The sequence below is a fragment of the Lygodium microphyllum genome, chromosome 3, assembly GCF_053477565.2.
Source record: "Lygodium microphyllum isolate KBCC chromosome 3, Lygodium_microphyllum_v1.1.10, whole genome shotgun sequence".
NCBI classification, from domain to species: Eukaryota; Viridiplantae; Streptophyta; class Polypodiopsida; order Schizaeales; family Lygodiaceae; genus Lygodium; species Lygodium microphyllum.
Genome location: NC_141137.1, coordinates 162,593,826 through 162,882,183, shown reverse-complemented (window position 1 = coordinate 162,882,183; position 288,358 = coordinate 162,593,826). Strand labels below are relative to the sequence as shown.

The window sequence follows — 288,358 nt, the reverse complement described above, 5'->3', positions numbered from 1 at the left end:
TGGAGACTCCCCTTCTAATACCCCCTCCTTTTTGTGGCATGATGGTAGTAGTGTTATATCATCCCCCTCCTCACTATTACCAAGTGTAACTTGGCACTAACTAGTGCTTTGCTTCTCTAATTAATTTCTTACTCCACCCTTCTAAAGATGTATTGCATGGTGAGCCCTATTTTAGGGAGAGTGAATATATTGCCAATTGTCAAAATTTAAATCTCCCTTTACATAACATGAGGTTTGCATGCAAACCTTTTGATGTATGCTCCTTGTCATAGCTAATGAGATGTTTCCCTTGTCTCTAGCTTGGCAACTAGCAAAGTTGCAAAAGCCTTAGAGTTGTTAACTTGTAAAGCTCCTATAGATTTTCATTTGTTAGAGCAATAGCTACATAAGTATGTAGACAAAGTTTCTCAAGAAGAGAAGCTTACTAGCTAGAGGATATATATTGTAGATGAGGTCATACTAGCATTAGTGTTTGCCTACACCTATTAGTGGTCAATTCTTTCCTATCATTAGAGTAGAGTTTGCAGCACCTCCTATGATGTTGGAGGTCCTTTTCTAGACCATCGACTTTTTATACACAAAGTAGGATGTATGTATCTAGACATATTGTGTAGGAGAGCTTTTGAGGCTTCTGGGAAACTAGCATAGGTAGGACATGGGAGCTCATGGTATGCATAGGTAGAGTAGTGGAAATGGGACATGGACTATCTTCCCCCCTTCTAGTATGACTTAGAATCCCCCTCCTTACACCTCTCTCACATTGAGAGAAACTTGGTCATGTGACACTAGTTGCACATATATCATATGTAGATCTCACTCTTGTAGCCCCTCCCCTTAAAGATTTCATACTACAAGGATCATTTTTTAAGGACCACAACATATAGTTTCATTGAGAGACTTGGATACCTTGACATATACATTCCACATTAGATGCAAGTAGCCACTTGCTAGCTCAGGGTCTCTTCTCAAATAGTTCGAGATTGAGATAGGGAGAGCAGCCCATATCCCTAGAGCCTAGAGTATTTGTAGACTATGTTAGGAGGAGGTGGAAAGTGAGAAGCACCATGTTTATAGATGCAAGGCCTACAATACAGTCTGAGCAATACACCCCACTATATCTAGAGGGGATATCCCCCTTGGACTAGTCATAGATTCCCTTGATTAGTGATGATTAGGCATGTTCCTACTTGAGATCCCACGGCTCCACATGTCATTAGTCTACTCAAGCACCATGCAAAGACGGGGTAGACAGCCATAACTCATGGATCTTTTCCAAAGTGACCACACACACTACACCTACTCAATGAGGGGTGATAGTCTAGACAGATCTAGGGATATTAGAGTTGCATGCTAACTAAGGGTGCAAGGATACTGAACATGGAGACTAGTAAGTACAAGAGATAGATGGTGGAGATCCATTGTGGTGGCATGAGCAACACCTGGGAGAGTCGAGAGATTAGAGTTGCATGCTAACTGAGGGTGCAAGGATACCAAACACATAGAGTAGATACAAGAGATAGATTTCGAAGGTCCCCTCTAGCGGTATGAGCAACACTTGGGCGAGCTGAGAGACTAGTCTAAATGCTATCTATACACCATCTCACCCGGGTATATGGCATATTATACCCTACCAATCCTTATTGGATGGAGTTAGATAGGATGTCACCACATAGTAGTACTTTCGTATCCTTAACAATTATACCAGCCCATCATTTAGTCACATACCTAGTCATGTAGTGCTCCATCCAGCCACCTTCCTTTTTGTATCCCTACATAGACATTGTATAGGACATCATTCTACACTGTGCTTTGCATTGTACATCACCGATTATCGCTTGGCATGCATCACTTTGATATCCAATGGCTACTAGGATTGTACACGCTTGTCACATAGGTGGTTTTTGGCCTTAGTAGAGAAGTTCTCTCTCTCTCTCTCTCTCTCTAGAACAAAGTTTTAGCTATGTACTCGCTGCTGCTACTTACTATCTCATATTTGGGGAGGCAACCTGACAGGCCGTTGGGAGACCAGGTCGAACACCTCTCAAAACACGCAAGGAGAGAAATGATGCGTCCTCTCACGGAATCAAGCGATCGAAGTGGCTAATATGCAGCTTTTCAAGGCGACCTTCTCCCATGGCCTCCAGCGTTACCTCGCTCTAGTCCCTCAGGCGCCTTTTCAAAATTTATTTGTTAGGTTTGTTTTTCGTTACGAATTTTTAGTGAATAGCAAAATTTTTCGATGAATCATGAAATGCCTATATTGTAACGGTAGTGCCTACACATTCTTGTTAGGGAGGTCTTCGGACCACTCTTCACTTCATCAAGAGTACTTGGGTATATTATTATTTTGCATATCTTAATGTTTTTCCCACACTTCTAATTTTTTCCTTAAGTGGGTTTTCCCACGATGATTTTTAGAACTGTGTAGTGTTGTTTTGAAACAATTCGTCCGGTTTTTGTTACACTCCCATGTCATAAGAAATTTTAAGGGAGCAGGTAATAGTTTTGTTTTGAGAGTAGCCATGCAGAAAATCTATCCTACAAAAGGCTTCTTGACCTCTTATCGACATTCACCAACACAAAACTAATGGAAAAGTTATATACCTTTTGTCCTATTAGCAAAAGTCTCTCCAAACTTGTGTGTTTCCTGAAATTCTAGAAATGCTCCATATGAAGGTAAGAAACTGTGATTTTTTTGTGGCGAAACTTGCCATGAAAAGCCTCTCTAACTATTGTTGGTGCATGCAATAGGCAAGCGATTGATGCATATCAATGTCATGAAGAACAATCAAATGATACCACAAGTTATTTATCAGGATTCCATTGCATGAATATATTAAGCGAGTAATTACACACACATATACTCACCTCGTGCATACATGTATCCACTCACACACACACACACACACACACACTCTCTCTCTCTCTCTCTCTCTCTCTCTCTCTCTCTCTCTCTCTCTCTCTCTCTCTCTCTCTAATCAATCAAGTAGATGAATCTTGTTCTCATAGCGATATTGTATTAAGTAGGGAATTGTGTGGAGTTCGGCAACTAATTGATGTCAAATGAATAGGGCTTGCAATTGCTGACATAAAGAGCCACGTGAAGCCAACAATACAATTGTAACGTGTTAGTTTCTAAGGTGTCAAGGTGAGACATTTCAAGTTTATTATTATTCAATAATTTTTAAGGTGTCAAGGCTAGGAATTTGAAGACTAGTCTGTCTGTGGGAGTCAAGCCTAGTTGTTCACGTATGCACACTGCTTACTTACTAGGGATTGAATATGGCTTGCCATTGCTGACGTAAAGAGCCACATGAAGCTAACAATAAAATTGTAATGTATTAGTTTCTGAGGTGTCAAGGTGAAATAGTTCAAGTTTATTGTTATTTGATAATTTTTAAGATGTCAAGGCTAGAAATTTCAAGACTAGTTCATCTGTGGGAGTCAAACCTAGTTGTTTACGCTACATTACAAGTAGCAAGTGCCCATCACTATTACTTTATTCTTTATTCTTTCCATGACTATTGAATAAGGGAAGGCTAACCACACATTGTGACTGTTGGAGTTCTTACATACTCTCTCTCTCTCCATTCACCATAGCTCTTGCCTTGCTCTTGCTTCTGCTTATGTGCTTCCTCTCGGGTTCTACCTTTTAATTGGTATCAGAGCTTGGAGTTGAGGAGTTTCATTGATTATTTTCTTTATCCCATATAGCAGTGAGCCTCATGCTTTGAATGCCTATTGTACCTACATGGTATTTTGAGTATGCTATATGTGTACGATGATGTTTAGCATTGATGTATGAACCCAGATATGGTTATGACATACTTTGGCACTTGAATTTGAGCTAAATTTGATGCACTTGGGATTTGGTTAGTTGCTTTGAGCTTATGTGCTCCCCGATGTATTTGTGATGCGCTTGGGCTCCCCGGATGCTTTGATGTATATTTCTTGAGCTCACTTTGCATTTATGATTCGCTTCTAGTGGGAGACACTTGTACTTACTTGGCAAAGATTGGTTCTGTGAGACAATGGGACTCTTGGTTTCTGTATATGCTCTCTTATATGCTATTGGATGCATTTGCCTCTACTTATGGCCTGATTTGATTTTATATGCTTTGGACACTGGCACTTACCTTTGTCAGCAATTTAACAGTGATGTATATATGCATATTGGTTATGTGCTTAGAACCATTGCTTTTTTCTCAGTGAGTTGAGCATTTGGCCAATATTTGTACTTGCTCTTGAGATCTTCTACATGCATGATGCCTATGCTTTTGGGATATATGGTTAACTAATACTTTGAGTTTGTGACAATCTTTCGGACTGGTGGTCTATGCTCACTCACTACTAGTTGCATTGCTCATATTGCAGTTGTTGCTAGCTAGATATCCCTGGCAGTGAAAGCTTCCTTACTTGGCTATTTGCTCATAGTTGGATTGACATACCTTATTATATTGGTACTTTATATTGATGATATGCTTATAGTTGGGAGTGCTCATGCTTAGTTGGATGCTCTAAAGAATTAGCTTAAGAATAGCTTTGAGATGAAGTGTATGGGATAGGCCTTGCACATACTTGGTATGCATGTTACATACAATCATTCTAAGGGACTTTCCTACTTGTCCCAAAATGAGTACACAGAGTACTTGAGTGGTTTCATATGCAGGATGGTAAGTCTATTGGCTATCCTTTACCTGATTATGTGAAGGTTAGTTAGGCCAATTGTTCATAGTCAGATGATGAGAGGGTTGAGATGGCTAAGTTTTTGTATGCATCCCACATTAGGCAGTTTGATGTGTATGCCATGATAGCCACTCGTCTTGACATAGCATTTGTTATGGGAGTTGTGGCATGTTATATGGCTACACCTAGCAGACAAATTAGGATATGGTGAAAGATACCATGAGATATCTAAAAGACACAACAAATATGTGTATTTGCTATGATAGCTAGGATACAAGAGTCATGGGATACACTAACTCAGATTATGTAGGACATGTAGACAATAGGAACTTCACATTTGGCTATGTCTTTACCAATGCTAGAGGTGCTATCTCTTGGATATCGAGGGTGTAGAAATGCAAGGCCTTGCCTACTATTGAGACTCAATACATTGCAGCCATTGAGGCTTGCAAAAGAAGGCCTTAGGGTTAGGCCATCTGGTTGCATACCTTGCTATTTAAGGCATGCTACTTCCCCCATAAGCTCCTTGAGGGCTTTGACTAGTTACAACTGCTTGTGTTGTCCAAAATTACCCTAAAATCCAATGTTTTTCTTGTATTTACAAGCATATCTTTTGGCCAACTCTATTGCTTGGAAAAGTGTAGTGGGCTTTTGTGCCATCACATCAACGGGGATAAATTGGGCTCCAATCCATATATGTACTTGTGCAATTTGGATCATCATCAGTAACACTTTCCATGTACATTGTAAACTTGAGAAATTGGTTTGTGTATTCTCTCATGGACAAGCTATGTTGCTCTAGTTGGTACTACCTCCTAGCTGACCACTCCGCTTTAATTACAGAGACAAACACTTGCAACAAGCGTGCCTTAAAGTCCTCCTCCCGTGGATAAACTCATTTTCACCCTTTATATAGCACCACCAAAAAGTGTGTGGAAAATCCTTATGATGAAGGGTGGCAAAGTATACCTTTTGCTCATTTGTCATGGGTAGAGATCAAAGTAGGATTCCAACTTGGTTGTCCACTCCTCTAGATCCAATGGGATGAAGATTGGCCATTGTAATTTGTGAGGATTAATCTCCTGATCATAAACTCCTACACTGCATTTGGATTTGATGAGTTTCGTTCAGTTGGCTTGTAATCCATTCTTTCATACAAAGACAAAGCACATTGAGGTGCAGTATCACTTCATTAGGGAGGTGGTAGCAAAAAGTCCATTGAGCTTATCAAGATTCCTACAAATACCAATCTTGCAGATCTACTCACTAAAAGTCCATTGAGCTTATCAAGATTCGTACAGATACCAATCTTGCAAATCTACTCACTAAAAGTCTCCTAGTGAAATGATATGCCTTCCTTAAGAGGATGATGGCATAGGAAGAGGTGACATCTTTTCTCATCTTGTCTTGTTGTACTCTATGTACATGTACTTTTACTTTTTTTCTTCTACTTCTTACTAAGACACATTCACCTTTAATTGAGAGATTGTTGGGAATAAAGGCACCTGTGCTTGGCCACCCACATTTACTCACTATACACTATACCCACACACCTGTACATTGCAAGTGATGAGTAACCATCATTGTCACTTCATTGTTTTATTCTTTATTTTTTCAATGACTATTGAATAAGGAAAGGCAAGTTACACATTGTGATGGTTGGAGTTCCCACATATGATGTTTCTCTCTCTTCCTTCTTGCTCAATTTGCCATAGCTCTTGACTTGCTCTTGCTTTTGCTTGTGTGCTTCCACTTGGGCTCTATCTTTTATACCTTAGATGGAGTTTGTTGCAACATTGCCCTCCCCATCATCAAACATAGCCCTCTTAGAGTACTTGGACCACCTTATCCTATATTAATAGTAGTCAGAAGCATTGCCACTACCTCAAAAAAATTACCTTTATACATACACATATACACACAAACATTTGAAAAAGGCCAAAGTGTCCTATGAGGCCTAAGCAAATAATACAGCTATAGTGATGGCTCATTGAAGAGTATAATCAAAGTATATCTAAAAGAGTCAAATGCAAATATCCAAGTGTAGAATGAAGAGAGCACTAAAGGAAATAAAGCTAGAAATAATAACTAAATTTGGAAACTTGAAGAGGACTTAGCCTTTACTCTATCCTAATATCCCCCCTTATACACTGCATCGGAACACTACATATGAGCTACACCACATAGGAACACCACATATGAACTCTTTTGTGTAGCATAAAAATCGGTTATTAGTTATATTTGACACTTGTATACAACAAGTGTTTTGAGTTGTACTCACTTTTATATATAGCATAGAAACAATCTTTTTGTTATAAATAAGACGGTTTACTAGTTTGCTTTTTAACTATTGTCACTTGGGTGACTTGAGACGAGCTTGAGACTTTTGTTGTCCAAATAATTTCTAGGCTTTTTTGGAGAATTTTTATCCCTAGACTTTTCTACCCTAAGAAGACGTGGAGTCTAGATCGACGTTGAAATTTTCTTTAAATTTTTTGTTTGGAGACTTTGTGGAATTGGACTAGTCTAAGGTAGAGTCTGGATTTGGCTTGCAAGGACCACCCCAACCTAGAGATTTTTTGGGCCAACATATGTCTAAGGAATATCTCTTCCACCACCCAAGGTCTCCAATGTTGCATGCAAACCTTTTTGCCTCCCCTCTTCAACTATAAAAAGAGAGGGGTTGGGACCATTCTATTAATCAATCAATTTGTGTTAATAAAAGTATGTTATTTGTGTACTTCTACATCTCCTCTCCACCCTAGTGCATTGTGTGTGAACTGTGCATACCCTGCTCTCTGCTTCACTCCATGTCACCAACCCACTCTAACTTGTCTCTAGACTTCAACTCGTCTCCAAGCCCCTCACATCTCTCTTCTCTCAAAATTTCTCTCTCTCCTCCCTCCAAACTTTTGTTCTTGGTCTTGTCTCTAGACTTCTCTTTCTCTCTTCTCTTCTCTCCCAGACTCCTCTTCCTCTCTTCTTTTCCAACTAAACTTCTTATCTATCTTCAGTCCCTATCTCTAGAAGTTGTATGTCCTCTTTCCTTTAGACTCCTCATCTTTAGACCCCCCTCATCCTCAAACTTATCTGTCTATGGTCTTCTCTCCAAACCTCACCTAAGAGTCAACACCCTCTCCTCTCCTCTAGACTTATTCGTCTCCAAGTTCTACCTCCAAAATTCTTTGTCTTTGCAACATTCTCTATCTTCCCTCAAGACATCCCTTTTCCTCCTATCCCTTTTCTCTAGACTTTCTCCCTGCAATCCTCACCATCTAGAATTTCTCGCTTAGACTACCCTCTAGACTTCCCTTTCCCTCCCTAGACTTCTCTCATCTCTTTTCTCCAAACGTCCCTTTCCCTCCCAAGACTTCTCTCATACCTTCTCCAAACTTTCTCCCTACAACCCTCTTCATAGTAGCCTTTCTCAAGTCCATCTCATGGGTCCTAAACACCATTTGGTTGTCTTAGAATCCCCCTTGAAACAACACTAAGGCATTTGTAGGTGTTGCACTAGTTCCCCTCCACCCTTATGTACATCAACCACTCCTACAATTTGGAAATCATACTGGGATAAAGGCTTTTCAAGTTGCTAATCATTGGAAGTTCCCAAGTGTATGTGTACAATCCACTCTGGCAAATCCTTTGAGGTAACTCCCATTTCCACTCCTATAACTTCTCTTTGAGTTTTTGATAGGAATCAAGTCCCATGAAGCTCTCTCCTATGCCAAAACATATGCAAGATTGAGATGACTAGCACAAGCACGATGCACGTTGCTCCTCCATTTGTGCTTTTGACATTTTCAAAGATTGCAACTCACATGAAAATTGTGCAACAACATCACTAGAAGTATTAGATGATGAGGGCAAGAACGTACTTCTTTGTAAGAAGAGCTTGCATGAATTCTTGATCTTCATTGGCAGTTTGTTGGGATGTATCAAGGCTGGAAAAGATGTCAAAAGTCTCAAGAATCTCCTATTGAGTGCTTGCCAAAAGTGCTCTAACAAACCCTTCTCTTGCCATAAACTCTCAAGGATAAGTTGGAAGAGGTGTGACTAATACCTTTGCTCACATGATGAGATTGGGGGCTTTGCCTTCATTAACATATTTGAGTGAGTTGAACTCTTGGATGATGCAATATTCTCGATTCCCCGAATAGTAAGCCTTTAGAAACTCATCCTTAAGACATGCCCAAGTCACAAAGTGGCTCTCCAAAAATTGGTAGTGCCACTTGTCCCTAGCATCCTCTAGGATGGAGGGGAAGAGTATGAGAAAGACATCCTCCCTATCTGCCCATCTACTCTAACATAAACTAGAGAATTGATAGACATGGTCTTTGGGGCCTTCAGTAGTTAGCTCATTAAAGGTGGGCACCTTAATATTTATTCTACCTAGTGCCTTGTGAAGAGGCTTAGGGGCACCAACACTTGCCTCAGAGCTGCTACCATAGCCCTCTTAATGGTATGGTTGTTAATCTACCAAGAGTCACTAACTACAAGAGTCCTTGATGAGAGGAATGTTCAATACCAAGTGACAATTAACACTAGCAGGTATGGGGGTTTTAGTTTGTAGCGTTGTGGTGGATTGTGGGCACTTGACTTGATCTAGAATGTTTTGCATATATACTCTTGAACTAGAGAACTAAGAATACAAGCTTGAGGAAGGGAAAGGTGAAGCCACTTAACCATTGAAAATTTTGCATTGGCCATGTTTGCAGTTGAGGATGGATGATATAATTGCTCATGTGTTTGTCGAAAAGCTTCTTCTATAACATTATAGCCTTCTTGTTGTCTTTATATAAAAGAAGCACATTTGTCAAGAGGCTTTCTTGTGAAAGATAGTGAGCACTTTTCTGTTGTTGAGAATCCATTTAGAGATGTTGATAATTGAGAGTCTCATAGAGGGACTTATAGTTTTTAATAGAATTTCTTAGTGAATTTTGCAGGTTTTCTAAAGAGACATTGAAAGGATTACTTGAGGATATTTCAACAAGATTTGAAGAATGTTTAAGGGCATTTACTTGTTCTTGTGCTCATGTGAGAATAGCCACCAAGGGAAGGGGTGCAGTAGCAGCAAGGGAAGTGATATGCATCAAGTTCATGATTTGAGCTGTTGTGAATTTTTGGTCTTGGGATAGTTTCAAGTGTATTGGTCATGAGAACCTAGGCAAAATCAACATGGGGGGATTCCTTTGAGAAGGGTACACCTACTTTGATAGTGTATATATTCTCCACACCTATAGCATAGTATGGGGTAGTCAAGGATTATGAGGGGCCTTGGATCTCATGGAGGGTGGTATAGAAGAGGAGGCATATGTGGGAGGAAGAGGAGTGGGAAACAAAGGAGGATTGGTTGAGGGTGGAAAGGTGGGGTGGGGTGGTAAGTAATAAGAATCGTTTCCTTGATGTAATTAAGAAACTTGGGGAGTAATTTCATGAGAAAGATATGGAGTGTAAGTGAACTTACATGGGGAGCAGTTTGAATCCTTTGAAGTAGTAACATTCATGATCTTCATGGTCCATCTACGGTAAAAACAGGAAAATTTACATCGAGGGAACTCACTTGGCACATGCCCTTGTTGTTGAAAACGGGTACACTAATAAGGGGCGATAGTGCTAGAAATAGCTATGTTTTTAAGTTCATCAATTTCTTTCTTAAGAGCTCAATTGGCTATGAGGAGTAACTTCTTACCACTTCACATCTCCATTTGGTGGTGGCCATTCATCAAATGGGGCTTGGATTTCATTGGGCCAATCTCATTAACCACCGAGAAAGGTAATGAGTTTATTTTAGATGCCACCAACATTGCTAGCAAGTGGGGCGAAGCAATTCCTTCTAAAGATGCACTACATCCATAGTTGCCACCTTTCTTACTAATATTTTTCTTAATCTAATTTGGTAATCCATGTATTTGTGCTAATGTGCCCTTGTATTATACCTTGTATTTTTGGGGGCATTGTATAATAGTCCCATATATTTCATATTATATGAATTTTATATTCATGTTAATGCAACCTAGCCCACATGTTCCCTCACTATGGTTGCCCCCTCAATATCACGATGGATCGTGGTGCATACTTCAATAGTACTCTCATCAACAATTTCCTTAGTTGTTACAAGATTTTCCATCGGTAATCTTATGCCTACTATACATGCACCATTAGCCAAGCAAAAAGCACCAACAAAACATTGTATTACCTCCTCCTTTACACATGTCACTCACACCTTGAGCATTGGGATAAGGCTTTGCTTAGCTATTTATGAGCATATTGCACGACTCAAAAGACAATGACGAGGCATACATCTTTTCAACTCACATTTGGTATGGAAGCAGTTGTGCCATTTGAATTTTCTACACTCACACCTCACCTTCTTTAGCACCCAAATGTCGTGGCCCTCCTTTTTGAGCCCACATTGTGGTTGCATCTTCTAGAGAAGACTTGCATCCATGCCAAGCAAGCCCTGAATACCATCCAACAACAATGAAAGGCATGGCATGATCAACACCCTCAAAATCTACACTTTCACACTGGAGACTAAGTCCTTTTCTATAATGCTACCTCGCTTGAAAGCCCAAATTAGTTCAAAGATGGGAAGGTCCATACAAACTCATTGATATACTCTCTGATAGAATGGTAGCACTACAAACCCTCAATGACAAATCCTTACCATTGGTAAATGGATCTCGTGTAAATAAATATTACCTTGAACCACACATCTCTCTCTCTCTCTCTCTCTCTAGCTCTTTCTCTCTCTCTATGATATCTCTCTCTCCCTATTACCCCCTCTCTCTCCCCCCGTCCCCCCCAATTTAGTCATTTATGATGGTCTATCACATAGTCATTTCGAAAAATGCTATCGATGTGTCAAAAGAAACTTGTAAGACTTTGGGCTCTTGAGAAAATACATGCACACACTCTCTTCAATGAGAAGAAAACAAAAACAAAAGAAGAAGAAGAAGAACAAGAGAAGAATTAAGAAAGGGAAGAAAATAAATAAAAAGAAAAGGGAAAAAGAAAAAGAGAAGGAAAAAAGAAGCAAGAGCAAAAAGAAGAAGAAGAAGAAGAAGGAAAAAAGCAAAAAAAATAAAAAAGGACCTTGGGTCCAACCCTATCGTGCCCCTACCTTAGCTAGCCCACCCTGACATTTTTCCTTAAACTCCCTACCCAAGGGAAAGACACCATAACAAGTTTTCATGCCACGATGTCTTATATGAGCTCTATTAACAAAATTGTGAACCCATTCAAGGCACTTGACCTCAATGTTGCTTTCACATTGTCTATGATGCCAACAATAATGTCTTTAGGCCAATTAGTAACCTCGCAATCTAACCTTTTTGTCTCCCTTCCAACCTCCCCAATTGGTCACATGGTATTTTCCATTTCCCTACACCTTGGGGAGGGATGTGGGGGTTCACTATATGTATACCCTCTATATCACATGCATTCAAAGCCTATCTATAAATACTCATATTAGTGAATTTATCTTGAATAAAAGACATTCCTTTTGTATTAAATCTATAAATAACCCCTTATCCTTCTATATGTAAAAAATGTGTAAATAATGGTGTTTGAAAAGTCCTTTATGTTGAATCCATGTGACATGCACACATAATTATGAATGATCATCACGAGCTATTCACACCCACACTACTGAGCATATGCATTTTATGCACATGCTTGGTGTTGCCTCATCTCTAGTACCTACCACTTAACCTATTCTTACTTCCTCAACATTTCTCCAACCCCGTCCTATCAACCCAACACAAGACTTGTTGGGCACCCTCTTGCAAAACCCACCCCATGCCTTGAAACTATTGGATTCTTCTTCTCATCAAGATAATGACAAGGCCAGCTTCTCTACATATACTTATATGAGCACAAATGATGACATTGACAAAAAGATATATTGACCATCTCATCAATTAGCTTCAATAGACTTCAAGGAAAACCCCCCTTTACAACGGGTGCACCCAACATCCTCTTCCTAGCTGAGTTCCATCTACACATTTGTATATGACTTCCTTCCTCTTCTCTCATCCATCCATTTGTGCTATGCTTCTCCTTTTTCTCTTACACATCTTGATACCCTCACCTCTAAAATTTCTCCTTTAGATCAAGATCTTTGTAAAAACCACATGCATAGGTATCTTGAACTCCCCAAAGGTCAGAAACTTGATTCCGATACCACCATCCTTACCTTTCCTAAGGAACAATTACTCTTGATAATCATGTTTGTCACATCAATATCACTTATCTAGCCATTCATAACCATGTAAAAAATCTCCTAAATAATCCCTCCTCTTCCACTCTTAAGCTCTACCACTTTATCTACTACCAGCTTTATCTTCATCCCCCACCTTCTCTCCCCGCACCCTTCAAAGTTGCCCAGGCTAAAGAAGCATTCTAACACCTTCCAATAGCCAAACTCTATCATTAGGAATCTTTTCTCAGCCACTCAAAATGAGAAAAGTAACTCTTAAATTAATTTTTTTCTCCTTTAACTTACCTTATTTAGTGCCTCTCTTCCTTATTGCCATTTGCATCTATCCCCTTTGCTTCCAAAACAAAAAAAAAACAAGTATTGTCCTAAATTCCTAAGTTATGAATGTAAGGATAAAACCTAACAAGAAAATCCAAACTCACACACTTACTTCAATTACTCCCCCTGTGATCATTCTCCCATCTCCTCCAATACCCTTGCCACCTCCCCCACCATGGCATCTCCACCTTTTCCTTCTTCACACATAACATGTACTTTTTCTTCATCATCTTCCATACATCTCTCCTTCTCAATAGGCCACCCTCACTAGAATGTAACATTGGCACTCACTTTCCTCGCCTTGGCTTTCAATTTCCCTCCCATGACACAACCATGTTCATTACCCTTCATATATGGACTTCCTTGTGAAGATCGCCTGGCTTTCTCTTCAGCAACATCAACATTCATCACCCTCGTACCTGCTCTTAGTGGACCTCCCATCATGGTAGTATCATTACTTTAGGCAACAACACAACATTTGACCATTTTGATCCACATATGGAGCTTGCATACTCAACCACACACATTTTGATGTAGGATCTATCTACCCTTGCCACTATGATTTTCTTTGGAGCTTTAGAGGATAAATTCGCTGATGCTCACTAAGGAGGGTAAGATGTCTAGGAGTGGGCAGCTTGTACACCACATGGGAACACCACATATTATCTACACCCCATGGAAACACCACGTGTGTTCTTTTGTATAGCATAAAAATAGGTTTTGAGTTGCATTTCACACTTGAAAACAATAAGTGTTCAAGTCGTATTCAATTTTGTATATAGCATGGGGACAATCTTTTTCTAATTAGCGAGGTAGTTCACTCATTTACTTTCTAAATGTACTTACTTGGGCAACTTAAAATTTTCTTTGAGATGTTTGCTATCCAGATACTTCCTAGATAGTATTCAAAGAAGAAGTAGTAGTCGCATCTATCAAAGGTGGTAGGGAAACTAAAGTAGAGGGTGGAGAAGGAGGAGGGGGAGGAAATGAAGATGAAGAAGGGATGCGAAGAGGCAACCAAGAAGGAAGGAAAGGAATGGAGGGTGGGGGAGGGTCGGTCGACGATAAAGAATCACTGAGAATAGAACCATCAATAGGATCCTTGGAGGCCAAAGCCTCATCAAAGATGACATCCTTGCTCACCTCAAGCTTCCATGTGGTCGGGTCATAGAGTTGATAGCCCTTCATGGTAGTGTTGTAGCCTATGAAGATAAGATTCATCAACTTTGAGTCAAGCTTCGTCTTCCTCTTCTTCTTGTCCGCATGGAAAAATGTAGCACATCCAAAGATGTGAAAGTGAGACACGGAGGGCTTTCTACCAAATAAAGCCTCATAGGGAATCTTGTCCTATAACACAAAAGTTGAGGAATGGTTGCAGATATGAACCACAATAGCCACCATCTCACCCCAAAGGGAATGAGGAAGACCTTGATGCTCCAATGGGCCATCTCTAGCATGGTCTGATTTGTACGTTCCACCACACCATTCTCCGAAAGTGTGTTTGGATGGGTGTACTCCATTCAAATGTTGTGATCCCTATAAAACTAAGAAAAGAGGTTGGAAGTAGACTCTCCACCATGTTCTGCTCATATGCCATAAACTTTGGAAGTAGTTTGTATCTGTACAAATACCTTTCACTCATAGAAATGAGAATACGCCTTACTCTTGTACTTGAGAAATAAGGCCACACATAATGATTGAAGTCATCTACAATTAGTATCAGATACTTGGCCTTCCTAAGGGAGGTTGTGCCCATAGGGCCGCAAAGGTTGATCTGAACAAACTCAAGTGGGGTAGCAGCCTAGGGATATGGCTACCTATGCTACTTGCCCTTCAAACAGTTAGGGCATAAAGTATGAATATAGGGGAAGTTAGGAAGTCCCTCCACCATCTTCTTCTGAGAAGCTCGTTGTAAAGCATCAAAATTGAGATGACCATAATGACCATAGCAAAATAGCCCAAGCTCATGGGAAGACCTTGTGGCTAAGGATGTGAGCATGTAAAGCCCACCCTCCTAGGATCCTGTCCAAATAATAGTACCTATAGAAGCATCCTCCATAGTCACCGCATCTTGTGTAAATATCACGCAGGTAACAAACTGCATAAGACCATGAACAAACCATAGGTTAAAATCTAAATTCGCTACATAGAGAACTTTGGTTGAAGAAGATTGCCTATTTGGAAACAAAGGAATAGTCCACACTCCTCGAATGAGAATAGTAGAGTGTCACCGATGGTGACTGCACCCCCCTTTGGCACTCAGATCCTAAAGACAATATTGTTTGTAGACTCAATCATCACCAAGGCAGCCTTCGAATCCTTCTTCTTTGGCTTCAAATGGGGGTACTTTTGCTAGCACTTTTGTTTGGGATGAGTGCCCTTCGTACAGTTTGGGCTTTTGGGCTTCTTCTCATTCTTCTCATCCTCCTGCTTCTTGTCCTTGGCTTGTGCCTTCTTCTTCTTTCCTCCACCTATACCTGCACTAAATGCCTTGGTGGAGTCAGAATCACTAGCTTGAATCTCTCTAAGTTTCTTGTCATGCTCCAAGATAAGCAATGAAAGCTCTTTCTATAAGAGTGTCTCACATGTCCTCGATGTAGTAAGGCTGGTGTAAAAGACATGGAATCGAGGAGATGGTAGTTGAGTCAAAAGGATCATAGCCATGTCTTTAGAGGATATCATTCGACCAAGAGAGGCAAGCTCACCTCTCATGTCCTCCATCTTCATGATGTGCTCCTTTATAGAGGAGGAATCATCAAGACTAAGCATCTACAACTTCTTCTCAAGGGAAATCTTGTGGGAAAATGTCTTGTGTTGATACAAAGACGTAAGATTTTTCCATACTTCCACCGCAATCTTCAATCTTTGAACATGTAAAATGACAAAATCCTACAAACTCGTAAAGAGAAAGGATCGAGCTTGAGAGTTGAGTTGATCCCACAAGGCATAGAAGTCCAGTTTGCTGGATTCTCCTTAGGATGAGGGATGGAATCTAAAACAAGAGCCCAAAGATCAAAGGTGTTGAGTATGCACTCCACCTTAGATGACTACAACGAATGGTTTGAACCATCGAGTTTGTATTCTTTGGATAATGAAGGTAAGATAGGCACATGCACCAAGGGAATCAATGAAGACATCTTCCCTAAGGATGGAGACTTCTGTGAAAGATGAATAGACGAGAGATGGATGCGAATGGGGGACTCCTCTCACTGACTGTATCACGATAATTGCATCTTCGCTCAGACAAGTGTTTGGAAAGAAGCTCCTCCTCTGAGTCATCAAAGCTCATGAATTGGTAAGACATATTTGATCTTGTAATAACCCATAAATCTACGTTTATCAAAGAAGCAATGGTCACTTATCACTAGAAAGATATTGCATGCACAGAAAGCTATCGTCTACAGCATAAAACTGTTGCATAAGCCCAAGAAATTGTCACTTATAGCACCAAAAAGCTATCCCCATGCCCAAGAAACTATTGCTTGTAGCAATATATTGTTGCCTGCACTAGGGAGAGGTCACTTGCACAATGTAAATTTATGTTTTTTGCAAAACGCAAAAAGATGGGTCCAGCCTAATGGTTGGACAAGGCTAATCTTGGATGATGTAGCCTAGTCATCGAAAGGGTTAAATGGGCTTTGGAATACCTATACGAGCCATAAATGTAGTAAACACAGGTTGAAATTTTACTTTTTGAAGATTTGGGTTGCTTCTCCATGATGAAAACATGCTTTTCTACAAGAAATTTCTAGACTATATCCTCACTTAGGTGATGATACCATGTGAGAGTGCACAACATAAGAGAAACACACACACACACACAAAGAGAGAGAGAGAGAGAGAGAGAGAGAGAGAGAGAGAGAGAGAGAGAGAGAGAGAGAGAGAGAGAGAGAGAGAGAGAGAGAGAGAGAGAGAGAGAGAGAGAGAGAGAGAGAGAGAGAGAGAGAGAGTGTGTGTGTGTGTGTGTGTGAAGGAAGACAACTGCACTGATTGAAGAAGAATGCTGATAGAATAATGATGGATTGATTAGTCCTTGCACGTAGCCCAAAGCGTAAGTAAGGGCATTAGATTAGGCCAATGATAATGGCATCACCAACAAGCATGGAGAGTCAGAGTGCTAGAGTGTGCACCTACAAAAGAAAGGCCATATATTGAAGAGGGTGTGTGTCCACAAGTGGAGGGAGGTTGGCTATAAATAGCCAAATCTCTAAAAAAATGGCTGACCTACTCTTGTAGGGATCATAAATGTTGGCTAACTAGGATTTAATATTGGTCATTGAAGAAAAAAATGTGAGGAAAATAGGGGTGACCCTAAAAGAATCCCAAATGACAATGAGAATGTCTAGTAGGTATAGATAGACTGTGAAAGCAGTAACTAGCCTAGGAATGCATACAAGAAGCTGACAAAAAAAGAAAATGCATCTAAACTACTAGAACTCCTATATCTCAATCAGACTCTGATAGAATTTCACAACCATGAGTTGATAGACTCACATAACTAACATAGGTAGGCTAATAAGATCATCCACAAAGGTCAATATGGCTTCTTGCATAGGAAACACATCCATGATGCCATCCTAAACATTGCTCTTTTAGTAAAATAGGCCTTGCAAAATGAGGGTAGATTTATACTTATCAACATGGACATGGACAAGGCCTATGATTAGATTAGATGGGACTTTATTATTGCTACTCTAGTTTGACTAGGCTTTGGGGGTCTTTTCGTTGAGATAGCAAGCTCAACATGTACCGACATTGATAATGGAATGCTTGGTTAGATGGGTTTGTACATCTACACTTAGCATGTTAGTAGCCATTATGATCCTCACATAGCCACTACATTATCACTTATTATATTTAGTTTATTTTACATATATGCAACTAGCATAATTAAAGTGCTAGTTGATTAGTATAGTTAGTTATACACTGTTTCACTTCATAGGTTACTTTCCTTTATGTTGTATCTTATCTATACTTTGTGTACATTGTATTGTGTGTGAACGAAGAAGAAGAAACCAGTAAGAAAACATTTTGAAATCCATCTCTCTTCTTCTGTTCTTGAGTGAGATTCCTCTTGTATATATGGTGTGTGTTTGGCACAATAGCTCAAGCAAGTCTCCCCACCTTGTGATTCTCTTGGGGGGGGAGGGGGGGGGGGGGGGGGGGGAGGGGGGATCACTCATGAATAAATGTATATATAACCTGAGTTCAAAATAAGGGGTTTTTAAAATACCATTTTTATACATTTTTTACATATAGAAGGGTGTCATATAAAGGGGTTACTTACAAATTGAATAGAAAAGGGTTGTGTTTTATTCAAGAAAAATTCACAGATTAGGATATTTATAAATAGGCCATGAACGCACGTTATATAGAGAATATATATATATATATATATATATATATATATATATATATATATATATATATATATATATATATATATATATATATATATATATATATATATATATATATATATATATATATATATAGTGAACCCCCCGAGGTGATTCTTAACATGGCATTAGAGCTGCGTCATTGAGAGAGGTTAGTTTTAAAGACTAAAGTGAAGGAGAAGAAGCAAGGATTCAAGCAAGCAAGCAATGGGTAAGAAAGCTCTTCCAACTCTTTCTCTTGGATAGTGTTAGTGGAGGTACAAGAAGTAGTGCAGAGCAAAAATCTCAGATTGCTATGAGATTTGGTGTATGAGCAAAGCACTATATATTTTGTAGATCAACTCTTTCTCTTGGATAGTGTTTATGGAGGCACAAGAAGTAGGGTAGAGCAAAAATCTTAGATTGCTATGAGATTTGGTGTGCAAGAAGCAAAGCACTATATATTTTATAGATCAACTCTTTAAGGTTGTTCCATTACTTTTTTGGTTATGTGAGACCATTTCGACCCTCATTTTAGACCTGCAAGGTTACAAACAATAGTTTTATAGTATACTACGATTTTAGTTGTGTCAATTGAAAGTGGGTGCATAGGTTACAAATTTCGAATTTGTAAGTTTTGAGGTATTTTTTAGAAAGTAAACAAAAGTTTTATCTATAAATAGGTTACAAATTACATGTATTGTTGAGTAGATAATAAAAAGGCTACTTGGTTGTTATTGTACACTTGTTATAAAAGGTTGCAGAAGACTTGCTTACTGTTTTATATCATTTTTGTGATAATAACACAGATAAATGGGAATCCCATCATTGAGAAGTTGGACAAGAACAATTACCCATCATGGAAGTTTCATGTGACAAAATTTCTTATTGGAAAAGGCCTATGTGAGTTTGTTTCAGGTGAAGAAAAGGAGCCAGAGCTAAGTAATCCTTAATAATGAGAAGGCCTAGAAATCATTTATTACTTCTTTGTATATAAGGAAGCTATTCTTAGTTCTTAATAAGTTGGTCTCTCTCATGATCACTAAAGAGATCAACATGCAAGGTGAATCATTTGAAAGAGCAGGTGAATATGTCCAAGCACTTTACTCAAGTTCAGGAAGGAGATCTGGTAGATCCTCTTCAAGAGGCAATAACATGGGACGTATTGGTGATAACCAACAAAACAGATTAAATCTATAGTTAGGTGAAATACAGATTTCAAGAGGTCATAAAAACTTAAAAGGCAAGGGGAGCTCTAGAGAAAGTGGTGGGTGGTAAAATAGAGGTTATAGCATTCGTGTATTGTTTGTTGTTATTGTGGCAAAACAGGTCATGTTGTAGCCCAATGTTATGCTAAGAAGGATGACATCCACAATAGTAAATTGAAGCAAGGAAACTATGTATCATCTTCACAACATAATGAAGATAAAAATGAGAGTCTATTTGTTATGTAACATATGATGAATGTTGTTATAGAAAAGGAGACACATGATAATGTATGGTATATTCATTCACATACATCTAATCACATGACCAACCATGGTAAATGGTTTGGAGAGATGTAAAATTTACAAAATCCAGATTATGTGTAGATGGGTGATGATTCGTACCACCCAATTTTACACATTTAAAAAGTTCACTTATCCTTACATGATGGTTAGAGAAAGAGTTTGTCAAATATATTACATGTATCATTCATCACAAATAATTTAATGCCTATTGACCAGATGATAGAGTAAGGGCTATAGTTTTGATTTAATGCAAAATGTTGCTTTGTGGAAGACTTTAATGATAAGTGTAGGTTGGTCACAAAAGAAAGTAGAGTTGATTGAATGTTCACTTTAGATGTTGAAATTCTTGCTATGAATGTTGCTATATATACTAAAGACAAAGGAGTGGTTTCAAACATTGAAATATAACACAAATATATGAAAGATTTAGATTAATATAGTCTGAAGGGTTGTTACATGGTTGCATGCTTTTAGAGTTATAAAATTTCATAAAGTGTGTGAAGCATGTCAGTTTGGTAAGCAAGCAAGACAACCTTTTTCACATGATAGAGATGTGAGAAGGAATATACTTGATGTTGTATATACAGATGTTTGGGGGCCTATACAAAACATATCTTTGGTGCTAGTAAATATTTTATCATATTTTTTAATGATTATTCAAGAAAGCTATGGGTGCATTTTATGAAAGAAAAGAGTAATGTGTTTGAGCACTTCAAAAATTTCAAGGCTGTTGTTAAAACAAAAACATGCTTGAAAGTTAAGTGCTTGAGGTCAAATGGAGGGGGAGATTACCTCTCTAATGTGTTTAGTGAATTTTTAAGGTCTCATAGGATAAAGAGACAATTTACTTGGAGGTATACTCTATAGCAAAATGGGATTGTAGAAAGGAAAAATATGCATATTGCAGAAGTTGCATGAGAATTGATATGACTAAAAAGAATTTGCTTTTTTTTTTTGTTTGAAGTTGTTCATATTGCTATCTATATTATGAAAAAAACTCCCACAACTATAGTTTATGGGATGATCCCTGAAAAATGCTTTATAGACAAGAAGCCTGATGTATCACACTCAAAAGTGTTTGGGTATATTGCATATGTTCATGTGCAAGATGAGCTGTGAAAGAAGCTTGATCCAAAGGCAAAAAAATGTATTTTCATTAGTTACTCTTTAGAATTAAAAGGATTTCATTGTTATAGGGATTTTATTTTTGATGAGATGAGTAATTGGCATGCATTTAGTGGTTCTGCATTGGATGATGATAACGATCATGATAGTTATGTGCAGAAAGAAAAGCAAGAATCATGGAGCCTTAGTGGACCAAAAACATAATCTAGTACTACATCTATAGCTAGCCCTTGGTTTGGAAGACTAAGGAGTAGTTCCACATCTTCAAGTGCATCTATTAGTGTTGTAAGTAAAGAAAAAGAGAAGAAGAAAGTATCAGATGGTAATGATGTATCTATTAGTCATTTGGGATTTGATGGAGATTCTAGTGGTTTAGAGAGTTTGGATAATGAGCTTAGTGTTTCTTCAGTCAGGACACCAAGTGTAGAGAGAGCACATGGTAATGCAAAGGCTTCACTGAGTGATCTGATGGTACATAGGTCTAGTAAGTTCATTAGTAGGTGTAAGGCTAGGCTAGTTGTAAAAGGCTATGCTATATATGGCATAGATTATGAAGAGACATTCAGTCTAGTTGCTAGGATGGAAATTGTTAGATGTATGATTGCTTTGGTAGTAGCCAAAGGTTGGAGCTTTTGCAACAAATGGATATAAAGAATACCTTCTTACATAGTGAATTGCAAGAAGAGGTGTATATAGATCATCTAGTAGGTTATGAAGATTTAGAGCATCCCACATATATATGCATACTAAAGAAGATGCTCTATGGCTTTTAAATCTTTGACTGGCCTGATCCTCTTGTCTTTGTCCTTGTTGTGTTTCTACTAACATTTATTTTGCCTCCAAGATGAGTGCCATTTCCATGGCACTTTCGTCAACTATATGGTATTGCTATCAGTGAGAGGCACTAGGATAACTAATGAGACAATGGTAGGGGTGGATGGAGTGATGTGGTAGATGAGATAGAGGTGCCCCAGTAAAAGGAAATGAGAGCACTAGATTTAGCTTAAAGATGAGGAAGAGATATTGGTTGACAATGAAGGGGTCATGATGGGTATGGGCTTGATGCTAGTGGTTTTTGAGGAGCTTCATGGTATATGTTTGTCACTTGTGCTCTTTGTAGGGGGTGTGCCTAACTATTGGTGCAATGGGTATGTAATCATGCATGTGGAATTGGGAGATGGGTCGAATTTCAAATGAACTTAGAATGTTGTCCTATACTTAAGGATGGAGTTGGTGAAAGAGTGTGGTACAATACTTTCCTCCGATCAAAAGGTCATCCAAGCAAACTTAAAATATCCCACCCTTAATTTGCCTTGAGGTTTTCACATGGGAAAGGGGATAGGAAATTGCCTTAAGTGAAATGAATGTGCATGCGCTTTTCATTTCATTTCTTCTTTCTCCTTTTTTTCTCTTCCTTAAAAAACATAAATATAAGATAGCAAAGAGAAATAGATCACTCAGATATGGGTTTGAGTGTATGCTTGAGACAACCCTTGTTGAGAAGATACTCATTGACATGCTCCCATAGATGTAGTAATATCTCTAGAAAAAATGGGCGTGAGTTCACATGGCAAACTTGCTGTCAACCATGTTCTCTAGTAAAACAAAATACAATAGGTTGGTAATAATAAGGCATGGAGGTGAAGGCAAACCATTGCCAATTGATCAATTTTAAGAGCGGGGATAGCCTATCTTTATAAGGGGTTACTAGTTGATGGATGAGCTTGATGAGGAGATAGAGATAGTTACAACTGGTGAAAAGGAGAGGTCTAGGTAGTTAGCAAACTCTCACCACAAAATGTGCAAAGGAGGGGATTAGATCAATAAGCTTGAACATGTAAGTTGTATTGACATGGGTTTCCCTAAGGTTGAGGATCTTTTGGAAATTGTATGTACTATGCTCTTTTTCCTGATAATCTTAGCCATGCCTTCTTGGATAGGGATAGAAAAGTGAAATTTTCTACTTCTCCTTTTGGGAATAGATGAAGGCTTGCTAGGCCATCTTATTGCCTTCCACAAGAGAGTATTGCGATTTTGGTAGTCCCTAAATCCTAAAAGACATTTGATAAGCTTCTACATCTAGGAGATCAAGATACTTTGTAGCAGCATTTTCAATTATTCATATGAGCAACCATATAGTGCATAAGGGGAGTGGCTTCCTAAATTTTCTCTTCTCATTTACCTTGAAGTCAAACTTTATGTAGGGTTGGCCTCCTGTTTCTCCTAATATTTGTGTGCTATCTCCTTGGGGTTTTCTTCCTCTTTTTGTGGTAAGAGCTCAAGCAAAACAAGATACTCTATCACCCTTCCTGGCTAAGCTTGTAGGTTCTAGATCATGGCCATGTAGACCACCTTTTCCTCTGGGTCTTCCTCTTGAACTATTTGCTAGTTCTTTGACTCCATTGTGTCAAAATCTAGTAGATCCATGGGGGAGTGTTAGGACTATGGGTGGGTCTAGGGTAATGGAAGAGGTCGGCTAGGGCTGCTTAGGTTGTATCAATCATGTTGCCTCGAGTTCATACTCATCATAACCCTCCAAATATGATCAAAACAGTGTATCCTAGTATGATCTTATTTCTCATGATGAGTCTATGTTGCCATCCTACCTTCAAGAAGTGTTTCACATTGGATGTACTAATAATGTGAGCTATTGTTGGAGAGATCACTCAAATCCCCACCTCTTAGTTATTTTCATATGCCCCAAATGTAAAATGTTATAAGGCCCCCAAATGAGGAGAAGCCATGATGGGCATTGGGCATTTGTAGGGTTTTCGGTTTAGGCACTAGAAGGGGTCTAACTTTGTAAATAAATCAGATGGTTTATGTGGACTTGACTATCGAATCAAGTGCACAAGACTAAATGAAGGAAGTGATGTACATTGGGTGTCAAGTTATTAGATTTCATATACATGGGCAATGGCTCGTGGACATGTGGATGGCACACCACCCATTTGAGTCTATGACTAGTTGGCCCGTAGCATTGTATATGCATTAGCAATGCTACCCTCCTATATCATAGTCATTGACTCATAGCTTCTACACCCGTTTTTCCTCCATCCTACCATCTACTTAGATCAAATCAGTAGCTCGTAGGAGTGCATGTGTGAACACAACCTTCAACCATCATCAATTGTATTAGTTTGATTAACAAGTTTTGTGCTCATTGTTATCTTTCACTATGCCACATTTTTTTTCAATTAAAACTCAACATCTTAGGATATTCGGACAAAAATATGACAATCAAAACTCATACAAAATACAAAGTTCAACCTAATGGGTACTAGACCATACTTCTTGTTACATAAATGCAAAATTATGATGATGGTAGAAATTGAGCCTCCCCATTCTATGTTTTTCTGTTGTGAATAATCAAGACAAACTAGAAACATCAGTTCTTCTACTTCATAGTTTTAAAGTGCACAAACAAATTGTGAGGTCGATTATGTGGCTAGAAATATATTTGACTTTACCCAAAGCCATAGTCATTACCAAATTTAGGAGTCAACTAACCGTGCTCTAAATACCTTTATTAGTGAGAAGACAAAGGAGTTGATGAATTTGTTGCAAAAGGCTCAACAAAAGGATTAAAAATCCATTAGTTAGCTCACCTCATCACCTCAAAAAAAGGCCAAGCCTAAAGGAGTGTAGAGCTATAGATCCCACAAACACCAAATCCTAGTATGAGGAATGGACGACGATAAAGTAGCCGTGTAAAAGGCAAAGCAAAAGAGGAAGAAAAAGGGCTTACCGGGGGGAGAGATTAAGGTTATAAAACTTAAATTTTTAAAGAAAGAATGAATAGTCGATTAGTTCGTTGCAACCAACCCTCATCATCTCCGTTGCCATTGCCGCAATGACACTCCGCCGCCTCCATTGAAACTTCCGACTACGAGAGTCGCTCTCCCTACCATCCACGTGTATGATCCAGGGGGACATCCAATGCAAAGAGAGTACAGAGGGCTCTCGCGTACAACAGTAAGCCTGAGAGAAAAGGAAGGGACCGATATTCTTTCTCTAAGGCTATAAAGCCTGAATGATTAAGGCATTGAGGGGAATTACACTGCTCTGAGAGAGAGAGAGAGAGAGAGAGAGAGAGAGAGAGAGAGAGAGAGGGAGGGAGGGAGGGAGGGAGGGAGGGAGGGAGGGAGATGTAGTGGGTAGGACAAGAGAAGATAGTGGAGGGAGAAAGAGAAAGAAGGGAAGAAGAGAAGGTAGTGAAGGGAGGAAGTGAAAGAAGGGAAGACTCAGGGGGACAAGAAGATAGTGAGAGAGAGATGATAGAGAGAAGTGGAGAAAGAGGAAGAAGAAAAGAAAAGCAGAGAGGAAGAGAAGAGAGAAAGAGAAGATGAGAAGAAGAAGAGAAGGAGAATATAGTGGAGAAGGGGGAGAGGAACCGAGATAGTAGGGACGAGAAGGAAAAGAAGAGGAGATAGAGTAGAAAGCGAATGAAGATAGGGGAGAAGAAGAGAGAGAGTGAGAAAGAAGAAGAAGAAGAAGGTAGAGGAGAAGAAAGAAATCAGTAGGCATAGAGAAGGAAGATAGGGAGTGAGAGAGAGTTAGACATAGATAGAGGAGAGAGATAGAGGGAGAAGAAAAGAGGGATAGAAAGAGAGAGAGAGAGGGGGGGGGGAGAGGAGTAGAGAGAGATAGAGAGAAAGTGATAAGTGAGGATGTCTCCTAATGATGGTTGAAAGGCCACATGGTACATATAACCCTTGGAGTATGGCAAAGGTGCCATGGGGATTAGAAACTCAGGATGATAGCTTAGATCAAACCAAGTAACAATCAACCCACAATTCGCAAAGGACCCTCAATACTTGTCACACTCCTAATCTTACTCTCGACAATCCTAAACATGACTGAATGGAAAAGGAAAACTGTCTTTTGATTTAAGGTTTCTTATAATTGTATTAGATGGCCCGTGGCTATCGTACAAAAAAATGCTCACTTATTAAAAGGAAAAGGTTATTCATGGGGTTAGGATAAAAAGAGCTCTGCATAGTTGATGTATGATGAATTGTTGAAGCATTTAGGAAATAAGCTTGTGATGTTGAGGATTACATCTTCTTTTGTGAAGTATTCAAAGGACATTGTTTTTGGTTGTTAAATTTGTATTTTAAAGAAAATGTTAACTGTTTGGGAATTATGGTCTCCCTAGCCAAGATAAGTTGGTTGACTATTATGTATATTCAAGTGATTGCTTAGTTGAAAAGGAATGTTTTCCTAACTAATAGACTGATTGTCTTGGTTGTGTACTTATACAAAATCTCTTGTGCCCTCATGGACAGATTTATAGTTACACACTAAACCTCCCCTGAAGTTAGTGGTAGGAGCCCTTTACCAAGGGGTTGCAGCCCTAGATGTGAGAGGTCTCTCTATAGGAAGGATGTTAGGCTAAATGATGATAAGGGTGCCAAGGGGGTTGCACCCATAAATTCATTGGGTTTGTTAAGGACTGACCTAACCCCTACAAACCCAAGATGGACTTCTTGAAGGCCTTGATGCTAGATAAGGGTGGATTAGTGGACCATGTTCTTGAGTTTTGGACAAAGTCACAAATTAGGGGACATAATGCTGGGTTGGCATTGCACCTTGGAGAAAGCATAGGATAAATACATTGTTTTGTAACTGCTTTCAAATGATTAATGACATTGTCTTTGTGTCTATGACCATAAATTTTGAGAAGGAACCTATGTTTAATGGATAATTAAAGAAGTATCTTTGCATGTCAAACATAAATATGTTAGAATAATTAGATAACTAAAATAGATCCCTAAGACAAGCGAGAGGGTGAGATCCCCGATAGGTATGTCCTACGGATGGGTGGTCTTAGTGAGCCAAGAGTTTTCCTGCAAGACACTAGATTTAGAAAGTGATCGAATATGTGACTACCTAGTGTGTTGTCTTAGACTCCGATCAATGTTATTTTACATGACCGAAGTCAAGACTATATCCTATGGGTAGAGGGGTCAATGAGCATCACTCCACCTCGTTTCTCACTCATTATGCACCAAGTGCGATATTGATCTACTTTGGTTTGAGTTGACTTTCGAATGCAATGGCCCAAGGGCCAATGCTAGTTGAGCTTATATGTGACCTTAGCATTGAATTAGGAACTTAGATTTAGGTTGATCCTTATGGATTATAACTGGAACCTTTCATTGGCAGAGTGGACTTGAGAGAGTTTAGGTGAAAAAACCTATGTTATTCTAATGAGTATTGGGTGGTGTCAATTAGTATAATCGCTTGATGAGCATCTCCATCACTACAATGACACTCCACCTCCTCCATTGAAACTGCAACAATCACTCTCCACATCATCTCCTCCACCATCTCCACATTATCTCAGTCACCGCAATGACATTATAGTAGTCACTCTTCCTACCATCCATGTGTATGATCTAAGGAGGCATCGAATGCAAGAAAGTAGAGAGGGCTCTCGAGTACAATGGCAAGCCTCAGAGAAAAGGAAGGGACTAGTATTCTTTCTCTAAGGCTATAAAGCCTAAATGATTAAGGCCTTGAGGGAAATATGGAGGATAGTATGAGAGAGAGAGAGAGAGAGAGAGAGAGAGAGAGAGAGAGAGAGAGAGAGAGAGAGAGAGAGAGAGAGAGAGAGAGAGAGAGAGAGAGAGAGAGAGAGAAGGTAGTGAAGGGAGAAAGAGAAAGAAGGAAATATTCAGAGAGAGAAGAAGATAGTGAGAGAGAGAGCTATACATAGTTGATGTATGATGAATTGTTGAACCATTTAGGGAATAAGCTTGTGATATTGACGATTGCATTTTCTTTTGCAAAATGTTCAAAGGACATTGTTTTTGGGTTGTTAGATTTGTCCTTTAAAGAAAAGGTTGAATGCTTGTGAAATATGGTCTCCCTAGCCAAGATAAATTAGTTGGCTCTTATGGATATTTAGGTGATTGTTGGGTTGAAAATGAATGTTTTCCTAGCTAATAGGTTGATTGCCTTGGTTGTATACTTGTACAAAATCTCTTGTGTCCTCATGGATAGATTTATAGTTGTACACTAAACCTCCCCCAAGCTGGTTAGTGGTGGGAGCCCTTCATCAAGGGATTGTTTGACCATGTTGAAGGCTAGGATTGCCCCAAATGTGAGAGGTCTCTCTATAGGGAAGATGTTAGGCTAGGAGGTGACAAGGGTGCCATGGGGGACTATGATTGTAAATCCCTTGGGTCTGTTGAGAACCACCAACCTAACCTCTACAAGCCCATGATGGACTTCCTGGAAGGCCTTGATGCTAGGTAAGTAGATTGGTGGATCATGTACCAGAGATTTGGACACAATTCCTCAATTAATGGGAAAAATGTAGGGTTAGCATTGCACCTTGGAGAAGGTACATGATAAATACATTGTTTTATAACTTCTTTCAAAGGATTACTTGACATTGTCTTTGTGTGTGTGTCCATAAATTACATGAAGAAACCAATGTTTAATGGATAATTAAGGAAGTTGTCTTTGCATGACAAATATAAATATGTTAGGATAATTAGACAATTAAAATACACCCTCGAGGAAAGCGAGAGGGCAAGATTCTCGATGGGTCCATCCTATGGATAGTCTCAATGAACCAAGAGTTTTCCTTGAAGGCACTAGATTTAGGAAGTGGCTAAATGTGTGACTGCCTACTATGCTGTCTTAGACACCAATAGTTGTGCTATATGCTCAACATGTCGAGACCATTGGGTACACTTTTATTCCTTCTCAAGAGCTTGAATACGTGTATTGTAGACTAGCTCTCCCTTGCACGCGGACTGATAACAAATCATTGTATCAAGCATCAAGTCATATGTCTCCTACTAAGAAGATCACAAGCCTAGCTCTATGATCTTATTGTCAGCTTCTCTTTTAAACCATGGGCACCTAGTCATTCATGCAATCACCTTGTCGAGCTGCCAAGATCAAGTATACAAACTCCATGTCCAAAGGCAAGTTAATGTTTTGGAGGAGTATTATGATACTGAGGATTTTGTGGATTTTATGATGACAAATTTGGAGTAGCGTCATATGCAGAGTTATCACCGCTAGACATTCTGATCCCCACTATGCCTTCTAACTTAGCACACTAGATTCCTTGTAATATTCTTTTTAAACTTCCTTCCAATCATGCTACCACAACCACAATGGAATCTTCAGTGTCAATTAATGCCAATGCTACATAAATGTGCACGTAGCCCATTTGGATAGTTCATCTTCAGTGAAGCATCGGGACTATAACACAGCATCTAGAAGCATGACTAATGTTGACTTCATGCCATTATCCTTGCTTTTTATGCTATTTGAATGGCCTCAAAAGTCGCTGCTCTCTCCTGGTTGATAGAGCATTAGAAGAACTTGTAGCTTCAGTCCTGCATGTCTGAAGGTGGCGGCTTTCCAAACTACGGAATCTCCTCTCAAAGGAATGGCTCAGCCCATGCTCCTACATAAAATGACGATGCCTTTACGCTGTAGAGTGAAGCCGAGTGCAGGAATTGTTTCTTGGTAGGTTTATCCCATGCTCTTCAAGGCTTCCAAGGACTGTGATAGTGTCGGAAGCTATCATGAGATCTTGAACTCTTGTTCATCACTGCCTCGCTATTGCAAACAAGAATGACTTTGAATAGCCATAGTTAAGCACACTATCATCCTGCATGTTCCCTTGAAGCAACCAACAAGTGTAGCACCGCCCACCAACCATCTTCATCATGCCAAAAGCCCTATCTCAGTGCTGATACTAGCAAAACAGACTAGTAGCTATCATCATCTGTTCAAAAAGTAAAACCACAGCGAATTGCTACAGTTGACAATCCAGAGATACGTGTCCACATGTGTGCATTACTGATCCCCTGAAGGAAGAAGATCCACGTCAGTATATGCTGTTTCTCAACAGCTTTCAGTCCCAGGGACCTCGACTGGCGCAGTTTATTTCTCTGAGCTCCATGATATTTCCTTTCACCTTCAAAGCTTTCTTCACCATGGCATAGCCTGACTGCATCTATCAAATCGTCCTGCTTGTCTTCTTCACATCGTCTTCACTCACATGCAAAAGCATTACATTGCCTGGACAATCGGATACAGAGGCTGCCATCCAAGAACATAGTTGCTCTCGTTTCCTTCCTGCTTTTTCATGCGGGTTTTTTTCCAGCTCTCTCCTTCTCTTCCTCATCCAGAAGTGTTGTATATGCTCTTCTCTCCCATAATAGACTTCTCTAAGGCCAAAATATCCTTATGAATGTTTCCCTTCTGTGGCATGCTGTGTGTCCATTCAAAATAGATAGAATGGCTACTTCTCAACTCAATAAGTACTCAACTAGGCTCAACTAAGCCCTGGGAAGCTCATTGACAAGTTGCAAGCAAGGTAGAACAAGTCAAGAGAAGGAAATACTCAATGCATACCTCAGGAGAAAATGAGAGAGAGAGAGAGAGAGAGAGAGAGAGAGAGAGAGAGAGAGAGAGTATGTGAGAACTCTAACAATCACAATATGCGACCAGCCTTCCCTTACGCAATAGTCATTGAAAGAATGAATAATAAAGTGACAGAAATGGGGACCTACCACCTACATTGTATAGGCATGTAGTCACAGTGTGTATAGTAAATTTAGAGCGGTGTAGCCATACGCTCCTTTACCCCCAACATTTTTTTCCTTCTCAAAGGTACAAACACAACCTTCTTTAGGATATATTTGTGGCCTTATGGAGAGAAAAAGAAATGTTGCTATAGCTTGGGACCAAGTAACCATGAACAAAGAGCATGGGGGCCTTTATATTGAAAAGTTGTAGGGTAAGATATGAATGCTACTCTTCAACTTGCTGAAAAGGATTAATGAAGTCCAACCTTGGTGTATACTAACTAAGTTCTTCATTTCGAGGGCCAAGATGCAACTCAAAAGGGACCAAACTCTACAAAGGTTTGATAAGATTTTTGCATGCACTTTCAAGAGATCAATGCTAAAGGCTTTAAGTAGTTAAGGCCTTTGTGGGAAGATGGAGGGATCATTCTAGAGGACATGGAAGGGCAATATTAGGCATATATCTTGCTTTATAGCTAGCCACCAGAACTCATTAACCTTGTTCAAGGCCAAGTGACACTAATTAAGAAGTTATCTAAAAAGGTGAAACATTAGAAGAAGAGAATATTGGTGGAAGTCACAATAGTGTTGATTACTTCTCTAATGAAATAGCTAGTTAAGGTTGAAATTGAGACTGAAAGCCATCCTTCCAAGCTAGCCAAACACATGAAATTTCCTCAGCATATGGCACCTTTTCCAATAGCTACATGAGAATAACAAAAATCTTGTTAGGCAAAGAGCTACAAGAGAATAACAAGAATCTTGGTAGGGAATGCTAAGAAATAAAAAGATGGTTAGATAAAGACAACATTCCACTCCAAGCAAACAAAAGAAAGCAAACAAGGAGCTAATGGAGGTGACACAAAATATACAAAGCTTCAAAGAGACTCTAAAAATACAAAGCAATTAGACACATATCTTAAAGGAAACTCTAGAAGGACAAACAAGCAAGTGACAAAACTAGAGGTTATACTCATACAAGAACATCCAAAGACCACCCTACTAAACAACAAACTCCAACAACATGGTGGTCATGGAAATAATAAGAACTGGTATTCCAAGGACTTTAAGATACCATAAAAGAATTTCCAAATCCAAAGTGCTAAACCAATGAGGAATGGAATCGAGAAGATATAACAAAAGAATAATGATTTCATCCGCAGTGTGACCATTGATCTACCCAAACCATGCACGAAAGAGACTTGTTAAAGGAGTGGAAAGGGGTAACAAGTCAACTCAGATTCATATCATCGTGTATATATCATACTACCATCAAAACTACCATAAAGCTAGGAAAATATGAAGATGTTGAGAGTCTACAAAAAAAGCTAGCCATTGCTCAAGTAAATTCTAGTTAGAAATTCAATGTAGAGCTTCCAAGATTGCATTATAACCATGCCAAGGAAGATCCAATTCAAATGTATGAAGATGCATATTCCAATGATTGGGAGATCATGCAAATGGGACTCATAGTGCTAGTGTTATTTGATGAGCAATCGTCATCCAATGATCACCCACATAAACTTCAATGGTAGCAAAAAATCCAACATTAGAGCCCTCAATAGTAGATCCATAAGGACCTTTGTGTGATGATATTTGGGATGAAAAATCACCAAAAACAAAAGAACCATCCATAGATAAAGCCTCAAAGTACCCTAAAGTTTTAAGTAATGAGGAATCCCCATCCCCAAAGCATCGATAGCACTCTCCCAACTAGACCTTGATCAAGTCAAAACTCATCAAGATCTTCACATCTACCATGTGAGATTACACTCGTTATATTATAACATTGGAGGATGATGAAGAATTTGATAGCTAGTTGAGGAATTAGAGGCTTCACAACTTAAATCCAAAAATCCTATCACATTTTAACTTTGCAATGCCACCAAAACTCAAGAGAGTGCTACTAGTGGCAAGCACCTCATCAAAACTAGAATATTCATTGTAGCAAGATGGTTTTTGCCTAGTTTTGCAATGATAGCAATGGATAAAATGCCAAATATGCACTAAACGCATGCAATATGTATCAAGAATCATGTGCTGCTAGGGAGGCTTCCTTGAGCTATTGCGCCAAACACACACCATACACACAAGAGGAAGCTCACTCAAGAACACAAGAAGAGAGATCATAGAGGTCGAAACATTTTCTTGCTAATTTCTTCTTCTTCTTCCACACACAATACAATATACACAAAGTATCGATAAGATACAACATAAAGAAAAATAGCCTACTAAGTCAAACAGTGTATAACTGACTATACTAATCAACTAGTACTATAACTATGCCAACTATAAGTAGGTGCAACAAACTAAATATAATAATAAGTGACAAGTCAGTGGCCATGTGAGGATCCATAATGACCACCAATGTGTTGTGAATGTAGATGTGCAGACCCATCTAGCTAGGCGGTCCATCATCAATGTCTGCACTTGTTGAGCTTGCTATATCAACACTTCATCTCAAGCTCAGTTGTATCTTTGTAACTCCAAGCAAGCTTCGAAACTTTCAAAGCTCGTATGTACCCAATTTCTTTGTGAAAATATCAGCTATTTGATCATGTGTACTAATATATACCAAGTTAATCTATCATGCAAGTACCCTTCTCTCAAAAAGTGGTAGTGTACCTCAAGGTGCTTTGTCCTAGCATGGAATAATGGGTTCGTAACTAGCTATATGCTGCTCATGTTGTCACAATGAATGACAGCTGGACCAACTCCATGCACATCCAAATCTCCCACTTTTCTAGCCATACCGCCACATATGTTGCCATAGCAGCACCTCCATACTCAGCCTCTATACTCGATAAAGCAAGTATAGGTTGTTTTTTGCTACTCCATGTAACTGCTACACTACTAAGGGAAAACATAAATCGGTTGGTAGATCTTCTATCTAACATGCTACCAGCCTAATCTACATCTGTGTATCAAAACACATGTACATCCTTACTTACCTCATGAAAAAGTCCATAATGTAAAGTGGACTTTATATATCTCAATATGCGTCTAACTGCATCCAAATAAGGCTTTCTAAGCATTTGCATAAACTAATTGACAAGGCCAACAATATAGCTCAAGTATGGCCTTGTGATATGTAAAAATTACATGGTGCAGCAGGCCCACATTTGGCTTCTCCTCATAATGGGGGCCTTACAACTTTGAGCACCATGGATCATTGGTCACACCTTATGAGGGTGGGGCATTGAGCATATCTAACACCCCCCCTCAATGTCCACCCATAGGTGAACTATCTCCTCGGCCCAATGCCGAGTCTCTGAAGATGAACTTGAAGCATATTCTTCGTAAGTGCCTTGGTGAAGATATCAGCTCCATTCTCCTCTGTTGGATAGTAAACCAGTTCCACTATCCCATCCTCCATCAAATCTTGCACATAGTGATACTAGATCTCTATATGTTTGGTGCACACATGAAACACTGGATTTTTGGCAATGGCGATGCAACTCTGATTGTCACATCTCAGCACAATTGGTTCTTCATCCTGCACTCCCATATGCCATAGGATCCTTGTCAACCATACTACTTCACATGCAGCAAAACAAGCTGCCTTGTACTCTGCTTCGGTAGAAGACAATGCCACTGTTGGCTGCTTCTTACTAATCCAAGAGAAAAATCTTGAACCAAAAGAGAAACAATAACCAAAAACTGACTTCTTGGAATCTCTGTCTCCTGCCCAATCTGAGTCACAATTCCCCACAAGAGAAGTTCCAGAACTGTATGTGATATCATAGTCAAGAGTTTCCTTCAAGTATTTGAGCACCCGCATCCCAGCCTTTCAATGACTCTCATGAGGTTTGTTTGAGAACCTGCTCAAAACACCAACAACAAAACTAATATCTGGTCTGGTATTACACAAGTAGATCAGATTGCCGACCATCCTCCTGTACCTCCCAATGTCTGCCAGTGCTGATGTATCCTCAACGGATAACTTTGCATTCACCTCCATAGGTGTGGCTATCTCCTTGCACTCGATCATACGAAATTCCTTCAAGATCTCCCATGCATACTTCTTCTGAGAGATGAAGATCTTTCCTAGCTCTTGCCAGACTTCAATTTCCAAACAATAGTGTAGCAAGCCCAAGTCTGTCATTTCAAACTCAGAACTCAAAGCCTTTCGAGTTTGGTTGATCATATCTTCATAGTCACCTATAATAAGAAGGTCGTCCACATATAGGACAATCACTACAGACTTTTCACCATCCCTGTAAACATACAAGTTAGCACCTGAGGCACATCTTTTGAAGTTTAAGCTTAAAAAGAACTTATCTATCCACTGGTACCATGATCTGGGGGCTTGTTTCAGCCCATACAATGCCTTCTTGAGCTTACACACTTTGTTCTCAGAATGGGGGGCCTCAAACCCTGGTGGTTGAGCCACATACACCTCCTCCTTGAGGTCACCATTTAAGAACGCTAACTTAACATCCATTTGGTAAACTGGCCATTGCTTGTGGGCGACCACTGCAAGTACTGTGCGAATAGTGATCATTCTGGCAGTTGGGGCAAATGACTCTTGAAAATCAAACCCTTCAACCTGTGAAAAACCCTGTACAACCAGTCTAGCTTTGTACTTTTCTAAAGTACCATCAGCCTTGTACTTTACCTTCCAGATCCACTTGGTGCCAATAAGCTTCTACTTTGTTGGCGATCCACTAGCTCCCAAGTGTCATTCTTCATTATGCTGTCATACTCGGCTTGCATAGCTGACTTCCATGCTAGATCTGCAAGTGCTTCTTCTAAGTCAGTTGGCTCCTTTACTTCTCTCATAATCTTAGCCATCAAGGCCATATTGACTATGTGAGCAAAAGCCCTCCTTTGCTCCTCTATTCTCTAAGACCTCCTTGGTCCGTCTGCCTTCTCCTCAACAAATGTGGGAATAGGATTATTGTGGTAATAGAGTTGCTTCACCCAATGTGGCAATGGCTTTTCCGGTGGGGTGATGTCAAGTTGGTGAACTTTTTCCTCATCATCTGAAGATGATGCTTCCTCCTCCTTAAGGATAGGGACAACTCTCAGGACAGGTTCATAGTGGACTACTTCTTCGCTTGATGATAAAGTGGAATAACTTGCATTCTCCTCCTCCACTGTATATAGCTGCTCCTTGAACACCACATCACGGCTCAAGATGATCTTCTTTGCCTCTTGGTCATATAATTTGTAAGCTTTCTACTCATCACTATAACCCAAGAAGATACATTTTCTGCTTTTTGGTTGTAACTTGTTTCTCTTCTCATCTGGAATATGTGCATAGCATTCACATCCAAAAAATTTGAAGTGTGAGACAGATGGTTTCTTACCAGTGTAAGATTCATGAGGTGTTTTTGCCTTGAGAGCCTTTGTGTAGCTTTGATTTAAAATGTAGACTACAGTATTAATAACTTCAGCCCAAAAATGGTTAGTAGGCAATGCCTTGCCCTTTAGCATGCATCTTGCCATCTCCACAATGGTGCGATTCCCGCGTTCCACAACACCGTTCTGCTGAGGTGTGTGAGGCGTTGTTAATTGATGCTTGATCCCTTTGCTCTTGCAAAAGTCTTCCAACTCCTTTGAGTTGAACTCACCACCACCATCTGTTCTAAATTTCTTCACACTTTTCCCTATTTCATTCTCAATAAGTTTTAGCCATTCTTTAAACTTACCAAAAGCTTGAGCCTTATCACGAAGGAAGTAGACCCACATCTTCCTACTGTAGTCGTCGACAATCAACATAAAATAAGAAGATCTCCCCAAGGCCCGTGTAGGCATCTTTCTGCACAAGTCAGCATGCAACAACTCTAGAGAAGCCTATGCTCTATTCTTGCTTTCTTGTGGAAATGCATTTCTCTTTTGCTTGCCCATTATACAAGCTTCACATGGTCCCTTCAATTCAGTCATTGCAGGTAGGTGAGCAACCATACCTTGCTTGTGCATCTCCTTCAACACTGCAAATCCAAAGCGTCCAAACCTTTCATGCCAAAGCTTACTTGTGCCCACTCCAACGGTGGCTGTAAAAGCACTTAGCTCATATAGGTTGTTCCTTCTTTCTCCTTTGCCAACAACTTTGCCATCACTGTCAAGAATTTCTGCACCTGTCTTTTTGAACCTCACTTCACGACCAAGATCAGTTATGGCAGCAACTGATAACAGATTTCTCTTAATTTTAGGAGCATACAACACATTTGAAAGCTTTTTGACATCACCATTTGTAGCAACAAATGAAATAGTACATGTGCCCGTAGCAGCATTTTGCATCATTTCCAACCATCACAATGATGGATTCTTGTAGAGGCTGCATAGAACTGTATAGACCTTTCTTGTTGGTCATGTGACGGGAGGCCCCACTATCTGACACCCATGAGTCAATGGTACATTCTTCTTGCGCCGAGGAGCACACCTCCTCAATGGTCGCCATGAATAACTCCAACTCTACTTCAGTCGTATTGGTTGTCTCTTTCCCTTTACTTTTAAGGGTACCATTCTTTTCATTTGCCTTCTTGACACGACAATCTGCGATTGCATGTTCTTTCTTCTTGCAGTAGAAGCACTCTCCTTGAAACTTCTTTTTACCGCCCTTCTTCTTTTTATCACCATCATTTTTGGTGGAGGAACCACCTTTGCCTTTTGCATTGGCAGAGAATGCAGCATATCCATTGTTGCTTCCTTCTCGGGCTTTCATCCTCAACTCCACCTCAAGCAATAATATACAAAACTCCTCAAAACTCAAAGCTTGAGGTCTCACTTGAGTATTAAGGGCAGTTACTAGTCCATCAAAATTTTGTGGACAAATTCGAAGACACGCTCCTCGCTAGTCTTTTGTATCCCAGCACCACCAGCCATCTAGTCGTGCAGATTCTTAATCCGAATGATGAATGCTTCAGCTGTCTCTCCTTTAGCAAACTTCTTCGTTGCTAGTTGATTCTCCAAGTTTTGAATCCTTGTTTGGTTTCGCATTTCATACTAACTCCTCAGTACATTCCAAGCCTCTGATGCTTTGGTTATATGCTGAATCAAAGTCTTCTGTCATCCACCCTTTCCTCTAGAGCTCCGCCTACCTCTAAGGTTTCCATGGCCTCGTGAAACCTACATTTCACTGAATTGTTGATTTAACATATTTTGTTGGTTATCACCAACATGTCCCATACCATGACCTCTCAAAGAGGATCTGCCATGTCCCCTTCCTGAACTTGAGTAAAATACTTGAACTTGTTCATCATTTCTTTCACATGAGTCACCCTACATGTTGATCTCTTCAGTAATCATGAGAGAGACTAACTCATCAAAATCTGAAAATGGCTTTCGTACATATATAGAAGTGATAATGATTTCCAAGTCTTCTCATTATTAAGGCTACCCAAATTAGATGAAACCAAATAATCATCATCAAGCATTGCATCAAGCATTGCTAAAGCATCTACAATGCTCCTCACCTTCAAAACATATTCATTGACATTTTTCCTTTCGTCAAGGTATTCAACTCTTGCTTGAGTTGAATCTTCCATGCCTTTGCATTTATTGAAAACATATTCACAAAAATTATCCAAGCTACATGGAAAGTTTTTACATTCTTGATATGTCCCAACATAGTATTATCAATTATTGCAGATAGCGAATACATCACCTTTTTGTCATTTGCATTCCATTCTTTCCACGCCTTTAATTCATCTGTAGTTGTAGGGTTACTCAGCTCTCGCTCCTTTTCTTCACGTGAAATAAACTCATAAAGGTCCTTTCCAATAAGAAAGTTTGTCGTCACACGAAACTTTCATGATGGATAGTTGTTCTTGTCCAGCTTCTCAATGGTGGGATTTCCACTGTTCTCTGTCATTATCACAAAAATGATACAAAGCAACAAGCAAATCTTATGCAACCTTTCACAAGTGCACAGCAATATACCAAGCAATCTTTTTCACTGTTACTCAATTGTACATGTAATCTGCAACATGTTTATAGATAAAACTTATGTTTCCTTGCTTGCAAACACCTCAAAATGTACAAATGTGAAATCTGTAACCTATGCACCCACTTTTGGTCGACACCTTGTCAAAATCGTAGTATATCTAGAAACTACTATTCACAACCTTGCGGCTCTAAAATGGGGCCCAAAATGATCTTAGTTTCCCAAAAAAGCAATGACAATGCCCTAAAGGGATCAATTTGCAAAACATATAGTGCTCTGCTTGCACACCAAGTCTCATAGAAAGCTCAAATTTTTGTTGTGCTCTGCTTTCGGTGCCTCTACAGGCACTGTTCAAGAGAGAGAGTGGAAGAATGAGAGATATTCTTACATGTTCCTTACTTGCTCGAATCCTTGCTTCTTCTCCTTTACTTCAGCCTTCAAAACTAGCCTCTCTCAATGATGCCACTCTGATACCACATCAAGAATCATATGGTGAGGGGACTTGCTTAAGCTGTTGCGCCAAACACACACCATACACACAAGAGGAAGCTCATTCAAGAACATAAGAAGAGAGATGGAGGCTAAAAAGTTTTCTTTTTGTTTTCTTCTTCTTCTTTCATATACAATACAATGTACACAAAGTATAGATAAGATACAATATAAAGGAAAGTGGCATGCTAACTGAAATAATACATAATTGACTATACCAATTGATTGGCGCTATAACTATACCAGTTGTAGATAGGTGCAACAAACTAAATATAATAAGTGATAAGTGAGTGGCTATGTGAGGATCATAATGATCACCGACATGCTAAGTGTAGATGTGTGAGCCCATCTAGCTAGGCAGTCCATCATCAATGTCCACACTTGTTGAGCTTGCCATCTCAACAATATGGAGAGTAACCAACATGGTGGTACAACATCCTTGATATAAAAATGACAATGTATTGTATACTTTCTATGGGAAGTCTTCTATTAAGGAGAGAGATGATCTAACATACTGTTCCTATGCACGGTGGCAACTTTATTTGACCCACCAAAACATGAGAGGTATAAGTTTCCAATTATGCAAAATTCTAGTGCTAAGGACCTAGACATCACTTACTTATTCCAACCTCAAGACTTGATGGTATTATTTTACTGCTTTTGTTTGATCTTTCACCTGATCTTTCACCAATTGTCTAGATCCTATCTTGATTACAACTTGTAACTATCTAATCCTTATCATTATACTACAACTATATAAGAAGACATGTTGTCCTTGCTATTCTTTGATATTAATGCCAAAATTGACCATAGCTCCATAGCTCAACTCATTCTATGTGCAACCTTCATACTAGCATATTCCCTCACACAACTCAAAGATATGAATGAGAGTTGCTTCACATGTTACTCTCATGCATTTCTTTCTCAAACTCCAATAGTAATGTGGCTGTCAATCAAAAAATACTTAATGAGTGAGGCTTGGATTTCTCAATCACAATTCACATTACCTAAAAAATGAAACCAAAAAAAAAAAGAGAAAAGAGAAGAAAATAAAAGTGAGCAAATGCTTCACTCTTGGGTTAGATGCATGCATTATAACTACACCTAGGTATCCTCAAATTTGAGACACTTGATAGCCTTGGTGAGCTAACTTGATCTTAGACCCCCTAGTCCTTCCCTACTTCACGCTCAAGGACACACTAAAGGTTGGATATCTCTATACTACCTCCCCCCCTATACTACCTCTCCCCCTAACATCAGTTAGGTTCTCAAGTGTGGGAGATATCTAGGAAGTCTCCACTTTCCTAGAATTAGACTCATCTTCCAATCTCGCATCGACCCAATCACCATGCACAATTAATGTCATAATTTTTATGAAACTAGATGGATATGTTTTTGCATGAAGCAATTGATTGTTTCATGGTTAAGCAATGGTGTCACCAGTTAAAGTGAAGAAGCAATAAGTCAAAGAATGTATCATGGGTGCCAATAATTATTCGTAAATGTTTATTTTTTTTAGAAGGTCACATGAATTGAATCAAGTCATGGAATTGAATATTGAAAATTTTGAGATCATGGTTTACTTAGATGCACATTGTAAAGTTATGCGAGCAAGCCATGGAAATCTAGATTGAATCCAAGCACTTATTTTGAGTTACAAATGCCAAAATTTAGTAAATTGGAGAGCCTAGAAGGCTAATTGAAATTAGAAACCATAAATAGGGAAACCAAAATGTAATTTGTTAAAAAAATTAATGGATTCTTTCTTGTGTGTGCTAATTTTAGCCTCTATTCTTGTTTTGCTTCTCCTCTTCTTCTCTACTCGTATAGCTACCAAATTGAGAGTGAGAAAGGGAGGGAGCTTGAGAGTGAGGGACGGAGGGAGCTTGAGTGAGCGAGTAAGGGAGAAGAAAATCTTCTCTACTCATTCTCTTGTCTCTTCTTTCTCAAAAAGGTTTAAGCTAGGAGACATCCATGGACATTGGTGAGGTTCGAGAACTTGGAGATTGAAGCTTGGAGGCATTGAGGCTTGGAGGTAGTGGAGTGCTTCGAGCAACAAAGTTGGGATATTATTGGAGGGCACATGGATCAAGGACCAATAGAAATTATCATATCATCTTGATGTCAATGGTGGGAGCCATGTGTTTGGTGAGTTCATTATCTTTCCCTTAATTATAAGTCACATTAGGTAGGTATTTTAGGATAAGAAGTGCATGACTTGTTAGCCTAAGATAGGGAGTAAAGCATTCTAAGTGAGAGAGAAGGAAGCAATAAAGTGTGGAATAACTCTTGACAAGATAATAGATCCTTGCATGTTCCATTTATATGAAAGCTTGGGTTTATCCTTAACATGTTAGTTCTAGTACAAGGATTGATGGAGTCAACTTACATATTTATGATCTCCACATACTTACTACATTTTATGAATAAAATGTCTAGTGATTGCTAGTGTTTGCTAAGTTACCCCTCTAATGCAAACAAGTATAGCACCCAAAACACATTGTGGCTAGATGATGAAGGGAGAAAATGATAGGAAAATGAAATAAAAAGTATCTTAGTCATGTGAAATTGGTTCTTTTTACTCTCTTGATTATTACATGTTGTTAGGATGTTAGTACACAAGAAGCCTCAAAAACCTCAAATTTTCTTCTCTTGGATTTGGCTTTTTGGGTGGTAGTGTGACATCATGATGAAAATTTTCACTACTACATCATAAGGACCAAGTATGATGTGAATAGAAAGAACTTGTCTATGAGGTTGGTATGTCTATACCATGGCATCATAGTGAAGCTAATAGTATTGTATCCTATTGAACATGATCACAATGAGAAACCCATTGCAACCAATTATTACATCATCACAATAATTGACGTATAGTGAATCCAATGTCATGTTATCACAATTATCCAATCTTAGCAACATTGCAAATGAAGCTATTGTTATGATATCGTAGTGATACCAATATTATATCATAGTGGTCTCATATCACAACAATCTAGGAAATACTTCGAGATAAAGATAGAAATGAAGGGAAGGGAACGAATAAAGAAATTATGTGCAAGCATTGAGAAGTTAAGAGTGATTCAAGATATATCTCCAAGCTTAAAGTTCAATTAAGGGGACAAGACAATAGAGAAATTTTGCAGTAAAAGGCCTCTTTTTTCCACATATGACTTGCGGTAGTTTGGCCAAGGTCTAGTCCTTGCCATTAATTGGTAAGCTTTCCTAGTGAAGGGTTACCTAGGCACCATGTGTGACAGGGGATAGAACCTAGAGTCAACCCCTTATGTGATTTGAACTCAAGACCTCTACTCTATCATGCCCAAGATTTACGAGATGTTCCAAGAATTAGTATGCTAGCATTTAGTTATCATTAAGGTTTAAGCCATTGGTTACATTAGAACAAACAAAAAAAAGAAACACACACACACACAACCACACCAATGCACCTATAACCTTAGACCAACACATAAGATCTTTTGTTTGCAAAGGTGGTTCTTGCACCTAAAGAGTGGTTCAAGGGTAACCATAATAACTCAAATTTAAAACCCAAGGTGCACATACTATATATAGAAATAACCACCCTAATGTGAAGTGTAGTTGTTTATTTTACTCGCACATAGAACATTGCACTTAATAAGAAATCTAAAAGTTAATCTCAAATTCTAATTTAGTGAGAGGTAGATAAAATTTAAAAGCAGTTACTTGACTGGTTAGGATTGTGGCATAAGAGACATACTTAAAATTTCCAAAAAGTGATGTTTTACCTAGCAAGGCACTCTTAACCATCATACCCTTGCATTCACATGGAGAAAAACACAATGAAAGTTCTAGTTTAACGTCGTTAGAAGCCAAAACCCAAACCTAGAGTGAGACACAAAGTGCAAGGCCATAAGAACGTAGTTTGAGTTTATGGTCACATTCTAGTGGAAGCATTTTGAGCACTTCATCAATGGTTAACATATATCTTTTACAAATATGTCCATGTTGTTCCCATGTAACACTATTGAGTTCGTGATTTTGTCATCTATTATTGGGTCATAAATTTTTGACGATGCAACAAAGCATATCAAAAGTTTCCTTGAGAATGAGCTTCATGAACCACTCCCTCAGCTAACTCCATAGCATACCTCTTATTGTTCTTTGTTTATAATTAGATTTTAAACCATTTAGAGGATTACGTTTTGTGAGGATTTGGCTTGATTATGTCCTTATTTTTGGGGTTTATTGGCTTCTTTGTTTGCTCTTTATGGTTGATGTCTTTTTATGTTGCTAGAGCTATAGATTTCTTATCCATGACATTCTTCTTTTGCTCTTGCATAGCATTGTACTATTTTGAGAAAGTGGATGTACTTTCATTGTGAATTTTGATGGTAAGGCCGCCTCTCTTTCTTTATCCTTGTTGAGATTGACACCTTTGTGATAGTTGCTTGTTTAGACTTTTTCAACACCATCTTCTTTGCCTTGTTAACTTTTGTCAAGGGTTTTGCGGTTTTCATTTTGAGGGTTTATGACTTTCTTCTCACATGTAACCTCTTACCGTAAGAAGACTTTGATAGGTTCACTATTCTTTATTGTTGATGTGGTTCCACCACTATAGGTCATTGTTGGGGTGAGGGTGTTAGAACTTGTTTATCTTTAGCTTGGAGCATTTCCATACTTAGTGCTAGAGTGGTTATTCTTCTTGGTATTAGTTTGGGTCTAGACAACCAAAATGGAGGGATTTCTTTCATAATATCATTGGATGTTTAGCAAACACAAAGTTGTTTCTTGCTCCATCTCCTCAATTTCTGTAATGTGCCCAATTGAGAACCTCTCAACAACACCCTCTTGGATAGTCATATTCATACGCTCAACCATACCATTCTGGAGAGAGGTGTAAGGGGCAGTCAATTGATGCTTAATACCCTGCTCGTCACAAAACTGTTGAAAGGCACGTGAGACGTACTCACCCCTATTATCGGTCCTTAGGCATTTCAGCCTATGCCTAGATTGATTCTCGGCAAGAGCAAGCCAACGCCGAAAGATCACGAAGACATCAGATTTCTGCTTTATGGGATAAGCCCAAACCTTGCATGAATACTCGTCAATAAATGTTACAAAGTACTTCGCACCCCCTAATCACTGATAGGGCATGGGTCCACATACATCTGAATGCACAAGAGCCAAAGGCTCACCCATGTGTGGAATACCAGACTTTTTATGTGAGTTCCTAGTCTGCCTACCATATAAACAATAATCACACGACTCAAAATGAGAGTAGTCAAAAGGTGGAAGATAATGCAAAGCACTAAGCATTTTCATTTCCTTAAGCAACATATGCCCAAGACGAGCATGCTAGAGAGATACATGTGGGATAGAATCCACTGACAAAAATATGGTCAATATTACCAGATACAACCAAGGGGTAGAGACCAGACTTGGCACCTCTTGCAAGAACAAGCCTGCCACAAGTTATCTTCCATGCAGAATTACCAATGCATATATAATAACCTACATCATCAAGTTGTCCAATAGACATAAGGCTTTTAGTTAGTATGGGTATATGATGTACATTATGCAAAACAAAAGTGCTACCAGAGGGAAACTATAGATTGACATCACCAATCCCAATAATAGCAAGAGACCGATCATCACCTAAGGGCATAGTACCAGATACACTGCAATAGGTATGAAACCACTCATCGTAGGGGGTCACATGAAAAGATGCACTCGAATCCAAGAGCCAACACTATGCATGCATAGATTGAGCCTCGGTCAGTTGAGAGGCATCGCATGAAGAGGCTACTAAGATGTAATCACCATCGGACTCCTCAGGCTCTACACGACATTTATCTCCTCAATCTTTACACTGGACTTTGTAGGTATAAAATTTCGATCATTGGATTTCTCTTGTACTTTTTCGTTTTCCTTTTCTTTGTGCTTATCATCACACATCTTATGGCACTGCGACCGTATGTGTCCTTCTTTCCCACAATAATGGCATGTAAGATCAGACTTATGTCCACGGGACTTGTTGCATCCACGTGACTTAGATTGGGTCTTCTGAGAGTCCTTCGCATGACAATCATTATCTTTCTTTCCACTTCTACCACATGTAACGGATAAAGCATGTGAATTGTGGAAAGTATCATTGTTTTTCCTATTAATTTCTTCAATCAAAAGAGCACTTTCTACATCTTTCAATTTTAGCCCATCAAGTTTCTTGGTACAGATCATAGTGCGAAATACATCCCAAGACTTAGGTAAAGTGTCAAGCAAAAACAAAGGATGCAGATTATCCTGAAACTCAATATTGTGTAGAAGCAGATTCTTCATGATAGAATGAAACTAGCTAAAGTGAGTAGACAATGGGGTCCCCTCCTTCATGTGGAGATCCGTCAACTGTTTAAGCCAATACATCTGTGAAGTAGGGTGGAGGGGAGCTACAGATCTCTACCCTGAGACCTACGGGCCGCTTATTGATCAAGCGTTTCAAGCCAAGCGGCCATGGCTACCTCTCACATAGCCGACGCACAATGCCTACCTTATGGGTGTAGTGAGCTTACCTTGATGCTTGATCGAGTTCCCTCCTCTCTCTTGCACTCCGGTAGCTCCATGATCCTTGCGGCAAGCTCAAGCAACCTCAAGCCCTCTCCGTCAAGCTCCATCTTCCATAGCCGCGCGAGAGAAGAGAAGAGAAGAGAAGAGAAGAGAAGAGAAAAGAAGAGAAGAGAAGAGAAGAAGAGAGGATGAAGAGAGAAGATGGGGAGCTTCTTCTCCACGATCCCTCACTCACACACTTGCTTCCTCACTCCCTCACACTCCCTCAATCCCTCACTCAAGCACAAGCAAGAAGGCAAGAAACAAGAGAAGAAGAAGAAGCTTTGGCCACACACAAGAATTAGCTTCTCATTCACTTTTGAACTTTATATACATGCCCTACTTTTTGGGCGGTCATCCCCACTTTTTACATGCCCCGCCATTAGCCTAGGCCCTCTTTTCCTATTTCCCACTGTTCTAACTTATCCCATTCCCAACTAATGCATACAATTTGCACAAGAGTGAGCTTGGCACTCTTTTACAAGGATTCGGGAGCGCTTTCACAATTAATGGTGCGCTTTTACTCTTTTCTTTTCTCGAGGCGACATTGAGGCCTTCTGGAGAGGTCGTCATTTAAATTTTTCAGGGTCTAACTTCCATCCGGGGGGCCTTTTTCTTCCTTTGTCCTGTGCCCTTTTGGTTATCTCCTTCTTCCATTTTCCCTCTCCTCTGCTCCATTTTCTGATTCTCTATGCTACGGTAAACATTACCCCCCTCCTAGCTAGTGCCAGTCCTATGGCGCTGTGGTGGGGAGTAGTGGGGTAGTTGGGGTTGTTGCTAAGTGGAACTAGTGGGTAGATGACCACAATCAAAAGGTGCTATTGTGAATGAGAGGTGATGGATTTTGATTAACGATGACCGGGAGAGATTCTGGCGTGCTTTAGACTTCATGAAGATGCTCGGCAATCTTGCAGAGTACTAGCTCCCATTCTGCGATGGTTGATAAACCTGGGGATCTCTAATCATTTGGAGAATATGAGGTTCCAAAATCTATGCCAATGGTGGGTCCATCACTAAGTTTTCCTTCTGCTTGATTTGGTTCAGTCATGGTAGCCATCAACAGGCAGATGGTCGGCTACATCAAGCATGTTGGTCCATCCAACCATCGGAATATGCAAAAGCTCCTGAAGCTGCTGTAGTGGTGTTCTGTCTGACTCAGAGAAAAATGCTTGGGCATTAGTGAATGTCGTGGATGATCTTCTTTAGCTAGGTAGCCATTCACTGAGTCACGATCATAGCCTACAAGAGAAAGTTGTGCACTCCCTAAGGGGTGTGCCTATCTCACGGTGTGGTGTAAGTGCATGTGTAGTGGAACTGGGAGATGGGTCTAACCTTGGGTAAGCCCTTGGTAATGTCCCACACTTGAGGACCCAATTTGTGTGTTGTTGGAGGTGCAGTGCAAAACTTAGGGTGACAGGACTGGAAGTCCTACCCTTGATGTGCCCTAAGCGTGAAGTGGGGGGGAGGGGGGGCTAGGTGTAACCCTAGGTGTAGTGAGTGAAGTGAGCCCTCGTGTTGTTTTTTTTTTCCTTTTTCTTTTTCTTTTCTTTTTCTATTATTATTATTTTTTCTTTTCTCTCTTCTCTCTCTTTTTTTTTGAAGAATTGCATACAAGGAAGATGTCCTGGCTAATGCATGTCACCTTCAATTGGATTACGAGGCGGTTGCAAGCATTGGGATAGGAATGCGCGACTTTGTAGATATTCTTTAATACTGGCCCAGGCCTTCAGAGGTGTGAATGACAAGAAAGGATGATTGCACCTTGTGAAGCGGGTATCACTCATATCCTCTGAGATTTCTAGGCAAAAGGAGGGAAGCAGGGTTGCCCTCATCATTAATCTAGTCACGGCTCTACTATCTATCCCTAGGTTGAGGTCAAAAAAGAGTGGAGGGAGATGGGCTTCCTCGGCTGTGGGTCTCTGCATTAGTAGGAACTTGATAAGCCTAAGATAATTATAGGTGGTAAAGAAGGCTGGATCTGGGCAAGGAGAAAAATCCGCAAGGAAGCAGTTGATAGATGGGAGGAGATCCTCTAACCTAAAGACTAGGCATTCCTCAAGGCTCTGGGCATTAACGTTATATATCTTAGAAAAGTCAAAATCCCCATGAATGTTTCGATCATAGTCAACTCCATGCCTACGGGGGTAGGGCATGTAGATGGGGTCGTTGCGTTCTTCAGGGAGCGAGCTGCAGAAGGCAGTCCAGGCGTCAAAATTGGTATCCCAAATCCTCCTTTGCCACTTCGGTTATGCCTCGTAGCCTTGGATGGTTTTGGGAACCCTGTTTACCTTATCTTGCCAGTAGTTTGCAGGCTCTTGCCTCCATCTGGTTATTATGAGGCTTCTTTCCTCTATCCACCTATTTGCCAGATAATTAGCCAGATCCTTGATCTTGGCTAGAATGCCTAGAGGCAACGCACGGTCCAAAGAGTGTGGGCAAGCAAATGAAAGTTCAAATGGCCTTGTCTGAAACTCCCGTTCACGCCATATGACCAATTCTTGAGGCCAATCGATAGGATAGGGATCCCCCCGTAGTGGCACCTGCTCTTCAGGGAATTGTCTTGGCAGTGATTGTGCTCTGCGTTGGGCTTTCTCTGCTAGTTCTTGTCTTCTTCTTTTGGCTGCCACAATGCGCTCGGCCATGTGGGCATCTTTCAGCTCTTCAAGCGGGAGGTCTGGTAGAGGCGGACTGGGCATTCTTTGTTGCTCTTCTTTAGCATCTTGCTCAAAGTCCAACCCTCTTCAACATTCTACTCGGCAACTGCTGGGGCCGCTTTGTGGTGGTGGTGGTGGCTGCTCATGCTCTTCGAATCCAAGTTCCTTAAACTCAATAGTGGAGAGGCTGGCATGGCGTAGGTAGTGAAATTGCTGCTCTTTTGTGATTCCTGTGCCTATTGGAAGCTCCCATTCTTGAAGGTCATACCTTAGTGCTCGCGTGGTCAGTTCTAGCTTTCTTCTTACCTTCTCCACTGAATCATTGCCCTCCACCTGGGTGATATGTAGTACTATGCTGAGGAGGGCTTGCCTTTGTGCGTTGGCGCATACATCAGCAGCTTTTGCCCTGGACTCGGCAAGCACTCTCTCGCACTCAGTCCCACTGCCAAGCATTCCGTTAAGTTCCTAACTCTTTCAAAGTTGTTTCTTTCCCACTCGCTAGCTCTCTCGTCCACCTTCTTTTTTCCCTCCTCTAGCTCACTTGCCAAGGTCGTCACAACCTGCTGCTCATTTGTTAAGAACCAGAGTTGGTTCCTTTCCTTAGATTTTTGAGCCAGCTATTCTTCAGCAATTTCTTTTGCTTGATTTGCAATGCTGAATTTTTTTTCAGCCTCAACAAATAGCTCTAACTTTTCTTGCACAAGCTGCTCGTGGCCTTGGATCTATGCGAAGTGCAATCTTTTTGGGGTGAAGGCCATGGCCATGAGGGCCTCTATGTCTCCCTTAGTAATCTCCAATGCATCTTACAGGCATTATGCGTCAATCAGCAGCCTTTGTGCTTCTACTACGTGAACCCCCCGCCTTTCCCATTCTAGGAACTCTATCTCTCTCTTCAATCTTTCTTGTTCTTCAAGTTCATACCATAGACGAAAAGCTATGGTATCCTCTTGTCGCTCACTTGGCTCGCCCTCCTGAGCTTCTATCTGTCCGTACCTTTCTAGTTTGGCAGTTCTTTGTTCCAAGTCAGCATACTGCTGCACTAGTAACTTCAGGCTTCGCTGTTCTGCCACGAGGTTTTGCTCTTCATCTTCCAGCCTTTGTCTTAGGCGGCTCTCATTGTCCTGGGCTTCCTTGATCTTTGCTTCCAGCTGATCTTGTAGCGCTTTCACCTCCCTTCTTTGGTTCGCTCCTTGCTTTGAAATTTCTAGCCTTAAGGTTGCCGAAGTTTCCTTTTCTTTCTCTAGCTCCCCCAAGGCCACCTTCTTTTCTTCTTTTGCCTTGTCCAATTGTGCTAGAAGCTCAGCCACATAAGCATCATATTCACCATCAGATGGCGTGGGAGTAGGGGCTATAGTGGTTGATGCCTCTAGCTTTTGTCGTTTTGGATCTTTCCTAGACTCGACATCTGCGGCAGCGAGCCTTTTTGCTTTGGCTTCCGATACAATCTCAGCCACTTTACTGACAAGTAGCTGCATCATGCTCATCAATTGGGCCGTGTCTAGAGAGGACGGGGTTGCGGGGTGGTTGTGGTTGTGGTATCAGTTGGTCCTAGCACAAAGGAGGAAGGCAGGGGTGCAATAGGGACTTGCCCTTGCCTACAACCCTGGGACCGCTTCCACACTGCCACTTGCTTCAGCCTCATGGTGGGGACTCAAAGGGTCGATCTCTCCTCCCCCATGGGTTTCTTCAACAGATCTACAAGTGGCCTTTGCCAACTCATCAAGTTCTTTCATTCTTAGCTCGTCGGCTTCCTCCTTTTTTCCTTCGTTCCTCCTCCACCCTCCTTGACTCTCTTTGAGCCCTCTTCATCTCGGCTCGCTCTTCTTTGCTTAGTCTTTCTTCCTTCTTCTTCTGGCTCTTGTCAGTCTTCTTTTGCTTCCATGGTTTAGCCGCTTGAGTGGGTGGTACCTCCGGCTCTCCTTTGTCGCTTATTGTCTTTTCACTCGAGCCTTCTTCCTTGCGGCGAGGTGAGCTTTGGTGCACAGCTTGCTCTTCATCTACACCAGCATCCTTGATAGCCTCATCGATGATTTCCATTAGGACACCTCCATATCTGATTGTGGAGGCTTTCGAGGCAAGCTTTTTCCTTGCAGATCGTGCAATAGAGGCAGGAGATTCCCCACCAGCTCTGGTGCTGTGGCTAGAGCCAGGAGCGTGGCTAAACTCTTGATAGTTTTCTGAACAAAGCCATTCCAATCCACCTCCTTTGGGACTCCTGCAGCGATGATTTCTAGTAATGGAACCCTAATTTTGTTCATTAAAGCATTGTATCTGTGTCCTGAGAAAAGGGCGTGGACCATTTTAGCTTGTATCCTTGTTGCGGGGTCTGGAATATCAGCCAAACTTACTCCATCCCCACTATGTGCACGTCCTCTTTTTTTACTCCCATCATGGTATATACATCTCTTTTTGGGTGCCTCTCCTTCTTGGACACAAGCCCCAAGGCTTTCTCGACAATAGCTGCATTAAGGGGCACTTGCACCCTTCTTTCCTGGTCACCAGTCCTTACTATGACTGTGCCATAGCTCCTACCTTCATCAAAGATCCTTAAGAAGTCAACGCACATACTATAATCTACAGCTTGTCTGACCTTTTCCATGTACTTTCAGAGGTTGCATTTGTCCACCAACTCCTTCATTGTCGGCTCTTCCAGGATGGATTTGTCTAAATTCATGGTATGTTTAAACGTGAACTGGCTAAATCCACATGTCTCAACACTGATCCCATACTTTGTCAGCTCCTCTTCAATGAATGGAAGTTTACCCTATCCTGCCATGGTAGGTGCCTGTCATTACACCATGCCAACATTAGCGTTATGAATTCTTCTTCTTCTCTTGTTTCTTGCCTTCTTGCTTGTGCTTGAGTGAGGGATTGAGGGAGTGTGAGGGAGTGAGTGTGTGAGAGTGAGGGATCGTGGAGAAGAAGCTCCCCATCTTCTCTCTTCATCCTCTCTTTTTCTCTTCTCTTCTCTTCTCTCACACGGCTATGGAGGATGGGGCTTGACGGAGAGGGCTTGAGGTTGCTTGAGCTTGCCGCAAGGATCGTGGAGCTACCGGAGTGTAAGAGAGAGGAGGGAACTCGATCGAGCATCAAGGTAAGCTCACTACACCCGTAAGGTAGGCATTGCACGTCAGCTATGTGAGAGGTAGCCATGGCCGCTCGGCTTGAAACGCTTGATCAATAAGCGGTCCATAGGTCTTAGGGTAGAGCTCCGTAGCTCCCCTCCATTTTGGGAATTGGTCATGATGCGGCAGCCTTTTTTCTCCCATTGGAGTCGCAAGGCATACCACAGTTGTAAGAACGAAGAATCAAAGCTGGCAAGTTGCGTTAGCTCCTCCAGTTCTTGTTCAGATGCAGAGCGAACAGGCTTGCGGTACAAGGCAATTAGTCTTCTGAGAATGGCTTGCTCCTTTGAGATTTCTCCATTAGCTATTAATTCGGCAGCAATTTTGGGAAATTTGACGGTCATAAATTCGTAGTCTTCCCAGGTGAATGGCAGCACACGAACATCAGAAGCAAGGGGTTCATCAAGAAGTCCTAGGTCAAGCCTCTCATAGCTCCTAGCAAATGTGGTAAAGGTGTTATCTAACTCCTTGATGCATGTCACCATGTCATCTCCCGAAGTCTCAGCAAGATCCTTGGCCACTGAAAGGAAAGATCGTCTTTCATACGAAGGCTTAAGACCTGCTGGTGGTGATGGTGCAATTGGGCTAGACCGTGATGACTCCATTGATGGCATCATAGATGGGACTTTGCACTCAAGAGCACTTTGAGATGCTGCAGGGGGCTCCAGTGGCATAGGAGGTGTGATGCATTCTATTTGAGCCAACATGGGGGTGTGCAACTCCTCTGACTTGGATAATGCTGGGGCATCTAACTTTGGACGATAAATGTGTTGGGATTCATTAATCACAACCGGTGCTGGTCCAGCTTGCTTTGTAGCCTGTGCTCCATATGTGCAAGCCTCTCTAGCTGGAGTGAGGTTGCTTAGAGTTGAGCCTCTTGAATGTCCACTCTTAGGCACCCATATCCGGGGGTTTCCCTCATAGTATCCTTGTGCTCACAAGAGATCTTTGGGGATCCATCGTGGCATGGTAGTGCGCCTATGTCGATAGCGTCTTAGCTATCTCTTAGGCTGTGACTGATAGTTTTTGCATTTAGCACCATGTTTCTGCGGTTTACCACGATGTGGCCCTTGTCATTTTGGCACCCATATGAGCGTGGACTCTTTGGCCTTGTGAATGGCCTTCGTGGGCTTGGTTCTAGCAGTTTGAGCATGGGGTGAGATATCACAGCCCTTCTCCCTAGGCTTGGTCATAGGCGTGGTCGTAGGAGTCTTTATCGGTGGCTTTGCAATTGTAGAAGGATCAAGATAACCCTTGCTGAAAGTAGTCACTATGCGCACATTGCCTATAGCAAGATGGATGCGATCTAGGTTATAGTCCACATTGCAGTTCGTCTGTTTTTTAAAAGTGCGACCTAGTAGTGACTTATTACTAGCCCCTTTAGTGTTTGACAATTTAGGTTTTCCAATGTGTGTCCAATGGTCATGCATCAAGATATTATAGTCGGCACCTTCATCGATCAAGGCATCAAAAGAATATGTATGTTCTGTAGTGACCATGATTCGTAGGTAGGCGGGTGCCACTGCTTCTTCATCTTGATCTGTCAGTTCGGTAATAGTGGCCACATAGACGTTGACAAGGGATTTCAGCATAGGTGGCTCGTGCAACGGATGGGAAGGAGGATAGTATTTTTTCATGTGACTACCATTGAAGAAGCCTATTCCTTCACCTTCGAGCGTTTCCAATTCAACATTGCATGTTCTACTAATTGTACGTACTCGGAAAGGTCCTAGTCCTCGAAATTTCATTTTTTGTTTGTGACCCTACACAGAGTATAGTAGAACGAGGTTCCCGTGATCAAAGTTGCACTGTTTGACATGCTTTTCAAACCACATCTTTCTTCATGCCTTCTCACAAATCAGAGCATGGGTGGCTAAGAGTCAAGTCTCTATGAGACGCTCTAACTCCACCAACCGGTTGGTCCAAGCCTCTCTTCCCTCCCAATGCTCCTGGGCTGATATCCTTAAGCTAGGGACAAATAACTCTAAGGGTAGAATGGCCTCCGTTCCATAAGTCAGCCTAAAGGGCGTCTGTCCGACAGCCGTCTTATAAGCTGTACGATAGGCCCACAAGGCCACCATTAATTTGTTATCCCAATCACTTCGTGACATGGATACTATTTTAGTAAGCACATTGACTAGGATTTTATTCGTGGATTCTGCTTGGCCATTTGCTTGAGGGTAGTAGGGCGAGGATCTTCTATGAATGATTAGGAAGGTTGAGAGCAGGTGGGATATCACTTCATTAATGAAGTGCATGCCCTGATCACTTACTAGTTCAATTGGACAACCAAAACGTGAAAGGACCTGCTCCCACAAGAACTTCGCAATGGTTCTAGTGTCGTTCTTCCTAGTGGCTCTTGCCTCTGCCCACTTTGTCAGGTAATCAGTTGCCACAATGATGTAGCGTGCCTGGGAGTACTATGCCACAAGATTGACATTAGGGGAGTTTTGAGGTCTCGAAAATGCCCTGTAAGAGATCCTAGAGAGAGAAAACAATTTACGAAATAAAATCATTTTATAGAATTTTTAAAAGGTTTATATTTTGGTAAGTTAAAATATCAAAATTCGTTAATAAGTCATTGTCGTGATATTCTCGTGGTCACATCAAACCTAGAAATCTAGGTCGCCATGAAGTTGGCAAGGTTGTCATAATGAAGATCTTACCTCTCCTCATTAAAGTGAAAAGTAATATTCAATTTGAATTTTGGTGGATACTCGATTGCCTCCCTCCATCGTTTCTCCATCGTTTTTCTCTTCTTTTTTTCTCCTCCTTATTAGTCTCTTCTTTGTTTTCGTTCTTTTTTTCTCCTTATTAGTCTCTTCTAATCAATCACCCAATGATCTCTGTAACTCAGCTATGGATCAATCATCTAATGATCTCTGTAGCTCTCATAAAGACCTCTCTATTATCTTCATATTGAGTTGGACAGTGAGTATGAACCAATAAGAAAGAGAACAAAATCTATCACGGTTACAGAGTCTATGAAACATATACTGAGGTTTGAAGGAAAGAAGAATATTGATCTTTGATTAGATCGAAAGCTATATCCCAAAGATCCTAGCAGAAATAGCACTCCTCCTTTCTATAATAGCTCGTCATTAATGAGGTTTATTGGTGATGGCTACAATGGATTTTTAGGTTATACACTTAATCTTGTTGCAGAAAAGGATATCCTTGGACTAGAGAATCATCTTTTGATGAAACACAATATGGAGTTGTTGCAGAAGCTAGAGGATTGTCAACAAAAAATTCATTCATTGGAAAAGCTTATCAACAAAAGCAAACTTTATTAGGCCTTCGAAATCGACAAAGAGCTCTTAAAAATATTGAGAATCTCAAACGAGGAGGAGGAGGCTGTGGTAAAAGAATCCAAGCAGCAAGGTATATTTTTTTTCACTTGAAAAATCTTAAATATGGCTTTATTTAAACTACTTCCATTGATTTGTGATGTTAATTTTGCTTAGATCTCTTCTACAACCAAATGCAAGTGAAAGAGATTCTTTAAGAGCAGCTTAGTTTTATTATCATCTTCTTCCTTCAGTAGTTTCAAAGAATATTTTGGAGAAGAAGAAATTTAAAAAGGCAAAGAAACAATGCTTGGAGTCATTTGTAAAGGATCATTCTTTGGATTCTGAGTTAGTACAGAAGACACTGGATAGTATTGGTATCAGTCGAGATGCTTATATGCAACTTTTCCAGCTTTTACAATCAAATATGAAGCAAGGACAGGTACACAATTGCATACTTCCGAAACCATTTGTGGTTAGGACTATCAGACAGAGAGTTAATAACAAAGTGATGGAGATTCTAGGTGAGCCTTTTCATATCAAGGCTAGCTTCAAGGGCAAGAAAAAGGAGGTTATATTCAATGAATTTAACAATATTTTCCTTGACTTGCCCACCCTACAATGCTTAATGATCAAATTTTATGACTTGTCAGTATAGCAGAGGCACAGGGAGTGGCTAGATTTGTGATTAAACTTGATGAAAGTGAGATTCTGAAATGTAAAAAATTGGAGAGAATCTCTATCACCTTGATGAATAGAGCACTTTCGTCAGGTCATTGCAATCACTCAATATCATTTAGTGTTCAATCTGAATATAACATCTGGTGGCTAAGAGCATTTGAGGTAGATACTGAGAATTTTGATTTACTATATTGGGTTTTTCATCAAACATCAATACCTAATGTTATTCAAAGGCAACAAGCAGGAGAAGAGCTATTTGTTGAAGGATTTGGGAACTACAGGATTGAGTGGCACATAGCTGGTGACCTAAAGACACTCAAATGTATGTATAATGTATCAAAGGGAGCTAACTCGAGATCTCCTTGCTTATACTGCATGTCACCAGCTGCAGAGTTAAACTCAAGCAATTGGAATAGAGCTCCCTCTAGGCACAATAAGGATCCACAGTTTAAACCAGTCTTGGACATTCCTTTAGCGAATGCCCATATTTGTACACTTCATGCACTTTGCAAGATAATTGAAAAGCTTGTTCATCTCTATATAGGATTTGCATGGAAGTTGAAGCCATTATCAACTAGAACAGATGCTATAACAAAGGTTGAAAAAGTTCTCTCTGCAATTGGTTTGCATGGTGGCAATGTTGTTATTGAACCAGATCTTCAAAAGTCTAAGGATGGTAATTGTGTCCCAAAAAAACCATCTATTGGTGGAGTGAAGGCTAGAAGGTTTCTAGGCTTTCATGGGAGACTTGGCAAGATAAACTCGAGAAATGGTGGCTCAACTATTAAATTTAATCAATGGAAATCCCTACATAATGCAGTTAAGGATCACACTGATAATGGACAAGCTCGAAATAGAAAAGCTAAAGTTTGGGAAACACTAGACAAAGTGTTTTTTTATTGTGATAAGACTGAATGGAATGATGATGATCTCAAAGACTTTAAAAACCAATTGAACCTTTTCAAAAAGGCGATGACAGAAGCTTGGGGTGATCAACACTTTACTCACTATATGGTAAGAAGTTTGTATATGTTTGTTTCTTCATTGTCGAACTCATATAATGTTTTTTAACAACTTTCATTATTTGTTGACTATGCAGCATATTCTATACAACCATGCTCCATACTTTATTAAACAATATGGATCTCTATCTATCTGGTCAACCCAAGGTATGGAAAAATCACATTATCAAGCAAGAACAAAATATTTCAGACACACAAGACATGGAGGTGGAAGACACAAAGCCAACAGTTTATTAGAGGTCTTTCAATGGTTCTATCGACAAATTTGGCATAAATTCAAGCTTAAAGATACAACCACATCAAACAATACATCATCTTTAGCAAGGACTATACAAATTGTTACCCAAAGAAGAAAAGATAGATATTTAAATTCTTGCGCAAAGCAAAGATTTACAGAATGGTTACAAACCAAACAAAGAGTTGGGAAAAGATGGGTTTCAAGAAACCCTTAATCTTTGGCATCTTCTAGTCTGATTGTGTTGCAGAAGAGTCCTTAGTTTCAGGCACCTCGACAGGGCCTTCAGAGGAGTCCGTGGTTTCAGGTAGCTCGACAGGGCCTCTAGAGGAATCTTTTGTTTCATCCCACTCAATAAGACCTCTGTATTTCAAAAACTCTTGTTTCCGATAGCCTGGAAGAAGCTTCAAATTCTTACTATCTCCTACATAAGAGAGCAAATAGGAGCCAAGAACTCCAAAATACCAGCTCTAGATCCACTGTATCCAGGCATGAAGCCAAAAACTCTTATGGCTTCTTCCTTCTCCACCAAAATGATCTTGTCCAAACCTCTACTGAAAACTTGAGATCCAATTACCTTTGAGATAGCTCTCAAAGCCATCATTGGTAGACTTGGAGAGCTTGACAATCTACTATGATATATTACAATTGTTTGATTGTTTAAGTTTCCAATATAATGGCCAAGGCTTTGATTTTTTCCAAGCTTCATTGGCCTAGAGCCCTTGGCCCTTCCAAGAAAGTTGTCCAAATCTTCAATCTCAATCTATAGAACAAACCACAACATTACAAGATATAAGATATTTATCTATAATGCATAATAAAGTCTAACATAAACTCAATGGGTAACTTCGAATTATATTTCATACCTTAGGGTGTTCGTCTTCTTCAAGAAGACTATCATCATAAATATTTATTGAACTCTTGGGCTTCTCATCTGATGGAGACTTCAATCTCTCTTCATACCCTACATCATCAATATGAAGTTTCTTCTGGACTTGCAAGAACTCTTCTTCTGTAGGTAGCCCCCCCTTTTCGTATTCTATGATCTGATTAATACATGTATGTAAGGCTATAGAGCTATCCTGGAAATTCTCTCCCTCAACATCAAGACTTGCTAGTGGTTTTTGTTCATAACCTATAAAATTCATGTCATTTTTTCCCCAACCTGCAAGGATTGCTAAGCAATAATCTTCTCTAAGATCAAAAAGATGTTGAATATCATTTAGCAACACATATCTCTTCTTGTTGATAAGATAAGTGGGAAATGTTGGAACACAGGCAAGAGAACCTTCTTCATCAACCTGTGCACTTGGCTGGATCTCCTTTTCTTCCACCATTGTGATATTGTCACTCTTGAATAAACCTACATCAAAACCTTGGACAAGTTGATTCTCAACATCTTCTTGGAACATCTCCTCCTTCTCTTCGACCTCCTTATCCATACTTGCAATATCCTCTAGCTTTCTCTGTTGGTCTATATCTGGAGAATAATTTTCCATGTACTGAAGATACACAATAAATCCAACATCCTTGTGGATCAGAAGGCATTGGTATTGGTACCTGTGGAAAGGGCAACATGTTTCTTTCTTTCTGAATCCCTCTTCAATGAGGTTGAACCTGCCTAGCAAAGTTGACCTGGATGTATTGGTGGCTCCCATGACATCACTATAATGAACAAATCCATTGACTTCCAAACCTTGCACATGTCTATCATAAAAACATCTGTACTCCTTAAGTTTATCTTCAAGATCCTCCAATAACTCCTTCAAATCAAAAGGAACATTGAAAATTTCCCTGATATAGCCAAACTTGGAAGAATTTCCAGTGGTGTGTAAGAAATCAAAGAGCCTATCATCAGATGTCTCAATTATCTCCTCCTCATCCATTCCTTCCAGAGATAGCTTCCTCTTTGTCATCTTGACCAGGAAAATATTTATCCCTGAAAAAAAAAGCAGAATAGAACCAATATCCAATAAAACAATATGGAACCATGGAAAGAGGCCCCAAAATTGATTTTCCAAGACAAAAAATTCAAAAAATGAGAAATTTTTTAAGTTGACCGGTGAAATGCGAAAATTCAAGTGTCCAAGGCAAATGCCTGTGAAGAAATCGCGTTTCACCGGACACTACCTTGAAGACAAAAATTATTCCAATATCTCGCCGGTGAAACACGATACTTAGCAAAATATCACTAACAGGGACATTGTTTCGCGTTTCACTGGGGTCAAAAGATGCAAATCAAGGAGAGAAACATGAACTATAAATTAATTCTATGGAGACACAGAAATTGATGATAAAATCATTTTTGGAAAAGCTATGCTGCTTTTAAAAGATACAAAGCACATAACATCTGTAATTATTCAAGTGTTATAAAAAATTCTTTCTATATTAATCAAATTTATTTTGTTAAAATACTTGTAATAAAAAAAATTTGTTACCTATCAAAGATTGTTGAACTGCTCTCCACACAGGAAGCAAGGACCTTGAAGGGAAGTGGAGACGAAATTTTGGCAGAAAAGAAGACAATGTCGGAGAAATGGCTTTGAAATGCTTTTATATTGACCGTTAAGCATGTGGTGATAGTTTCAACGAAAAAGTTTGTGTAATAATGGAAAATTACGTGTACACGTGTCTCACTTAACACACCGTATCAAACTCCTCAGAAGACGTGCGCACTCTCTTTTTCCAAAAATACGTCACACGTGTGTTACATAACCCTTTTCCAAGTTTAAAAAAAATTCCGGTAAGCGAGAGTATGTCACACGTGTGTTATAAACACTTTGCCAAGAACGTTGAGTCCATGCAAATTCACCGCCTTCGCCTTTCATCGCATTTCATCGCTACTCCACCTTTACCTTTGGTATTCCTTCCAATCTCCAAGCATTTCACTGCTTCCCCAAAACAAAGGAAACCTTCGAGCATATTGTCGTCTTTAGGCCGAGATTGTGAAGAACAAGCTAAAAAGAAGGTATGGTTTCTGCATCTTGCTTTTCAATAACAAGCTCCATTAAATGCATTCTTTTGATACTTTTCCTTAATCCTTTATGTTATTATGAGCTTATGACCACTATAGAAGATTTTTTCCCAAGTGGGAGCATTCCTTAATGTTGTGGAGATTTAAGGAAATCTTTAAACTTCTTCCCTAATTCTGTGGATATTTTATGTAATCTTAAAAGCTTTCCTTAAATTAAAGCTATTTTTTCTTGGTTTTGTTGATTTTTATTCTATTCATGAGTTGTCCGGTGAAACGCGAAAATAAGGTGCTTCAAGCAGGTCTCCTGGCTTAAATTCGCGTTTCACTGGACACAATGGACAACAAGTCCGGTGAAACGCGAAAAGAAGCAGCTGCAAGGAGGCCCCTTGCTTGACACTCGCATTTCACTAGACACCTCGAGAAAAATACAGCTGAAACGCGAAAACACCATGCAGCATGGATACCTCTTGTGTGGGACTCGCGTTTCGCTAGACATGCTGGAGAAGAAGTAACATGTCTTTTTTTTGCAGATGGCTAGGACTAAGGCAACAACAAGAAAAGAGAAGATTGATCCTAGGGATTTAGCATCAAAGATTCATCAATCTTCAAAGACTCAGAAGCTCTCTAGAAAGTCAAAGCCAAGGAGAAAGTTTTCTCAAAATGTCAGGTGCCTAAGGGAGATTAGGAAGGCAGTAAATGCTCTTGACAATGCAATTTCAAAGTTGTCTTTTCAGAGGCTTGTCAGGGAAATTTGTAACAGATATAGTTTGGATAGTTTTAGATGGACAAGAATAGCTCTTAATTGTATACAAGAAGCCACAGAGGATTTTTTAGTTGAGTTTTTTCAAGATGCCTACATTTGTGCTGCTCATGCTCATAGGCTCACACTCATGGACAAGGACATGGTAATTCTTAGGAGGCTAAGATATAGATTTTCAAAGGTCCTTGAGCCAATTCCCCTCACTGATATGAAGACATTTAATATCCTTAATGTGCCCCCAGCTAGGAGAAAGAAAGATGATTCTGGTCTCAGGGTTGAGGATGTCACCCATGAGAAGGATACAAGGCAACATGAAAAAGAGGAGAAAGCTAAAGAGGAACAAGCAGATAAATGGAGAGAGTATAGGAGGCAAAGGGTTGAAGAAAGGGAAACAGAGCAACTAGAGTCCTTTGAAAATGAGCTAGCCACCCTTCTTGAAGCAGCTAATCCAAAAGGATTCAATGTGTTTTGTTTCTTACCTGGTGACTTAGGCAAAAAAACTGAGGTTATCCCCTTTGATGCTGCATGTGTTCAGATTCTTAAGGATAAAAGAAGAGAAGTAAATGACAGTATTATTCTTGTTGGCCTAAGGTATGTCCATCCATAATTACTTATACTTTTTTATTTTTTTTAAACAATAAGATTTTTCTTGTTTATACTCACTATTTCTATGCCTTTTCTAGGTGTATAATGCATGAGTTTCCTTTGGATATACAACAAAAAATTGAGGTTCTTGATCCATCTATCTCATTCTTTATGAGGAATGAGCTTGATTCAAGTTTTATTAAGCACTGGCTCAATTTGATTAAGATACTTTGGAGCTCCTTATAATTCCATATAATGAAAAGTAAGTGATTCAATATTCTATTAGATTTTTTGAGATTTTATCCTACTAATTTGTTGAGATATGATCGCTTTTAGTTCTCATTGGAGCTTGATTGCAATAGACCTTGTGGATAAGCAATGCTTTTTAATTAACTTTATGAAAGGAAGCCATGGAAATGCTAAATTGTAAGTTATATTATCCAAGGGCTCCTTGATATTTCAATTCTTTTTTTTGTAAGTACTCTAAATTTCAACATATTTTATATACAGAGGTGCCAAAAGATTAATTGAAGAGCTAGAGAAAAGACCCCCTATGCTGTCTGATTTGCTTGCAACAATGCAATATAGACAAGTTGCGGTAAGTTATTCATTAAAATAATTGAAAGATGAGTTTATTCTATGAACTACCATTCGTCCTCTTTGTAGTTTTACTTTGTGTTGGTGGTTGCAGTGTCCCCATTAGGATGATAGCCATTCTTGTGGGCTGGAGGGTGATTGCAAATGCTAGAAGAATGGTTAACTTTGTTTATCTTAATGATGATAAACATGTAAAGGTAATATGAAAGATGCTAAACTTTAAGATAGATATTAATTGCAAATAGTCCATTCATGATAAAAATATAGTCTATTGTAAGAACAATAATGAACTAAAACTCTTTTTTCTATAAATGTGTGATAGTTTTCGAAGGATTGCTATACATCTGAGCATGTTTGGTACATCAGAGCAAAGCTCTTGAAGTATATAATGGTCAATTGTATACAACCAAGAACACAGATTGGTGGGGATTTGCACCATGAAGGAGATGCGGTGCCTATAACCACGGAAGGCAAATCCACAGCTTCAACACCTTCTATACCCAAGACATCAAAGAAAGGCAAAAGGACTCCTAGAAAGGATAGTTCTCCAAAAAAGAAATAGCTTTGCCATATCGCCTTGTAAGCCTTCATATATAGAAATTTGCCCTTCAGCCCTTGTTTATCTCATAGAGATGGCAGATAGACATCTGCTACAAAATTTGTACATATATTTTATATTGATAGTAAAGATATCTTTTCTTGAATGTCATTGCAGTGTATATTATTTTCTCTCCTTTTCGATATCTGCAAAAAATAAATTACAAATGTTAGCTAGTTAGAAAGTGAGATCTTGATATACATCTAAGTAGATATAATATGATGTGAAAACTTACTCGTTTCTTGTCAAGTTGGAATACAAAGGAGCATGGTAGTTCAATGTCTTCATTTTGTAAATCCATCCTCACTTGATGTAGCGTACATGATTTTCTGATCTTTAAGATTGCAATAATATCCTCGTTGAACCAAATATCAAGATCCACTATAGGATCCTTGCTTAAATAATTAAGATTCTGGTCTAAAGCAACTAGACTACTACCAACAAAATGCCATCGACTATAGTAAAAGCTAAGGATAAAATTTTGAGTAGCAATCATATATTTACAAGCTATAGAGTCTTGATCTATCTTACATATAATTTTTCCTTCTGTCCTTGTATCCCATCCTTCATCAACAAATTGTATGATATGATCATATGTTAGTCTCTTCACTGAAAGCATGGTTTTTGTTATTCTTATCTCCATATTAGAGAAGAAATCAATAAATATATTAATAGGCATAAATAAAGTAACTTTGCTTAGCCTACTTGAGATATTAGATTTTAGTGCTTTTTGGATCTCAGAAAATATCTTACATCTATAGCCCTCACTAGTAGCTGGACTCGGAAAAGGCCACTCAAAGCTTGAAAAATCTAGTAAAGGAAGGAGTTTTATTGATCCCCATTGGCAACGCCACATAGGAATAACATAAGAATGGTCATAAAAGAATATTACATTCTCTGCAAGCTCTGTCTTCTTTCTGCCTCTATACATTTCTTCTCCAATTGAACCATGTATAACATCAATAACATCAATAATAGATTCCACTGGTTGCCATTCCTCAAGATTAGAGGGATAGACATCTATAAGACAAACAAATATTATAATGGAAAAACCTAAACCATGTTTAAGAAAGGAAAAACTTTAAGAATCAAATTCTTACAATTTGGTCTATGCATTGGAAGCTTTCAAGATCCAGGTTTCAAACACAGCTCTTTATGCATGAATACATGTTGCACTAGTACCTCTTTGATGCTATTCTTATTTGCTCCAAGCTTAAAATCTCAGATTCTGCCCTTCCAAGAAGAGATAAATGAGCTCTCATGTCTTTGCCTTTTTCCACGTTTTGCTTGTTGCATGGTGATCCAACTACCTTTGCTAATGATAGTAGGAATCCATCTTCCATCAGTTTGGAATGAGTTAAACACTGATATGGATGTGATTTGGGAGCTTGGACACCTTGTTGAAGGTCGAATTTTCGTATCCATGGTAGAAGAGAGAGATACATGCACAGAGAGAGAGAGAGAGAGAGAGAGAGAGAGAGAGAGAGAGAGAGAGAGAGAGAGAGAGAGAGAGAGAGAGAGAGAGAGGACTAGGCTACCATAATGGAGGAAAAAACAATAGAGGAATAAAAGAAAGGAGGGAAAAAACTGAGCGCCATGCTTTTCACCAATTTGAATTTCGATTACATTAGTCATTATCATTAATCTAGAAACATCATTAAATAAAAGTAGCCGAGACTCTATGCCATTAATGCAAAAGATGTCATAATCACGAATATAAGAGACTAAAAATACATAATAAAAATACAAATTCGTAATATTATCATATTTATATATTTTTGTAAAATGATTTTTTAATTTTTTTAAAATAGAAGTTCCGTTACGGAGGCTTTGCTCTTATTGGTCTAGAGCACTCTCTCTCCACATCTTAAAAGGCATTTTCGAGACCTCAAAACTCCCCTAATGTATGTCCAATGAAGTCAATGCCCCATTTTTCGAAGGGCTATCGTGCTATTATGGGGTCAACTCCATCTTATCCTTGTGCACGGGCACCTTAATCCTCTGGCACTCATCGCAGTTTTTACAAATTTAGCAGCATCACGGAATAGGGTGGGCCACCATAGTTGGGATTGTAGCACCTTAGGGTTATTGTATCCCCACTAAAGTGTCCTCCAACTATTCCACCATGCGCTTCTCTCAATACATTGTGCATCTCGTGCTCACACACACATCTACCCAACAAACTGTCTTATCCTAGCCTTTAGAGTTGGCCGGCGATCAATTGGTATGGATGGATCTTTAAGATAAGTCTCCTTAGCCTGGCTTTCTCAATAGGTCTCTCAGGAAGACCGTTCTCTAGCACTTGAACTACATCATCGGCCCAATATGGCGTCAGATCGGCCCTAAACAAGTCTCTTTCGCTAGACAGGCCAAAGAGATGAGCATCCAGTAGGTCATCAGGTATGCCTTGTCCAGCAGCTTCTCCTGTGGGTATGCGAAACATGTGATCAGCCATGTAGTGCTGCTTTCCCTTACGTACAACCACATAAAAATAAAATTTCAACAAGAGAAGTAACCATCTAGCTATGTGACCTGTAGTGCACGGCTTGTTCACGAGATAAAGTAAGGCTTGATGTTCAACGAAAAAGACGAAGGGGGTGGCCAACAGATAATGCCTATATTTCTTTACAGCAAATACCATGGCTAACCCTTCCCTTTCTATAGTGAAATAGTTCATCTCCATTTCAGTGAGCTTCCTGCTGGCAAAACTCATGGGGTAATCTAGGTTATGCTCACCAGGCTGGCATAGAACAGCTTCAATAGCAAACTTAGAGGCATCTATGTGTACATGGAATGTTATGCTCCAGTCTTGGGCTCGTAAGATTGGTGCAGTGGTGAGAGCCTTCTTCAACCATTCATATGCACGCTGGCATTCCTCAGTCCACTCGAATACGAACAACAGCTTGTACAATGGTCTAGCAATCAGTGTGTAATTCAGTACAAAGCGTCGATAGTATCCCGTATGGCCTAAGAAACACTAAACGCCCTTGTAGTTAATGGGTGGTGGTAGGTCGACAATGACCCTGACTTTTGAGAAGTTGGTGGCAATGCCATTCCTTGACGCTACGTGCCCTAGGATACATCCGTGCTTCACCCAAAACTGGCACTTTAAGGGGTTCAATGAGAGGTTGTATAACCGACACCGTTCAAAGATAGCTCTCAACTTTTCTAAGTGTTCAGCCTAACTAGAGTGTACGCATAAGTCATCTACGAACACATCTAGCTCGTGTCTAAGCATATCCTTGAAGATAATGCACATTAATCGTTGGAAGGTCGCAGGCGCATTCATTAGCCCAAAGGGCATAACAATGCAGACAAATACACCCCACTCCATGGCGAAGGAAATCTTGTGCCTATCCTCAGGGTGTACTTGCACTTGATTATAGTCAGAGAAGCCATCCAGGAAGCTATAGGCTTCTTTGCCTGCTACCCTCTCCAACATGTGCTCGGTATACGGTAAGGGGTAGTTGTCCCTCTTCGTAGTGGCATTAAATTTCTTGTAATTCATGCACACTCGAATTTTACCATTCTTTTTCATAACGATTACTATAGCTGATACCCAATCCGTGTGCTCAATCTCATATATAAATCCCGCCTTCATGAGCTTATCGATTTCCTCCTTCACTGCATGGGCGTATTTGGGATTCATAGGATAAGGTCGTTGCTTTGTTGGCACCGCATCTGGAACCATTGGGATATTATGGGTCACAACCCTAGGATCGACTCCTTTAAGTTCCTCCAAGGACCAGGCAAACACATCGACATACTCTCGTAGGAGAGCAACAAGTTTAGCCTCCTCATCCTTGGTCAAGTCATCAGCAATGAACACAGATGGAGGCTTCTTGCCTTCCCCTGCCAAGTTGACTTCCTTGACCTTGGCGGGTCTCTCAATTGGCTCACTGGTTTGCCCTTGTCTCTTTGCTCGTAGCAGAATCACCACTCTATCACCCTTCTTAAACTTTGTGAAGCGTTTGGGGAGATCCTGCGGCTTCTTTTGCCTCTCTGCTTTTGAGTCCTTAGTTCACTTCTTGGCCTCCTCCTTTAGCCATCTGCGCCTTAGGTGGACTGGCAAGTCCCCTTTGGTGCGTCTAAACTTAGAGAGTTGGGGTATTTCGAGATCACTCTCTGTACTGACTTCTGACTCCGAGGTTAAACTCATATCCCTCACTTGAGGAAGGAGTTTCGCCAGGGGGTCATAATTCAGTGGGTGTATCCGTCTTAAGCACTGGAACTACCAACGGTTGCACCACTCCTACCTGCTCGTAATCCATGGCTCCCATGTGCTCCAACCAGGATCTATCGCACTCCATCCGCATGACTCCTCTTTTATTCCAGCCTGCCCAATACTTTAATTCTTGCCATAAGGAAGGGTACTGCCGAAGCAAATCTCCTAGGCTCATAGTTACTGGAGTGGTTACTAAAGTGGTGAGGAGGCTGCTGGGTGGTTGCCTTCCTCCTTGGTCAGCACTCTTTGGCCATATGTCTTGGTTAGCTTGCTGATATGCTTCTTCCTGGTCTTGCCTCTGTGGCATTTCATGTGGTGTGGGTGCGTTCCCTGATTGGGGTTGCGATGGTGAAACAGGTGTACTCGCACTAGAAAGGTCTTCAATTTGGTCTTCCAGTATGGGCTCTACATCCTTAAGGTGTTCCTGGGCATCCTTGACCCACTCTTTGACTTTGGCTATAGCCTCAAGTTGCCGTTTGGGGTGGGGATATTCCCCTACCTTGGCACTCCCTAGTTCTGCTGTCTTAGGAGCTGAGGTCTCTGCCTCTGCATCAGTGACTCTCTTTTCTGTCACTAGCGTTGTAGCTTCCTCAGTCTTAAGGGTAATCCTTGCATCTATTCTCTTTCTCCTTCTCCTCTGGCTTTTCTTTCCCAATGAGGCTGCATCCAGGTTACTTGGCCTAAGCAATGAGATGCCTGTTTGTTTTGTCTGTGCTTGCATCATAACATGTAGTGGGATGGGTGTATCCTCACTGCCAAAGGTCTCCACACTGAATAGCCCCAAGGGTACTGAGGGCATGTTGGCAAAATTAGTTGATGGCTTCCATCTAGGACAGTCAGGAAATAGGTGTGTGATTCCAGACTCGGTGCATCGAAGGTCAGTTTTGTCCTTGTTTGCATGTTTCCTTTTCGGGCAACGTGATGAAATATGGCCTGGATGATCGCAAGTCCATCATGAGATTGGAGCTTGGCTTGGTCCTTCAAAGCCTCTGCCTCTTCCTCTACTTAGCGCCATAACTAGTACAAGTTAGTAGTCCATCAGGATTGGATTGCCTTCCTCATCATAGGATATGGGTTCACATAGGTCTCCTCTTCACTAGGTTCTTCCACATAGTGAACAGGAGCGTCACTCGGTGGATGGGTTACATAGGGCCATGGTGGTCTGGGTATGCCTGTTGGGTTCATCTCTAGCCTAATAATGGCTGGTCTTGCGTCCTTTGGTGCTAGAAGCACCAACTGGGCTCCCCTACCACAAAGAGGTTAGGTGGCATGTTGCCTAAGTATGGAGGGTTATACTGCTGCGCGTATAGGAATCTCCTTGGCAATCTGCAATGTAATGTGTCATGACCGAACCTACCGCAGTTCGAGTACGGCCTAGATCTAGGATTTTGGCACTCGGCTGGGAGGTGGTTACCGCCACAGTGTATACACTGCACATGTGAGAGCACATGCTTCCTCATTTGGTCTTGCAATCATGCAAGCTCCATTCTCACCTCAGCCAGCTCCTGGCCTTGGTCAACACTCTTTCCCTTATCCCATATGCTAGAGTTCTCTCTCTCTCCTGACACTGTTGACTGCTCTGGAGCTCTCTGACTTGTACTGTCCCGACTAGTATTCCTCATGCTTCGCTCCATAAGCTGATCGTCCACCCTTATTGCCTCTTCAAAGACTCTAGCTAACACGTCCCGGTGTAGAGTGGAGTTACTAGCCAAAGCCTTGTAGAGCTCCTCACTTCGAATTTCATTTATAAACATGGTAGACACATCCTTCTCGTTAGGTCGCTCATTGGCAAGGATCCTCTTGAAGAGGCTACGTACATGAGTGACATAGTCCCTTACGTCTTCCTTTTCCCTCTGACTGATATTCATCAACCGGGCGATGAGATTGTCAGAGTATCCTACCTCAAAGAATCTCTTGATAAAGAGATCCTTAAGATGGGCAAAGCTCATGCGCTCAGTTGCATCTAGACTAGTGTACCAAATTCTCCCCTTATCACCTAAGCACAGCTCGAAAGCTTGAGAGTGTTGTGCAAGGTCCATGAGACCATTTGCTTCACAAACTTGTTCAAATTGCTCCACAAAGCTATATGGGTCATTGCTAGGTTCATACTTGTCTAGCTGCTTTGCTACAATAGGGATCCTAGATTGCCCCTTTGCCCCTTGCATGACCCCTAATCTCGAGAGTAATGCGGTGGCTAAGGCTGTTATGCTATGCTCAGCGGACGTATTGTTCATGAGCCACTTGGCTACGAGTTCACTCAATGATAAGTCAACCTCTACTGCTCGTTCTCTCTCTGCATTTGGCCCTGCTTTGGCTGCACCGGCCAAGGCTAGCACACATCGGGCCTCGTACATGTCTACATCTTGTTGGAGTTTCTTAGCCTTCTGCTCGTGGTTATAGGAAATTATGCTCTCTAGCGCCTTTCTAATTGCCTTTCTTTCCTCTTCTAGGCTTGCTACCACTTCCTCTACTAGTCTGCCCTGAACTACCGTCCTAGTCAACAAGTCGTACTCATTGACTAACTCATGCACTAAGACTGGGAATTCTCCCAAGTCCAGTCGTCCTTTCCTTGTCTGCCTCGTGATTCTGACATTGCTCCCACTTCCAGCTCCACAAGGTCATCGATCAATTTGAGTAGCTCCGGCAGCGTCTGATCCTCTATGTTGTCGCCTTCTGGATCTTTGTGTCCTCTTAGGGTCCTACTGATGGGGCTCTCAGGCACCCAACTATGTTTTGGGATCTTCTCCTAATAGTGGGTTCCTTGATGTTATTATATCTCCTGATGAGTTCCTTATTATTGAGAGCAGTTGTCAATCTTATTCACAAGTTGTGCTTCGTGCTTTCTAGTGCTCAGTGCGAAAACAAGCTTTCTCTTTCCTTGTAGTGCACCTTTGGTGATAAAATCAAAAGTGAGGTGCGGATGCAGGCAATGCTCAATGCAAGCTCCACTCTTCCCCTCATGTTCGTAGCCTGATATGGCTCTAAGCATAGGTTCTGGCTGATCTAAGGTCTTATTGAAAGTCCATGTTGCGTTCTCTATTCTGCTTCAAGGTTGGTTGGTTGGTCACCGAAAGTTAAGTCAAATTCTAAATTCAGTTTGCTCAAGTGTCTAGCCATTCGGGGTGAATCCTCGGTTATCCTGTCTGGTCTCTGGCTTCTAAGGGCTAAATTGGGTTTTCAGGGGGGTCAGAGATGTGAACAGGGTGGCTAGGACTATTTACCTCCTCCCATGCTAGGAATGGTATACCCACCAAATGCAATTCCAGAGATAGTTCCCTACCCCTACCCCCACATGCAAACAGTGCCGCAGTACAATGCACCTAATCCACAGTAGCCGCAAACGACAATGCCTCAAATGATGGTTCAACCACAATAGCAGTGGTCTCAAACAATTCCTCCAATGGCAACTCAACAACAGTGGAATCCTATCCATTGGAATCAACAACCCCAAGTCTTAACACGAGCTCTGAATCAAAACCAGAATAGAGGACCTCCTAAATCAACCCAACTCGTATATGCAATAGTTACAGAAGCTTCCCAAAACCCTACTACAAGTACATCAGGAGGTGAAAATTTGAAGGACTACCTGTCCAATTCAGTGGCAAGTATCAAGAAAGAGCTTATGGATGTGATTATAGAACAGCTACAGATGTTGAAGGTAAATACTGCTAATATATCCACTCCTGCGGAGGTGGGAGAGATGTGATGTGTTCTAATACATGGTACGAAAAGTGCCATCAAGCAGGACATTTAGCCACTGAATATACCCAAAAATCAACCATTCTTGGAGCCTTCTGTCCATACTATTTGAGGAAGAACCATACAGAGGATATCTACTCTCTGAAAGACATGCATGAACGAAGAAAGAAAGATGAAGATGCAAGATTCAACTTGCTAGAATCCAAAAATGAAAACGTAGAATATTGGACCAAAGCCTAGGAAGTTTGGTCCTAATTTCGGTCCAAGGAGGTTTCCCTCTCAAAGTTACAGAGGGCAATAATCTAGTGGTGGCCAGAGATTAGAGGTGGAATGTTACAGATGTGGAGAAAATGGTAATATCTCATTGAATTGTCCAAACCCTAGAAGATTTGTGGATTATAAGCTCTTATGCAATTGATGCAAAGGAGAAGGCTACACTACAAAAGATTGTCCAAGTCCAGTCCCTGTGAAATCTACTTCTGATACCCAACAGAAGACCCAAGAACTTGCTTCCAATTTGGTAGAATTGGAAGTGGCCGCAATAACGCGAGCAAAGAAAGGAGAACCTGTAGTTCCAAAAGAGAATGTTCCTTCTGCCAAGACTGTGAAGTTCAACCTTCCTCGGGAAAAGTAGAACAATGCAATCCAAAATAAGGAAGTATGGAGCACTACAAAGCCACATAGAGCTACAGAGACCGTTGTAGAGACATGATTAGAGGTCCATGTAATAGAGGATGTGGAAGTACCTCCTCATGAAGAATAAGCGCATATGTTGCTGCTCCTAGAAGAAAAAGGGAAGATAAAAGTGGGCATGTCCCTATTTCCTAGTCGATTGGAAAAGCCTGTGGATGCTATCAAAGAGTATGATCTGGTCAAAGACCTAGATACCTTTAAACCAAACCTAATATTCCAACAGTTGTTGATACTGTCTCCCAGTTGCCAAAAAATATTCAAAAGCATCTTGAAAAGAAAACGCAGTCTAAGGATTGTGACCCCAACAACAACAAATTCCAACAGAGCCTCAAATCCTGTGAAGGAAGTGGATGTGGCTAACATCTTCCTAGATCCTCGAACCCCAGAGATTAGTGTATGGATAGAAGGATGCTTTATTTCAGATGCATTGATTGATGGAGGCTCATCAGTAAACATAATGATGGATGTGACAATGAAGGATCTAGGTTTGCAAGGAATTCAACCTACACAGTGGCTTATCAGATTGGCAGACCAAAGCAAAATCAAACTATTGGGCATTCTCCCATACGTAAAAACAACCCTTGCAGGAAGAGACTATTGTGGCTGACATATTTGGTGGTCAAACCAAATTCTTACAGGACCTCATATCCTCTGCATTTGGGAAGACCTTGGATTTTCGAATCAAGAGCAAGGATGGACTAGTTCAAAGGAACCCTAACCCTAGGCACAGGACCCAATAAAGTGGTGTTGAAGTTGTATGGATCGCAAAAAGGCAATGGATCCACATCCATCGAAGTCGTAAACAGACTCCTCCAATGAAGTAACAAATGGTACATCAAGAGTTGAAGAGGTTGTCAAACATATCTTTCCCAAGAAAATGGAGGCACGGTCCTTAATAGTGGGCACTGTAAGCCAACTACCGAAGGAAGCAATGTCTTTGTCCATGGAAGAATACCTCCTGCCTCAATCCAAATTGACTTCTAAAATCACCTCTGACATCAAAATAGAAGCATGGATGTATTGTTCTCCCTGTTACATGGCAGTTGTAGAGTCAAAGACCGAGTCAGAAGCAAAGATAGAAGTAGAGACAAAGCCAGAGACAGAGGCAGAAGCAGAAGCAGACAGAGATGGAGGACCTGTTCTCCTAGAGAGCCTCTACAGAAACAATGACAGAGCCTCCAGAGGACAATGATAAAAATGATGAGGAAGAAAAAGAACCCGGTTATGAAAGTGCATCTGGAGAAGTTTCTCTGATAGTGGACGATCTTGTTGATGTCCCTATAGAGACCTCAGAGGCCGATGAACTCGGGGTGTTGAATGGAATGACCATGGTTCCATTTTTGGGTTGACCAATGGATTACAAAGCATGCGAAATCTGCATAAGCAATGGATTAAAGATATAAAAATTAAGTTCACCTGTCGCCTTAACCATTCATTCTGGAGAAAAGATGATGATGATGCCCCTTTTCAACAGAAGCTAGAGCCATTAGAGCCACGGCTTATAGAAGGTCCGTGCGATGTGACATTCCTAGACGCATCCTCTAAAGATGAATCCCTAAGTCCAGAAGAAATCACCACTCACACAGAAGCAAACAAAGCTCTGATATCCTTCCAACAATCCCAACAGACAAATGAGTCATCTGCTCAGAAGAAGGACACTAGTTCTAGTGGAACATCAGAAGATGACACTACTCCCTTGAAGGAGTCGGATCTCTACCCAGAAACAATCCGTGGGATATTTATCCGTGAAGTGGAAGGTGAAAGACAGTTGATGTTCCAAGATGTTGATGCTACTGAACGTCACCTGAAAGTGGGTCTAAGTCTTCCAAAAGAAGAACTAATGGTCTTGCAAGACCTACTAAAGGAGAACTTAGAAGTGTTTGCATGGTCGTATAAAGATCTAAAGGGGATTGATCCCACTGTATGCCAACACCACATCAATCTAAAGCTTGATGCCAAACCTATGAGACAAAGATAAAGGCATATGAATCCGAATTATTCGGCTCTCGTGAAGGCTGAATTATTGAAGCTTCTAGAAGCTGAGTTCATTTATCCTGTGGCTAACAGTGAATGGGTTTTGCCCATTGTGGTTGTACCCAAGAAGAACAGTAAACTTCGAATATGTGTGGACTTTCTAAAGCTGAACTTGAGGATGAAGAATGATGATTTTCCTATCCCTTTCACAGACCAACTGTTGAACATAGTGGCATGCCATGAGCTCTATTCCCTCTTGGATGGATTCAGTGGATACAACTAGGTCCAAATTGTAGAAGAGGACCAATCCAAAACAACCTTCACAAACAAAATGGGGAACCTATGCTTACAGCGTGATGCCGTTTGGGCTCTGTAATGCTCCTACTATCTTCCAACGAGTAATGATGCCTACCTTCCAAAACCATCTACATGATTTCATTGAGGTGTATCTTGATGACTTCTGTGTCAATAGCCTAATCTGTAAGCATTAGGCACACCTAGAGTAATGTTTTTACAAATGCTGAGAATATGGGATTTCTCTCAACCTCGACAAATGTGTCTTTGGCATCGCATTAGGAGTTCTTCTGGGCCATATTGTCTCTACACAAGGGATTGCAACAGACCCAACGAAGATTGAGAAGATTACCACCTTGGTAGCACCAACAAATCTCAAGCAGTTGAGAGGATTTCTTAGCCATGTTGGCTATCACAGAAAATTTATTGCACATTTTGCAACCAAGGCAGCCCCTTTGTACAAGCTCCTAAGGAAAGATGTGGATTTCCTTTGGACTGATGACTGCCAAGAAGCTTTCAATACCCTAAAACAGTGCCTCATCAGAGCACCCATCCTGCAGCCTCCTGACTGGACAAAGGTGTTCCATGTTTATACAGATGCATCGGTCGAAGGGCTAGGCATTGTCTTGTGCCAGAATGGTTCTTCCAAGTTGGATCAACCAATATATTATGCAAGCCAAAAGGTCACTGATAGAGAATGGAACTATACATGACATAGCTTGAGTGCTTAGCAATGGTATTTGCATTGGAGAAGTTTCAACACTATCTACTATCGATGCATTTCAAGTTTTATGTTGACCATGGAGCCCTATCCTTCATGATGAACAAATCAGATGTGAAAGGACGAATGACGTGATGGTTGCTCCTATTTCAAGAGTTCGATTTTGAAGTGGTCACTAAGCCTGGCCGTTCCCATGTCCTAGCCGATCATCTGTCACGAATCCCTCAAATTGCAAAAGATGAACATGATGATCCGGACCTTCTTGATGCTTCCTTATTCTTGGTTGAGACTGTAACTCCTTGGTATGTAGACATAGCCAACCTCATGGCAACTCAACAGTATCCCCCTGGTATCTCGAGCCATGAGAAGAAGAAGCTTATGTTGGAATCAGTCCTCTACATATTGCTAGGTCGTGCATTGTACAAGAAAGGCAAAGATAAAGTGTTGCAAATATGTGTTGCAAGAGACAAAATCAGCATAGTATTGAAAGCCTACCATGACGAGCCATGTGGTGGACACTTTGCAGGAGAAGCAATAGCCAGAAAGACTCTGCTCGCAGAAGGATACTGGTGGCCAACCCTCCATAAGGATGCTTATGACTAGTGCAAGAGATATGATGCTTAGCGAATGGGGAAACCCGCCAAGACCAGTGCCATGGCACTACAACCTATCCTTCCCCTAAAGCCACTCGAGAAGTGGGGGATTGATTTTTGGGTCCCATTGATTTTCCCACCAGACGGAAGCAGAGCATATACATCCTGATATGTACGGATTATATCACCAAGTGGTGTGAAGCTAAAGCTTTGAAGCAAGACAATGGAAATAGCGTGGGATTGTTCCTATAAGAGAACATCAACACCTGTTTTGACAGTCCCCTAAAGCTCATAAGTGATAGAGGTACACACTTCCTTAACAAAATCATGGAAGAATTGATAGAACTGTCCAAGATCCATCGTCGCAAGTCCATCCCCTAGCCAATGGCCAAGTTGAAGTCACTAATCGCATCCTTTGCTCGATCTTGACAAGGACGATTGCCGCACATTGCTGTGATTGGGATGATAGACTTATAGAGACCCTCTGGGCGTATATAACCTCTTACAAGGCTGCTACAGGACAGAACCCTTTCCAGTTGGTGTATGGCACAGAAGCCGTCTTCCCTATTGAGCTGGAGTTGCCCTCTTTGCGAGTGGTAGTCAAAGAATGCCTTGGAGATGATGAGTCTCTCCAGTGCCGCCTGCTGCATTTGGAATGTTTGGATGAGATTCGATGGATGGCCCTACAGTGCAAGGAAACCACTCAAGCACAATGTAAGCTCTATCATGATAGTTTCATCAAGCACAAGGAGTTCAAAGAAGGTGATATTATCTTCGCCTATGATTTCCGATTTGGCAAGTTTCCTGGCAAGCTTCAACAACGTTGGATAGGTCCTTATAAGGTACTTGCTGTTAATCCGAATGGCTCCATCCAAGTCCAGACGATTAATGCTTGTGATGATCCATTTTTTATCAATGGCTATCGCTTAAAGAAGTATTTCCCTCCCTCGGGATCTTGACAATCATAGTCAACCCACCCTTTCCCCTTTGGGTGTCACACTATCCTTCTCTTCGTGCTCCTGATAGCCCTTACGATCTTTCTCATGAGGCGGTCTCGTTTTGCTAGCCCATCCCAGACACCTTCCATTCTTACTCTATTCTTTTCTTGTCTAATCTAGCAATGGTGATGTGGATGGTCCTAACATATGGTATTTCTACCATTCTCTTTATTCACAAAAAAAAACAAAAACACAAAAAAAGATATATCGGTCATGGGAGAAAATGACTTAGGTCCTTGTCATGCCGACCTACTCTTCGTCGAGGAAAGGTGGAAACACCCTCGGGAGTAGGACGAAAAGGGAAAAAAAACTGTTATGGGAGAAAAAGAAGCAATGCCCTGTCATAGTAGGCCTCGTTTCAAGAAAAGGTGGTAAACACCCTTGGATGGAAATCTAGATGTGGAAAAGGTGGTAATACCCCATAGTTCAGGATAGTTGACTCACCAGTATGATTTCTTTAGATACAATTTCAAGCCACCTCCTTTGGTGTGCTGTCTCTACAACTTCATCAGTCCGTCTAACCCTCTTTAATAGATGATCTTTCATACAAATCATTGAAGTACTAGATGTGTTGATTGCCTCTCTGGGTACGTCTCATCTTCAACACCCTGATGACAATAATAGACAAAGCGATCTTCATCGACAACCCCTAGAGCGATACGAGCTTTCCTCCTAATCGGATGGGGATGTGAGTATGGTCTTCCCTCTGTATCTATCAATGAGTGTGAGACATAGGGTAGGGTGAGTGACCAGTCATTTCTCTTTAATTCAAATGAGAGGTGTGATATGTGAATGGACTGTTGCATGCACAGGTTGGGCCTCTCAATGCACAAAGCACGATCTATTCCTGTGCACTGCACTATAAGGCTCCCTGGCCTTCCTTCTCACACTATATGCCAGCACAGGGCGGGATGTACAATTGCACCATCAAATGCGCACAAGGCATACAACCTCTGCACAAGTGACTGTGAGGCTTATATCAATGGGTGTAAGGAATGGGCTGCCCTCTTGTATTCTTCAACAGAGTGTTAGTCAGAGGGGGGTTGAGTGTGATTAGTGTGTCCTCAAAACAATCATTGAGAGGTGCGGATTGAGGGACGTTACGACATTGGATTCATGTACGTTCTCGTTTCCCTATGCACCCACGGGATGGATCTCTACCACCATCACAAGCCATGTCACCTTGTTTTGTACACTGCACGATAAGGCTCCCTGGCCTTCCTGCTTGCACCTATGTCAGATGGGTGAAATGCATGAATGTACCATTAATTGTGCACACTGGTATACTCCCTCCCAATCATTTTTTCCTTGTTCAATTCTAAATCGGGCGTGAGTTATGGGATTTTATGCTTATTCATTGAGTAATGTGCGTCATGGAGCAAGTGATTGTTCTATCTTCCTCTTAAGTGCCCGTGAGCTGAGAGTTCTATTCTTCATCATCAACACTTGAATCGACAGACTCTACTGATAAAGCTATCTTCCTGGATGTTGTTGCATGGTCCTTGCCATGCTGGACGCGTTCTGTGGCGAGTCCTGGTCCCTCCTATCGACGATGGCTCCGATCTTCCTACATCAACAATGACGGTTCCCTTCACCCAACTACGAAATGGGCCAAGTGTTCCTAACCCTACCTTTCTGTTTGCTAGTGCATGTTATGTCTTAAGTGTGGGGACGTTAGCGTCCAGTCGGTTGAGAAGTCCTAAGCCGTGTCGATCAATCTACTCTAATCGGTAAGGTCTTAAGTGTGGGGACTCGTCCCTGCGCATTTGTTGTGCATATCCCTTGCATATGTCATTACCCAATCATGAGTTTCTACCACGTATTAGTTTTGCCTGATGGGGTCCCTTCCCCACCCAACTACCCTCGTATCCCCTGTCGTCGAGGCCATTTTCCTTGCGGTTGCTTTTAATGTGTCATTTTTTCTCTTTTCTATGTGAATGCACCTTACGTTCTCGATTCAACCTCATAGCCCTATTCATCCCTTCACATGACACACTTTTTCTTTTTACATCCCTCTGTTCTGGTTTACTGTTTTTGCGTTATTAATTTTTGAAGCGATTCCCGCCAATTGGATGTTTTTCCATGTGAATGCTCCTTTATTATTTCAGAATGTTGATATGCTATACCATCCATGTCCTTCGCCTTCCCCTGGACATTTTTTCTTTTACCCACCTGTTATTCCGCTGTACGGTTTGTTCGTTATTAATTTTTGCAAGATTTCGTGTCTTTTTCGTGCGTATTTTTGCAATTTTTCCATGTGACCTGTCCTATTCTCCTTGGAATTCAATTCTGATTGCATATCCTTGTGTGGCCACCCTTCTTGCACAATTTTCCTTTTTTCTCTTCCCTGTTTCGCCCTCTGGAGTTTTTGTTATTAATTTTTATTGGAGTTTTCGAGCTCCATTTTCTTGTTTTTTCCATGTGAACATCCCCTAACCCCCCCGAAAAATGCATTCCAACGTGACAGTCTTGTGAAACACTATTATTCGGATATTCTTTCTTTTTACTACCCTTCGTTCTGGTGCCCCATTTTTTTTCTATTAGTTTTTATGTCCCGTTTCGGGGGTAATTTTTTGGTTTTTTCCATGTGAACGGGTCTCATTTTCGTCGGAACTGTTTTTTGACATGATAGGCCTGCCCGGCATGCCTTTTCACACATTTTTCCTTTTTTTCCATGCTTCATTTTAGCGATCGACTTTTTTCATATTGATTTTCATATGCGTTTTTGGGCCCGATTTTTACGTTTTTCCCATGTGAACGCCATGAATTGTTCTCGGACACTTTGTTGCACTCTTCCGTTGTCTTTCCCTCGAATTCAGACACCTTTTTTTTTTTTCAAAATTTTGGTTTCAGTGCACGGTTTGGGTTTTATGAAAATTTACGTCCAATTTGCGCATGTCGTCTCTCTCGCGTTGCATGTGACTGTGGTTTTTTTTATTTTTCCTCGTGACATTTTGTCTGTCGCATCATCATACTGCCCACCGCCCAGCGTCCACCTGCCGCCCCCTATCATCCCCCTACCCCTGTTCCCCCATCTCCCTACTCGCTACCTGCCGTCCCTTATTACCCCTCTACCCTCCCCACTCCCTGCCCTCCCATCGTTCCCCATCACCCCATCACCCTTCCCTCCTTCCCAAGCCCCCCTTCACCCCCACCACCCTTCCCCCCCTACCCAAGCCCCTCTTCCCACTCCCCCTCTCCGTAGGAGCCCCCGCTAAGGCACCCCGACATTTCCTTGTGCACAAATGCCGGCACCCCCTCTTTGCAGGCCTATGCGCCCCCATTCATGCGTAGGGTGGGCCTTTTACGTATAGCCCTTGTGTGTCTCTTCTTTTCGTGGTTGTTCATGTGCGGGCTTGGTACTCGTGTTTCCTGCGGGTTTGTAGCTACGGTTCACGCGCAATGAGTTCTTTTGATCGTGCTCGTGACTTGTTCATGCGTTGTTTCGAGCGGGTGTTTACGCATGAGGACGCGCATTGGCCTCGTTCGTGGGTGTGCAAAGCTGTTGTTCATACACAGTCGGATACCCATTTTTCATTAAAAAACTGTAAAAACCCCTAAAAAGCACATAAAAATCGAAAGAAAATTAATAAAAATAGCTTAAAATTTCTTTAACCAAATAGAAACTTTTTGAATAATTTTTAAAGTTGAAATCCATTAAAAATGGTAAAAATTTATCCAAAAGAAAATAAAAATAAACAAATATACAAAATTTCAAAAATTTCATCCACCTTTTTCTTTAATTCTGAATTTTTTTCAAAGCTAAGTATGCTTTAGAACATTACCAAATTTTTATTGTTGGAAAAATTCTTAAAAAACACATGTTAAATGCTAAACATAAATGAAAAAATGTTGGAAAATCTAGTATTGTCTTGTCAAAAATCTAACCAAATACCACATGTTTTTTTATTATTTTCTTAATGTGTTGGTTTGGTTTTTTTAATGCGCTTACCATGTTCAAAACTTTGTCAGTTGTTGGCTTTTCTCTTTTGAGATTCATTTGCATTGTGAGACTGATACGTGCGCATTCAGTATCCTTGCACACATACACACTCTTAGGTAATTCTTTTCCCCCTTCTCGTTTTTTTTCACTACCCCAAAATTCACATATTAATTTCTAAATGAACCTTAATCACCACTATGGCACACACATCCGCACTCAACACCTTTTTAATTAAATAAAATCAACTAGCCGTTTACTTTGTGCGTGCTACGCGCACTTCAGAGGCACCTTATGTTTAAATAAAATGAACCAGTTGCATCACAAAAATACACACGCTAAAAAAGAAGAGCGCTTCAGACACATTAAATTCTTAATTAATGAATCTGCATTTAGTGATCCAATTTGGGTATCGAAGTCCGGGATTCGTTAAAAGCACTGCTTTATCTTAATGAATTGTAAATAACAATTTAAATATGAATCATCGTTTCCTTATCAAGGTTTACAACCTAATAAAATTTCACCCATTTTTAATAATTTATTAAAATGAACCCTTCAGTAAAATTATTTCCCTCACTACACTTTCTTTTTTCATTTTTCAATAAACATGCTTCATGGGATGGGCACATGTAGTCTTCAGAATGGTCTTTCTCATCACTAATGGTCAATGGTGTTTTGGTTATGTTGTGTGTGGTTATTGATTTGGTTGATTTATATGATTAAGGGTACGGTTTGAATTTATTTTTTATTTTATCTGTTTGATACGAGGTCTTGGCTGCATGTATATTGCATAGCATGAAACTTTCGATCGCATATGTCTAGAGGTCATGTTGAATTTTTTCTAGGATGTGCCTTGCTTGGGGATAGTTGGTTGAGTCTCGTTTTAAACCCTTGGTTGATATTATATCTTTGGTCTTCTCTACTGGTTTTATAGGCATCTCTTTTTTTTGAGTTGTATTGTGTGTTTACTATCTGAGTAACACACCATATGCCTCCTCTTGTTCAGTACATTCCATTAATCAGTAGGGATTATTCTTCCCTACTGGCTTTTGAGCCTATTGCGAAAGTTAGCCTTACATCTTTTGTGGCTACTCCTCTCCCTCTGATTCCAGATGATCCAGCCGTTTGTGATGAGTTTCTCGCATCATACAGTAATAAATCGGGCTTGGTTCGTGGTACTTCCATGGTCTTGACACCTAGAGGGTTAGGGAAGGCTTTGTCCCTTCCCTACAAATGGAAACCCTTTGTCACAGCCAAATAGTTATTCTCAAATGAAGACATCTTCAAGCTATTATAAAAGCAGACTAAAGAGATCCTCTATGTCAAGAAGGTGACTAACACTTCAAGAGTGTCTTTCTCAATGATCACTGATCTTCTCTGGAAGCTAGTCTGTCAATTCCTTCAAGATAGGTTTATGCCTGCCAAGACACCGCATCACTACTTGTCCAAGGAGCTCTTCATAGATTCCAGAATGGTTTCAAGAGGGGTTGCCATTAACTGGAACACTTACCTTCTTACGAAGATGGACCAATATTTTGTCAAGGTGACTAGAGGGAATGCTACCAATGTAACATTTGGTTCACATTTATATGCTTTTTCAACATATTTAGGAGAAGGGTGTTTTACCTCCTCCTCTATCTAATCCAGTCCCTCCTCTTCCACCTTCAGAAGATTCAGAACCCATTGACATATAGGATATTGACTCCCGCCCTCTACTAGTCATTTAGCGGAAGCGCTTAAAGCGTGTAGCAGAGACAATTCCACCAGTCATTCCTTCAATGTCAGTTCTTGCTACCTCTAGAAGTGAACTCCATGCCTACCTCACATGCAACAACTTATTCAGGGCACATCGAGAGGGATCTTTTGATATATCAGTTCCTTCGTTGAACTGCTTAGTGACAAGGGATACCATTCCTTTCCTTTGCAAAGACATCCAAAGTTCTATTGAACTCTCAGTGATAACTTGTGCTCAATAGTTATATTCTTCTTTTTATAAAGAATTGATGCAATCCAAAGACCAAATGAATAAGACAACCACATAGCTAACCTCTGCCAAAGACACTCTTTCCAATCTGTTTAAGCAGATGGAGCAGCAACAAAAATGATTGAGACCTAGAGAGAAAATATATCTTCTTTGAAAAAGCAGTTAGCAAAAGCTTAATAAGAGGTTACTAGGGTTTTTGAAGAGAAAGAGAAAATGTCCAAAGAAGCTCAAGAGTTCAAGACTCTTCTGGATACAAAACTATCATACTTATAGATTGCTCACAATACAGTGGAATCCCAAGCCTCCCAGATTAAAGAGTTGAAGGACCAACTGGCGCAGTCACGATCCATTCCTCCAAGTCCTAGTGTTCCCATGATTTCTTCTATGTCTCAGCAGGACTTGGTTATTCCTCAATAAAATGCCACTTTATGCCCTTTATTTCAAGCCAAGGTTGAGAGATTATAGTCTAGAATGGATATCTTATGGACTACTTTTGAGCAGTTTATGGAGTTTGTTCCTCCTGCCCACTCTTTCTTTGTTCATTATCAACAACAGAAGTTGGCATTTAATGTTAAACTTTCAACCATGGATTTATCTCCTCCAGAGGATGGCTAGAGTGGAACTTGATCTGCGGACCTATTGTTTGAAGTGGTCAGAATGGTGTTTGAGGATCTGGTAGTCCTAGATTCAATGTTGATATCCTATATGTACCTCAAAGGTGACTTGTTAATTCCAGATGATGAAGACCTCTTTTGGTAGTCTTGCAAGCAGTACTCTATGTGTACCAATCGGAGCCTAAGATTGATGAAATGTTTCAAAAGTATTCTTCTAGAGTAACTGATTGTCTAGAGGATTCTTGGCATCCTATGTTGGATTCTGTGATTTTAAATCAAAGACAGTCAAATGCTTTATCTCATGTGTAAAATGTCAACCAACTGAGGGTAGATCTGTTATCCTATCTTTCCAAGCAACCTCCTTTTGATCCTTTATTTTTTGAGGCCTATGCTAGATGTTCTACCTTATTCTTCTCTTCATTCTTTTTATGATGTTCTTTTGAGGCCTATGCTACATGTTCTTTTTATGATTTTGCTTATTCTTCTCTTCATTCTTTATCCATTATTCCATTGCTATCATTTTCATCTTTTATTCACACTCCCTCTGAGTTGGTTACAGAGTATGAAGATTTTGATTAGACAATCCTGAGAAGAATAAGCTGGAGTACTGGAGATTCTTTGACGGGACCCCAAATTAACTAACTGGTGATTCTAGGAGAATGGAAGACTGCAAATCAAGCCTTTCATAACTATTTACGTTTTGCTCAGCTTCATTCTCAATCCTTGGATATCCATCAGTGAGATTGACTACTCATTTTTCATGGTATCTAGCCTTTATGCACCGTCACTCTCATGGTGATCAAAAGAAAATACCAAAGTTATGTTTGGATGTCAATGTAGATGTGAATATCCATTAGCTGGATGTGCTTTATTTTCATGCTTTGTGCTTACCAAGCAGATTTGTTATCCGACTGGAGAGAATGTGTTATTTACAATTCTTGCAAAATCCTCCAAAAACCTTTGTGGATCAAATTTTATCCCTAGAAAGATTTAAAAATCATCAATCCTTTAAAAGGGATCATCTTCATTGATCCATTATCCTTTGTAACTTTGATGCTTGATCATAGTACATCTATCTACATTTTTTCTTTTAATGAGGTGCCATTTAGATATTGTTTGTGTAAGTGGTGTGAGTTGTGGTATGTGTATATTCTTTATCTTTGTTGAATGAAGCTAAAGTTGAAGCTGGATTGATGAAGACGATATTGGATTAAAAGCAGAAGATAATGTTGATTTCAAGAAAACTCTTATATCCTTTACGAGTTTTTGTTGCTATCAAATTTTTACAAAAATGGACACAATATCCAAAAGGGTGTTTTCCTTTCGTTGTAGTATTATCAGATATATAGGTTACTTGTTGGGGTCGCGATTGGGTGATTATTGACGATACTAAAGAAGATCGAATTGAGCTCTTTATTGAAATTATATTCTTATTTTCCTTATATCGTGAGGACGCTTCCTTTCTAAGTGTGGAGATATGTTGAATGCTGAAATGACTAGATTTTTTTGTTGATTTTTGTTGTTTTTGAGGCATGAATTGTTAATTTTTGATGGATTTTGAGTGATGTTTAGTTGTTTTAAAAGTGTTTAAAAGTGTTTTTGGATGATATTGATTATGTTTTGAAAGCTCATGATGATTCTTAGTAGAAATATAAGGCTATGTGATGTTCTAATAAATTTTGTTGAGGTTTTGATTGGTTCTGATACATTTTGTTTAGCTTCTGTTTTGTTTTGATTTTTTTCTATATGAAGCATGGATTGATGATTGATGAAGGTTTAGGTCTTTTGAAAGCCTATTAAATAGTTTTTGATAGTTTGGGATGGTTTTAGTATGAGTTATAAGATTTTGATGTTCTCTGTAGACCTTTAAAGCCTATGTCCATGCTCTATTTTTGTTCTGTAAATCCTATGTAAATCTTTTATAAGTGTTCTGTGAAATGTATGTGTGACTTTGAAAAAGTTTTTTAACTTTTGAAAATGATGAATCTAAGTTCAAAAGAGCTAAAACAAATGAAATAAGCAGCTGTTGAAGACTGAAGTGAAGTGAGCTATGATGAGACACTGTAGTGGCTTTGGTGCCCTTTCGTACCTCCCATATCTCTTGGGAGGTGCATCCACGACTAAGAGAGGATTATGGAGAGTCATTATTGATTATTGTAGTGAAGAGATGATGTACTATTGATTGAGAGAGAGAGAGAGAGAGAGAGAGAGAGAGAGAAAAGATAGCCAATTCTATTAAAACAATGTATCTATCTATGAGAGATTGAGAGAGAGAACTATGAAGACAATGAAGATGAATACTATGTGATTATTTCCATAAAAAAATGACGTATTCTTTTGTGTTTATTGTTTTATTGATGAATTCTATGAAGATGTTAAAGATTATAGTTGATTCTATCAAATCCGTGGAAGATATCTACTATGATGCTTCGTGAAGATTTGTTCTTTTGCTTGTTGTGGTTCTCTAAAGAATGAAACAAAAGCTTGTTGATGTTACAATATAGATTTTCTTGCAGTAGAGACCCCTTTTCCTTGGTGTTCCTCTTGGGGCTCCAACTACCTTTAGAGATATCCACATAAAACTTATAGAAGGCTTGGTAGAACTCCACCCTAAGGGCATTGGGTCTAAATGGTTTTCCCTCATTTTCTCAACAACAAAATGCAATGTTTTGACTATGAACAACATGTCAAGAATGAGAGCCACCTCAAGGGAAATCTTATAGCCTACATCTCAGCAATACCTAGACTTTACCTTCATCTTTTGTTGAGGTTATATGAGTGGAACCAATAATACTAGATATGTAAGGATCCAATATCCTCTAAGTCAACAATATATTCATCCTCGCTTTATTGTTTCAATCCCATTCATGATATCTTTGATAAGCGGTATGCTAAAGCCATTTTATGCTTTTGGTTTAGAGCTTTGAAATTAGAAATGATTGGGTGTTGTAATAGTAGGATTACCTCAAGAAGTACAAGGAATACTTTTTAAAAAAAATAATTTTTGTGTATACTAGCAAAATTAATGTTTACTAATATAAGATTCAATTACCTACTATTACTCTTATTTCATTACAAATTTATGCTATATTTTGAAAAATATATTGTTAAGTAGTCCTAGTGAGAGATATCTACAACTACTAATATTCTAGTAATGGCTAGCAAGGCACCACATACCTACGGTGATGCTTTGCAATGATGTTACTTTGAGCCTAGGCTACACTTTGTGTTGGCTTTCAAACAAAGTGCACCTCATGCCCCATGTAGGCACGCTTCTATACATTCATTGAAAATCCAATGCGATCTTGAAAGGGCATGCACGTGCATTTTTGACATAATTGGGATTTTGAGTTTGTGGTTGTTGCTTGTTGCAAATTAGGCTACATGTATAGGCAAGTATATTTTGATGTATAAATATATTAGAAGTGCATTTGTTGATATGAGTATACTTCATGGATACATCCTTGCATGTGTATGTTGTTACACATATTTATTGGTGTTTGAAAGTTAGTTTTGAACATGTTTGTAGACATGAGAGCTAGATTTGAGTTATTTGTGAATCATTGAAAAATGGCCATGTACATTCACTACTAATTTATTGGGTTAATGTCGATCAAATTGTCATGTCCACTTTTTAGTGTTTTTGATTGTAGAAAACTATAATGCACACATTTGAGCCATAGGGCTTGGATAGTTATTCTCAAAGGGTCATTGCCATTGTTTAATACACCTTTGTCGCTATAAAGTCTTGATTGTTAACTCTTCGCAATGCCAAGTCATTTATAGGTGCCAAAATTGATATCGAGGATAATATGATGCATTCTAGATTGGCACATTAGGATTATATTAATTGTATTACAGTGATAATGATGGATTGATGGCAATATATGTAATCTCCACATGAAAGTTTCATGAAACCTTACATATCTATATTTAGGCAAGTAAAGTTCAAGGATCTCCAATCTTAGCAAAGGATGTGGTGCAATAAGATTGAACTCGTTATATTTTGCGCGACTTGAGAGTATTACATAAGATATTGGACATACCACAGCACTCACTTGAGCAACCTTGACATCAGATGTTAGCACTCCATGAGCTAGTCATGATTGCTAGAACCATGAGAAAGTCTATACTTGCTCATTTGCCATCATATTATTCCCATCTCATTAACATTGCATGGATGATTGGAAATACTTAAGTCTACAATAATCATCTAGTAAGTAGGTGTCATATATATAATAAAGCATATCGATTGGGTGCCACCAATTATGATTGTGCTTAGGAAGAATGCTAGATCAAGGCATGTGGAGACTTAAAATGCTCTGTGCAACTATAAGACATCACCACCTTTCAACACTTGCAAGTAAATAAATCTTTAGATTGTCTTTTTAATTATAGCAAGTTAGCACCAATGTTCAGAAAAAAGTGAGGTTCAATCTACAATGAATTGCAAAAACTTCCCCTTACCAAGAAACTTTTAAGTAGAAAATGGAGGTGGAAAATATGTTATATCATTAGTCCTATGTTACTCATAGAGTAAACTAGGCGTGTAGAAAATGGAGGTGGGAAATACGTTATATCATTAGTCCTATGTTACTCATAGAGTAAACTAGGCGCTTCATGCCCAGGCCACGAGACAGTGCTTCACATTGGTAAATCCTCATCAACATACACAAATAGACTTATATATTTTTCTAATGAACTTGACATGTGTTCAAGTAAGGTTGGACTCCAAAACTCATAGCTACTTTCTTTTCTCTTCAATTCCCCTTTGTCACAACACTCATCTCTCTCTCTCTCTCTCTCTCTCTCTCTCTCTCTCTCTCTCTCTCTCTCTCTCTCTCTCTCTCTCTCTCTCCTTTTTTGTCTTATTTTCCCATTCTCTTTTTTTTCGTAATAGGTAAGTGTATTAATTACAATTACTAAAAAAGTATAGGATTACATGATTACAAGATGCAGGATGGCTTTAGGCCATCCTGCATAAACTCGCTTTACAAAAGATCAATTAACTAAAATAGACAAAAGTCACGGCAAAGAAGTAGCAAAGATTCCATATGCGAAGGAGTGAAATCCTCCCTAGGGAGAAGATCAACATGCTACACAAGATCCAACTACCATTGTAGAAGACTCTTGAGTTTGGCTATGTATCCCTGGATACCTATGGCAAAGTCAAAGAAAAGATCATTCTGGATGATCCAATTATCCCAACAGCCCCAAAATTTGAAAAAATGCAACAAGACAGTATATGACTACAGGGGGGTGGGATATTTGGCCCTTGCAAAAACCCAATTTAAAAGGGCACAATGATAAACCAACAAGCACCTGCCAAATATTTCTCAAAAGAGCCCAAATTTTCCTAGCGAAAGGGTAGGAAATAAATCTATGATGTGAAGATTCCACACTGGTTGTACGAAATAAGTAATTGCCATTTCAGATTCCATGCTTAGAAAGGGCAAAAGCAAGGGGAAGCCCACCAATGATCACTCTCCAAAGAAAGACATCGTATGTGAACGAGGTCTTGTTCAACCATCTTTCCATCACTGTCATTTTCCACCATGCTTTGGTTTTATGCATGCCCCAAATCATATTGGCTTTAGTAACCAACCAATGCTTGTCCTTAATCAAGAGATGATACACTTGGTTAGCTAAAGCTTTTTGAAGAGAAGGACGACTAGTAAGATCCCAATCTTGCCAAGGGTAATCTTAGTCAAGTGCACGAAAAGACTGCATAGGATGCATCAACCTTTCAACTCAACCCCATAAGTCACGATTTCCATGAGGAATTTGGAAAAGTCTCCTCACCATACAAAAAGACATCAACTGTGCATGGCTCAGTTTTTTGAAGACAAGGACGACTAGTAAGATCCCAATCTTGCCAAGGGTAATCTTAGTCAAGTGCACGAAAAGACTGCATAGGATGCATCAACCTTTCAAGTCAACCCCATAAGTCACGATTTCCATGAGGAATCTGGAAAAGTCTCCTTGCCATACAAAAAGACATCAACTGTGCATGGCTCATCAAAGTGGAATCCTTAATAGAAGACAAATGTAGACATGACATATGATCGTCCTTGTATTTCCCATCCCAATAGAGTAGCGGTGACATTGTTAACAATTCCAATTAAAAGGAATTTGCTCCAGATGTTCCTTTATAGGTTGCCGCCAAGTCTTTTGAAGAATGAGCCTCCAAGAAGAAACCAAATGATTTACCAAAATGGAAGAGTGTGGAAAGGTGAATATCCGAATTCAGAATGTGCCACCATGATGTCTGAATGTTGGTGTTACCATGTAATATACCTCAAACTTCAAGAAAAAAGCAAACTATAAAGACCCAAGGATGACGATCAATATACATTGCTCTAAAGAGTGACCAATGAAGGGCCACCGTATGGGTCTATACATCCAAAAATCACCCCATCAACCATGCATTTTGGGGTGCAAACATGCCTCCAAGAAATCCAAGAGATACCGGCATGCAAGGAGTGCTTTTTCCACAACATAACGCGGATATGTTACTATAGTGAGTGCATTCAAAGAAGTAGTGCTCCAAGGTAGAAGTGGTAAAAAGTTGGTAAGCGTGGGTAGGTGAGCATGGGTAGCATGATGGCCTAGGCTACTTTGAGGTGTACATGAAAGGGCCATACCTGTGCTTTCCGATAGATAAAATTTTTCTAAATCTTTCAGGATATCCATTCCAGAAAGTATTTTGATTGAACATCAATACCCAAAGGATATCCCAAGTGTCTAACAACATTGCTACACGAGGCAACATTACCCCCTACCATCCCAAGGATTGGATGCCAGATTCAATTCAGTTGATGAGGGATGATTTTGCACCATTAACATGGAGTCCATAAGCACACCCAAAACATCCAATGCCTTGTGAAGATTGCCCTTCTCTGTATGCTAGATCATGAAGGTGTTGTATGCTAGCAACTATGTAAAAAAATGATGTCCAAAAGGAAGAGATAAATCTACCAATTGCCCAATGCTCACCATATGGAATAACATGATGTGCATTGGATGCATTGCCAATGCAAAAAACAAAGGGCTCAATGGGAATCCCTGTCGTCAAACCAAGCGTGCAAAGGGGAAGGGGTCAGTAACACCACCGTTCAACATAACCCTAGAAGAAGCATCAACATTAGTGGTATAGATCAACTGGGACATATGCAACCCAAAACCCATAGTACGCATCCGTTCTGCAAGAAGGGACCGGTCCAAGTAATTACAAGCTTTCTCAAAATCTAGTTATGCGAATACTGCCTCTTGGGTAGAGTGCTTGGCATAGTTAATTCCCAGCTGCACATTCAACACATTATGCAAGATGTTTCTCCTCTTAATGAAGCCATACTAATTGAGGTGCACAATGGCAAGGATATGTCTATGGAGTCGGTTCGCTAGCACTTAAGAGAATGTTATATATAGAGCCTATTAAGGAGACAAGTCTCCAATGTTTCAACATTGATAGAGATGACATTTTCAAGATCAATTTAATAACTACCTCCTTTCATGATGATAGCATACTTGTGTCTCCCAAACCTGTTGACACATCACGACCAAAGGTTTTGCCAAGAGAGTGTCATTGGTCTCAAAAAATTCATTAGTGAGGGCATCCCAACCAAGGTTTTTATACATAAGTGCAATAAGACATCCATGACTTCATCCTCATGAATGTCACTTTCCAATGCAACCTATATGTTAGATGAAACTTGGTCTCCAACCAAATCATAGAAAGTCAAACGGGCTATAGAAATATGCTCAGAGGGGTGTTGGGCAATTCCAAGAAGTTCTAGAAAATAGTCACGACACATGCAAACTATGGACTGCAGATCTGTAACCATGTGCCCATATGTATGCTATAGTTTAACCATATTCTCATGAATAGGGGAAGAATGTAGACCCAAAAGAATTTATGAGACTGGCAAGAGGCATCTTGCAAATTGTCAATCAAATATTTCAGTTTAGCTTCTTGATAAGATCTCAATTGGAATTGCTAGATATAACTAATCAATTACATAGCCAAGGAGGACAAGAATGTGGCATCTGAGGACTAAAGAAGCAATGAATGCACCAAGGCTAATAGTTCCTTTGCCGCCTATCGACATTATTCACAAAGGGATGCATGATGGATATTGTATTGTCGAGTGACCCTTTATACATTACCAATCAATTGCTTAAAGGAGTGAGCTCCTCCTGATGATAAATTAGACATGATTTCGTCAAGCAATCGCCCCATATAACCATTGAAAATTGGGACGAAAGCACAATGAAAATTTGCCCCAAAACCATGCAAAAGGAACCATTGGTTGTGCAAGGATCTCACAATGTAGAGGAAAATGGTGTGACTGTCCAAGATCTCTGGCATGAAGGCATCATTATGCATGACATCAATATGATCCAGTCTAGACTATGTATTGATATGTTTCACCAAGTGAAATGTGAATCCTAGATCTGATGGGCAAAGCCAAGACCAAAGATCTTGTTCAAGAGCATTCAAAGCAAGCTCCTGCCAAACACAAGTCTTGGGATCATCTATCATTGAATGCTCAGAGGGAAAAAACCAAGTGCCAAATAGGCTGCCAATGTATCCCACAAATCACGTCTAGACAACAGATTGTTCGAGGCATATAGGCCCACCAATCTTAGGAACTCCCCTTTGAACATGATTTCAACCACTAAAAAAAGACCATGCACATCATTCTTAGGATTGCTGGTTGAAATCTCTCATGAATGACCATGAGCAAACTAGAGTAATGTTATGCAAAGCCCCCAACATAAAACAATCGAAACCCGTGGTAGTCCACAATCTTGCCTACATGATCATAACTCTTATGCTCAACAGCAAATAAAGCATCCCACTGATTATAATGCAAAATGAGCCACATGCCATGCTACTTGCTGTGCGAGCAAATGCTACACACATTCCAAGTAACAACTTTCATATTTATTCAAAGAAAGATCAAACCCGAGGCTAGTTTTGCCTCGATTTAACTTTTGTGCTAGCAATTCAAGAGTTCCCTCATCAAGAAAAGCAGCTAGCACTGTAAATGAGTTCATCCTTTGACTTGCCGATGTCGAGGTAGAGGAATCCTCTCCCTTTTTTGGGGCAAACCATAGATAACGATGATCCCATGGTGTTATCACCTTATCCCATGTGCGAATTTTAAAGGCAAGTCTTGTTAACGGATCTTTAAAACGATCCGCATAACCTTTCACTACAGAAGGTGTTGGAGGGGCAAAAGAGGCCATGTCATTAGTTGGACATGCCACATGGGTCTTATCTTTTCATCGAACCTAGGTACGTAGAGAGTCATGGGCATGGCCAAGTGTAGAAACTGAAGAGTCAATGGTACTCTTCTTGCTTCTTTTAGGACATACATCCACCCAACCTTGATCCGACTGATGCAAAGACTGCATAGGCTTTTTCCCCTCGTTTGCATTAGTTTTCTTATTTTTTAATTTTTTTTTGCAAATGAAATGTGGATGATTATATTACTAAAAAAAAACTGATTACAATGGAGTGCTCATTCTCAACAGACTAGCTGGAGCTGATGAAAGTCACAAATACATCATGTATATAAGCCTCTCAAGGCGGTCTAGGAGGGATGGGGGCAAGAAGCCATGAGCTTCACCGCCTAGTACAAAACTTTCTTTGGTCCGGGCTGCCAGGGATTCCAAGGCCAAGATGGTGTGGGCGACTATCATACGGCATCGATTAGAGGGAGGGGTTGGGATCATAGATCCGAAGTATCAGAGTATGGCCCTCTTAGGCAAGCCAGTTGTCCGCAGTCTCACACCGGGAGGGCAGACCTGGAAGGTCCTATTGCAGGAGGGTCTTCAGGGCTGTAGACCGAGGCTTGGCAGGGAGTGGAGGCCGTCCCTGAGGTGGATCTTTATGACAACATAGGTCACCTTTCCTACGCAGCTTGCTCTACGTGTGGCAGGGCCTTCGTAAGGCTCTAATCCAAAGCCCCCCAAGCTGCTAGGAGGAGATAGACCGTCAGTCGATGATCTTAAACCCCCAGGTCAGGGATTGGGAAGGGGTATAGATTGGCAAAACGGCCCCACATCCAGTGGGCTGGCTGGGAGGTTGGCCCGACTCGTACCATCAAGACATGGCGGGAGGTGTACAGGAGGGTGAACGAGGTGCTACAACGAGTATTAGGCTCCCAAAGAGGGGTGGAGTTGAGAAGGGAGATAGACGTAGCAATACCTCAGGAGTGGCTTGCTCCCTCGATACGAGAGCCGATAGAGCTCGAGAAGGTATGGGCTGCCAGTTTTTCACCACCAGGCATCCCCCTACAGGTGGCAGGTAGAGTGGGCGGCGCTCCACCTGGGACCTTCACCGTACAGGAGGAGGGGCGTTTAGCTCTTGACAGAGGACAGTTGGATGAGGGGATGGTTGTTGTTTCATGGAAGAGGATCGGGGTAATTGGCCTTCAGGGGAAGACATGGCGGCTGGACCCTTTTGTCTTTTGGCAGGAGCTCAGGGAGTGGTGCCTCTAGATCTGGGAGAGCAGACCACTTGATGAGCTGGAGTGGGATTCAAGAGAGTGGCTATGGCCGGCCACTGCTGTCGCCAAGAAGCCACCGTAGTTCCTGGAGTACACAACCATGATTGGCAGACACGTATTGATGCATGAGGACATGGATTGGGTGCCATCACGTAGCAGGCACTGGGCGCATTATCACAGAGTCTTTTTGACGGACCTTCTGGCGCTGCCTATGGGATAGTTGGAGACCGAGGAGTGTATCCTATTTCTTATGGTTGGTGGCACATGGAGGCTTGGTGGTGGAAAGTTGGCTTGCCTAGATGCAGGACGGAGGTTGTAAGCGATGCACACAGCAACCTCTGGAAACCACAAAGCACTGCCTCTGGTCGTGTGAGGCGGCACAGCTCGTGTGGAAAGGAGCATGCCGCATCCTTCATCGTATAGCACCCAACCTTGGATGTATCTCATGGGGAGCTTTTTGTTGGCAGGCGGTGAGCCAGGGCCGTCACCTTCTATACAAGGCCGGAATGCAGGACATGATATTCATTATCAAGGCAGGGTCATGCGGAGTGGTCAGTTTAGATACTCTAGCTATCCGTGGAGCCCACAATATATAGCTCTGAGGTATGGGAGATCATAGGGAGTTACTGGTTGGCATATCTAGAAGACGCGGTGTTAGGAGGTTTTCAGCGGAGAGAGACTTTCAGTATAGGCAACCTTAGTAGAGCTCTGGACCTCCATCATCCACTCCCTCCACGGCCGATGGGATCAGGTGCAGGGCGAGTCCAGGGCTCGTCAGGAGCTTCGATGTCATTTCATGTGCACGTGGGGCAACCAGGACCTGTTTTTCGTGATGCAGGCAGGCAGCCCCAGATGGTGATGCATCCTGAGGAGAAGCACCAACATGAGGCGATGTACCAGGCCATTGCTAGGACCTGATTAATCACCAGGGCTCGGCCGGCTAGTGAGAGGTAAGCCATGCTCCAGTAGGTTAGCTTCCTCCGAATAGAATCGAGGACTCGAAGAAACTGCTGGGCGAGAGTGATGTCGAGTCCCACCTAGAACCTTAGGTACCGGATGCGGTCTGCCCTCTGCTCACCCATCTAAATCCCAGGTGGACGCCACACTCCATGCTAGAGTTCGGGTCTGTGAGGAAACCAACCGACTTTCGTCAGTTGATTTTTGCTCCTGCTGCAAAACAGAACACCTCTAGAGCCAGCCTCACTCTCTCCAGCATCAGCTCATCGTCCTCAATGTAAAGTCTTGTGTCATCTGCATACTAACAACTCCGTCTCGTCTCTCACTGGAAGTCGAAGGCCGCGTAATCCGCTCACACGTGACCTAAGGAAGTAGGGCATCGCCTCTGCAAAGAGTAACAATAGGTACGGGGCAAAGGGGGCAACCCTGCCGAATCGATCTCTCCAGTCGGAACTCCTCCCCACACCTATCACCTATGAGAACCTTGCTGGTGGCCGTTCTGTAAAGTCCTGAGACCCTACGAATCCAAGCCTGGGGAAAACCCAACCTCACCATGGTGCCCTCAAGGAAGTCACTGTCTACCCTGTCATAAGCTTTCTCAAAATCCAAGAGTAGTTAGTATGGTCAAGATCTGTCCACTGTGCTGAGCCCACTCTGTCGCCTCAAAGAAGGTGAATACATTCTCCAGAATGCTCCTATCCTCGACAAAGCTTGTCTGTGTGTCGTAGATGATGTCTGGAAGCACGGGGTGTAGACGCCTACCTATCGTCTTTGCGAGTGCCTTATAGGCCACTGACTCGGTCTCCACTGGAAAAGCTCCAATCGGTCTCCCCCTTTGGGAAGAAGATTGATAAGGCCTGCCGAAAGACTCCCTGGCATCTGTCCTGAAGTGAAAATCTCCTGAAAGACCATTAGTACGGGGTCCTTCACTACTTCTCGTAGATAGTGAAGAAGGCCTTAGAGAGGCCATCCTCTCTCGAGCATATGGAAAGCCTCCTCGAGTTCCTTCTCTATGAAGGGGGCTAGGAGGGAGCATCCCATCTCCTCTGAGACGAGAGACAAGATGTGATCCCAAACCTGCTGTCTACATCGCAGTCCTCTATCTGAGGCTGTCTCCTGTTGGAAGAGGCGACTGTAGTAGTCAGTGGCAATCTCCATCACCTCATCTGGGCTAGAACGAGTCCTCCCATACTAATCTCGAAGGCTGCGTATCTACTCTCCTAAGGTGCGAGGCTGGTGCACCTGGAAAAACTCCCTGCACATCATGTCTCCCTTTCGTGCCTAGAAAGCCGTTGAGGTGCAGAAAGAGAACTCAGAGCGCATGTCCTCTAGGCCAGCAATGGCTGCTCGCACGTGCCCCTCCTGTGCTTGGAGAGTGGGATCCCCTGGTGCCTCCTGTAATAATCTCTACGTGGCTACAAGGTCCCTCTGGAGTACTCTCTCCTCCTTCCACCTCTACTGCCTGGCCTATATGGCTGCCTCTTGGTAGATTTTGCTTGACTCGGCTAGGACCTCTGCAACCTCCTCTGCAATCCGGTCCCTCCTGCACCACTCCTTGGTCCAAATCTGCTCCATCTGTCTCGTCACCTCCTCCCTCCTATAGATCGAGTCCGGGATCTGATAGGATCATGTGTCTAGGGCAGATTTTGGGGGATCTAGTGCCAGGAAAACCAGGCAGTGATTAGATGTGGTACCTGCCAACTGCCCAATCTCGCCTCCACAAGAGCCTCTCCACTTTCCCACATAGAACCTATCCAACCGCTCCAATAGGGCTCCACCTAGCCGCCTATATCTCCAAGAGAAGTCCAGCGACCTCTCCCTCCTGTGAAAGGCAGGGTCTCTCCAAGCATCGTGTGCTCCTACTGCCAACAGAAAGACCTCCCATGCCTTCTGCTTTTCCCCGCCCATACCTTGGTAGTTTTTGGTTCTGCCCTGCTGGTCCCCCTAGAGCCTCCAGGTTGTTGAAGTCTCCTCTAACGATCCAGGAATCCACCTCTGGAAATCCCTCCGCGATCACCACCGAGAACCTCCTGCGTGCCCTAATCTCCTTAGAGGCATAGACATTGAGGACTCCAAGGCACGAATCCCCAATATCCAATCTGATCCATAGAACCCTCCCTGCCACTATAGTCCCGTAGTCTCGTACACAGGCGGTGAGACTCGAGCCAATAGAGGTGCACATGTCTCCACTCCTACAGTGGGCACCTATAGCGTGCTCCTAGTAAGTGTGCGAGGTGCCTAGGAGCATCTTCCCTACCCGCTGGGCCTGGGTGGGAGTGAGCTTGTGCTCCTGTAGGAGTAAGATGTTGATCCGTCCCGGAAAGGATAGGTTGCAGCTCCTGCTCAACAATCAACTTCTTGGAACCACGTATCCCACTGTAGTGGAGACTGTTCACCTTCCAAAGTGCAAGGTGTAGGCTCATGGGAAAACCTACAACTGACCGAACAAGCATTTGTTTGGTGTGGAAGCTGCTGATGAGGAGGACTAACTATGGGGCATGCAAGTACGTTTTGACGGAGGTCTGGATGGCGAACTCTAGTCCCCCATGGTGGCCCTCAACCAGCGGACCATAGGGGTGATAGATGCTCCAGGTGGTGCTATCACTGCTTAGCCATGCTGAGAGGCGTGACTCTGTATACTGGTAGAAACGGGCCGCCTGTGCCAGGGGCCACTCGATCACATCCTTGGGAGCTCTCCGCTCTGGGGGGGCCTCGAAAAATGATGCTCGAGTGTGGTACCTCGGCACCAGCCCACCAGCTAATGTCCATCATGCAACCAAGCCACTGCTGTGCAAACAATGCTAGTCCTTCTCCATCCAATGGGAGATGTGGTCCGCCACCTGACTCTTCAACTCTACCTGTGTCGTCCAATCCCCTAAGTGAGAGGACTGAAGGAAAAAAGCGTAGTTTGGTCCATTCGGTGGTGCTAGTAGATGAACCTTGCCCCTCCTTGACTTACGGACTACGAAGATCCCCATCTCTAGAGGTAGTGGGAACTCTCCGCGCTCCGTAACTCTCAGGTAGGACCATGGGCCACTGCGGAAGAACTCGTGTGGCAACAACTGTACATGACTCCGGAAGGTGTGGCGGGCAGCAAAGGCAGATGAGCTGGTGGCTGTGTGGGAGGGGGAAAACTGCTGGTGCAAGGACGATATAGGCGTGTGTGGCTCATCACCTCCTACCCGGGGGTGGGTCTGGGGGGGATCCCCTGTAATGGGTGCGGATCAGGGGGGGTGCTCGACAAGGGGGGTGGTAGACGGGAAGAGGATTGAGGGATGGTGGGATGATCGGAGGTACGTGGCAAGTGTGTGTGTGTGGGGGGGGGGGGGGGGGGGGTGTGCTGGTGGCCCTAGAAGAAGAGGGCTGTGAGCCAAGGTCAGTGGAGGGAGCTTGGGAGGTGGGGGGGTGGGTGTGGGGGTTGTGGGATCTTATGTGGCGTAGTCTGTGGCACGGATGGTAGCTGTGGGGGACTGCAGTCCTGTCGGGTGGAGTGGGCGGGGAGGAGGCGCTGCAGAGTGCTTTGCCAAGAGGGCGTTGCTTGCCCTCTTGCTCCTACTATCGAGGCTACGTCTGAGGAGCTAGTTGCGGGCCCCCCTGTTGTCTCCCCCTCTGTCGTCTTTGGACCTGTGTGAAGTTGTTAGTATCCACCTGTGGGCTAGTCTACGGAGCCGCCTTGGCTCTGAAACGCGTGCAATCTGCTACCTGATGCCCAAAGTCTTGGCAACGCAAGCATTGCCCTAGTTGCCCAGTCACAATGACCTGTTGCCTAAAGGAGTGACCTCCTGCCGCAATCTCCAGGAACTTTGGTATACTCTGTGTATCTTTCACGGCCACTCGTACCTTTGGGACACCTGCAGCTGTTATTGCATCCACGAAGGAGGCAGGGAGAACTGTATCGAAGAGTCGTCCAAAGTCCTCCACTAACAGGCGGTACTCTACCGCTGGTCCGGGGAAAAGTAAAGTGACTGGATGTCTGAGAAATTTGTTGTGGAGCACAAATGACTCCACAGTGAAGCCGCTATACCAGGAAACCATGTAAGTGACCCCCTTCGTGGAGGCATAGGGCGAGCTCTCCACTAACTCACGAGCTGCATCCGCAGAGGTGAGTTGAACCATGAAGATCCCTCGGCCCATGAGGACTGCCTCCACAATCTGTGATGTGCCAATGCACAGCGTTGAGTGGAGCCAATCCCGTAGCTGGGACCTCGATGGGGAATGTCCAATAACCTGATCAAAGATCGATGTTTCTTTCAACTCCAGCTCGGTGGCACGGACGGCTAAGAGCTGTTCCTCAGAAAGGATGATGAGCAAGGTGTTTGATTGAGGGGTTCTCGTAGAATGCGCCGGCGTCTGACCACAAGTTTTGGGAGGAAGTTGCTGTAGAGGGGAGGAAGCAACTGGAGGTGTTTGTGGGTGTGTGTGTGTGTGTGTGTGTGGGGGGGGGGGGGGGGGGGGGGGGGGGGGGGGGGGGAAGGGAGAGAAGGACTGTCGCACTGGCCTCATCTGCATTGATCATAACAAGGGCTTTATTATTTGAAAGATTGTCAACCATAAGATCCTCATTAATAGCCAAGGCACTCCGAGCCACTAGAGCTACATGTTTTTCTAAGTATTTAGCCATAAAATGCCCCAACTGGCCACAAGAGAAACAATGGCTAACAAAAGTGCCCCATTTCAAATGAAAATGCAATGATAGCATGCCAGGGCAATTTAGTTGCAACCAATTAGACCTCTTGCAAGAGGTTTCTCATAACATACGCATGCGATTGCAATTGGTGGGCCTTAAACTGGGAGGCACCAATATTGTACCAATAGCTGCCATAGCTTCCTTTAGCAAAGGCCAATACATAGCAAGGCAAGCGTTCACGTCTACCCACACCGGCCACTCTTGTTGAAGCAAGGACTGAAAATCAGCCAACGGCCACCAAGGCACGGGATGAACAAGACAGCAATCAAAAAACAAAGGCACTTTGGCTAGGAGATTATTACGGAGTGTGGCTAATTTTAACATTACTTCATAAAAGCCCCATGCTCCCATAAAAATCTCTTCCACAATCACCCAATAGAAGGAAATTCTTCCAATGGCAAATCCAAGAAAGCACTGGGATTCGGCCTATAAAGAATAGGATAACCCCTCTTTCATAAGATGCAAAAAATGAACACAACACTGTCTTTGTATCCAGAATAGCTTCCAAAACATCATCCTAATCCTTGACATGGAAGGTCTCACAGGTGTGTTGGACATAATCTCCTAGTAGCGAACTAGCACCTAGTCTGAATCTCGTGATTTCATGATTCCTCGATGGTAGACGTGACCTGTGCACAGGAGTGCAATTGGTGACCATCTAGCGGAGGTTCCTCATGGTCTTCCATCAAAGCATCAAAAGCATGTTTGCTGTGGACTCGCGGTTGCACATCAGGGCTGGGTTGAACTTCGGAACAAAGGACTGCAATCTCGGTACAGGGAACCATTTCTTCCCCCTCTTCAGCATCTGATTCGGGCCCTAAAGCCTCCACCATCTGATCGATAAAAGTGGTGTTCAATCCAGACATGACTACTGCAGCAGCAAAATACAGGGGTTATGTTCGCCAAATCATCCGACTGATATCTGATCTGTGATCTGATCTGATCTGATCTGATCTGAGAACTGTTCTGCTCCGAAATCTGCTCTGCAATCTGCGCTTTGCTCTACTCCTCTTTTCTAATCTGCTGCTTCAAAACTTCTCTCTCTGAAATCTGCTGCGAAATCCGAAATTTGTTCCAAAACTTCACACCTCTCTCTCCCTCTCACGCCCCCCTCCCTGGGTCACCCGACATCCCTGTGGCTTCCAGTTCCTCTCCTGCCACTGCCTCGCCTGCCCACCCTTCAGACGTCACTTCCACATCCGTCCACCTGCCACCTCTAAATCAAATCATATCCAGCCCTATTGCATTGCTTCCGCACCCACCCACTGCATTAGCAACCGTCCACACCTGTTATATGCTCCCACCCCCTCTCCCCCCCTCCCGGGTCGCCCGACCACCCTGTGGCTTCCACTTCCTCTCCTGCCCACCCATAGATCCACATAAGAGAGAGAGGAAGTTTCTATTAAAACATATTTTAGGGAGGAGTAGAAGGAGAGGCGAAGGAAAAAAAAAAGATGATGATGAGGTCTGTTGCCATGCTGCACAAATGAGTCTCCCATTCTTTGCCGACAACGCACAGCAAAGGCCTCCAGTGCTTTATCTGGAAAGGCAGGACAACATGCAATAGGTAAAGGTCTTTTTGTGTGAATCAAGGCATGATGACCAAGTCAATGTCTTGTTCCCGACAATGTTCCCTCTGTGTTACCTCTTCTTTTCTCGTATTCCTTGTATTCTTACAATGCTTGGTTCTGATAACATGGATTAATAATGGGAACCTTATGCTCAGCATGTACTACAGAATGCAGCTTCGAGTATGGACTTACAATGGATGATCAGCGAACCATACTCACAGATTACATAAATAGTTACATAATCTCTCTCTCTCTCTCTCTCTCTCTCTCTCTCTCTCTCTCTCTCTCTCTCTCGTCAAGCTCACCGCCGTGCCAAGTTCTTCATACACCTCCTACTAAAGCTCGTATGCTGCCACGCCTAACAGTGCTTCACCACGCCTACCAGTGCTTCACCCCCAAACTGCCACTCTCCCCTGGAAGTTGACGTACTATGCGACACCCACCTCCTTCGATACATCTTGCTGGCCTCCACGCAAATATATGTTTATCGATGATGGAGCAATCATCCTCAACAATATACCATAGCTATCTTGATATTGATATTAGCAAGGATTGAGGAGGCAGCATGGGAGAGATCTTGAAATGCCGAGAGAGAGAGAGAGATGAGAGTCGAAGATAAAAGATAAAGATAAAAGATGCCTTCCAAACGACAAGGGATTGATGAGGGTTTCTTTCTAGCGAATGGTTATTCTACCTTTTCCACGTCTATGGAGATGGTATGTGGGATTCATGGCACCCCTCATCATTGGTCGTTTACCAAAAAATCAACAGCCGACATGAATTCCAATAGTGAAAGAAATGTTTGATGCTAATACAGAGTGGATTATCGACTTGGTTGACTGCACATAGGTTAGGCCATAGACCTCTCGGGTCCGATTGTCGAGGTGCTAAAATCCTGCAACTCATAGCAGAGGAATGGTCATCTGATGGGGTGGCATTTCTGTATCTCAGGGAATTTTTCATATCAGTTAAGAACCTAAAACGGTTGCTGCTCTGCACCACTGCGCTAAATTCAGCTTTCTCCACAAGGGCAATCAAACCTCAATACTCTTTTAGCCAGCCATAACAATAGCAGCATCTTAAGGCTTTTTGTCAAACCTGAACAAAGCAAACAATCTACTTTGAACTTGGATCAAGACCTTGTATTGGGACAAAACCAGAGCATTGAAACTAAAGGAAAATCATTCCGGAGATTGTGGGAGCAATATCTTTCTTAAGGTCCACAGTCTTCCTTCCTTTTTTGTTCTTTTTTTTGGAAAAGGGAAAGCACCTGAAGTGGATGCAACTTTGGCTACAAGATTTCAGGCTTCTGAATAGCTATATCAATGCATCTTAGATTATCATGCCCAGTATGTGTTCTAGAGGAAAGCATCCAAAGCTTTGCAACCAATTTACATCCATCCAACAGACACATTTTCTTTCAAGAAAAGAAAATTCTATTAATAACACCTCAGCAAAAAGCCTAAGATAAAGTACAAGGAACTCTATGAAGAGTAGCTAAGTACATCACAAATACAATGGTTGTGAGAACAACCAATCCGGTGGGTTGCAATGCCAAAAACCATATAAGGGGCAGTATGGAAGAGAATGGCTGAATTCCATGCCCACAGAAAAGCCTCTCTTCTCTTCCTCATCCTCCAGAATTTTGATAATCAGACACCCTCCAAGTAATATGTGTGCAGAAACAATAAATATGATTACACACACACACCTAGCTCCCTAGAGGAGAAATGAAGCTGGCCACAACCAGATGGTGATTAAGGAGCAATATAACTCTGTGAATTGGCAGCAAACTCAGGCATTAGAGTACAGGTGTGATGAAAGAAGAGGTTCATAGTTGTCGCCTCCAGCAATGCTTATGTCGACAGGCTTCAAGGAAGGGCACAAGTATGCTGTCTGCAGTGCTTCAAGTATGCCCTCCTTGAGACCCTCCTGCTCATCTTCTTTATCTTTTGGCATTGTGATCTGCAACAAAGAACAAAACAAACACCTTGATTATGGAACTTCCCTGCACTAGTGCTACTTTGCACATGGAGAGGGGGTGAAACCAGTGTTTATAGCTTACTAACATACTATGGTAATAGACTTCATGACAAATTCTACTCAAATAAGTCAAAAAGTGGTAAAGCACGTCCATATGTAAAGCATCTATGTCACCGGTATAGAAGCTAGAATATAAGGATTGCTGCAGTGAGTGTCTGAAGCAGCTGTAGGAACAAAGCATCTATATACCCAATACAGAGCTATTATATAAGGATGCCGACAGCATTTGTCTAAAAGTAGCTGTAGGAATGAAAGGACTGAGCCTCCAAGAATGCATGGTTCCTTTGTTAGTTGCAAGGATGCTGTTTAAAATAGCATACAAAGCTGTATACACTGAACCTATTTTACTATTTGCACAAAATTGGATGAGCTTGACAGGAATACCATCACTCACCTGAACTGGGAGAACTTGAAAAGCTGGAGAAAATCGCAAGTTGCAGTAATGATGAAATATGAGAGTCAAAATTGGTAGTGGTATAGAACATGATGAGGCAGATGCTTTGTTCTTGACTCCAAATATGCCCACAGATATGATTTGCATCATAAATAATGTAGAGACTATACGATTGTGTACATGGGGCCAGTATTGCCCCCCTGTTTCATACCTTGGCTCATACATGTTTAGCAACTGCAGATACAGTACAGCTAAGTCATCCACAAGGTAAACACAAAAGAGACTACACAAATGAACTGTGTTACTAAATTTTTAGCATGCAGATGAGAATTTGGAAAATAAAAACCTAAGTTTAGAAGAGACTCCAGTAAGGGACAAATAAGTACAACACAAAGTTACCAAAGTCCAGCATTATTTAATAAACTAGTGTAATGTGATAGTCTACTTTCTAGATTGTGTTTAAAGTCCAAAGTATGGATAAAAAGGCTAGTTGCATCTTTTGTACTAATAATTGTAGAAACTTTTGTTCTCATATAGAACTTCGGTGTGTTCATCACAACCTATGAAGAGAGGTTTATAAGAACTTTCTTGTTAAGAATACCTCATGCATATATTAGCAGGCCTGAATTTGTTACAGCCTTAACCTTTAAAAGTGCATTCAAGGGTAAAGAGAAAATGTGAAAATTGTAAGAGTTTTGATGTACTATTTGAAGGGGTTTTGTCACGAGTTTTGGATGCATTTCACATGCAAAACAGGCCAAAAATGTGCATGGTACACACAAGAAATAAGGATCAGTTCCCGTTTTCCCCTTTTTTTGTGTTTGGGGTGTTTTTTTTGGGGGCTTTGGGGAGACACAAGTTTCGTGTGCAGGTTTTGCAGAGTGGCTGGCTAGGGTTGTGTTAATGCACCCCCCTATTTGATGATTTTGTAGTGCTTCTAGCTAAAAATTAGCAGCTGATTTTAAGCTCTATAGATTGTCAAAGCGTTCAACAGCACATAAGGCAATGCTAGTGCAACATCATACAAAGTATAGCAAGATTTGCTAGAAACTTGAGCCTTGGGCATATAGCATAAGATTTCCAAGAGGTCAAGTGATGTAACAACAGTTATATAAAACATAACATATCAGATCCCTCCAGGTCAAAAACATCAATGATAGACATTCTCTTGAGATGGCCACCAAGATGTTCTCTTGATTAATGGGATTGTTCTGTAGCCAATGGGAAACAATACACATATCAAAATACAAAGTTTTGTGTGTCAAGAGGTTTCATATAGCTTAATGTAGTTCTTGTAGAGAGTTTTCTGTTCCAAATCATGATAATTTGACATATTCATCACATCTAAAACATTCAAAAACCCCAAAATATCTTCAAAATCTTTAAATGTAAACTCTACATGAGAAAGAAACAACAAAACTAAGTTCTTATCATATTCTCCTCTTTTGCATGTGATTCTCTTGCTTTTATAAAGAAACCTAGGAGATCTTTCTAAAAATGGACTAGACAAATAAAATGGCAAAATATTTCATGCTTATTTTTTTCATCTACAAAGCCTTAGCCCTGTTCATGCATCAATCCTAGTGCTTTTCCCTAATGTTTGCACAATCAATTCATAGTCAAATTAAGTCTAGACTCGCACTTCAGAACCGCAATACTAACACTGCAAACCAACATTCAATTTATGCCTGAAAACAACCAGCATTTACTTTGATCCCTGACGTATGCATTCCATTAGGTCATGCCTTGTGTTTCCCTAAATTTCTCACACATGTTCGATATCAAAAGAGATACAATCACACTTTGAATGCTCTAAATTAGTACAAATGGGTGTATCTCACTAATTTCATGCAACATAACTAATCCATAGGTACTTAATGACCTTGTTACCTTTTATGTTGGCGTCCAATCTTTAATTGAAATGAACTCTTATTCTAGTATCCCTAGCTCTTGGTCCAGTGACCATTGCAATGACACCTTAGACAATGATCATTTGAAAATTTCACCTAGTAAGCAACTCACTTGAGTTGTAATACAAGCCCTAAGCTTAAGCTTGGTCCAACGAGCGTGTCACTTATGATTAATGACCAAGTCATTAATTAGGCCTTAGTTAAAGACAAGATTTGATCAAGGCGCAGCTAGTTACTCATCTAGGAAGCTAATTGGTCTTATCTTCTCAAGCCTCGTGCACTTTCTAAATAAAGTTGTTGCAAAGAAAGTAATTTCTCACAGTTTAATCTAGAGAAATCCCTTCATTTGTAACAAGAACAATGTGGAATTGCATGGAGACTATGCAGGACACTTGTCAAAGCAAGTGCTTTGTGAAATTGGGCTCAAATGCTCGGCTACCATTTTTAGGGTTTAGCAAGCTAAAGTGTTTATATGCATTTTTTAACACCCTACAATTGATTGGAACAAAAAATTGAAGGTAACAAGGTCAATATGCACCTGGATCAGTTATGTTGCGTGAAATTGCTGAAATACAGCCACACTACTACCAGAAATGCATTGAAAAAATAGGGAAATGCAAGGCAGTACCTAATGGAATGCATTAGCAAGGATCAAAGCAATTGCCCTTCACTTTTCAGAATGAATTGAATGCTAGTTTGATGTAGCAACAGTGCAAGCCCAAAGTGCAAGTTTGGATTTACTTGGTTTGATAGTGAATGGATCAGTTTGGAGTTGAGTCTTTCATATTACACATATTGTTTGCAGTGTGCAACAATGTGACATCCGATTTGCACTTTCAATGTCACTTTTGTAAGTCGATTGGACTAAGGATACTATATACTCATATGCATCACACTAGACTAGAGTGTAAACGGACAAATTTGTTGCATATTTGATCAAGGTTGTTGAGAGAAACTGAAATACCACCTTGGAGACAAGTCTAAGCTAATTCAAGAGCAAGGCACATCAGAATCACTAGCACTCAGAGGGTGCTGGATTGTGACAATAGGTCACCATATACCATGCAAGAGCATTCTAGCTCTCCTATTCAATGAGTCTTTTGTTTGCTTATTGTTTCATTTCACGTGTCTTTTGTTTATTTGTTCTTTCTATCATAGCTACAAGCAGAGAGAACCACCTTTTCCCTACATAAGGATGGCATAATCAAGAGAGAGAATTAGGTTCAATCACAGTTCACAAGCTACTCTTGGTAGAGGATTAGGGTTGTGGCTCCTTGTGATAGGACCAATATTTAGACCCAAACCTTGCAACATGCATGATGGAAGTCAAAAGAGCTATTTGGCATATGGGAGGAGCCCACTCAAAGATTACAATGAGGCCCTTGGGCGTGGGTTTGGAGAGATCCCTTTGCAGACGCACCAAGGGATATGCCCTTCTTGGAATATACCACCAGATCGTGGAGATGGATACAAATGAGCAAGGGCAAGGTGATGTCAAACACCACTTAGAAATGGATTGCATAGAATATCACACTATGAGGATAGCTTTAGACTCAGAAAGATCTCTCTCTTTTTGTGGTTATTAGCACAAAGGAGCCTAGCAGTTGGCACTTGATCAGGCAAAGATCTAGTCACATACGAGCCAAAGGAGAAACAAAGACATTGCAAATGGGATTGTCCAAGGACTTCACAAATATGGAAGAGATTCCTTGAGATGGTGTTTCACAACACACTAAACTTTATGATCATGAGATTGGAGACAATTACATGGGTCACGAATAAAGGGCCAACCTATGGATATGAGGATACACATGAAATGATACCAAGTCAACTCTTAAAGATAATTGCCACACTGGATTTTTCATTGTCAATGTATACTCATGGGCATTGCCATAAATGGGAGCTCATAACTGGTATCATTGCTAGGAATATTTTGATTGACTAGAATCATATATACAAGCTTTTCAAGGTAGTCGAGGGAATGGAGAGTATTGCCACCTAGGGTTGCTTGCCTGCATTGCAAAGAACACATCATGACTACCCCATGCATATAAGAAATGGTCTCACAGCTCCTCATGAGATCGAGTGTTAGGTGTATAGTCACCCTACACCCGATCCTAGCAGCCGTGAAGGGAGTGGATGATGGAGTTCCAAGGCTCTACCAAAGTTGCATATATGGACAGGCACTAGCTATGAAGGATCAACTAACAATGTGCCTTCAGATGTGCCTAATTGTGAGGCTCCCAATAATCTCCCACACATCCGAACGCTTTGCTCTCAGCTCTAATTAGTTGATGGATGGGTAGTGCCTCCAAGCTGACCATAGCAAAAGAGCCTGCCTCAATTAGAAAAAAAATATCATGCATCTCAGCCTCATATAGTAAGTAGCAGCCTTGGCTGACTATAGGCAGCCCCTCAGGATATAAATCCTAGGCCAGGTGCCACTCAGCGGAGAATACGGCATGCTCCTCTCCACACCAACTGTGTTGTCTCACAAGAGTAGAGGTAACGTGTTGGAGTTTCTAAGTGCTACAAAGGACAACGCTTACAAACTCCATCCAACTGTATCTAAACCAACCAACTCCCACGAGTCAAACCTCCATGTGATAGTAACCATAAGAAGCATAACACCCTCCGTAGCCTCCAACTATCCCACCAATGTTGCCAAAAGGCCCAACCTCAGTAATGTTGTGCTCCCCCTAGTGCCTACCATGCAAGGGTATTTAATCCATGTCCACCTACATCATTATTTCGTACCATGATTTATGCACACTCTTTATATTCTTATCTCTTCTTTTGCTTGCAAGTTGCGGTCCTCTATATTGCTCTAATCGGCATTGACAATGCGAATACTGTCAATTGCAGTGGTGCAAAACACACTTGTAATCCAATAAATGGCTATTTATCATGGAATCAACGTGAGGTGAGTGGGAATTAAACTCCGTTAAACACACTACTACAGCAAGCTTCTTGGCAACCGTTGTGGCTGGCCAAAGCCACTCTCCAAGGTCCCACTCCACTTCATCAAGAGGCCAACTCTTCCGAATCCAAAGGCGCCATTCCTAGAACTCACTCCAGGATATGTAGAGGTCCAACAACCAAGTCTTTCCCTGGTGTCTAGTGATAGGAATCATCCTCCAAGGAATAACTAGTAGCTCCTCCTCCTACTGACCTTAGTTGAGGGTTAGCCTTTTACAAGTTTGGACTATAAATAGCACCTCATGTGGGGCACCACCCACTCTACCTGCCACCGATCTCCCCCTGAGGAATTGGAGGCCTCTAAATCAAGGTCTTATGCAAGCCTTGCCATACTCCTAGCGGATTGCATAGGAAGGAGGATTAGGCTGGGGTGATATGTGCTAACGTAAAGATCTATCACAAGGATGCTATCCACTCCCCACGGAGCCTGTCAGAGTGCAGCGGTGCGGAAGCGTAGGACTGAGAGAGAGAGAACGCAGAGAGAGAAGGGAGAGAAAGAGACAGTGGACGATGAAGATCTGCTGTATAAAGAATGCTGAATACAAAGATATACAATGGGCGCAGTGCACAGGACTGCGTGTCTCCACCTCGACGATGCGACCTGCTGTCCACCTCGAAGTCTGCTGCAGTCTGCACTGTCTGCTGTCTGAAATCTATGAACAGAGACAGAGACTGCGCGTCACCGGTCTGTAATCTGCGTCAGAGAAGAAGTGTGTGTAGACTGCTGAAAGTGTCGACTATTAAATAGTCGAAATCTGCCACGAACTGGGGCGCCAGAAACAGGGCGCAGCCTGGAAACAAGTCGGCTGCATTAAACGCAGCCGACTGGGCTGCAGATAGTCGGACTGCCACGTGGCAGTCCGATTGACTGTGCAGGCTATGATCTCTAACACCCCCTCTCAGAGCCTGGACAGAGCAAAAGCCTGAGGGATCTGGAATGTTGCCGAAGTAGAGCCTGAGGAAGCGCCTTCGTAAACAAATCCGCAAGATTGTCCTCCGTCTTGCAATACTCCACAGTGATGGTCTCATCCAGAAGCTTTTCTCGGATGAAGTGGTACTGAATCTCAATGTGCTTCGTCCGGGCATGAAAAACAGGTTCCTTGCCAAGGCAATGCAACTTTCATTGTCACATCGCAGCAATGTAGGACGAGTCTGGGGGCACCCAAGCTCCTCCAACAATCTCCGAAGCCACACAACCTCGCATGTGGTGGAAGACGCGGCCCGATACTCCGCCTCAGTAGACGAAAGGGCTACCGTGGGCTGCTTCTTGCTACTCCATGAAATAACACCTGCACCCAAAGTAAAGCAGTAACCTGTAGTAGACCGCCTGTGGTCCATGTCACCTGCCCAATCCGAGTCGCTCCAACCTGCAAGTACAAGATCTGACCCATCTGTTCCTGCGGGGTAATCAATCCCCAAATCAGACGTCCCCCTCAGATACCGAAGTATCCTCTGAGCAGCCTGCCAATGCACCGTCTTAGGTTCACTCATGAACCCTGCCAAGAGCCCAACAGCAAAACAGAGATCAACCCTCGTGTTGAGAAGCCATATCAAAGACCCAATCAATTGTCGATAGCGGGACGCATCCGCCAAAGGAGAAGCTGAATGGGAAGTGGCCTTCCAGTTCGAATCCATAGGAGTAGAGAGGGCCCGACAATCTTCCATCTCAAAAGACACCAAGAGCTCATGTACATATCTCTGTTGGGAGATAAAGATCCCCCTCTGAGACTGATAAATCTCATGGCCCAAAAAGAAATGGAGTAGCCCCAAATCCGTCATCTCGAACGTCCGATGTAAAGCTGACTTTGTCTCCTGGACCTGCTGTGCATCATCACCTGTGACAATCAAATCATCAACATATAATACAAACAACACACAACCATCCTCGGAAGTGTGAACATACAGCTGCGGATCGGCCTTGGACCGCCGATATCCCAACTGAGACTGGAGGAACGAATCAATCTTCTCGTTCCAAGCTCACGGGGCCTGCTTGAGGCCATACAGGGCCTTCTTCAACCTGTAGACTTTCCCATCTGAAGAACCAAAGCCTGGAGGCTGCTCAACGTAGATCTCCTCCTTCAAATCACCATTCAGGAAGGCCGACTTCACATCCAACTGATAAACAGGCCATCTCCTATGACCAGCCAAAGCAAGAACAGCTCTAATGGTTGCCATACGAGCTGTGGGGGCAAAGGTGTCATGACAGTCAATCCCTGGGCGCTGTGCAAAACCCTTAGCAACAAGGCGAGCCTTGTGCTTATCCAAAGTACCATCACTGAGATATTTGGTCTTGAAGACCCACTTGACTCCAATCACCTTCTTCTTCGGGGGGCGTGGCACGAGTGACCAAGTGCCATTCCTCTCAATAGCCTCCAACTCAGCTTCCATAGCTTTCTTCCATGGGGCGGACTGTAAAGCCTCCTTCACGGAGGTGGGTTCTCGATCCAGCATAAGACGGGACATCAAACAATAGTTGGAGCAAACAAGCTCCGAAGAATGCGCCTGGTGCCTCCGTGACCGCCGCGGACCATCCTGCGGTCCCCACTCCTCAGGAACCCCCTCGATCCCTGAATCACGGAGTGTGTCACGGGCCCAGCGAGGAGGAGGCCGAACCTCCCCTCGTCGTTCTCCATCAGCAGAAGACTCTGGAATATCCACCGGTGGTAACTCCTCAGAGGTGTCCGGTGGAACAGTAGACTCTGTGTCAGAAACAGAATCATAATCAAAAGGCACGGGCTCCAGTGGAACGGTAGAAGGAGCCCAACTCTCCCCTAGATCTCCAAGAACGGGATGCTCCTCACCCGTTGAAGTAGCCGGAACCTCCACAAACCGCACATCACGGCTAGTGTACACATCCTGCTTGACGGGATCATACAGGCGGTAGCCTTGGGACTGGGAGCTGTAGCCAACAAATACCTGTTTTCGGGAAGCCGCTTCAAATTTATCACGGTGAGCCTTGGGAATGTGAACATAGGCATCACACCCAAAGACTCGAAAGTAAGAAACATCTGGCTTCGCCCCAAAATAAGCCTCAAATGGAGTCATCCCTTCCACGGCCGAAGTAGGGGATCGATTAAGGATGTGGACTGTAGTAGCCACAGCCTCGGCCCACAGAACCTGAGGGGTCTGTCGGTGCTCCATCATGGTGCGCGCCATCTCGATCACACTACGGTTCTTCCGTTCTAGAATACCATTTTCTTGAGGAGTATTGGTATTGGCAAACTCCTGGTGAATTCCTCTATCTGCACAAAACCGAGCAAATTCATTAGACACAAATTCACCTCCCTTGTCGGATCGCAAGGTCTTCAACTTCCGGCCTGATCGGTTCTCCTCAAAGAGAAGCCAATCCTTGAAGTGCGAGAAAGCTTCTGACTTTAATGCCAAAAAGTAGGCCCAAGTCATCCTGCTGTAGTCATCTACGATCAGCATGAAGTAAGAGCTCCCACGCAGGGACTCATTCCTCATAGGGCCACATAGATCCGTAGATACTAGCTCCATCGGTGAAGTAGACCGCCGCGAAGCTGTGTGGGGAATGGCATCCCTATGCTGCTTCCCCCGGATGCAGGAGACACATGGCTGCTGGCTCACCACTATATCCGGCAACCCTCGAACAAGCTGTCCACGTGACGCCCTCCGAAGATAGTCATAGTTCAGGTGACCAAACCTAGCATACCATAATTCTGACTGTGACTGTGAGGTAAGAAAAAGAGTAGAGAGGGCAGTGGAAGACTTCAGTTTGTAAATGCCGTTCTCCTCATATCCAGATGATAGAACCTTCCTCGATCCACGATCAAGGACTCGCACAGTAGAACTGTCAAACTCCACCAAAAGACCAAGGGAGCAAATCTTATGAACTGAAAGGAGATGGTACCCTAGTCCTGGTACATGCAAAACCTCTGAGGTATGGGTGCCACCTCGTCCATCCGGAATAAGCTACATCTAACCCCGACCTGCAACAGAAACTGAAGAGCTGTCTCCAATGAGAACCTGCCCACGCGAAGGTCGCAGCTGGGCAACACCATCTGATGAAGGAGTCATGTGCCATGAGGCACCACTATCAACAATCCACTCTCGAGCTTGGGGAGCCGTCATCGCAGCATCAGAAGCATTCCGTGAAGCGTCCTCAATGACATCTAGATGAAGAAATGCAGCTGATGAGGGTGCAGCCACCGCTCCAGAATCCTTGGTATCCTTCTTCTTGGTGTCCTTCGTGTCTTTGTCAGGGCAATCCTTCTTCCAATGGCCAGTCTTTCCACAAATATGGCATGTGGAGTCTTTGTCCTTGTCCTTCTCCTTGTCCTTCTTGGACTTGTTATCCCCCTTCTTCTTCTTTTGGTCCTTCCCCTTCTTCTGAGAGGCTTGACCTATCAACGCCTCCGTCTTGGAAGCATTCTGCCCTTTAACTGTTCCTCTTGGTCCAAGACCATAGGAACCAACTCTTCCCACCGAAGAGTAGACTCTCGCCCCGAAGCAATAAGGGCAGAGTAAAATGTACCGAATCGTGGCGGCAACTGGGACAATAGTGTGATCACCATGTCTTCGGAGGAAATCGGCTTCCCCGCATTCTGAACCTGCATCTGAAGCTGCCTTAGCTTGTTAATGTGCTCCCGTAGCGAAGAAGACTTATTTACGGACAAGGTCCGCATCTGCACCTCCAAAGAAACCCTCTTCATCAGGGTCATCCGATTGTACATTTGATCAAGCTCCAGCCATATCTCACGAGCCACCGTCAAGTGCTCGATGTGAGCGATCACGGCTGTAGTGCATGATAGAAAGAGAAAGGATCGAATCCTGGCATTCAGTTTGTCCCAATGAGACTGGGCCCTGGCCAACTCCGCACGAGCATCGGAAGAGAGTTTGGACTCATCTCTTACCGAGGGCCGGTCAATATCCTCCTGTACCAACTCCGCCAAATCATAGGACTCAAGGATGGCCAACATCATAACGCGCCAAATGCGGTAGTTGTCGCCGTCGAGCTTCTGATCTGTAGGAAGAGCCGGTAACACAGGCACCTTCTGGTCCATAATCGCCTGGAACTCCAGGTCCATCTCTGTAGACATCTTCACCTGCAATGCCTTCTCAAACGCAAAAGCAGCCCCCTCTGACTGGGTAAACTCAGCCTGCTAAGGCTCTTCCGCGTCCTGAAGCTTCTTCACCCGCCGGAGGCGATGAAAAAGCAAAACCTGCACTTTTAGGCTGAAAACTCAAACTTCCTCCGCGTCAAACAGCAGAAAACAGCAGCAAATCCACCACCTGTACTCCTTTCCTGTGCGCCAACACTCGTTTCAGCCTTGTTCCAAGGCACAGCCCTCCTGTCTGCCCTTAAACGCAAAAAACGCAAATTTGTGTCGCGATGGAAACTCCTCTTCAGGTTGATTCTGCGCTCAGTCAGCCCTCAAACACTGCTCTGATACCATGTCAGAGTGCAGCGGTGCGGAAGCGTAGGACTGAGAGAGAGAGAACGCAGAGAGAGAAGGGAGAGAAAGAGACAGTGGACGATGAAGATCTGCTGTATAAAGAATGCTGAATACAAAGATATACAATGGGCGCAGTGCGCAGGACTGCGTGTCTCCACCTCGACGATGCGACCTGCTGTCCACCTCGAAGTCTGCTGCAGTCTGCACTGTCTGCTGTCTGAAATCTGTGAACAGAGACAGAGACTGCGCGTCACCGGTCTGTAATCTGCGTCAGAGAAGAAGTGTGTGTAGACTGCTGAAAGTGTCGACTATTAAATAGTCGAAATCTGACATGAACTGGGGCGCCAGAAACAGGGCGCAGCCTGGAAACAAGTCGGCTGCATTAAATGCAGCCGACTGGGCTGCAGACAGTCGGACTGCCACGTGGCAGTCCGACTGACTGTGCAGGCTATGATCTCTAACAGAGCCGTGGCCTACACTCTTTAAGGCCCTCCTGTGTAAGGACGTTCCATGTCTACCTACCTCACGTGAACCCACAAACCACCAATTGCCCAAGAGGGCTAGACTTTGGTACTCTAGGTTTGTAATCCCCAACCCTCCTTGAAAGTGATTCCGCATGATAGTCGCTTATGCCACCTTTTGGCCTAGGAGTTCGTAGACCCATCGGAACTAGCCCAAAGAAAGTTTTGCGCTAGATGATAATGCGCAGGATGAGGAGAAACACCAGTGGGAAGTAATGTACCAAGTTGTCACTAGGAGGACCTAGTTGACCCCTAGGGCCCTCCTTGCTATGGAGAGGTGAGAAGTGCTCCTATAGGTTAACTTCCTTCTAATGGAATCAAATACAAGGAGAGAATACTAGGCTGAGGTAATGTGTAGTCCCACTTGAAAGCCAAGATAATGGATGGTCTCCCTTGCTCACCCATCTCAAACCCAATTGGATGTCCCACTCGGTGCTAGACTTTGGATTTGTGTAAAAACCTCCACCAGTTGATTCTCACACCTGTAGCTATGCAAAATAACTCTAGTGCAAGTCTCACCCACTCCAACATCATCTTGTCCTCCTCCACATAGAGGGTCATGTCATCTTCATACTCCGAGTCCACCAACTCTGACTCCTCTCACTAGGACTCCAAGGCCTCTCAAGTCACTCACCCTTGAGCAAAGAAAGTAGAACATCACCCCCACAAAGAATAGGAAGAGGTAGGGAGCTAGAGGACAGCGTTGTCGGGACCAATCTTTCCAAATGAAACTCCTTCACCCTTCTACCTCCAATGAGTACCCTACTAGTGGCTAACATGTATAGTGCAGATACCCCTCTAATCCACTCTTCAGGGAAGCCCAATCATGCCATTGTAGCTTCCAAGAAGCCCTAGTCGACCCTATCATAGACCTTCTCAAAATCCAACACAGGCATAGCCATCCTCTAGCCATTGTATTGAGCCCATTCAATGGCCTCAAAGACGATAAAGACATTGTCGAGGATGCTCCTATCCTAGACGAAACCTATACATGTGTCATGGATAATGTCTAGGAGAATGGAGTGAAGCTGGCTGCCAATCATCTTGGGGCCACTGACAACAAGGTGATTGGCTACAACTACGATAGCTCCAAGTGGTCTCCTCCTTTTTTGGACAGAAGATTGTCTAGTCTTGCTGACAAGATGCCCAACATCCAACCCAAGCTGAAGATCACATACAAAGCTTAGAGCAAGGGATCCTTCACGACCATTGTTTATATGGCAAGCAAACATGTAGCACTATAAGAAGTTTGGCATAAAGTGCATGGGTGAGCCTTTGGCTCTTGTTCATTTGGATGTATGTGGTCCCATGCCTTGTTAGCACTAGGTGGTGCGAAGTACTTTGTCACATTCATTGATAATTACTCACATAAGGTTTGGGCTTATCCTATTAAGCAAAAATTGGATGTCTTGTCTACCTTTCAGCATTGACTTGCTCTTGTTGAGAACCAGTCTTGATATAAGCTGAAATGCCTAAGGTTAGATAATGGGGATGAGAATGTCTCGAAAGCTTTTGAGCAGTTTTGCGATAAGCCGGATATTAAGCATCAGTTGACTGCCCTTATATCCCTCTCCAGAATGGTATTGCCAAACGCTGAACTATCCCGCCTATGAAAGGCAGGGTCCCTCCAAGCATCCCCTATACCCACGGTAAGAAGAAAAACCTCCTATATCTCCTACTCCTTCACCATGCCCTAGAAATCCTTGCCACAATCGTGCTGATCCTCTAAGGTCTATAGATTGTTGAAGTCACCTCAAACAATCCAAGAGTCCACCTGAAGGAGACCTGCTACTGCAACCTCCACCCAAAAGCTAGTGCAAGTGCAAACCTCCGGAGGAGTATAGACATTGAAAGACCCCAAGACAAGAGTCCCCCACATCAAGTCTTACCCATAAGACCCTTCTTGCCACAATCATGCCATGGCCTTGCACATAGGCTTACAAGCTCAGACCAATAAAAGTGCAAACAACTCCACTCCTGCCATGGGCACAAATGGAGTGCTCCCAGTATGTGTGTAATCTACTTGGGAGTACCTTCCCCACCTTGTTGACACAGGTGCGGAAAAACTTATACTCCTTAAGAAATAAGATGTTGATTCGTCTGATGAGGATTGGCTCGAGCTCTTGCTTGACTATCAACTTCCTAGGACCACAAGACTATAGTGGAGGTTGTTCATGGTCCAAGATGCAAGGTGTAAACTCCTAGATAGGGCTACTAGTTGCCAAACACGCACTTGTTTAGTGTGGGAGAAGCTGAGGAAGAGGAGGAACTGTGGAGCTTGTGCATACACTTTGCCACAGGCCCAAAAAGTGAACTCCACTCCCCCATGGTAGACCTCTGGTGCACAAGGGGGATAATAGATGCTCTCGCTTGCACAACTAGAGCATCCATGAGCCAAGCTAAGAGATTAGACTCTATCATCTAATAGAATCACGCACCCTGTGCAAGTGGCCACTCGATCACATCCACCAATAGGATCCAACAAGGAGGGGCTCGAAAGATGATACTAAGGTGTGGGACCTCTGCCCTGCGTGGCTAGTTGATGTCCATCCGACATCCTGGCCACTACTATGCTAGTAATGCTAGTCCTCCCTCTCCCAGCCACCATTAAGATATGTGATTTGCTATTTGGTCCCTCTCAAGTTTCTCCACTAGAGCTGTCGACTAGGCCCCAAAGCGAGTCAACTAAAGGAAGAAAGCATAGTTCAACCTATCTGGTGATACAAGTAGGTGGGCTTTGTCACACTGACTGGGCTGCCTTGTCACAATGATCTCTTGCCTAAAGGTATACCTGCTAGCCTCGATCTCTAGACACTTCGATACTTTCTTGGTATCTTTCACTGCCACCCGTACTTTTGGCTATGGCCATCATTGCATCAACAAAGGAAGGGGGGAGGATTGTGCCAAATAGGTGCCCAAAATCCTCCACCACCGGTCCGTACTCGATTGCCATTCCATGAAAAAGCAGGATGACCGGATAACGGGGAAGTCTATTGTGGAGCTCGAAGCTCTCAACAATGAACCCAATGTACCATGAGACCATGTGGGGGAGCTACCAATGAGCTCCAAGGCCACCATAAAGATACCCTGATCCATTAGTATTGCCTCCGCAATCTGCGCGGTACTAATGTGTAGAGTGAAGAGAAGTCAATCATGGAGTTGTGCCTTGGAGGGCAGAGTGCCTAATAATCTTATCAAAAATTGCAATCTCCTCCAATTCTCTTTCTATGGTGTGAATGGACAAGAGCTGCTCCTAAGTGAGAGTAATGTGCAAGGTGTGTGACTAGGGGGCACTCGCATAGTGCTCGAGCATTAGACCAAGGGATTCTTGATGGGGATAGAGGTATGCTCATGAGTAGGTGCCATTAGACAAGGTGTCATGTGGGAGGGACAATGTCTAAGTGGCAATGCAGTTCTATGTGGGGGGCAAGTGCAGCCAAAATCTGTCAACCCCGGCAACAAGGGCAGCACATGTGAGGGAGAAGCGACAGGACACACGCACAAGGTGTTTGGGGGCGGGCCGAGGGGCAAGGGAGCTGGGCAGTCTGTTCAGCTTGGGTGCGCGAGGTGCCAAGTGCAAGTCCAGGCATGCGGGGTGGGGATGATGGGCAAGGGGAGGCAGTTGAGTAGGCGGCGTACCATCAATGGCCGGCAGCAACAATTCAGTGGAAGGGGGCAGCTACATCACGCGCAGGAGATGTGTTATCTTTATGCATATCATGGGTATTGGGCACATTTGATGGTGCGCGGCTGGCTGGCACATGCTGGGCGATGCATTTCACAATCTGGGTAGTGCAATTATGGCTGACGACCTGATTCAGATCAGGCCCATATGCTGGCCAACCTGCATCATTTATGGCTCTATTTTCTTTCTATTTGCATTGCCTGCTCGTCATTCCATTGTCTGCACTACTGCTCATCATCTAAGGGCTGTGTACCTTGGTGGTGTTGTACTTGTTCTCATGCTTTCTATGATGGGTTCCATTGATCCTTCATAGTTCTCTTCGAATTATATGTTCTCTTCATTCATTATTCTGTTGTGTTGTGTTTCATGCTTATGAATGCTTCCCCTTCCATTGCACACACTCACATGATATTAGATGCGTGCGGAGGAGGAGCAATAGGACACACATGCGTACCATCAATGGCATACCATCAATCGCAGGTGTACCATCAATGGCAGGCGGCAACAATTTGTTCGAAGGGGGCAGCTACATCACCCACTAAGATTTGTTATTTTTATACATATCATAGGTATTGGGCACATTTGATGGTGGGCGGCTGGCTGGCACATGCTGGGCAGTGCATTCCACAATCTGGGCAGTGCAATTATGGCTGACGACCTGATTCAGATCAGACCCATATGCTGGCCAACCTGCTGCATTTATGTCTCTATTTTTCTCTCTATTCGTGTTGTCTGCTCCTCATTCCATTGTCTGCACTCCTGCTCATCATCTAAGGGCTGTGTACCTTGGTGGTATTGTACTTGTTTTCATGCTTTTTCTATGATGGGTTCCATTGGCCCTTCATAATTCTCTTTGAGATATTTGTTCTCTTCATTCATTATTCAGTTGCGTTGTGTTTCATGCTTATGAATTCTGCTTCCCCCTCCATTGCACACTCTCACTATCAGGTGTTTAGTTTGGATCTCGGTGCTTTTTAGTGTTGGGAATAAAGGCCCTCGTGCCTTTAAATGTGCTTGGGTGTGAACACACCCTTAGCACTTGTACTTACACATATATATCTATCTAAAAACCTAAAGGTACACACTCGTCATTGTACCTGAAATCGTGCACACACTCCACTCTGCTCTCTCTCTCTCTCTCTGTCTCTCTGCGCCTAAGGAACAACGGCTGTCTCGATCTTCGTGCCGACCCGTTACTACAAACTTGTATCAGAGCTGCAGTTGAGGCGTTCGTACTTCTCGGAGTTCGAGCAGGAGTTGTCACAGGAAAGCAAGTCGTGATGTCATTTTCTGACCTGACAAGCAGGTGTGAGGCAGTCAGTCGTCAAGCATCAGTCAGACAAGCTACTAGCGGGAGCTATACGGTGGCAACATGGCAGCGTTGACGACAGACGGTGCACGGTTCAGAGATGCGACTGGCAGGAGCTGTAGCATGGCAATGCTGATGGCAGACGCTGCACGGTTCAGAGATGCGACTGGCGGGAGCTATACACGACGACTGCAGGCGATGAGCGAGCTGCACAACAGAACTACTGACGAGTTGTACACGCGACAGAACTGACAAGCATCCTGCACACGTGACGTGACAGTGAATCTTCCACATAACAGGCGCCTGGCTAAGGTCAACGGCCCTTTTTTTTGTTTACTTCTTTTCTTTTACCCCTTTTTTGCCGGGTGTTCACACCTACAAGCACAGATAAAACTCTCTCTTGAAATTCAGAGGTTCTCCCAAATTTGTGCCCGACACACATTGCAGTGTTCTCTAGAGCAGAAATTGCAAAAATCGACTGCGCAGCCCTCAGAAATTTTTTTGGGGATTCTCAAATTAGTGTAAATTCTTCTTGGGAGAGTCAATTTCACTGAAATCTGTGCAATCTTTGCTCAAAAATTTGGGGCTTTTCCCAAATTTGGGGATTGTGATGCAGGACAAGACAATTTGTCTCAAAAATTACAGGAATTTGTGACATTTTGCCTCCGACATTTGGGGCTTTTCATGTACATGCACAAATTGGGCTGAAATTTACCCAATTTCTCGACATTGATGCACATTGGACCCCGTGCAATTTGGGGCTTTTGCAATTTGGGCAAAATTTGTGCATCATTTGGTCATTTTATGTACATGCACGTTCAATTCCACATAATTTGGACATCCAACACTTGGAAAATTTTGGGATTTTGCTGAAATTGCTCTATTTTGGCAAAATTGGCACGTTCTATGCATGACAGAGAAAATGCAGATGTGTGGTTGATGCTTTGAGCACAAAAATTTTGGCGCTTTTGACCGTGTGTGTCAAATTTTATGCCCGTGAGTACATGTACAATAGAAATTGCAGCTAAAATTTGGGATTTCTCATGTAATGTGATGCATATGCCCTTGGAACAGCTGTAATCAGTTGTAGAATGCTGTAGCACATGGTTTGGTGCTTCTGAAAATTTAATTACAGATCTGAAATCTATACTTCTACCTTGTCATTTATTGCTGGTTGGTACTTGTTTGTACCTTGATCACTTGGCTGACAGTTTGGGCCTGCATTTGCTGAATTTTTTGTCACATTTAGGCTGAAAATCATGGCTGGTAGCAGTGACAGCGGCAATCTCATGCACACAAAGAAGCTTGAAGGAGCACATAACTTTGCAGTTTGGCAAAAACAGTGCTACAACATCTTGTTGCAAAAGAAGCAGGAAAAACTGATTAAAACCAAAGGGGCAAAGTCCGCGGACATGGAACAGGAAGATTGGGATGAATTAAATGAGCTTGCACACTCAACCATTGAGCTATCGATTTCTGATGCCTTGCTATTTAACATTGAAGGTTTGGATTATGCATATGCTATATGGACTCGACTGGAAGAACTATATGCACAAAAGAGTGCTGCAAGCAAAGTGTATTGGCTGAAAAAGCTTACAAATTTGCGTATGAAAGAGGGTACAGCAATGTCTACTCACTTGAGTGAGTTTAACTCCATTTTCAGCCAGCTGGTTGCCTTGAAGTTCTTGATTGATGAAGAATTTAAGGCTACGTTCTTGCTTCGCACTCTTCCAGAGAGTTGGGATACATTCATGACTGCTATGAGCAATTCGAATGCGATTCTTTTGTATGTTGATGTAGAGAGCGCTCTACTCATGGAAGAAATAAATAGGCAGAACAATGCATCCAATAACTCTTCTACTGCTTTGCATACTAGGGGCAGATTATAGCAAAAAGGAAAATCTGATAGCAAGGGATGCAGTAAATCACATGGCCAAGATGTTGAATGCCACCATTGTGGTAAGAAAGGTCACTTTAAACGTGATTGCTACAAATACAAGAAAGAGAAAGGAAAGGGCAAGAAGATAGCTGATAGCAAGGAAGAGAAGGAAGAGGGTCAACCGAAGAAGAGCAGTGTCAAAATTGAAGAGGTAAATGTAGTTACTCATGACAATGAGGACAGTGGAAATGACGTACTTCTAATCTCTTCACACTTTGGTGCACATGCTTTACTTGCAGATACAGATGAAGACATGCATACCTGGATTCTCGATTCAGATGCTTCCTTTCATGTTACCCCTCATCGAGAGTGGTTCTCTGCTTATACAGGGGGTCGACATGGTGTTGTCCATCTTGGGGACAACTATGCATGTGTCATTGCAAGTATTGGCAGTGTGCAGTTACAGTTTTAGCATGGCGCTATCTTTACACTTGAGCATGTATGGCATGTACCTCAGCTCATGAAGAGCATGATTAGCACAACGCAGCTAGATGATGATGGTTTTCATACCACCTTTGGTGATGGAAAATGGAAGATCTGTAAGGGATCTAGAGTGATTGCCAAAGGTTGTAAAAGTGATACTTTGTATCCTCTCCATGTATCTAGTGTGAGTGATCATGTTGTTGCCATGACCGAGCAGCCAAGCGTTTCTTTGTGGCATGGCCAGTTGGAACACATGAATCAAACAGGAATGAAAGTGCTTTCTCATTTGGGTTACTTGCCTTGTCTTCGTTATGCTGATTTTGAGCATTGTGATCATTGTATTTATGGTAAATATGCACAGACGTCTCATAAAAAGTCTCTTTCTTTGAAATCTTCTCCTCTAGAGTTAGTACATTCAGATATATATCAGATGTCAGATTATCTTTAGGGGGAAAGAAATATTTTGTCACTTTTGTCGATGATGCTATACGAAAGATATGGGTTTATCCTATTCGTAGCAAAGATGAAGTGCTTGACAAGTTCAAAAAATTCTTAGCATTGGTTGAAAATCAAACTGATAAGACACTCAAGTGTCTTCACTCTGATAATGGTGGGAAATATGTGTCCAAGGCCTTTCAGGCATTTTGTGACAGCAAAGGGATAAAGAGAGAGCTCACTGCCCCTCATAATCCACCCCAAAATGAAGTTGCAAAGCGTATGAATCGGACCGTACAGGATAAGGTTTGAATAATGTTGTCTCATGCTGCATTACCCCATGGTTTTTGGACAGAGGCCGTTATGACAACCGTACACTTGATTAATCGATCACCAAACAGGTCTTTTTTTTTGGGGGGGGGGGGGGGGGGGGGGGGGGGAAGGGGGAGAGGAGGGAAGTTTGCCAAGAAGCGTGGTCGGGCAAGCCACCTTCATATGCTCACCTGAAAGTGTTTGGTTGCGAGGCTTTTGTGCACATTCATAAAGAAAAACACAGCAAACTTGAGCCAAAGTCCTGTAAATGCATTTTCCTATTATATGGTGACGAGGGTGAAATGGGATATATATTGCGGGATCCCGAGAAAAGGAAATTAGTACGCAGCAATGATATTATCTTCCGGGAAGATCGCATGCATAAATAGCCTGAAAAGATTGAGGAGATGTGTAGGGTTGTATTCCGAGAAGAAATACCTTTTGGATAGCAAAATGTGCCCATTGTACAGCAGCAAATACATGCTGTAGATGAACCTGTAAATGCAAAAAATATTGTTGGAAATGATCAGCTAGCTATTGCCCATGATAATGAACCACTACATGTGCAGGAACAACCAAGACAGCAAGCTGTTAATGCTAATTTGCAAGCTGAAATGCTAGGACAACAAGCTGAAAATGCTCAACAACCAACAAACAATGATCATTGGGTTAGGAGATCGTCTACGGCTACTAGACAACCTGATAGATTCATTCCTGGTGCAAATTATGTGGCTGATTATGTCATGTTGACAGACTGTGGTGAACCGTCTTGCTTCAAGGAAGCAATGGATAGACACGATAGCAAGGAATGGTATAAAGCCATATTGTCAGAAATGGAATCTCTTGAGAAAAATGGCACTTGGAACTTGGTGCAGTTGTCTAAACGGCAGGAAAAACTTCCATGCAAATGGGTTTACAAGATCAAGGTCACTTCTGATTCCTCACCAAAGTACAAAGCAAGATTAGTTGCAAAGGGGTACAAGCAGGAACATGAAATTGACTTTGATGAGATTTTCTCTCCTGCAGTCAAGATGACTACATTGAGAACCATTTTGGGCTTCTACTAATTCCATATGGATAGCATGCGTTCAATGAAGGACTCTTCAATGTGGGAAATATGCATCTATCTCTCCAACAAAAGGACTAAGGTCAACAAGTGGATTAAAGTAAGAGATTTAAGATTGAGTTAACATACCTCTTTAGTGCTTGAAGTGGATGTATGAAGCATGATCCCACAATAATTCAAGTTTTCCATTAAGTTAGCCCAAGTAGTCAAAGCACTCCAATGGGTACAATCTTCAAGAGCTTCCCACAATAATTTAAGTTTTCCATTAAGTTAGCCCAAGTAGTCAAAGCACTCCAATGGGTACAATCTTCAAGAGCTTGTGTTTTCTCTGATGGTAGGGGCTCCTGTGTTTGATCCTAAGCTTGTTCTTCAGTAAATTAAAGCTTTAAGTGGATATTTTATGGCTCCGCATAAGAAATCCCTACATATTGAGCTCCATGTCTTCAATCTCGGTAAGTGTGGCCAAGAATGGTTGAGAGAGCTCTTGAGGGGTGAGATTTTAGAGGTTGGGTATAGAAGGGTTTGCATGCCTTAGAGCAGGGAGGAGAGAGTTGTCAACAAAAAGGGAATGAGAGGTGCAATCACAGTAGAATGGACCTCAAATGGGAGTTTGAAGGCTAGGGAAGCAATAGTCAAAAAGGGTAGCTGAAGATATGGAGCTCATACAGATAGATGCAAGGACTGCATTTTTACGTAGTGATATGCATGAAGACATATATATGCAGCAACCTGAAGGGTTTATTGAAAAAGGGAAAGAAAAGATGGTATGTAAACTCAAAAGAAGTTTGTATGGGCTGAAACAAGCACCAAGAAAATGGTATCATAAGTTTGATACATTTATGCAATCTCAAGCTTTCCATAGAAGTCAAATGGCTCACTGCTTGTACACTAAGAAGGCAGCAGATGGCAACCTTATTATCTTGGTTTTGTATATTGATGACATGCTGATTGCTGGCAGGGATACTCATGCCTTGGATTCATTGAAGCAAAGTCACATTCTTGGTATGCGAATACTCAGAGATAAGGTCAAAAGGATTACTCTATCTATCTCAGCAGGAGTATATCTCCAAAGTTTTACAGTGTTTCAATATGGAGGGGGGAAAAACAATTGGGGTTCCATTGCCTCCATATGTGAAACTCAATGCAGAGGACAGCCCTACATCTGATGATGAGAAGGCTGAAATGGCCAAGATACCATATGCTTCAATTGTTGGCAATTTGATGTATGCTATGGTTGCTACACGTCCTGACATTGCCTTTGTAGTGGGAGTGGTTAGCAGATACATGGCAAGCCCTGGCAAGAAGCATTGGGATACAGTGAAAGGTATTATGAGATACCTCAAAGGCACAAAGGAGTTGTGCATCTGCTTTTGAAAGCAAAAGGCATCTGTTGTTGACTTTACAAATGCAGACTATGCTGGTCATGCAGATTGCAGAAAGTCCACTTCTGGGCATGTGTTTACTTTCACGAGTGGAGCAATCTCTTGGATCTCCAGGCTATAAAGTTGTGTTGCATTGTCCACTATAGAGGCAAAGTATGTGGCTGCCATTGAGGCATGCAAGGAGACATTTTGGCTTTCACGTCTGGTGGGAGAGCTTGGCATCAGAGAGTTACCTGTTCTCCATTGTGATAGTCAGAGTGCTATCATGCTAGCACGGAATCCTGTCTTTCATGCAAAGACAAAGCACATACAGGTGAAGTACCACTTCATTAGAGATGTACTTGACAGCAAGAGCATTGAGCTTGTCAAAGTGTATACAGATGATAACCCTGCAGACCTTCTCACAAAGGGTCTTCCAGCATAGCGGTTTGCTCATTGCCGACAAATGATGGGAGTTGGATAGATATATGTATTTCAACTCTGTACATACCTAGACTTAGCTAATTCTTTTCTCCTCTTAAGGCACATTGCCTTTAGGTGGGAGGTTGTTGGGAATAAAGGCCCTCGTTCCTTTAAATGTGCTCGGGTGTGAACACACCCTTAGCACTTGTACTTACACATATATATCTATCTAAAAACCTAAAGGTACACACTCGTCATTGTACTTGAAATCGTGCACACTCTCTACTCTGCTCTATCTCTTCCGCCTAAGGAAAGACTATCTCGATCTTCGTGCCGACCCGTCACTACATTTAGTTTGCGTTTTACTGTTGCAGCTATGTTCATAGCTGTTTTCAGATGGGGGAGTGGCTATAGCTTGCGTTTACCCCTCCTTGCCATCATGTCCATCAGGGCCACCTGCTGGGACATTGAAGAGAACATTGTGCACTCCTGCTCTACTTGCTACTCTCCTTGGATTTTGGCTTCCCCTCAGCTGTGAATGCTTGGGGCTGCATGTCTCATGTAGCCTCCTGCATCTTCTATCCTAATCTGTCTTTTTGTGCTCCAAAATATCAATGGCACATGCGTGTTTTCTTGAGTAGTGAATTGTGAACTATTGAACCTTGTTTTTTGCTTTGAGCTCTTTGACCACTCAATTGCTTTGGGTATCTCTCTCTCTATTCCTCAATGCTAATTCAAACAAACAAAGAGATTTGGCTATTTGTACTTACTAGGATCAAGGTTTCAGTATGATTAACATCTACACCAAGTGTCTTGTCTGCGGCACCTCTACAGACCACCCGAGGCTTGGTTATCAATGGTTCTATCTATTGTCCATGTTGCACATATTATGGTCTAGTCTCAATCAGTTTTTTAAGCACCTTCATCATTGCCGTGCATTGCTTAAATACCCTGCAAAATCCAAGCTCTTGGTCTCCCTAAACCATATCACATGTTTGATCTCTAACTTTCTGTCATTTTCTCTTAATAATATCAATGATCTCCTCATGAAACTCTCTTGGTAATGTTAAGAATCTCTGCCAGGGTAAATTTCACTTTAGTATTCAAGATGCATTCTTCCAAGACCTTTTCCAAGTCAGTGACAATTTCTATGTCTGATTGCAATTTATAGCCTGGTTGTTTTCCCTTTGGTTTTTCATGTTCCTACTTCTCTTTTCAACCATCCCTTAAAGTATGTTCAGGTGAAGGCCTAATAGGAGGTGGAGGCAAATCAAAATCAAATCAACCACTCCCCTTAGCTGCCCTCTTTGACGTACTTGGATTTCCATCATCTCGCTTTCTCTTCTCTTTTAAAATCGCCTCTATGTTCTCAATCTTGGTAAGATAAGCATAATAGAAAAAGAGCATAGCTGGCTAGACATGTTGGGTAGCGCATCTCAAAGCCCAGTGGGTGCATTTATGGCTTTCCAACCTGATTCAGCTTGCACTTATATGCTAGCGAACTTACTGCTCTTATGGCTCTATGTTCTTCCTATTTCTGCAGACCTATTCCTCCTCATTCCATCATCTTGCATCTATGGAGAGAGATATTGCAAGCACTATAGCTGATCATTTGACAGCTGTATACTTTGGTGGTAGTGTACTTGTTCTCATGCTTTTTATGGTGGACTCCTTTATGTCTCATGATGCTCTGTGAGTTCTTTGTTCTCTTCATTCACTTATGAGTTTTCTTGTGTTTCAGGTTTACAATTTTGTCTTCCAATTCCATTGTGCACTCTCACAAGACATAGCCATTCTATAGATCTATTAGACATATCCACTACAAAGAGTCTCTAATATTTGTCAGAGATTGTTCGTTCTCTCCATCGAAGATAGGAGAGGATATAGGGTGGCTTCAAGTCTATGGGAAAGACAGATGCTTTTCATGGGATATGGGGTTCTAGCACTTTCTTTCACTACCATCCACACATGATTTAGCACCACACTACATATGTAGATGCATAGTTTACTAGGATATACGAGGGAGATATCATTGCCTCTTCTATGAAGGCTTTGGTTATCTCCATCGATCATGCAGTACAAGAACTAGAGATGCTTAGAGCTTTTCATCCTGGAGCTTCAGAGGCCCCGCACAGCATTGTTATGAGACATGAGACTAGTCCACCCAAAGGTGCCGAGTAAAGGTTAGTGATGACAGACTTCTTCACAAAATTAGATTCCACACATACCACTAGTCAACAAATTCAACCCCTTCTATTCAAATTGTATCTACATCACATTGCGGAGTTACATTAGATAGGGCTATCGCACTCTACAGAGCAAGACAATCCCGACCATCTAGCCGACAACTAAGAGAGCCATGCCATAGTCATCTCAGAACCATCGTTGTGAGACACACGACACCCCCCTCAACACATTAGTGGAGTAGCCCCATGGTTGTCAGGTATGAAAGGTACGATACAGTACGGTACGATAAAATACAGTACTAAATGGTACCTTATGATTTTATAAGGTACATTACAATATTACTACCAAAAAAATATGAGTTTTAAAAAAGCTATAAATTATTAAATGATTGAACACATGTTTAAAGTGGAAATAGCCATTTCATTACAAAATAAGATGAATACATGAGAATAACCATCACGGTCACATGGGCTGCGCAAAACATGCGATACAACTAGAATCTAGTGTATCGTAGTCGCATCATGCATGTGGATATAGTGATAGTCGATACAAAAAAGAGAGAGGCCTATGAATCTATGATGAGACATCACTATCATCATCATCATCATCAGAACCATCTAAGTGCTCATCAAAAGAGAGTCTGAAGATGACTCCTCAGCATCGGATGATAAGACACACTCATATTGATCCTCACTGATGAGGTTACCATCATCATGAAATGATGGCTCCCTAGGTGGCGACTCTGTAAGCAAGGGGGAAATATCATCATGAGGCACAAGATGTGAGCTACTAGATCCCCACCTTACATATGTCTACAAGCCACTCGAACCCCCCATCCTTGATGTTGGAGGGTGTCGAATGACCACGCCCCTACTACCATCTACTCGAACTCCTCGCCCACGAACACGCTGACTGCGAGTGTCAGAAGTATCTACAGCTATAAGCTCTCTATAGAGCTCTGCAAAAATCATCTCCTCCTCCTTGCCCGCCTCCTAATGTATACTCGAAAGAGTGTCACCCGTCAACTCAAATGTATCGACATTCACCTACATAATGCACGTAAGATGGTAAATGCAAAGGTCTAAATTGTAAAGTATAAACTTCAAAGTTCAAAGTTTAAAACAACAAATTTAAAATTTTATGAAGTGTATAAACTTTACCTACTTCAAACCACCCATGCTCATCATAGCCCTCATCATGTGAAAGTTAGTGGGGCAATAGGCTAGCCGCTCTACCTGTGGTGCGCTAAGCCGATTGCAAATCTTTGTGTGAATTAGAGAATAGGCACTCAAGTTTCTCTCGCATACATCTGAAGAGCAATCCTAGGCAAGGACCCTACAGGCTAAGGGCTAAAGAGTGTCCAATGCGTATCCAAAGTTTTGCCATCAAAATAAAGGCTTCATAAGTGACTCTCTCCTCCAACAAGTGGGAGAAGCAAAAGCCACATGCCCTCTCTCACTGCATAGCATTGTAGCTTCTCTAGCACTACATTCCAGTCATCCACAAGACCACACGAGTCAAATAAGCAAGCTAATCTAAAAGGAAAACTCTTATCATCCATAACCACCGGCGACTTGTAGGCTAGATGTACCGATGCGGCAAAACCATGGATGGGCTTATGCATCCATGTCCATCTCCTCTCTACTATCTCTAAAACATGTGCACGTTGTGTCTATGTGATATTTGTATAAGCATATGCCTCCACCAAGGCCACTCTAAAGAAGTAAACGAGAAGGCTCATGGTGGACCCCTTGCAGTCACTCATATATAACACTCTATAAAGGGAGTGAGAACAATGACAACGGCACGGAATTTTTGCCAAAACTCCTCATTAAGGCACAAGCGTTGCATGGCTTTGGCCTCCTCTATCTCATGCTCATCCCACTCATTTCATAGAGTGGACACCACTGTCAAGGCAGACCGCACCTCATAAAGGCACTCATGTAATAACCACATGTAAGCAAAGCGAGTTGAAGAACGCTTCTTTAACTCCAGTATGCTATGCTCACAATATATCGCAAGCACCTTTACCTTTACCCTGAAGAAGGTGACAACTGATGTGGCGTTGCCAACCACTGCCCCAAGCAAACGGCCCATATGCCGACAATTTGATGCATTGTCAGTAACAATTTGCACCACATTCGAGGGGCCCACCTACAACCACAAATTACAAATTACAAGTATACTAACAATACTTGGAGGTTAGAGAGGGAAAGAGAGAGTTGAGCCTTTCAAGATTCAAGAATGAAGAGAGATGAAGGTTGGGGCCCAGGGGAAAAGCGAGAATCAAGATAGATATTAGAGAGAAATTAGAATAGGGAGAGAGATAGTTATACATAAATCAATTATCCTAATGGAAGAAAGTGAAACAAATTTAAAAGGCAATGTATATCTCAATGATAGCTTGCAGAATGTGGTGGTAGACGAATGCGCCTGTCGTTTTCTTCCCCCTCTTGCCGATATCTACGGCCCGCAAAAAGTAAGTGCCAACTGGACATGAGACAAGTATGTTGGTGATGCCCTGTTTCTTACGATCACTCCATCCGTCGAAGAGAATGGAGCAACCATATTTTATCCATGCAGCTCGAATAGGATCAAGGGCTCTATCAATCCTCTCCTCTTCATCAATCTTTTTCATCCTCATGTTATTGTATGTGACACCGGTGCATCCTTCACATGGACCCACATTGGCAATGGCTTTTACTATCTTCTTCCATTACTCTTGCTTTAGAACATTGAATGCAAGATTGCACTTAACCACCGTGCGTGCAATTTCAATGTCCCCAAGTCATTTTCTTTCTTCAAGAAAGGCAACCGATCCACGCACAAGACCAGGAGCTTGAGAGAGAGGATTGTCTCTTCGGTGCTGCATGAGCCTCCACTCTTTGTCTTTTACCGGAGCCGGATGCAGATATGGAGCCCACACCACCAATGGTAGAGGCATCTCCCACATCGGTTGAAGATCTTCGATGCTTCCTCATTAGTAGGCATAGGAGTCCGTTCCAATAAGCCACTTCCTCCTCCTTTTGTAGATCCCCCTCTCATCTTGGCGAGAATCTCCTCCACGATATTTAAGGGATCTCCTTGCATGCAGCAACTTGGCCGCCGTCTTGGAAAGATGTTGGAGAAGCCGAGTTGCACCACTTGTATAGCACTTCCCCCAATACTTGCATCTCCAATGGTGGTGTGAGGGACAGGATCGAAGCTCAGCACAGAAAACCAATAGACAGTAGCTAGTGAAGCACGACACCTAATACAATATAGATTGAAAGAGTATAAACTCAAAGTACAAGGTACAACCCTTAAACCTTAGGATTGTAGGGGCGGGTGTTCACACCCAAACACGGTAAGTACCTGTAAGTGTGTGTCATAAGCACATACAAAATAATACCATAAGTCTTGGGGAAAAAACCTCTCCTACCGAGAGTAAAAGTGCCCCAGTGTCCTACAGATCACCGACACTCCTATGTGAGCATAGGCGCAAGTGAGGCGTGAGTGAAATATCCAACAAACCCCCGTGGAGTGAAGAGTGATCAAGAGTACAAGGATCATCCGCCACTAAAGGAGATCAAATTTAAAGCACGGCGAAATGCTTTAAATTTTTCACGAGGAAGAGCTTTGCTGAAGATGTCTGCCGCATTACTAGTGGAAGGACAATAGACAAGGCTGATATCACCTGCATGTAGCCTCTCTCTGACAAAGTGATAATGTATCTCAATGTGCTTCGTGCGTGCATGAAACACTGGCCCCCATGCCACTGCAATGGCACTCTAACTGTTAGTGAACAAAGGAGTAGGCTCCGTAAAAGATACATCCAAATCAACAAGCAAGCGTCTAATCCATACAATTAAACTGTGGTAGTGAAAGCTGCCTTGTATTCAGCTTCACATGACGATGTGGCGATAATAGACTCTTTCTTGCTAAGCCAAGATATGCAAGACAAACCAAGAAAGAAACAATTGCCACTAGTGGAGTGACGTGAATCATAATCACCAGCCCAATCAGAATCACTGTAAGCATGTAACTGAAGTGGTCCCCCCATGGCATAAAATAATCCAAGAGATCTAGTACCCTGCAAGTAACGGAAGACACGCTTAACAACTTGCCAATGTCACATGCATGGCTAATGCATATATCTGCTCAGGACTGAAACTACAAACTGTATGTCTGGCCTAATGTTGCATAAGTAAATAAGACATCCAACTGCTGGAGTATATGTGTGTATATCAAACAAATCACTGTCATCATGTAATGACAGTTTAAGTACAGGTTCCATTGGTGTACAAACTGGCTTGCAATCTTGTAACCCAAACTTCTCAAGAAGTTTACCAATGTATCTTGACTATGATAACCCAATACCTCTAGCATCATGTATGAACAGAATGCCAAAGTAATAAAGCAAAGACCCCAAGTTTGACATGTCAAAATTTTGCTGCAAATTTTGTTTAAATGCTGAAATCTGATCAGCATGTCCCTGTAAGCAAGAGATCATCAACATAAAGACAAATGATCAGCATAGATCCCCCCCCTCTTTATATACGTAAAGGGTAGACTTAGATGAGTTGTTTATGAACCCTTGGCTGGCAAGAAAGCATCTATCTTTGCATACCAAGCTCTAGGAGCTTGTTTCAAACCATATAAAGCTTTTTTTGAGCTTGCAGACCAAGTGCTCCAAGCCCTCAACTGCAAAACCAATGGGCTGCTGTACATATACTTCCTCATGAAGTTCCCCATGTAAAAATGCAGTTTTAATATCCAACTGATGCACAATCCATCCATAATGAGCAGCCAAACCAACCATAGACCTGATGGTTGTCATACGGGAAGTAGGAGCAAATGTCTCCTCATAGTCGATGCCTTTTTTCTATGCCTAGCCTTTAGCTACAAGCCTTGCCTTGTATTTGTCAATGGATCCATCTGCATTCCGTTTTAGCTTGTAGACCCATTTTGTTCCAATGGTTGTCTTCTCAAATGGCAAAGACACCAAATCCCATCTTTGATTCTCAGTAAGAGAATCCAATTCAGCTTTCATTACTGCCATCCAATGCACACTCTATTGTGCATCCTCAAAACATTCACGCTCCTCATCATCAAGGGTGCTTGCTGCCATAATGAACTCCATGGTATGTGCAGTATCATGTAGACGAGCTTGCCTTCTAGTATAACCAGCCATGGGTGCATCCATATGGCTATCTTTCATACTCTGTAAATACCATCTAGGCATTTGTTTTGCCTCCTGACTGTGCATCAGCTCTTGCTGAATTTCAGTTTCAGCAGTATAAGCAGTAGTGTACTGATGGACAATGCCCTTTTGCTTCCAAAAGGAATTCAGCATAGAGGACATGTATTTCCCCCCTCGGCCCGACAAAGATTCTTAATTTTACAACCAGACTGGTTTTCAACAAGTGCAATAAAAGCCAAGAATGCATCATACACTTCTGACTTTTTGACCAAAGAGTAGACCGAGCAAAATCGAGTAAAGTCATCAATAAAAGTCACAAAATAGTAACATTCTCCGAATGACTTTGTTTGCATAGACCCACATACATCTGAATGCACTAACTGCAACCTGGGTGTTGCTCGAAAAGAAACATCACGGGGAAACGAAAAACGATGTATTTTTCCCAAAATACATCCTTCACACAAGTGCTCAGGAGGTCTCTCTTGGAGAGGTAATCCATCTAGCATCTCCGTACGCTGTAACAGCATCAAGCTACCAAAGTTCGCATGCCCCATCCTAGCATGCCATAACTCTGCCTGTATCATAGCAAGAGTAATAGTGGATGTCAAATACGCTCAGTGATCAATTGAAAGAGCATTCAACTCATATAACCCATGATATAAAGTGCATGTCAAGACCAAAGTCATGTGTTCTTTGTCTCTCACTATGCATCGGTCATCATCAAATGTGACTTGCAATCCACAACGTGCCAAAGAAGAGATAGAAAGCAAATTCTTCTTTATGCTTGGCACAAATAAAGCATCCTATAGGCAGAGAATAGAGCCATCAATGGCTGTCAGCACAATCTCCCCAACACCTCTAACAGGGTATGATGCATTGTTGGCACACTGTGCAGACTTGCCAACTGGAGCCGCATGAACAGATGCAAATAAATTTCTGTGAGATGTAGTATCCCTAAAAGCACCACTATCAAAAAAGCAGGTGCCTGCATCCTCAGTAGTCAGTCATGGGTCTCCATGGCACCACACGCACCAAGTGTCTATCAAAGAAGAGGGGGCAGCCTGCCCAAAAGGTCATCTCGATTCATGACTAATGTAAGCACGGCCTCATAGAAGCCCCTATTCAACACAATCACACCTTAAAATGCTAGTCCACTGCCAATGGATCCGAGATATCACTAGGATCTTGCCCGTGAAAAAAAGGATGATCCCATCAAAGCAAATAAGGATCGAAGCACTTCTTGTGTCAACATGCACATCCACAATGTCTTGTTCATCACATTTTGGAAGATTGCTATGATTATGTTGAACATATTCCCAAGTAAAGAGTTAGCAAACTCTAGCAAATGTTCCTAATCCATGTTGGGTGTACAGTCCCTTCGTCTCCATGTACAAAGTTACATGAGTGTCAACACACCCTTATTGCACGTACATTTTTTATTCTTTCTGTACCATTACAATTTGGTACACTCATCTTGGGATTCACTCTCTCTTACACTCAACACGGTTGCTCGTACTTCTGACCTGCACGTCTATTACGCACTCTCCCCTTCAAAGTGGGATTAGAGCGGCAGCTAATGTGTGCACACTTCCCGAAGTCCATCCAAATCAGTTTCAGCTTCTAAATGTGAAAATAGCAGCAAGCCGTCACTTCTGCAGGTCAGCGTGTGCTAAGCCTATACAGGCGCAACTGTCCAAGTAGGCGACAGCAGGTGGGTAACAGCAGCAAGCGGCAATTAGATGTGACCAACAGGATCCAGGCGGCAACACCCAACAGTCAACAGGACCCAAGCAACAGCACACAACAGCTAGGAGACAGTCAGCTCGGCATTTTTTGGTGACATGGCACATCTACATAAACCCCAGTTCACGCATGGAAGCACAGTAAAGTTTTCTTCAAAAATCAAGTTTTCTTCAAAAATCTCATGGCTGAAATTTGGGGCTTTTCCCAAATTTGATGTTGCTCATCCATATCAATGACATTTGACCTGAAAATTGCAAACATAGAGCACATTTGTATCGGTGAAATTTTGCTCAGCTGATCTGAATTACTGAAATTGGTACACATTTGAGCTTGAAGAATTTGCGCTTTTGCAAAATTTTTGAAACCTCACTTAAGATGTGGATTAATCTTTAATCACATGATTAAGTAAATGTTGCACATGTGAGGTGCAATTGGGGTTAAAGTAAATTTGCGAGCTTGAGACCCGAGAAAATCACGGGATGTCAAAGGTAAAAGTTGCTATAGTTATGGTGTCAATTGTTGGCCTAGGTCATTCATTTGGCCATAAGTGTCAGTTGGTGACACTAGAGATGTGGCATTAAATGGTACCTAACGCCGATCCAATGGTCAAAGATAGCAGAGAGAGACTCTGGAGTGGAAGATGCCTGGCCAATTTAATTATTGGCTACTCAAATTATTTTTATGTGCACCGAAATAATTAAGGGCTGAAAATTAATATTTAATGATGGATAATGTTGGAAAAACCATTTGGGAAGGTTGCCACTTGGCAAACTTGCCCATACAGGCTGGTAAAAGGCTAAAGAAGATGAAAAACGAGATGATTCTTGTTGTAGCAAATGTGGGAGAGCTGTGAGCAGCCATGGCCAGCCTATTTTCAATCATTGCAACCAACCACGAGTGAGTTTTGAGGAGGCGATTGCACATTCAGATCCTCCACAGCTGGGGGGTTGCATCTAGGTACAAGGTGACAGCTGATTTGGATGTCTCAGTTGTAGGTGATAGAATTTAACGCTGTTGTGGCAGGGCAGCAACTGCATTTGACTGATTTTCAGTCATTCTTTACAACAAAACTCTGAATTTTCTCTCTCTACACCTTTCTCTCTCATCTCCCAACCATTTCACAGCCTTGTTCCGAAGATCTCAGCATTTGGACCCTTGGAGGCTAACAAATTGAAATTTCTTTGCTGTAAACCCTAATTTACAGCAGAAATTAGGGTTTAGTAGCAGCCTTGGGAAGCATGCCAAAAATTGAAAGCTCCAAGACTCGGATTTTTCAAGGCTGAAGGTGAATTTCAGCTGAATTCAGGTGGAGGACTAGCCGACTATTGGATTTGGGGCATTTCCATCGTCTATGAAGTGACAATTAAGTGCCCGAATCAAGGGGCAAAACAGATTGAAGACTTGTTGGTCACTTTCGACAGCAAGGGGAGTTTGGATTGCGAAGGGGATCGGGAGGTGCCAATTTTGGGGCCAATCAGGTGTGCATTGTCCAAGATCAGTAGGTAAATTTGTATTTTGAGATTTGCATTTATTGTTTGCTACTGTAATTAAGTTGTAATCAGGGATTTACCACCCATCCACGAAAGGAAGGTTGGATTCACCTCATGCCCACCAATTCAAGGGAATTGATGGTATCATCTGTGTTATTGCTCTTTGTTACACAGATCAGTATGTGCAGAATATGGGTGAAATGTATCAGAAAGTTAAGCATGCCCTTGAAAGGACTCAGGCAAAGCAAAAGAAAAGTGCTGATCATCACCGTCGTGAATTGATATTTTCACTTGGTGATTGGGTACTGTTGCGATTTGAAAAGGCACGCTTAAAGAAGCGGAAAGGCAAGGAAAGTCTTTTCACTAAGCTTAGTATGCGATACTATGGGCCTTTTCAAGTAACAGAGAAGATTAATGATGTCAGCTATAGGCTGAAATTGCCTGACAATTGGAAGATTCATAATGCTTTCCATGTAAGTCTTCTTGGACCCTATGTGGGTGATGTGCCAGAAGATATGCCAGCTGAGGAACAGCCCAAAGTCGAGGAACTTGATGAAAGTCTTGTTCCAGAACAGGTATTGGCACACAAAGAAAGGAAAGTGAAAGGCAAAGTTGCTAGAAGATATTTGGTTAAGTTCAAGAACTATCCAGCTATAGATGCTAAGTGATTCGACGAAGGTGAACTTGCAGAGTCACCTAATGTGTTAGAACTTTACCTTGAAGCATTTCGCTTGCAACCTACCTTGACCCCTTGTATCTCTAAGCTGAAATATATTGTCAAAGTGACAATTACTTAAGAAAGAAATTATGTACACAAACAGATTTTATACAGGTTAACACTTATTGTGTCCATATGGTTTTCTCAGTGCTAAAGAAGTAAGTATTGCTTGCAAAAATATAGTTTTTACTTCTATTGAATTGAATACATGTTGTAACAATGGTTACTCGATCGGGCATGTATTCTGTGAATTGACTCAGTGGGGATATCATTTTGATGTATCGGCCACTAGATCTCTAGTCAGGGTGATGTGGAGTCATCAAATGAGAATCTGCCACTATGGGGATATCATTGTGGTGTACCGGCCACTATATCTGGAAACAGTGATGTGGAGTCACATGATGATAGTCTGCCATGTTTCACAGTTAGAACATACATGTGTTAACAGTGTGTTCAGTTCACAATGTTGACTGATAGCATGTATGTGTTGTACATGTGCTGCCAAGTGTAAGTTCACTGGGTTAGCTGGAAGCATGTATGACATTCATGCAAACGAGGACGTTTGCGATTTCGAGAGGGAGATATGTCACAAGACTATGACAACTGTTACCTTTTTGTTGATTTCTTTATTACATATTTTATTTGGTTTTTCTTTTTGGAAGGATCCCTCTTGAAATCTAAACGCCTGAGTTGCATGGCCAGTATGTGAAACGGACAGGAATGTCTAGTGAGTCAAGACTGGACAGTTAAGGTCCAGTACAAGTCTGGAAGAGACCGATGGCACTGTAGATTGACAAGCCTGGAAGAGACTTGTGAAAGTGTATATGGACAAGTGTGTTGAAGAACTAGCTTGGAAGAGACTAGTTCAAAGTGAAGATGGACAAATCTTCAAGAGATTAGTCCATGTGGGATCATCAGTGGAAATTCACTTTCAGTTGAGCTACATTATAAATTTGGATGTAGCCATAGTCTGCAAAGATGGTCAGAAGACTAGTGGGATGCAATGGAAGCAACTCCTAAAATTTAGGGAGTTACTATTTTTGGACCCCAGAATCTATTCGCGTCATTATCTTCGTTTTTACACAAGGATCAATCCTCTAGTTTGTGCTGAGGTCAAATTCTGCACCGAGCATGGAGAATTTTAGACCGGAAGGCTGGAATGGGAAATATCTTTCAGTGCTGCCACTTGGCACAAAGTTGTGCACTTACCTCTTAAAGAGGGCTGGCGTGCAGTTTTTGGGCTAGAGAGGGCTCATTTGAAAAGGAGGAACAGTGGCTGATGCAGAATTGGTTTTGGAGAGCTTGCCTACCTTATCTATGATGCACAGAGGGTTGAGCTTGCTCCCTTCTCTCTCTCTCTCTCCCCTTGACAATTATGGATATGCCTCAGCTGAGGGCTTTTCTTCTGATTCAGGTACAGCTGTGTGGAATATGCTGTTTTTGCATGAGGCAAGAGCCTCCTTTCTCCAGGAACAGGAGCAGTTGTTTGCTACCCATAAGCAGGAACAGGTGAGGATGGTAACCTCACCAAGCAAGTGCCTGAAACAGCACTAAACCAGTACTGATTCTGGACTGTTCAGAGGTTAATTCAGAGCCCAATTGATGTCAGAGTCAAGGGGCACTTGGCACAGATGATGCAGGATAGTGTAGGGAACAATATGAGCTGAGAACAGGTGTCAGAACACGTCTGAACCAGTATTTACAGTGGGCTGAACAGTATAGGGAACAGTATGAGTTGAAAACAGGTTTCAGAACAGGTCTGAACCAGTAATTACAGCAGAGTGAAATGGTCAATTCTGCACTCCAACCAGAAGTTTCAGACTTGGGCAGAGTTTCCCCTCTTGGTCAACTTGTTTTGGGTCAGTAATTGTACTGTTATGCTGCCAAATTTCACCCAGAATAGGTGAAAGACAGCCCGTACTTTCTCTTTTTAAAAATAAAGAAATACCGCAAGGGGCGCCTAACTTAGGGGCCAACAGGGTGTTGGTGTGGCAACAGGAGCATTTTAGCTTCCTGTTTTTCTTCTTGATTCTGTGTCTTTAAGTTCAGGTAAAGTGGGCGACTGTGAATTGGGTGAAAGCATTTATATATTTTGGTTGTACACTACCGCCCTTCCCAGTAAACAGGCCGGTTACAACACCTGTGTAGGCAACAACTTGCTTGATGTATGTGAATATAGGTGGGAAAGTACATACCAATCTCAACCCAAGAGACCTAGTGGGACAGGGGAATCAATTGTTCTTTTCAAAGAAAGGATCCAAGATGTAGTCCATGTGGTGTATAGAGATGTAGAAGTGAAATAGATGTGGACTAGGGTGCACACAAATAGACCTATTGTGGCAACCTAGTGAATGGCACTACGTGTGGGAAGGTATGGGCTGCTGAAATATGTAATACTTGAGCCAGATGTCTCATACGCATGCAATGAAATATGTGGATCTAGCTCCATCAATGGGTTTTAAACTGTAGCACTATATACATGTTAGGTTGCCTCCATAAATTCATAACATGGGAGCCTACGTACATATGGCTATGCCCCTTGTAGGTGACCACATGCCATAGTGAAGGTCAAAATAGCATGGTCCGGTACTAAGCAATCAATCTACTTGAGATCTCAAAACTCTTGATATTCGGTATTAAGCTCCATGAACCAATCAAGTAACATTCTTATGTTCAACATGTAAAACGATTTGATCTAGCCACTAAGATAGTCCATTATGTATGGGTAGATTATGTGCACTCCCAATGCTAGTAGGTGTGTTCCACATTTCATCAACTCTCTATCTTGGGTTGATCTAAGTAATCCCACATCATCCAGTGCCTGCTCTCAAAACATCTCATTGCTTGTTTTATAGAAAGCAAATTAACTATTTATTGTGCCGTCATTGAAATCTCCCGCTAGTAAGACATCCCTAATGCTTGTGAATTCCATGATTTTCTCATATAGTGATGTATATGCGGGCCTCTCTATTTTCTCATATGGCGATGTATATGGGCACCTCTCTATAAGTGGTGAATCAACTATGTCAATGGAAGTAAGATTCCACAATGTAGATATCCTCGCATAAAATGGTTGGTATGACAATGATTACAAAGGAACATAAACATGTCTCCAATTGGATGTCACACTTGGAGAATGCACACCTAAGCATGCTTTGATACTCTTTGGACACTTATTGCAGGAAAAGGTGTAGGAATACTCAACTAGATTTCTGAGAAGAAGGCTAGATCCAAGCTCAACACAGAAAACAGTAGATAGTGTGAGAGTGAAGCACGACACCCAATGCAATAGACTGAAGAGTGTATTCTGAAAGTACAAGGTACAACCCTTAAACCTTTGGGTTGTAGGGGGTGTTCACAACCAAACACGGTAAGTGCCCGTAAGTGTATGTTATAAGCACATACGAAATAATACCATAAGTCTGGGGGTAAAAACCTCTCCTACCGAGAGTAAAAAGTGCCCCAGTGTCCTACTGATCAGCGACACTCCTATGTGAGCGTAGGCGTAAGTGAAATATCCAACAAAACCCCCTAGAGTGAAGGGTAATCAAGAGTACAAGGATCATCCACCACTAAGAGAAAATCAAATTTAAAGCATTGCGAAATATTTCAAATTTGTCACGAGAAAGAGCCGTGGTGAAGATGTCTGCCACATTGTTGGTGGTAGGACAATAGACAAGGATGATATCACCTGCATGTAGCCTCTCTCTAACAAGTGATAACGTATCTCAATGTGTTTCTTACGTGCATGAAACACAGGATTCCGTGCCACTGCAATGCCACTCTCACTGTCAGTGAACAAAGGAGTAGGCTCTGTAAAAGATATATCCAGATCAATAAGCAAGCGTCTAATCCATACGCATTCAACTGTGGTAGAGAAAGCTGCCTTGTATTCAGCTTCACATGACGATGTGGGAACAGTGGACTCTTTCTTGCTAAGCCAAGATATGCAAGACGAGCCAAGAAAGAAACAATTGCCACTAGTGGAGTGACGTGAATCATAATCACTAGCCCAATCAGAATCATTCTAAGCATGTAACTGAAATGGTTCCCCCCTGGCATAAAGCAATCCAAGAGATCTAGTATCCTGCAAGTAACGGAAGACACGCTTAACAGCTTGCCAATGTCAAATGTGTGGCTGATGCATATATCTACTCAGGGCTGAAACTGCAAATTGTACGTCCAACCTAGTGTTGCATAGGTAAATAAGACATCTAACTACTGGAGCATATGTGAGTATATCAAACAAATCACTGTCATCATGTAATGACAGCTTTAGTCTAAGTTCCATTGGTGTACAGACTGGCTTGCAATCCTATAAGCCAAACTTCTCAAGAAGTTTACCAATGTATCTTGATTGTCATAACCCAATACCTCTAGCATCATGCATGAACTGAATGCCCAATACCCCAGGTCTGAAATGTCAAAAGTTTTCTACAAATTTTGTTTAAACGCTGAAATTTGATCAGCATGTGTCCCTGTAAACAAGAGATCATCAACATATAGACAAATGATCAGCATGGATCCCCCCTCTTTACATACGTAAAGGGTAGACTCAGATGAGTTGTTTGCGAACCCTTGGCTAAGCAAGAAAGCATCAATATTTGCATACCAAGCTCTAAGAGCTTGTTTCAAACCATATAAAGCTTTTTTCAGCTTGCAAACCAAGTGTTCTGATCCCTCAACTGCAAAAACAATGGGTTGTTGTACATATACTTCCTCATGAAGTTCCCCATGTAAAAATGCAGTTTTAATATCCAACTGATGCACAGTCCATCCATAATGAGCAGCCAAACCAACCATAGACATAATGGTCGTTATGCGGGAAGTAGGAGCAAATGTCTCCTCATACTCAATGCCTTTCTTCTGAGCATAGCCTTTAGCTACAAGCCTTGCCTTGTATTTGTCAATGGATCCATCTGCATTCCGTTTTAGCTTGTAGACACATTTTGTTCCAATGGCTTTCTTCCCAAATGGCAAAGACACTAAATTCCATGTTTGATTCTTAGAGATAGAATCCAATTCAGCTTGCATTGCTGCCATCCAATGCACACTCTAATGTGCATCCTCACAACATTCACGCTCCTCATCATCAAGGGTGCTTGCTGCTATAACAACATAGTCTATAAATACCATCTAGGCATTTGTCTTACCTCCTAACTGTGCATAAGCTCTTGCTGAATTTCAGTTTCAGCACTTTGCTGAATATTCAAATCAGCAAATGGCTGATTATCTACATTTTCCGAAGGAGCAACTGGCTGAACATTAAGTTCACTAGCTGAAACTCTAGCTGAATCACCAAATGTAATGGGCAACAACCCTTCAAATACATCATGGCTAGCGTGATGTGTCCAAACTAGCCAGGGACAATTCTGATTTTTCATCAAATAGTACATCCCTATTGACAAACACCTTTTTAGAAACAGAATCATAGACTCTGTAGCCTATGCTCTCACTACTATATCCCACAAAAATGCATTTGACAGCCTTGTTATGCAACTTTTTTCTGAGTACCTGTGGAACGTGTGCATATGCAAGGCACCCAAAGGTACAAAAATGTCCAACAGAAGGTTTCCGTTGTTCCAAGCCTCAAAAGGTGTAATTTTCTTCAAAGCTTTGATGGGGCATCTGTTCAAAACATGGCGAGCACACATGACGGCTTCCATCCAAAAACTATGTGGCAAGCTCTTTGCCTTCAACATGCATTTGGCCATCTCCATAAGTGACAGATTCTTCCTCTCTGCAAACCCATTCTGTTCTAGAGGATAAGCAGTAGTGTACTGATGGATAATGCCCTTCTGCTTCAAAACAGAATTCAGCATAGAGAACATATATTCCCCCCCTCGGTCCGAACGGAGAGTCTTAATTTTACAACCAAACTCGTTTTTAACAAGTGCAATGAAAGCCAAGAATGCATCATACACTTCTAACTTTTTGACCAAAGAGTAGACCCAGCAAAATCGAGTAAAGTCATCAATGAAAGTCACAAAATAGTAACATCCTCCCAATGACTTTGTCTGCATAGGTCCACATACATCTGAATGCACTAATTGCAACCTGGCTATTGCTCTAATAGCAACATCACGAGGAAACGAAAAATGATGCATTTTTCCCAAAGTACATCCGTCGCACAAGTGCTCACGAGATCTCACCAGTAGAGGTAATCCATCTAGCATCTGTATACGTTGTAAGAGCATCAAGCTACCAAAGTTCACATGCCCCATCCTAGCATGCCATAACTCTATTTGTATCATAGCAAAAGTAAGAGTGGATGCCAAGTACGATGTCTGATCAACTGAAAGAGCATCCAACTCGTATAACGCATGACATAAAGTGCATGTTAAGACCAAAGTCATGTGTTCTTTGTCTCTCACTATGCATCTGTCATCATTAAATGTGATATGCAATCCACAACGTGCCAAAGAAGAAATAGAGAGCAGATTCTTCTTTATGGCCTCGCACAAATAAAGCATCTTGTAGGCAAAGAATAGAGCCATCAATGGCTGTCAGCACAATCTCCCCAATACCTCTAACAGGATATGATACATTGGTGGCACACTGTACAAACTTGCCAACTGGAGCTACACCAACATAAGCAAATAAATCTCTGCGAGATGTAATATGTCTAGAAGTACCACTGTCAAAAAACCAAGTGCATGCATCCTCAGTAGAGCTAAATGCTCGATCAGCCCAAGAAGTGTCAATATTGCATGTGTAAAAGCAATAGTCCCTATCTGCAACAAAGGACGCGGACTCAATAGCAGTGGAAGAAGCATCACAAACAGACATTCCTAGCTCCTTTTTCTTCTCCTTGGCAATGCGCTTTCTGCACTCAGTGATGCAGTGGCATGGCTTCTTGCAATAATGGCATTCGCCCTTTTTGGCTTGCGTGCCCCCTTGTTTTTTACTTGCCTTTGATATGCCAGACGTCCCAGAACTCTGCAAAGTATTCTTTACTTGGCTGCCTTTGTCTTTATGTCTAGCCATAAAAGCTTGCTCAGAGGCTATGGCATCCACACAACTATTTCTTCTTGTTTGCTCCTCCTCTAGAAGCAAACTGACTAACTAAAGAAAACTAATTGGCTGTGGGGCAATCCTCATGGTGAGGTTTAAGGCTGTATGAAAAGCCAAGTACGAAGGAGGTAATGAGTTCAAAGTGGTTGATATCATCAATGCATCCGAATAGTACTCATCAACATTCATGAGTTGCTCACGCAAGTCCTGAATTTAATTTAAGTGATCCTGAATAGAATCACCTTCATCCATTTTCAATGTCTCTAGCTCTTTCTTTAAGAAAGAGATGCGAGTCTCATTTTTGCATGCAAATATCTGCTCCAAAGTTAGACAAGCTTCTCGTAAAGAAGCTTCTGAACGAATGTGGGAGATGATCGACCGTTGAACTGCCAATGCAATCAACGACGCCGCCTGTGCATCCTGTGTATCCCATGCTTTTTGAGCTGCAGATCTTTGTGCAAGTGGCTGAAGTGGAGCACGCTGAGGTGCCCGTTGTGCACGTCCTCCTGGAGGAGGAGTAGCTGGAGCCACAACTCTAGGTCTAGTTTCTTCTTCACTGACATAATCCCAAAGATTTTTTGCCACAAGTACATTCTTCATCATGAAGGATCAAAGTGAATAATTATTTCCATCCAATCTGTCCTCCTTGGAGACATAAGTGAAGACATCTCCTGTCTAATTTGCCATAATAATCAATTACCAAAAGAGGCAAAGTCAAAGCAAAACTAAACTAGAAATCTCAAAATTTTCAAAAATTGCAAGAAATAACTTTTTACAATTAGTATACAGAGATGTACTCTGTCAAAACTGTCTTTGATGCACGCAATCCAAGGTGCAATCAATGTTCAGCAACATTGTATTAGCAAAATCTCCAAAATTTATTGCCTCAGATTTGTTCAAAACAATCTACCAATGACTATAACTGCAGTATATATGCCAATATCCTCAAAAAACATAAAAGCCCCAAAAAATTTTATGAATGTGTCCAGAAATTTACATCCAATGTATCCCAAACACATATCCTGAATGCTGTGCTTGCTATGTAGGAACCCCCTCTTCCAGAAATTTCTTCTGGAATAAAAGGATTTTTAAAAAAATTAAAAATACATCAGTGATGACCGGCTGTCACTAGCAACAGGCGGTTGTCAAGGGGTGGACGGGGCTGACATGAGGATAGTCGGGCTGGATGTCGCAGGCGAGTTGGTGGGCGTCAAAGCTGTGGTGAGCTTGCGCAGTGGCGAACGGGCGGCGCAGAGGACCAGTCTGCAGAGGCGTCGCAACTAGCAAGGCTACTGATGCATGTCACAGGAGGCGTGACAGACGGGCGGCACTAGCGACTAACGGGCGTTATGTCTAGCAGGTGGCAAGGCAAACTCGACTGGCGCTTCAGACTGTGACTGATGGGCGCGACGTCTGGCGGGTGGCGTGACGTCTCGAGCTTCAGATTGTGACTGACGTAGCATGCAGCATAGGGGTGGATAGGAGGTAGTCTGGCGTGTGGCGCAAGAAGCAAGTCAAGCTGCTACAAGTCGTGGCGAATCTGACAGGGCAGAGTTGAATAGAGCCAGAAGCTCCCAAAGGCTGAGTGGAGCTAAGGAGAACCTGAGCTTCAGCTGAACAGAGCCAATGCTGCTCTAATACCAAATGTGAGAAGAAGGCAGGATCAAAGCTCAGCACAGAAAACAATACACAATGTGAGAGTGAAGCATGACACCCAATGCAATAGACTGAAGAGTGTATTCTGAAAGTACAAGGTACAACCCCTAAACCTTAGGGTTGTAGGGGGTGTTTACACCCGAACACGGTAAGTGCCCATAAGTGTGTGTCATAAGCACATACGAAATAATACCATAAGTCTGGGGGAAAAAACCTCTCCTATCAAGAGTAAAAAGTGCCCCAATGTCCTACCGATGACCAACACTCCTATGTGAGCATAGGTATAAGTGAAATACCCAACAAGATTGGAGGCAGAGATGTATTCTATGTCCTTGGGATAGGAGAGGAAAAGAGCATGGAGGAGCCTTTTTAAAATGAGCTCCTATTTAGACTGCTCTTAATGCAAAATAGTAGGAAACTATTTTCTTCCGCACTTAAAAAAATAAGAAACAATCTTCTTCTGCACTTTAAGTTGGATAGGAAAATATAAAGTACACTCCACTCATTGGCCAAATTGCAAATAAATCGTGCAACACTCAGAACTACTTGATTGTAGCTACATGATATTGTTAACTTGAAAAGAGAAACTGCAGTAAAAACAGGATAACAACAGTGATAACATATTATAGCATACCTGATTTCGGTACACGATGTAGCCAAGTAGAAAGTAGATCATGAGGAATGGTAGCACTAGTGGTGCCAAAACTGCATACATGAATCCTATGAAGACAAACAACAACACATTTGGAAGTGTGCGGTAATACTGAAAAGGCTTTATGCGGGGTCCATATCGTTGCTTCCCAAATATATGTTTTAAAAAGAAACCCTCTAAAAGGACAGAGGGTTGAAGAATTTCAGTTGCAAAGCCTGTCCATCCTTTTGTCATTATGAAGTTCATGAAGAAGTTGGCCTGCACATCAGGCAAACACATGATTAGATCACAACTGATTACTGTACACAGAAAGAAGAAAAAAGAAAGAATTGAATCTTGAGATGATAAACTTGGGCACAGTTCAAAGGCCAAGGAGCTTGCAACTATAAGCATTGTCACATTAACATAAAAGGAGCTTCTATAAACTACTAAACACTCATTGTCTAAGTGTATGTAAAGCCTGGAAAGACCTAAGCATTTTTGTCATGTGGCACATCTACCATCTTCACTGTTCCCCTAACCTAGTTTACATCAAGAATGATGCTTACTTCTACAAGTCTTCTTTACTGCTACACAAGAGTCTTTTCTCATTCCATTCTTTCTTAGCACCCTGAGTTTATACCACTGAGACCACATTTTTTGAGCTAACTAAACTAGAAGCAGAGTCTAGAATACCCTGAAGTGTTTCTGACAATGATTCTGCAGTTCTAGCAGTTCATAGCAACAGTAAGCTGTTTCTCATGGTTGATGAGTGAAACAAGTGTGAACATGGCATACCCTTGCCTTCTCAGAGGAAATATATTCTGAAAGATAAGACTAGCTTTGATGACAGCAATTACCTGTGGTGATCCAAAATAGTGCAGAGTATACACTTCTGGGTGATACAAGTAAAGCAAAGTAGAACAAAAGGCCATATCCAAAATCAGTGACTTACTTGTCCTGCAACTGCAGAAGCAAGAAGAGCAGGTATTTGCCGAGGACTTTCAATAACTTGATTGAGAAGGCTCACCAGCGATCCATATGTCACAAGAAAGAATGAATTTCCAACCAAGAACAAGAAAACTTTCCCACATGTTTTTATTTCCTGAGTGCTGTATGATGGATAACCTTCCAAGCGAGTCAATGCCAGCATGAGCGGCGGTATGTAATAGTACAGAATAGTAAGAAGCAAGCTTGGAAGATAACCACTGATGAAGGAGCTCACGACTGGACTGCATCACAGGCACTCACAAGCTTTAAAATATTATTAACCAGCTCATAGATAGACCTTGCAAACACTACAGCACATTTCCCTGCTGAATGGTAATAAGAGTTGTAGCTTTAGAAGAGCTCAAGCATTCAACGGATATTCAAAAACAAATGCCTTGTTTGTTTCTTATAAAACTTCAAAATAGTTTGGGTCATGATTTATTTTCTGCTTCCTCTCAAAGGGCAAGATAAGAAAGAACAATTGCACCATAGATGTGCATGCATGTTAATGCTTGTTACCCAAGAACCTGCAAAAATGGTGATTGTTTTCTTCCTTCTTTTTGGTACTTTGTTCTTTTCTTTTTCCTTCCTTCACTATGGCATTGCAATTAATGCAAATAGTTCGTCTCCAATCTGTGATGCTGTCTGATCTCTAGAATTTGCTCCTTGTGCAGTAATCAAGAACTGAGAACTTTAGTGTAGCCATGGGAACAGTGAATACTCTGAACCTCACAAGCCAAGGTTAAATTTTCTTGCTTATGAAATGTTTAAACAACTATCCTACCTGCTTCAAGATTATGGCCTGATTGTTCCTGATCAGGCAGTTGGGTTCAGTCTGTCTAGATCCTGGACATTGGGGTTTCTTGCATCGGGGTCCTTAACATCTATGCTCTTCAGCCTTGGAGCAGAGCTGTGTTATGGAGTACACTTGAGGAATGTATTATGTATACACTTGCAGCCACCCTACCAGAGGCGGAGACAGAGTAGTTGTGGTCGACTTAATCTACAGGTCATGGAGGCTTGGTTGGGAAGAGGAGTAATTTTCAGGGCATTGCAGAGAGAATGGAGAAGAGTGGCAGGCCTTTCTCTTCCCCGTTGGGATCAAAGCCTGCTCTAGAGACCAGCCTTCATCAAGTAAGAAAGCTCCTTCAACTTTCCTTCTGGAGCTACAATACAAGAATTGAGGAGGCAGGCCTTGTGCATGTCTATAACAGCCCTTTTCCAAGAAAAAACTGAGGTAACCAGAAGGATCATAATTCACTTAGGCCTGCATTTTTAAACAAAAAAAGAAAAAGAAAGGGAAAAATAAACCATTTAAACAAACATAAGTAATTTATTATTAGTTTGTATGTTATTGTTCATGTTTTAATTTGTAAAGGGGAAATACACAACCAAAGAAAAAATTAATAAAAACACAAAGATTTAAAGAACAGAAAAACTCGAAAGGCACAAGAGATGGATAAGAAATAAAAACCAATAAAAACAAAAAAAAAAGAGTTAAAGAACGGAAAAACTCAAAAGGCACTACAGATGGCCTGGAGATTACTCAATAGGGACCGATCACTTTCCTTGGAATGGCATATAAGATCCTTGCTAAAGCACTGAGTCTCAAATTATCTCATCTAATGCACTACTCATCCACCGTAGCCAGATAGGTTTTGTACAGGAGTGTAGCATCCTAGTCAATATTTTTACCACTTCGGTATCCTGAACTCTTGCACAATCCAGGTGGCAGGACCTTATTGTGTTACTTCTTGATTTCATGAAGGCTTATGATGACAGAGTTGATTGGGAGTTTCTAGAGAGCACCATGCTGAGGATGGGTTTTCCAAACAAGTGGGTCAGAGGCATAGTAGCTCTTTATTGCTTAACTCCAATCTAAATTCCGGTTAATGGTTCAAAAGGTGATAACTTCAGCATTCATAGGTTGGTGAGACACGGATGCCCCATTGCACCTCTTCCTTTTCTGTTGTAGCAGAGGCCATGAGCTCTTTTCTTAGGGATAGATCTGCATGTATTCATGGCATCAAACTAGTCATCCTAAGGTTTGAGTTGGATAGATTTTGCAAATGACACTGCTATTTAGTTGGGTGAGGATGAGGAGAACTTTAAGGTCTTCGTAGTTGTGATGGAGGTTTTGTGCAAAGCCTCAGGAGCTCTTATCAGTTGGCACAGATCCTACAGATTTTGGCTGTGACAGTCAGCAACTAGATTAGAGGCCACATGAGAATTTCACTGGGTTCCCGATGACACTTTAGTGAAATACCTTGGTTGTCATGTGGGCATTAACATTACGTCAGAGTAGCATCTAGCACCCTTACACTTGAGCATAAGGCAAAGGCCTTCACATTGGACATAGCAAGATTATCAGTAGCAGGGAGGTTGGTAGTGGGTAACTAGGTTCTACCGGCTACCATGTCGTATAATATATTTTGTTGGGCCTTCTCCAAGTCATGTATTGGCCAGGTGAAGTGCCTCATCACAATTTTCATTTGGTTACATGGATATGAAGTCTAAGGAGGGCTAAAGTAGCCTAGAATGTTATTATCGAACCCAAATCTAGGGCTAGTTCAAGCACCAATGACCAATATAGTCTGAATAGAGCTCTATAGGCCTGCTTACCATGAGGGGCCTTCCTCTAGACAAGGAGACATGGAAGAAATTTTTACTATGGATATTGGAGACTATTTTTCCTATAGATGAAGGACCATGGCAGCCTCAAAACCAATGGATTTTTCTGCACATCTGCACTACAAGACTTGGGATTTGAGGTTAAATTTACTGCAGCTATTATCTTTGCTTGGAGACCACAATCTATGGGACTTCACCGAACTGAATCAGCCACTATCAAAGAGAGATTGAAGCAGCCACTTCTCTTCAACCAGTGACTCAGGACAAAGAGAAGTCACACCATTAGAGAGAGGACACGCTTGTCTTGGGGGATGTTCTCTTCATAGATAGTTTCTACAATGGGGGAGTGAATTTCCTTTCTTGAGCTACCAGCTCAATCACAAAGACAAAGGCTTCACAACATCAAAGGGGCTAGAGACATGATGGAGAGAATCAAGGAGGTTGTAGCATAGAGTGAAGAAATGACATGGGCACTTCTTAAACATGGATTAGGCTCTTCACCATAGGAGACATCCTTTTAGCAATCATGGGTACTAGTGGAGAGAGTGTTTACCTTCTCAATACATGAGGACGGTAGACTCAAGAGAGAGAATCCAATTCACTCGAATTTCATAGAATCTGTTGGGTGTAAAGGCCCTTATGCTACTCCCGTGTGTATATTACTTCACACATGTGAACTCATCCTTGCGAGTGTAAGTGTACCATACCCTAAGTATAAATACATTCTTTTATTCTTTGTGTATACCACACTGGTACACACCTATCCGTCGACTCTTACTCTCACTCTCACTCACTGTTCACTCAACTACTGTTGCACCTCGATCAAAGTGCATAATCTGTTTTGCTTCCGCTCACACTCTTCAAACTAGTATCAGAGCACGAGAATCGGTGCAGGCAGCAGTGACCAGTGGATAGCCAGGCATCAGACGACGAACAGGGCCTGCACGTGACAAGCACATGGCAGCCGACAGGACTGGTGATGTTTTCTACAGTTGACGGCAAGAAATGACAGTTTCAGGTCACGAACTCCAGCCAACGGGTTTCTTGAAGGCAGGCAAGTCAACCAAGGCGTCCTACAGAGCACACCAACACATGTGAAGGACTAGCAACAGCCAATTCATGTAGGTCAACTCGATGGCGGCTGACAGGCAACCAGACTGCGCCGGGCCGGGGGGGGGGGGGGGGGGGGGGGGGGGGTGGGGGGGGCGCCAAGGGGACTGTGGGCAACGGGCCAGGCAGTGGGCGATGGGCCAGAAGGTTCAACGATTTGACATTTTTTTATTTATCTGCAATTTTTCTCCTCTTTCTCTATTGGGTGTTCACGCCAACAAGCACAAAACGCAGATCTGTGCGAATTTCCACTTGGAAATTTGGGGCTTTTCCCAAATTTGGTGCCGAACACGCATAACAGTGACTATTGACCCGGAAATTGCAAACTTTGGGTGCATATGCCTCAAAAATTTTGGGGCTTTTCATGTATAAGTGAAATTTTCTCAATTGAGACAATTTTATTGAAATTTGTACACTATTAGACCCGGTAATTTGGAGGTTTTGCAGAATTCGTGAAATTTCTGCAACATTTACCCGTATTTGATGCTCAGGACAATTCATTGATGCAATTGAGGCAGATTCACTACAAAAATTTTGAGTCTTTTTGCTTTAGTGATGCACTTTGAGTCGATTTGAGCTTTGACAATGAAATTTGCAGCAGATTCACTGCTGAGTGACAAAAAATTGAACTTGGGATGTTTCAAATGTTGTAAAAGGGCAGCTTCTCTTGGTATATGTATTGCTGAATGCTCATTATGCAGTGAAACAATGGTATATACAGCACTTGGGTTATTGCATTTGAGCATTATGGTGATGTATAACTGACGTGGGAGCTGTCATTTACCCAAATGTATGAGATTTGATTTGTGTATACACTGTAATCAGTACTTGAGACTGAAATTGCAGCAAACCATCTGCTTCTTGGACACTCTTGGAAGTACAAGCATGTGCACTTGCTGTTACATTCAGCAACCTTGCTATTGGCTGAAAGTATTCAGCACTTTATTTCAGGTTTTGATTGCTCAAGATGGTTCGGGGAGCACCTACATCTGACACAAAGAATCTCTTTGAGATTTGTAAATTTGATGGCAATGGCTTTGATCTTTGGAAAGATTGTATGCAGGGTATACTCTTTCTGAAGGATTGTGATGATGCTTTGGAAGAATATAATCCTCTTGCTTTGTCAAATGAGGATTGGGCTAAAATGAATTAAAAGGCTATTACTTACATTAAAATGGCTGTCACAGATGATATCTGGGTTAATATCAAGGGACTTGCTACTGCCTATGCAGTTTGGAAGAAACTCAAGGCTACATATGAGAATACAACTCCTATCAATCATGCACATCTCATGCGAAAGTTGGTCAACTTGAAGCCTAATGAGTCTAAGCCCGCCTAAGAGCATTTCAACGCTCTCATTGGTATTTTGAGTCAGTTTACAAGACACGCTTGCCAGCTTTTGATCCTATATTCAGGGCCACCTTCTTGTTCATGACTTTACCCGATTCGTAGTAAGCATTGGTTGTGTCATTGAGCAACAACCCTAACTTGACATTTGATGGTATGTGTGGTTCTATTCTCAATGAAGAGATTAGACGCAAGGCAAGTGGGAAAAACAATGGATCGGCCTACAATGTAATAGGAAGAACTAAATAAAGATCAAATGCTTTAAATAAGAACAAATATCGCAGCAAAAGCAAGGAAAAACAGCAAGATGTCACTTGCTATCAATGTGGTCGCAAAGGGCATTAAAAGCCTGATTGTAGGTACTTTAAAAGGGAACAAGAAGGCAAGAAGCAGGCTAATAAGGCCAAAAAAAACGAAAAGGATGATAGCTCTACCCCTAAAGAAACACAAGAAGTAAATATGGTATCTAATGTTGTCATTAAGGAGATAGAAGAAGATAAAGACGTTGATTTCCTGGTTGCATCTTTAGATCCACATGCTATGACAATAGAGGACATGTATATCACTAAGAGGGATGTGGTAGATGCTTTGTTGTCAGCCCATGATAGTTTGTCACAATCGTGGATTGTTGACAATGGTGCTTCATTTTATGTAACTCCGTCTTTGGAGTGTTTTTCTTCTTATGCAAAAGGTAATCCTAGGAAAGTCAATCTAGGAAACAACCATGCATGTGATATTGAAGAAATGGGCCCCATACACCTCGCTCTTGAAAATGATCAGGAATTGATCCTTGATGATGTTAGGTATCTGTCTGGCATCAAGAAGAGTTTGCTTTATGTTGAGCAACTAGACAACAACAGTTACTTCACTACTTTTTGTGGTGAAATGTGGAAGATATAGAAAGGATCTATACTATTCACTAGAGATGGTAGAAAAGGAACTCTATCTTATCTCTACTGCAAGGCACTTCCTGGAAAGTTTATTTTAATAGCTAAAGTGCAGTCACACATGGAGTTATGGCGCAAGCGTCTTCGACACATGAGCCAAAAGGGTTTGCAGGTACTTTTTTCACTTGAAAGGGTTGATGTGAAAAACTCAAAGCTTGACTTTTGTGATGACTGTGTTTTGGGAAAACATGTCAAGAGTTGATACTCTTATGGAGCCTCTAGAAAGGCATGTATCTTGGATTTAGTCCATTCTAACGTATGCACCATGCCAATAAAAACTTATAGTGGTTTCTGTTACTTTGTGTCTTTTATTGATGACCATTCTAGAAAGTTATGGGTTTACTTGCTTAAACAAAAAAGCGAGGCATTGGATGCCTTTAAAAAATTTTATGCATTTATTAGCACTCAAAAGGGTTTAAAATCAAAATGCATAAGAACAAACAACGGGGTAGAGTGTGTATCTAAAGAATTCAGTAAGCTCTATGATGTCAATGGGATTAAACGGAACCTTAAAACTCCTTACAATCCGTCATCTAATGGTGTGATTGAGCGAATGAACCGCATGTTATGTGAGAAGATTCGATGCATGCTGTCCACAGCTGATCTCCTGCAATCGTTTTGGGAAGAGACACTTAAAAAAGCGGTGCATATTTGCAACCGATCTTCACATCATGCACCTGGCATTCCTGAAGAGGTTTGGACTGGCAAACCTGCTTCATATCACTACTTAAGGATCTTTGGCTACGAATGCTATGTACATGTACATGTTGGTAGCAGAACCAAACTTGACATCAAAACCCATACACGCATCTTCATGGGTTATGGAGATGAAGGTGAAATGGGCTATAGAGTTTCGGTTCCAAGCATGAAAAAGGTGCTATGCAGCCGGAATGTGGTATTTAATGAGTCAAAGCTGCTCAAAAATGTCACATCTAATGACTTAAGACAAAAAGAAAGTGAAATTTCAACATGGTCAGTCACGTGAACAGCCATTAACCACTGAGAATTCAACTCCATTTGATGCTAGTTGTGATAACCAGCGTATCATCATTGAGCCAAATGAAAATGTGCAGCAAAGGGATGCTGAAAACCAGCTTGGACAACAAGATCAACATGTTAAAAATGAATTACAGTAGCCAGAAAATGTATTACAGCAACTTGAATATGCAATTCAGCAACCAAATAATGAGGGCATTGACATTCCTTCAAATATGGATCCATTACCTGATAATACAGATCATTAGGTAAGAAGGTCTACTCGTGTCAAGAGACCTATAAAAAGGTTTGATCCCTCTTTGGATAGCATTTTGCTCACAGACGAAGATGAGCCCCTTATATATATATATAGGCATTATCATGTGAGTTACAAAAAAAGTAGGAGCTAGTTATGCAAAAAGAAATAAAGTCATTGAATCAGAATGATACTTGGAATTTGGTTCCATTACCCAAAAAGAAGAAAGCTATTTTTAACAAATGGGTCTATAAAATAAAGTGTATGGATGGCAAACCCAAATACAAAGCCACACTTGTGGCTAAGGGCTATACACAGAAAGAGGGGATCAACTTCCAATAAGTCTTTTCACCTGTTGTCAAAATGACCACTCTTTGGGTATTGTTTCCTATCGTAGCATCTATGGATCTTGAACTTGATCAAATGGATGTTAGAACTGCATTCTTGCATGGCGATCCGAAAGAAGAGTTGTACATGAAACACCCAAAAGGCTTTGTTATGCTAGGAAAGGAGCACTTGGTGTGTTATTGTATTGGCTTAAAATAAGCTTATATGGTTTGAAACAAGCTCCTAAACAGTGGTATGAAAAGTGTGATGCCTTCATGCTCTCAAGTGGGTTTAAAAGCAGCAATGCATATCACTGCTTATATATCAAAAAGGCTAATGACGGAAGCCTTATTATACTTGTGCTTTATGTGGATGATATGCTTATTGCTAGTAAGCATAAAAGCCAGGTTAATGCACTAAAAAAACAGCTGAATTCAGCCTTTTCCATGAAGGACTTGGGTGCAGTTAAACACATTTTGGGCATGCATGTGACGAGAGATAGAGAGCAGCAACTCTTGTTTCTCTCACAAGAAAAGTACATCAGCAAATCACTTGTTTTTCTATGGCTGATGCTAAGCCACTTGGTGTTCCTTTACCACCATATCTTAAGCTTAGCAAAGCAGATTTCCCAAAAGATGATAAGGCAACCAGCTCTATGAAGGGTGTTCCTTACTCATGTATGCTATGGTTGCCACTAGACCTCACATTGCTCATGCAGTGGGAGTTGTGAGCAGGTTTATGTAAAATCCTGGCAAAGCACATTGGAAATCAGTGAAATGCATCTTATGGTACCTAACGGGCACACAAAGAAAATGTATTTGCTATGAAAAGGGTATATTAGATCTGCAGGGGTATTGTGATGCAAACATGGCAGGTGACTTGGATACTCGTAAGTCTACTAGCGAGTACATTTTTACCTTGATTGGTGGCGCAGTTTCTTGGTGCTATAGATTGCAAAAGGTAGTAGTACTTTCTACCACTGAGGCTGAATATATTTCAACCACCACTGAAGCTTCAAAGGAAGCTGTTTGGCTTCGTCGTTTGGTCAAGGATTTTGGGCTGCCCACCAAAACACTTGCACTTGGATGTGATAGCCATAGTATTGTATGCCCGGCTAAGAATGCCATGTTTCACGCATGTACCAAACATATTGATGTGCGCTATCATTTTATCCTCTCAACACAAGATTAGGCTTGTGGCTCATTGTGATAGGATTTTGCACTTATGACCAAACCTTAAGACATGCATGATGGATGGCTGTAACTATAGAGCATATAGGAGGAGGCCTTTTTAGACACTACAATGGAACTTTGGACAATGGATGTGGTATGGAGAGATCGTTTTGTAGAAATATCTAGAAATTTCCCCTTTTTTGGATACACACTAGATCGAGGAGGATCCATATGAGTAGGATCAAAGTGATGCCAACGGTGACTCAACATTGGACTACATTGTGACAACATACTCTAAACACACAAATACAATACCAATCGTACGACAAAACACAAATTGATAACACAGAACACAGTTAGGATTAGGGTAACTCAAAGACAATGAACACAGATAAAAATGGAACAAATGATTGTTAAATATACAATGCTTATGCAGCAAACACACTATGCAGAGAGTGAATACTGTACCACAAACTCTTGTATCTTCAAGATTAGGGCAGACGTAATGAGCTAGAGAGAGTGTCGTACTCCGAACAGATCTTGAAACGTAGCAAGGCAACCTCCGGATGTCAAACACCAACAAATGCAGCCAAGGAAGGTTGGATTTCAACACAACTTGTTTAGGTTGGCCGATAGCTACAAGAGAGAAAAACTAAAAACGCGAGTGAGAAGAGAGAAATACTAAAAACGCAAGTGACAGCTAAGAAGAACCAACAACAACAGTCAACAAGTTGAAATCAGCTCCCAACAATGTGTAGTAGGCTGGAAGGCGCTAGACTATTGTAGACAGCAATGGCCAACTTGGCGCAATGTCCTCCACATCTGGGGTGTGGGCAACAAGCTAAAAGACCGCAATGTTCTTCGCGTCCAGGGTGGGGGCAGCAAGCTAAAAGACCTGAAATCTGCAAAAACAAGATTAAGGAAGAGTGGTGGACTGCATGTCTATTTATAGAAAGTTTGGGACACCCAAATTAGGATTTTGCATGTGGGACACAACTCTCTAGAATCGCGTTTCTTTTCAAAATAACAGGTTCACTTCATTAATTAAGCATGTTTTGGGGTTGTTTAAGTCAAGTTAATACATTTTTAGCTCAACACCCCTGCTCAAGCCCAAAATAGAGCCATGAGAAATAAGCCGGCATTTCACCCCAAAGCAGCCAAGGCATTGGGCAAAGGGTATACGTCAATTGCCTAGTGACCTACCAAGACTACAGAGGCGATGGTTACCTTACCAAGGGAGACCAAGTGATCACCCCAAAGAGGCCAAGACATTAGACCAAGGGTGCACATCGGCTGCCCGAGGACCTATCAAGACCTACAAAGGCAGATGGAATCAGCAATGGATTTTTCTTCCTTTTTTTTTGAAAGGGCATTCGGTGTGATCTGTTCAAAAGATTTAGCAGTAAGTGAGGGTTTGAAATCAGTTTTCATCCTATTGAGTCACTGTGCCCCAAAGTATGAGAAAATAAGGATGGATAGTCCCATTGTCTTCATACAATAAGCAAAGCAATCCCACACACTACTAAGATAAGTGCCTAGGGATAATGGAAGTATGTGTCTACCAAACGTATGGAGAGTATGTGAAGAGGCAAAAAAAAATGATGGTGAGCTTAGCAAGATAAGCAAAGCAAGCATGGGGAATTGCCATGAAAAACCGCCGTGTGCAATGCCAGGAATATGGTGGATCTAGAGTCAACCACACATGAAAGACCCAAAAGGGATAAATATGCACAAATGCATGCTTACATGAATAGAATGCCAATGCATCGGATAATGCAAAGGGAAATGCAAGATTTCATGCTCATGCAAAATGCGATGCAACGGTGTCACTGGACAGTACCCTTATAGCGAATTGTTCACTTGTCCCAGTGCCCTTTTACAATCATGTCATGCTAACAATGCAGATGAAGTTACAAATATCCATAAGTACAATACAAAGAATAAATGTCTAAAATAGCTACAACTAAACTGTAAATATCAAAACGGTCATTGAGTAAGAGAAGAAACCGCCCCCTCTCAAATTGAAGGGAGAAGCAAGAGGGAAGCACCCTCTCCGTATCAATCTGAAGAAGTAGAGGATGGACCCGAGCCAATCCGAGATAGGATGTACTGTAGGATAGGCCAATTGACCGCTTTGGTCAAAATGTCTACAAAACTGTCGCTTGAAGACACAAAAACTCTAGGCGAATGGTACCTAGCTCAACCTCCTCTTTGGTGAAGTGAAAGTAGACTCACACATGCCAAGCTGAGGTGTGATGATTGGATTGCCCTCAAGGGCAATGGCACTCTAGTTGTTAAAGTAGACAATTGTAGGAGAAACATAGGAAACTGAAGCGCAACCAACAAGCTCCTCAAATAGATGGCCTCAATGGTATCATCAAAGAGAGTCCTATAATCAACCTCCGGCATGGAAGTTACCACCATCTTGTACTTACGACTTAACTAAGAAATGGGAGCCATGCCCAAGGAAAAGAGGTAACCGCCATGGGAACACCGGGTGTCAAGATCTCCCACCCAGTCATAATCAGTGTAACCCTACAAGCATAAAGCATCTCCATAAGTTAGCTCATAATGAAAAGTACACCATAAATATCTTAACACACGAAGATAAGCATTTCAACGTGAGTACACTAATTGAGTATGCTAAATCTCGCCCAATATGAATCAACCAAAGAAGCTTCCCTACAACAGATTGATAGTTGTGTGTATCGAAGGGCTAACCTAGCGTATCCTTCAACAAATGGACAGTGGGATCAAAGGGTGTGGCCATAGGCCGTGACTAATCCATGCAATATTGTTCCATCAACTGAAAGGCGTATTTCTGCTATGAGACACAAATACTTTCCCCTGAACGAACTACCTCCATCCCTAAGGAATAAGATAATAGACTGATCAATCATCTCAAAGATAGAACAAATCTTGGCCTTAATTTCCACCGTGGCAGTAGAATAGAAGCCAGTGATAAGTTAGTCATCAATGCACAACAGGATATAACTAGCCCCCACGCATATAGTGCACACATAGAGATTAGGATCATAGGGGGTACAATGGTATCCATGAGTTTGTAAGAACTCGTCCATCCTCTGGAACCAAGATCGCGGAGCTTGCTTAAGCCCATAAAGAGCTTTCCGCAAACGGAACACCTTATCCAAACTGTCTGCCGAAGGAAACTCAAGTAGCTGCTCCACATAGACTTTCTCCTCCAAATAACCATTTAGAAAGGCGCTCTTGACATCTATTTAGTATAGAGGCCAACTATGACGAGCGGCAAGCGCAACTAGCAAACGGAAAGATTTCATCCAAGCAATGGATGTGAAGGTCTCCTCATAATCAATACCTTGCTTCTAACAAAAACCTTGAAATACAAGGCGAGCCTTGTACTTGTCTAGAGTCCCATCAACCTTTGGCTTGGTCCTGAAAATCCACTTCGTCTCGATGACCTTGTGACTAGGACAATCCACCAAGGTCCAAGTCTCATTTCGGACAATACTATCCAGTTTCTTCTCCATGGCCTCACGTCTCAGAGAATCCTAGAGAGCCTCCTGCCAACTTTCTGGCTCGGAATGTGCAATGTAATCAACCATAAAGACTAAAGCATACGAAGCCTGAGCGGCAAGCAGAGTAGATCTTCTAGGGCCCTTGACAAAGCAATTCAATGAAAGGATCCCCAAATCCCACATAGTCTATTGATACGAGTGAGGTAATGAATCTCGTGGAGGGGGCCTAGGAGTGGAAGAATCTACAGGATGATAGGAGTGGGCAGTAGACCCAGTTCAAAGGCACAATGTCTGAAGATGTGGGTTGAGGTAAGGACTAAGAGTCCGGTGCATAAGATTGCACTATGTCCCTCTCATCAAAGAGGACATTTCTCCTAATGATCACCTTGTTTCCTGAGGATCAAACAAACAATAGGCTTTCTCTTTGAAAGAAAAGCACACAAAGATCAACAAATCAGCTCAGGGAGTGAGCTTTCCTATCTTGTCGTCAAGCGTGTGTATGTATACACGACTCCCAAAGACTCTGAACTTGGAAATAACAGGCCTCTCGCCAAAGAATGCCTCATAGAGAGTCCGCTGAGAGACAGCTGCACAGGCATTCCATCGAAGAAAATGCAGGACATGCTGGACAGTAAGAACAATGAATTCAGCGATCTACAAACTGTAATTCTACACACCAATCATTGAGTTTTGGTTACATGCTTAACAATAAGAACAATGAATCTGCACATGCTGGACAAGTGTCTACTTATGTGTGTGTGTGTAAAGACCAAGTGTTAATTGAAGGAACTAACGCTTTATGTGAGTCAGACCGGTTTCATGGTTCCATCCCCGGGATTTGAATTCTTTTCTGTAAGAATTTAAGCTCGGACAGTTTTGGGTGAAAAGGCCATACACACAAGTTTTACAGAGATTACAAGACTAGAGAGATGGCAGACATGGATAAAGGCAAAGGAAAACTCCCTCATGAAGAAGAGAGTTCTTCTTCTACTCGTAGACACCGAAGAGAGAGTATTGCTGCATAGGTGTCAGCACCTTCTAGAACCGACATTGAACCACAGGATGAGGAGCAAGAACAGGAGGACTTGTTTATGGCACAACTCCTCAGTATGGTTGGCTCTTTCGAACAACTTGTAAAGAATCCTCGGATGCAAAAAATTTTGAAGTCGCATAATGAGGATTCTCAAGCTGAGTCATCACATCATACCATGGAGCGCTCAAAAAGGCAAACTTCTAATGTGCGTGACCATGTGGAAAAGACACCAAACACGGAGACAGGTCTAGTGCAACAAGAAGCATGAGCACAGGACCAAGGAGTGAATGGTCAAGGCAGTAATGCACAAGTCAGTTTGCTACCTATCCTGGTTACTTTGGTGGTGGGTCAGTTTTTGAAGCAATGGCTAGATTACCCATGGGTTATCAGGGATACTTGCCTAGAGGGCCACCAAGAATGATGCCTATTGAGGCAGTGAACCCACTTTATGCTAATATTGGTCTACAACCCGATTATCAGACTCTGTAGAGCCCTTATTTGATGCTTGGAGTACAAAATGCAGCCGCTGGTTTTTTTCAGCATAGTGGACATATGGCAGCTAAGACAGGTGAAATGAATGCTGATAATGCGCGTAAGGGACTCCCCTTTTTACAGCCACCTGTCTATGACAACCTGACACCCAAAAGTGCAAAGCCTAAAAACTATAAAGAGGGTGGTCATGCAATAAAGTTTGAAACCTTCACTGGTATGCAAGATAAGCTGAAAGCTTTGACATTTATACAACAGTTTGATGCAGCTTACACAGGAGGGAATTTTACTGAGACTTCTAAGGTGCGGAAGGCTGCAACTTTTTTGAAAGGTAATGCTTTGCAATGGTGGAACATATTGTTGATGCAAGGATATGCACCTGCCACTTGGATCCATTTTAAACAATTGTTTGCAGCCTCATGGTTAACTAACACGTTTGAAGTAGACGTCATGACTGCACGGCACAAATTGGACGCGGAAAATTGTACGGATTTAGAAGAGTACAATAAGAAATTTTGGGAAACACTTTTGCTCGTGAATTCTTACAGGACAGTGCCCCTCTCAAAACAAATTGAAAAGTACTATTGCGGTTTGCCCAAAGCCATCAAAGATTATTGTACCAAGACTAGGGTTACAAATATGGTACAGTTAATTGAAAATGCTGGTGTGTTAAAGGCACTGAAAAGAAGGATTCTTAGTTTAAGCAGGATCCTCGCAAGAAAAAGAAGCAATTTCCAAAAAAGACCAGCTTTACAAAGAAGTCTTTTTGGAAGAAACAGCAACCTCAGACTTCTTTTAAGCAAGGTAAAGGACAAAAGAGGCCACTTTTTGGCAAATCACTTGAAGAAAGAAAGGCTTTAATGATAGCTAGTAAATGCTTTATATGTGAACAGAAAGGCCATATTGCTTCTAAGTGCCCACAACAATCTTCTAAAGATGCAGAGGATAAAGATGCGCCAAGTAAAAAGAAGCCTAGCATTGGCTTAGTGCCTAATATGGTGGGAGATCAATCATCTGATGATGCTACAGAATTGTGCAGAGCTTGGGAAAAGATCAAAGATTCCACAGTGCTTATTTTGTTTGATCCTGGAGCTCGTGCAAACTTTATCTCACTGGCATTGGCAGCTAAGCTGGGTATACGTGCCGAGGAAATGGGACCAGTTGGACAGGCTGATTTGGCATGCCCAGGACATACTGAACCTGTCACCCCCATTCTTGGCAAACTTCGTATGCATATTCAGAGCTATGTGGACACAAAGGAGTACCATATTATGCCTTTAGAGGGCTGTGATGTTCTATCGCGTATCCCATGGTGCCACAGGAAGCATGCTATCTTGGATACTTACAATAGAACGATTACTCTTGTACATAGGAGCAAGACTCATGCGTTAGATATGAAGCTTAAAGGAGAGTCTGTCTCAGTTGTTTCTGCTTCTGCAATTACTTTTGTAATGAAAAATCATATTTCTGCGTACTTGGTGTTTGCAAAGCAAGTTAATGAAGTTGACAGTAATGTGTCTGTACTAGATGAAAGTAGAAGGGCTTTCTTGGATAAATTTAGTGATTGTTTCTCGGATTCGTTACCAGGAGAGTTACCCCCTGAGAGGCCTGAAGATCATACCATAGATCTTATTCCAAGGACTAGTCCGCCCAATAAGCCACCGTACAGGGTCAGTGCGGCGCAATAAAAAGAGATTATGACACAGGTTAATGAGCTTTTAGATAAGGGACTAATTCAGCCCAATAGTTCTCCGTTTTGTTCACCTGTGTTGTTAGTTCAAAAAAAGGACGGCTCTTGGTGAATGTGTATTGCCTACAGAGCCTTGAATAAGAGCACAATCAAGAATAGGTTTCCGATTCCGAGGATAGATGACTTTCTTGATCGATTACATGGAGCAGGAATGTTTAGCAGGATAGATTTGAAAAGTGGATACCATCAAATCAGAATCAAGCCAGAAGATATCCATAAGACTTCTTTTAGAACGAGATTTGGTCTCTATGAATTTTTAGTCATGTCGTTTGGATTAACCAATGCTCTTGCTACGTTTAACAAGATGATGGATAGAATTTTCCGCCCTTATCGAAGTTTCATTGGCACATTCTTTGATGATATGATTATATTTTCAAAGAATGAAGAGAAGCATAGAAAACACCTAGTTCCAGTCTTTAACGAGGTTAAGCGTAACAGATTGCTCATTAATGGTAAGAAGAGTGAATGCTTTTTGGAAGAGATTCACTTCCTTGGGCACATAGTTTCTAAAGATGATGTGAAGATGGATCCTACAAAGATAGAAGCAATTGTCTCTTGGCCAAACTTGAAAACCGTTCATGATGTCCATAGTTTTCTTGGCCTATGCTCTTACTACATAAGATTTGTAAGACACTTTGCAGAGATTGCTTCTTCTTTACATGCGCTTGAAAATAAGGATGTCAAATGGCAATGGACTGACAAAGAGAAATCAACATTTAGATATTTGAAGGAAAAAATGACTACAAATCCAGTACTTATTTTGCCAGATTTGTCTAAGCCATTCGTAGTGTAGTGTGATGCATGTGGAAACAGCATTGGTGCTGTATTAATGTAGAATGGCCGAGTTGTGGCATACAAGAGTAGAGTACTTTCTATCATTGAAAGGACTTATCAAATTTATGAGAAAGAATTATTAATCGTGATCCATGTACTCTTTAGTTGGAAGCACTATTTGCTTGGTGCTGATTTTGTAGTGCAAACGGATCATCAAACACTTAGATACTTTCTCACACAGGCTAAATTGTCAGAGAAACACATGCGTTGGGAAAATTTCCTATCTATGTTTCATTTTCAATTATAGTGTGAAAAATGGAGAAGCTATGGATCATGTATGTCTACATACTTGGTCTACAGGAGTTTCAAGACAGGTCACAGGATGGAATGCAGGGACTCTTTAAGTTCATTTTTGTTTGGAATTCATTAAGTTTAGCAAGTCAACTAGGTTTGAGCATGGGACATGGAATAAGAACTTTTAGTGACTTAGGAGATTGAGGAGTGTCTGTGTGAAACTTGAGAGTTGTGTGATAGTGAACAGGGAGCTCAGCATGATTTGCACCGCAAATCACGAGCATGAGCTACAGGGGCAAAGTTGGGCCATAGGTGGAGTTACCAAAGGCATGCAACTGGAGTTCCACTCAAAAATGAACTCTCACAGGAAGGGACTATGCGTTACAAAATAGTTAAGGCCAAAAGTTTTATTGGAAAGTCATGCTCCACCGTATGCAGGACATCGTTGTATTGATGCTACAGTCAAAGCGACAGAGACTTTCTTCTATTGGCCAACCTTGAGATCTAATCTTGATGCATATGTCAGATCTTGCCTTGTATGCCAAAAGGTCAAATTTGATAGACAGAAGACACTAGGGTTATTGCAACCACTGCCTATTCTAGAAAGGCCATGGGAAAGTATTGCCATGGATTTCATTTTTTGATCTTCCAAGAACTCCTTTAGGGAATGATGGAATCTAGATTATCATTTGCAGATTCAGCAAACATGCACATTTCATTCTTGTAAGGAAAAAGATTAAGTCAGAACACATAGTAAAGATATTTATGCAAAATATCTTCAAGTACCACGAAATGCCACAGTGAATTGTGAGTGATAGAGACCCAAGAATGACTAGCTTGTTTTGGAAAGCATTGTTTGAAAACATGGGCACTACGCTGAAATTTTCATCTTCTTTCCATCCACAAACTGATGGACAGTCTAAAGAAGCAAATTCAGTTGTTTTAGATCTACTAAAGTGTTATGTTTCAGATCATAAGACTTCTTGGGAACATAGCTTGCCATTGGTTGAGTATGCATACAATAATACAGTGCACTCATCTGCTGGCAAAGCACCTTTTGAGATTGTGGAAGGTGGAAAGAAATCGCCTCCCAATTTGCGGACAAAAGATAACATCTTTGAAGCAAATCGTTATGTAAAAGATTGGGAAGAAGCATATAAAAAGGTCAAGTATGCCCTAGAAAAGTCACAAGCTAAACAGAAAAGAGCTGCTAATAGTCATCGTCGCGAGCTCTTGTTCAAAAAGGATGATTGAATCTTATTGCGTTTTGAAAAGGCACGTTTGAGAAAACAGAAGGGCAAGGAACGTTTGTTTCCAAAGCTGAGTATGCGTTACTATGGCCCTTTTCAAGTCTCAGAGAAGATCAATGATGTAGCATATAGGCTGAAATTGCCACAGAATTGGAAAATTTATAATGCATTCCATGTGAGCCTATTGAGGCCTTTTACTGGTGAAGTGCCAGAAGATATGGTTCAAGAGAGGAACACTCTGAATTAGAGGAATTAGATGAGATTCTAGTTCCTGAGCAGATCCTGGCACACAAGGATAGGAAAGTGAAAGGTAGAGTTATAATAAGATTCTTGGTGAAGTTCAAGAACTATTCACCAATGGATGCCAAATGGATGGAAGAGGCTGAATTGGCAGATTCGCCTCAGTTATTGCAACTTTACCGATGAGCTTTCTTACTGGAATCTACAGTGACTTAGAATGCTTTTTGAAGCAATGTACATTCTCTATTGTATAGTTGAATACTACATCTCATTGAATAATGCACAATGTATGGTTTACATTTAGCATTAGCATGTGTATCATTGAATAAAATCTCAGTGCTTTGAAGTTGTATTTATTACACTTCAGTTGAATGAATATGCATGTTGTAACACTAATAGTTCACACATATGTGCTATTGCCCTATGTTGCATCCAAAAACATGTATATTAGAAAGGCTACTAGTAATCATAGTTGAATACAGGATGTAATCCTCCACCTATGTGAGACTTTAACTTGCAATGACACAAATGGTAGTGGGGAAACTCCTACCATCGCCTCGTGTCATCTATTAGCAAGTGATACATGCGACGGCACTAATAACATGGAGAATCTTGTTATCTCCCTGTGTCATCCGTTAGCATAAGTCGCATGCAATCGAGGTCACTTGCTTCTCTAAGAAGGGAGCATACCACCAGGTGGTGATACTTTTTACAGTTGCTTTTCTTATTTACTTATATAAATATTTTATTTTTCTTTTCTTTTATTGTTGTTGCTTCTTTCCCCCAGAGTTCTCTTGGAATAAGCCGGGATCTTTGCATGGCCAGAAGAGGCAGCCATTGGGACAAATTGGACTAATGGTTTATCTGAGCCTTAGGACCTGTTCCATATTGAATGGGCATTGAAGAATAGAATGCCACTGGTTTGGGACTCTGTGCTTAGCCATTAGAGATGGTGCAGGACAATGAGCCTGGCCAAGACAGAAGATGCACATGTGAGAATGCTCACGGAATAAAAGTCACTGTAATTGAGCCACATTACACTTTTTGATGTGGTCACAATGATAAAAGTTGCTCAGAACAATTTGAAGAATGCAAGGGTCACCATCCATTAAATTTAGGGAGTTACTATTTTTAGACCCCAAAATCCATTCACGTCATTATCTTCGTTTTTGCACGAGAATTAATTCTCTGGTCTGTGCCGAGATCAAATTTTGCACCGATCATGGAGAATTTTAAACCAGAAGGTTTAAACGAGAATATCGTTACATGTATGCCATGTGGCATAAATTCCTTAAAGAGAGAGAGAGAGAGAGAGAGCATTAAAAAAAACGTAATAGGCATAAGTGACAGAGGGGAGAATGAAGTTTTGAGGAACTGAGGGCAAATTGCTGCAAAAAAATCAACCATGGAGAGTACTTCTACGTCTCTGACCCAAGTACGAAGGTAGAGCTTGCTCCCTCTGATCAACTCTCTCTCTATTATCAGAGGAAATGCTTCGCATGATGGGCTGATTCCATCGAAGAAAATACAGGACATGCTAGACAGCAAGAACAGTGAATTCAGTGATTTGCAAACTGTAATTCTGCACACCAATCATTGAGTTCTTGTCACATGCTTAACAATAAGAACAATGAATTTTGCACATGCTGGACAATAAGAAGAGTGTGCTGGACAGTAAGAACAATGAATTCTGGACATGCTCGATAGTAAGAACAGTGAATTCAAAGATCTGCAGACTGCAATTCTGCACAAGAATCATTGAGTTTTGGTCACAGAAAATGCTTTCCTAGAAGGGATGTTGAGCTGCACATGTTGTACTGTTCTTATGCAGCTGGGATTTACTCAGAACAGATAAAAACCAACTATTCACAGGTTATATATTTTGGAACATTATCATTTTTGTAAATTTTCATCTTTTAATTGATAAAGAAATACCGAGAGGGCGCCAATCTGGTGTTGAGCGAGGGAGTGGTCTCTGCTTATGTGTGTGTGTGTGTGTGTGTGTGTGTGTGTGTGTGTGTGTGTGTGTAAAGACCAGGTGTTAATTGAAGGAACTACCGCTTTATGTAAGTCATAGACCGGTTTCAAAATCTGCAAAAACGAGATTAAGGAAGAGTGGTGGTCGCATGCCTATCTAGAGAAAGTTTAGGGCACCCAAATTAGAGTTTTGCATGTGGGGATACAATAACTCTCTAGGATCGTGTTTGTTTTTAAAATGAAAGATTTGCTTCATTATTTAAGCATGTTTTGGGGCTATTTAAGCCAAGCTAATGCATTTTTAGTTCAACATACGTAGCGCATCTCACTTCCTTTCCTTGCTTAGTTTGGAGGAGATTGAAGAACAGCTTTAGACCTGGAAAGATTTCACTCTTTCTATGGTTAATAGTGTACACGCATTTTGTAGTCTCTTGGGATTGTCCTAGGGCTTAGGAGGTATGGAGGTGTAACCAGCAGCCATTAAAGCCAATTTGCCACTTATTTCACAATTAGGGAAGCCCGAATTGAATCCTCTTCTGTTGCATGCAAGTCAGCCCCCCTGTAGACCTCTAGAATCTTACTCATTTTGCTATCCACTAACTGAAATTACATCAGCAACCTTCCTAAATCACTAAAGCATGCATGCATGCACCCCAATACAACAACGCAAACCCTAAACCTTGCTAGTTTCAGACTGCGATCAGCAGATCCCCGATCAGTAACACATCAATTCAAATCCACGGCTCAAACCTCCAATTTGCACTACCGGATTGCATATGCATGTGACCAAAATGAGAGAGAGGAAGTATGAGAGAGTTTCCAGCCTGAAATAGTGGCCAGCATTATTAATCCTCAAATTGCCCATTATTTCTAAATGTTTAGGGAGGCAAATTTGGTATTCAACAATCGCATGGAGGTCACCCTACAGCAATCTCTTCGAAGTTGCCGTTAATCTTCAGATTTGCAGCAAATATCCTTCATGCATAGCTGAGATTTCCTGGCACGCATCCGGAGACAGCCATGTAAACCCTATTTACTGCTATAATTGGTCTGAAACATCAAATCAAGGCTGAGAAAATAAAAATTTGCAAAGAGGGGGTAGAGAGAGAGAGAGAGAGAGATGAGCAGCAGATTAGAGAAAATTCTCCAACTTTCTCATGAGAGAGAAGCTTGCACAGCAGTCACCCTTTGTTTGCAGCCCCAGAATGCAGTAGATCAGGTCGCCATGTTGACCCAGCCCCAAGAAAGTGTTGTAGATCAGGTCCCACTAGTGAAATTAGGGTTTTCTTGCTGTTACCTGCTTAAAAAACAGCCCTAGCCCTGCTGCCTGGTGGTTCAGATGCTCTCTCTCAGCCCACAACTTAGTTCTCCCCCTCAAAACAACCCCAAACAGGCCCACACAGCCTTGCATGGATCCCAAACTTAGCCAACTGCCAAGTGTCAAACCTGCCCATGTAAACTAAGCCTCTAGAGTTAATTTTCAGCCGATAAAAGTTCAATTAAATGGAAAAATACATAGCCCCTCGCCATACTTTGGCCATGCCTAACCCCACTGACCTTCTTGACAAAAGTCATTTCCAAGGGGATACTCAATATCCCTGACCAAGTTCTGACCAAGGTACCCCACTCACACCTGTCCACACAACTTCTACCAATGTCGACCATTGCCAAGCTAGGATGATCTGGCACCGTGATACACATTCAACTTTATCGCACATGTGCACCTCACATGTGCACAACTTAGTGTCACAACTTAAAGTATCCAAAGAGCATCAAGTTAAAATTTCACAACCTTATGACACTATACTTTGAGCCAAAGATGCATGACACAATCTTCATTGTTAAGGCCAGTTCATGTGCAATGGTGGGCTCACAGATATCACCCATCAGATAGGTATTGGAGCTTACACTGTCATGACAAGAGTTATGGGAGCTAATTGGGAGCCTGATAAGGTCGCATAGTTGGAAGGCACAATGCTAACTAACATTCAACGGATAGAGCCTTTTTGTATATACCACTCTGGTGGAAATCTCATCATCCATCATCCACTTCCTCCAAGACTACTGGGAGAATCTTCAAGTAAATTCACAACATTGATATGAGCTTCAATAGCTATTACTTCACGTTACCATAGCCTATTTTCCACACTACAAGAAGTCCTAGTAGCATTACACCTCCCCACCACAGCTTCTCTCTACCATTCCCCCCAAAACAACTTGAGAGGCCTTCTATATGTTGGACTTGTTCTACATTCAACTCTAGCTAGACAATTGATTGTTACATTTTCTTCTAAATGGATCCTGTATAACAAACCACCGTTTCTTGATGCGGAGAGTGAAGGAAGATGTTTCGAAGGACGCGGAAATGCAGTAAACTGCAAAACATGGCAGTCCTTCAAAGGAAAAAGACCCAAAACACCAAGTGCACCAACTGGGAAGCAGTCAATGTGCAAGAGGAGAGGTTGGACTGCCAAAAAATACACATTGTCGTGATGCTATGCGGACATAGTGTGAAAAAGCATGGAATGCATCATCATCCGACTTTCTTATTGATGTAAAGAGTTAATGTGATCTGAGTCATTAGTACTAGTGCCAATGGCATGGATTATCCAAAAATACTAGATTTTTGAATAATTTTAGCCTATTTTTTATATTATTTATTGTAAAAATCAAAAAAAAGTTAGAAAAGCTTCTAGATTAGGATGGCATGCAAAAAGCAAGTGGCTTTTTCAACCAGCTATGGGATTTTCATAAAAAAGACAGATTGATGAAATCGCGCGCGTCGCGATCGCTGTTGGCAGGCTGAAAACTGCAGTTTGAACTGGAAGAGGAAGAAGTGATATGGGAGATCCATGAGTAGGTGTCCCGTAGTTTTACCCCCCTTTCGAAGCCAACGGAGCCATCAGATTTAGGTTCCGAGCACCAAAGAAGGAGTTGTTATTTGATCCACGTTTTTCAGGTTCTAATGTCTAGAGAGTGCTTCTGAATAGTGCCACACAAAGGATTTCAGGTTCTGTCAATACATATTGATTTGATTCATTGTGCTTTGTCATTATAGTGTTTACCTCTTGTGTATTCTTTATCTTCTCTTCCATCTCCTATCGCTACTTCCTTCTACCTCTAATCCCCGATGGATACGACCTTTCGACAAAAACCCCTCTAACATTGGGAAACCTGACGTGAAAGGTCGTCCGAAGAAGAAAAGACAAGATGGGAGAACCTTCGAACACAATCTCCAGTGCAAAATATGAATATGCTTATGCAAATACAACAACAACATGTGATGCAAGGTTCTGATCCTTCTACCTCTAATCCCCTCGCGTGTGGCAGGGCCTCCGTAAGCCTTACTCCTCCCCTCGCCTTCCTCCTATGAGAACCCTACTGGTGACCGATCTGTACAGGCCAGAAACCCCATGAATCCAAGCCTGGGGGAATCCCAACCTCACCATGGTGCCCTCTAGAAAATCCCAGTCCACCCTCATAAGCTTTCTCAAAATACAAGAGTAGTGCTGTCAGTCTCTGCCCACTGTCCTGAGCCCACTCTGTCGCCTGAAAGAAGGTAAATACATTGTCTAGGATGCTCCTATCCTAGACAAAGCCTGTCTGTGTGTCATGGATGATATCTGGAAGCACGGGGCGTAGTCGCCTACCAATCATCTTTGTCAGTGCCTTATAGACCAATGACAATAAGGTGATCGGTCTCCACTAGGAGAGCTCCAACCGGTCTCCCCCTTTGGGAAAAAGACTGATAAGGCCTACCGAGAGACTCCCTAGCATCTGTCCTGAAGTAAAAATCTCCTTGAAAGCCATCAATAGGGGGTCCTTCACCACTTCCCAGTAGGTAGTGACGAACGCCTTAGAGAGGCCATCCTCCCCCAGGCATTTCTACCCATCCTGTGTATGGAAAGCCTCCTCTAGTTCCTTCTTTGTGAAGGGGGCTAGGAGGGAGCGTCCCATCTCCTCTGTGACGAGGAACGGGATGTGATCCCATACCTGCTGTCTACATCTTTGTCCTCTAGCTAAAGCTGTCTCCTGCTGGAAAAGGCGCGTGTAATAGTCAGTGGTAATCTCCATCACCTCATTTGGGCTACAACGTCTTCCCATACTGATCCCGAAGGCTACGTATCTGCTCTTCTGCAGTGCGGGTTTCGTGCACCTGGAAGAACTTCCTGCACATCGTGTCCCCCTTCCGTGCCCAGAATGTTACTGAGGTGCGGAAAGAGAACTCTGAGAGCATGTCCTCTAGGCCAGCAATAGCTGCTCGCTAGCGCACATCTTGTGCGTGGAGAGTGGGATCCCTTGGTGCCTCCTGCAATAATCTCTGCGTGGCTACAAGGTCCTGCCAGAGTGCTCTCTCCTCCTCCCAACACTGATGCTTGGCCTGTATGGTTGTCTCTTGGCAGATTCTGCTCGACTTGGCTAGGACCTCTACAACCTCCTCTTCTATTCGGTCCTCTTGTCCCACTGTCTGGTCCAAATCTGCTCTATCTGTCTCATCACCTCCTCCCTCCTATAGATCGAGTCAGGGATCCAACAGGATCGTGTGCCTAGGGCAGATGGTGGGGTGTCAAGTGTAAGGAGAACCGGGCAATGATCGGGCAACCTGGTGTCTGCCAACTGCTCAATCTGGCCTACACGATAGCCTCCCCACTCTCCCACATAAAACGTGTCCAACCGCTCCAACAGGACTCCACCTAGCCGCCTGTATCCCCAAGAGAAGTCCAACGACCTCTACCTCCTGTGGAAGGCAGGGTCTTTCCAAGCATCACGTGCTCCAATTGCAAGCAAAAAGACCTCCGATGCCTCCTACTCCTCCCCAGCCATGCCCTGGTAGTTTCTGCCTCTGCCCTGCTGGTCCTCCAAGGCTTCCAGGTTGTTGAAATCTTCTCCAACAATCTAGGAGTCCACCTCTGGGAGTCCATCTGCGATCTCCACCCAGAACCTACTACGTGCCCTAACCTCCCTAGGGGCATAGACATTGAGGACTCCAATACACGAGTCCCCAATATCCAATCTGATCCATAGAACCCTTCCTGCTACTATCGTCCCGTGGTCTCGTACACAGGCGGTGAGACTCAGGCCAATAGACGTGCATACGCCTCCACTCCTGCCATGGGCACCTATGACGTGCTTCCAGTAAGTTTGCGAACTGCCCGGAAGTACCTTCCCAACCCGCTGGGCTTGGGTGGGGGTGAGCTTATGCTCCTCCAGAAGTGAGATGTCGATCCGCCCGGTAAGGGCCGGCTGCATCTCCTGCCGAATAATCAACTTCTTGGAACCACATACTGCACGATAGTGGAGACTGTTCACATTCTAGGATGCAAGGTGTAGGCTCATGGGGATGCAGGATGTGGGAGTTGTGGCCTCTCAGGTGGGATAGTCTGTGGCATGGGTGGTGGATGTTGGGGGGTGCGGTCCTACTAGATGGGGCGGCAGGGGGAGCTGCGGAGTGCTCTGTCGAGGGGGCGTCACTCGCCCTCCTGCTCCCTGCTGCTGACAAGGCTACGTTGGAGGAGCTGGCTGCGGCCCCCCTTGCCGTCTCCCTCTCTGTCGTCTTTGGACCGGTGTGAAGCCGTCAACATCCACCTGCAGGCCTGTCTGCGAAGCCGCCTTGGCTTCAAAGCACATACAGTCTGCTGCCTGATTCCCAAAGTCATGGCAGCGCAGGCATTGCCCTAGTTGCCCAATCACACTGACTTGTTGCCTAAAGGAGTGAACTTCTATCTCAATCTCCAAAAACTTAGGTATACTCTGTGTCTTTCACGGCCACTCGTACCTTGGGGACTCCTGTAGCAACTGTCACTGCATCCGCGAAGGAGGCAGGAAGAACTGTGCCGAAGAGCCGTCCAAAGTTCTCCACTAACTGGCGGTACTCTACCGCCAATCCGGGAAAAAGTAAAGTGACTGGGTGTCTGAGAAATCTGTTGTGGAGCTCAAATGATTCCACTGTGAAGCCGCTGTACCAAGGAACCATGTGAATGACCCTCTTCGTGGAGGCATAGGGCGAGCTCTCCACTAACTCACGAGCTCCGTGCCCGCAGAGGTGAGACGAACCATGAATATCCCTCGGCCTATGAGGACTACCTCCACGATCTGCACTGTGCCAATACGCAGCGTAGAGTGAAGCCAATCTCGGAGCTGGGCCCTGGATGGAGAGTGTCCTAGTACCTGACCGAAAATCGTTGTTTCTTTAAGCTCCAACTCTGTGGTACGGAAGGCCAAGAGTTGTTCCTCAGAGAGAACAACGCGCAAGGTGTTTGACTGGGGGGCACTCGCAGAATGCACCAGCGTTTGACCAGGGGTTTCCACCGAGCGACTCTGTTGAGGATCTACCAATCCTGCTACTGTGCTGCTGAAAGGGGAGGGGATGTTGCTACAAGTGGAGGAAGCAACGGTATTGGGCGGGGGGGGGGGGGGGGGGGTTGTTGGTGGGTTGGGCAGTGTGTCAAACTAGAGGGGGGGGTGGCGAAGTAGGGGAGAGCTGACGAGCAATGGCGTGCGAGGGATGGGCACAGCGCGCTTGCTATGAAGCAGCGCAGGCGGAGGAAGCGAGACAACTGGGTGGCGAGAGGAGGGAGCGGATACTATGGAAGGCGAGGGGAGCTCTAGGTCAGCACGATGGATAGGGGGGAGAGGGGACGCTGGCAGACGAGGGAGGAGCTTACGAGAGCTGGCGGAAAGGGATGGGCGCAACACGCCTGCTGTAAAGCAACACAAGGAAGAGGGACAGGGACAGCTGGGTGGCAGGAGGAGGGGCGAATGCTGAGGAAGGCGAGGGGGGGAACTGGATGAGAGCGATGGAAGCACTGGGTGGGCGCAATGGCAACGAAGACGTGACGTGAGAACAGCGTTTGTGACGCGACGGGGGCAGGAGCCGAGCTTGGCTCCAGATCTTTCTCTAATAAGGGTCTTGTGGCTACATAATTATTAAGAGAATTTGAAAGTCAGTTTGAGCAATTGGATCTTGCAAAACAACAAGCTCTTGCAAGTCAAAAAATTGAATTGTTTCTACAAGCAGCTAATCCTAAGCTTCAAGAGAAACTTGATGATTTGGTGGAGGATCAGACTACAGAGACAGGTCTTAAAACAGAGTGGAGACATGTCAAGGAAGTTGTTAGAAGAAGAGAAAGATTACATGTCTCTAGCCTGCCCACTATTACGGGCAAGACAATTGATGTATCCAGTAAGCCACCCACTTCGGTGGGTAACCCTATGGTTGTACCTACTATTGTTCCCTCTGTTAGGGAAGATGTATTAGATGAACCGGTCAAAGGCATACGAGATCTTCAATTGAAGGTTGCAAAATTGGATGAGAGGAAAGGGAACGGACAGTAACCCCTAGGCCAAGAAAAAGATGTATGTGGTGTGACAGTTTGCAACATGAGAGAAAGGATTGTGCGGCCTATCAAGAGGCCTTGGCACGACAGATCATCTTTTGAAAAGATGGCAAGATCCATGCACAAGAAACGGGATTACCTCTTGCTTTGAATTTTGGAAAGGGAGGTATGCAGAAGTTATTGGAAGATTTGGCTGTCTTAAATGTTTATGCGGTGGTATATGCTTCTACTTTCGGTCTACAGTTGGATAGAATGCATGGCCAAGTGATGTTTGGTCCAAAGACTCAAATATGGACACATGCTATACATGCAACTGAAAAGAGAAAGGTTACTGATAGTGAAATGTCTCGTGCAGGGCAAGACATTCGTGACATAACTCGTTGGGAATCACCGGTAGATGCATATTCAATGTATGCATATTTAGCAAAGGTACAAAACACAGATGTACTTGTGGAAGAAAAACGAAAGAGAGACGAAGATAATGCAGGGACATCTAAAAGAATAACAAGAAGGAGTGTGGATCAACCTAAAGCTACAAATCAATCACCTCCCGAGCATGTTATGGAAGATGTCAATCTAGAGCAAAAACAGGATAGCAAACAAAAGGGCAAAAAGAAGGGCAAGCAGCTAGGATATAAGTTGCAATCTAACATTGAGACAGCCACAGATCTTAAGAAGGTTTTTGAAGAACGGATCTTAAACAATCGGGTGGAATTCACCTTGGGAGAGGTACTTGGCATCACCAAGCGAGAATTTCATGATGAGATCATTGACATAATTAAGAAGCGTCAATTTCTTGGTGATACCACTAGTGCATTGCTGCAATTTGAAGAGGAAACTGTTTGTTAGGTATTCGGGCTGAATATGAGCATGAAGTAAGTATTGGATTAACTATGCAGGATGCTACTAATCAGTGAACAGCATGTGAAAAAAAGAATAAAGTGACTGAAAATGCATTGTCTTGTAGCAATATGCATGGTGCAGTAAGGTAGATGCAACAATATGGGGAAGAGACTCTAGGATTTATTCCTCGAAGTCACTACACAAGAAATCATTGGGCTAGGGCTACCACTGAAACGGTAGTGAAAATAGAGGAACGTGAAACTCCTTGTGTTGCTTTACTTGACCATGGGTCTGAGATAAATGTCATTGAGTGTGGGTTGTATGAAAATGGAGCATGGCCTATAGACACTGATCATAGTTGGCGTATGAGGGCTGCAAATAATTCTTCAGGAGAGCTTTATGCTGCATGTCCTAATGTAAAAGTGACGATTGGTGATGTACAAGAAGAGCAACACTTCTTTGTGCAAGACAATTCCTCATATGCAATGATTTTGGGACAGCCATATGTTACAAGAGTGCATATGGAAACAAAGGTGCTTGATGATGGCTCTGCTTATGCAAGAGTCAGAAGCAAGGATGGGAAGAAAGCAGAATCCAATTTCTTATTGTTTGTGTTAATCATCCTAAAAATCGGGATACACTTCGAGAGTCTCCTTTGGCTCCAAATGCAAGGAAATTCAAAGACCTGGATTTTCATTAAGCACTGTTGTAATGCAGGGCTACACTAGTGCTATTCAAAGGACGTACTCGCCTCTTGATGAAATGAAGCATGCATTTACTATTCGTTATTCTCGGTTTACAGCAAACAGTTCATGTTGGTTTAAGCCTATGGAAGCAACGGGCTACTAAGGAACTGAAAGCATTGGGACTGTTAACTAAAAATGAAAGCATTTCAGGCATCTTTTATGGGCTGAATATTAATGATACTACGGCTGAAATTTCAGCAACTATACATGCAGAAAATGAGGCTGAAAACAGAGTGTTGTCAGTATGTTCTTTGGACATGTATAATGTCATAGCATTGTTTGCTCAACAAGAAGGATTACAATGGATTAAAGCACTTGTGGAGACAAATTATAGGACAGTTGACAAAAAGGCGAAACCCATTGCTTTGCCACTTCCACCAGAGAGTGAGGGTTTGTATGAAAAAGTATGAAGGCAACCAAGCTTACGAGATCCTAAAGATATAGGTCATCAGTTTACATCTAAAACATTACACGAATTAAAAGTTAGTGCAGAAGGGTTCCTTTTGCCTGCTGAGAGAGACTGTTTTATGCGGATGTTGGCTAGGCATGGAAAGGCATTTGCATTTCAGCCAACTAAAATAGGTTGTGTGGAACCAAATGTTGTCTCTCCTATGGTCATATTTACTGTGCCACATGTACCATGGAACTTGAGGCCTATTCCAGTGCCTAAAACTTACTTGCCAAAGCTGATGGATTTGCTAAATGAAAAGATTCGCATAAAGATCTTGGAACCCTCTTCAGCCCCGTACTCAAATCGTTGGTTTACTGTGCCCAAAAAGAATGGGGCTTTGAGATTTATTCAAGACATGCAACCGGTCAATAAAGTGACCATAGGAAATGTGGGTGCAGGTCCTATGGTTGATGAATTTGCAAAGGCTTTTGCAGGCAGAGCGATCTATTCTTTGGGTGATCTTTACTCGGGGTATGATCAGTTTCAACTTGCAGTTGAAAGCAAGGATATCACAACCATGAAGACTCCCTTGGGGTTAGTACGGATGTGTACTCTCCTGCAAGGTGCAACAAACTCAATGTGGCACACATAACAAATGCTATGAATAGCGTACTCAGGGATTTTATACCACAATTGACAATGCCCTTTTTTGTTGATGTTCCAATCAAAGGGTGTGCAATCGATGAAAAAAATGAAGAGATGGATGCTCATGGGTGCAGACAGTTTGTTGCAGACCATATTGTGGATTGTGAGAGGATTTTGACGCGTATAGAAGAGGTGCATTTAACTCTTTCTGGACAAAAGTCTGTCTTTGGAGTTGAAGAGGTTTTGATTGTTGGGCATATGTGTGGGCCCTATGGGCGAATACCATCACCAGCAAAAATAGATAGGATTGATAGAATGCAAGATGTATGCACGAATGTAACAGAGGTGCGTGGATTCTTGGGAGCATGTGTGTTTTATTTGATTTGGATCCCTCACTTTGCACATGTAGCTGATGCTCTATATCAGCTCTTGAGGAAAGGTCAAAGGTTTCATTCGGAAAGGAAGCATCAAAAACCAATGAAGAAATTGAAGCAGCTCTTGAAATCTACTCCTACATTGAGAAAGGTTGATTATGCACATGGAAAGCCTATCATTTTTACTGTTGATACAAGCCTAATTGGGATTGGATGGGCAATTGGGCAAGATGATGGGGAAGGGCAAAGATATGCAATTCGCTTTGGTGCTAAAATATTGACTAAACGACAGAGAAGGTATCCACAAGTAAAAAGAGAATTATGGGGAATTGCAACAGTCCTTAAATGCGATAAGGAGTATTTTATTGGTGCTCATGTAGTCATTGAGACCGATTGTTTGCCGGTATTGGGTATGATTACTAGTTGTGCTACCCCGGACATTGCTATGCTCCGGTGGATTGCATACATCAAATCTTCAAACCCTGAATTTCAGCATATTGCAGACATGTTATCTCGAGCACGCTATGAAAATGAAGATGGAATGATGGATGAGAAGGAAGAAAATGACTTTCTTGCGGCTGAAAATAATGTTGTAAGAGTGAATTTAGCAATGCAAGGTGTTGCTATAGCATTAACAAAAGCTTGGACAACAAAGAAAAGACACTTTAGATGTTTTGCATCTTGTGTAGAAATGTTTCTGGAAGACAAATATGCAGGAGAGTGGCTGAGAATTGGTCAATACCTGAGTATATTAACAAAGAGATGAATGGTCAAATGAGGAGTTTAAAAAGATTAAGAGAAAAGCCTATGGGTTTTTCTTAAAAGATGGATACTTATGGAAACATGCTAAAAAGAAACAGGGTATGCCATTGCGAGTTTTAGGTGACAGAGCTTCAAAAGTAAATGTTATGCAAGAATTTCATGAAAGCTTATGGGCTGGCCATAGAGGTATTTGGGATACTTTTGCAAAGATCAAAGAAAGATATTAGTGGCAAGGTATGTATAAGGATGTTGCTCACTTTGTGGAAACATGTACAACATGTCAAATGTATGGATTGCAGCCCACATATCTATTGTCTCTTTATTTTAAGTGGGTGGTGGATTTGGTCACAATGCCTACAGGTCTTTGGCAAATGAGGTATCTTATCCTTGCCCGTGAAGACTTGACTAATCAAGTAGAAGGAAGAGCTTAACGTACTAAGACAACAAATGTTGTGTGAACTTTTCTCTTATAAGAGATCTTTTGTAGATATAGCTGTGTGGGTAAATTTACAGCAGATAGAGGTGAGCTGGATATAGATGAAGCTCATGATTTCTTTGCACGGTTAGGGATAAAGCTTGCTTTAACTTCAGCCTATAAACCTGAAGGAAATGGTAAAAGTGAAAGAGGTCATCCACCTATTGTGAAGGCATTGGTAAAAGTATGTGGAGAGAAGGTAAAAGAGTGGCCACAATTGCTCCCTTATGCTTTGTGGGTTGATAGAACAACTCATAGTACTGTTACACGATATATACTTGCAGAATTGATGTATGGTCAAAAACCTATCATGCCAATAGAAAAGATGACAGTCATATGGAGTGTGCTACCTTGGGAGGAGGAGTTGAATCAAGAGGAGTTGTTGGCCTTGCACATTAGACTGTTGGAAAGGAAGTCAGAAGACATAGAGACAGCAATTGCAAAATTAAGGGCAGCAAGAATACAGAACAAGAAACGGTTTGATAAAAGACATAGACTGAGACCAAGAACCATATAAGATGGGGATTGGGTATTGGTTTATGATAGCACTTTAGACAACCAGCATAGTGCCATACGTAAAGTTCCCAAAAGATGGTTTGGGCCCTATGTGGTAAGACAGGTGTTTGATAATGCTACTTATGCATTGAATGAACTGGATGGGACAGCCATAAAACTTTCGATAGCAAGAAAAAGAATCAAATTATTCAAGAGACGGGAACCTAATACCTATGAGTTGCCAGAATTGAAAGAAAACAGTGGCCATGATACAGGGGGTAGCCAGGAAGATATGGAAGATGAAGAAGCAAAGGATATGATTGCAGAGGATGAGGAGGACTCAGAATCTAGTGACAACTAGGTTTTCTGGCACATACCGGAGGATGTCCAAGTCAAGAGGGGGTGGATGTCGTGATGCTATGCGGACATAGTGTGAAAAAGCATGGAATGCGTCATCATTCGACTTTCTTATTGATGTAGAGAGTTAATGTAATCTGAGTCATTAGTACTAGTGCCAATGGCATGGATTATCCAAAAATACTAGATTTTTGAATAATTTTAGCTTATTTTTTATATTATTTATTGTAAAAATTAAAAAAGTTGAAAAAGCTTCTAGATTAGAATGGCATGCAAAAAGCAAGTGGCTTTTTCAACCAGTTATGGGATTTTCATAAAAAAGACAGATTGACGAAATTGCGCACGTCACGATCACTGTTGACAGGCTAAAAATTGTAGTTTGAACTGGAAGAGAAAAGAGTGATCTAGAAGATCCGTGAGCAGGTGTCCTGCAGTTTTACCCCCCTTCCGAAGCCAACGGATCCATCAGATTTGGGTTCCAAAGAGCAGAGAATGAACTGTTATTTTTATCCACGTTTTTGGTCTACAAAGAAGCTCCAGGAGATCTAATGCCTCAAGAGGGCTTTTGAGTAGTGCCACACAAAGGATTTTAGGTTCTGTCAGTACATATTGATTTGATTCATTGTGCTATGTCATTATAGTGTTTACCTCTTGTATATTCTTTCTCTTCTCGTCCATCTCCTATCTCTACTTCCTTCAACCTCTAATCCCCGGTGGATACGACCTTTGGACAAAAACCCCTTCGACAACGTCACAGGGTTGATGGAGAGCATATGTAGTGATATATCAGTGGACTGCTAAATAGTAGTATGACTACCATGACAGTAGTCAAAAGGTGTCTACTGTAGAAAAATGTATCAACATGAGGTAAACAACAATAGGATGGCTGATGGACATAATGATGGCCAAAAACCTCATACTCTTTGCATTGGTCCTGAAGACAAAGGAGTTTGGGGGGTCAATATTCATTCACTACATAGTGTGTTGGCTGCATGAGCATTGTATTCTATTCAAATTGATTCATTCCATTATTCACTGTGCTCATTTTCTCTGAGGTACCCTAGCCCTAACTATGTTCTATTATGAATTTGTGCTTTGTCAAATGTTAGTATTTGAGTTTTTGTTTTGGGCCATTTCTTTACATGGTATAAAATGTAGATACTCTCTAAAGAAACGTAGACCTTGATTTGAAAGCTCTTCTCAGAAGCCATGAACTCAAGTAGGATAGATAACTTCGAGCACTTCTACACCAACTCAATCCCCAAAGGAGCCTATGCCGAGAACTAAGCAAGAGTAGCATCCATTGCCAACTCTGCAAGATTCCAACACGATCAAAGATCCTTCCAACTGCATTGGAGAGAAACAACACTATTCCATCACATATGAGGAGTTGCAACTGATCTAGGTTAACATAGCAAGAAAGACCAAAGAGCTACATCAACAAGCATGTAAACAAGAGCTACATGAAGAAGGTATACTTGATTATTTCTCATCAGATGTAGTGCACAAGTTTGATGATGTTATAGGGCCGTCAAGACCTCCATAAGGGATGGGCCCCTCTCTTGGAGAAAGGGATCCTGAGTACGTTCCCTATTTTCAACCTCTCTCTCCTTCGATGCAAGGTACACAAGTTTTTACTTTTGTTCCTTCGTCTATTCCTTCTTCTTCACCACCTTTTCAGCATGTTGGCAAAGAACAAGTTCAAGCAAGAGTGCCATATGTTGAATATGGCAAATGTCCCATTGAAGATCCACTCACATATATGAATACAAGAAGGGGTGATTATAAGAAAAATTATGGTACCTCTTCTTCTTTCCTTCCTTCTTTTCATTATGCTTCTCAAAGTCAGAATGAGTTTGGTATATCATCTTCATTATATTCTTCATCTTCACCTTCATTTCAATTTACTCACCTAATCAAAATCAATTTAATGCATTATTATTTCCACAATAATTTCCAAACCCACCCATCCCACCCATTTCTTCCATTGCATCACCATTACCTTTCACTTTTGCATATCAATCACCACATGGCATTGCACACACCACACCGAGGAGTCCCTCAAGCATAGGAACCACCTTTATGATCTCTACACCTTTAGTTCCACATGGTGCTCATCCACCTTTGAGGAAGGCTCAACATCCATCCTATGGACCTTTGGGTTACACCTAGCATGGGTTCCCTACCCCTATTTACCCAATTGTCGATTAGCTGATAACACACTTTGCCTCCATGGCTTTACGCAGTGGACCTACTAGTCATTCTTTTGTGCCCAAGCCCACCTTTGGACATGGCTTCCATGTTCCAGTGTCTCCACCTCCATCGGCACCTTATGGAAACATTCATGTTCCAATGCCTCCACCATCAGCACCATATAGACAATCACAGTGTATTTTTACCTACCCACCTTCTGCTCCTTATCCCCCTCCCTCCTATCCACTTATCCTACTTACCCATCTTATCTGACACCTCTCATGTTTCATCTTCCTCATCAACCAAGCACACTTTTTCTAACATGACTCATTTCAATGGATCAAATTATACCACTTGGTCAAATCTAATGAGGCATGATGCCAGTAGCATCATCATTGACTGATCACTAACACCATTAGACACCAATCCCACTAATATCTTGGGCTTCTTTCCCTTAGGATCTCCTTGAATTTTTGATTTTCCAACTTGCTACCGATTGGGACAGTCTCTTGCAATGCGACCCTCGTGTTCACAAATGAAGCCTTTATTTGCAGCCATCAATTCCCTACATTTGCACCAATATTTTTGAGCCCTTTCTTTGCTGTTTTGGCCTCTTTTCGGGCTGATTTTCATATCTTTTCCTTTTCTCGGCCTTAAATAACCTTTTATTCAGCTTCTCTCCTCTCTAGGAAGCCCGAATCCTTCCCAACAACAAAGCATCGGCTGTAGTATCAACCTCTATGAGTTGAGACATACAAGACACAATGGATTTAATGCAAAAATCCTTGATTCCTTTCGGGAGCCCACAAACATATATTTCCACTGCTCATGAAGGGGTACGGGCCGATAAGAAGTGATGGCCAGCAATACATCCCAAAACTTCTTATTGTATTACACCAAATTCTTACATTCCTTAGCATCCAATTTATTTCAAGTTGTCATGATGTCCACCTCAAGGGCCTTATTAACCAATTCGATGGAGATATTTGCTTGAATTGTACCCACCTTGACACTGCTCTACCTTGCATCAAAAGAGTGGACCACCATTCCAATGCATTCCCTTTCAAGAAAGTGGCTACCTTTCGAATCTTTGAGGACTCAGTGAAGTTTCCCCTTGAATAGGCTGCATCAAATTGCTGAATAAAAGTCAACGTTTTCAACCTATCTTGTGCACCAATTAAGAACTCAAACTTCATTGCTTTTCCACCCTCATCGTAGTCTTTTGCTGCCCCTTTGGGTGTCAAGTTGTCGTACATTAGCTGCTCCAAAAAGAGTGAACTCGTTAAATTCACATCAAAACCAACACGAAACAGAGCGTTTGCATGACTAGCATTCATGCCTTCAGCCCCATAAGCATTCGGGGGAGGTGCAGATGCATTACCAAATATACTAGTTTGCACCCCAAGCATCAAACCAATGCTGCCATACATAGGGTTTTGCACATTTCCAGCCATACCTGAATATATTGAGCCTTGCACACCATGCATTGGTTGCTACAAACCATAGGGATTTGTGTCATACATTCCCATATGCAGTCCCTGTCCAACCATAGCATGAAAAATTATGCTTCCACCAAAGTATTCTAGCTTCCCCATCATAGCATGCATGTTTGACTGTGGTAACCACACTCTATAGCCAAATTCACCCTCATCACCATAGCCCATGAAAATGCATTTAGTGGATTTCGGGTCAAGATTACTCCTCAGCTCATCTCTAACATGCACAAAAGCATCACAACCGAATATCTGTAAATGGTCATATGAGGCCGATTTGCCAGACCAAACCTCCTCAGGGATGCCATTACTTAAGGACCTATTTGGAGAGCGGTTGCTAATGTGAACCACGGTTTTAAGTGCCTCTCCCCAATTTTAATGAGGGAGATTAATAGTGGACAGCATGCACCGCACTCTCTCACATAAAGTCCTATTGTATCTTTTAGCCACACCATTTGAAGAAGGGTTGTAAGGAGTTGTAAGCTCCTTCTTGATTCCATGCAAGTCACAAAAAGACTTAAACTCAGTAGATGTGAACTCACCCCCATTATCAGTTCTCAAGTATTTCAGCTTTCTACCTGTCTGAGTGGTCACAAATGCAAGAAAAATTTTAAAAACAGCAAACACTTCACTTTTCTTTTTCAACAGATAAACCCAAATCTTCATGGAACAATCATCAATAAAAGAGAGAAAATATGCAACACCACCCAACGATTTCATTGGCATACTATATACATCAGAATCCATTAAGTCCAAGACATTGGACTTACGGGAGACACCAGAGTAAAAGGAATTTTTCATTTGCTTTCCAAACTGACAGTCATAACAAAAATCAAGTTTAGAGCCTTTTCCATCAACCCTCTTCAAAGAGGTAAGGACATCAAGACCTTTCTCGCTCATGTGGCCTAATCTCTTGTGCCACAACTCCAAATGACAACCAATTTCAACAACTACAAGAAACTTTCCATTCAAAGCTTTACAATGCAAACAATACAAAGTGCCCTTCTTGGTTCCTTTTGTAATCAGCATGAAACCCTTTTTCAATTTCCACAAACCACCACCAAACAATTTAGTATAACCATGCAAGTCAAGCTGTCCAATAGATAGTAAACTCTTCTTGATGCCAAGCACACATCTGATATCTTTCAACACAAGCTCTTGACCATTATCCAAAGACAAGTGTACAATGCCTATCCCATCAATGTTGCAAGCATGGCAATTTCCAAGATATACTTTTCCATAATTGCCTGCATTGAACATAGCAAAACACTCCAAGCAAGGAGTTACATGGAAAGAGGCATCAGAGTCTACAATCCAAGTTTGAGTGACACCATCATCAACTAACAAAAGTGCATCAATCACATCAGTCTTGGTAATCTGCATATCCTGCATGTGGCATACAAGGGCATCATAATCTATTGCACATAGTACATCAGCCTTTGCATCCGAGAGCTCGTCTATGACTACATTGGAGACCACATTGGCCTTTAGCTGCCTCAGATGCATCTGTCTTATCCTCTTTCTTCTTTTTGTCTCTTGCATCTTCTTTCTCTCTTGTTCCTTCTTGTAGTACCTGCAATCAGGCTTCTTGTGGTCCTTCCCACCACACCGATAGCAAGTAACATCACTCTTTTTCTTTCCTTTGCTCTTGCTTTTGCTTCTCTATCCAGCATTTGCATTTTTCTTTTCAGCCCTGCCTCTAACATTGTAAGCTGAGTTGTTGCCTTCTCCACTAGACTTACGTCTAATTTCTTCATTCAAGATTGAACTCCTCACACCATCATATGAGAGATTGGGGTTATTACTGAGAGAAACTACCAAGGTCTCCCACGAATCAAGTAGTATCATGATCAGAAAGATCGCCCTCAACTTATCATCAAAATCCAAATTATCATCCTTGAGCTGATTTAAAATACCAGTAAATGCACTCAAGTGCTCAGTTGCAGGCTTGGACTCATCCAGCCGCATATTCACCAACTTGCGTATTAAATGCACCTGATTAACAGGTGTGGTGATCTCATAGGTAGTTTTCAACTTCTCCCATATTGCATGACCACTATCTAAGCCCTTAATGTCTGTCAAAATGTCATCAATGACGCCCATCTTTATATAACCCATAGCCTTTTTGTTGACTTTGGCCTAATCTACATCAGACATTTGTGCGGGTTTATCTTTCTGCAAAGCATCCTCACAATCCTTTAAGAACAATATGCGCTGCATACAGTCTTTCCAAAGGTCAAAACCTTGACCATCAAACCGTTTGATTTCCATCAAACTCTTAATGTCAAAACTGGAAGAAATTGCAACCATTTTTATCACAAACACAAGTATAAATGCATTGAACTACAGGAGCACACACTAAACCAGCAAATACACTGCTGCTCTTGCCCAACCAGCAATAAACCTCTACTTTTTTTACATAAACCAGCCACCGCACGGGCAAATACTACAGAAATTTACCAAAATCTGCACAAAATCCCAAATTTCCAGGTCCAACAATGTGTAAATGTCAGCCAATCTGACCCAACTGAGAAAACTTTCATCAATACATGAAAGCCTCAATTTTTCCAAGTCCAATGTCAAGAAATTTTACTCGGATGAGCGAAATTCCAACAAATTTGGCAAAATCCCTAATTTAACCGAGATCAACATGCACAATGTCTGCAATTTCTGACACAGATGTCACTGTCAAGCATAAACAGCATCAAATCTGGGAAAAGCCCCAAATTTCCAGGCTCAAATTTGCACAAATCTGACAGCAATGCTTCCATGCGCGAACCCCCATCAAAGCAAGGAGCCTAGAAAGTGACCAATCTACTCCCGTTGACCAGCCACCTACTCTCATGACCTGTTGCCTTGCAGAAAACTGCCGCCTAATACCACGGAACCTATCACCAGCCAGTCACCTGTCAATCGTGACCAGTCGCTAACCTGAAAACCTATCACCTGCTGTCGCCTAGTTCAAAACAACCTATCGCCTACCTGCCAGGTCAAAGACGACCAATCGCCTGCACAAAACGTGACAATCTGCTGTCGTCTGTGTAAATTTAGGGTTTCTGGACTATCGCCGACGACTGACAGTGTAGCACACACACGTGCCTAAAATCAATGGCAACCTGACCTGAGCCAATAGCCGAAGTGACGACCTGATGATTTCGCATGAGCGAAACACTGGAGATGTCTGCCATGGACTCCAAGGAGCGCGAACACCTTAACCTGGCTTTGATACCAATTGTTGAGTGCACAGCTAGCGGAAGTTTGAAGATTTGTAGCAAGGAAAGTGTGTAGGTGCGTGAGAGTGAGAGTGACAGAGAAAGTACGAGCTAATTTGGGTGTACCCACAATGTCTTGGTACAAAAAGAATAAAATGTATTTATACTTGGGGCTCGTAAGGGTGCATTCACATGTACAACATAATAATACACGTGTACAATACACGGAGGTGAATAAATGACCTTTACATCCCAACAGGGTTGGCATCTGAATTCCCTGATAATTACAAAAATTTCAAGTTCTGGATTCAATGTATGATGCCTTCACCAATTGGCATGAGTCCCGAGGTGGTGGTTAAACCCTAATTTCTATAGAAATTTAGGGTTTACAGCAGAGATCTCTCAGCTGTCCACCAAATTTGGCTAAAATCTAATCCAAAAGGCTGAGAAATGTTGAGAATGACTAAGCACAAGGTGGAGAAGATAAGAGAATGCCAAAAGAGAGAAATTCCTGATTTTCACGCGAGAAAGGCCTGAAATCAGATTTTTGCTTGTACTAGACAGCATTTAGTGCTGTCACCAGCTGCCAGCAAGCCTCAAACTATTGTCGCCAGCTCCTGTAAATCCTAGAATTGTTGTCACCTACATCAAATGGCTTGATTTCTGCTCCTCCAGTCTCTAGAAGTTCCCCCACTTCAAGAAAATGAGAGAACAGCATGTTCTCTCTCTTCTCCGCGCTTCAATGAACTGAATTCCTCTCTCTAGCCTCCAAAAACGTTTTTCAATCTTGCATGGGCATTTTTGCCAAGTTGTAACCTTCTAAACCCATTTTCTAGTATTATCCAGTCATTTAATTAATTTTCAGAATTAAAAAATTTTGAAATTTGATTTCAGCCCTTCTGACCCTACCCAAAATTAAATGTGCCCATCCATAATTAAATTGGCTAGGCCATTTGCAACTTGGACTGGTCCCTAACCTTTGCTAACCCTTACACTAGCATTAATTAATTAACTAATGCTAGTCCCTGGAGTTACCGCTGACACTTATTGGCCAAACCACTACCCTAGGGTCAAATCTGATACCAACTAACCACCAAAACCCAATCAGCATAAATTATCACAACTTTTGCCTTTGACACCCCCACTACATCCTCAAGGTCCTTGGCCTGTTACTATGAAATAACTGCCATGTGCATCACATATGCTTAAACAACCTTGCACATTTGATTAATAAGTTAATCAAATATTATCAACAAGATTAAAGCATCTCAAAATTTCACGTCCCCATGACACCTAGCTAGACTAGCCTAGAGAAACATTATCCTAATGTTGCCTACAGGGCCTAAACTTGACTAGTCTAAGGAGCCTAAGTTAAGGCTAGGGGTTTAAGTAACTAGCCTAAAGAAGAGTGAGGACCAAACCAATCAAAAAAGCCATAAGTCATTGACAGAGGTGGTGGTCTTCAATCTATAGCACCAATAGCACACCACTGGTACGACTAGGGCAAGGGGGTGGAGAAACTCCCTCTCAACCACTATGGAATGGCACTATCAAAGCCGGATTGGGATGAGGTCATCTTGGAAGAAGATTGAGTTTATGTGCAGGTTTGATACCCTTGGCCTTTGAACAATTGTCATCAAGGTGGACAGATTTGTGTCAAAAAGTACAAAACCTATTCTTCCTAGGCATGTGTTTCCCAATGTCTAGGAAGATTTCTTTTTAGGTGTTTTCTTACAATTGTTTCCCTTCATAGAGATAGGTGGATCATAAGTAGGGGAGGACGACCCCTGCTCTGGATCCATGGTAAAGGGTGATACAATGTGCATGAGGGGGATTCTCAACACAATGGCACCAAGGTCACAACGTGATTCACTTAGTAAGCAAGTGGCATTCCCAACAATGGAGCACCATCACACAAAGCAATACATACTAGGGGCTAAGAAACTAAAGGAGAGTCAAACGTAAAGAAACATGATCTAACTTTGAATTGCTATGACGTAGATGAGTGCAAGAATCGCGAAGGATAGCAACATACTCATGCTCAAATGGAACAAAAGGTATAGATGTACCTCACTGAGTTTTAATGCTTAAAGAGCCTACTCTATTTGCGTATAGGTACCAATCACAATCTGCACGGTGACTTACAGCCAATTCTTGCATAAAAAAAGGAGCAACATAGAGAGAATGTGGTTCATACAAGCCAAAAGTATCATATGAACCTACCACAAGCCTTCTGGAGATGAAGGATTGCATCATCAATCGCTCCCAAGATTGTTTATTCTCCCGCAAATAAGAGTTGTGCAATGATTGTCAATGTCTCTCATGGGAGCAGGCTGAGAGTGAGTTATCAGAGATTGTCATCCTCTCTTCAGTGGATCTCAATGCAGCAAATCACCAACTCTGGATGCCAAAGGTTAAGATCAGTCTTTGAGGATGAGGGAATGCAGAAAAGTGCAAAATGCAGCAGTTCTCCACATGAAGGATGCCGAAAGCAGCAGCTGCAGCAACTTGGAAGCAGCACACTTGGAGAAGAGGCTAGACTGCCAAACACACGTCAGGGGTTGATGGAGATGGCATGCTGTCAGAAAAGATCACTGGACTGATAAATCACAGTAGTAGGACTTGGAAGCTGCACACTTGGAGGAGAGGCTGGACTGCCAAACACACATGTCAGGGGTTAATGGAGAGGGCATGTTGGAAAAGATCGCCAGACTGATAAATCACAGTGGTAGGACTGCCATGATAGCAGTCAGAAGGTGAGGACTTGTAGGAACATCACCAAGCAGCAAACAGACATTGACACCCTGACGATTTGACGGATCCAAAGGCAGCACACCAAGGACTATACCATTAATGATTCTAGTAAGTGGAAGTATATATCTAGACCCAGCCACAAACTTGCTAGATGGATGGAGACATGGGCTTATAAGAGGAGGCCCCTTCAGAGACTACAATGGGATCCAGAAGAGTGGGTTTGGAGGGATCCATTCATCGATAGGCTATGTGATGTGGCCTTCTATGGCTACACCTACCAGGAGGATTCAGATTAGCAAAAACAGAGCAGAGGCAACAGCCACTTCCCATTGACACAGATAGGGCATCTTAGATCATTTCCTATCAGACTTTTTGAGGAGGCTAGATGACATCTTTAGGCCTAGGAAGATATTCCTCTTACTATGGCTATTAGCTCACATGAACTTAGCAGTTGGTACGGGGCAGCCTGGCAGGCTTGGATAATGAAAGGACCTAGTGGCATGCCCAAGATGTGGTGAGCCAAAGGAGATGTAGAGATGATGTGTATAGGACTATCCCACAACCCAAGAGGTGTGTAGGAGAGCCCTGAGAATGGTCTTGCATGGCACAATAGAGACCATGGTTACGACTTGGTATGCTATAGCTTGGGTCACAAAAGAAAGCCCAACATGTGGATATGAAGTTTTCAAGGGAGACACTCCTTTCTCATTATTGGTCAGCATGAGCAATATGGCCACACTGGCTAATAATGTGTCCTAACATGGATCAGCCAATGGTGAGGTCATTATAATGAGGGCGACAAGTTCCCATCTGCAATGAATCCATCAAGGTTACCGTGTACATTATTACATCTTACTTCCTCTACAACCCTGATCAATGGCTGTTACAATAGGTTCTAACAAGCTTTATGCATGAGCAATATGGCCACATTGGCTTTACTGACCTAAAGGATTATACAAAAAGATTGGGATCATGTAAATCTATCTGCAGGTGATATCCAAAGCTATTTAAGTTTGAAGCTTTGAAGCCTGAACTAGGAACCTTCCAAATCTCCTGGATCACCAAGAATAGGTCCAGCTCAACTTCAACATTATTCACATGCTCCTTGCTGCTTCAACAATCTCATTCTTTTTATTGTTCTCCTTCCTTCTATTCCTATCCATGTTTGTGAGCTTTTAAGAACAAGAAAGTTAGTTCCATTGATTGGGATCTCATTACATGGATATTACTTGACTGGTCCAGCATTGATGCCAAAAAATGATATTGAGTTCATATGAATCCAAGATGACAATGACCTTGAACTGCTAGAGAGCCAGTCAATACCATCAAGTTTTCTTTCCATAAAGGTATGTCACACGTGGACAAATTTGCAAGCTCTACAATGGAGCTAATTCCCCCCACTGCCATTGCTTCTAGCCATCAATTCTTGTCATTTGTCTTAAATATTCTGCTTACAATGCTACTGGTAGGCGAAGCATCTGGGGCTGTAACGACATGAAACAAGGCACAGCAAATTTTACAGTGAAAAGAATTGAGAGAATACAAGTATGGCTAATAGTGTCCAACGACCACACGTTCTTCTTGGAGCTTTGATAGTGATCTAAAAAATTGCTGGATTAGATACATTAACATAGAACGTGCAAGTATTCAACAGTCATTTGTTGGTGGCAATTTATGTCAATATATAGTGTTGGAACTAAGCTGGTAAGGCATGTTCATGGATGTGTGTGGACAGGTTTGCTGTTTTCGACTAAGCTCATCCACTACCCACATAGTCCAACCTACCTATGGACCACCACCCATGTATTGACTAGGTATAGAAAAAATGTATCAAAGAATATTCTCTACAATGTGGCTTTCAGCCTTGGCCCTTGGGGTATAATAGATGTCCAGCAGCCTGGGCAATACTGCCAACACCTTTTTAGAGATCCAGCTAGCTCCCACCAGCTGAAGCAAAGATGCCTTGAGTTTCCACTACACTCTCTTTCTCACTTGGCATAGCCATCAAGTCCACAGTCAAAGAATACATTACACTAATTAGACCCCTTCTTGTTTTTGGCAATTGAAACAAAGGTGGGAAATTGTAGAAGAGGTGAGCAGTTGAACCTTCTCCGACACACCAGAATATTGTCATCATAGATGGAAGCTCTTAGATTGTGGACAGCTTTGAGGCCCTACTAAGCAGAAGATTAAGTACCAAGTCCTCTTGATTGGGACTAGGTGTGAATTATTTATACTGTCAGCCTGATTACATTTTTGTCACATCCTTGACACTTACCATTAGGCATGTATAGAGGGAGTTAAATTTTGAATCTGATTTTGGAATATAGCCACTGGATTATCACAAGTTTTAGGATCGCGCACGTGGCACTCTGCATCACTCGTACTCATATGGACAGATATGAACATGGCTTGCAGCATACATACACATAATAGTGAAAAGACTAAAAGTATGTGCCTTCAGGCTGCTCTTATTACAGAAGACAACAAGTCTAAATCCATATCCAGACATATTTATCAATGTTGCTAGCACTATCTACATGTCAGAATTTTTACGTCAGAATTTTAAGTTACACTGTCAAGTCCAAAATTTTCTACAAATTGATTATGCCAAGATTTGGAACTCCTTATCTATGATTTGCATGAACAAGGGAGAAAACTCACATAGATAGTATGGTTTGTATAAAGGGAAATAATGTCATAAGATTTTGTAGTGTGGCAAGGGTATAAACAAGACCAGCTGGAATAAAGAATAAAATAGTAATGCAAAAAAAGGCTACTCCCGCTATCAGCCTGATCATCCACAAGCGTGAGAAGGGTATGCTAAGGCTAGGCCAATTCACATCCCTTGGTTCAGGAGCCCATTCTGTAACCCACTGCAAAGGATTTGGAGTTTGCTGAGTCTGTGCGGCAACTGCTGCACCCCATCGGCTTTTGAATGATACAAAGGCAATAGGCAATTCCTGACATTTACAAACATAAAGGGCTCTCCAGTCAGTACATACACATAAAAGCATAAGAATCACCTCAAACTAAAAGAAGACTGAGAAAATACATTTTCCTGATGAGAGAACTTCATCTGACATTCTTTTATTTTGCGCTGAAGATCTTCTAATTCTCTAAGGTTCACAGTGAGAGGATCCTCTTTTTTACCAAAGCATAACATTCCTGTTCTTTGTGGAAGTCTCTGAGATTCTGGGATGAGCTTTAAGCTTTCAACTTCCTTCAATATTCTTTGAAATCTAGCCTGCGGAATGCAAAAGAATGTTTCAAGTCTCCAAAAGCCGTTAGTTTCAATCAGAGAGGAGTAACCATCTAGAATGAGAGATACAGATACACAAAATGGCACTAAAGCTAAACCACAGAGAGAATAAAGCAGACAACTGCCCCTACCTGTATAGAAAACGAGGACCTACAAGTTCATCAGTTTGGTTATGTGTTTTGGAAATGTTTCAGAAATTAGGCCTTAGAAGCACAAATCTTGTTCTGCAGTCTCCACTCCAGGGAATACTCATCATTTATACCTCTTAACAAAATTTTGATTCTCAGATGGCTCATGCTTACTGAATTAATTAACACTTATTTCTAAAAAATTCCTTGTACAAGTTAATGCAAGCACTGTACGAATACCAGATAGAAGAAAAAAGCACCACAGGCAGGACGATACTGCCAGTGTATACTAATTATCCACCAGCACCCTTCAAAAATGAGGAAAAGTCCCAAGAAATTCTTCTCTAGTGAACCTTCCAACGTGCTTTTGTGAGGTGGCAAATGATAATACAAAGAATGGCCATGAATCTTGAAGCATAGAACATGTATATTGCATGCAGCATGTTTTTGTTGGGTTTGATTCACGCCTACGCTCACAGAGGAGATTACAAAGGAGTGTCAGTGATCTTCAGTAGGACACTAGGGCACTTTTTTACTCTCCATACGAGAGGTTTTTCCCCCAGATTTATTCCCTTTATTTTATGTGCCTATGTTACACAGTTTTAGGCACTTATGGTGTTCCACACACTTCGGGTGTGAACACCCTCTTACAACCCTAAGGTTTTAGGGTTCTATTTTGTACTTGCACCACACACTTCAGATTATTGGATTGGGTGTCGTACTTTCACACTCTACACTGTCTACTCCACTCTGAGCTAAGCTTCAATCCCTTCCTTCTCTCACATTTGGTATTAGAGCTGGCCCTCAGCTCAGCTCAGACTGTGGCCAGCTGATTCCCTTGGCATTCATCCCGGTGTGCACGCAGCTTCTGTTGCCAGCAAAAGAAGCCCGCCAGAAGCCAGTAGCTCCACCAGCAGCTCAGCCTAGCCTGCAGGCAGGCCCGCTGCCACCAGAGGAGCCGTCACAAAGCCACCTACCACCAGAGGGAACGCCCGCTGCCGCTAGGGGAGTCACCTGCCACCAGCGTAGTCGCCCCAGCCTCGACTTGCTCTCGACCTATCGGCCTTGGAAGCCCACCCCCTGCATCTAGGCACCGACTACAACCCACCCGCCAACTGTGACCTGCACCCACCTACTCCAGTCCACGCCACCTGTCAGTCCCAACTGAGCAGCGCTGCCCCCTTGCGCCTCAACCACTAGCCGACACCGCCCTGCTGACAGCAGCTCCATCCACTGCAACTCACACGCCTCCAACTGTTGCAGGGCTCCACCAAACCTGAGTCAACTAACATTTGAGGTAAAGGACGCATTTACCATTTTTTAATTCAAAAATTTGAGTTACGGCAACGGGATTATGCCCGAGGTGTGTATTTGCAGAGATTACTTGGCAAATGGGTCAGAAAATTTGGGGCTTTTGGGTATTAAGCAGACATCGGTACATGTAGTACAGCTTCAGTCTGAAATAGACTGATTTTGAGTGTTTTGGGACAAGAAATTTTGGTCCTTTTGCATCTACAGTACTGAAGTGCATTTATTCACCTTGGATTGAGTGCATTTCAGACGATTTTGACAGGGTGTGCTTCAATTTGCTAATTACAGCAAGGTACTTGCTGTAATTTCTGGAAATTCTGAGATTTCCAGGTTGGTCCAGCTTGAGACATTGCTCTTTTGCTCTCTGATCGACATTGTTTATCATGGCAAATCAAGGAGGTGATGTATTTACTTACATATCCAAGGAGGATAGGTTGGATGGTAACAACTATTCACTCTAGTCCTTCATGATAAAGAATGTGCTGATTGTGAATAATCTTTGGGATTATGTTAAGGTGAAGAAGTTAGGCCTGGAGTTGTGGCTCCTGCTACTCCTCCTCCAGAAGGACGTGGACAATGGGCAACTCAACTTGTTCAGCTTGCTCCAGCTCAGCCACTTCTCCAAAGATCAACAGCACAAAAGGCATGGGATACACGGGATGCACAGGCTTTGTCACTGATTGCATTGGCGGTTCAACGGTCTATTATCCCTCACATTTGGTCTGCAGCTTCTTCACGAGAAGCCTGGCTAACCTTGGAGCAGATGTTTGCTAGAAAGAACGAGACACGCATCTTTTTCTTGAAGAAAGAGCTTGAGACAGTGAAGATGGATGAGGGTGATTCTAAGCAAGATTACCTAAATAAAATTCAGGACTTGCGTGAGCAACTTATGAATGTCGATGAGTATTACTCAGATGCACAGATGATATCTACTACCTTGAATTCATTGCCGCCCTTGTACTTGGCCCTTCATACGGCCTTGAACCTCACTATGAGGATTGCCCCACAGCCACTTACTTTCCTTCAACTAGTCAGTTTGCTCTTAGAGGAAGAGCACACACAAAAGAACAATGGTGTGGATGTTATAGCCTCTGAGAAGGCTTTTATGGCACAGTAGAAAGGCACGGGCAGCCAAGCAAAGAATGCTCCGCAGAGCTCTAGAACTTCAGGCACTTCACAAGGCAATAAGAATCAAGGGGGCACACAAGCCAAGAAGGGAAAGTGCCACTATTGCAAGAAGCCAAGCCACTACATCACTCAGTGTAGAAAGCGCATAGCCAATAAGAACAAGTGCCACTATTGCAAGAAGCCAGGCCACTACATCACTGAGTGTAGAAAGCGTATAGCCAATAAAAACAAAAAGGAGTCAGGGATGTTTGTTTCTGATGCACCTTCCACTACTATTGAGTCAAGTCCTTTGTTGTAGACAAGGACTATTGTTTTTACACATGCAATTATGACTCTTCTTGGGCTAATAGAGCATTTAGCTCTACTGAGGATGCAGGCACATGGTTTTTTAATAGTGATGCTTCTAGAAACATCACATCTCACAGAGATTTGTTTACTTCTATTATTGCAGCCCCGATTGGCAAGTTTGTACAGTGTGCGAACAATGCATCATACCCTGTTAGAGGTATCAGGGAGATTGTGTTGGCAGCCATTGATGGCTCTAGTCTCCGCTTGCAGGATGCCTTGTTTGTGCTAGGTATAAAGAAGAATTTGTTATCTATTTCTTCTTTGGTACGGTGTGGTTTGCAGGTCACCTTTGATGATGATAGATGCATGGTAAGACATAAGGAACACATGACATTGGTTTTGACTGGCACTCTATGTCATGGATTATATGAGTTGGATACTCTTTCAATTGATTAGTCGACCTATTTAGCGTCCACTCTTACTCTTGCTATGTTACAAGCGGAGCTATGTCATACTCACATCAGACATGTAAACTATGGTAGCTTGATGCTTTTTCAGCGTACGTAGATGCTTGATGGTTTACCCCTCTTGGAGAGACCTCCTAAGCACTTGTGTGAGGGATGTATTTTGGGGAAAATTCATCGTTTTTTGTTTCCCTGTGATGTTCCTTTTAGAGCCAGTGTCAGGTTATAGATTGTGCACTCAAATGTATGTGGCCCTATGCAAACAAAGTGATTGGGTGGTTGTTACTATTTCGTCACTTTTATTGATGACTTTACTCGCTTCTCCTGGCTCTACTCTTTAGTGAAAAAGTCAAAAGTGTATGACGCATTTTTAGCTTTTTTAGTACATGTTAAAAACCAATCTGGCTATAGGGTGAAGACTCTCCATTCGGACAGGGGGGGGGAATACATGTCCTCTATGCTGAATTCTTTTTTGAAGCAGAAGGGCATTGTTCATCAATACACTATTGCTTATACTCCACACCAGAATGGGGTTGCAGAGAGGAAGAATTGGTCACTCATGGACATGGCCAAATGTATGTTAAAAGCAAAGAGCTTGCCACACAGTTTTTGGATGGAAGCAGTTGTGTGTGCTTGTCATGTCTTGAGTAGATGCCCCACCAAGGCATTAAAGAATATCACACCTTTTGAGGCTTGGAACAGCCAAAAACCTTCTGTTGGGCATTTTCGTACTTTTGGGTGTCATGCATATGCACACATTCCCAAGGTACTCATAAAGAAGTTGGATAACAAGGCTGTCAAGTGCATTTTTATGGGGTACAACAGTGAGAGCAAAGGATATAGATTATATAATCTTGTCTCTAAAAAGGTATTTGTCAGTAGGGATGTGGTTTTTGATGAAAAATCAGAATTATCCCTTGCTGATTTTGACACATATCACGCTGCCAGTGATGTATTTGAACGGCTGCAGCCCATTTCTTTCGGTGATACAGCTAGAGCTGTAGCAAGTGAACTTAATGTTCAGCCAGCTGCCCCATTGGGTAATGCAGAAAATCAGCCCATGGCTGATTTGAATATTCAACAAGGTGCTGAATCTGAAATTCAGCAAGAGCTTGTACACAGTCTCTTGCTTGTACACAGTCAGGAGGCTAGACAAATGCCTAGATGGTCTTTACAGACTATGAAAGATAGTCACTTGGATGCTCCTATTACTGGTCATACTAGAAGGCAAGCTCGTATGCATGATGGTGCACATACCATGGAGTTTGTTATGGCAGCACATACATTTGATGATGAGGAGCCTGAATGTTTTGAGGATGCACACCATGGTGTGCATTGGATAGCAACAATGCAAGCTGAGTTTGATTCCATCATAAAGAATCAAACATGGGATTTAGTGTCTTTGCCTATTGGGAAGAAAGCCATTGGAAAAAAAATGGGTCTATACTGAAAGGAAATGCAGATGGATCCATTGACAAATATAAAGCCAAGCTTGTGGCCAAGGGCTACGCACAAAAGAAAGGCATTAACTATGAGGAGACATTTTCTCCCACCTCCCGCATGACTACCATTAGGTCTATGGTTGCTTTGGCTGCCCATTATGGATGGATTGTGCATCAACTAGATATAAAGTCTGCATTTTTACAAGGGGACCTTCAAGAAGAATTGTATGTACTGCAGCCCATTGGTTTTGCACTTGAGGGATCCGAATACTTGGTCTGTAAGCCGAAAAAGGCTTTATATGTCTTGAAACATGCTCCTCGATCTTGGTATGCAAAGATTGATGCCTTTTTACTCAACCAAGGGTTCATAAACAGCTCATCAAATTCTACCCTTTATGTATGTAAAGAGGGGGGATCCTTGCTGGTCATATGTCTATATATTGATGATCTTATGCTTACAGGGACACATGATGATCATATTTCAGCATTCCAACAAAATTTACAGCAAACTTTGAGATGTCAGATTTGGGGCCTTTGCACTATTACTTGGGCATTCAATTCATTCATGATGCTAGAGGCATTGGATTGTCACATTCCAGATACATTGCTAAACTTCTTGAGAAGTTTGGCTTACAGGATTGCAAGCTAGTCTGTACACCAATGGTGTTGAGAAAACCTTCTTTTTGGGACTGTTCACTGTGAAACCCTAAACGCAAAACACGAAATCCTAAACGCAAGATGCAGAACTGCGGGTGAAGGGTTTCTCAACTTGAGAGGTTTGGCTTACAGGATTGCAAACCAGTCTATACACCAATGGTGTTGAGAAACCCTCCACCCGCAGTTTTGCATTCTGCGTTTTGCGTTTAGGGTTTCACAGTGGAGAGCCCCAAAAGTAGTTGGGTGCCCACAGTGGGGCGCCACCCTATATAGCTGACGCCCTCCCTCTGGGTGCCACCCTAGACAGTCTCTTGCCTACTTATAAGCTGCCTATGTCATTCATTCTTTACGGCCGATTCATTTGGTCCGCCGTCATCTCTTCACCGCCCTCACACCCAGGACATTGCGGTTCGTGGTTCGTGGCTATCTTCATCATCTTCCTTGAGCTACAGCACCCTTGTTCCCTTGCATCACATTCACTCCATGATTGAGAACTTCATCATTCCAGTCATCAAAGTTTCTTCTCTCTTCTCCATGTTTGCCGAGTTCACTCCGTGTTCCTCCCCGCAAACCCTATTGTCTCACTGGCACATCGTCTTTTGATATGGTATCAGAGCTGGATTTGCTCAAACAGTGGCAAAGATCCTCCACTCCAATGAAAGCAAAGACCAGTGGCGGGTTCAGCATTCACTTCTCTTCTTCTTCCACTACATCAACACCTTACCTGGCGCCTCCTCTCTCCTACACTTGTTTTCTCCCTGCTATACTCTGCTCACAACTAGCAGTTTCTCCTAGTCAACCGGTGGCTCCTCCCTGTTGTTGGTGGCTCAACCAATCTACTGGCGGCTATTCTCTGCTACTCGCAACTCAACCAGACTGTTGGTGCCTCCTCCCTGCTGCTGGCGGCTGATGCCAAACTTTTGACGGCTGTTTTCTGCTACTGGCGGCTCCTCCCTACTGCTAGCGGCTGTTCTCTGCAACCCGACAGCTCAACTAGACTACTGGCAGCTGTTCCCTACAACCTGATGGCTCAGTCAGCCTGTTGGCAGCTATTCTCTACAACCCAACAACTCCACCATATTGCTGTACCCTGCGTTTTTCTACTGGTTGCAACCTCTTATTGCTGGTAGCATCCTCCTCCCACTGGCAGTTCACTTCCAGCCCTTCCACTACCCTCCCACCCCTTGAGGCGGACATTGCGGTTCATGCTTCGCACTGTCCTCACACCCCTTAAGCCAGACATTGCAGTTCATGATTCGTGGCTGACTTCTTCCTTCTTCAATAAGGTACACTGATGCCCATGGTTTCTTTACCAACAAATGGCCATTCCACTAGGTGCTCCTATTGTGGCATCACCGGACACACCACTGATGCTTGTCAACTTTGACCTTTGCTCCCCCCCTTCCCCCCGAGGAGTATTTGCGTCTCCCACCCAGCACTACATTTGCCACCTCTCCTTTCTGGGCCACAGAGATCGTTCTGCATCGCTTATCAGAGTACTATGCTCAAGGCAATAAGACGTATCCGATATGCACTAAGTCCTTTCGAGCACATGGAGGATCAATTGGCACTACGACCTCCTAGAGATCATCACAATACCAGCAACAGTCTTCTCCCACCTATTTTCGGATACAGTGGCTACCACGGCCCGTGATTCTGCAATCCGCTCCATCGAGAGATAGTGATTGTTTGATATAGTCTCCTCGTCGGTCCACTCCTTCGAGAGACAGTGGTGGCTGCTCGACTCCTTCCTCTTCTTTGGCTTCCTGGTCCGCTCCATTGAGAAGATGCGATCGTCGCCCACTCATCACTAAGTCTGAGCCCCACCCTTCACCCTCGCCTACTCAAGTTCAAGAGGCCACCTCTGGGAGTTCTTCACCACCCAAATACCTTCTTTGGCACAACCGGCGGCACTTCCTTCATCCTTAGACATTTCGGAGTGCATCATCCATGAGTTTTTGGATTCCCTATCTACCTCATAGGGGGACTCAAAGGGGGATTATCTTTCTTTGCCCTCCAAGGGGGCATCTACATCTACTATGACTTCGAAGCGGGCTCCTATTCCTCCAATTTCAAAGGAGATCCCCACCCACCGCTCAATCCTTCGCACACCCTGGCAAAGGCCTTTTACCTTCTTCTTCCCCTTTTTGAGACTGAGAGAAGATGTTGAGAAACCCTTCACCCACAGTTTTGCATTCTGCGTTTTGCATTTAGGGTTTCACGTTTTGCCTCCCTCACTTTCATACACTCTCTTCTTTGCTCTCAATGTGATGCATAGGAGGATAGGATGGAAGCAAAAAGAAGAGAGCTCTGCACACCTAAGAATGAGCACTTCTATTTAATTTTCGACTTTTGTACATGAGCATGGAGTTTAGGGTTCCATCCCAACGTTGGGTACCCATCCCCTTTTTCAATGCATGTATACATTTCAAATTAGTTAGACTAGGGTTTCACAGTGGACAGCCCCAAAAAGGGGCTGGACAGTTGACGCCTTGCATTCTGTGTTTTTCGTTTAGGGTTTCGTGTTTTGCGTTTAGGGTTTCACAGTGGACAGCCCCAAAAAGGGGCTGGACAGCTAACGCCCTCCCTCCGAGCGCCACCCTAGACAGTCTCTTGCTTATTTATAGGCTTCCTTTGTCACTCATTCTTTACGGCTAATTCATTCAATCTGTCACCTCTTCTCTCCAGCCTCTCCACCACCCTCACAGCCCTTCAAGAGGACATTGTAGTTCGTGGTTCGTGGTTGTCTTCATCATCTTCCTTGTGTTACGGCACTATTGTTCCCTTCTATCACATTCACTCCATGATTCAAAACTTCATCATTCCATTCATCAGAGTTTCTTCTCTCTTCTCTTCTCTTCTCTTCTCTTCTCTTCTCCATGTTTGCCAAGTTCACTCCATGTTCCTCCCCGCAAACCCTACAATCGCTAGTACGTCGTCTTTTGAGAAATGGAACCTGGACTAAAGTTGTCATGGCACGATGACAATGACTTGTTTGATATCCACACATACGATCCAGCACTTGGCTGCCTTATCTACGTATGCAACACTAGGCCGGAGATACAATTTGCAGTTTGGAACCTGAGCAGATATATGCATCAATTACGCATGTCACATTGGCAAGCTGTCAAGCGTGTTTTTCGTTACTTGCAGGATACTAGAACTCTTGGATTGCTTGATGCCAAGGGGAGACCACTGCACTTACATGCTTACAGTGATTCTAATTAGACTGGTGATTATGATTCTTGTCACTCCACTAGTGGCAATTCTTTCTTTCTTGGCTCAACTTGCACCTCTTGGCTTAGCAAGAAACAATCCACTATTGCCACATCATCATGTGAAGCTAAATACAAGGCAGCTTTCACTACCATAGTTGAATGCGTATGGCTTAGACACTTGTTAGCTAATCTGGATGTATCTATCATGGATTCTACTCCTTTGTTCACTGACAGCCAAAGTGCCATTGCAGTGACACAAAACCCAATGTTTCATGCACACACGAAGCACATTGAGATCCATTATCACTTTGTCAGAGAGAGGCTACATGCAAGAGATATCAGCCTTGTCTACTGTCCTTCCACCAGTAATGTGGCAAACATCTTCACCAAAACTCTTCCTCGTGACAAATTTGAAGCATTTTGCAATGCTTTAAATTTGAACTCCTTCGGTGGATGACCCTTGTATCTTGATCACACTTCACTCGAGGGGGATTTGTTGGGTTTTGACTCATGCCTACTCTCATAGAGGATATCACAGAGGAGTGTCGATGATCTTCAGTAGGATACTGGGGCACTTTTTTACTCTCCGTACAAGAGGTTTTTTCCCCCAGATTTATTCCCTTTATTTTATGTGCCTATGTTACATAGTTTTAGGCACTTATCGTGTTTCACACACTTCGGGTGTGAACACCCTCTTACAACCCTAAGGTTTAAGAGTTGTACTTTGTACTTGCATCACAAACTTGAGATTTTTGGATCGCGTGTCGTGCTCTCACACTCTACACTGTCTACTCCACTCTCAGCTGAGCTTCGATCCCTTCTCTCACAATTTTAGCTGCTGGAAGTTGACATCATGATTCGTCAACCATAAAAGGTATTAAAGGTTGGATTCTTAAGCATGTGCTACAACAGACCTGCTATTTGCACAACACCATAAATGACACACATAGTTTGCATATACATACTATTGATATCTCATAATTCACCTTCACATTGCTCAACAGATTAAGTCAGAGAAGTAATATACTCTAGAAGATGTTGAAGAAACCAGAAAATACTCATATAATAGTTTGGATCAAGAGTTCATTATTCACTACGGGTGTTCCAAACTGTTGTTATGTCACCTCCTTTCACCGACTACACCTTGAAATCTTGCCCTCCTGCCTCTCAAAGTCCTTCAAGCATGTCGAACTGTGACTATGTCAGGGCCCAAAGCTGCAGAGAGTTCAGAATCCAACATATGACCTAAAGGGAGAGCCATGAAAAGGTTCTTGATCTCCTCTCTTTTAAAAGAAGGTAGCCTGAACCATATCGCGTGGAGCCAAGACTCTCCTCCAAGTTTTGATATTGTTGGGTTTTCTCACTTACGCCTCACTTACGCCTACACTCACATAGGAGTGTCAGTGATCAGAAGGACATTGGGGCACCTTTTACTCTCGGTATGAGAGGTTTTTTCCCCCAGAAGTCTTATTTCGTATGTGTCTATGTCACACACTTACGGGCACTTATCGTGTTCGAGTGTGAACACACCATACAACCCTAAGGTTTAAGGATTGTACTTTGTACTTTCAAATTACGCTCTTTCACTCTACTGCATTGGGTGTCGTGCTTCACTTTCACACTGTCTACTAATTTCTATGTTGAGCTTCAATCCTGTCTCCATCTCACATTTGGTATCAGAGCATTGTTCAGCTCAGTTGAGTCTTCTGCTCAGGTCCAGTTCTGCTCCCTGTCGCCACAACCCCAAGACCACCACACATGCGTCTTGTCCTGCCGCAACTCGACCTACATCCTGTCCTGCAACAGCTCGACCAACGCCCTGTCCTGCAACACAATGTCCTGCACACACCAGACCCTGTGCTCCACCACGCCATTTTGTTGTACGCTCCCTTGTGGCCCCATCTTGGCAACGCCACTCACCAAACTGAACGCCCGCCAAACTGTTGCATGCCTCGTCAGAGTGCCGCCCGTCTGCACCGCCCGTCATCAAAGTGCCACCCATTTGCGCCGCACATCGTCAAAGCGCCACCCATCATCTGTGTGAAGCACCGCATCTGCACCTCGCCACTTGCTCAGGCCGCCCATCAGCCACAACGGCCACTGTCTCGCCCCTGCGCCGCCTGTCAACACCACGCTGCCCGCCACCCCTCTAACATGTCACCATCCGCCTCTAGCAAGCGATGCCTCGGCATCTCGCCACCAGCTCGTCATTTTTTAGGTATTTCTTTAAATTTTTATTACATTTTTATTCCAGGATTAATTTTTGGAAAAGGTGGTTTCTACCCAAGCACACACAAAACTGTGGATACGTGTCCCGGACATGGTGGATGCAAATTTCTAAGCAAATTTATCAGACATTTTGGGGTTTTTGTGTTTTTTGAGAACATTGGCATATATACTGCACTTACAGTCACTAATAGACTGTTATGAACAAATCTGGAGCAATAAATTTTGGGGATTTTGCTGATACAGTGTTGTTGTTGAACATTGAATACACCTTGGATTGCATGCATTAAAGACAGTTTTGACAAAATGCATCTCAATGTACTAATTGTAGAAAGTTTTTTCTTGCAATTCTTGGAAATTTTGAGATTTCTAGTTTGGTCCTGCTTGGACACTGCTCTTTTGCTTCTTTTGGTAATTGATTATCATGGCAAATCAGAGAGGAGATGTCTTTACCTATGTATCCAAGGAGGACAGATTGAATGGAAACAACTATTCACTTTGGTCCTTCGTAACGAAGAATGTGCTTGTGGCGAAAAATCTTTGGGATTATGTCAGTGGAGAAGAAACTAGAACTGGAGTCGTGGCTCCAGCTACTCCTCCTCCTGGAGGACGTGCACAACAGGTACCTCACCCTGCTCCACTTCAGACACTTCCCCAAAGATCAACAGCTCAAAAAGCATGGGATACATGGGATACGCAAGCTTTGTCGCTGATTGCATTGGCAGTTCAGCGGTCCATCATCCCCCACATTCGTTCAACAGCTTCTTCACAAGAAGCTTGGCTAACTTTGGAACAGATGTTTCCAGGGAAAAATGAGACTCACATCTCTTTCTCAAACAAAGAGCTAGAGACATGGAAAATGGATGAGGGTGATTCTATTCGCGATCACTTGAACAAAATTCAGAACTTGCGTAAGCAACTCATAGATGTTGATGAGTACTATTCGGATGCACAGATGATATCTACTACTTTGAACTCATTACCTCCTTCATACTTGGCTTTCCATACGAACTTAAACCTCACCATGAAGATTGCCGCACAACCAATTACTTTTCTTCAATTAGTCAGTTTGCTTCTAGAGGAGGAGCAAACAAGAAGAAATAGTGACGTGGATGCTATAGCCTCTGAGCAGGCTTTTATGGGTAGATAGAACAGCAAAGGCAACCAAATAAAGAATGCTTCGCAAAGTTCTGGGATTTCCAGCACATCACAGTCAAGTAAAAAACAAGGGCGCACGCAAGCCAAAAAGGGCAAATGCCATTATTGCAAGAAGCCAAGCAACTACATTACTGAGTGTAGAAAGCGCATCGCCAAGGAGGAGGAGAAGTTAGGAATGTCTGTTTCTAATACTCCTTCCACTACTACTGAGTCCGCGTCTTTTGTTGCAAACAAGGACTATTGCTTTTACACATGCAATTATGACACTTCTTGGGCTGATAAAGCATTTAGCTCTACTGAGGATGCAGGCACTTGGCTTTTTGACAGTGGTGCTTCTAGGTATATTACATCTCGCAGAGATCTATTTGCTTCTGTTGGTGTAGCTCCAGTTGGCAAATCTGTACAATGTGCCAACAATGCATCATACCTTCTTAGAGGTATTGGAGAGACTGTGCTCACAGCCATTGATGGCTCTATTCTCTACCTACAGGATGCTTTGTTTGTGCCAGGCATAAAGAAGAATTTGCGCTCTATTTCTTCTTTGGCACGTTGTGGATTGCAAGTCACATTTGATGATAACAAATGCATGGTAAGAGACAAAGAATACATGACTTTGGTCTTGACATGCACTTTCTGTCATGGGTTATACGAGTTGGATGCTCTTTCAATTGATCAATCAGCGTACTTGGCATCCACTCTTACTCCTGCTATGATACAGGTAGAGTTATGGCATGCTAGGATGGAGCATGTGAACTTTGGTAGCTTGATGCTCTTACAGTATATATAGATACTAGATGGATTACCTCTATCGGAGAGACCTCCTGAGCACTTATGCGAAGGATGTATTTTGGGAAAAATGCATCGTTTTTCATTTCCGCGTGATGTTGTTTTTAGAGCAACAGCCAGGTTGCAGTTAGTGCATTCAGATGTCTGTGGGCCTATGCAAACAAAGTCATTAGGAGGATGTTACTATTTTGTGACTTTAATTGATGACTTTACTCGATTTTCCTGGGTCTACTCTTTGGTTAAAAAGTCAGAAGTGTATGATGCATTCTTGGCTTTTGTTGCACTTGTTGAGAACCCATCTAGTTGTAAAATAAAGACTCTCCGTTCGGACCGAGGGGGGAAATATATGTCCTCTATTTTGAATTCTTTTTTAAAGCAGAAGAGCATTGTCCATCAGTACACTACTGCTTATACTCCACAGCAAAATGGAGTTGCAGAGAGAAAGAAATGATTACTCATGGAGATGGCCAAATGTATGCTGAAAGCAAAGAGCTTGCCACACAGTTTTTGGATGAAAGCCGTCATGTGTGCTTGCCATGTTTTGAATAGATGCCGCAGCAAAGCATTGAAGAAAATTACACCTTTTGAGGCTTAGAACAACCGGAAACCTTCTATTGGACACTTTCGTACCTTTGGGTGCCTTGCATATGCACACATTCCGCAGGCACTCAGAAAAATGTTGGATAACAAGGCTGTCAAATGCATTTTTGTGGGATATAGTAGTGAGAGCAAAGACTACAGACTATATGATCCTATCTCTAAAAAGGTGTTTGTCAATAGGGATGTATTATTTGATGAAAAAACGGAATTGTCCCTTTCTAGTTTACACACATATCAGGCTGCCTGTGATGTATTTGAAGGGCTGCTTCCCATTACATTTTGTGATTGAGCTGGAGTTTCAGTAAGAATTGTCATAGCATGCGATACACGAGAGGCATCCAAATTCTTATGGTTAACCTCTTTCTGCAGAAGAGCACTCTCAATATCAGATAATTTCAAGGTAGCAGTAGAGGCACATAATGCAGTGCAGAATACATCCCATGACTCATTAAGAGTACCAAGCAAGAAAAGAGGAGTAATATCCTCTGCAAAAGTGATGTCCTGCGAAGTCAAGTTCTTGAGTATAGCATGGAACTGGCTCAAGTGAGCAGACATAGTCACATTCTCCTTCATGCGCAAATCCATAAGCTGCTTCAGCCAATACATCTGACTCACTGGACTTTTCTTGCCATAGAGATTCTTGATTTTATCCCACAACTGTCATGCACTCTGTTCTTCCTCAAATACATTGTAATGAACCTGTTCTGTGAGAGATAATACAATAGTGAACTTGCATAACTCATCAAGCTCAAGCCATTCCTCATCTAGCATAGTTACAGGCGGATGCCCGCTCAACCTCAAAGGTTTGATCTGCGATTTCTACACCAACACCTGTCAAATCTAGCTCTTCCAATAAGAGTAATTCGTACCATCAAGCTTAGTGATGTTCAAAAAAGCATGATCAGTGGACAAACTTGCCATAATGCAGGCATTGTAGAGTTCAAAACTACTTATTGTTTGCTGTAGAAAATGACCAAAAAATCACTAAAATTGAGAGAAAATGGCAAGAAAAGTGTAACCAAAGCTGCTGCCCACCAAGTACTAGTGAAAGTACATCATTTCATAATATTTCAGTATGAAAAATCCATGTTATTCCGGAGTTATATGCTTGCTGTAATAAATGATAGCAGGGTATTGTGAGAGTCAATTTCTGACCAAATCACTGCACCAAGTCAATAAATGACAATCAAGACATGACCAACCATAAACGGGCATAAATCAATACCAAACAGTCATCAAGACCCTGAGCAAACACCCAAACATGTCACCAAAGCATCCGTCCAGTGAGTAGGCATATCCCCTGGACAGTTGGGCAAAGTATACATAACACTGGCAAGACCTGACACCAGTAGGTGTATGCTCACTAGAGTGCAAAGCCCAAGCTCAGGTCAAAAGCAACTCCAAGATATCAGTGCATGAACCATACAACATGTAAGTGTAAGAGATCCCAAAGTCTCAAGTATCTGGAAAATGCTCAAATAGCATAAACCTCCTGCTCAATGTCGGTCAAGCATACAAGATGCTCCCACTAGCACAAAAAGGTGGATAAACAAGCTCAACATCTCAAGTAAACCAAGTCAAAGTACCAAAGATAGGTAACCAAGACAATGTCTCAATAGCATCCAAGGCCGTAATGGAAAAATCCAAGTCGTAACGGAAAAATCCAAGTCAATGTCCAACTTCTCAAGGGAATACTCAAATGAATGTCGAGACGAGCTCAAACAACTGCCAACCACAGCCAAAGCATAAAGCATTCACCAAGACATCATAACACGTACTGAGTAGCCTAGGCATAAACCATGTCATAGATGAAATGCCAGCTGCAAAGGAGTGACAGTCAAACCCGAATCGAGCTCTAATCTCAGCTCAAAAGCATTCTGGAGCATAAACAAGACATGTGTCATAGTCCAAATACATCATGACATCATATCGAGTAGCCGGGAGCACCTCGTGACCAATAGGCATAACCCAACTGTAGCATAAATAGCTTCAGCCCTCAAGTTTCCAGCAGCATATAACTCTATAAACTGAGCAAATCAATGCTCAATCCAAGCTCAAATCCATAGGCAAACCATAGGCATACATTCACGTATGTATAAGCACCAACCGGGCATAATCGGGCATCAAATGCCAAGACTTGTAAGCATAAAATTGAAGTAACAGGTGGCTGCCCTGTTTTGGATAGATGTGGGATTGTTCAAAATAGTCAATGGCTGAGCTAAATCAGCTCCAAATGTGTCTCACATAAGAGGCATAACACCCACAAGTGATCCGGTATCAATAGACATCAATAGAAGCATCACATGAGCCATAGGCATACAAATACATGCTGTCTCAGACCTGAAATCTATTACAGAATATTCTATCATCAGAATTTGGCAAATCCAACATCACCATTGCATTTGGAGCATGCCAAAATCCCAAGTTAGACTCTTACCTTGCCTGAATCGGGTTCCGAATGCCCGAGATATGACAAAAAGAGTGATTTTTGGGCCAGATTTTGAAACAGGCGCAAAAAAAACGTGAGCTGGCTGGGGGGTCTGCTGTCCCACATGTCAACAATGGGGCCCAAAGAGGGCACAAACGGGGGCCAAAGAAGGCCTATACCAAGCCTCAGCGAGCCTTGATAGGCTGGAAGCAAGGTCCAGGTGAAGGAAACTCCAAGAGGTGTGAGCTATGGTTGCCACAACTTGTGAAAACCTTGTTTATCTAGACCTGTGGACTGAGATAAATCTCTAAAATAATGAAGCAATACCTCAATGACAATGCCCTGATGGTGCCTCAATAGGCCGGGGAGAAGCTCAGGAAGCCGGGGAGTGACAGGAGCTCAAGAGAATGAGCTATGGCTGCCGGGAAGGAGACCAATGCGAGTGGGGAGTCAATGGGAAGCTGAGAATGCCACAAGCCAAGCTCAAGAGTTGGGAAGCCATGCTCTGATACCAATTGAAAGGAGAGAAGGATCGAAGCTTACACTCGAGAGCTATGGCGGGAGAGCAAGAGCAAGAAAGAGAGAGACAAGAAATGGGAACTTCAACAGTCACAATGTGTGATCGGACCTTCCTTGGCGGTGACTGTTAGTGTAGTAATATACAGGCGGCTTGGCGGAGCCGCCTTTTCCCCCACCAGCATTGTCAGGAGGATCTACATAGGGGAAGCCACCATGCTTGAATAGGATGTCTTGATCTAAATTACAAATGGATAGCAGAAATATATTGCAGACTGCTTGTAGATAAGATGGTTTTCTGGAGTTGGCAACATCCTTGCGAGAGGCCAATTTGGAGCATTGTTGATACGAAGGGACCACAAAATATATCCATAGCTCTAAGGAGTTGCCAAGCCTTTATTACTAGTGCATACACCAGAGTTTCCTTTCTTCACACATGTGGCTATTAACAATATCTAAGTGGCTAGGTTGTTTCATGTGACACATTTCCTTTTTGAGTAAGCACTCACCCCATGAGGAGGGATGAGAGTCACCAAGAGGGTGTGATGGGGTCCCAACTTGTCACACATAGGTGCTCGATTTTGCCAATACATTCGCATGGAAAAGGTTAAAGACCATACAAGTGGCTTGTAATGGCATCCTTTGATGGTGCTTATCTTGTTCCACATTAGCCATGGATGACTCCTCATAATATTCAATGGCTTGGGATAGATATGAGAATGGATCCCTTGCATCTGCCTTTCAATATTGTATATGGGTGGGCAATTGAATGCATGTTGCAGACCTCATAGCTCTGATGGTGAGTCTTGCGGTCTTTTCCAATACAAAGAGACTAACATGTATTAACTTTGAAGAAGCTAGAAAGAGTGTGAGAAGGTTTGAGCAAAGTGAGTGATGTGGCTGGGGACTGTGCACTATTGTACCAGTCTGCATGCACACCAAGCAAGGAGAAGAAGGCACCTCTAATGCTAACCCCTCGAAAGTCCTGAAGCTCAATGTTCAACCAACTACTCCATTGGAAAATGCAAAAAATCAGCCATTGACTCATCTGAATATATAGCAAAGTGCTAAAACTGAAATTCAGCAAGAGCTTATGCACAGTCAAGAGGCAAGACAAATGCCTAGATGGTATTTACAAACTATGAAAGATAGTCATCTGGATGCACCCATGGCTGGTCGTACTAGAAGGTAAGCTTGTATACATGATACTGCACATACCATGGAGTTTGTTATGGCAGCAAGCACCCTTGATGATGAGGACCCTAAATGTTTTGAGGATGACAAAGTGTGCATTGGATGGTAGCAACACAAGCTGAATTGGATTCTATCACTAAGAATCAAACATGGGATTTGGTGTCTTTGCCCTTTGGAAAGAAAGCCATTGGAACAAAATGGGTCTACAAGCTGAAACGGAATGCGGATGGATCCATTGATAAATATAAGGCAAGGCTTGTAGCTAAAGGCTATGCACAAAAGAAAGGCATTGACTATGAGGAGACATATTCTCCCACTTCCCGCATGACGACCATCAGGTCTATGGTTGCTTTGGCTACCCATTATGGATGGACTGTGCATCAATTGGACATTAAAACTGCATTTATACATGGGGAACTTCATGAGGAAGTATATGTACAGCAGCCCATTGGTTTTGCAGTTGAGGGATCAAAACACTTGGTTTGCAAGCTGAAAAAAGCTTTATATGGTTTGAAACAAGCTCCTAGAGCTTGGTATGCAAAAATAGATGCTTTCTTGCTTAGCCAAGGGTTCACAAACAGCTCATCTGAGTCTACCCTTTACGTATGTAAAGAGGGGGGATCCATGCTGATCATTTGTCTATATGTTGATGATCTCTTGCTTACAGGGACACATGCTGATCATATTTCAACTTTTAAACAAAATTTGCAGCAAACTTTTGACATGTCAGACTTGGGATCTTTGCATTATTACTTGGGCATTCAATTCATACATGATGCTAGAGGTATTGGGTTATCACAGTCAAGATACATTGCTAAACTTCTTGAGAAGTTTGGCTTACAAGATTGCAAGCCAGTCTATACACCAATGGAACCTGGACTCAAGCTGTCATTACATGATGATAGTGATTTGTTTGATATACACACATATGCTCCAGTAGTTGGATGTCTTATTTACCTGTGCAACACTAGGCCAGACATACAATTTGCAGTTTTAGCCCTGAGCAGATATATGCATCAGCCACGCATGTCACATTGGCAACCTGTTAAACGTGTCTTCCGTTACTTGCAGGGTACTATATCTCTTGGATTGCTTTATGCCAAGAGGGGACCACTACAGTTACATGCTTACAATGATTCTGATTGAGCTGGTGATTATGATTCACGTCACTCCACTAGTGGCAATTGTTTCTTTCTTGGCTCGTCTTGCATATCTTGGCTTAGCAAGAAAGAGTCCACTATTGCCACATCATCATGTAAAGCTGAATACAAGGCAGCTTTCACTACCACAGTTGAATGCGTATGGATTAGACGCTTGCTTGTTGATCTGGATATATCTTTTACGGAGCCTACTCCTTTGTTCGCTGATAGTCAAAGTGCCATTGCAGTGGCATGGAACCCAGTGTTTCATGCATGCACGAAACACATTGAGATACATTATCACTTTATCAAAGAGAGGCTACATGTAGGTGATATCAGCCTTGTCTATTGTCCCACCACCAGTAATGTGGCAAACATTTTCACCAAAGCTCTTCCTCGTGACAAATTTGAAGCATTTCGCAATGCTTTAAATTTGATCTCCTTTGGTGGTGGATGATCACTCTTTACTCCAAGGGGGTTTGTTGGGTTTTCTCACTTACGCCTCACTTACGCTTGTGCTCAGATAGGAGTGTCGATGATCAGTAGGACACTGGAGCACTTTTACTCTAGGTATGAGAGCTTTTTTCCCCCAGACTTAGTTTTATTTCGTATGTGCCTATGTCACACACTTACGGGCACTTATCGTGTTCGGGTGTGAACACCCCTTACAACCCTAAGGTTTAACGGTTGTACTTTGTACTTTCAGATTACACTCTTTCAATCTATTGCATTGGGAGTCGTCCTTCACTCTCACAGTGTCTACTGATTTCTATGCTGAGCTTCGATCCCTTCTCCATCTCACAAATATCATGCCCCAAACTTGTGCCAAAACATTTGGTTCTTACTTCTACGAATATCCAACAAATGGGAAACCCTAGAGAAGGCTGGCATCATGGTAGTTTATGCAAGAAAAGCCCTTGCCAGCGCCCCTTCTCCTTAAAAAAGGCCTTGTATGATGTACATAGTGGGGCCCAATGTACTTTGAACCTTGCAAGCCTTCCATCATCTCAAAACAAAGAAAGTTCTAACAAGGTGGCCTATGCAAGTTGGGGATAAAGCCCAGAAATAAATAATATACAACATTGTACAATCTTTTATCAGACCGTATTGTAGCTAAAAGAACCTGGATCAGCACTACAACTGTACTAGCCAGAGAAACTTTTTTTGTACTCCAAGACAAAAGTTCTTATGCTCTAATTATTGATGAGCCAATAGAGTGTACACTGCTGTTTTGAGACATATCTGCTCCCACATGACATCCCATGTACAGACACCCTTGGAAACTCAGTCCACGTGATCGATAAAAAATGATATACAACATTGTACCTAATCTTTAATCAGACCATATTGTAGCCAAAAGAACCTGGATCAGCACAACTGTACTAGCCAGAGAAACTTTTTTTGTACTCCAAGACAAAAGTTCTTATGCTCTTATTATTGGAGAGCCGATACGGTGTACACTGCTGTTTTGAGGCATATCTGCTCCCACAAGACATCCCATGTACGAATGCCCTTGGAAACTCGGTACATGTGATGGGTGAAAACCAGCCTGCACAACTTGTACCACTTGGTGAAAGCACCTACGTGACCTACAAGCAATCCAACAGTTGCTCTTAAAAGATGCACATATCAATGCCTCTCATCCCAATCCCCTAGCCTATCAAGGAGCTCCTCATAGAACCAGTAACATGTATTCCCCTGTAAGCATATAAGTGAGTCATCATCTGCAAAGTCAATGTTCAAGATTTCCTAAAAAGAGATAAAGCAGTCTCATGCCTTGCCAACCTATTGGCACACAAAGTAGTTTATCATAGCCCAACCACAATAACAAAAGAAAAGGTGCAAGGGAACAACCGTGTCTTGACATGTTGCATCCTTCTGCACTGGCTCCTTGGATGGACACCTGCTATGAGCAGAATAGAGCTGAAACTTCCCTGATGTGCTATGGATATCCCTTATGGACCATGGTGGGTAAAAACTGGCCCTTGACTTGTGACTAGTGAAAGCACCGATAGGAGTTTATGAAATCTCAGGGTTTCCCATGTTCCCTGGTAAATACACATTAATGTGCCATATACACAAGGTCCACATCGAAGAGTTCCTCCAGAAAGATATGCAGAGTAATGCATTTCAAATCTTGAGGTTTCCCATTTTCCCTGGTATATACACATTGGTGTGTCCTATACACAAAGTTCAAATTGAAAAGTTCCTCCAGAAAGATAATGCAGATTGATGCATCTCATCCAACCTCCTGTCTTATCAAGGAATAGGAATAGATGTCATTCAGAGCATGAACGTGACCTTGAGTGAGTATGTGAGGAGCCTCAAGTTATGAGAAAATTACTCGTGATTATTTCTAAAGTGTGGGAGTGATGAGCACCTGAACTATTTCAGAGATTTGTTTATTTTTATATTTCTTTATTTCTCTCTGGCGTGACGGATGCTGACGGATGCTGACAAGACGGGCATGACAAGATGGATGCTGACGCGACGGGCATGACGGGACGGATACGGACGAAACAGGCATGACGCTGGCATACGTGTCTGACGTGTTTGGTGTGTCGGGGACATCTCGGGCGAGTCGGGGACGCTTATATGTGTCTGGCGTGTTGGGGACGCTTGTACTGACTATTGACAGACCTGTCGTGAGGACCTGACGTGGCGTGCATGACATCAGACCTCTCTGGCATGAGGCAGACTTGTCGTGAGCAGGAATGTACCTGGCGTGAGGCAGACCTGTCGTTAGCACTCTATTGTTGCAGAGATGCACTGAATGCATTGATGCAGGCGTACTGTATGCAGTAATGTACTGACACAGCAAGGTACTAACACAGACCCAGATGCCAATGTACTAAGATTGCAGACGTAATCAGATTGATATGACACGAATGTACTCAGAATGACATGAATGCACACCTGGGTGAATGTACTGATGCACTGGCTTGTGGACTAGGTAATGATGCATTGACTTTGATTTTGATCATGTCCTGGAGAATGCAGTAATGCACTGATTGGGGCTACAATCTGTATTTCTGCAGTGACTGTAAACCGTGTGAAGGCATTTGGGCTCGTAAAAGATTACCGGGCTTACAAAATTTAGTGAGGGGTTAGGGAAAACCTGGAAATTTGCAGGAATCACAGAAATTGCTTTGATTTGACAGTACAAAGTACAAGTTGAGTGGCTTTGCACACAGCATGTGAGAGATGGATAATTTAGACAGGAAGCAATGTTCAACACCCCTTCTAAGAACACACGGTACAAGACGTATGGCCGTAGGGTCCGTGATTGGACCATCTCCCCAGCATCTGACAGGCATGGAAAGACTTCACACACCATGAATGAAAAGAAATACAAAGAAACTCATCTCATGATTCGGTCTGAACTACGAATTATGAGACAAGAATTGGAGAAAGAAATACGAAAGCAGGTCAAAGCCAAACTGATGGTAAATCAGAGGGCAGAAATGCAAGACATGCAAATAAAGATTAAGAATGACTAACAGGCACAAATGCTGTCCAAAATGCACACGCTGAAAACTGAAATGCTGAAAGTTGTAGATGCCTACAAATCTGAAATCTTAGAATTGAGGGAAGAATTGAATACATTTAAGAAAAAAGAAATGAATGTGCAAGAAGAATTACAAAAAGAGAAAGAGGCTTTGAAGGCATGTGAAAGGGAGGTTCACTCATGGGCAGAAGTGGCAAAGACAACACAGAAGCAGATAGAAAAAGCCAGCCCATGGATTGAGGTAGTAAAAAAGAATAAGGGAACATCAGTGAACAAAATTGAAGTAATGAATGCTACCTTGGAAGAAGAGGCTAGAAGGCATGATAGGGTTTTACATGTACGGGTAGTAGGATGGGAGGAGAAGAGCAGCCCACAGGAAGATGCTAAGACACTTGCTGACAAAATTGGGGCTTCAGACATACCTATCATCAGTGCTTGGAGAGTGGGAAAAGAAGACTCTAAGTCCAAGGCTCTAATTATTTGCTTTGGAGACATAGAGATAAAAAAAGCCTTCCTCTCCAAGAGGAGAGTCCTCAAGGGTGAGAAGATTTATTTGGATGAGAATCTTACCCCAACACAAATAGCGCATCGCAGAGAACACATGCCCAAGGTATTGGAGGCTCCCAAAGAGGGAAAGTGGGCTGCTTATAGGGATGGACAAGTCATCATCACTGACAAAAGGACTTCTTGATGGTACGAGGCGTATGAGACACTTCGGATGTCAATATGGAATTGTAATGGAGCCCTATACTTGGACGCTGGTTACTTTGAAGATAGCTTCCGAAACATAGATAAAGCAATGTACACAGAAACACACCAATGTAAAGGCAGCCAACTACCAGACATGCGGGGATACAGGTGGGAAAGTGCATTTCGTTCAGCAGCTAGAAAACCAAGAAGCACTAGGGGTTTTGGAGGTGTGGCCATACTATACCGGGAAGACCTCAAAGGGATAGTGCAAGTAATGAAAAGAGATGATGATGCACGATATTTATGGATTAGGATACATGCAGGCAGACCGTAGGATATATTCATCACAATATGCTACTTTCCTCCTGCAAATTCTACCTATGCCACACGAGATGGATCTCCCTTTGATGTACTTCATGAGGATATCATGAGATATGCTAGCATTGGGGACATATTATTAGTAGGATATTTCAATGCACGCACTAGAGATAGACAGAGTGTGTCACAAGACTATGACAACTATTACCTTTTTGTTGATTTCTTTATTACATATTTTATTTGATTTTTCTTTTTGGAAGGATCCCTCTTGAAATCTAAACGCCTGAGTTGCATGGCCAGTATGTGATGCCCAGTGAGTCAAGACTGGACAGTTAAGGTCCAGTACAAGTCTGGAAGAGACTGATGGCACTGTAGATTGACAAGCCTGGAAGAGACTTGTGAAAGTGTATATGGACAAGTGTGTTGAAGAATTAGCCTGGAAGAGACTAGTTCAAAGTGAAGATGGACAAATCTACAAGAGATTAGTCCGAGATTAGTCCATGTGGGGTCATCAGTGAAAATTCACTTTCAGTTGAGCTACATTACAAATTTGGATGTAGCTATAGTCTGTAAAGATGGTCAGAAGACTAGTGGGGATGCAATGGAAGCAACTCCTAAAATTTAGGGAGTTACTATCTTTGGACCCCAGAATCTGTTCGCGTCATTATCTTCGTTTTTGCACGAGGATCAATCCTCTGGTCTGTGCCGAGGTCAAATTCTGCACCAAGCATGGAGAATTTTAGACCGGAAGGCTGGAACGGGAAATATCTTCCAGTGCTGCCATTTGGCACAAATTGGTGCACTTACCTCTTTAAAGAGGGCTGGCGTGCAATTTTTGGGCTGGAAAAGGGGCTCATTTGTAAAGGAGAAGAGGGATAGCTGCATATGGAGAGCTCTTGAGAGCTTGCCTACCTTGTCCATGATGCACAGAGGCTTGAGTTTGCTCCCTACTCTCTCTCTTTCTCTCCCTGACAGTTATGGATATGCCTCAGTTGAGGGCTTTTATGTTGATTCATGTACAGTTGTGTGGGAATATGCTGTCTTTGCATGAGGCAAGAGCCTCCTTTCTTCAAGAACGAGAGCAGTTGTTTGCTGTTCCCAAGCAAGAATAGGTGAGGGTGGTAATCTCACCAAGCAGGTGTCTGAAACAGCACTAAATCAGTACAGATTTTGGACTGTTCAGAGGTTATTTCAGAGCCCAATTGATGTCAGAATCAAGGGGCACTTGGCACAGATGATGCAGGACAGTGCAAGGAACAATATGAGCTGAAAACAGGTTTTAGAACAGGTCTGAACCAGTAATTACAGTGGGCTGAACAGTACAGGGAACAGTATGAGTTGAAAACAGGTTTCAGAACAGGTCTGAACCAGTAATTACAGCAAGCTGAAATGGTCAATTCTGCACTCCAATCAGAAGTTTCAGACTTGGCAGAGTTTCCCCTCTTGGTTAACTTGTTTTGGGCCAGTAATTGTACTGCTATGCTGCCAAATTTCACCTAGAATAGGTGAAAGACAGCCCATTGTACTTTCTCTCTTTTTCAAAAATAAAGAAATACCGCAAGGGGCGCCTGACTTAGGGGCCAACAGGGTGTCTATGTGGCAACAGGAGCATTCTAGCTTCTTGTTTTTCTTCTTGATTCTGTGTCTTTAAGTTCAAGTAAAGTGGGCGATGTGAATTGGGTGAAAGAATTTATGTATTTTGGTTGTACACTACCGCCCTTTCTAGAGAACGGGCCGGTTACAGAGTGACTTTTATATACATGATAATGCCATGTTCAAAGAGATCAACATAGATGAAATAGGCCTACGCAGGAGAGCGCTAGATAAAGAAGTGAGTACCTATGTGACACACCTATTGACTTTGGGAAGTGCACATAGACTAGCCATCTTTAATGGTCTGCCACAATGGCCAAGATCTGACAATTTGACATGTTGGAATCACAAAGGAGGGGCAAGTACTGTGGACTACTTGATAGGCTCACCCGCATTGATACCAGACATCCAAAACTTTAAGATATCTAAGAGACCAATTGTCATAGCAGCAAATCATGCTATTTTGACACTCATGCTCTCTTGTGTACATATAAAACATGAAACACCATGCCTCCCTAAACATCCCAAATACTACTTTACAGAAGACACCTCACACATCTACAAAGGTTCTTTGCAAACCAGTTTACATACATTGGACTTGAGTAGATCGTTGGAAGAATGAACAAGGGATTTAGCAGAGGCCATACATGCCTCTTCTATGATGGATTTGGACCCCTTCATCGCGTCATGGAGTACGAGGACCAGAGATGCCTAGGTCTTTTCCTCTTGGAGCTCGAGAGGCACCGAACTGCACTACTATGAGATAGGAGGCCAGCTCACCCAGAGGGACACACACAAAGAGCAATGACAGACTTCTTCTAAAGAGCTGACCCTACTGACACTACCAACCTAGCAAAGACAGAGCCACCCCGCCAGACACCTTACAAGCCACACCGTGGAGTCACATTGGATAGAGCCATTTCCCTTCATCGAGCACAACGATCCCATCTACCAGGACCACGTCCGAGGAGGCCACACTACAGTCGGATTAGAGTCATTATCATGAGACACCGCAGACTCACCACTAGGCATATCAGTGAAGCAGCCAGTGACCGCATCATAGCTGAGATCATGTGCAGATCTTCAGATCAGCTACAGCCCATAGTCCCCACCTCACTTTTGTACATGGTTCTATCAGATCTGGTTCTCCTTTCCTTTCCTTTTCTTTTCTATCAATGGAACAACACTACACATGGTTCAACCCTAGTATAGTCCCATTGTATAGTTATTTTCAGTATTGTTTCATAGGCCACCCACGTATTTGTAATGTTATCTTTACCTTACTGATGAGATGACATTAGACATGGATGTACTCTGGATTTTGTCTCATAGGCCACATTGGCCTTATGTAGACGTTAATATATCTCTCTTTCTTCTTTCTTTCTATATGGCATTTGTAAGCTCATAGGAGCCTTTAAAAGAGAGAATAGCAGGACCTCCCATTTCAATCTTCGCCTATTGAATAAAGAGATTATGATAATTATCTTGCAAGCTTGAACATGAAAAGAATGAACTTACTTTTGAACAGATTGTTTTGTTTACATACCATCATTTTTAGCAACTTCCCACTCTTATACACAGTGTGGTGTAACAAATATGTATATGGATGATAAGTGCTAAAGAACTCTTCCACTCGCTCACTGTAGCTCTTTTGACCAGAGCTTGGAATAGCATAAACAAGAACAGTGAACTGGTCATGTTCAGGTCGAGAAGTTCGTAAAAAAGCAATCCTTTTGTTTGTAATGTACTTATATTCCTGTAGAAAAAAAAAAGACAAAAAAGTTCAAACAATCATACTTTACAGATATAAAATCATACTTATGAGACATTTCAGAGAACTTGATGATGAGCTTTTACACTGAAAACTTCAGAAGATAATATACTGTTGATTACCCCGAGCCCAACCTTCACATGTGCCAAATTTCCTCCCTAGTTTCTTCTAATAAGAAACATGCGTAAGTTGCTGCCAGTTTCCAGCAATCGTGTACAAGTTAGTAGAGACCAGTGTCAACTTTGGCACTGTAGAAACAGCATGAGAAGGATTGAAAAGAACTCCTACATTACAGAAACAAGGCAATTTGTTTCATGTTCCCCAAGATACCTGAAAGACTGGAAAAATGGCCAAGATGTAAACTAAGTTCAAAAGATGGTTACGAAAAACCGAGATGCATAGTTGCAATTTCTAAGGTCAAACTGTGTAAGATGAGTTAGCAGGTTGATAAGTCAGTCGTTCTAAGTTACTGCTCAATCTCAAGAGCCATGTTAGGGCACCCTTTTCTTGGATGTCTTTTGTGAGAGTGTGCAAGGAAAGGACAGGAACACAGAGAGAAAGGAAGAGAGAGACAGTAGGAAGAAGAAGGAAGAAATTTGCACTGACTGAATATGAATAATGAATACAACAGTGTGGACTAATCAGTCCCTGCACACAGCCTGAGGCATCAGTGAGGGCACCAGATCAGGCTGAGAATGATGATGGCAGCAGCACTGGAGATGGAGGAGTATGCCAGAGACAATGTGCAAATCAGAAACCTGCAGAAGAATGTATCTGCCAAGTGTGGGGTGCCAGCTATAAATAGCTGAAGACACATAAATCAGGCCGCCTGATATCTGAGGCCAAAAATATGGCCAGCCTGGCAATAAAATCCTGCTGACTGCAGTCAATGCAGTCCTACTGCACTGGGAGACTGCAGAAATGATGACATGGCAGTATGGATGTTGATGTGATAGTCGCAGTGTGACAGCAATCAGCACAATGACTAGAAAACACACAGGAAAAGCACCCTACACTGTTAGACTTGTCTATGGTAGGGACTCCTGTTGAGCTAAAAATGCATTAGCTTGACTTAAACAGCCCCAAAACACATTTAATTAATGAAGAAAACCTCTTATTTTAAAGAGAAACGCAATCCTGGAGAGTTATTATGTCCCACATGCAAAACCCTAATTCACATGCCCCAAACTTTCTATAAATAGGCATGCAGCCCACCACTCTCCCTCAATCTCATTTTTGTAGGTTTCAGGAGCCATATCTCTGCTGCCCACACCCCGTCGTGGGGGGCACCGCAATCAAAGCTTCCACCATCCATCTGCTTCCATCTGGCACCTAATTCCAGCCTTCATCACCTCTTTGCAGCTGTCACCAAGAGCTGTCGCCTATAGTTTGATGCTGATGTCAACATCTGATGCTGTCGCCATCAGCCAAGAATTGTCCCCTTATCTTCTCTCTCCTCTGAATGCTTTGTTTTCAGTTTCTAGTTGCCGCCCTAACATTCTCTCACCTCTATCTGCTGCGTTTACACTTAATACTATCGGTCAAATTGTCTCTCCTCAAGTACCTGCATTTTTAGTCTTTCTCTCTCTCCAACAATGCTATCAGCATTAGATCCAGCCTTCCTTGGCTGCATTTGCTGGTGTTTGACACTCAAAGGCTGTCTTTACTACGATTCGGGATCTGTTCGGACTACAACACACTCTACATCTCATAACTTCTGCCTTGATCCTAGAGATACGAGAGTTCAAGGTTCAGTATTCACTCCGTAGTGTGTTTGCTACATGGACACTATATATTCATTATTCATTCACTTTATTATTCATTGTGTTCACTGTCTCTCTAACCCTAACTATGTTCTGAGTTTATCGGTCTATGTTTTGTCGTACAATTGGTTTTGTGCTTTGAGCATTTAGAGCATTTCTTCACATGGTATCAAAGCTCAGTACTCTCTAAGAAGCCTTAGCCTTTCATCAGAAAGCTCATTGCGAAAGCAAGAACAACAAAAGGGTTAGATGACTTCAAACACATTCGCAACACTGCTCCAATCTTCACAACCAAACATGGATAGAAACAATAAGAAGTGGGCCTCTCAGCTTGCTACTGCCCAAATTGACATGAACAAAGAACCATCGAACTACCATTCAGTCCACAAGCTATATCAAATTTCTACCGCTAAGTATGATCTCATCCTTATGCATGGGGCTCAGCAGGAGGTTGAAGGTAAGCCTGAGTTTTCTCCTTTAGATTCAGTGCACAGAACTAATGATCTTGCAAGACCTTTAGAATCCCCACTACAGACCGGCCATCCGCAAGTTGAACCTGGCTTGGATTACACATCACTTCCACAATACTTCTTTTCTCCACTGCCAGGTACGAACCCTATTATTTCAGATTCTATATCAGTTGATTCTGTATTTTCTCTTGGATCAAGAGATGTTCATCAAGAAGGGACTCTTCAAAACAAGCTTTGGTTTGTGAGCAATGAGGAAGACTGGTATTTCTTCATGAACTCAAAACTAGGTAAGAAGCTAAAAGAAGAACTTGGAGGGCCTTCCACGCCTAGACTCTCTCAAGACGTCTGTAGAGCATGTCAGCTAGGTAAGTAGCATCGTATACCCTTTCCTCAGCAGTCTAGCACTTGTGCTACGAAACCTCTTAGACTCATTCATGTAGATCCTTGTGGTCCCATATCCACTGCTGCCTTAAATGGCACACTATATTTCTTTTTCATAGTGGGTGATTTCTCTAAATACATATGGGTATACTTCCTCAAGCACAAGTCCAATGCTTTTATTTATTTCAATGCTTAGGCGTTGCTGGTTCATAACCAGACTAGTCGTCCTGTGGGTACTGAGAGGAGTGATTCTAATGGCGAGTTTACCTCCCACGGGTTCTCTGAGTTTCTTCAGGAGCATGACATCTCACACCAACTCACCTCTACCAACTCCCCTACATAGAATGGAGTCGTAGAGTGTAAGAACCACACTATCCTGCATATGGCATGCTCTATGTTGTTCGCAACAGAGCTCCTTGAGCGCCTCTCCAAGACCCTCTGTAATGTGAGGCCATGGAGAAGGAACCGGATAGTATAGATCACAATGGGACTTGGACATTGGTGAATTTGTCCTCGTCACCAGCCGGCCATCGAGACGAAGTGGATTTTTAGAACCAAGCTAAAGGTTGATGGTACTTTACACAAATAGAAGACTCACCTTGTAGTGCAAGGTCTCCGGTAAAAGGATGGCATTGACTATGACGAAACCTTTGCATCTTTTCATCTGTTGGTTGCACTCACCGCTCACCACGTTTGGCCGATTTATCAAATGGACATCAAAAGTGCCTTTCTGAATAGTTATTTGGAGGAGGAAGTCTATGTGGAGCAACCTCCCAGCTTTTCTTCCGCTAACCATATTGACAAGGTATTTCACTTACAGAAAGCTCTTTGTGGTCTGAAGCAAGCACTGAGGTCTTGGTACCACAAGATGGACGAGTTCTTACGGACTTGTGGATACCATTCTACCCCCTATGATCCAAATATATACATGCATACCACTAGCATAGGAGTCAGCTATATCCTACTATATGTTGATGATATACTACTCATTGACTCAAATTCTGCGGCTCTAGTAAAAATAAAGGCATAACTTTGCACTACCTTCAAGATGATAGACTTAAGAATATTGTCTTATTTCTTAGGGATGAAGATTGTTAGATCCAAGGTAAGTATCTTTCTGTCAGAGAGTACACCCTACAGCTAGTAGAACAGTATAGCATTGATCAGACACAGCCAATGGCCACACCTCTAGATCCCACTATCCATTTGCACAAGGATACCTCTGGTCAACCTTTTGATGCTCATACCTATTGTTTTGTTGTAGGGAAATTACCCTAGTTTATTCATACTAGGCCACATCTTGCATTCTCGGCTAGTTTGCTTAGTCAATGCACATTGAACAGTTTCTTGATGAATCTACCGTTTCTGATATAGACAGGTATCACAACCATAGGGGGAGTAGAACAACTAGATGCAATAAAGGAAAAACTCAAGGCCACCCTTTGATGTGCCATTCTTAAATGAAAAAGTTGTGGCTATTCACTCGAAAGAGGAAATTTTGGCTTTGGGAAGGGGAAAATCACAGGATATATCCATGACCTTCACTTTTACCCTATCCCAGAAACTCAAGATGATGCTTCCCCAAATCATTATGCAATAGGTGATTGAGACATGTCGCACCTTGGGAAACCGCTCGCTAGACCGAAGGATCATTGGCACAACAAGGTCCTAGAGGTGCCTAGGAAGGTGCGTGGGCTTGAGGTGCAACGTGCTTGGAGGGGATTACGTGTCTTCGTATATTAAGATATTTCAAGGGTACCTATAATTTAGACTAGGTCTTGGACATGGCTTATGCTTGCGGGGATATACTAATTCTGACTAGGCAGAAGATCTTGACACTCGGTGTTCTCATGGTGGCTACCTCTACACCTTGGGTAAGGCACCCATCTCTTGGGCCAGCTATAAGCAAGAGACAGTGGAGGCTTTCACGGCCAAGGCAAAGTATACGGCTCTCTTTGATGGTACTAGGGAGACCATCTATCTGAGAAACTTGATAGTGGCTGCACTTCAATTCCCTTATGAGTCGCCTACAGTTGTCTACTACAACAACCAGAGTGCCATTGTCCTTTCTAGCAATCCTATCATCACCCTCGAACATGGCATATGGTGGTTCACTACCACTTCACCAGAGAGCAGGTTAAGCTAGGCACCATTCACCTAGAGTTTGTGCCATCAAGTGACAATTTTGCAGATATTTTGACCAAGGTGGTCAACGGGCCGGTTCTCTGATATCTTCTACCATGGATCAAATTGGATACATGCTCCTCTACTTCTTTCGATTGATGGGGAGAGGATGCTTCCCTCTTACTTCTCCTTCTAGTTGCAAGAGGTCTCTTTCTCTTGATAGTGATAATGATTATATTTACAATTTTTCCAGTTCAGACATTTATTTATTATGTGTTATCTATTATGGACATTTCTAACTTCATTTGCACTGTCAAAACTGATATGATTGTAAAAGGATGCTTGGGCAAAAAAACATTTTCCCTACGAGTGCACTATCCCAGTGACACCATTGTGTTGCATCGCATCTTGCATGAGCATGAAAATTTGCATCTTCCTTTGCATTCCCCATGCATTGGTATCCTGTTTGTGCAAACATACATCTCTGCACATTTATCCCTTTCGGTCATCCTTGGAGCGGTCAACTCTAGATCCACCATAATCGTGGCATTGCACATTGCACTCTCCAAAGGCAATTTTTTCCCTATGCTTGCATGCTGACTTTGCATGTCTTGCTTGCTTACTCATCTTGCCTTTCTCACCACATTCTCCATATGCTTGGTATACACATACACTTGGGAATCCCAAAAGCACTTATCCTAGTAGTGTGTGGGATTGTTTTACTCCTTGTATCAAGGTAGTGGGACTATCCGAGAAGGAGGGGTGCTAATGGATAACCTAGAAGGAAGGGGAGGGGCTGATGGTTTTAGTTTTTCTTTTTTTTCTTTTTTCTTTTTTGGGTGTGGGGCTCCACCCAAATACCATGATTTGTGCATTACTGAGAAAATAGGTTAAGCAAAACTCATCGTCGCGGTTTGCATGTACATCACAAACTTTGACAAAGCTTTGCGTCTCCACAAACACCTTCCACTCGCAGAAGTGGCAATACCCCTCACTCTGTACTCCAAAAAGTAGGGTCATACATAACAACTAAAGTTATCAACAATCTGTAGACCAACTCAAATAGTATCAAAGCCCTCCGAGTAGCAACATGTGGGTGGGCTATCTATGCTACTTGCCCCTCGAGCAAGTGAGACATAGATTGTGACTGGGAGGAAAATTTAGGAGTCCCTCCACCATCTTCTTCGGAGAAGCCTATCAAATAGCATCAAGGTTTAAATGTCCATAACAAGCATGTCAAAGTAGTCCAAGCTTGTGGGAAGACCATGCAACAAGGCCTATAAGTGTGTAAAGTCCACCCTCTTGTGTACTATCCAAAGAGTAGCTCCTATAGATGCATCCTCCCCTATGATTGCATCTTAGTTTACTCGAGTATCTAGCTATATAAGACCATAAACAGACAAGAGGCTAAAGCCAAAATCTAGTACTCATAGGACTTGAGCCAAAGAAGTATGCGATCGGACAATAGGCGAATGGCCCCTACTCGCACGGGGATACAAAACTTGACACCAATGGTGATGGATCCCCCTCTAGACCTCATGTCGTGAAGCCAATCTTCATGGTAAGTCAAGTGGAAAGAGGCCCCGACTATCCACAAGCCAAGGCTTCTCCTCAAAAGAAGCAAGTATTGTATCCTCCACCTCAAACAAGTGTATGAAGATGGGCTCCATGGAAGCGAGTGTAGCCTTTGAATCCTTAGATCCCTCCTTGATCTTCAAATGGGGGTACTACCAACACTTCTCCTCCGAATGAGTTTCCTTACTGCAATGGGGGCACTTGTTGGGAATAAAGGCTCACCATGCCTTTTATTGTGTTCAAGAGTGAACACACCCTTATACTTTGTACTTTATATATATTCAAAACCTAAAAATGTGGTACATTCGTCATTGTATGGTATACCCATTGTGTCATGCTCACTCTCTCACTCTACTGCTCTCAACTCTCTGCACCTTCACTCTCAGCTCAGCTCGTGCGTGTCGTGCTCACTCTCTCACTCTACTACTCTCAACTCTCTGCGCCTTCACTCTCAGATCAGCCCGTGCATAGGCTCCTCAACAACAAACTAGTATCAGATCACACGTTGTGCATGCTTCCTGAAGTCAGTGACGGGCGTCAGGCCACGTGACAATAGGAAGTGCAAGCGACCAGGAGCTTCAGGTGCCAAACGTTGAACGGGCAGGTGTCACAGGAGCTACAGATAAGCTCGACACATAGCAATCAATAGGTTGCAAGCTGCAGAAGATGCATTTCAAGCAACCAGGCTCAGGCGACACGCTGCAAACGATATGCTGCAGACAACACGCCGCACGAGACACGGTGCTCGGCGGACGAAACGGGCTGCAGGCACACAACACACGGTGGATGGGACGGGCTACGACCAGCCACCACAAACGTGGCACGTAGAAGTCAACATTTTTTTTAAAAGGGAAATGTCCTTTTTTTTTTCTCCTTCATCGGGCGTTCACACGCCAAGGCATAAAGCCAAATTCTCCCCAAGAAAATTGGGGCTTTTCTCGAATTTTTGGACTTTAATGCAGAAGTGGACAATCTGACTCAAAATTTGTGAAATCAGTGCACAATTGCGCATGAAATTTTGGGGCTTTTCATATTCAAGTGAAATTTCTTCAATTTCAATGAAATTTGTGCACACCAGACCCGAAAAATATAGAGCTTTTGCAGAATTTCATCAATTTGTGCAAGAATTGCTTGGAATATGCACTTGGGCACTTGAATTGATGCAATTTTGATTAGATTATCCTCAAAATTTTGGGGCTTTTGACCCAAATTGTCAAATTTGTGCTCGGGAATGCTTTTGGAGCAGAAATTGCAGTTAAATTTTGGGGATTTCACATGTAACTGTTGGCTTGGTCTCTAATTGTGTCACAAATTGCTGGAGGAGTGCAGCAAACGACATTTTTTAATTCTGAAAATTCAATTGCAGATCTGAAAATTTCCGCAATCTTGGGATTTTCATTGCTGGTTGGTACTCTTGTGCATTGTGGTCACTTGTGTCATATTTGGGCTTGCCTTTGGTGACTAGTTAGTCAAGTTGGGACTGAAATTATGGCTGGAAACAGTGACAGCGTTAATCTTTTGCACATTAAGAAGCTTGAGGGTGCCAATAATTTTGCAATCTGGCAAAAACAATGCTATAATGTCTTGGTGCAGAAGAAACATATAAAGCCCATCAAAACAAAGGGAATCAAACCAATAGACATGGAACAAGACAAGTCGGATCACTTGGACGAGCTTGCTCGCTCTACCATTGGGCTCTCACTGTCAGACAACTTGCTCTTCAACATTGAGAAGCTGAATTCAGCATATGCAATGTGGCAAAGGCTTGACAAATTGTACGCTCAAAAAACTGCAGCCAGCAAGGTTTATTGGCTGAAAGAACTGATGGACTTTCACATGAAAGAGGGTACAGCCATGTCTGTACATTTGAATGAGTTAAACTCAATTTTCAGTTAGCTAATTGCTTTGGATTTTCATATTGATGAAGAGTTCAAAGCTATCTTCTTGCTATGCACTATACCTGAAAGTTGGGATACTTTCAAGACAGCTTTGAGTAACTCGAATGCTAAGCTATTATACTCTGATGTGGAGAGTTCTTTGCTGATGGAAGAACTCAACAAACAAAATAACTCAGCAAACAAGTCTTCAAATGCATTACACACTAGAGGTAGATGTCAGCATAAGAGCAGTTTTGAAAGCAGAGCACACAACAAATCTCGTGGAAAGAATGTGGAGTGACATCATTGTGGCAAAAAGGGGCACTACAAAAGGGATTGTTTTCAGCTGAAGAAAGAGAAGGGCAAAAACAAAAACAATGAAGCCAACAAGGCTGAAAACAAGGACAGTCAGCATGCCAAAAAGAGCAATGTGAAAATAGAAGAGGTTAATGTAGTCACTCATGATAATGACAGTGACGGTGATGTACTTCTAGCTTCTTCTTTGGATGCACATGCATTGATTGCAAATTTTGAGGATGATATTCACACTTGGATACGTGATTCAGGTGCATCTTTTCATGTCACACCACATCATGAGTAGTTCTCTAACTACAATGGTGGAGTACGTGGTGTTATTCACTTGGGGGATAGCTACACATGTAAAATTGTAGGCATTGGCAGTGTGAAACTAGAATTTCAGCATGGCTCCGTGTTTGTTTTACATAATGTGAGACATGTACCTTAGCTCAAGAAGAGCTTGATAAGAACAGGGCAACTAGACGATGAAGGCTATCACACCACCTTTGGGGATAGCAAATGGAAAATATGTAAGGGCTCCCGCATTGTTGCTAAGAGATCCAAAAGTGATACTCTGTATCCTCTACATGTATCTAGTGTGCGTGACCATGTTGTCGCCATAACTGAGCAGCCAAGTGTTTCTTTGTGACATAGCCGGTTGGGACACATGAGTCAATCTGGAATGAAAGTGCTCTCTCGTTTGGGTTATTTACCGTCTTTGACGTATGCTGATTTTGAACAGTGTGATCTTTTATGTATGGTAAACATGCTCAAACATCACACAAAAAATCTCTTTCTCTAAAGTCTTCACCCTTAGAGTTAGTACATTCAGATGTATGTCAAATGCCAAGATTATCTCTAGGGGGGAAGAAGTATTTTATTACCTTTGTTGATGATCCCACACGCAAAGTTTGGGTTTATCCAATCCGTCACAAAAACGAGACCTTGGATAAATTTGAAAAATTCCTGGCACTTGCTGAAAATCAGACCAGCAAGACATTAAAATGCCTTCGCTCTAACAATGGTGGGGAATATGTGTCCAAAGCCTTTCAAGACTTATGTAATAGCAAAGGGATTAAGAGGGAGCTTATTGCTCCTCATAATCCACCCCAAAATGGTGTTGCAGAGCATATGAATCGGACCATTCAAGACAAGGTCCGTACAATGTTGTCACGTGCTGCTTTACCCCATGGTTTTTTGGTAGAGGCCGTTATGACAGCCATGCACATGATTAATCGGTCACCAAATTTCAAGAAGTGTGATCGGGCAAGCCACCTTCATATGCACACTTAAAAGTGTTTAGCTACGAGGCATTTGTGCACATACGCAAGGAAAAACGCAGCAAACTTGAGCCAAAGTCCTGGAAATGTATTTTCCTAAGATATGGTGATGAAGGTGAAATGGAGTATAGATTATGGGATCCCGAGAAAAGAAAAGTAGTGCGCACCAATGATGTCATCTTCTGAAAAAATCACATGCACAAACAGCCCGAAAGAATAGAGGAGGTCCGAAGGGTTGTATTCCAGGAGGATATACCAATAGGACAGCAAAGAATGCATGTTAGACAGTAGCAAATACCTGCTGAAAATCCCCTTGAAAATGCAAGGAATTATGTTGTAAATGATCAGCAAGATCTTGCCCATGATGTCCCACAAATTCAGTAAGAACGTGTGCACCTGGAACAACCTGAACCAGTTATACAGCAAGCTGTACCTAGCTTGGTTGCATCTAAGGACATGGAACTCATACAGATGGATGTAAAAACCGCCTTCTTACATGGTGATCTATATGAGGAAACCTATATGCAACAACCTGACGGTTTTGTTGCAAAAGGAAAAGAGCACATGGTATGTAAACTCAACAAAAGTCCATATGGGCTAAAGCAGGCACCATGCGAATGGTATCACAAATTTGATACATTCATGCAATCTCAAGGATTTCATCGTTCTCAAGTTGATCACTACTTATATACCAAGAAGGCACCAGATGGCAGCCTTATTTTCCTAGTTTTATATATGGATGACATGCTAATTGCAAGCAAGGATGTTCATGCCTTGGACTCCTTAAAACAGAGCCTACACAATAGCTTTGATATGAAAGATCTTGGTGAGGCAAATCACATTCTTGGCATGCGTATACTCAGAGACATATCAAAAAGTCTTCTTTATCTGTCATAGCAGGAGTATATTACGAAAGTTCTGCAACATTTCAATATGGAGGGGGAGAAAGCTATAAGTGTACCATAGCCTCCATATATGAAACTTAGTGCAAACAACAACCCCCTACATCAGATGATGGTAAGGCTGAAATGGCCAAGATACCTTATGCTTCAACTGTTGGTAGCTTGATGTATACTATGGTTGCTACACGTCCTAGCATTGCATTTGCAGTGGGACTAGTTAGCAAATACATGGCATATCTTGGCAAAAAGCATTGGAAAGCAGTGAAGAGTATCATGAGATACCTTAAGGGCACAAAGAATTTGTGTATCTGCTTTGGTAAGCAAAAATCATCTATTGTTGGTTTCACGGATGCAGACTATGCTGGCCATCCTGACTGCAGGAAGTCTACTTCAAGATATGTGTTTATGTTCACAGGAGGAGCAATCTCTTGGATATCTAGGCTGCAAAAGTGTGTTGCACTGTCTACTACAGAGGCAGAATATGTGGCTACCACAGAGGCATGCAAAGAGGCTTTATGGCTTTCATGTCTGGTGAGAGAGCTTGGGATTACAGAGGTTCCTATCCTCCACTGTGACAATCAAAGTGCTATCATGCTAGCACGGAATCCTGTCTTTCATGCAAAGACAAAGCATATACAGATGAAGTATCACTTCATCACGAATGTACTTGACAGCAAAGGTACATACAAATGATAATCCTGCAGATCTTCTCACGAAAGGTCTCCCAGCTGAGCGGTTTGCTCATTGCCGCCAAATGATGGGGATTGGATAGTATATGTGCCTTTCAACTTTGTACATACATACACTTAGCTGATTCTTTCCTCTACTTGCATGTTGCCTTTAGGTGGGAGGTTGTTGGAAATAAAGACTCACCGTGCCTTTTATTGTGTTCAGGTGTGAATGCACCCTTACACTTTGTACTTTATATATATTCAAAACCTAAAAATGTATTACATTCGTCATTGTACTGTATACCCATTGTGTCGTGCTCACTCTCTCACTACTGCTCTCAACTCTCTGCACCTTCACTCTCAGCTCAACTCGCGCACAAGCTCCTTGACAACAGCACTTAGGCTTCTTCTTGAAATCCTTTGAATCATCCTTTTTGTTCTCCTGTTTCTTGACCTCGGTCAGGGTTGTCTCCGTACGTAGTACGAACTTATCTGTACGGTACGATCCGTACGGTACATATCCGTACGATTTAGTGCGAAAAAATAGGCACTTTTTTGCCACTCTACTTTAAGTCTACAACTTTCTTTTTTTCTTTTTCCTTTCTTTTTTTTTTCTTCTTTCTTTCTTATTTCTCCCCCAGGCCTCTCTCTCTCTCTCTCTCTCTCTCTCTCTCTCTCTCTCTCTCTAGTTGCACTAGTACCACATACGAAAGGTTTGATACTATACCATACTTTAGGTACCGTACCTTACATATTAGTACCATAAGATACCAACTTAATGGATGCATCTTTCCCATTCAAACTACACTTTGGGACGACCTAAATGCTCCTTATATTAATATGATTCTCCCATGAGATTAGGTCATTTGAGATTCAAACAATTTCTCTCAATCTTCTCTCTCTCAACCCCACACTTCTCTTATTTGTATGATCATGCATGTATGATGTATCCACTCCCATCTATGTAGTTATAAGTTGTAGGTAGCAGTAGCGCATGTTGCGCATTCCGCATTAGGTTTTGGCATGTTACCCTCAAGTACTCATCTTATATGCTCTAATACCATTGCTATTTAGACTTGAAATATACGTTCTATTATCTTTTGTCTAAAATAATCACATTATTTTTTTGTCGTACTAATATCGTACCATATGTTATAAAATCTTAAGGTACCATTTAGTACTGTATTTTATCGTACCGTACCTTTCGTACCTAACAACTATGGCCTAGGTCTTCCCCTTCTTCTTCCCTCCCCACCGAACCTGTTGTAAAAGCCTTCGTGGAGCCAGATCCACTGGTACCTATATCTCTAAGCCGCTCGCCATGCTCATAGACTAGCAAGCAAAGTCCTCCCAAAGAAGTGTATCTCAGGTCCTCAAAGCCAGACAACTAGTGTAGAATACATCGAACTTTGAAGATGGCAATTGAGTAAAAAGAATCATGGCCATGTCCTTAGAAGATATAGTCCATTCGAGAGATACAAGTTCATCTCTCATGTCCTCCAATTTATTGATGTGGTCCTACATGAAAGGAGAATCATGGACATTGAGCATCCAAAGCTTCTTCTCAAGGGATATGTGGTGAGCAAATGTCTTCTGACGATAGAGAGATGCTAGCTTCTTCCACACCTCCGCAACAATCTTCAATTTGCAAACATGCACTAGGACAGAATCCGTTAAGCTCATGAAAAGAAAAGATCTACTAGCTTGAGATTTGAGCCGATCCCATAAGGTAGCACAATCCATCGTCGATCCCACTTTGGAATCCTCCATGGAACGGAATACAGGATGGAAAACAAACTCCCAAAGGTTGAAGGTGTTGAGAACACACTCCACCTTACATGACCACAATGAATAGTTGAAACCATCCAAGCAGTGCTCCTTGGGCAAAGGAGGAAGTATGGGCACCTACACTGACGCTGCCGTAGAAGCAGAATCATAAGACCAAGGTGATGGGTCTCTTGAGAAACATGGAGGAAGGGGGGAGGAGAAGGCTACCAAAAAAAGGGACATAGTGCAAGTGCCATAGAAGGCATCATAAGACCAAGGTGATGGGTCTCTTGAGAAACGTGGAGGAAGGTGGGAGGAGAAGGCTACCAAACAAGCAGACTTGAGGACCTCTATTCTTTGCGGTCTTCACAAGAATCATTGCCATAATCTCACCAAAAAAAGAATTATGAGAACACTCATCCTCTGAATCATCAAAGCCTACAAACTAGTGAGAAGACATCTTCAATGGCTTGCAAAATACCCAAAAAACTTGTGTTTGTTGTAGACAGCCCCTCGAACAGTGAAATCAGCTACACATGCACAATAGAAAAGATGTAGATGGTCTGCCTGGAGGAGATCAATTGTCTTTCTTGTTGTGTTTGCACAAAATGTAGATGTAGATTGCCACCAATAGTTGTGGATTGTCACCTGCACCAAGAATAGTTGTATTTGCTGATGGAGACTGCTGCCTGCAGCAAGACAATGATGTGGAAGGCTATATCACCAGTCTGGGAAGGTCACCTTAGCTCCAATCACCTCAGTGTTCTCTTGTTTGGCTATGATACCATGTGAGAGTGTGCAAATGGACACAAACCCAGAGAGAAGAGAAGAGAGAGACAGCAACCAAACTTCATCAGAACCTGACAATCAATGCAAAGCTGTCTGGGCCTTGCATTTGCAGCTGGCGATAGCATTCAGCTTGTTTTCTCCTTCAACCAGCCATCACCATCAGCATTACACCCTCGAGATGCTTGTGTCTGCTGCAGCCTGATCCCTTCTAGTTTGTGTTTGCAGCATTCTACTAATGCCAACCCTTCCAAGGGCATTCTGACAGCTGTTTTTGCTGTCTACAGAAATCTCCTACTTCTCCCTGATACTTCTCAGCCTACTGCCCACTGTTCCATGTTGTCACTACGTGCTCATCCTGATCCACACTCTCCAGATCCATGTTTGCAGCTCCGCTAATCACATCTAGAGGCTGCCTGGTGCATTTTGGGATATGTACAAAGTACGACCTACTCTATAGCTCATATCCTCTGCCTCGATCCTTCAAAGACATAAGAGTTCAAGGCTTTGTATTCACTTTGCATAGTGTGGTTACTGCATTGAGCATCTATTCATTCTTCATTGATCTTCTGTGCTCATTATCTTTGAGTTACCCTAATACTATTGAGTTCTATTATCAAAATGTACTTTGCCGTATGATTGTGTTTGTAATTTTAAGGATGTGTTGTATTCACACAGAGAGAGAGAGAAGGGGGAGGGGAGAGAGGATGGATGTATTGTACTGAGAGAGATAGAGAGAGGATGGATGGATGTATATGGGTTGAAGACCACCTTGAAAGGGGGAGAAAACAATTGCATAAATGTTAATTTTTTTACCTCCAAGCGTCAAATTTGGACCCCATGAATGGTCAAACAGAAACCATCAAATGAGTTGGGCTGGCATCGAACATATTACACACGTCTAAACAGATCAACTAGTTGTCACATTCGTTAGACGTGGACAACTCGGCTATGACCCAAGCTACAACCCTCCAAGTTGCAATAATGGCCTCTCCATGAAATATCATCATCAAGGCTCTTCTCCAGACCTCCAGAGCTCTGGGATAGTCCCATAGGCAATGTCTCTATGTCTCCAATGGCTTAGCATATCCCGCACATGCCATTGGGACCCCTTCCATAACTAAGCCAAGTGCCAATTGCAAGCTCCTATGAGCTATAGCCACAAGAAGAGGGATATCTTCCTAAGCCTATAGCTATCATCTAGCCTCCACCACAAATCTATTAAGAAATGTCTTGAGATGCCATGTTTGTGTCAATAGGAGGTGGTTACTAGTTGTGCCTTGATCCTATTCATCTGAATCCTCCTCTCTAGCCTCGAAGTGTAGCCAAAGAAGGCCACTTTGCATGACCTATCAAGGAATGGATCCCTCCATAGCTACTCTCCTAGATCCCATTGTAGCCTTTGAGAGACCTCTAAGAAGTCCAATATCTCCGTCCACCTAACAGACAGGTGGTTGGGTTTGGGTCAATGTACCACTGCCTCTCAAAGTGTGCCACTACTCTAATCCTCTGTCTAGAGCATCTTGTGAACCACTTTGTCTAGTCCAAATCCTCTCATTTAAGGTGGCCATCCTCCTCAACCATAAAATTGAACATCCTATCTCTTCTAGTTGCAATGGCCACTAAAAGGATGTCCCCTCTAGAGAAGAGCCAAGGATGGTAATTGTTGTGAGGCAAAAACTTATTCAATCTTAGAATTGGCATGAATACCCTCCATGCCCAAGGTAGATTACTATATGGAAGAATTACTTGACACAGAAAAATCCTCATTTGAGATACAAGGAAGGTAACACCAATCCATAACAACTAGAGATACAGAGAAGAACTTGGCATGCTACTCTAGATATGGATGATGATCCATCCAAGTGAAAAGATGGGCCACCAAGGTAGGGACAAATCATATGAGTGAAAAAACAAAGATGAACTCTCAACACTATAGGGACAAATCATATGAGTGGAAAAACCAAGATGAACTCTCAACACTGTACTGTAGGTTGCTTATAGAGGCTTTGCAGATATATACAATGCAATTCATTGCTATCACTCTTTATGGTAGAAGCTTTTAGACTTTGGGAGTCAAGATGAAAATTTGCTCAGCATAAGTTTTCCCTAATACGGTCATATAATTGTGCTCTCTGAACAGTGTAAATTTCTTGTGAGTTTATTGCAACTCATATTGCAAGCATCATTAAGTAGAAGGTTTGGCAATTCCTCGAACAGTATGATAAAGTTTTGAGGGATGCATCTCAGAGTGTGAAACCAATAAGAGTCATGACCTAGATGGAAGTCTCATTGGGCTGCCTTCAAACAAGGAAAAAAATGTCATGCGGTATACAGCACCTATGCTACCATTCTTCAGCCAATAGAAACAGAAACAAAGTCATGACCTAGATGGAAGTCTCATTGGGCTGCCTTCATACAAGAAACAAATGTCATGCAATATTCAGCACCTATGATACCATTCTTCAGACAACAGAAACAGAAACAGAAAAAAGTTGGTCAGGAAATTTGAGAAAAATGTGCAAGAGGTTATATAATTAATAATTACATAGCATAAGCTTTTAAAGCTAGAGAAAATTCTGGTCTGCCTCTCTTCAAACAGACCAAGAGTTTTTCATGTGAGTGCTTAGTGAGTTAGCAGTAACACTTTGTGTCAAGTAGTGATCTCATATTTTTTTCCAGTGATGAAAGTTATACATACGCCCCAAATTTCAATCCAACTCTTGCTTTCTCGAAAGCTATGCATTGAAGAAGCTGATCTGTAGGACAATAGCAAAAAGAATATAATCTTACCAGGTACAGAAGTCCATAAGCAAGGAATGATATGCAGTAGAGCACACTAAAGTGAACCCAAAGCCTGAGACATAACATGGAAAAAGGAGTAAGATGCATGCATCCCAATGAATACTAAATACAAGACAGCTGATATAAAAGAAATCGAAATGTGTCCAATGCAATTTCTTACAAATGAAAAACTAAGCTCATCTAACTTTAACACCTGCTACCACTTATGATTCTAAACAAAGTCACTAATCCTTGCTTTCACTCTTTGAAAACAAGACAATCGAAGAAGAAGGCTCCTCTAGCTCATGGATGTAAAGGAATACAAACTCATATGTAATAGCTAGGGCAGAGGCAGAGGAAGGCTTAGTTGATGCAACTCCAGCCTTGGCTCTTGAACGGTGAGGGTACTTCTTCCAACAGTTCTCCTTAGAATGGGTGCCCTACCCATAGTATGGGCATTTAGACTTCCATTTTGAATCTGTATCAAAGCTCGAAGAAGTCTCGAAGTATTTAACATGATTCTTCTTCTTCTTGTTCTTTGCCTTCTTGCTGTCCTCCTTATTTCCCCCTCCCAAACCTGTAATAAAAGCTTTAGTAGAGCTAGATCCACTTAGCTTCAATTTTCTTGAGTCACTCTTTATGCTCCGAAACAAGCAAGGCTAATGCCTCCCCACAAAATGGTGTCATGAACTCTAGAGGAGAGTAGGCTAGTGAAAAAGACATCAAAGTTTAGAGATGGAATGCCATATGTTCGAATGATAGTGGCTTGCCCAAGGATGCAAGCTCATCCCCCAATTCCTCCATCCTATCGATGCAAACCTTCATGGAAGGAGAATCATCAATGAAAAGCATTCAGAGCTTCTTTTCTAAGGTCATAAAGTCGGCAAAGGTCTTCAACCGGTAGAGAGAAATTATCTTTGTTCAAACCTTTGCTACGGTCCAAAGTCTGTGCACATGCACAAGGACAAAAATCGGCAAACTCATAAAGAGAAGATCGAGCTCTGGAGTAGGACCGATCCCAAAGAGAAGCTTGCTCCATAGTGGAACTAATGTGGGGTCCCTCCACATGACAAGCTATCAAGGTAGTAAAAATTGCCCATAGATCAAAGTAATCCAGTATGCACTCCACTATGCAAGGCCAACCGAAGTAGTCGGTGCCATCAAGGTGATCTTTAGGCACTGATGAAAGAACAAACACTTGTACAAATGGTGCTAGGATTGCCATATGGGGTCCTGCAGCAGGTGCCCTATTAGAAATATATAGAGAAGCTGTTAGATATGCTCAATGCCCCACCCTCGTAAGATGCCACCAATGATCCATGGTGCTCTAAGTTGTAAGGCCTCCATTATGAAGAAGCCATGTGTGAGCACGAACGTTCGGTGGGTCCTAACTTGTATGTCAAATGAGGTGTATGTTACCGGATGGAAAAAAGGTGACCTTTGTGGATCTAGCCTTTGGGTTAGATAGAGTAGTTATGCTGGTAGTAACTCGAGGCACAATGCATCAAGTTGCGGGGTGTGGGAATTATCAAGGACCCCTATTTGAAATATTCCCTAGCCGACTTGGGAAGGTTCATAATATGGATGAACAGCCTAACTAGACTACCTTCCCAGGCTATAAAAAAAAGACCCCTCCAAAGCCATCGTCAATCTATCTTTTACCCAGTCAAAGTTCTTCCAGCTACCCTTAAGCTCTTCGCCTATCATTTGTCTAAAACACCATCTAAGCTTCACAGTGGAAGTGCACGGGTTAATAGAGCCATCTTTGTATCAATTCATTTGAAATCAAAGCAGATTTTATTCTTCTCATATTTATTGTGTGTTCTCTAATCCTTGCTCAGATTATGTCTGATGCGCTATGTAATTTCTACAGAACAAAGGGGGAATGAGGACGCTCCAATCTTCTAGACTTGTTAGAGTGACAATCTCTAGATGATTGTGGGTTACATCTTCGATACTCATGTCACTCTTCATGACATTTTGAATGGCGGGACTACCAATCTTCAAAGGAATGAATTGACTCCTGTCATCAAATGCATTGAATAGATAATTCACATCTCTTCAAGGAAATTTACAAACACACAAAGAGCTGCTATATTTTGGTGTCAGGCTGCCCAAACAGAGAAGAAGTTTACACCCAACAAAAGGAAGTTGTAGGTGCCTCGCACACTTCATGAAAGGCCCGAACAATCGCGACAAATCCATACCAAACATAGACTATGGTCTCCTCTTTGTAGAACGTTTAGGTCCTCTCTATTGGCAATGATACCATGTGTATATGCAATGGAAGAAGAATGTGAACATGAGAGAGAATAGAAGAGAAAGACTACAAGAAAAGAAGAGAATGAAACAAGGAAATCTGCATCGATCTCTAAGAGAATGTTGAATACAATGTGGATTGATTAGTTCTTGCGCGTAGCCCAAAACGTCAATGAGGGCACCAGACCAAGCTTATCATGGAGAGAAGCACCAATGACAAAGGAATGCCACTAGAGGTCAAAGTGTGCTGAAATCTATAAACCGATGTGTGCGGCCAATGACCAAGGCTGGTATAATAGCAAAAAACATCAAAAGTGGCTTGACTCCATCATAATTAGGCCTAAAATGCTAGCCAACCAGCAATAGGCACCAAATAATGAGAGAAAATGATGATCACCCCACGACCAAACCGATCACCCCACTATTGGTAGTGTGAACAATGCCTCTAGCCCCACTAAAAAGAATTACACTAGCATGCATGCTCTAAAAAGAGCCGCCAACTCCATCAAAACAAATGAAATGACAGACATGCAGAATGTAATGTCCATGTTTGACTTAGACTAACACTCATAAGTAGGAGATGGTTATGCATGACACAAATGACTACTAATATATGCCTTGAAACCATCATTGTCCCAATCAAGAATTGCTTCCTAATAGTTATCTTCATCCCAATCATATGGAATAGGAGAGGACTTTCAAAGATACAACGTTGATCCCAAAATAATATATACTAGAGAAAATTCTGCACAAAGCAAGCTTTCATAACAACACTCCAAGTGGTATAGTCATGTCCCTTAAGCTTGTTGTCAGTATTGCAACATGGAGGAGCCATTGAGGTAAGATGTAGATACAATAAAGTAAGAGTACAAGTACAAGAGAGAGAGGCACTTTCAAATGCCTAGCCTAACCCCACAATTTCAACAATTCAAGCAAACCATCCAATCACATAGAGATAGGAGCAAATGTGAGGAGTGTAGTGACAAAAGCAGGACAACCGACACATGTGATCCTTCCTCTAAATGTGTTCTAATCAAGCTAAACTAGCTGAAAACACTAGCTGAGAATGAAAATCTTACTTCATCGGCAAGAACCCTCAAATTTTCCTAATTAAACTTCTTCTTAAGACGCTTTCAGTGAAAGCATCATCAACAATTGAATATCAAGCACCCTTAATAAGTAATGCTCAAGCAAATATAAGCTCCTCATATGTTGCCTCATAGTCCTCAAAGTATTTACATCCAACCTTACTCCACTCTTTGACAAAGGCAGTGACAAAAAACATTTAGGGCACCTATGGACAAAGATGTTGTTGTCCCACTCAATAAAGAAAATCAAACAACCTTTCTTGTGGTGTTTCCTAACTTGTTCTAAGTTATTAATGATCCATTTTCTGTTTCTCCATAGACTCCATCTACAAACAATCATATTAGGCTTTAGGGCAATACAATGTGACAAAGGGTGGGGCACTCACATGGCCCCTAATTGCATTATATTGGTCTAGGGTGATATTGGACCAACACAATCCAATAAGGGGCGCCACACACTATCAAGGGCCCCATATCCGTTGTGTTGTTCTTGGACTAGCATAACATGACATGGAGTCCCTAATGGATCGCATTGCAATGGCCTAATCTCAGATGCGACCAAGACACCATGATAAAAGATTTTGGGACATCCTCCATGGCTTCTAATCACATTGTGTTGATCTAACTACTGGACCAACACAATGTGTAAGGGTTTTTGGACATCCCCATAGCCCCTAGTCACGTTGTGCTATTCTGATCCAAGATTGGACCACAACACAATGTGATAAGGGATTTTGGGATGTCCTCATGGTCCTAATCACGTTATGCAAGTCTGGGGCGTGTCTTGAAACAACATAAAGATGATTTAGTGACAACCTTAGGCCCTAAACAAGCAAAACACAATAAGAGGATTCAAAACATCGTGAGGCTCCTTATTGCACTATGTTGGCTCAATGCCACAAACTCAAAAGCACAAGTTTTGTCAGAACTAGACGCACACGAGTCAGAATATAAACCAGGGAGATCCGTATATCGTGAATCATGATGGAAATACACTATGGGCAGACCACACGAGTCAGAAATAAACCAGGGAGATCGGTATATGATGAATCATGATGATGGCAATACCCTATGGGCAGACCACACAAGTCAGAAATAAACTAGGGAGATCGGTATATCATGAATCATGATGGCAATACCCTAGGGCAGACCCCGTATACTTATACATAACCTGAGGTTTGTATACTTGAGGAAATATTTTTTGCCTATAAACTTGAGGGGGGTATTAAAAAAAGATACCATTTTCTATCCTTGGTGGAAAGAAAATCGCATTTTATAACATCAGGAAGGATAAATGAGCTTGTCAAACTGCGACTTGAAACTGAAAAAACAAGAAGACTAAGTAAACTTCCAATTCAAAGAGAACATTCCTGATTGAACAGTGAGGACCTTTGAAAAAGTGATGTAACCTCTAACAAACCAACCATCCATTCATTTTACCTGTCTGATCCACTTGTAACATTTGATATAGAGAACCTGTCCAATGTATCACTCGATATCGTGGTAATGTCAAGTTGTCCTTGAATATAATTGACAGGCACCAGGACCAAAATGCCAACCAACGTGCAGATACCGAAAAAGCGAAAACTGAAAAGAAATACCATTTTCAGATGCATTGCTTGGAAGTATGGAATAACACCTAGATATTAGAAACTTGGCAACAATGTGCAACTTGAGCACAGTGGAAAAGAGACTGGTCTCTTATTGCATAAAGAGATCGATGACCAGGAATAAGAAGCTTAAGCAAACCTCACCACAGTATATAGATTCTCAAATAGACAACAGCATCAAGCCCTGTACTTTCCAAAATGTCAGCTTCAGTGGGCTGCCATGCTTTCTTTACCCATCCAGGAGAAGGTATGAACTTTTCCAATGACGAGTACACCCGCCCTGTGCTCCTTTTCTCCTTAAGGATATGGCGGGCAAAGTAGAGGTTGGCATTTGTAGGTTGCTTCCTGAACACAGAGTACAATAAGAAGAAGAATACAGTCAAGCCAATGTTTATGACTGCTGATGTTATGAGGCCTGATACTTGCGTGGCAGTCATGGCATCACAAATGCTACGGCCGAATATTTCAAAACAGTACCAAGTACTCAGATAATAATCCAGACTGATCAGGGTATTGATCTTGCAATAGAACCCTTATACTTGCGGATAAAGAACCCGGTCTGGAACTGTTCCATATATGAGACAAGCAAAATGAGCGGTAATGGCTTATAGACGGTCAGTTGATGTTCACAGTGAGTCCGAGGTGAGGGAGAAAGCAATCCAAACTCACAGAATGATACTCGAGTATAGCTCTCAACTTCAACTACCAGTGATGTTATCAAAAGACAACCCCAAACTTATGTGTAGATGGAAACAGAGAGGGTACTTCCAACTTCCACTGATATTATCAACGTACACCGCAAGCTCATCTGTGGATGGAACAGAGAGAGCACATCATGCTAATGGCCAACTTCCAGTGTGATGATGCTACTGAAGACTTCCCTTGGAAGGAGCCCCCGAATTTCAAGAAAAATTTGTGCAGCCGCCAGAAGCCAGAACAGAGCGAAACCCGCATAAATTCACAGGAAAGCCCGATGGAGTATCGTGACAATGGAGCCCACAAATGCTGCGCAGAAGAGCAACCCTAGAACCTCGCAAAGGGAAGCAGCAGAAGAGAGATGCAAACCAGCCGGCTCTGTTCTTTACGGCTAAAGGTAAGCCCAAATTCAGGAAGGGCAGACAGAGTAAGACATCCGCATGCCTGATTGCCTTCGTTTGAAGAAGATGTTGTGCGGAGGAGCCTCCTGTCGCTTCGTTCTGAGCAGTGAGTCCTCTAACAGTGGGTGACAAACCTGCCTGGGATTCGGCCATTCCTCTATACAAAACCACCTACCTCGGTCTCGAGGAAACACGTCGGCACGCACCAAATATTCTCCCACCCCTTCTCCAGGTGTCGCGCCAGCAGCTTGCCACCTCCCCTGGCTCTTCATTTCACAGACACATGAGTGCAATCTGGACAAAAGTGCTTTAGCGACTGGAACTAGCCGAGGCTGGGAGGGCCAGGAAGGTAGCGACCACCCATAAGGTGACGGTAGTAACCCCAAAAAGGGTTCGGCAGTTTACAGATGTCAGCTAACCATTGGATAAAACGGACCAGAAACAAAGGTGATTGGTTGATAAAACTTTGCATTTTCTGTTCACCTTCTGGTCCCTATGTATAACCCAATTTTTTTGAACGGGAGCACTTCCATTCATGCTACCATTGCTCACATGAAAAATTTTGCAGGCTTCTTCATGTTTTGTGATGGTATTCTATGCCAGAAATCCAAATTCCACCTTTGGTGAAAAAGATCGAAAAGCCTTTTTTTCATGACACTCTTCTGGTTCCTCTACCCTATTTAAGAAACTATAAGGAAAGCAAGGCTTAATTCCAGGAAGGAACTTATGGGAGCTATTCATGCAGGGGTTTTCGATAAGAAACGATCGCGTTCCCCATTTTCAAAAAAAAATTGAGGACACATAGGAAGGTTTGAAAAAACCTTCCTACTCCAAAATTTAAAAATTACTATACATCACGTTTTCCTCAATTTGGGAAGGTAGAGGTGGGTCTTGAGACCCCAAAAAAAAAAAAAAAAAAAAAACTCTGTGAGAACAACACCGTGAACCTCTAGCTCTGCCCCTAGGGTACAAGGACCAATACAATGACAACCCCCTAAAGAAATACATTTTAGGCCTAGAAAGATTACAATTTCATCACAAAATTCATGATTGTGATTGCATTTTAAAAAAATCTAACAACTAACAATGATCGTCGTAACTATAAAAAATAGCATTGTATTAAAATAATAATAAAGAAATATGCCACATAAAAATAAAATTTACCTCAACATGTCATCTTTGTCAAGTGAATGAGTGCATGGATGCACCTAGCAAACTAAATTATGTGCCTTTTCTTAGTGGATGGAGTACCCTCAAAAACCAACCTACTCCATGGACTTTTGTCAGTGAGGGTAGTGTCACACCTAGAGCCTTGATTAGACTTTCAAAGTAAAAGGAGCCATATTCTTAGTAATAAAGGAGGCAAAAAATATGTCACACCATGTTGACTTTAAAGACTCCCACAAAGTCCAATTTGAGCTAGGTGTTACACGACCCTAAAGCAGTCGTGGTCCATGTGATTCAAGATAGTGATTTGCACAGGGAGGAGAAACCATGATTGTCCGTGAAGGAGAGAGAAATAGTGTGCGCTTCACATATGATGTGATCCACTTGCTTTTACCTGCACGTGGACATGATTTTGGTAGTTCACAAATGACTTTAGCAAGTAAATGTGTTTACTTAAGGGAAGCACTCTAATGCTAGTGATACTTATAGGTTTTATTTCAATTGTGAAATTGACATGCATAAAAAATATTTGTTGAGTTAAACACCCAAACTTAAGATCCTCTCTCTCTCTCTCTCTCTCTCTCTCTCTCTCTCTCTCTCTCTCTCTCTCTCTCTCTCTCTCTCTCTCTCTCTCTCTCTCTCTCTCTCTCTCTCTCTCTCTCTCTCTCTCTCTCTCTCTCTCTCTCTCTCTCACATATGGTGGTAGGGATGGCAAACAGTAGTAATGACGTGGTAGATGGTAGTAGTGATGGTTAACAGTAGTAGCACAATTAATAGTAGATGTGACAAATGTCCTCATATGGCAGGGCATTAGTGTCTCTCCCCTCCCCTCCCCTCTCTCTCTCTCTCTCTCTCTCTCTCTCTCTCTCTCTCTCTCTCTCTCTCTCTCTCTCTCTCTCTCTCTCTCTCTCTCTCTCTCTCTCTCTCTCTCTCTCTCTCTCTCTCTCTCTCTCTCTCTCTCTCTCTCTAGGGATGTGGTAGCGTAGTTGATATGGTAAGGCAAACACAATAGCTAACATGGTAGTAGTTGATATGTCTCTCATGCACGTAGCAATGATGGGCAAGGAGCACCTTATGTTGTTGGGGGGGGGGGGGGGGGGGGGGTTTTGGGGGGGATGTAAATGATGCAAGAGCGTTTGCGATCTAGGTCCTCCCGAGTCTACCACGTAGCCCACGTAGCGGAAGCATTCCGGCTGTTTCCACTTAGGACTGACCTAAATCAGGGTTTCCCCTAATGGTCATGTTCCTAGAGAGTAACTAGCGTCGAACCCCATGCGAACTACTTTACGCAGAAATGTCAGGGTCGAAGTGGATCCATCCATGACTGCCACTCCCCAGATGATGCACGACCCCTGCCTCCAATCGTGCCCTCCCTCGTCCTACTGTTGTTGCTATCGTCTCGGAGAATCTGTGGCCTCCTCTCTAAGTCTCCAACAATCCTTTGCATCTAGCCACTTGGGCTTTGAGGCACCACTCTTAATTGCCTTGCATGCGTCTGATTGTCTATGTGACATGTATGCATGCATACACTTCATCATCCACCCCAGTGGAGAACCTCTTTGTCGTCGTAGGTCCTAGAAACTCCTCATGCAAGGATGCTACTACATAGTCCTTGCTCCCTCGGGTATATTCTTCCAATGGTCCAAAACATTGTGCCTAAATACTTGTTGGCACAACTCCCCCATGTGAAATATCACCCTCGTCCCCTTATCATTCATGATTACAACACGTCCTATCATCTACGAGGTAATTTTATCCTACTAGGGTATGTCTAAGGTGTGACCTCGCCCACCTACAACCACACTCCTGGGCATAACTAGGAGACCCCTCTATGTCTGGCGTGCATGCAGGGGTAGTATCTCTCGGAGTAGCACCCATATAGGGGTGCCATCTGGTTGAGCAAAACCCTGAGTCATGGGAGTAGACTTCCCTATAGGCGTGCCAAACCCTAGAGGTGACAACCATCCACCAGATCGAGGAGATGGAGACACTGCATCGGTGTCTTCACGACTCCCACTTGAGCCACCCTCTCTGGAACTGGTAGTATGAGATTGAGGAGTAGCGACCCTCTCTAAAACCAATCACAGGCTCACAGCATCCACATCTTTGCAGCACCCCCCCAAAATCACTCTCTCTATTTGGGGCTAGTCTAGAGCGTCAATCTCGTCTATTGAAAATCGAAGTATCAGAGCATGCCGAAGTAGACCTCATAGAATGGCCTGATGATGTCTCTGACAGCCGCCATATCTTTAAATCGGTCCATTTGATCTGGAGATATACGTGTGAATATCTCCTACAACTCCTCATCATCGATCATCCCTCAACTCATCCTACTCTTCTTTGGGTATCGTCAAAGATAACCTGCACATACAGAATATGATGTTAGCATAATCAATATAAAGATTTAGGTAAAGCACGATAATATAACTCTCAAAAAAAGGATGCTAATTAAAACACATATACTAAAGTACCCTTAAAAGTGAATCATCAACGAATTGAGCAAGCGGATGATGCAAATACGACTCGACCTATGGCCCCATGTCAATCTCCTGGCATAGCTCGACATACACTGGAAGGCCTATAGATAGGTCACTACAGAAAAAGGAGTCCACTTCATTCTCAAAAAATTATTGGCCTCCTATCTCTTCATTTATGTTACTCATGAATGTCTCCCTTACACACTCCAAGCCCTCTTCACCCTCCACCTTCCGCAATATCGACCCCTCCACCTACATACTCTCCTCCTCTACGTTGGGAACATTACTTTCATCATACACTCGCACACTCCAAGGAGTTGATGGCAAAACATACCATCATAGAGGTTGTCGGGGATTTGGATAGAAGATTACCTATTCAATATGACATATAAGAGTGAATCAACATTTGTGATTGTTTCTTGTTGTGTAATTTTTTTTAAAAAAAGGTCATGCATTTGTTCGCAATGACCCGGTAGGACAAACATATTGTGTAGATTCATCCATCTTTTCTCGAAATCTATTTCCAGAAATCCAGATAAACCTCACCGAACGGTCTTTAAGAAACTCCTCAAGTTCTTGGAAATCCCCTTGCGAAATACAAAGAGCCAAGGGATCCATAGCCGCAAACCCAAAATGGGCCCCTTATGACAGCGATAGGAGATATAAGCAAACCACCCAAGGAGATAGTAAGGAATGGAATAGAACCTATGGGATATGGGGTGCACAATTAGCATTGAGTGTGGTGATGGAAGTTGCCTCAGAGGGCCCTCCTCAATGAAAGGCCTTGAAACGGATCGATGAAGAACGCCAATAACCAAGAAGCAAGAACCCCTCTTCAGATGTTTTAAAACCCAATCAAATGAGAAGCCACCATAGCTTAATGGAAACAAAGAGGCCTTGAATGGATCAAGAAACTCCAGTCGTTCGCGGTGGGGATGTGGGTGGGCCAAGCCTGTGACCCAACTGTGAGACAATGAGGAGAAACTATGTGTCAGCCGCTACGCCATAACCTGCTCTGCAACATTAAAGAATAGGGACCAAGGACCACGTGGTAAGCAATAGTTGTGTGATGACAAAGGTGTCCCTCAAGCTAGATACTCTACCACTGACCTCGCATCACAAAAGTTCTTTGGTGCAATCTATCTAAAAAAGTATCATTTAGGTCCGTGAGACATACTAACCAAGTTGTTCAACGAGTTGATCAAGACTTTGAGACACCAGGCTCTGCACACACCAAGCTGCACGAGGGAATTAGAGAAGGTTGAGAGGACCATATTACTCTTGATTTTGGAAAGTTGTATGTGGGTTTGAGCTTGATCGTTCTATTCCACCATAGCAATCATTGAGATAATACCAACCATGGCGTCAAGAGGAGATGAAGGGATGAGGCTGTTGTGCTTCTAATGTCCCTTTTCTTCATCAAGGGACTCTAGTGTAGCCCACCTAGAGCTCTTATGGCACTAGGTGGAAGCTTCTTGGTTTCCTTGTAGTATTGAGCAGCAGGCTTGTATACCAACCATGGTCTCCACCAAAACCAACCAAAACTCAAAATGAAGTCGTTTCTTTTGCATTGATGAACTCAAAGATTTTCTCCAACAAAAGAAAAAAAAGTTTGACCCCCTGACTTAACCTCCCACCTAAAACTTCCCAAAGAGGACATTTCTTGAGGAGGTGGTTGAAGGGTCATTCTCTCCATTTTCGTGTAGATCTCTTAAGGTGGGTGAAGGGTCATTCGCTCCATTTTCATGCAGATCTCTTGAGGAGGTGGGTGAAGGGTCATTTGCTCCCTTTTCATAAAGACCTCCTGAGGAGGTGGGTGAAAGGTCATTTTCTCCATTTTCATGTAGATTTCCTTCTTTAAATTAGAGAGGGAGAAGAAGAGACATAGAAGCAAGACGTTGGAGCAAATGTAGCTTGCCTATTCTTGGCGCGTGAACATTGTGGAGTTTTGAGTGGACCACTTGGTGGGCTTCGATTCAAGCATAGATATTCCATTGTTGCTTTTTTAAGGAACGGTCTCTTCCTGCTATCACCACATACATATATTTCACAATCCAATTTACAAAAGTATTCCTTTTTTTCTTTTTCGTAAATAGGTCCAATGATGTGAGACATACTAGCTAGGTTGTTCAGCTGAGATCAAGACTTTCAGACACCATGCTACATAAAGGGAATCAGAGAAGGCTGAGAGGGCCAGTTTAGTGACTCAAGAAAGACTCCAGCTTTCAAAAGGTAAACCTATTAGATTGTCAAATCTATGGATAAGGCCTATCTTTTGGTGGGAAGAAAGGGTGAAAGCTGCCTAGATCATTAGAGCCACACATAAATGGGTTGTGATATGCCATTATGAAACCAGATGAGAAGGTTGATATTATGTACATGAATATCAAGCATGCCTTCTTTTAGCCGCCTAAAAAGGATATGATTACTCTCCTTCACCTACACTTGGATAACTTTATCATGGTTGGAAAGAAGAAGACCAAGGATGTACAATTCTTTGTTGAGGTCACTAGAGGTAGTTCACCACTTGGTGGGGGAAGATGCAACACATATGATCCATATGTGATTGAGGAAGAGCAGCAAGAAAGGGATAATAAAAATAAGATTAACAAACGAGTTTAACCTTTTTGTGAAGAGAGTGTCCTAACTTTGGGACTAGCCTTAGTTCAAAGATTCGGATCTAGAGTTTGATGTGCCTTTCAACTTGCTGGGAGCTTGGGTTCCATGGGGTGCCTCAACTTCAACTTTTATTGTTCCAACTATTAACTGTTCGGTTGAACTTATAGAGTAGCCCTTTTGGTGATCACTCTAAATGATATTGAGATAGTCAACTTTTGGTATAGGCCAAAAAGCCTTTGATATACAACCATTGTCTTTAAGGATTTTAAGCGCAACATTCTTAGGATTGATGCAACCCTTCAACATCACTTGATGGCATTAAGGAGTAGATGAACTCTATGAACATCAAGTATTATGAGAGCAGGCTGAATCTCAACTAGCGTCCCATCTTAAAGACAATCTTGGATGACCCAAAGAAATTCATTCAGAGGATGGTGGTTGGGCATTTTTAAATATGGAGGTAAGCGACTCGAATCCTAAAAATTGTGAGGAATTAGATGAAGGATATCAGCCCTCTGATGTGGAAGAGGCTTTTGAATCTGAAGATGATGATTCAGATGATGAGTTGGTTGTGGAATCAAAGGATGATGAAGAGGAGGAAGATTCAAAAGAGGACGAGGAGGGTAAGACATTGGATGAACTTCTATCCTTTGCACACTAATCCCTATTGCTATACGAGTACTCTGGTTTTAGGATCTTACCCACTACCTGAAACCATACTCACCTTTATGGTTTCAGGTAATGGATGGGACCCATATGTTTAGGTAGTGAAGATTTTATGAATGGCTATAGGGACCCATCATATACGGGGTGGACCCATTGTTTTGACCTCCTTATTCCCTACTTTTTAACATGCAATCTCATCCACTTGCCATTGTATTGGATGGATCCATTATATGGTGTGGACCCATCATGAGTAATGTAATCTCTTCCAATAGCCATTGTATTGGATGGATCCATTATATGGTGTGGACCCATCATAAGTAATGTAGACCGTTGTGTAAGTAGTGGATTGATACCCATCTCTAAGTGCTATAGACCATCATAAGTAGTGCAAACCCTTGTGTAAGTAGGGTATTGATTCAACCGATTTGACATGCTACATTATTGTCATAATCATCAATTTACTTAAGAGACCCATAGGGTGGAGTATATGTGTATGGGTGCGGATGGGTAGGGGTGTTATAAGAGTATGTGGAAGTGTGTATCGGAGTGTGAGCGTTGGTGGTGTCATCTTTTAAGGGCAATAACAAGAATAACACCAAATACATACAATCATCCACACTCACATAGGACTCCCAAATCCACACCCACATAGGACTCTTGGATATCCACAGCCAAATAGGACTCCTAGATTTCATAAATGTAGGGATTATTCATATCTCATGTGAAAGGGAGTGTGTATAGGTGCAATGGGAGTGTGTATAGGCATTATAGGAGAGTGAAATAGGAATGAAATCAACAATACCCTCACCTCTTCTTGCCAGGATGACATCCTTCCCTTAATATAATGGGAATTTACAACCCCTTTACTTACCATATCAATCTTCTATATCCCTTTACTTCCAATTTGGATGCTTCAACTAACCCTTTTCACTTTTAACAATCCTCATGGTAGCAGTGGTGGACATAACCAGAAAACAAAGTTCTCTCGCAGAGAGAGGAAGTCAAAACACATGATCACAAAGCCAGGGCATGACCACAATAGGTCCATAGTAATAGACTTTGGATTAACATTGGTTGAAGTAGTTCTGAACTTGTTGTCCCTTGTTTAAAATCCAATATTGGACTATTTGTTGTCTTGAAATTACCTTAACGTCCTGAAGTATTGAATGATGGATAAGTTGGCACTCTAAAGTGTCCACTTGGTGCATGATTGCTACCATAAACATTGCCAACTTGTCCTCATTTTAAAACAATCCTGCGCTAAAATGTAGACTCTTTCTATACTTCCTTCCATATTTTTATGCAAGCTCAATGGCTTTGAAAAGAGTGGCGGGGTTTGTGCCATAACATCAGCTGATAAAAAAGGTTCTAAATTGTACATGTACTTGTGGAGTTTAGCTTCATTGTGAGAAAACAGAGTTTGAGCTAGAAAAGTCCATTTCTCAAAACTTTTGATTCAAAATGGAGCCAATGATGCCCTCTTGAGCTCTAGCATGTTATAGCAAGTTTAAAAGAAAAAATTCTATAATCCAATCTCTGAGGCTAAACTGTCTAGACCTGCATCTTGTTATAACTTGTAAGTGTCGAGTTTCCACACGTGAGAGAAAAATGGCTCTAGCGAGAGGCTTTCAAACCCTATGGGGAGCTGGATAGGACCTATGGGAAACTTGTAGTACCTACATCTATAACCCAATGTAAAGATGGTACCTGTAATGACCTATTTATACCTTGTAGTGTCCTGTAGTAGCCCTGTTTCACCTTGTTTTGATCTTTAAGAGACTTGAATCTTTGGGAATGCTTGAGTCTTCAATTCTCCAATCACGGTACTTGTGTGCGAGATAAAATGGTAGGACAAGCTCCCTACACGGGCTGTGAATCATCGAGAGATAGACGAAGTTTTCCCCGAGTCAATTGGTTGCACTCCTTCAGGATCTTTAATTGTGAGGGAGGTTCGTCTCTCTATTGTCCCACTATCTCCCTCGATATCCACCTTTTTCCTTGATGGGAATCTAAAAATGGCACTGATATACTACTCTAATCAATCAGCATGATATGCATTACTAAGATATCCATTCAGCTCATTCCATGAGATACAATAGGATTGAAATTGGCAAAATGGGTAGGGAGAGGGTCTTACCACACAGTGATTCACGGCTAACTTACCCTTTACAATGGATTTTTTAATATTTTTTCCATGAATCAAACAAGCATTTTCAAGTCATTGAATTAGAGTGAACAATTCAACCAATCAATTGGTTCTTTAACAAATAGGATTGAATGTAATGTTGAAAGCTCAAGCAAAAGCTTCTAATTCATTGTTTGAATCAAGCAAGCAATGCATTCCATGAAATAACTTATTTAACCAATGATGGGCTAGAGTTTGATGAAAATATTTCAATTCTTAAATCTCTCAATCAAATGGATGAAGTTCAGTAGGATAGATGAGAGAGATTAAGAATTAAAGAGAAATACCTCTTGTATAGTTTGATGAAGGCTTGAATAATCCCAAGTGCTTGAATAAGCCTCCGATTGCTCAATGTTGATAAAATAATATTCAATCCTCACTCCTGGATGCTTGAAGCAATCTTGAAGCCTTAGTAGCTTGAGATTGAATCCTTGAACCCGTTTCTCCCAAATCTTGACTCCATGGAGGCTTTTAAAGTTAAATCTTGGCTAATCTTGCTCAATCTTTGTAATTTCTTCAAGGAATCTTCACAAGAATGAGCCTTAGGACTAAAATGATGAAGAATTTTCAAGACATTTGAGAGATATTGAAGCTTAAACTCAAGCTTTCATGGCTATCCATGGTCTGCACTGTTAGGGTTTTAAGAGAGTAGAAGAAGAGAAATAGAGCACCAATCTTAATGATTTATGAGAGAAACAACTTGTTGTGATGATTGGAGCAACCAAGCTTGATGAGGTTCAATAGGAGAAGAGATCATAGCAGTAATCAGCTCAAAAAGTGCATACAATTTTTGGGGCTATTTGGCCTATCTGGATAGCAAGCAATCCTTCGTAATGGTAATAAATTTAAAGCTTATGTGATGGAGCAACTAATTCTTCCTAGCTTAGATGAGGTCTAAATGCTAAGGTTTGTGTGATAGAAAGAGATCTTGGCTGGAAACTCCATGAAACTTGTAGGGAAGCTTCAAGAAAGGGGAAAGAGAACCCTCTCTTTGATAAGTAACCACTGTTTGTTCTTCTCCTAAGTTCTGTTAACCCCTATTTTACCAAGTTGCCTTCAAAATAGCCCATAATGGATACATGACCTATTATTTTGGCCATGGTTTGTTTAAATCTCTCCAAGATCTTTGTTAGAGATTTGAGATTAGTCTCTACTCCAAGTAGAATACTTGCAAGTACTTGCCACATGGCTCCTGTACCTACTAACCTAGGTTTAATGGTGGAAAATTGGAGAAAATATGTTTGAAAATGAGAAAATCAAATGGATCAAAAGACTAAGCTTTGATACCATTTGTCAAGGAGAGAGTTGAGAGGTGAGAGAAAGAAGAGTAGAGGAGATAGAAAAGAGTGACAAAAGGAGAGAGAAATACTAGAAAGTTAGGAAAGAAGAGAGAGAAGCCATGAAAGCTATGAACAAGGAGGTTAGGTGAGAGATAGTAATCATATTATTATCAAAAGATGTTCAAAATTTACACGTCTCACCCCTTTTATACCTACGTGAGTGTGACAAGGTATTATTAATAATTTTACACTAAAATATATATTCTTCCCCACCTTTTTATACTTTTCCTTCATTGACTATGCAACTACGCAACAACACCGTCTTGCAAAATGTAGATACCCCTAGAGCTTTAGCAATATATGTCATGGATGCTTAAGCCATTTGATAGAGAAATGAGCTCATACTTTTTTTCGTATGGGCATTACATACACCTTGCTTGCTTGGCGTGACAAATGATTCTCAACAAGTCTCAACAAGTGTCCAGAATGTAGCGCCCTTTTTACTAAAGCTCTATACAAAATATTTAGAATGTCCTATACACAATCTCAAGAGGGAGATCAAGGGAGCACATCTAGTGCTTTCCGCAACCTCTTCCTTGATTGAAAACTATATATAAGAACATTGATGTATAAACATTAATTAACAACCCCATATAGAAAAACAATACAGCTTTTTGATTCTCTGTACTACAGAGGTGGCTTTCAAAATGTCTACAAAGAATAAATATGTTTTTCACAATATAAGTTAAATGTAACATTGCAAGATTATTGCCATAAAAAACTTTACATGTCCATAGATAAACCAATTACAACATTTGAAGATTTTTGTATCAAGGCAAAAGGTGAACGTAAAGATTCAAATCTAATCCATTGTTGCTTTGTGACGTTCTTGCTTGGCGAATGCTATTTGGGTTGAGCCATCCGATGGACAAGACGTTCCTTAATATCCGCATTTGTCACCTCCAGATTCATTCGAATCTCAATGTCTATTGTAATGGTGTGATTGTCACTACCAAATTGTTCAATCCCAGTAGAGCTTGAGGCCTTGGTCACAATGTTATCGCAATTGTACATCGATAAGGGCATACCTTCCTCATAGTCGCTGCTCTCAAGGATCCTCAAGATCTGATCATTGCAATACATATATACCAAACTGTGCACTAGTTTTGCTTCAAGTTAGAGTTGCTAGCACATTGCACAAGCACTTGTATAGCTAAAGGTCTCAAATGTGGACAAGTATCCCATGCATTCATAGTTCACCACTTTTATGCTGATTGCTCCTTGGCCATTTCTTGTACAAAGGAATTTGAAGAATACACCTTCTCTTAGCTTGAATCTAGAGATCTCCTTGGTATATTCTTTATGTGCTATCTCATCGTTCACATCGAACATGTTGATTAGAGTAGAGAAATTTGTAACCACCTTGCTATCTCATCGTTCTTTATGTGCTATCTCATTGTTCACATCGAACATGTTGATTAGAGTAGAGAAATCCGTAACCACCTTGCTATTGCTCCATAAGTCCAATCCCAACTCATGATCTAATGGGTATGGGACACTATGCAGTGGTATATGGGCTACAAACCATCTCTTTTGAACATATTTTAACAATACCTTTCTTTGAGATGCCTTGACTGGTTTTTGCTAGGACTTTGTAACAAAGCCTTTAATTTCCTCAAGGGACTCTAAAATCCTTTGCACAATCCACCATGTCATCCATACTTTTTCCATATTTGTAACTCCCTCATCCATGCTACATATGGCATACATGGTGGACATCATTTCATGACATACACCAAACACCAAAGACTGCTAGCACTTATCCTAATTTAGACAATTCAAATGCATCTCGACAACCTTATCCCTCACTCACACACTTTGCTCAGCCTCCCAATTGTACATATCCATGTACGAGAATATCTCTATCATGTCACTCTTATTTTGAAGTAAGGACTCCAAAGTGTAAAAGTGGGTGCAAAACAGTGTCTTTGTAGGAAGCTTTAATATGTATGATATTTAAAGTCAATAAATGTAAAGAACTTAGTTTCTCTTAAGAAGGAACTTGAGAATTCTCATGCAATCATCACAATAGTGCTACGCCAGACTTCCAATATTAAATTAAGCAAGTGAGTGTTGCAATCACTACATGTAATCTTTGGATATCACTCTTGTACAATCCTAGTTGCATTTTAACAATTTCTTTGCATTATCCATAACAACTTGCACCACATGACAATGCCCTATCTATTTAATAATCTTGCATAAAATGTTTGCAAAATGTATGATATTTAAAGTCAATAAATGTAAAGAACTTAGTTTCTCTTAAGAAGGAACTTGAGAATTCTCATGCAATCATCACAATAGTGCTACGCCAGACTTCCAATATTAAATTAAGCAAGTGAGTGTTGCAATCACTACATGTAATCTTTGGATATCACTCTTGTACAATCCTAGTTGCATTTTAACAATTTCTTTGCATTATCCATAACAACTTGCACCACATGACAATGCCCTATCTATTTAATAATCTTGCATAAAATGTTTGCAAAATACTCATTTGACTTTATTTTTCTTGTGCTATCTATGGCCTTTAAGAATGTCTCCACCCTTGGTAAGACTAACATGATGTTTATTAATGGGCCTCATTGTTGAAATGGTGCATCCACCAGTAAGTCACAAGTTGCATAAAATGACATTTTTAACCCGCTCTTTTACCTCTAAATGACACTTGTCAAGAATTTCATGGTGTATCGAGTGACAACAACAAAAAACTAGCCCCAAATTCCCCAATTCTCTTCCATGCATGTTTCTAGTGATCATTGTCCACAATTGTCATTGCATGGTTAGAAAAGAAAATAGGCCTAGCCAAGGCCATTTGTGCTTCTTCTAATTGTGTCATGTGAAAACTCTCATGGAGAGAGGCATAATGGACACTTGCTTTCTTCTTGGATTGATTGCTTACCTTGTCAAGTCATGCTTGAAACTCTCCAAAGTTAGAAGCATGGGGTATGTGAGATTGAGAGATGTTTGGTTGATTGACAATGTCACTATGCAAGTCAAAGATCTCAACTTCTTTGCACAATACTCTTGCAACAAAAGCCTTCTTGCATTCATAGTGTTGTCAAATGGCCTTGGCTACTTGTTTGACAATTGGGTGTCAACATACACACATAGACTTCTTCATGCTACCAAGGAAATGATGTCAAATATGAGATGCACCATCAAACTTTATGATATGGCAAAAATTGTACTCCCAATGCATATATCCACCTAAAAGGCTTTTGGCAAATTGCCACTGTGGGAGCTTCTTGCTCGACTGCCAAGACCCACGGACCGCTTATTGTTTCAAGCGTTTCAAGCCAAGAGTGTAATGGCTACCTCTCACATAGCCGTACGCACTCTCACACCTATGAGTGTAGTGAGCTTATCTCCATGCTCAATCGAGTTGCCTCCTCCCTCAAGCACTTCGGTAGCTCCATGATCCAAGGTGCAAGCTCAATCCTCAAGCTCCAAGATCCATGCTCCATTCTTTCATGTGAGACAAGAGAAGAGAAGAGAAGAGAAGAAGAAGAGAGGAGAAGATGGAGAGCTTCTCCACCATAGTCCCTCACCCTCACACACTCACTCCCTCACATTCCTAGGGAGACAGGTCTCTAACCATAGGCGAGCGTAAACTCCCTAGGCCATCATATGCATCTAACTTGAGAACCCCTAGGTGCAGTGTTTGTGGCACTCTGATATTACATGAGAATTCCATTTTGTCATTTTCTTGTGCTTCTTCTCTATCTTTTCTTGTCCTTTTCTCCTTTCTTTATCTCTTTTCTTTTATTTTCTCTCATTTTCTTTCTTTCTTTCTTTCTTTCTTGACACTTAATACATGGTGAGAAAGTACACTAGGTGTTATCCCTATGCTCTTCAAGGGCTACACTATGGGGGGCCTAAGGGCCTTGGTAAGGAAGGATGTACTCTGCAAGTAGCCTTTTATGTCAACACATACATTTAGAGGTGTCGTTGATAGGAAGGGGTGGCTACACCTGGTGAAGCGGCTATCATTCATATATTCCAGGATGGCCATGCAAAAAGAAGGCAAGAGCACGACCCTCATCATTAAACAAGCCATCATACAGCTATCAATACCTGCATTTAGATTAAAACAAGAGTGGTGTGAGTCATGCCTCTTCTGCCATGGGCTTTTGTTTGAGCAAAATCCTAAGTACCCTAAGATAATTGCATGTGGTAATAAAGGCAAGGTCAGGGCAAGATGAGAACTGGTCAAGGAAGTGCATGATGGATGGGCAGATGTTGCACTTAATGATGAAGATTAGGCACTCCTCTTGGCTTTCTACATTCACATTGTATATCCTTGGAAATTTGTACTTGCCATGCATTTCTAGGTTGTAATCTACTCCTATTCTCTACGGATATAAAATGTAGGTAGGTTTATTGCATTCATTTGGTATGGTGCTGTAGAAGGCCATCCAAGCATGAAGGTTGGTGTCCTAGATGCATTGCCATCATTGTAGTTGGGCTTCATATCTACTGACGGTCTTCAGAATCTCCCAAACCTTGTCTTACCAATAATATGTGGGCTCTCTTTGCCACCTTGTTTTGGGGTGTCTTCTTCTCTCCTTCTTCGTCCACTTGTTCCCCAACTGTTGTGAGAACCTGATCACATGCTCCACTACCCTTAGAGATAGAACTTTGTCTAAAGAATAAGGATAGTGGAAAGAGAGCTCAAAGTGTCGGCTTTGATTTTCCCATTGCTCCCAAATAGCCAATTCTTGGGCCTAGTTTACAGGGTGGTATTCCTTTTTTTGTGGGACTTGGACCTCAAGAACTTGCTGTGGCCTTGCTTGAAGTCTCCTTCATGCCATCTGTACCTACTCTCTATGCTTGCACTTCCTTTCCACAACCCTCTTATGGGCAGTTTTCTCACCCCTACTCTTCAGCGTGTGCTTGCACATGCTGTGCTGGGCTTGGCACTTGTGGTTATTCTTCTTTGTCTTGGCCTTGTTTGAAGTCTGGCCCTTCTTCTCTTGGTGGTTCCATTGGAGTTGTAGTAGGTGGTTGAGTTGGTTGTTCCAGCTCTCTAAACCCTAACTCCTCTAGCTCCTTTGTCGAGAGCCTAATCTTGCCTCACGTATTATCCTTATTGCTTCGTGCTTAGGCTAGTGCTCTCATTTGGTACTCTTTCATGAAGGCCGTATCTCAAGACTCATCTTGTAAGTTTTAGCTTCCTCTGCAGCCCTTCCATGGTATCTTCACCCTTGGCTTGAGTCACATACAAGAATGTGTTAAGAAAGACTTGTTGTTGGACCTCAAGACCTGCCTCTACTACTTCCATCCTAACCAATGTCATGATTCATTCGCTTTCTATCAAGGCGAGGAATTCGGCTGAGTCTTCCAACGATCGATTCCTCCCACTCCTTGGCCTTTTCACTCATCCTCTCTACGCCTTGATTTTGGTACTAACATAGCATCATGACCATCTGTGCTTGCTCCTTCTAGATTTTGAGCATTTCCTCTTTCTACTGTTTGAGGTGGTTCAGCTACTTTGCTTGTCATTATCTTTCTGAGTGGGCCATCTGAAGTTGATTTTCAATCTTTGTTAGTTTTTTAGCTGCCACTTTGTCTCTTTGTGCCTTGGCCTCGTGTAGTTCCTTGAGCAGCTCTTTGTTTTGTTTTTTCTCCTTTTTGCACTCTGTGTAGACTTGGGTTCTAACCCTTTCTAGCTCCTTAGTGAGCTTGTCTCCAATTCTCTTTAGCTGGTCAAGGTACTCTATGTAGACTTCGGTCCTAACCCTTTCTAGCTCCTTAGTGAGCTTGTCTCCAATTCTCTTTAGCTGGTCAAGGTACTCTTGTATTTGCTCATTCTACTCTACAAGAGAACTAAAAAGTTCTCCTTCAACATCGGTTGCTCTTTGCCATGGGGCGCTTTTGTGACTTTCTCCTTCATTTTCCCTTCTATTGCCTATTTGGCTTCCAACTCTTCCCTCAAGTCACTTATCTACCTTTGTTTTGGATTTTTTTTTCAAGTTGGTAGGCTAAGAATGTTCTCTTTTTAGTTTCTAGCTCTACCAATGGTGCCTTCCTCTCCTCTTTTATTCTTTTCAATTAGCCTAGTATTAATTAGATGTATTCATCGTACTGCACTTACCTTGGCATGGCTGAGGGTATGGACATGGTCGAGGCTTCCACCCTAGCTTTCTTTGGATTAATCATCCACAATAGTAGGCCTCTTTGTTCATGGTATGGCTACTCCTCCACTAGGTGCTAGTCCAAGATGTTGCACTATGTTGTGACTAGGTATTACACCCAAGCCCCATCATGTTGCTTTGGTCCATTGTGGCATCCATGGTTTCTTGGATGGTAGTCGTGATGGTGACCATGTTAGGGGTGGTTCCAATGGGGCCTCCCCTTTGCCTTCCACCATAGGTCGTCTGGCCACTTCTACTACTCCAGAGTTGGTTCCAAGCACATCATTTAGGCTCCTTCTGGCCAGCTCTTTGGTGCGGGAGGGTTGCTCGACCAACAACCTAATGGCGAGAGCCATTTGCCCATCCTCTTCTCTCCTTAGCCTTTCCTCGTTCTCTACTTGCTTTCTTCTTCATTCCTCTTCCTCCCTTCTTGACTCCTTTTCCACCTTTCTTACTCATTCCTCTTCCTCTTCCTGCTTCTTTCTTCGTTCATCTTCTAATTTCCTCAATTTCTTTTGTGTGGCTTCTACTTCTTAGTCTTCTTCTACCACGATTTTCTTCCTCTTCCTTGGGATTCTCAGCTTTATTTTTCTTTTTGTGCCTCAGCTCACTAGGATTGAGTCCTCCTTCCCTTCCTCATTGATGGTTCTCTCGCTTGAGGCCTCTTGTTGTTGGTGGGCTTGGGGTGGAGCTTCCCTCTTTCCGAATGACGGCACTAGTGATCTATGGATTGGTGAGTGCTTGGGGGTTTCTTCTACTACTTCTTGTCTTTCCAAGTCCCCAATGGCCTCCTGGATGATGGCGGTGAGTACACCTACAAAGCGTATGTTGGAGGCCTTAGCTATTGGCTTTTTCCTTGCCATTTCTATTGTGGAAGCCAAAGACTCCCCACTTGCTACTTTAGCTCCTGTGGCTAGTGCTTTCGATGTGAGGATTCCACAATCTTACACATGTAGCCATTCTAATTGATCTCATCTAGAGACTTGGTCGCGAGTCTCTCAAGAAGTGGCACTCCAATCATGCTCATCAATGTATTGTACCTCTTATTGGAGAATAGATCATGGATTGTCTTTGCTCACAGCAACCTAATGTTGGGGTCAGTAATGTTGCTAAGCTAACTCCATCATTTGTGTACACTTGGGCCTTATCCATCCCTAGCATATTGTAAACATCTCTTTTGGGCCACCTCTCAGGCTTGTTGTCCAGCCCTAGAGCTCTTTCTACCATTTAGGGGCTCAACTCCACTTCTACTCTACTAATCTCTCCTCCTTGTCTCACTACCACAGTGCCACGGTTCCTATTTGCATCTAAAATTCGCAGGAATTTTGTGTACTTGCTATAGTCGATGGCTTGGCCGACCTTCTCCATATATTTTGCAAGGTTACCCTAGTCGACCATTTGTTTCACCACTTGCTCTTTCATCACCACACTTTCTAAGTTCTGAATACTTTTGAATTTAAGCTTATTAAAGGCCCTTGTTTCTATTGTTAGGCTACTGTATTTGTCCTACTCTTCTTCCGTGAATGGGAGCTTGCTATCTTTGTTGTCGTGCCGTGCTATCTTGAGTTTTTGTGATGATGCGACAACTCACTGTTAGTTCACTTGAAATGACTTTTTGCGAAAAGATGAGGGGGTTATGAATATATGCTATGGAAAGATGAAGTGTTCAAGTACAAAATGAAAATTTTTGCTTCAATCAGTCCACATAGTTCTGCCTAGCCTTTCATGAAAATTTTCCTTAAGTACAAATTGACTTTTATCAATCCTTTCTTCTTTTTTAAAGTTTGGTTTAATATTCAAGTCGTGTCTTCTTTTCTGCCTTACCCCCTCCCCCCAAGGAGCGATGAAAATCCTTCCTAGGATTGGAGGATAAAGGGTGAAGGGCATGAATCGCATGTGTGCTATGTTTTACTTTGTCATGAGCCAATTGTAGAAGTTTGGGTTATACTCTAAGTGGGCGTGATGGTCCATGTCACGAGGTCTAATGTCTATGTGTGTAATGTAGGTCAGGGCATTAGTGAGGAAGTCACTGGAGTTCATCCTGCTAGCAATACCTACTATTTTGCATTTTCCTAGCGGTAGGACTATCCCCCAAATGGGTTGAGTTTAGCATTGGTAGGTTGCGATTGGGGCTAACAAATGAGGGTCCAATGATCACGTGTAAGAATATTACATTTAGTTCCCTCATCAATGAGTGCGTCCAAGATGTGTGTCTTATCGATAGTCACACTGATATACATAGGTAGGCAGATTCTACTATTTCCTCATCCTCGTCCTCTATCTCAGTGATGGTGGCTACTCTTACATTTACAAGGGGTTCTAGCATTGGAGACTCGTGTAGTGGATGTGTTGGGGAGTAGTACTTCTTGAGGCGACTGCCATTGAAGAAGCCTATGCCCTCTCCTTCTAGAGTCTCGAGCTGCTCTACGTTGCCAATTCAATTGATGTTGTGGACCCTCAAAGGCTTCAATCCTTTGAACTTCATCTTTTGCTTATGGTCCTTTATAGAATATAGTAGCACTAGGTCACCTTGCTCAAAGTCACGTTGTCTGACATGTTTATCAAACTAGCTCTTCTGTCTTGCCTTTTCACAGATTAGCACATGGGTAGCTAGGAGTTGGGTTTCATAAATGCATTCTAGCTCTACTAGGTGTTCCGTCCATGTCTCCTTGCCATCCCATCTCTCTTGCACTGCCACTCTCAAGCTTAGAACAAAAAACTCCACTAGCAAGATCACTTCGATCTTGTAGGTAAGCTTGAGTGGTGTTTGCCCTATGGCCGTCTTGTAGGCTATCCTATAGGCACACAGTGCTACCATGAGTTTACTGTTCCAATCACTATGTGAGGCAAAGACTACCTTAGTCAAGACGTTCACACTAAGATCTTGTTCATGGATTTTGCCTGACCATTAGCTTGAGGGTAGTATGGCAATGATTTCCTATGGATGATCAAGAATGTGGATAGAAAATGGACAATTAGTTCATCAATGAAGTGCATTCCTTGATCACTAACTAGCTCGATTGGGTAGCTGAATCGTGATATCACCTGCTCCCAAAGGAACTTTTCGTGGTCTAAGCTTGATGGTCAACAAAGAAGACAAAGGGCATAGCCAAAAGATAATGAAGAAACTTCTTTACAGAGAATACCATGTCTAGGCCTTCCCTTTCCATTGTGGAGTAATTCATCTCCATATCTGTGAGTTTCTTGCTGGCAAAGCTCATAGGATAATCAAGATTATGTTCACCAGGTTGACACAAAACAGCTCCCACGGTGAGCTTTGATGTATCAATGTGCACGTGGAATGTTATGTTCCAATTTGGGGGCTCATAGAATTGGTACGATTGTGAGAGCATTCTTTAGTTCCTCGTAGGCGTGTTGGTATTCCTTGCTCTACTTGAATACAATGAGCAATTTGTCAAGGGGTCTAGTGATCAATGCATAGTTCAAAACAAATCATCGATAGTACCTTATGTATTCCAAGAAGCATTGAACTCCCTTATAGTTTGTGGGTGGTGGTAGATCAACAACAATGACTTTGACTTTGGAGACGTAAGTGACAATGTTGTTCTTAGGCACCACATGCCCTAGGATACATCCATGCTTCACCCAAAATTGGCACTTCAAGGGGTTCAAGGAGAGGCTATACAACCTACACCACTCAAGGACTTTGCAAAGTCTATCTAGGTGTTCCCTCCAACTAGAGTGAACGCATAGATCATCCACAAACACCTCTAGTAAGCTTGATGGTCAACAAAGAAGACAAAGGGCATAGTCAAAAGATAATGAAGAAACTTCTTTACAGAGAATACCATGGCAGAGTAATTCATCTCCGTATCTGTGAGTTTCTTGCTGGCAAAGCTCATAGGATAATCAAGATTATGTTCACCAGGTTGACACAAAACAGCTCCCATGATGAGCTTTGATGTATCAATGTGCACGTGGAATGTTATGTTCCAATTTGGGGGCTCATAGAATTGGTACGATTGTGAGAGCATTCTTTAGTTCCTCGTAGGCGTGTTGGTATTCCTTGCTCTACTTGAATACAATGAGCAATTTGTAAAGGGGTCTAGTGATCAATGCATAGTTCAAAACAAATCACCGATAGTACCTTGTGTATTCCAAGAAGCATTGAACTCCCTTATAGTTTGTGGGTGGTGGTAGATCAACAACAATGACTTTGACTTTGGAGAAGTAAGTGACAATGTTGTTCTTAGGCACCACATGCCCTAGGATACATCCATGCTTCACCCAAAATTGGCACTTCAAGGGGTTCAAGGAGAGGCTATACAACCTACACCACTCAAGGACTCTGCAAAGTCTTTCTAGGTGTTCCCTCCAACTAGAGTGAACGCATAGATCATCCACAAACACCTCTATTAAGCTTGATGGTCAATAAAGAAGACAAAGGGCATAGCCAAAAGATAATGAAGAAACTTCTTTACAGAGAATACCATGGCTAGGCCTTCCCTTTCCATTGTGGAGTAATTCATCTCCGTATCTATGAGTTTCTTGCTGGCAAAGCTCATAGGATAATCAAGATTATGTTCACCAGGTTGACACAAAACAGCTCCCACGATGAGCTTTGATGTATCAATGTGCACGTGGAATGTTATGTTCCAATTTGGGGGCTCATAGAATTGGTACGATTGTGAGAGCATTCTTTAGTTCCTCGTAGGCGTGTTGGTATTCCTTGCTCTACTTGAATACAATGAGCAATTTGTAAAGGGGTCTAGTGATCAACGCATAGTTCAAAACAAATCACCGATAGTACCTTGTGTATTCCAAGAAGCATTGAACTCCCTTATAGTTTGTGGGTGGTGGTAGATCAACAACAATGACTTTGACTTTGGAGAAGTAAGTGACAATGTTGTTCTTAGGCACCACATGCTCTAGGATACATCCATGCTTCACCCAAAATTGGCACTTCAAGGGGTTCAAGGAGAGGCTATACTACACCACTCAAGGACTCTGCAAAGTCTATCTAGGTGTTCCCTCCAACTAGAGTGAACGCATAGATCATCCACAAACACCTCTAGTAAGCTTGATGGTCAACAAAGAAGACAAAGGGCATAGCCAAAAGATAATGAAGAAACTTCTTTACAGAGAATACCATGGCTAGGCCTTCTCTTTCCATTGTGGAGTAATTCATCTCCGTATCTGTGAGTTTCTTGCTGGCAAAGCTCATAGGATAATCAAGATTATGTTCACCAGGTTGACACAAAACAGCTCCCACGATGAGCTTTGATGTATCAATGTGCACGTGGAATGTTATGTTCCAATTTGGGGGCTCATAGAATTGGTACGATTGTGAGAGCATTCTTTAGTTCCTCGTAGGCGTGTTGGTATTCCTTGCTCTACTTGAATACAATGAGCAATTTGTAAAGGGGTCTAGTGATCAATGCATAGTTCAAAACAAATCACCGATAGTACCTTGTGTATTCCAAGAAGCATTGAACTCCCTTATAGTTTGTGGGTGGTGGTAGATCAACAACAATGACTTTGACTTTGGAGAAGTAAGTGACAATGTTGTTCTTAGGCACCACATGCCCTAGGATACATCCATGCTTCACCCAAAATTGGCACTTCAAGGGGTTCAAGGAGAGGCTATACAACCTACACCACTCAAGGACTCTGCAAAGTCTTTCTAGGTGTTCCCTCCAACTAGAGTGAACGCATAGATCATCCACAAACACCTCTAGTAAGCTTGATGGTCAACAAAGAAGACAAAGGGCATAGCCAAAAGATAATGAAGAAACTTCTTTACAGAGAATACCATGGCTAGGCCTTCCCTTTCCATTGTGGAGTAATTCATCTCCGTATCTGTGAGTTTCTTGCTGGCAAAGCTCATAGGATAATCAAGATTATGTTCACCAGGTTGACACAAAACAGCTCCCACGATGAGCTTTGATGTATCAATTTGCACGTGGAATGTTATGTTCCAATTTGGGGGCTCATAGAATTGGTACGATTGTGAGAGCATTCTTTAGTTCCTCGTAGGCGTGTTGGTATTCCTTGCTCTACTTGAATACAATGAGCAATTTGTCAAGGGGTCTAGTGATCAATGCATAGTTCAAAACAAATCACCGATAGTACCTTGTGTATTCCAAGAAGCATTGAACTCCCTTATAGTTTGTGGGTGGTGGTAGATCAACAACAATGACTTTGACTTTGGAGAAGTAAGTGACAATGTTGTTCTTAGGCACCACATGCCCTAGGATACATCCATGCTTCACCCAAAATTGGCACTTCAAGGGGTTCAAGGAGAGGCTGTACAACCTACACCACTCAAGGACTCTGCAAAGTCTATCTAGGTGTTCCCTCCAACTAGAGTGAACGCATAGATCATCCACAAACACCTCTAGTAAGCTTGATGGTCAACAAAAAAGACAAAGGGCATAGCCAAAAGATAATGAAGAAACTTCTTTACAGAGAATACCATGGCTAGGCCTTCCCTTTCCATTGTGGAGTAATTCATCTCCGTATCTGTGAGTTTCTTGCTGGCAAAGCTCATAGGATAATCAAGATTATATTCACCAAGTTGACACAAAATAGCTCCCACGATGAGCTTTGATGTATCAATGTGCACGTGGAATGTTATGTTCCAATTTGGGGGCTCATAGAATTGGTACGATTGTGAGAGCATTCTTTAGTTCCTCGTAGGCGTGTTAGTATTCCTTGCTCTACTTGAATACAATGAGCAATTTGTAAAGGGGTCTAGTGATCAATGCATAGTTCAAAACAAATCACCGATAGTACCTTGTGTATTCCATGAAACATTGAACTCCCTTATAGTTTGTGGGTGGTGGTAGATCAACAACAATGACTTTGACTTTGGAGAAGTAAGTGACAATGTTGTTCTTAGGCACCACATGCCCTAGGATACATCCATGCTTCACCCAAAATTGGCACTTCAAGGGGTTCAAGGAGAGGCTATACAACCTATACCACTCAAGGACTCTGCAAAGTCTATCTAGGTGTTCCCTCCAACTAGAGTGAATGCATAGATCATCCACAAACACCTCTAGTTCTCGTCGAAGCATATATTTGAAGATGGTATACATGAGATGCTGAAAAGTAGCTGGTGTATTTGTCGGCCCAAATGGCATGACCATGTAGGCAAACATGCCCCATTCCGTTGCAAACACTATCTTATGCCTATCGTCAGGGTGTACCTGCACCTGGTTATAACTTGAGAAGCCATCTAGGAAATTGTAGGTCTCTTTTTCTGCTACTCTTTCGAGCATGTGCTCCATGTAGGGTAGTGGATAGTTATCTCTCTTTGTCGTAGCATTGGCTTTTTTATAGTTTATGTATACTCGAATTTTTTTGTTTTTCTTCACAACCATCACTATGGGAAATACCCAGTCCATGTGCTCGATTTCTTTGATGAATCTAGCCTTCAATAACTTATCTATCCCTTCCTTGATGGTGTATGTGTGCTTTGGATTCATCGGGTATGGCCGCTATTTAATTGGTGTTCGAAGTCATCAAGATATTATAGGTTATGACCCTCGGATCGACTCCCTTGAGTTTATCTAAGGACCAAGAAAATACATATTTGAATTCTCATAGGAGAGTGATGAGATCAACCTCCTCTTACTCAGTCAGGTCATTAGCTGTATGAATATGGGTTGGGGCTTTTCCCCCCCGGGGGGTCCACTAGGGTTTACCGTATGGTACCACTTGAGTGTAAGGGAGGGGGGTTATATAAGGGAAGAAAGGTACATTTTATAAGGTAAGGTCCCTTAAATAGGGGGTAGATAAGGGGTATTTTCATATATGTCTTACACACAGGTGACGTCTCCTTATTACTAGTAGTGAATCCCCCGTGTTTTCCCCTTCCCCCACCAAGTTGGCTTCCTTGACCTTATCAAGCCCTTCTATTGGTTCATTGGCTTGTCCCTTCCTCTTATCTCCTAACAAGATCAATACCCTGTTGCCCTTTTTGAACTTTGCGAAGCACTTAAGTAGATCCTGGGGCTTCCGTTGTTCTTCGGCTTCCAATCCCCTTGGTTGCTTTCTATTGTCCTCCTTCAATCACTTGTGCCTTAGGTGGACTAGGAGGTCCCCTTTGGTGCATTTGGCCTTAGGAGGTTGCTCTCAAAGCTCACTTTTGACTTAGAATCAAACTCACAAGCTTTGCTTGAAGGAGTTTTCCTTGGTGGTTGTAACTCCGAGGCTAATTCTATTCTAAGGAGTGGTGTGCCACTTGGTTGAACTAATCCAATTTGCTTATAGTCTATCACCCCTAGGTGGTCCAACTAAGTATGACTAAGTACAGTTGCATTCTGTTTTGAAAAATCCTGTGTTGATCCTAAAAACATTGGATTTATGTGGCTTGGATTCTACTTGTATTCGTTCAATCACTTGGCCATCCATGTCATACTCTATTGAGTCAGATTCTTCCTCACTTTTCTCGTTTGTAGAGTAGCAGTCTTCATACTCATCGTCCGAATTGTTATCTTTTGATTGGTCATCGTCCCCTAGGCTTCTAGCCTCAACCCTCTTCTCATCTATGATTAGTGATGAATTGTACATCACGTTCAAGTTGTGCATTGTTCCATTGCCACTGACTTGTCCGTGAGATCCTTAAGGGTTTTGAGATTGGCAGCTAGGTTACCTGCTAGCCCTTTTGTCAAGTATTCAAGGGTCCCCTGGAGTTTGAGTTTGTTAGACAAAATGTGGAAAGGGACAGGTGTTGGTTGTATGCTAGAGCTCTTGGTCATCATGCAAAGTGGTACTAATGGAAAGGTCTTACCCTTCGATAGTTGAGATGTTGTGGCTTTATGGGACTCACTGCCTGTCTTATTAGCTTGCTTATAATCCTCTTGATCATCTGAGAACGGTAGGTCGATGGTAGCCACCACATGCATCCAATCCTGCTCCTCTTGAGGGCAAGGGATATACTTCGTTAGTGGTCCATAAGAATTCATAACCGAGTCTCCTTTCAAGAGAGCATAAATGGCATCTAGGTCGATCGGAGTGGTCTTCCAGGTATCCATCTTGACTCTTATAGCCTCTAATCTATTGCCTAAGAATATAAGACGATTGCCCCAACCTTCTATCACTCACGCATTTCGCATCTAGGGCTATCCTAGTAGGATGTCATAGTCCACTCTCTTCATGACTATGAAGTTCACTAAGAACTGGACTCCTACTACCTTCAAGGTCCAATCTTTTAGCACTCCAAATGGTTTGACCTTCATTCTGTTAGGCAACATTACATTAAATCTTATAGTCTCCACATGTGGGTTACCCCAAGCCTGCAAGACTACATGGCTCAACACATTGACTCTAGCTCCCATATCTATGATTTCCTTCCTTGTAGCATCTCCTAATGCATTGACAGGCAAGACTATGTGCATCTCTATATCTTCCCAAAAGGCATTTATGTGCAAAGACTTAGTCAATGAGTTCAAGGTTAAGCTTGTTATGAGCATTACCATGTCGTGGTTAGGGAAGTCAATCAATCCAAGCTCGTCATGTCATTCTACCCACCACTGCTTCAACCCTTACCATAGCATCAGGTTGTTCTGCTTGAGAAGGTCTCCTAAAGGTAGGGTCACAAGGGCCGATATTAATGTCGTGATGAGGAAGTTGCCCGCCACCTGCTTTTCATTAGGCTCCATGCTCTTTTGCCAATGTTTTTGGGTAGTCTGCCCACTTGTGGCATATAGGCTCTGTCTATGCGGTATTACGTGGGGTGTGGATGCATCTCTTGATCTTAACTGAGTAGGTGAGACTCGTGTACTCACACTAGAGAGCTCATCAATCTCGTCTTCGACAATGGGTTCCATATCTTTAGGTGCCCTTGGGCTTCTCTCACCCACTCCTTGACCTTATCAACCACTTCTAATTAGTGCCTTGGATTGGGATATTCTCCAACCTTAGCACTTTCCTTTTTTGTTGTCTTAGGAGCAGATGTCTCTACGTCTGCATCTGTGACTTGCTTCCCCTTTGGTAACATAGGGGCACTATTTGTCTTAAGCGTAATCCTCATCTTAGCCCACTTTTTTCTTCTTCTATGACTTCTCTTCCCTCTTAAAGTTGCATCGAGGTTACTAGGTCCAGCTAATAAAATACTAGCCTACTTTACTTGTGCTTGGGTCATGAAATTAAGCGGAATCGGCATGGCTTTGCCATCAAGTGTTTCAACTCTAAACAGTCCCAATGGTACAGATGGCATGATAGCTGAACTAGTGAAAGATTTCCACCTAGGGCACTTGGCATACAAGTGTGTAATCCCACACTGAGGGTATCTCAGGTCGACCTTCTCTCGATTGGCTTGCTCCCTTCTAGGGCATCATGATGAGATGTGTCCTGATGGGTGATTGCAAGTGCAGCATGTGATGGTTCCTGGTTCTATCCTCCTAGACCTCTATCTCTTCCCCTACCCAATGCCATCACTAGCACTAGTCTGAAATCCATGAAGATGGGATTGCCCTCTTTGCCGTATTAGACATAAGGGTTTACATATGATTCATCCTTGTTTTGCTCCTTTATGTAATGTATTGGAGCATCGCTTTTGGTGGATGGGTCATGATGATGGGTCCAGGTGGTCTAGGTATCTATGAAGGGTTGTTGTCCATCCTAGGGATGACTAGCTTTAAATTGTTAGGTGCTAGGAGAGCTAGTGGAGCTCCCCTTCATAATGTGGTAGTCTATTCCCTAGGTAGTAAGGCTGATTATATGGATGTGGGTACGACAATCACCTCGGTAATCGTGGAAATGCATTGCATCATGGCCAAACCTACCACATTTGATATAGGGTCTAGATCTAGGATCCATGCACTTGGCTAGAAGGTGGTTTCCTTCGCAATGCATGCATTACACGTGAGGTCGTGTGGCCTTCTGATAATCTCTTGAAGCTTAGCCAACTCTAGCTTCACATCCTCTTAGTTGACACTCTTTCCTTTGTCTTGGATGCTCTAGTTGGATCTTTCACTAATGGTCATAGCTCTTTCTGAGATTCTAGAGGCAGTGCTATCTCAAGTTGTGGGTCTTGAGCTCCTCTCCTTGAGTAGGTCATCCACTCATATGACCCTAGCTAGCACATCCCTTGGTAGGGTTGAGTGACTCACCAAGGCCTTGCAAAGCTCTTCGCTTCGTATCTCGCTTATGAACACAGTGGAGACCGCTTGTTTGCCAGGTTGCTCTGTGGCTAGGATTCTCTTAAAGAGACTTCGCACACATGGGTGACATAGTCTCGAATATCCTCCTTATCCTTTTGATTGACATTCATCAACTTGATGGTGAGGTTGTCAGAGTATCCTACCTCAGAGAATCTCTTGATGAAGAGACTCTTGATATTATTGAAGTCATTACTTTCAACGTTTTCTAGACTAGTGTACAACATTTGTCCTTTGTCTCTTAGGCAAAGTCCAAAAGCTTATGTGCATTGAGCAATGTCCATGAGGCCATTAGCCTGGCATACTTGCTTAAACTGCTCCACAAAGCTATACAGGTCACTGTTGGGCTGATACTTGTCAAGTTTCTTAGTAGCCACATGTATCTTGGTCTAGCTCCTAGAATTCAGGGTAATTTCCAATCTTGCTGCTAGCAATGTAGTCGCTAGAGCTGCTCTGCTTTGCTTTGTAGCTGTGTTGTCTAAGAGTCGCTTCGTAAGATGCTTTCCGCTGAGCGTAAGGTCAACTTCTAGTGCTCTCTCCCTCTCATCGTTTGGTCCTATTCTTGTTCTATTGGTGAGAGCTAAGACACGTTGGAGCTTGAGCATTTCTATATCTAGCCTTAGCTTTTGAGCTCGTTGCTCTCGATTGTAGGTAGCCAGTTGTAGGCAACCATGCCAACCTTCTCTCCTTCTCTAGATTGGTTATGATGTCCTCGGTTGGTCTATTGTGATGCTCCATTTTGGTTTGCAAGTCATATCGGGTCATCAGTTTTGTTGCATGTCGATTGGGAATTCTCCTAAGTCAGGCTCATCATTTTTCGAGTTAATGCTGGCTGTTGACATATTGCTAACTTCTTGAGCAACTAGGGCATTGATCAGACTAATCAAGTTGGGTAGAGCTGCATCTCTAATCATGCATGTTGTTGTTGCTCCGTAGTAAGAAGCTCGATGATTCAAGTCTCTCACTATTCAGTGATTCGGATCCTTAGCCATTATTCAATGTTTGGGGGTCTCCTTCTACTAGTAGGTTTATTCAACTTACCTTATCTTGTGTGAATTCCTTGTTATTTAGAACAATTCTTAATGTTACGAGCACTCAAATGCCAGTGGTGCGCTCCTCAAAGTGCATTGTGTGAAATTAGGCTATCGGCTTTTCTGTGCACATAAAGTGTTTAATTGATGCAATGTGCGAATCCAATGAAAACAATACAGTGCATCATACACTTTTCTTGATTCTCTCATGGGTTTAATGACCATTCTAACTAGTTCATTCTAGTCTATATAGCATCCTAGACGTGTGGTCTAAGGAGTAATAGATTTTGTTAATGAGTTTGAGTCTCTATCGGGACATGGGGTTGAGGGTCAATGTTGCGGTTGTTTTTTGGGCCAGTAGATCGCGATTTGCGAGTTTGGTGTCCCTACGAGCTGTTCCACACGTTTGGAGGCCTACGGGGTGTCCTCTAGATTGAGCTTAGCCTTTACATGCCCTGGGATGGGTCCAATTTGCCAAAATCTGGCTTTTGCATAGCTTGTTTGAGTGATAGTATCCGAGTTGAAGCATCCAAGTCTTAGACTCTCGAGTCGGGTATTCGTCTGAGTCTAAGTGGCCATGTCTAAGTTCAAATGGATTGTTTGAGTTCGAGTAGACTATCCGAGTTCAGGTACCTATTTGAGTATGAATGTCTTAATGAATGGGCACTCGACCATCCGCCACTAAGGCCGAATATGTAAGCACCCGAGTGACTGATTTTGGGGCATTCGAATTTGGCCATCCAAGGCCGAATTAAGTCCGAGTCTGAGTGACATTGTCTGAATGGACTTGTGACTTGAACTGTCAGAGTAGCAAGACTCGGATGACTGTGGAATCCGTTTGACTGCGGTGGCCGAGGGTCCAAAATGACAAAAATCTTGTTGCATCTCACACGTGCGTAGAACAATCTTCCATTTATGATCCTAGGACCAATTATCCAACACAATGGCACACTCAGAGCTTACCTGCAGGCACGATGGTGAAGATTGCCAACAAGCACAAAATGGTTTCTAGTCTTGTAGCTCTCTCCCTCAACTCATAAATGACAACTGAGCTCTCCCCCTGTCCTCTTGACTTCTTAAACCCTTTTTCTCTTGCCTTGTTACTTCCCCCTTCTCTATCTTTGCTATCCTAATGCCTTGAAGCTCTCTTTTCTCGATTTTTTCCCTATTTTGAGCTTGCTATTACAGCAGAAACCCTATTGTGTGTTTCTCTATTTTCCTTGTTTTTTGCTTAACTAAATGCATCCAAATCAAAGCAACCACTTGCACTAATCCGATCTACTTACCTAAACCCAAAAAACCAAAAAAAACTTACTTATAAAGGAGGTTGAATACCTCTTCTACTCCCTTGCTTCCTACCTATCTTAAGCACTAGTTCGAGGCAAAACCTACTTCAATGCTCAATTCAGAGCATGCAAGCACTCAAAGCTTGAATCCGTAGGTCCTGGCACCAAAATTTGGGAGCTTCTCACTCAACTGCTAGGACCCATGGACCTCTTATTGTTTCAAACATTTCAAGCCAAGTGTAATGGCTACCTCTCACATCTAGAAGTGTAGTGAGGTTATCTCCATGCTTAACCGAGTTGCCTTCTCTTTCAAGCACTCCACTAGCTCCACGATCCAAGGTGCAAGCTCAAGAGAGCTTGATCCTCAAGCTCTAAGCTCCATTATTGCATGTGAGAAGAAGAAGAAGAAGAAGAAGAAGAAGAAGAAGAAGAAGAAGAGAGGAGAAGATGGAGAGCTTCTTCACCACGGTCCCTTACCCTCACACACTCACTCCCTCACTCTCTCACACTCCCTCTCTCAAGCACAAGCTCAAGCAAGCAAGAAGAAGAAGAAGAAGAAGAAGAAGCAGAAGAATAATAGAGCTAGCTTTGGCCATACATAAGAATGAGCTTCTTCATTCACTTTTTGCCTGCTATACAAAACCCTAACCCTAATCCCCTTTGGCCACCATCCCTTTTTTACATGCCCGGCAATTTTAGCCTAGGTCCTCTTTTCCTATTCCCTTCTTATTTGCATTGTGCCTTTACCCATGCTTATCTACATTTGCAAATTGCATAGGAGGAAGCTTGGCGCTCTTTTACAAAGATTTAGAGTGTGCTTTTATATTTAAAATGTACCTTTCCTCTTTTACACTTGCCCTGAACTTTTAAGGTTGTCCTTGTGCTTTTTGGCTTTTTTTCCTCCTATTTCTTTAGCCCAGCTGCCTTTTTCTGCTTTGCTTGTATCTTTTTAATTTTCTTTTTTATTTCTTTGCGCTAGGGTTAACAACCACTCTATCCATGGTGAACTTTTTTGCAATTAGAACCTCACTTTGCATTAGGTAGGTTATAGGAAGAAGCATTGGTTGTCTTTGGAAGTTGGGAAGTTTGTGCTCTCATATTCTTGGATATTATAATGCACATGGATGTAACAAGTAATTCATCAATGATCACTCTTCTATAATCTTACTAGCTACAACTTACAACAAATGCTTGCAACAAACCAAAACAAAGAAATAAGTAATACATAATAAAATCCATGGAATAAAAAAACAAAAAAAAATATTCAATCATTTAAATTCATAACCTTCAACATACAAGTTAAGTATAATTAATAATTAAAAACATGCATGCATATGTAAATACTAAAGCACATGTAAATACTATTTCTATATTGTTTTAACAATTGTATGCAATTCACAATATCTAGTCATTTTGACGATAATATTAATCTATTTTTAATTCATGTTACATGAAAGAATCATGCAAAGATAAGTATACATGCAATAAGGATGAGAAATTGATTGATTTTGTACTTTAAGAATACGCATAGACACAAGTTAACATGCAATAATACTTGGGACATTCATGGCTTTTATACAATGTGAACATTCATAGACACATGCGTATATATTGTGTACACATACTTATAGTGTAATATCACATCATTATTCAATAAGCAATGTGTACACAACTTACAAACAATAAGCATAATATTAAATCACATTTTTAAACAAATGATAAACAAAAACTAATTTGCTACTTTTTGCTCGGTTAAGGATAATATAGTCCAAATAGCATCAAACAATAACCATGCCATGAACTAACATTGCTTAATCTAGGATATTAGCCCATTAAAATCCCAAGACATTAAGTACTTTGTGATTGTCCCATTGTTTGTTTAAAAACAAGGACTAAGACTAGCAAACAATCAAGGATTACCTTTTGCTCTCATTGGAACAAGGAAGCTAATCTTATTTACACATGCTTTGGTTCCCTATTTTTAAGTATCCCTATGCAAAGAATGAATGTGGCTCATTGAAAATATTATCAAAACCATCCACTCAAAGCACAAGATACTCTTGGGGTTATCTTGTAAGAGATTTTTTCACCCAAGAAGTTGACAAATTATTTTTATGAGATCGCAAAAAATGTAATCATGTCATTGTTATCCCTCTGTTACATGAAAATAAGTCCCCTTATGTACAAGATATGTTGAGATTTACAATCACACCCACTGTGGCCTCTTTGTATGAGGCAGTTTTGGGCTTAGGACATGCAAGGGGACTGAATCACATAGGCATAGAAAGGGAAATTGCTACCCATCCAACAACTATAAAACATTGTACTTCACTACCACTTTTGAATATACGATGAATGCAATATCATGATGCTTTCCCATTTTAGTTAGTGACTTGGTCATTGTCAGTCTTATACACAAGATTGTGTTTATGAGTCCAAGTCTCAATCTTGGAACCCAATTCACTTTTGTAACAGGTCAAGTCTTGTCTATGTCATCATGAGCTTAATCTTCCTCTTCGATCCACCATAGCTACTGCCATGCTCTAGATCTCGCATATTTTCACATGGTATCAAAGCTCAGCTGAGCATGGCTTGGCATGTCTTAGCTCCATTTCACTCTCAGCTTAGCTCAGTTTGAGTGCTAAAACCCATCTCCAACTTCATTTGCATTCCTACCTTCAATGAAGCTTCCATGGCAGCCATAGCCAGCAATACCCTATCAGCTTGAAGCCTTCATATCTCTCTCTACAAGTCAAATCTCTCTAAAATTCCTTCTAGAGAAGTGTTTCTTTACTTTCAGAGCTCCTCCTTGGCACCTCAATCATTGACATTAGGCAAGTATAGTTTCAGCATTGCCTCTTTTCAGAGTTGTTGTCATACTTGTGTCTGACAGCAATAGCTATCCAACTTTGAGGAGCTGGATCTCTACATATAAAGCATATCTCTATGAGAGTTCTTCTGTGAACTTACTCCCTACTCAACACACCCCTAGCCAGCACAACAAACCACGAGATTAGTGCTCCACAGGTCCATCATTATCGATTTTGGAGGTCGTTGTTCCAAACTGCACCGGTTCGTTCGTGCTGCTGCTACATCTCCCATAGGGCACGATTCCGGCCATCTCCATAGGACAATGGTAGCCCACATAGTAGGCTTCTATTAGCTACAAGGGCTCGTGATAATTCCCTTCCTGATGATCACACAGAGCAAAAGAACAGCCGCCTCTTAGAAACCCTAATCCTTCCACCATAGCCAAAGTTGACTAAGTTTCATTTCTCACTTCATTTGCTTATCTTTGCTAGTTGGAAGACTCAAGAGACCCCCTGCAACTCTCATCTACTCAATGCCATTGATTAATCAACAAGGAGGACAAGTCTTTGAGGATTTTTGAAGATTTTAAGATCTCAAGCTTCGTTTCAACCTCACTCTTCCCACTCTTCTCATTGGAGATTTTGCCTCTCTCTTTCTGAACTGAGTATCCAACAAATATTCAACTGAGTTACCGGAAATATTTGTACGTCACATCAGCAAGGAGGGGACTCAAGAAATAGGTTCATCAAACATCAAAAGTTTAAATTTGCTAGTATCTCCTGATACTTACATAGTGCTTTTTGGCATTAGTATCTCTTGTGGCTTTTGACAGATTAAGTTTCAACTGTGTTGCTAGTCGAAAAATTAGAGATTTGGAGCTAATTTTCAATGACAAACATGAAGATGCCATTCATAAAGAGAAGTGCAATCATTTTTACTCACTTGTATCACATAGAAGATATACTTGCTCTACTTGCAGGGAAAAATAAAGTTGTGAGCATTCATGTCCCATCCATGTTTCCATTTGAAGAACTTGAAGACATGCATGCTACCTTGGAGATAGTGCAAGAGTTTAAAGTCATTTCTAATGCCTCAAAGATGATGATACCTTTGCTTGAGGGGGACATGAACATGAAGACTAATGCAACTAATGCAAGCAAAGTCAATAAAGAAGAAGACCAGGAGAATCTAGAAGAAGAGGACCAAAAGATCAAAGCAGTGAACACTGAAGCTGCAAGAAAAGTGAAGAACAAGTACAAGATCAAGCCGGACTACATCAACAAGAAGACCTACAATGAATTGAATATCTATGTCAAAAGAAATGCTGAAAACTGCAAGGGCCTGACGGTCCTTGACCCAATTTTTACTAGAATTTTTTAGCCTTGTAATGCCTAGCCCTAATGCTTCTGACATAAGCTTGTAAACTCCTCATGTAGCCTTGTAGTACAGCCTCTGTACACTTTGTGAGGCCCTTGTTATAGCCTTTGGATGTCCACCATGTTTGTGGTACCCACACTTAGTCTTTTCTATGACAGCCTCTGGTGTTTTGCCATGTCTATGGTGTGCCCACACTTTGTAGGTGTTGCTTTCACTAAAGCCTCTACACACTTTGTACTTTTTAGTTGTGATTGAGGAGGGGTGTTGAGATTTACAATCACACCCACTATGGCCTCTTTGTATGAGGCAATTCTGGGCTTAGGACATGCAGGCAGACTGAATCCCATAGGCACAGAAAGGGAAACTGTTACCCATCCAACAACTATACAACATTGTACTTGACTACCACTTTTGAATATATGATGAATGCAATATCATGATGCTTTCCCATTTCAGTTAGTGTCTTGGTCATTGTCAGTTTTATACACAAGATTGTGTTTATGAGTCCAAGTCTCAATCTTGGAACCTATGTAACTGGTCAAGTCTTGTCTATGTCATCATGAGCTTAATCTTCCTCTTCGATCCACCATAGCTACTGCCATGCTCTAGATCCTGCATCTTTTCACAAGATAATGGTGATTATGTGTGCTTTTTATAAACATATGAGAGAGAGAGAGAGAGAGAGAGAGAGAGAGAGAGAGAGAGAGAGAGAGAGAGAGAGAGAGAGAGAGAGAGAGAGAGAGAGAGAGAGAGAGAGAGAGAGAGAGAGAGAGAGAGAGAGGTACACAACCACCTTAACAACATGTGGCTCTAGAATTGAGAAACTCTACAATTGTTTTATTTTTATAAGCAAAGGAAACCAACCATTTGATAGTATGGTTGCTTCCCTTTGCTCACAAATATGTGAAGCAAGCAAGGCCTAGCCTTATGAGCTTTGTAATGATGTGAGTCGTGCTTCACATGATTATCGGCATGGCAAGCAACATTGGCCACAATAGCTAGTATTATAATAAAAGGGCAATCCTATTCCAGGGGAGGTTCACTATACATAGACCCTCTATATCACATGCATTCAAGGCTTATTTAAAAAATCCTCATATGTAATTTTTCTAAATAAAATACACTCCCTTTCTATTCAATCCATAAATAACCCCTTTATATGGCACTCTTCTATATATGTAAAAAATGGTATTAAAAAACCCTTTATATTGAACCCATGTGATAGGTTTACATATTGATTACTTAGTGATCCCCCTCAAGTTCCTCTTATGCATGCTCTTGCAACGCAAGTGATATGTTAATATTTATATTGAACCAACCAATATTGCCACATAATTTTTAAATATTGATCTCTATTAATGCTAATTAGTATTTCTTGTGCTTCTTGTGGGCAAGGAGGTATTCAAACCCCTGACACCATGGTTCATAGGCATGTGCTCTCATCCATTGAGCTAGAAACATGGTTTTAGAGATGTAGGAACCACATTTGTTCCATGTCCTTCTTTGTTAACAAAGATTGATCTCTATTAATGCTAATTAGCATTTCTTGTGCACTTATCAAATATTGCCACAAATATTTAAAGACAAGTCTCTATTAATGCTAACTAGCATTCCTTGCACATGATGGGTGCAAGGAATGCTAGGCTACTTTGTGACAATGAGGGAAGTAAAATTACTTATTTCCCCTCCCCATATTTGATTTTGGAACATTGTCCCTCCTCTTTTTCTCTTTCCTAACTCTCTCTCACCTTTTTCTCTAATGTTTCTCTCAACTTTCTTCTCTCCCAAGTGGCATGGGGGATTTGAGATGATTGAATGTTTAGGTGCACTTCCAACCATGTGGTAATGGGAATGCTAGTTACCACCATATGGTGCTACTCCATGCTAGCACCACTCCACCCTATGCCATGATGCAATAGTCACACGAGGGATTCAATGCCCTCCATGCACAAAATTTCTCCTTTTTCACTTTGAATGTCCTTCCATGTATCTTACCAATCATTTTTTATTCTCCCCTTATCCAATCTGTTCTCGCCCCCTTACACTTTGTCTCCTTCTAGGCCAATTAGCCCCCCAATGTGCATGAGCATAGCACGGGAATTTCAATTGTACTTCTGCACCCTGGGGATCAAAGGGATAATATTCTCATTAATGCAACCAATGCAAAAGGCTCCCCACTTTCCAACATGATGTCCTACAATAGTCATTCTCAAGTATACAAAGAAACCCATTAATTGCACCCCATTACATATTAGGTTTCAACCAGATACAACTACTTTGTATCTCTCTTTGAAGCTAGGGATATGGTAATGAATACCCTAGCTTGTGGTTAGTGGATGTTAGGGAACTCCCTTTTAACCTTGATCAAATGGCATGAATAGTTTGCACCCCATGGCCCCAATCCTACTAAGATCCTTGTGCAGGTAGAGTTCGTAGACCTCCCACACCCTTTTTACTTATTCTTGGGACCAATAGCATCCTTGCTATGGGGAAGGTATTAGGTCAAAGACCTCACTCAAATATCAACTTGAAATTGCATCCTCAAGTACTTGTGGAAAGTAAGAAGCTTGGATTGGAGAAATCACAAGTAGAGGAGAAGTCCATGCCATTAGCCAAATGGGCAAATAATTACATAGGCATGGATGACACTCCCCTCTCCACTCCACCACAAGACATGAGCTCTATAGGGACCAATAAAAAGAATGCCCTCAAAAGGTTGACGCATGCTTAGGAAGTCTAGTGAGTTTAGACAAGAACACTTGTGGCAAAGGTAGCAGCTCTTAATTAAGTAAGAAATAATTCCAATCCCAACTAAATGTCATACAATACTAAAGGGATTACAATCCTTTGAGACCTAAGAAGATTAACAATTGGTTAAGACAAGAGGCTTTTAAACCTAACTTCCTTTGCTTTGCAAGAGGTCAAAGATCAAGACGAGAGTTTGTACAAAAATTTGCAAGTAATCTCTAAAAACTATACATGACACACAATGGAATAAGAAGCGGAAGGTGGAGATGCCATAAAGCAATAAGGAACAATGATAACAAGTGAATTTCCACCATCTTCAAATTAGATGAGGAGATAGTAGTATTATCTATTTACGCCCCTAGATCAATGGTCATAAGAATGAGATTATGGCAAACACTTAAGACAATTCAATTTCTAATTATCCTTACCAAGAGATTTCAATATGATAAGAGTCAAGACCTTAAAGAGGGTCCTTATTAGAGGGATAAGGAAAAGAAGCCTGAATCAGCCTTAAAGAATTCCATGTGTTAATAGATGCAAACACATATACCAATTTTTCTTGGTCTAACAACCAAAGAACATCACGTATCAACAAATTTGATGGGCACCTATGTAGATTGCAAGCAAAAGGTATTATAGGCAATAGTCCTATTTGATCATAAACCAATATTGATCTCTTGTTCTTAGCTCCACAATGCACCACTTTAGGTGGGTTGTGGATAAAACCCAATATACTAAGGAAGGGATAAAGAGGGGTCCCATCATAGGAAGCCCTACCCCAACTTGGGTAAGAGTGGCCAAGGAATCTCAAGTCTTCCAAGGCAAGTTCAAAAATCCCTCACTCGTATTAGGCAACAAATAAGAGCACATGCAAGCATAAATAGACCAAGGGGAGAATTATCTACAGGCCTCACTCGTCTAAGACAAATGTGTAAAGAATGTTGGATCTAGAGCATGGCTATGGAGGTTGAAAGAGGAAGAGTGAGCTCATGAGGTAACAGACGTAAAGACCAAATGTCACACAAGTGAATTAGGTTCCAAGATGGAAGCTTGGACTCATAAACGCAATCTTGTGTGTTGACAATGTCACATAAACTTTGCTGAAAGTACAAAGTACTATGACATTGTATTAAAAAAGAAAGCAAGTGCAATGCTTTATAGGAATAGACTAGGCTGCACTTTCCACCACTGTGCATACAAGATTTTGTATCCTAAGCCCACACTGCTCCATACAAAGAGGCTAAGCTGAGTGTGATTGCCAATATCTCAACACCCCTCCTCAATCACAAACAGAGAAGTACAAAGTGTGTAGAGGTTTTAGTGAGCAACCACCTGAAAAGTGTGGGCACACCACAAACTTGGTAAACACTAGAGGCTATCGCAAAAAAAGCTAATTGTGGGTACCAAAGACATGGTGGACATCCAGAGGCTGTAACAGTGGGCCTTACAAAGTGTATAGAGGATGTAGTACAAGGTTACATGAGGAGTTTACAAGCTTATGTCAGAAGCATTTGGGCTAGGCAATACAAGGCTAAAAAAGTATATCAGAATAGAAGGACTGATGAGGTTTGTCCTTCTATTGGTGGTCTTCTTCTTCTTCTTTTGCTCCATGGTTTTCTTCTTCTTTAACAACAACTAGATAGGCCTTTTGGGACCTCTTCCTGGCATGACAAAATTTCTTCGTGTGACCGATCCTTTTGCAAAAGTCACATACCAGTTGATCTTTCTTGCCCTTGTACCTGGTACCTACATATAACATTTGTTCATCTTTAGAGGTGCTTGATTTTTCTTTGGATTTTACCTTGTTTTCTTCTTCTAGCAGGGAGGCCTTAATGTCAACCACTTTAGGACTAGGCATGTTGATTAATGTAGTTGACACATTATTATAGTCAGGAGGCAGGCTTTTTAACAACACACCAATACAGATATCTTCATCCATCTTAAGATCAATTCTTGCAAGCTAAGTTAAGAGACTTTCCATGTAGTTTAAGTGAGTTTCAAGAGATGTGTTTGATTTTATATCTAGCTTGAAAAATTCAATTAGTAATCCATACTTAAATGACTTTGATTGTGCACCAAACAAAGTATCGAATCTCTTCCATGTATCATTAGAGGTTTCATAGGTATCCACATGGTGGATGTAGCTATCATCCAATTCCAACTTAATGATGGCATGTGCTTTTTCATTATTCTTTTGCCAGGTAACAGCAAGGTCTACATCTCGAGGCTTCTTCTCCTTGCCATTGGTAATGGCCCAAAAACCCTTCTTCATTAGGATGAGCTTGATGCGGGTTTGCTAGGTCTGGAACCCGACCCCTTTAAACCTTAGAGTTGGAGAGTCTTTGCCCATGCTGGAGTAGCAAATTAGCACCAAAACTCTCAGATTTGAGCAATAGAATATTTAATTATGTCAAGAGACACAAGGAATGTAGTGTCAAATAACATGTGATAAGTATCAATAGATATTATGCTTTTAGGCACTTGAGTTTGATGTTTTGATACTTGGATTTCTCCCCTCCTTGATAAGTGTCAAATAACACACTTGAGTTTGATGTTTTGATGCTTGGATTTCTCCCCTCCTTGCTGATTTGATGGGAAATGCTTGCTAAAGCCAACTTCAAAATGGCTTCACTTGATTGAGGTTGATCAGCAAACCAAGTTGACTTGCAGTGTGTTAAACACAAGCAATGGTAGCATAAAATTTCACTATGCTTGATGCTTGTAATTTAGTGAAAGCTTCAAATATTCAAAAGCTTTCCAAGGCTTGCTTGTTGGATACTGAAATATTACTAGAAACTTCAATTCTCTCCGTGGATCAAAGTGGCAGATGTCTGGTTTGAGTGCCATGAGAGAGAAAATGAAGGAAAGATGAAGTTTTAAGTAAGTTGGCTATGGAGTTTTAGGGTTTGCAAGATAAGGGCTTGGTTTTTCTCTTTGTGTGGCTCACACAAAGAGAAAAATCCAAATGGCTCACAAGTGAACCATTTGGGACAAGATTTGAGTTGAGGGTGCCTTATGTGATGGGCTTTCATTGCCCTATGATATTGGTCAGCATCGCAACGTGAACAAGTGTAATCATTAGTACGAGCACGAAGGGCACAATCTGGACAATGATCATGTTTTTCAGCAATGCTGGGTATATAATCCACCAATGTCAGCAATTGAAGTGCCATAGAGAAGATTTGGAAGCAGAGGAACAATTCTCCAGAAGGAAGCTTAGTGAGATATGGCCTATACAGTGAGATATGAAAGCTCCAAGCATCGTAGGTACATGCTGGCTATGGCTGTCACAAGGTGGAAGTTGAAGACAAAGTTTTGAGCTACCACTAAGTTGAACTGAGGTTGAGAGAGACTGAGAGAGTAAAGAGAGGAGTTGAGTTGAGCTTAGGCCATGCCCGAGTGGGCTCTGATACGATGTAAAGAATGTCAGATCTAGAGCATGGCTATGGAGGTTGAAAGAGGAAGAGCGAGCTCATGAGGTAACAAACATCAAGACCAAATGTCACACCAGGGAATTAGGTTTGAATATGGAAGCTTGGACTCATAAACATAATCTTGTGTGTTGACAATGACATAAACACTTTGCTGGAAGTACAAAAGTACTATGACATTGTATTCAAAAAGAGAAAATGGGATTCTATATCTTGAGCCCACACTGCTCCACACAAAGAGGCTAAGCTGAGTATGATTGCCAATATCTCAACAAAATGTAATCTAAGGAAGAAAGAGTCAATAGAGGCTAAGAGCATTCAAAAGTATTTTAGAGACTAATGGTTTTACAAAATTGATAAACCCTCCTAAGAAACGTTCCATGTCCTCAAACAAAAACAAAGCAAGGATAGAATCCCTCCATGGGTCTCTAGCTCAGTCCCAAGAGGAAAACCTAATAATAGTTCATGATTGTTTCTTTGACATTTATTGTGTCTAGTACACCCACTCCTTAGCAAGTAGCAGTAAAAGCCCAAGTCTCTAGGTGTTAGAAAATGTGGTCCCACCCAAACTAGCTAATCTCCTAGATATGGATATCTAAAATATTGAATTATTGACATAATTGCATCTCTAGCCAAAGGGAGGTCACCAAATATGGATGGGCTGCCAAATGAATTCTTCCAAACATTTTAGGAACTACTCATCCCCCCCCCCCCCCCCCCCCCCCGCCCCCACCCCAAAACTAATAGCAAATTGAAAGGAAACGTATTACTTTGGTGCATCCCCCTCCTTCATAAATGAAGGTATTGCTAGACCAATCCAAAAAAAGAATGAAAAAGAAAACTTAGCATAAACCATTGCCCATAGGCCCACCACCCATCTTGATAAGTGGGCGAGGAAAGAACAAAAAGGGTTCATCAAAGGCAAGTACATATTTTGATGCAATAATTAGCCTTTGGGAAGTACATATTTTGATGCAATAATTAGCCTTTGGGAAGGATGAAACATGCTCAAAGGTCTCAACAAGACTATGTCTTCTTGAAAAAAGTTTTCAAAAAAGCCTATGATTGACTTGAATGGGATTTTATTTTGCAATCCCTCTTAGGTATGGGCCTTGGGAGATGCTTCATTAAAATTGTATGAGTGCTTTTTTGAAATGCCTCCATTAGGATAGCTATTAATGGGGACCTAACTACACCCTTTCCTTTAAGAAGATCAATTAGACAGGGCAGCCTCGTAGCCCCTACTCTTTTTAATACTAGAGAGCAGATGGCCTAGGCTAGCTCATTGAAGATCAGATGGCATGGGTTGGCTCATTGAAGATCAGGTGACAAAGGGCAATAAATATGGCCTCAAACTACCAAACAAGGTAAGGGAAATTATACTAGATCTCCTCATAGACGATACTAATGCAACATTGAATAATGAACCTCACTCCATTGCAACCTTTCAAGAATGGAATCCTTTTGCCTTGCTTAAGGATCTATGGTTAACCACAAAGATACAAGCTTCAAAACCCTCTTTGAGGAACCACTTGTGATTCCTTGAGAGCAAAACAATTCCACAACTCTTTCTCATCTGTAAAGTTAACAAAAGCTACCTTCAATGGCTTTAAGCAGCTATAATCAATTATCATCCCTTCCAAGTATGCCGGAAAGAAATTGTGTTGGGTGAAGCACACAATTTTCCACCGTATTGTGGACTTGCCTCTACGAGGAATCTACTGTGGAACATTTAGCTTGAAAGGAATGATGTCACTTTCTCTAGTGATATCACAATGAATATCACTAATTTAAAATTGGATTTTCACTCATAGGTGATGAACCTTGGAGAATGCATCATAAAGGACAAAGTGAAGTTGGAGCTAGCTTGATCAAAGGAGATGCTCACCCTAGAAGCAAAATTGGTTAAGCACAAAAGCAAGTGGAAGTAACACAAATTCTCCCCAACCTCAAGAACTCAGTTTATAATGGCATGGGACAATCCCATACTCAACAACAAATTCAAGAAAGGATGAATAGGAGTCAAGCCCACTCAGAGAGTACCATGCCCATGGAAAGTGCAATCTCCTAATGGAGAGGAGGGAAGTAACTTGGATTGATATTTGGTCACCTAAACCAGATTCCACAATCCTTGAATATCATAAACCGATGGTGGAGACGAAGCAAATTGGAATGAAATCTGGCTGCCTACACCTAACTTCTCTACTTAGGTTCAACTCCTTGAACCATTACTTAGAATTGCAATTAGGAATCATGTTTTGACTCACCACATATGGGACTTCCCAAATTCTATTCCTAGAGACCCATATATGGTGCATCTACCTTTTATGGCTAGGTGGGATAGACATAAGCTATGGGTAATGCCCCATATTTTATAAATATCACTTTCACTCTTTAACAAAATTTATCAAATATTCAAGAAAAACGTTATTCTTTTTCAAAGGTAGTGCAAGAAGAAGTGGGTGTAGGGAAGTAGCAATGGGCATGGGCAAAGTTGAGTTTAGTGGGTGACATTGGCTAGCATGGGGGCGGATAAAGTCTTTGTGTGTGTGTGTGTGTGTGTGCGCACGCGTGCACGCACGTGCGTGCGTGTGTGTGCATGCGTGTGTGCGTGTGCGTGTGCGTGTGTGCATGCGCGCGTGTGTGAGCGCGTGTGTGCGCGTGTGTGTGCGCGTGCACGTGCGTGTGTGCATGCGTGCGCGTGCGTGCAGTCTAGACAAAATATAATTTAACTTCTTCCTCTGTCTTTCTTATAGAGAAATATGACATCTTTGTGTACTAAATAGGTTCACTATAATAAATACTAAAGATTCGAATTCCACTTTTCAATAGTCTGAAGTTAATTTTTGTGGTGTTGGTAACTTTATCAATTATATGCATTGATATAATATTGGAAACTATAATATTCGAGTGAGCATGTGCAAATCTTTGAAGTAAGCACTCTCTTATTCTATATGTTTCCATACATGCTTTAAAAAAATCTTGCTTCTCTTCCACACATAAGAAAAGAAAGCCATGGCTATAAGGTGTTGTTTTTCTTCTTATTTTCTTAGATTTTAGAGAGAGAGAGAGAGAGAGAGAGAGAGAGAGAGAGAGAGTCAAAATTTAGCAATCTAGCTTGTACGGATGTGTTCCATGATGTCTCTCTCTTCTATTTGCCTTCTTTGTTGGAAGAGCTTGTGTGTGTTTTGGAATAAAAAGACAATATAATCATCTAATCAAATGCAATAGTTCACTAGTTTTTTAATTTCTAGAAGGGGATAAGAGCTACACAACAAATTTTTACTCTATGGTGCAAATAAAAAATTTCATAATTCAAAGTATATTATATTCAAATAGACTATGCAAAGTTTTTATGATGCTGATGTGTCATGATTAACCAAAAAAAAACTTAGGAAGGGGTTTTCGATTCAAGAGGATTAATCTCTCCAATCTTTCATAAGCAAGTTAAGAAAAACTAGTGTTGATGAAGAGTTGAGCCTGATACCTACAAGACCATCCACAGTGGGTTAGTAAGGATGAATACACTACTATGGGATACACATGTCTATAGTTGAACACCAATTGTTATCCCATCACATCAAACATAGTTACAAAACATGAGAAGAAGATGAAGAAGACATGTCCAATTGGTTGAAAATGCAAGTGTCTAGAAGAGGAGATGATAGCAAATTCAGAGAGTGGATAGGATGAGAAGTAGGGAGGGAGTCCTTTATAAGGACCAAAGATGTTTGCAAACAATCCATTTATTACATATTTTGGAGGATTATTACATCATATAAGTGCTAGTATCATCCTAATTTAAGAGATATGATGGCCATTAGATAGCCAAATAGAGTAATATTTCTTGTAGTATATTCTTCATTATGTCTCCTTGTTTTTAAGGCCATCATGTTGGTAATTGATACCTCATATGTGTTTATTTTAGGAGTTCTACAAACTATTGGTAGTAACATATATTAGTATGGAGTAATTGCATGCAAGCACTCTATAAAAAGAATTCCATTATGAAACCACCTTTTGGGTTTGTAGAAGAAGTGGGTATAATGTGATTATTCATAGGATAAACCTTATTGTATGAAGTATGGATTTGGTTACGAACAATACTAGTGTTCTCCTATGCATAAATTTCAGTCTTGTTTTTGAAACATGGCATACTATTTTTAAAAAAACTATGTTGTAGACATGATGAAGATGGTTATGAGTAGGCCTAGCACAGGGTATTGAGTGAGATTGAAGGGGTATGTTAAGCAAGAAAAAGGGGGTAATGAACAGAATTACTAGTGAGAGGACTCCTAGAAGTAGGCCACATTAATTATGCCACTCACGAAGTCATCATCATGCAATGGACTGTAGGTTTTGGAAGGGCTCCCAACACCATGGAGTGTATGAGCCGCTTCATGCTTATTGGAAAAGGAGGGGAAAAAGAAAGGCAAGTAAAGCATAAGTAATGATTTCTAGGGTTAGGGATTGGGGACCTTCCTTCTAAGGTGGATTTACATCGATCTAGTTTAAAACCTAACTATAAAAAGAATATTAAATCATCTATTTTTTCAAAAACTACAATGTGCTATATTTTGGTTGTGTGGGTGACGAAGAAAGAAAGAGTAATTAACATCTCTAAAAGGCCAATGTGGTGAGAATGTGGTCTATGAGACTAAACTAATACATACCATGAAGTGTATCTCTCATTTGAAATTGTGAAAGTTAAACTTATGAAATTAGATGTTAAGAAATATTTTATGTAAGAATATGTCTATGGCACAAATGTGAATGATACTAAAAAGGGGTAGAAAAAATATAGAAATGCTCTTTCCCTTAGTGAAGTATCTCCCTCTGGTGGAAATTTAGCTTTGTGTGATAGAGGTGCCTTGGCATCTATCTATTGTGGTGCTAGTGATCGCTCTAATTTGTCTATGATAAGGGTGTCAAGGTTTCCTTCGATTGAGCATGGGTGTCCTACTTGACTAAGTGCCACTACTCTATCTAAGGAGACACATCCTAAAGATGAAGCTCCTCTACAATGTATCTTTGCTAGTGTCCATTAGTAGTGGTGGCCAACTTAGTGGTTGTCTATTAATAGTGGTGGCCAACTTGTACTCAACCATGTGGCAGGGGTTAGTCTTAGGTCTAGGAGATCAATCAACTATAATATAGTAATCATTGTCTTTAGTCTCTACTTATATTTAATTATCATAGTAGGACCATAGCCAATCCTTGGCTCTTATATTTACAAATGCAACAAGAGGATTACTTGTGCTAAAGCCAAACATGAGAGACTAATGATAGGGATAAAATGAACAACATTACAAGAGCATGTATTAGATGATTGCCCTTTTATCATAAGTATTCTTTCCTAAAGCAAACTTCCAAAAATGGAAAATTTAACTTTAGCTAAAGTAAATTTCTTAATTCAAGTTAATTAACAGTCTAAAAGTAAACCTCTTAACCCAAGTTAAATCAAATGGCTCCACCATGCCATTGTACCATTGATTGTAATGTCATTGGATATGGCATATATATAGTGCTCAAGGCCTAAAGTTTTATTTATAATTTATTCCAAAAATTATAGATCAAACTTGAGGCTTGTGAACACTATATGCATGCCACATAGGGTCTCAAGAGATCCGTCAATTATAACATAGTAATACAATAATGATATTCTCTCTTCTTTACTTATGTCTAATTATCACTACAAGATATAGGCCTTATACCGACGTTTAAAGCGACGAAAATACAAACAACAAAATTTGCCCCCGTTGTCGCAAAAAGTGTCGTTATCGATGCCATAGAAACGTCTGTATTGGCGTCGCTATTAGCGTTGCTATTGGCATCGCTATCAGCGTCGCATTTGCGACGCCAATAGCGATGCTAATACCGACGTTTTGTGACAGGCATAATGACGGCAATAGCGATGCGAGCAGTAAAATTTGTGACGCTAATAGCGATGGTAACAGGGATAAATTTTTTTTTTGTGGCAGGGCAGCATATAGCACTCTGTGCTTTATGAGAGCCATACAAAATAGTTTCTGCACTACTGTGTACAAAGCGCTTGCAAACAAAAAGAATATATACTGAAATCATAAAACTAATACATGAAATAAATACATGATCGCATAAAAAGCGATTGGTACAATCATGACAGGATATCACTAATACATAGAAAATGTCTACATAGATTAGGCGACTCAAAAATAAAGGTATGTGAGCTCCAGGGATCCAAGGGCGAGCTACAAATCCTCGTCCCCCAAAAGCTCGTCCCGCCGCAAAGGAGCATCAAACGGACTGTGCAGAAAAAGAAACAACACATCAATCCACCATACAATAATGCATTCAAATATCTTATGGTAACTACGTATAAGAAAGATGAGTGACTTACAGGGCCACCGCGTCTATACAATCGGTCGATCAATGCATTGAGGCCGTGCCTCTCTACATATCGAGTCTCAAGGCCGGTCAGATCGCGATTTGTAATGGAGTGCTGCAAAGAAAACAAAATGCTAACTGTTAGAAACATGATTGTCAGTACAAAGAATATTTCAAAAAAACAAACAAGCAAAACAAAAGAAAAACTTACAAAGTCCTCCAAATATATCCTGTGGCCGCCACTCCCAAGATGATGGACCACTCCGGCCTCGAGTCGTGCCCTCGCCGCCTCACATTGCTGACTCCAATGTCCTGGAGAATCTGTAGCCTCCTCCCTCAGTCGGCGCCAGTCGTCTGCATCTAACCACTCGGGCTTTGCAGCCCCACTCTTGATTGCCTTGTGTGCGTCGGATCGTCTATGTGACATGTATGCACGCATGCAATCCATCATCCAGCCCGTAGAGAATCTATCTATTGCGGTTGGCACCGGAAACTCCTCGTGCAAGGATGTTAGTATGTAGTCCTTGCTCCCCTCTGGTATGTTCTTCCAATGATCCAAGACGTTGTGCCGAAAAACTTGTTGGCACAACTCTCTTATGCAAGCCATCACACTTCTCCCCTCATCATTCATGATGATGGCTCCTGACCTACTATCGACCAGATATCCATAACCCCTACGAGTTTGCCTAAGATGGGTCCTCTCCCATCTGCGTCCACGCTCCTGGGCATATCCAGGAGACCCCTCTACATCCGGTGTACCGATGGGGGTAATCTCTCTCGGAGTGGCACCCAAAGGGGTGCCACTGCTGATGGCTGTGGAAAAGCCGGAATAACTGGAGTAGACATCCCCACAGGTGTGACAAATCCTGGAGGTGACGCAACTCCAGCTGAACGACGAGACGGAGACACCACATCCGTGTCTCCACAGCAGCATCCCCCTGATCCCGATGCACTCCCTCTCTCTGGCCCAAGTCGTGAGCGTCGAGATCGTCTACTCGAAGCCGAAGCATCCGATCGCGCTGAAGCAGATCTAGCATAGCGCCCTGACGAAAAACGAGACAGCTCTTGGTCTGCCATCTCTCTGAATCTCGCGAGCTGGTCTGGAGACATGCGTGCGAAGATGTCCTGTAACTCCTCATCGCTCATCCCTCGACTCATCCTGAAAATGTCACCTGCACAGACAAAAAATGACGTTAGAATAATCAATTTAAATCATACAAAGCACAGTGATATAAATCATTTTAAAAAAATCTCACTTAAAATGCATATCTTATGTACCTTTATAAGAGATTGGTCAACGAAT

General features: G+C 41.9%; 3 protein-coding genes and 1 pseudogene across 4 annotated transcripts; 3 read left to right on the top strand and 1 right to left on the bottom strand.

Annotated features, from left to right (window-relative positions):
* Positions 1-101,223: 101,223 nt before the first annotated feature.
* On the bottom strand, positions 101,224-240,555 carry LOC148039106 (hyperosmolality-gated Ca2+ permeable channel 2.3-like). Of its 2 annotated transcripts, XM_087674993.1 has the most exons (10): positions 239,333-240,554; positions 239,019-239,165; positions 234,241-234,304; positions 217,330-217,539; positions 190,785-190,976; positions 190,394-190,692; positions 145,549-145,825; positions 144,597-144,872; positions 102,193-102,426; positions 101,224-101,720 (listed from the first exon to the last, which is right to left on the bottom strand). In XM_087674993.1, the coding sequence occupies exons 1-10, from the start codon at positions 239,623-239,625 to the stop codon at positions 101,550-101,552; spliced, it is 2,163 nt and encodes a 720-aa protein (XP_087531119.1). In that variant the 5' UTR covers positions 239,626-240,554; the 3' UTR covers positions 101,224-101,549. The 2 variants fall into 2 exon arrangements, with proteins under 2 accessions (XP_087531119.1, XP_087531120.1); XM_087674994.1 differs by lacking the exon at positions 217,330-217,539 and having other exon boundaries at positions 239,333-240,555.
* On the top strand, positions 159,365-161,055 carry LOC148039108 (uncharacterized). Its single transcript, XM_087675576.1, has 2 exons — positions 159,365-160,114; positions 160,168-161,055. Exons 1-2 carry the CDS (start codon positions 159,380-159,382, stop codon positions 161,053-161,055), a joined length of 1,623 nt encoding a protein of 540 aa, XP_087531702.1. The 5' UTR covers positions 159,365-159,379.
* Positions 212,902-213,873, top strand: LOC148039107 (uncharacterized). Its single transcript, XM_087675575.1, has 2 exons — positions 212,902-213,120; positions 213,340-213,873. The coding sequence occupies exons 1-2, from the start codon at positions 212,902-212,904 to the stop codon at positions 213,871-213,873; spliced, it is 753 nt and encodes a 250-aa protein (XP_087531701.1).
* Positions 239,789-247,209, top strand: LOC148039105 (FACT complex subunit SPT16-like; annotated as a pseudogene).
* The last annotated feature ends 41,149 nt before the right edge of the window (positions 247,210-288,358 follow it).

Bases quoted from the DNA above. Each gene is read 5' to 3' on its own strand.
- LOC148039106 (XM_087674993.1), bottom strand. From the start codon at position 239,625: ATGACTGCCACGCAAGTATCAGGCCTCATAACATCAGCAGTCATAAAC. The intron at 190,977-217,329 runs GTATGTAAACAA...TGCATTCCGCAG, and splicing joins GGAAGTTGCTAAAAATGATG to GCTAGATTTCAAAGAATATT. The intron at 101,721-102,192 runs GTGAGTGATGGT...TCTTTGTTGCAG, and splicing joins TTCAAGTTCTCCCAGTTCAG to ATCACAATGCCAAAAGATAA.
- LOC148039108 (XM_087675576.1), top strand. From the start codon at position 159,380: ATGCTTGGAGTACAAAATGCAGCCGCTGGTTTTTTTCAGCATAGTGGA. The intron at 160,115-160,167 runs GCTTTACAAAGA...ACTTCTTTTAAG, and splicing joins GCAATTTCCAAAAAAGACCA to CAAGGTAAAGGACAAAAGAG.
- LOC148039107 (XM_087675575.1), top strand. From the start codon at position 212,902: ATGTTCAACACCCCTTCTAAGAACACACGGTACAAGACGTATGGCCGT. The intron at 213,121-213,339 runs GTAAATCAGAGG...GAGGCTTTGAAG, and splicing joins AGGTCAAAGCCAAACTGATG to GCATGTGAAAGGGAGGTTCA.